Here is a 279,744-nt window from a genome sequence, read left to right as displayed (position 1 = left end):
GTGATGATCGCCTTTGACTGCTCCTAAAATTCCATTCTTCACACATCAATGTATTCACGGTTAATTTTTATCGCGTCAGAACCAACGTTGTTGAAAGGAAAGGGAAATTAATGAGTTTCAAGATTAAAATTTCACATTTATCAGGAAAACGGTCTAAATATAAGTTTAAGACGGTAAAAACTTCGATCAGCTATAACTTTTCTAGCAACATAAAATGTTATCATACGGAGTAAAAGAAAATAATGGCGGAATTTGCCACGGAGACTCCATGCAAATGATTTACCGTCTAGCACAAGTGTGGCCAAAATTTATTGGAATGCGCGTATAGTTTCCACAGGATAAGCATACCTACAGTTCATGATATTTCGCAAGTTTCTGGAGAGAAGCCTTTTGCTTATTGGAAATCAGAAGATGGATATGAGTTATCGATCAAGGCGATATTTTTTCCCTGCCTATTTATTGACTAAACCCTTGGATACATCAGCAAATGTTATCCGTTTAGGCCATATTGATTTGCACCAGTTTTCATTTCCGTTAACCTTCCAAACCGAGGATGTACCTCGACGGGCCAAGTTCACAATGACTTACTGCTTGGTCATCCTCGCGTACGTTAAGGACCAGTGCACAGTTCCTGCTGCATCTCTAACGCATAGTTAATTAAACCGAGGATACAGGAAACATTGAAATTTAGATAAGTCATGGTGAAATTATTACGAGTGAGATCTTCTAACAAAATTCAGATTAAATACACCAACGGAAAGTTCGCCATGAAAAAATATTTGACTTAGCCGGGATCAAATATTTAAGACCAAGTCAAATATTTTTTCGTGACGGACTTCATCCGTTGGTGTATTTAACTTAGCACCCGTGCGCGTGACTGCGTACAAAGTCACTTGTTATTGCAGTGCTTTGAATATTCAGATTAGTTATTCTTTGTGTACTTTATATGCATTAGGACTGAATATCATTTAAAACACATGCTAAATCAAGTTAGGAAGCAAACTCTTTTTTTTGGGAGCTTAAATGTCTACCAGGGAAATGACAGACTGAAGTAATTTCATCAGGAAGTTACATAAAACATAGTTGGAAATTTTTTTTATTAAAAATGCTGTGGTAAAATGACATGTAGTTGCAAGTTAGCCATTAAACCTGAAATTAAAATAGTGTAGGCATGAAATTGATTAATGATGAATCAAATTCATGCCTCTGTATTGAAAATATTTCCCGCTTTCGTATATTGAAAGTATGTTTACTCTATTCTGCGGTTGAGTTATGTTATTGAAATTGAAGGAAAATGGATACGTTTGAATGAAAAAATTCAATTACAATACGCAAAAAATTGCAAGGTCACAAAATATTTTTTCGATAATACAGGTTTTATTTATGTATTTCGACTCACTAAAATATGAAAATGATACTCAAACAACAGTGCATCACCCACAATTTTCTCATAAAACGCATACATTTACAATTATGAATTTCCACTACATTGTTATTAAAATATATCATTTTAACTCTATCGACAGATTTTTAAATTTTATCGAATTCTTGGTGGAAGAATAGAAGAAACATTCCTGCTTTCGTAAAATTGGATTTAATTTGGGGTGAAATTGGATAAAATTTATAAACCATAGGCTCCATAGCCTGCTTTTGTGTGTGTACTAGATTTACGACGGTGAGTGGAAGGAAATGAGAGATGATTGAGATATGAATCCCCATGGTGGCAAAGATACCATGCAGGAGACAGACGATGCTGAATTGGAAGCGGACACCTAAGAGAGACTTCTTCCACTTTCATAGATGTAAATGATTTATTATGTATATATATTCATTTATAACTGTACATTTTAAATATAACTGTTAATATATTAGTATAAATTTTTGATAGGAGTATTAGGATGAAAAATCGCCACGAAAAAACATTGGGAAAAAGGGACATTAGGAAAAATCGGTGATGTGGATTTATTATTAGACAGAATAAGGCAAAGGTCTTTTAAGATGTCTTGCTGATAACGTGCGCTAGGGAAATAGGTCGTTTGGAGTAAGGGGGAGCAATAATTTTCAGAATGAGGCATATTGATATACAGGTCTTTTTATCCATTTGGTGGTTTTTCAAATATTTCGATAAATATCGAATTTAGATATTAATATCAATCTTTATAAAAATGGCGGAGACAGTTTTCTGCCAACTACGGAAGTTTTTAGGGTAAAGACGGCGTAGACGGTAGGTGTGTTATTAGGATAAGACATTCTGAAGATCATCTGGAGTATTGCAGAACCTGTGTCCGTGGATGGAAAGTGAACATTTAAGTGATAAAAGTGAAAGGGGATAGAGCATTTAATGAGGGTTGGATGGCAGCTCTTGTAGCGGAGGTATGGTTGTTTCTAAGTGTCTTTAATGTGAACAGATGTTTTAAATTTGCTGTCGGAATGGCAGTAATTGCTGGGGAAGGGACACCTTCTAACCTATCCTTAATTTCAAAAATCATTCAAGCAATTCACTCCAAAGTAAAGCGCTATTATTTCCTTAGCCACGAAACCTCTAGAGACCAAACGCTCCCGCTATTTCCTCCAGCCTGAATCACATGATCATTTTTCACGTAAAAACCCAGTGATCAGTTCAGTTGTTTTTCAATTACAGGAGAAATGATTACTGCAGACATTATTTTGTATAGGTATTACTCGGTCCTCGATCAGGCATCCTCGATGCTTACGATGCTCGTTATGATAAAGCTCCATGGCGTCGCCACAATATGCGTTTGGGCTCATGGCTGCTGTTGTATTTCACGTGCGAGTTCGATGACGGAAAACGCGATGGCAACAAATGATGGAAATAGGGACTCTAACCCCTATCACTGATGGCATCCCTGGAATGATTGACGTTCAAGAGTAATCATTTTAGCTGTCGCCATCCCTGAACTTTTGAGTGAAAAACTATCGTGTGATTCAGGCTTTAAAATCGCTTGATTTTACTCACCTTGAAGAAGGAATTATTTCTTAACCTTATGCTACACGCGCCCGCGAGGATAGCGCCAGTGCACACTTGCGGCTTTTTTGCCGCACTTGCATATTTTTGGTTTTCCTAAATATACATTAAAATTTTAGAGTATTTTAACACATTTGGATAACTCCTAATAATTAAAAGCCCTTTAAATAGTTTTCTCATCCATTTAAAAACAAAAATAAAGCATATTAATATGCAAATAACTTCATAAATACTTTAATAATTTTTCTTCAGGAATTGCAGACGATAATGTTCTGTGTCGAGGAAAAAGTATAGGAATAGAATAACAAAGTGCGCCACCAGTGATCCATATGCATTAAACGCGCCATTTCGAATTTTCGAAAAATGCGGTAAAATCCCCCCTTAGCGTGTAACTAAGGTTAAAAGAGAAAGCTTTCTCGGGTTTCCAGCCGGGTGAAAGAGTTCATTTTCTACAACTTTTCGAGGATTCACACATTTCTCGTCATGATGGAATGACGAGGAACGTGTCTGAACATTCTCAGGTGACGAGGAATACGTGGAACCTCGAAACGCTGCAGAAAAAGGACGCTCTCACCCGGCTGGAAACCCGAGAAACCCTAATTCGACCTATTCATCTTTCCAAGACGAAGGAACATTTTTGTACCTCAAAAAAAAACCCTGACGGCCAGTCCGCCCCCCTTCCTCCTCCTCTTTCCCGACCTCAAACCTTTCTTCAACCCCCCTCTCCCAGCACACGAACCCCTCCACCCCTCGGAGACAGATCCACAGCCATACACACCCCTTACTTGAAGTTGTCAATTTTTTAAAGATCTCCCACCGGAGACGAAATATCCGTGCTGAGCAAAGGTCTTCCTTTCTCCGCCACTCCAAAACTTCACCGCGTGAACTGTTGGTATATACATATATATCTATATATGTTCATGCAATTTGAATGTTAATTTCTATGTGTTACCATGTGCATTGTTGTTTTGTTGTTTTTTTATATATATGAGTTTCAGTGAGTGTGAATCTTTACAACGGAGAATACATGTTCTTTTAAGATTGAAGTAACAAATTTATTTCCATCCGGCCTGAAAATCAACCCACTACAACATGAACATCCTTTCCGACATTCTTAAAAACTCGTGATTTACGGTGGCGGACATTTTGGAAGTCTCAACCAGACGATTCCAGTCCCCACTCCATTCATGGCGCCTTGGCAATTTCCCGCATCTGCAATAGGATCCACTGGGCTGGATACTTGTGGGGAGTGGGCCTACGATTTTCTTACTCGGTGGCGTGCCCGAGAGAAGTTCCCACTCATCCTTGTCTAATTCATTTTCGATAATTCGTCTAGTCATATTTACCAGCGATCGTTTAAAAATTTTCATCTCTTCTTTTTTATTGTCTATACAAATCGCTGTAAAGTTTTATTATTAGTTGAATGATGAGGGATTAAACGGGAGGAGAGATTTAACAGTCTCAATCTCTTCCTAATAAAGGCGTTTCATTACTCTAATTCGACTTGACGAACAGACATGGCATATTACATGGTATAACCAAAATTGCGTAAATGTTGGCCCTCTTTTCGGCATTACTTGGCTTTGATGTGATATTTCATTTTTTTGTAGACCTTTGCTCTCAGCAGGGGCGAGTCAAGGTCGTTTTTTGGGGGGTTTATTACTTTCCGCAGTGGGATGTTGGTAAGCGATAGCGATAATATCTCTGAAGTTTGTTACGCATGGATAAGAGAATTCTATGTTTTCATTAAAAATTTTAGTATATTTTGCGTGACACTAGTGACATAAAACTTACCATACCTCCACTGCTGCCTCGTTCTTTAACTTCTTAAATTTATTATTTTCATCGATTTATTTACATGAATTGCATGAGTAAAAATTCTCCATGGACTTGGAATCGAAGGACGGACCTTCGGCTTTAAGAGTCGCTGCGAAGACCACTACGCTACGCGGAGGCTGGGAAAGCGAAAAGTTCTGCGATTACATTCCCAGCCCAGAGAAAATTTTTCTCGTAGCAGTTCCCGTAAACATCATCGCCGTAAACGCGGGAGGGTCGAAATATTTCACTTTATCGATTAGTTTGTGTATAACTTTTATCAACGAAGGTTTTCTGAGCCCAATTATCCTTTTCTCAGTTGTTCTTTCCATTTCCCTATCTTGATTTTACTCCATTACATTCACTACTTTATTGGTTCAAAGGTCCTCCAGGCTGATTCTTCCTGTTATTTCAATCTCTCTAATATTCATTTCTCGTTAACCACTCCCTTGAATTTAATGTTACCTTGGCCATCACGAGTCACTAACCATTCCTGGTCTTAGGTAATTGTGGCCTGGAATTTTATCCGATTCCTTTGAATCCTTTGTATTTAATTTAATTTATCTTTTTTTTTGCCTCCCAACACGTATTCGCAGAATGGGAATGCACAAATAGCACGTAACGGAGAGAGGCGAGGGTGAAGTGGACGATGGTATAGAAGCACATTTCAACGCCCTCTGATTTCTGCTTTCTTCCACTTCACAGTTGTCTCTCTCCATTTGGTGCGGTCCCTTGTGTCTATTTTTATATGAATTCGGACTATCCCATGCTGTTGGAATGCACTGACTCACGCAATTTTTCTCTTTCGACGTTTGTAAGGGTTTAACAGAGTCGGGAGGGAAAATAAATAAATAAATACAACCCTAACTACTCTATTTTGTCCTCCAAACGAGGCGCACTTGTAACCGCCAATCAGCGAACGCGAAAAAAACGAAAGACTACGCTTCGAATTGATAAAGTGAAATGGGAAACCCTTGGCGATACCCCCTACCCTCCCCCCCCCCCCCCTCCCGCGACTGTGGAATCGCACGTGGAGACACCGTATCGCCTCCGAGCGTAAAGGGAGCTGACCTAATCTGATCGAGAGGGGAAAAGAAAATGTTTCAATGAGTAATCAACTGTGGTGCCATCTGCATTCATCGCCTGGTACTACATGACTCCTATACTCCTATTATTCGCCAAGCAGTGAAATTGGCAATGAAATCGTAGGTTAAGAAGGAAGTTCAACATTACGTGACATCTCAGGTTTTCCCGGCGAATGATTACTCTGGAGAGTTCTCGGGTTTCTTACCGGGTCCATGGATTGATTGGTACCGACGCATCTATCCGCTGCTTTAATCTCGTATATAGAATATCCATGAGAATATTTTAGTTTTAAGGTTTTCGCAGCGATTAGATGCACTATTATAATTCATTTTCGGGAATACGTCTGCGTGCTATTAATATTTAACTCAACGTTTCGTTCCACTTACTGGGAACGTCGTCAGGAGAATGAAAATATAAACACCTATCATACCGTTGGAAAAACTGGTCCATTGTTGTTAAGGTATTTAAAAAAGTAAATAAAAATAAAAATAAAAATAAAATAAAAGCCAACTTCTTTAAAACATCTAATATAAAAAAAGGAAGATGAAAGGTGGAATATTGTAATTAAATTTTCGAAATGTATCTCTTCCACACATGGCTTAAATTATATCCATCATCCCTGTTAAAATTCATTGGTCTTTTAGAAATTTCTATCGCCTCTCTAATAAGCCGTGGATAATATGCAGATTTTCTTGCAATGGCTTTGGCCTCATCCAGGAGGATCTTGTGTCCTGGCCCCGACATAAAATGATCGGCGACAGCTGAAGTTTCCCATTGCCTTGCCTTCAGCGCCCTTTCATGCTCTTTCAGCCTTGTCACTATCTTCCGTTTGGTCTGTCCGATGTAACTAGACCCACATGAACACGGAATCTCATATATGCCTTCCATTTGTAATGGGGGAACAGCATCAATGACGGATGGAAGTAGGTCTCTGATCTTCCTCAACGTGCCAAACCTGGTTTCAACGTTGGCTTTTCCAAGGATGCGAGCAATCCGGTCCGTTGTTCCTGATACGTAAGGCAGAACTGCAAAAGCACTTGGTTTTGTTTTCTCCATCGGGGCCTTGACTTCCCTTAAAGCTCTCCTAATGAATGAAATAGCATATCCGTTTCCTTTTAAAATAGAAATAAGATGTTCCATTTCACTTTCTACGCTATCTTCATCAGAAACGGCAAGGGCTCTATGTCTTAAGGTCTTGATAACGCAGGACTTCTGACGCGGGTGATGGTGTGATTCCGCGTTTAAGTACCTATCTGTGTGGGTCTTCTTCCTAAAGACCGAATGTCCCAAGCTTCCGTCTTGCCTTTTCCTTACTAGAACATCAAGAAACGGTAAGGAGCCATCTTCTTCGATTTCTTTGGTGAACTTGATGTTATCATGAATATTATTCAGGTGTTCATGGAAATATTCAAGAGCCTCTTTCCCGTGTGGCCAAATAACAAAAGTGTCATCAACGTATCGGAGCCAGCATACCGGTTGATATTCACTTGATGAAAGAGCATCGGCTTCAAACTTCTCCATGAAGAGGTTAGCTATGACCGGAGAGAGAGGGGATCCCATAGCAGCTCCCTCTACTTGGGAATATATTTCTCCGTCGTAGCGAAGATAGCTGTTTTTGAGGCATAATTCTGCGAGGTCGGGTACATAATTAGGGAGCCCTTTCTGAGTTAGTTCCCTTAAAATCAGAACTGAATCATTAACCGGAACTTTAGTAAAAAGACTCACAACGTCAAAACTGACCAGAATATCATTCTCTGATGTTCTTAAATCCTTTAGTAGCTCGATGAAATGGCTTGAGTTTTTAACGTAGGATTCGGTACTCCCAATAAAGGACTGAATGTCTCTAGATATATAGCGGGCCAAATTATACGTCGGTGAGTCGATAGTGTTCACAATCGGTCGCAGAGGTATTCCTGCTTTATGTATTTTGGGAAGTCCATACAGTCGTGGAGTTTTAGAGGCATGAGGAATAACTTTCCAATGATCTTCTTTTGGAATGGAGGATAGCTTGATTTCTTTCTTCACTCGATTTTCTAAGGCAGCTGTCGGGTCCTTGTTAAGTTTAACATACGTCTTATCATCCAAGAGAGAACGGATTTTAAGATCATAATCATGCTTATACATTATAACTGTTGAATCTCCTTTGTCAGCTGGTAATACGAGACAATTCTTTTGTACCTTGAGTTCTTTGATGGCTTTTCTCTCAGAAATAGACAGGTTAGGAGAAGGCAGCTTACTTTTTCTTAGGGTTTGCACAACTTCATGGCGAATATCCTCAGCTAGTCCAAATGGAAGTACGCGAATAGCAGATTCTACTCCAGTTATTATTTCTTCTACCGGCAATGTTTTTGGTGTAACAGCAAAGTTAAGTCCTCTGGATAACACTGAGATGGTATCATTGCTAAACACTTCAGCAGTAAGGTTGTGTACCGCCAAAGGAAGGGAACACTTCTGCACCGGCTTTTTCTTTTGAAGAAATTCAAATTTTTTCTTCTGTTTGACTTGCGTATTATAGAAAACATTTGAAGCCGAAAAAGTAGTGATACGATCTATTAAATTCCAATCATCTAAAGAAAGAACACTTGATAATTCCAAATGAAGCTCATACAATTCCTGTGAGTTATTCAAGAGAGAAAAACGCGTGAAACGAACCCGTTCTCTTAGCAGAGCTCGGCCAGCATTCTTCAATATATTCTTGGCTTTACTTGTTTGAATATGATGCTTTATCTTCACACAACCAGGAAGAGTATCCGAGTCTCGGCATCGTTGTAGGAAGGCGAGAGAAGTCAGAAGGGTGGCTTTCTTCTTCCTAAGGTTTTCCAACTTTCTTATTTTCTTGAAAATATCCTCCCCGTAGAGGTTCCAAATTTTAGTTTTAAGGTTTTCGCAGCGATTAGATGCACTATTATAATTCATTTTCGGGAATACGTCTGCGTGCTATTAATATTTAACTCAACGTTTCGTTCCACTTACTGGGAACGTCGTCAGGAGAATGAAAATATAAACACCTATCATACCGTTGGAAAAACTGGTCCATTGTTGTTAAGGTATTTAAAAAAGTAAATAAAAATAAAAATAAAAATAAAATAAAAGCCAACTTCTTTAAAACATCTAATATAAAAAAAGGAAGATGAAAGGTGGAATATTGTAATTAAATTTTCGAAATGTATCTCTTCCACACATGGCTTAAATTATATCCATCATCCCTGTTAAAATTCATTGGTCTTTTAGAAATTTCTATCGCCTCTCTAATAAGCCGTGGATAATATGCAGATTTTCTTGCAATGGCTTTGGCCTCATCCAGGAGGATCTTGTGTCCTGGCCCCGACATAAAATGATCGGCGACAGCTGAAGTTTCCCATTGCCTTGCCTTCAGCGCCCTTTCATGCTCTTTCAGCCTTGTCACTATCTTCCGTTTGGTCTGTCCGATGTAACTAGACCCACATGAACACGGAATCTCATATATGCCTTCCATTTGTAATGGGGGAACAGCATCAATGACGGATGGAAGTAGGTCTCTGATCTTCCTCAACGTGCCAACGCACGTTGAGGAAGATCAGAGACCTACTTCCATCTACAACGTGCCAAAGCACGCAGACGTATTCCCGAAAATGAATTATAATAGTGCATCTAATCGCTGCGAAAACCTTAAAACTAAAATTTGGAACCTCTACGGGGAGGATATTTTCAAGAAAATAAGAAAGTTGGAAAACCTTAGGAAGAAGAAAGCCACCCTTCTGACTTCTCTCGCCTTCCTATAACGATGCCGAGACTCGGATACTCTTCCTGGTTGTGTGAAGATAAAGCATCATATTCAAACAAGTAAAGCCAAGAATATATTGAAGAATGCTGGCCGAGCTCTGCTAAGAGAACGGGTTCGTTTCACGCGTTTTTCTCTCTTGAATAACTCACAGGAATTGTATGAGCTTCATTTGGAATTATCAAGTGTTCTTTCTTTAGATGATTGGAATTTAATAGATCGTATCACTACTTTTTCGGCTTCAAATGTTTTCTATAATACGCAAGTCAAACAGAAGAAAAAATTTGAATTTCTTCAAAAGAAAAAGCCGGTGCAGAAGTGTTCCCTTCCTTTGGCGGTACACAACCTTACTGCTGAAGTGTTTAGCAATGATACCATCTCAGTGTTATCCAGAGGACTTAACTTTGCTGTTACACCAAAAACATTGCCGGTAGAAGAAATAATAACTGGAGTAGAATCTGCTATTCGCGTACTTCCATTTGGACTAGCTGAGGATATTCGCCATGAAGTTGTGCAAACCCTAAGAAAAAGTAAGCTGCCTTCTCCTAACCTGTCTATTTCTGAGAGAAAAGCCATCAAAGAACTCAAGGTACAAAAGAATTGTCTCGTATTACCAGCTGACAAAGGAGATTCAACAGTTATAATGTATAAGCATGATTATGATCTTAAAATCCGTTCTCTCTTGGATGATAAGACGTATGTTAAACTTAACAAGGACCCGACAGCTGCCTTAGAAAATCGAGTGAAGAAAGAAATCAAGCTATCCTCCATTCCAAAAGAAGATCATTGGAAAGTTATTCCTCATGCCTCTAAAACTCCACGACTGTATGGACTTCCCAAAATACATAAAGCAGGAATACCTCTGCGACCGATTGTGAACACTATCGACTCACCGACGTATAATTTGGCCCGCTATATATCTAGAGACATTCAGTCCTTTATTGGGAGTACCGAATCCTACGTTAAAAACTCAAGCCATTTCATCGAGCTACTAAAGGATTTAAGAACATCAGAGAATGATATTCTGGTCAGTTTTGACGTTGTGAGTCTTTTTACTAAAGTTCCGGTTAATGATTCAGTTCTGATTTTAAGGGAACTAACTCAGAAAGGGCTCCCTAATTATGTACCCGACCTCGCAGAATTATGCCTCAAAAACAGCTATCTTCGCTACGACGGAGAAATATATTCCCAAGTAGAGGGAGCTGCTATGGGATCCCCTCTCTCTCCGGTCATAGCTAACCTCTTCATGGAGAAGTTTGAAGCCGATGCTCTTTCATCAAGTGAATATCAACCGGTATGCTGGCTCCGATACGTTGATGACACTTTTGTTATTTGGCCACACGGGAAAGAGGCTCTTGAATATTTCCATGAACACCTGAATAATATTCATGATAACATCAAGTTCACCAAAGAAATCGAAGAAGATGGCTCCTTACCGTTTCTTGATGTTCTAGTAAGGAAAAGGCAAGACGGAAGCTTGGGACATTCGGTCTTTAGGAAGAAGACCCACACAGATAGGTACTTAAACGCGGAATCACACCATCACCCGCGTCAGAAGTCCTGCGTTATCAAGACCTTAAGACATAGAGCCCTTGCCGTTTCTGATGAAGATAGCGTAGAAAGTGAAATGGAACATCTTATTTCTATTTTAAAAGGAAACGGATATGCTATTTCATTCATTAGGAGAGCTTTAAGGGAAGTCAAGGCCCCGATGGAGAAAACAAAACCAAGTGCTTTTGCAGTTCTGCCTTACGTATCAGGAACAACGGACCGGATTGCTCGCATCCTTGGAAAAGCCAACGTTGAAACCAGGTTTGGCACGTTGAGGAAGATCAGAGACCTACTTCCATCCGTCATTGATGCTGTTCCCCCATTACAAATGGAAGGCATATATGAGATTCCGTGTTCATGTGGGTCTAGTTACATCGGACAGACCAAACGGAAGATAGTGACAAGGCTGAAAGAGCATGAAAGGGCGCTGAAGGCAAGGCAATGGGAAACTTCAGCTGTCGCCGATCATTTTATGTCGGGGCCAGGACACAAGATCCTCCTGGATGAGGCCAAAGCCATTGCAAGAAAATCTGCATATTATCCACGGCTTATTAGAGAGGCGATAGAAATTTCTAAAAGACCAATGAATTTTAACAGGGATGATGGATATAATTTAAGCCATGTGTGGAAGAGATACATTTCGAAAATTTAATTACAATATTCCACCTTTCATCTTCCTTTTTTTATATTAGATGTTTTAAAGAAGTTGGCTTTTATTTTATTTTTATTTTTATTTACTTTTTTAAATACCTTAACAACAATGGACCAGTTTTTCCAACGGTATGATAGGTGTTTATATTTTCATTCTCCTGACGACGTTCCCAGTAAGTGGAACGAAACGTTGAGTTAAATATTAATAGCACGCAGACGTATTCCCGAAAATGAATTATAATAGTGCATCCATGAGAATAAACTAAAATGGTATTGTAAATAAACCAAAATGGTACTACTAAAAATTGTGTGGAAGTTTACCATTTTAGTTTATTCTCATGGAGATCAAAACGTTTCCACAAGATATCGCCGGACACTGTTAATTATGGTCCTATGTAGAATTCATTTTCGTCTCTATTACTACGTGTAACAGTCTGATACATCCAGAAGTCGCTAGAAAACCAAATAAGACAATTAGAATTTTGAATAGGTTGCTATGATACAATTCCAGCATTATTAAGCTATTTATTATCTGGTGAAATATAGTATTGCTCTTGATATAAATTCGGTCATCATCCGTGTACGCGTATATTCACATGTTACAGCGCGAATGATACCAATCATCTATCTATGGAATCAGAAGAGGAATTTCAATTATTTCTTTGGGTTTTTTTATTGATACCTATTCATTTTGGAAATCACCACACACTCTCATCCTGGAAATAAGAACAATTTTATTCTGAACAAGAAGAATGGTCGTTTTAATGCATCTTTATGAGGGAAATGAGACAACTTGGGTATAAATCCAACGAAGGAGGCTCAAATATTTGTATCAAGTACGAGCAAATAAGAAAATACGTCGTGTGTTTTAATAAAGGGCCCGTATTAGAAAGAAATACGACTGGCCATTGGGAATGTACATTACTTTTCCGATCGAGGTGTATATCATCGTTTGCAGGCAGTTTAGTCTAAATTAAAATTATCCATTAAAAAAACCATAACATTTATGTTTGTCTCAGGAGTTCATTATAGGATTCAGCACATTTGGTTCAAGCAGTATACTATAGAAGTAGACATCATTTGAACTTTCCACCATCTCATTTTTTAACAATTTTCTAAAATGTATTCTGGATGTATTCTTTTGTAATTAGCACCATGAAATATATTTGCACAAGCCAACATTCGTTGCGTTTGTGGACTTAGAGAAAGCATTCGATAACGTGGATTGGAGCACAATGCTTGGAATCCTAAAGGAAATTGGGGTTCTTTATAATGACAGAAGAATCATCCACAGTTTATACAAAAACCAAGTAGCCCTGATAAAATCAGGGCCCAGCTGTGAAGAAGCAAGAATTAAGAAAGGAGTGCGACAAGGCTGTACATTGTCACCCGTAATTTTCAACGTTTACATTGAAAAAGCCATTAAGGAAATCAAAGAAAAGGCATTGGGAGTGAATATCCATGGAGAAAAAATAAGCATGCTAAGATTTGCCGATGACATAGCCGTTACAGCAGAAACAGAGAAGGATTTGAAAAATATTCTGGTTAATATGGGTAGGGTAATGAGTACATATCAACTGAAAATAAGCACGAAGAAAACCAAGATCTTAGTATGCAGCAGAAGAGAAGAAGTCAATACCAACATTAAAATAGGGAGGCAAAAAACTGATAGAAGTGGATGATTTCTGTTATTTGGGAAGCAAGATAACTAGTGACGGGAGAAGCAAGAAAGAAATTATCAGCAGAATAGCCCAGGCGAAGAGAGCATTCCACCAAAAGAGAGACCTGCTTACAGCAGGAAACTTATGTATGGAAGTAAAGAAACAATTTATAAGATCCTACATCTGGAGTATGCTCCTATACGGAAGTGAGGCATGGACAATGACCGCAGCGGAGAAAGCAAGGATAGAGGCCTTCGAAATGTGGTGCTACAGAAGAATGATGAAAATCAAATGGATCGACAGAGTTAGTAACAAAGAAGTCCTAAGAAGAGTAGGAGAGAAGAGAAGCCTCATGAAAACCTTAATAAGAAGACGGAATAACCTTATAGGCCACATCTTGAGACATGATGGCGTGATGAAGACAATCGTCGAAGGACAGGTGGAAGGCAAGAATGGAAAAGGAAGACCTCGAACAAAATATATGGAACAAGTAAAGAGAGATGTGAAAGAGAAGAAATACGTAGGAGTGAAAAGATAAGCTGATAGGAGAACTGAGTGGAGAGCTGCGTCAAACCAATCCTAGGATTGTTGACCAGTGATGATGATGATGATGATGTTTCAATTTTTATCGAGCCATAAATCACTTTCAGATGCGTGAAATATGCGACAAAAAATCCAAACAGCTTTTAAGTAAAGGTATTCCTTCGACGTAAACTTATTTTTCTCCAATTACTGGTGCCATAGATTTTAATAATTAATAATTACTTAAATTTAAATTAGATTCTGGTAATTGCTGAGATTAATGAAGAGAAATGATGAATAAACCGTTAGGAGGGGTGCCGTGGAAGTCTTAGGTATAAATTAGGTAGAATATTGGTATATCCAACTTTTAGTTGTGAATACATTAGGCCTGCGTAATAGTGTACTTGAAAATACCACAAGAGTTACATCCGATGAAAATGTTAAAAGATTCTGGTTACGTGAGATTTGAAGAAGAGAAGACGATTGAAAAGTAGGAGAAAATGAGGTAAGATATTTACCTAGCTAAAGAAATTAAATGGAGAATATCGTAAATACTCGTCAAGTTACGCTTTTCCCGAGGTCAACTTTGTGTAGTGGAGTTTTAAAAAAATTCTTTGCGACATACTTGTGCAGTGTCTTAATAGGGTACATACACAGAACAATAAGGCAGTTGACCTAAAATGGACGATTTCCGTTAAATTTCTATCTCTCATGGCCTAATTTTGTACAAAAGTTAAATACCTCGGCTACTGGTGCACCTAAGCGAGCATTATAATTATTTACAACCATACCACTGTGCGCACCATTTCTGTATCTTCTTCGTATCGAAATGTGCCAATTTCGTATTGTAGTTATATCAGTAATTCATGCTTTCTTGAATAAGTTGATAGAAGCTTTATTGGCAAAAATAAGCCTGTAAGTTCACTCGCTCTGGTATTTAAATTTAAAAATAACGTCTCTGGGATAAAATCGCATAATCTCTAGACAGAAGTTTGCATGTCATAAAAAATGTGAGCGTGTTTGGTATCATACTGCCATTTTTTAAACGAGTTTAAATACTTGAAAAAGTTATCAAACATAAAAAAACATACCATAATAACCACATTTTTTCGATTGCTAATTATTTTAACATGTGCCTATTAGCAGAACCTGTTTGATTTCACATCAAAAGTGCCATAAAAACCAGAATGCTGCTTATGAGTCAGCACGCCGCTCTAAAGCTCGCCATTCCAAGTACGAAAAAGTGCTCCCATGAGACTGGACCTTGCGATGAAGATCGTTATACAAAGTGACGACGGAAACACAAGGTCAGAAATCCACCTGAAGTCGAAATCGTTGATCGTCCTTGCTCAGCGAATGAACTCTGCTCCAATCCAACTAATCAATCGGGTTTAGAGTTGTTCTCAGGCGGTGGAAGAAGTCTGTAGTGTTCCTCAGGCAACGATCCGAAACAATCTCTCGCCTCCCTAGCCAGCAACTTTCAGAAACTCAGAGGAAGGATGATTTCGGAGACGCCATTTCCCATTGTCCATTCTCTGACCTTCATCACTATTCGTGCCATCATTAGTGCCTGACCTCTGACGTGAGCCCTCCGATGAAAAGAAGCACGACCTTTTCCTCCTCCGTCCTCCTCGAACAAACAAACAAACAAAGAGAAGCATTTCGCCCGTCGCCGCCTCAGCGTCCAGCATTGGTACTTATTTGCGACGCATGGCGGAGTATGTCGCTCGTGCTGACTTTACACATCGAAGCAGACTAATGCTGTAGCAGTCGACTATTAAGGTCGACTCGTGGCTAAGGACACTGACCTCAGGGGACAGTGACTGAGAAGAGATTACCCAGTCAGTCTCAGTCGTCAATAACCTATTTCTGCTTTTTTCCTTAATGATACCTCTGCTCCATATGTTATTAAACTTTCTACTATTTTTTTTACATATTATTACTTTTCTTTTTCTGCTTATTTTACTTACTCTTACTTATGTACTCTTACTTATGGATTTACAAAATAATACTTACGAGGACCAATATTAAGCAAATATTTTATTAGATTTCCATCTAGGAGGAACATACGATTCCAAATGCTGCGTTCATGCATAAATTATAATGCGCAAATACGGCTCAATTTAAGATCAGTGATCGCATTTCAATGGTCGTAAATTTTTAGTTTTTGTCACAAAAAATAGCGACAGGAGTTTTAAAATAGTAAACCTCGATAATTAAAAGTTCAGCAATGGTAAAGCAATTGGCTGACCTGATTTAAAAGAATAAGGTTAAGATAACAAAATGAATAAGAGAGCATGCACATAGAACGTGAGAGAAGACGGATTGGAGGGCTGTGAGAACTCCACCTCAACATTCCACCCCGCAAGCCGCCTCAATGGGCGTGTCGCAGGAATTGTTAGGACACCAGTACCCCCGATAATAAGTCAAGATAAAGTTCAAAACACGTAAAGTTAACTCATAACAAAGAAAAACAAGTATCTAAAACAAATATTTTCCCCATAAAATATTATGAAACTGTATCAAAAACCGTAATAACTGTTTCTATATGTAAATTTTATTAAGATATAGTCGCTGTTATGACTACGGAACTATCTCGCTCAACCTACCTTAAAATCCTTTATTGTTCGAGGAAAAAATGATTCCCATACCTATTCGTTAGAAAAAATATCTCTCTTAATATATAACTTTTGTCGGACCTGGAGGTTTTAAAATGAAGTTATCCTTGTCGCTGTGAAAGATATCCACTCTCAATTTCTCAATCGATCTATTCCTGGCGCGCAGACTCCGAGTCTCCAACGGCTCCCAACGTGATTGGTTTAACAATTTTCTAACGAACATGTTGATGCTAAGAATCATTTAGGTCGAGTATCTTCGGGAGAAATTGCGAAAGGAAAGTGTCGAAGGGTCAGAGAGGTCAATGGGGTGTAAAAATAGGGCATTGAAAGAGAAGGGAGTTGTTCGGATGTCAACCCCTTCCACTTCGATTAATTTTCCGAATATCGCGCTCCTATTCTCTATTCATTTTTTCCAGTGGTTCTCTTTTAAGTGGTAGGTAGTGAAATGATATTTTGCAATTTTTAATCAACGTTGAACCGTGAATGAAAAGTTGATTATTAAACATGGAGAACAAAGCTATCACTGCTCGAATAAAATCATTTCAATCCTTCCAATGCATCATGTTTCATGAAATATGAATTATTAATGTATACTATATATATTTTGACATTGTTAAGCATTAAAAGTAATTGTATTGTTCCTCTAAGTAGTGCTAAAATTATTAAAATCCGATGACGAGCTACATTCGTCATTGCGCAGTATTGCGTCGAAAGTTCATGACGTGCTAGACTCGTCATTACAGCGCAAGGGGGTTAAGAGGGGATTCGGAATTAGAGGTAGCGTTTTGAGCGAAACATCTTACGAAGGAGGAACGAATTCCATCGGCGCTGATGGAATGGAAGGAGAATCTGATCATTGGACACGACGGGCGTTAGAGCTATGAGAGATGGCTGGCAAGAATTGGAGTTGAGGTCATCTAGGACCGAGGGGGTTGTGTTTGACGCTGATTGGAATCGTATCCGCAAGTCTTCTCGGGATTTCCACCGGTTCAATTCGTCCGATCTACGGGAAGAAACCGATGGCTGACAGCCTCACAGATATGGACTCAGCCGTTTGGCGAGCCTATCGCGTTCACGTGCGACGCAATATGTACTTGGAAAACGAAGCCATTTATAGGAATTTATTTCACGAGAGGCACGCGCTGTAGTGACCATATTGCATTGGATATGTTAATTTTTACTCAAAAATTTTCTGGGGGTAGGGGTGTTCATTCTCGAAATAACGTGCATGTTCACGCTGTTAATTCAGGAGAAGCGGCGAGTCGCTCAGCATGAGTTCTTTACGTCATCAACTTACCTGCGAAAGGGATAACATAGACGGTTTTTTATCGCGAATAGCTCGAGAAAGAGACGACAAAAACTGAAAAGACGGATATCCTTACTATTTAAATTCAAAATAATCGAAAATTGGTGAGCCGTGGACCCATATCAAGATTCCTCCCATTTCGAAAAGTTAAAATCCCGGAGTAACACAATAAAAAAGGGCCACAAAAATTGATGAAATTAAAAATTGAAAATCCAACCATCATGGTTAACGTGAATTTCACTGAAATCGATAATTACAATGAGATTATTTTTCTTCGAGCAGCAGGAGGTGTCATTTGATCGACGTGACTGGGTGAGATGCCTGCTCTTCGCGGAAGAGAAATTCCGCAACGGAAAAAAAGCGGAACGAACTTCACGTCACATCCGTCAAGGGGAATCTCGCGGGACGGCCTGAGTCCTCGGAGATTGCGAGATCGCGTGCGGAAGGCATTAGCCAATAAGAGCCCGCCGGAAGTGTCAACTCGGCCCGCGGGTGGGCATTCGTTGACTGCTCGAGGTGACGATGATGTCGGCGACATGCTTCTTTTCCCTTGTTTCCACGAAAGCTCCATCATCAAACTCCCAAGTAAAACTTCTATAAAGGTCAAGTTTGCGTTTCTCCATCCTATTCTTCAAAAGATTATAAGCATGATTGTGAGATGCGTAGAGGCATGTAGTTTTCACAACCACATAGTCGATGAATATAGCATAAAAGTGTATCATATGTGATTTCAATTGCATTGAATACTCCCTTTTAATGTGGATTCACATTATTACAAGCTCAATCACTAACTTACTCCAGCATAACCTCAGTCATAATATAGATTCACATTATGACATAGTATATAATAACCAATTCAGGTTTGAGTGGTAAAAGTACAGAAGATTCCTTATAAAAATTATATTCAGAGCTGACGGATGGGGTGAATAAGAACTTGGCCGGCTTGTTTGTGGACATAACCAAAGCCTTCGACTCCATTCATCGTAAGATACTTAGGAAGCGATTATGGGAAGCGGGTATACGTGGAACCGCGTATGATTGGTTTCAAAGTTATCTCTGTGATCGAGATCAATGTGTGCGTCTCAAAAATTGCTACAGTTAACAGATCCGACTCACCTGTGGTGTGCCACAGGGTTTTGTGTTGGGCCCCATACTGTTTTAATACATGTAAACAATTTATGTGCTGTCATCTTTAAATGTCAATTAACGTCGTTCGTAGACGACACTGCACTAAGTTATTCTGTCAATAGTATTGATGATCTATATGAACGTATACAATGTGATCTTATAACACTCACTATGTGGTTTTCGGCAAATAATATGTTTTTAAGTGAAAAAACGAAATATCATGTTTAGTAGGAGTAAAACTATTTCACACAAAAATAAAGTATAGTATCAATGTGCCCATTGTATAAAAGATGATGTTACTTTATGGGAAAAATGTATTTTGATAGAAAAAGTTAGTCACATAAAATATTTAGGCATGTACCTTGACTAAAATTGTAAATGGAATTCTCAGATAAATAAATTAAAATCAGAAATTATATCTATTATCAGAATATTCTACCTCCAGAGATACATATGCCCTGAACCAGTGTTCAGAATGGTATATTATGCTCTTATTAATTCAAGATTGCAATATGTAATAACCTGCAGCGCTGGACCATATTTTACCAACATTAAACCATTGATAGTGGCGCAAAAAAGGATTATCAGGGTTATAATGCGATCGTTTAGGAAATGCCATTCATTCCATCTTTTTAGAAAACTAGATGCCCTCCCATTAAGGCAGCGGTTCCCAAACTTTTTCTTTCCGCGACCCATTTTAGCTCATTCTTTTTAGCCGCGACCCCCTAAAATTGGTCGTCCAAGTTTAAGTACGTTGTTCACCATATTATTAGTATCTCGCGACCCCTTTCCGAACGGCCTACGAACCCCTTGGGGGTCGCGACCCCCACTTTGGGAACCGCTGCATTAAGGCATCTATTCATTTATAAAGTACCTAGAGTATTCTATAACCGCAGCGGTGAAAAGGCCACACCACAAACTTATGACATCAGATCATGGAGAAACTTTGATGTACCTAGGTAGACTGAAATTTATCGACAGTCATATTAATACTTGAGGCCAAAATCATTTAGTATGTTGCCAATCAATGTAGCAAAGAAGGAGAAACGATGGGAATTTACATCTGCTGTTAAAATATGCCTTATGCGCTATTAGGAAGTAGAGTGTTTGCTAAGAAAGGTAGCATAAAATGTTCTCATTACAAGGTCTATTGGACGTATGTATGCAGTTGTTATCCGTTTCTAAAAGCAAGTTAGTTACCACGTGTATATTAGTATTGTGTGCATGTACGTTACTGGAAGATCACAATTGAATGTAAATAATAAGAAAAAATTATCATTGAATTCAACGATAGAAAATTATTTGTCATGTATTGATTGCACCAGTCCTGTACAAACAGCGTATGATGGTGAGCATACCTAATGCCCTGAATATGCTGCACGAGTACAGTGCTGACATGAACAGTGAACAGGTGTTTTAGAGAAAAGTTTATTTTGATTAGTTCTGTACCCGGAAGTATCGTTTCGTTGACATTGCACTCTCAAGTGAATGCAATCGCTCTTGTCTGGACGAAACTGAACGTACACGTTATGTTTCCGAGTGGGGTCGACCTGAAAGACTTTCATTTTCTGCCTACCTACTGCGTGGAAAATTAAGGAAGGTAGGCCTTCTCCGTCCTTAAATCTTTAAAAAAATATTTGAATACGAAATTGGATGCCCTCCTACCTAGATTGTTCCGAAGGCAATCAATTCCACGTGATAGCCAACCGACTGGTCCCCCCCCTTTCTCTTATCATTTTGAACGCCCCCAAATGAAGGGAAGGGAGGATTTGCGCGAAATATCGATCGCAAACTAATTTCCATGTCATGCATTAAAAGGTTCACGGGTACATTTGATCTCGAAATAAAATTCAATCCAATGAATAACAATCTTTTGTGGAAAGCATGAATCTTTGCAGAGGTTTGTAGTTTCGCGTTTGTAAACACCTCCAACCACTTTTGCGTCGAAAATTATGATCTTAAAGTAGGAAAAGTAATTTCTTTACTTTATATATGCATTTAACCTTTGTCTACGTACTTAGCCTCTGGAAAATTCTATTAATACTTAAGTACGTCCCATTTACCGCCTTCATTCACTACGCATTCGTTATCCGAATCCATTTCATAAGGGGTTTGATTCATTCATCCTATGTTGGTCCGATATGAGACAAGTGGTTTAAGAACTTAAATTATTCTATTTTAAACTTTGATATATGCAGGTAGGGAATTATATGATAAAATAACTCTCATTATTAAGACCAGCGAACGATCCGGGAAATTTTATGCTAAATGAATTCGGCAGATGAGTTTCTTCTGTTTCGGATTTATAATCGACTTTTCACTGCAGGCAATTATTGCTCGTAGACGTAGGCGTTTCGATCTATTCTCATGAGTTTTAACATAATGGACGATGGTCGCGGAATAAATTTGAAAGGCAAACAATCCAGAGGAAATAATGCATAGTTTATTTCGACAAGTACAGCTCGATTTTATAGATCGATTTTGAGTTTAAAAAAGATTTCAAGTAACAATTTCGCTGAATTAATATTAATAATTAATATTTTAAAATAAAAATCAGATTTTATTTTTGAAATTTCATGGGAACTAAATGAGTAAGTCGCGCCGATGAATTTTCACTGATTGTACATGCGGGGAAATAAAATGAATTTAGTGAAAAGTATTCTTTTGCCTTAAATCCTTGAAAGTATCCTTATAAATTATCCTAAAGGTCCCCTCGCATTTGATGTATGAAGAGCTGTTACTATACGCATGTACATGCGTCATGTGGTGGTCTTGAACATTATTATCTCCTAATATTCATAACATTATGATAAAAATCTTTATTTAAAGGTGAAAAATAGGATTTTAGTACAAAAATACGTCTTCTTTATTAAATATAGCAGAAACTCCGAATATGGCACAAGTGATTAGCGACGAAGGATGTACAACATTTTTCGAAACAATTTTATTGTCCAGCCAACCTTTATTTCACTGATTTGCTAAGAAGGTGGAAAATATACAGATGAAAAAAATGTCGTATTCATACAATTATACATTATTTAAAAAAATAGAATTTTATGAATAATATTATTGGACTGGCAACACAATAATCATCGACAAATATTGTGCCCATGATTCTTATTTGTATTTGAATTTTCCCGTAGTATGGTTTTTACTGTGCGGTGTCGTGCGGGCGGCATCTTTCACGTTTTCTAATTTTACAACTACGAGAGAATGTATAAATGGCAGGGGGGGGGGCTTTATTTTTTGTCGTATCTTATATTTTCCTAGTATCCATAGATTACTTGTATGTAATTTTGGGCCTTCGTGAACAATTTTAATGATACTTAATGCCGCGAAAACCGTGACATGGGTTTGATTTAGGGTATCGCCCGCCACAGAGCATTCATGTTTTGCTAAATAATATTTTATTGAATCGCTTATATTGTTGATTTGAGCTTTGAAATCTACCTCCGCCCCTGCGGCTAGTATGGACAGGATTTTTTTCAAATTTTCTTTGTTTTACGCCATGAAATTAAGTAATGGTATTTGAGTGTTTCATTGTATTAAGAAAAATTGAAACTTTTTTTGTCCCTGAGGAGTGGGTTTTAAAAAATTATCCTCACTTAAAAATTCTTCCCTTTTTAGCAAATCGCGAACTTTACGACCAGTTTAATCACATCGCGTATCTCTTCGTTCCTCATTGATCGTCATCTTGATTTGAAAGTTAAATTGGACATTCGCATTTCTAATAAGAGTCACACTTGCGAAAACAAGATTGTGGGCACGCTGGAACAGAATTTCAGAAGAAACATTGCCATAAATTGTTCCCATTTTATCTAAAATTCTTGAATGTGGCACTCACTCGACGGAAATCAATGCCACGCGAATAGTTATACTAACAACCCACGGCGGCGCCATGGTCCTCATCGGAGATGCGTTCCGCGAGGTTTCAAACAATCTCTCGCCTCTTCCATTCCAGACGTATTTCCACCTCATGACCCACCGAACCTGAAGCCTAGGGTTCGAATTGCCCTAAAAACCATCATAACAACGCTTGCTCACGTATTTTGAAAGAAGTGAGTGAGGTGATACTAGTGCCGACTTTGACGAGATCCCGTAATTGGCCTATTAATCCAATTCGCGCGATCTGTAGCAACAGAGTTTCGACTCAAATCATTTCATAGTTCAAAGCCAGTTAAGTTGGCAAGTGGCCGCGGGCGTCCCAACCAAATAGGAGGCAAGTTGGGAGGGACGGCCGCGGGCGGCAGCTCTGTGCGCAGCCACGCGTAATAATCGATTGGCGCCGAAACAATTAACGCATCGCGGCATGAGGCTGGCTGTTTTAGACATTTCGCTCACTCTTACTCATTTGTTTGGAGGAAGGCGGAAACGGATCCATCGCTTCCGAAGGGAAGTACTCGCTGACCATGACTCTTACACCGTCGGCGCAGATGTGATGCGCAACCGAGTTTGGAGGCGCATTACTCATTAAAAGCATCGCAAAAAATTGTTTGCGCCATAATTTTTCTCACTGAATTCTTCCCTTTTTTTCATTCTTAACGTTGACTCTGAAAACACCTTTTGCAGTTGTTACGAAAAAAGAACACGTTTATTTAAGGGTTTTCACGATAGGAACCGACGATAGTAACTCCAAAAGACGTTCTTCTATTAAAAAAATACAGATACCTTGATTGATGATAACCATCTAAGAATTACACATTGTAAATCTCAATCAAAATCACTGCGCATATAAGAGAAAATGCATTTCAATATATATTTTACTGTCTGCAACATTATATTTACATTAGATCGGATCGGATATAGTACCATTACATAGGATTCCTTCCCTTGATAAAAGGTTCTCCCTGAGGGAGTGCATGAGAAAAAAATCAGATGACGCCCCAATGAAAGATGGGCGGCAAACATCAAGTTCCGTAATTTTATTCTTTACGAAAAACTGAAGGAATGGAGGTGCTTCGTTTTCCGCCGTACCTTATATTTTCCCTCCATGAACTGGATTCCTTTTTAGCCCATAAGAGGGCTTCAAAGCGTGATTACCTCGTGGATGTTAAAATAAAGCTTACCCACAAAATAATTCCTATCTATTATACCACTAATTTCGTTTTGGGAGAAAATTATTTTACTCTTGAGGTAAAAATTTTGATTGAATCGAAGCAGCAAAACTGTTATTGTAGTACATGAAATGAAATATCACTCATCTTTAATTAGCAGCCGTCCATTTGAATAAAAAATTATATCATTATGCTGAAATTCATCTCAATATGTATGCCTTGTATTTTCTATTTTTTCTTATTCATCGGTTTTTCATTTAGAATGTAATGTGCATCATAAAAAATAAATGAACTGAAATTGGTAGGATAAACGATTTAAGTTTTTTCAAGATTTCTGCGTAAAGTGATCTTTTTTTGATAAAATTTAGTTATTCATGGTGAGGATATCATTGGCTAAACCCAAGATAGCAGTTTTTTTTCATCTTTTTGCTGCTAAGCTGTTGAAAATGTGATTCCTTAATCATTTACTTGATCTACTGACTTTCTCATTTGTTCCGATTGCCCTTGAATCTCTCTTTCTGAATTTTTGCTATGGCCTTCTGTTATATGCACAAACCTAAGGGCGTAATGTCACCGTTCAAGTTTTTATAATTAAAATACTTGGGTCAAAAAATACTCTGCATCAGAGAAGGAAAATGTCATCAGTTGAGACCAGAATTTTTCAATTTTTTTGCAAACATTTTGCAAATTTTTATTACTGATCTGCGTCCTTTAGTCCTTTAGGAATTGTTTCTGAAAATGCATCTTAGTGATTAGTATTTTTGCATTTTTAATCAAACTAAAGCTGCTTTTTGTGTAGGATGTAGAGTTTTTGTAGCTTAAATTTGAACTAATCTGTCGCGATGATAAATATGTATTTAAATTTTCAAATAAAATCACATATTCTCCCACATATTAGCTGCAAAAATCTTATAAGTATGGATCATTATCTCACTGAGCATTTACAACGTTAGTCCGATTCGGTTCTTAAAATATTTAAGTTATCCAGCGCTTTACTGAAACCAAAATTTACTTTCAGAGACATCCCCTTCCATGGAACTGCCATGCAGTTTTAAATGACGCATCAAAACAGATCGGCCATTTAAATTGATTATGAGCTTGGCGCGATCGGAACGGCTTGCTGCGAAGAGTTGTTTATTCCGTTGCGAGGGTCTACTACAAAAGACATGTTTTACAGATTTTAGTTTTTATTCATATTATTATTTGGTTAACTCCAAGAAATATTATATCGTTTTTATTCATATAATAATTATAGGCCAGATTTAAGATGCCATTTTATCCTAATGTTTTTAGTTTCGTAACCGGCGCCGAAACACCAGTTGCTACGCTACTCATCAAAATTTGCAAATATGCTCACTCTGGGGCCCTACATTCGAGCGTCCTTGGGAACGCCTCACGCTCTCTCTCTTCTTTGCCACGCAACTCACCGTACAGCCGCCTTCGGCGCTGCGATCGTGCAGCTTCGCCCATTGGCTGGCTGAATATGACTTCTCCGCGTGCAGTGTCAAATGTCGCTGCCCCCCCTACTGTGTGGCCAGAGTGGAGGGCCTTGTCTGCGACGCCACGGGGTAACAACGGCAGGGGTCCCTGCCACCCCCCGAACACAGCATGGGGGCCGCTCCGAGGGAGTAGAGGAGGGGTGGTTAGGGCGTCGGTGGCGCCATGCCTCGGCGGTGGGCCCCTTTCGGTACCCTTTGCAGCCCCTTTTAACTTTTCGACAGTGACGGCCAGTCTTGATCTTGAAACAAACGAACTAACGTATCAGTTCAATCATAGCCAGCCACGGATTACACACCCATATCAAGCAGGTTAAAAGGACCTAATTAATTTGGCGAGGAAGGATTTTAATTGTAAGATCGAGCCTCCGAGACAGCTCTCAAATACATTAAAAGTTTCCTTCCTGCATAGTAGGATAGAAGACTGGAAAGACTGGTTTACCCGAGGAAACATAAGAGCTCTTCCAAATTAACACTAAAATTTTTATAACGAGGCTGAGGAAAATTGACTTTTGAAGGTCATTTTGTGTCTTCAAAAAATTTTTATAATTAGCATTTTATACTTTTTACTTTGGAATATATATTTTTTTGTGCTGTATGTTACCACCCGACCCGACCCGGTGGTCGACTCGTAACAATTTGTTTAATTTGTTATGGTAATAATTCATCAGACTGGAGAAAGCCATGCGATGATAAATACAAGAATTTTATTTTAGCATTTTGTGGAAAATGCTTCTCAATCCTTCCAGAAAATTCCGGCAGGGCGGATTGAGAGCGTTGTTTGGGAGTGGTCAGTTCATGGGCGTACCCAGCGAGGAGCATCGGCCCCTCCCACTCTCCCTAGAAGCAAGAAACGCGAAAGTCTTTAAGGAAAATCAGGACTGGATTGAAACGAAAGTTTTCAACAAATTTTCTAGTAGTAGTTTTAGACATGTGAGTAAAATATTTTTTTCTAGTACATAATTTTAAAAACTAAGTATTAAAGTGCTTTTGTAGTTTTCTTAAAATGTTGGTTTCATTCATCTTTTCCATGCTTAAATATTAAAATTTGAACAACCATGGCTTGCTTCCCCCTCCCCATAGTTTTGACCCTGGGTACCCCTTTGGGTCAGTTCATCACGTTCCGCGGAACCTTGCTGGTATTTTTTTTATTTACTTAATACGTATCACCGTTAGTCGGCTTTCGCCCGGTTGTAACACGATAAATAAAATAAATGAATGAAAACCCTATCTACCAAATAAATAACTAAATAAAGGAATAGAAAATACACCAAGAGGATACAAAAGATACACTAATACGTTACCATACTACTAACAAATGAAATTTGAACCAAATAACCCAATTTCCAACTCTCCCTCTGAGCCACAAAGACATCCAGGCGCGCAGCTAGGAATTAAGTTTGGGGGGGTGCTTTAGTAGCATATAATACTGGGGGGTATGGAATACGGGAGTTGCGCTTGCCCTAAAAACTTTTTAAGATAAATCGTTCAAATTGGTGAGTTTTACGGTTTTCTGAGGGATATTTTATTAATCCTTACACTATTCTATAATTAATATTTATACAATTTAGTAAAAGGGATTAAATTTTAAAATTTCTCTGGGTCCTGAGGGGAGTGGGGTTTATCCCCCAAACCTCCCCCTCGCTGCACCACTGAAGACATTAACCTGTAACGGAGGAACAATCATCTGCCTGTCTATCACATATTTATGAAATAGCACTCAGCGATAATGCGTCTGGCGATGAGTTTTGATGAGCGTAGACAAGTGAAAGTAAATTTTAGATACTCATCCGTTATTTTCGATCGCTATTTTCTAGCTGGAGAAATAAAATTTTCATTACAGAGCCACCTTAAAGATTGACATCCTTTTAACTTTTATAGATAAATTGTTTTACTTATCACTGCATACTAGTTCAATTGAATGTAGTAAACACTCTCCTCCCGTAACAAAAAACAAGTACAAGTTCTATAAAAAATGCAAACTGACTCATTTCCATATCATAAGGGAGAGACTTGCGCTCATTCCACCATCCATTTAATCCGCTACTGCGTCACGGCAATTAATTAATGTTAATAGCTCAATTATAATGATCAAAAAAATAGATACATATTTAAATTGGTTGAAGTTCGATTCTATTTTGTTGATACAATTGGGATAACTGCGTATTACAATAAAATGAATATCAGTCCGGCCATCATTTTCCCACAATTTGAAAAAAGTCGTGTTTTCCTAATCTCAAATTGTTCAAAATAAATTTCATGCTCGTGAATAAAAATGTGTTGCTTTTATTAAACGGGTACCCGTTTCTCAAATCTGAGTACCTACCCAAAATTTTATTTTTGGGGTTAAAATAGTCTATCCCGATGAAGAACGGGAAAGGATATCCCTTATGATCCGAAATGTTTTTGTTATTCATTTGTTTTGACTTATCTCTAAGCGTTTATGAGTGTGTTGCGGTGTCCCCCGCAATCCGTTCCGCACACATCCTAGAGTGCTCTCCCACACCACGGCGCCGCCGAAGCACGGCCCACACCACTTGCGTCCGCCGATAAATACTTCCCCTCCCGTCCCCAACCTCCCCCCCGGCACAGTGTATGACCGTGGTGTGTAGATCTTAAATGTAAATGTCGTAGGATCATACACCCATTGGTCAGACTTTTCCATTCTAAATTTCTAATTTTATTCAGTGAAACTACTAATTTTATCGTTAATATTTTTAACAAATCTTGCTGTTCGCCCATATATTGTACAATATCTGTATCCGAAACAATTACTTTTTAATACGAGTCCAATAAACTACCGGCGTACTATCCTCGTGTATGACGCTCAGCCCGATATTGACGCCACCAATTAAAATGGAAAAAAATTATCAAATGATAAAAAGAGTGTGCTTTTCATAAAAATGGTAAAAAAGCACAAAAAAGTAAAAAAATAAGGTTTTCATCTCTCTGATAATGAAGCGCGGGTGCTGATTAGGTTTAGTAGAAATGGGTGTAAAAGAACCTGATCGGTGATTAAGGATTGAGACCCAGGTTTTTTCTACTTCATTTTAGTTCTTAGGTGGCCCGCGCATCCAACATTTACATCTAAATGGTAGCGTACAAGCCACCATCTGGGTGTGTGGCACGGGGTGATTACACACAAGGCATGCAGTTATCATGACGGCAAGGGCGTATCAAGGATGAAAACTAGGATGTGGGGGGGTAATCAATGGTTGTTCAAGTTTTGTAACATTTAATCATGGAAAATATGAATGAAACCAACATTTTAAGAAAACTATAACAGCGCTTTATTAGTTTTTAAAATTATTTGCTTGAAAATTTATTTTAGTTACATGTCTTATACCAATAACATTTTTCGTGGGTTTAAAGGAAATTTGTAGGGAACTTTCGTTCCAATCCAGTCCTGATTCTCCTTAAAGACTTTCGCAATTTTTGTTTCTAGGGGAGGGGGGGCAGCTGCCCCCTCCGGCCCCACGCTGGGTTCGCCCATGCATGACAGCGAAGTAGGAAAGGATGAGGAAATGGGGACTAGTATCTTATGATCGGAGACGTTTCGACCAGCGACTCTTTGGTTGCCATCAGGAATAACTCGAGTCGCTCGTCGAAACGTCTGTAATACAGGAGAATCTCACACGGTGGATTTTCCCGAGAGCATTTCATTCAGCTACCCAGAACTTTGGAATACCGCAAGTAGGAGTATATGGATAGGCACGAAGAAGCAAAACCATTGAAGGAGATTGTAGACAATTTGAAAATGGAGGAGAGATAATTACGTTGATAGCAGTCTCGCGAGAGAAAATTTCATGTCAGTGTGTACAGTCGCCAGACTAAGTATTGATAGAGCTCCCCTAAAACCTCTCGAGACAGTCTCGCTAGAGTAAAATCTCTCAATGGTGTGTAAATTCTCTAGATTAAGTCTCGCTGGAGCAGTCGAACTCCAGCGAGATTTTGCTCTACAGTGTACACGTACCTTTATTTTGTTAAACGTGATCATGAGAAAAATAAAGGAAATCTACCGAAAAAACGAGATATTAAACATGTCATTCTGTCCTTGCACTATTGAGAATAGCGACTGTGACTCAATCATCAATGATGTTTATATTTGCCCATTGATATAATCTTGAATAGATATGCTACATGAATTACTAACCGTGGGGATGTTTTGCCTTTGCATGAATGTGCACATCTACTTTGTTACAATGAGTAATATTTTTACGACCGTGTTCTGTGCATGTTGGAATCCTCTTGTATGCTGGATGTTGCCAAATATCCTAGAGATGGCTCGCAAGGTATCATGTAGTTGTGGATAGATGAGATGTGTATGATACGCTCATACAGATGAGAACAGGCAAGAGGACTTATCAATCAAAGGTTAGATAGGAACATGTAATGATGGTCGTGAACCCGGCTTTGTCTCCCCCGCAGGAGGATCGGCAAGTCAGATAAAATCAGCGATTCTTGATTCATTTGCGAAAAAATGGAAAAAATCAAATTTAAATTAATTGCATGTAATAATACCAAATTGTTTAACTTTCAGAATGGAAGCATCATCCCTCTACTAGAAGCACAACTTCAGGGTTCCTTTATTTTGCCATTTGTGCTCAGTTGACTTATCATTGCGACATTTTATGGAAAAATTAGACGTTCGAAATAGAGGCCCAAATTTCTATGGAGGACCTGTTTGCTCCCTACTTCAAAGGCTGCCAAAATCTTGACCCGGGAAATCTAAGCTCTTGGATTCTAGAGGAAGTATGGTTGCAGAGGTCCAAGTGAAAGGAATGAACAGAAGGGAACGTCCAGAAGTAAGGCATGAGGCTAAATTTAACTCAACACGGAAAACCTCAACAGCCCCAGTATGGTTGACAGATATTTATTGGTTCAGAGGGTGGAGATGCATGTCCGTTCTTATTTGTTGTGGCGATTTGTCTGGTTAATTCCGATAACAAAGGAGACTATGGCCTGCTGACTACATAATAGGCAGTGTGAACAAAAAAAGCATGTTTCGTAGCTATCAGAGTTCCGGGTTCATTACCGGCCACTGAAAAATACTAAGAAATTAGGAGGAAAGTATTTTGTATTTTTAATTTAAGTAATTTTGAGAGGAATTTCGAAAAATCGACTACATTTTTCCAAGTCCGAACGTTATCAAATGTCCCATTTCCTTCCAACGCACATTAGCATACGTTCCCTTGCAAGGTGCTGCCACCATACGACATTTGATGAGCTAAAAATTTCTCTGAACCGTATAGCAAAACGCAATGAAGTAATAAATGCCGGAGCAATAGGTCAACATGTATGTCAAATGGTTTCAGCCTTTACCATCAAAATTGTCTCCCTACATTATCTTATTGGCTGAGCCCTCATCGACATAAACTTTTGGAAAGTTTGAAATGCTGTTTCTAAAGGAATTTACTCCAAAAATTCGGCCAAAAACTACAAGAAAAGTGCCTAAAAGTAAAAATTCTCGATATTTTACAACGGCCAAGATACTCTGTGTCCACCAAAAATCCATGCGCCAATTTAATAAATCTAATAACTTTCATTCAAAAAGTGTAAACGCCTATCTGCTTTTAAGTAAACAGTATCAATGCATACTCAATGGTGCTATTAATTTGTAAAGACTAATCTACTAGTCGCCTTGCCGGGAGAACTGGAAGTATTCATAGATCCGGTTAGTCAAAGGAACGATTCTTTCGCACACACTGAGGCGCCCCACTAGGAAGTATAATCGGTCCCATTTAGTTCATTATATACGTATATAACCTCATACGTAGCATAATGTATTTGCTGATGACGCTGTCATTTATCGCAACATTAGTGATCACTCTGGCTTTGGAATTCTATCATCGGATTTAAAAAACGTCGATATAAGGAGTGTAAATTTCGGACTAGAACTTAATCTGATCAAACGCACAGCGTTGCATTTCTTCAGCAAGAAAGATAAATTCAGAAAGCGTTGCATAGATGTTGAACGAATTAGCCTGGGAGCCGCTAGGGACTAGGCTTAGATTGCTTGAGCAATTGAGAATAGATATCTTTCATATCGACAGGGAGGAAATCAAATTCTAGCCTCACCATATGTTCAGGTCTGTCAGAAACCATAAATTAAGAGAGATATTTTTATGGACAAAGAATTATGGGAGTTCGTTTTTATCCCGAGCATTTAACCGAGTGAATGCTACACGTAATTTATAATAGGATTTCCTTTTTATGTACTAACGACTGGTGTTCTAACACCCCCCGCCACTTGCCAATTGAGACGACTTGCGAGGTCGTATATGTAGATTTAAATGCCCTGCTTTCTAGGATAGCTGATGAACTGGAGCCAGTGAGACGGGATGGGTGAAGAAAAATAGTAAAGGCACGTAAGAGCATGCATGCGGCGACCGAGATTCTTCAGATTTAAATTTAAACTCAGAGGAATGCCCGCAGCTGATGAATTGAGGAGAGAGAATGGTACCTCCGGTTATAATCGTATCAAACCTTGAAACGCTGCGGAAATTCAAAAATCGTTTAAGCAACGTTCAAATTTGAAGTTAAAATTATCCTTGACACACCCACGCGGTCGAAAGATTCGTGAAATAGGTCATACCCAAGCTTCGTTGACAGCAGCAACAGACGTAGAATGACAGTTTGAAATACAGAAAAAAACAACAGAAGAAGAGCTGGGGAAAAATGCCGGCCTTCGTAACCAATTCTCATTTCGTGCTGTTATATGGTAATTTTAAAATTGGTAAGATTAAAAAACGCAGGGTGTAGGTGGTTCGGTATTCTTCTATCACTCAGATATACCAAACTGGGATGAGTATGTGCAAGAACCGGGGTGTTACTCCAGCAATGATCGTCGGCGCATCTTCATCTGAAGCAAAAATCATAACCTCGGAAGATACATCCAAGATAGTGGACCGGAATTATTTACGAAGGCCGGAGAAAAAAGATATGAGATACCGTGAAAACTAAAAGAGATCAATCAAAGAGTGTCATCAATGGGCTCTATTTTGATGGACGAATGGATGTAGATGCAGAGATGCAGTATTTGGGAGCTATAATTTGATCTTGAAATGTCTATAGTGATGAATTTTTGGGAAAAGTACATCTCTCCGAGAAGAAGTTACCCCGATTAGGGATTCCACTATCAAATGCCGAGTTCGTAAAATATTTAGTCGTTACACTCACTCGGAATCTTTCGTGGAATAAAAGCATACGCGAAGTTTGCAGAAAGCCAACCGAAAACTGGGATTTTTAAACAGAGAACACGGTAAATCACATGGGAAGGTGAAACACACAAGCTACCTGACTCTTGTAAGTCCTCGTTTTAAGCGCAAGCATGAACATCTATTCACCCAGTCATTTGCTCAATGTTGCGGATGGAATACAATCATGGACGTACAAATTCCAAGATTAAAAACACAGGGTGTAGGTTGCTCGTTATTCTGGTACGATGTCCTCTGTATCACTTAGCTCTGCCAAATTTAAGAGGTATTTTCCCTTGAGGTGGGGAAGGAAGCAATGGTTGGCATGCAGTTAATCGTAAGGGGTACTGAATCAGAGCTGAACGACGAGGAAAGAGCAGCCAAAAGTCACACAACAGTCAAATGCTGAAATGGTTTTACATGTTAAGAGTTATATATGTCATAAGTAAGCAAATAAATAAGTGCTTAAAAATGTCATGGTCATGCATCATTCATTACCTCCGAAACGTGTTCTCTCTTCATTCAACTCGATATAGAGTAAATTATTTACCCTAATAGCAAGAATCCTAAGTGGTGATTTTCATCGTAAATGTCAATGTGAATCGATGTGAATACTTTTAAAGTAGTTTTTCATGGTTTTCGATGAAGCATGCATATACCTAATCCCTCCGAGTATTCTCATTTTATAGTATAGCAACAGTATAGAGAGTATTCTCATTTTGTTCCAAAAAAACTTCAGCTTGTGTCATCCAGGGTGTGTGGTACGAGGCATTGGTAGGTACTTGAGTACACTTACCTAACGGTCAAGGTTACTTTCATTATCAGCTAATCATACCATTAAAACTATTTCAATCAAGTGAAGTGGTTACTGTAGGTAGGGGTACTGGCACAGTCTAAACAGGGTTTTTTTAGGCTGTGTTACTCGATCGTGAAAAGTTATATCACCAAACACCCACTCGCCGTAATTGAGTTGTTGCACTCTTGAACCTCACCATGGTTCGCGATATTAGACGTGTGTAATCTTCGTGACACCTAAAAAAGCCTTTAATTGAACAGAGGCATTCTTTTCACGTGATAAACATGAGTAAATATTTTATATTTACAACTTAATCTTATCACTAATGTAACAGCATATGGATGCTTAATGCTATTCTGTGTTTAATATTTATCTCCTTACTTCGATAAGGACCATTTTGCAACGATTATTATAACCAAAAACGTTTATTATGGTTGTGTTGGCTTAAAAACAGCATTTGTGGAAACCGTAGCTCATTTTTTAAATGTTTAGTCACTCAGTTTACGAAACACAAAATGGCCAATTCTATCCTTGAAGGGCGGATAGGGCGCAGAATACACCACGGATACACCCTTACTCTGGATTGGGACTCGGCCTGAGCCTCGTTCAAAAGGCGAACCCGGATATCCTCGAAATAGTTGGTGGCTCGAGGTCTGCCGCTTCTTAGTCTATCCATCAGCGGCTCCTCGCCTTCCCTGATACGCCTTACTCTATAGCTGTATTCCGGAACAAATTCAGCAGCCCAACTACTTGGAAAACTGTTAACTGCCCTCCACCATGCCTAGAGGCCCAACATTTTATCTCTTGCGTGGTTCATCCATAGATTACCAGGGATGAAAAAATACAGATTCTATACATATTTACATGTGATTAGATGATTTGCAATTCGCAATCTAAACAAAAATTGGCATCCATAGAAATTTACGAAGGGGAGTAGAAATATTAATTCATTAATTATATCACAAAATATGATTTGGCCCTGATAATGTAGGGAGGAATATGATAATAGTAAAATAGAAGCTGTTTAACCACTCCTTTCCAGATTCATAATGAACTCTATTATTTATACTGTGTAAAAAATGAAACCATAGACAATTGCGCAATTATCTAAAATACTATATTGAAACATAATCTGCTCTAAATTCAAATCTAAATACAACGCGGATTAATTTATCCACAAATACGCTTTGGGATGCTGGTTTCGTATGCGCGTTGCAAATTGAACAATACCCAAAGTTAAATCATCATCAGTAATAGGCCGACATTATGAAATGTATCTATGTGTCGAAAAAAGGAGGGTCAGAGGACGGTTGCCTCTGGGCTAGTGGTCATCTCAGCAGACGTGTGGCTGCAAGAGGAAAAGTTTCTCTAGCGCCTCCTCTCCTGTCTTGAGAAAGATAGGATACGTCCCATCGAAAATTAGAGCACATTCTACCCCGTAAGGTCCATATTTTCATTTTTTGTTTAGTTTTTTACCATCTAACCAAGCATTATTGAGTGTTTACCCTTGGTCAAGAAAAAGTTAGTTATGAAGGGGCACCGTACATGGTGTAAAGCTTCATGAGTAATCGCTAGCATTTGCGCATGCGGTTAAATTCCTGTCTTTCCTTTATTTTAAGTGGACACAACAGCTGGTACACTGCATGACTTACTTTACGTCTCATGGGTGACTGTGCTTCAGCTAATGGCGAAATATGGCGCTCGGTATTCCACTGTATGGATTCATGAGTCCCCGTCTCACCGTACACCTTCAAATTTCAGTTTACACTATGGTATGCCGCGGTGAGGGCTGGTCTTTTATCTCTCGCTTCATATACCTATCGGAAATGCCCTCGAGGGGAAGAATCACCCTGAATTCCGTACAAAGTTATCATGAATAATCGCTACCATTTACTCTTGCGGTTAACACTCCTGCTCCACTTGTATTTGCTTTTTGCTTAGGGACTAAAAAGGCTGTGAACCGCCGTCTTGTACTATCCGTAGAAAGAGGTCGTGCCTTTGGGCCTTCAGCATGACGCAGTTCAAAGTTGAGGGTGGAAAAATTTGGGATCGGTGCGAAGCCACTCAGAAAATTGTTCAGTTGCTGTTTAGCCAAGTGACGAGAGTGTTGGAATTCATTTCCGAGTGGTGTGCCTTTTCCGTCTTGTGAATTAATTATTTCAAATTCCCAATTACGCGAAGGAAGTAATGTATGCATCTAAAACACGCAAATCGTTCATTAGGCATTGTGAAGTGCATTGGTTTGTGTGGAGTGAGAAAATATCTGAATTTGGAAATCACTGGTTCAGTGCATGATTTATTGCTAAGTATGTTGGATGGTGTGCGTGTGGAAGCATCTTGTAGTGATTGCGTTACATTGTGCAGTTTTTTGTGTCACCATGAGAGGTACAGCAGAGGATTAATGACACTAGTATCTTAGGATTTGGCTTCATTCTCCTGGAAATACTCAAATGACTCCAGATCCAAGAAGACAAGTAAGTAACTATAATTTTCACCTTTTAAAACTACTCGTAATTATTATATTTTTATACAGTTGATTGAGAGAAATAAATTGTATTTGGTTTTATTATTCACACTCGGAGTATTTAGAATTCTTCACCTTCACGGTGTAGCATAAGTACATCCCGTACACAAAAATCACCTACTATCGCCGCGGGAAAAAGTTGAACGCTGAATTTTAAGCATTGGTATGAAATTCTGCCGAAGCTCTGTAGGGTCGCGTCATGTGTCGTTTTACTCACTGTTTATTCGAATACTACAATTAATAATTTAAAATTGTCTAAACGTAAACCTTGATCTTCTACTGTCGAAGGAGTGAAGAGGAAAACGCGAAAAACTATGAGAACGGCGAAACGATTGTCTTCTTCGTCTCGTCTCGGGCAAAATATTTTATCGGTATATTTCATTGTATTTTTTATTGAGAGAAGGACATCTCCGTATTACAGATAGCTTTTTAAAATTAAATTTTAATTTTATTTTTTCAATTTTTCAATTTCTGAGGTGTAGAAAAGTACATGAATATCGAATTTACGAATGCTATTTTAAAAAATATTTCCAATTTTTTCATGTTAGGAAACGTATATATTGTTCCTCTTACTTAAATTAAACCACAAAAACGAAGATAGCCCTACGGCAGTCACACTACGAAGTTGGTGCCGAAATTGTTGCCCAGAATAGACGCCGAATTGGCAATGCCGCTGAACCACGCCTTCGTATCGTGAGAACGAAAAGCCATCTTGAGTTTCGAGGGAGGGTCTATTATTCTGTTCAGTTGGAAATGAGTATGTAGTTATTCGAGGAATAGAATTTGATAACAAAGTGACTGTTATGATGTAGTGCGCAATAGTCATGGCCAGGGGCGGATCCAGGATTTCTTTCTGGGGGGGGTACAAGCAAGGCCGTATCCAGGATTTTGTTCTGAGTGGGCACAAGGATACCTCGTAATACAAAACGAATGCAATGATAATGGGAGTGTATTAAAAATCTTGCATAATTTTTAAGGGTCTGGGGGGGGGGGCACGTGCCCCCGTGACACCCCCCCCCTAGATCCGCCTATTGTCATGGCCTCCTATAAAGCGTGAATTCCTCACGCAGTTGAGTTACGAAGTCGCCTGAATCCCTCATTTCATCTGCGGAAAGCATTTACGTTAATCGCCCCATCATAGAAACCATTGTGATGGTCAAATTCCCTTCCTCGATGAGCAACATACTCCTTTTAGACCTTACCGAAGAAAAGACCCTGCCCCCCCCCCCCCCCCCCCCCCCCCCCCCACCCAACTCAGTAGGCTTGTCGTTCTGCGATGCGGAAGCGTGGTTCAGCGGCTTTACAATCATAGAGGGTATTGTTGGTTCGAAAGAACTTAAAATTCCGTGACTCTGCTTTGAATAGTTTTGAGCCGTCATAAGCCAAACTTCCTCTTGAAATAATAGGATGTTATGTAAGATGGTTGTGCGTACCCACTGAAAAAAAATCTTAATAATCTTAAGTCATCTAAATTCAATTTCAACAGAGATGTGCATTTTGTTCTAAGATATAAAGAATAAGTCCTTGATTGATCTGATCCATTATTAGTCAATTCTGGAGAAAATGTTCACTTCCTGAGTGATATTTGTGTGCGCGACTGAGCCAACGAATGAATGCGAAAATAACGTAATATTTTGAGTGATGAGACTTTAGGTTTTATTTCCCATCTATCTTTCAGTTTAAGCGATATGATAGAATAATAGTGAATTCAATTTTTTAACCGAATGTTTTTACACGTTGGTGTAATGTTTAAGGTATGTGCAAGCTTTTTGATAATGCGGACTTGATCCCTTAAAATTCTGATGATACAGCGACGCTCTGCTATACTTTGAACGAATGCAATCAGCTAGAATGAAAAAGGGTTGGGATTTTTAGTTGGAGACAAGACCATTTAATCAAATTTGAGGTCGTCGGTTATGGTAGGTGTGAGGAAGGAGTTTGGAGGTGAGGGCTCAAACGGTTCCTCATAAATTTGCTGAAAATTGAAGGTCACGGCAGGAAGAAGATCTGTCTGATAGTCGCTTGTTACTTCAATGGATTGCATCGGCGTAGCACATGAGTTGAGGTGAATATAATCAAAATTTCGATCCCTTTTATCCATAATGAACTAGAGACGCTTAATTCCAATAATCCGATGTCAACATTGAAACCCCAACCTCAGTGCTAATGCGGGAGATGGCGAAAGTTATCCAGGTAAATAGTCGTAAATAGACTTTAATTAAGGATAAATTTACTCCTCAAGAGATGATCCTCTTCAGGGATGTTCGTATATAGTTACCCTATTCCCCGTCCTCATATCTACTGAGCAATTCAGCGGTTGGTACTCACTAATTTTGGAATCATCACCAAACACTGTAAAATGTTACAAAAAATTTCACTTATGATAGGTGTAGAGTTCCGCGGGCGAGAAACAGTGGGATATTGAGATAAGAATGAAAAGCTACGGGACAGGAGGTGAGTCATCTGTTTTTGGAGGATTTGGTCTTCAGTTTGTGAGAGTGAGACGACGTAGAGCCATGGAGGGTATCGGAACCCCCTATAGACTCCAATTTCAATTGAATGTAAATGACAATTCATTTTATCACTCACGTATTCAGGATTATTCCAGTGAATTTCTGCTCCATCGGCGTGCTCGTATCATATGTTCTTCTCGCACCAAATTTCTTATCACCTCTTGCTCACATCAGCGACAGCAGCCCCGACGAACACTAGGATTAATACCCAGAAAAACGCTTACTTCAGCGTCACTTCAAAATAACACAAAAGAGAACGACATGATAAAGGTTTCTGGAAGCTGGTATACCAGCTAATTATAGTATGATACTTATGGTTTGATAAATTTGAAAGGTAAGTAGAAAAATAAGACAGAGAGATGTAAAAAATACAAAGACGGTTTTTTCCTGACAATGAGAATCTACCGGAGAATGCCAAAGTTTGAAATAATATCAATTGACCAGTATCACTCCTTCAGGAGCTGTTGTGTGGATAGCTAACTAATGTAATTTAATCATGAAATTGATTAAATATAGGCCTTATTTGTTGTATTATGATAGCAAATTGCCGAAAACCGGCGTACTAAGAAATGGAATGCAGTTTATGATATCAATGAAAGCCCGCAAAACAATAATTATTTACTCACTCACTAAATCACGGTCTATCACGTGAATTTCTTCCCAGCAAGCCGCTGTTTGCAACAGGTTATCGTCCTACTCTAACCTCACATGCACACATTTTTTTACTCCTTTCAAAGTTCTCAAGCGTGTCCTGGATGCACGACGATGTTGACGAAGTTAGGAACAGTGGTCCGTTGGTGTAGTCACTTCAACACTAACAGTGCGGAAGTAGTTTTTGAAATGAAACTGGAGAGTGAGTCATAGTCTTCTGACGGCTAACAAGGCAAGAAACTCCGCCAAAGTTTGGAAGTGGGGGGGGGGGTTAATAATGGAATTTAGCGACGTCTGATTGAATAGAGCACTGACACCGTTGGAGAGTCAAAAGCGGTCAAGCACTGAAACTATCGAACTCATTACGCAATTCAAGGAAAGGATACGAGCTCTTTGGAAAATTAAATTATTTTAGATAAATTTATATATTAAAATATTTTATTTTAAAATTAATTTAAATGATATCCTATTTATTTATTCAAATCTGAAAGTCTATTTCAATATATTTACGAAATTTTTATTTATATCGGCATAATTTTCTTGACGTCATAGCTATCAGCCAATCACGTACCTGTTCAATCTTCGAATTCTTCGGGAGCCTCGACCCGTCTCAGTTTGGTGATAGTCGTCTTCGAGTTAAGAGGTAAGTAAGCAAACCATGTTTAAGTCACCGATTCCCTGTTTCATATTTACGCCATTACTTTTTTATTTTAGTCTTTAAGATAGCAGTGAATTTGCTGTGATTAATATCGATAATTATAAGTGAACTCATTGCTTTATTTTGCTTCATTCCGCTCAATAACGTGTATTAACCTTAACCAAGAACCTCAACATTTGAAGGAAGTGATTTCGTGATATCTTCGCCAGTTATTTTTGTGCTTTCATTGTTCCTGCCAAAGACACGAGGATAGTGGGGATATATTTCCAATCCGTGCCTTATTTCTATCGCTTATTCACTTTCACGGTCCCATTGCCATTGTGATACGGGATATGTCTAAATTGTTCGTCATTGAGTACGATGCCCAGTAATCTAGTTTCAATAATGTTATATGCATGTCTCGCGTATCAGATGATGGAAAATTGTTCATTGCAGCGATCCACTGGTCATATTGTAATAATTTAGTCACTAAGGTGTACACCGTTTAATTTTATCTGCTTTGAGCATTTGTGTGTCGTCGACGAAGTGCTTGAAGGTCATTCGTACGTGCTTCTTGAGTGATTTCTCAAGGGTCTTGAGAACAGCTAAAATATAATAACTTGTCTCCCATCGTTGGCTAGAGGCGATTGCAATTGAGTGTTCACGTCGTGTTAGCTCTTGCCGCAAGAAAATTGTAAAAGAATTTTCGGTACTTTTTCACCAAGATAGTTGAATTATTGTGAGGCTGTGCCATTTCACCGAAGATTGCCGAACCTTGAGGATGTCAGTGGCATGGTATTATTCGTAGTTCATTCAAGGTATATCGCTTAATATTTCGTTTTGAGAGTTGAAATAGACGCCTCTCCTTTGTTGGAGTCGGCAAGTGCTTGTAATTGCTTAAAATTTTGGGAATTTCCTCGGAATTCATCCAACCTTTCATTCAAGACCTTTCGGTTTTTTTCTTAAATATTCTCTTCCCAACCGTTAACTTACGTGGCCTTAGCAATCATAAAGGAAGGTTTATAGAATAAATTCATGTATTAACTATCATTATTCAACAATTTCGTTTCTTACCTAAAATTTTCATCGTTAAAGCCGGATGGTGTTGCGATAATATTTCAGTATTAAAATTATTTTCCATATCTTACTCTCGGTTCGTGCATGATAACAGCATTATCCTAATGTGTGTCTTTCTCTGATTATTTTCAGTACATCCAGACCATGAGGAAGTGTTGGTGTGTCAGTAATACGGGTGATATTTCTTGGAATTCTTGCACATTGGAGAGTGATCCTGAGGAATGAATGATAAGCTAATTTTAATTTTCAATATTACACAACATTTTATCGTGTTATATGCCAAATTTTTGCCATTGCTAATCCTTAGTGTGCACTTGAAATAGGAGTTTTTCTCACGAGGTTATTCACTTTAGTCTAGGGACAAACAATTTTTTTATTTAAACCCCGCTAGTTCCGCCTTGAATGGAGTTCTTAAAAATTTCAAATTCCAGGGTAAATAGCGGAAAAGATTCTTAGAAATTTGTGCGTTTAGGTTTTTTGGTGCAATTATTAAGATATAGGCGACGGGTTTTCCTTTGTATAGTTATTTTTTTTCAAAAGTGGCTACTAATATTTAACTATACTAGTGTATTCGTTATGAATATCAACGTCTTCTGAATACGCTTGACGAATGATCTCCTGAGTATTGGTGAATTTTGATATTGGCACTTGGTGAATCAGTCGATTGGTTCCTTTGGAACATTACAACATTTATGTCCCGATGCTACGTATTATTAGTTGTACGACAACATGTAAACCTAATAAAATAATATTATCAGTTTTTTCTTGTAAAAACTGATAGAAAGTCTATTGAAATGAGTTCCATTCTTTGCAACGTCAACAGCTTTTGATATTTCCTTGAGTTAGTAATTCCTTGAGTTAGTAATAGTAGATTCCGGCTGTTTTTTTAAGCTTGTAGTCACTTCGTAGTGCGTTTATAGTACCTATTGTCACTTAATTGCTTTCCAAAGATATTCAAATAGTGTCATTAAATATATTCGATTATATACGATTAAATGGAATTAAATATAATTGTAACTTGCTTGCTCACACCTTCACTTCCTAAATTTTGAAGAAGGGAGAAGCTGACCCTTAGTGTTATTGACCTGGTTATTTATCTTTTGAAAAGCTTTGGCGGTTCGAGAGATGGGTTTGTTTGGGTCCTTGTTTCAAAAGTTTCCGTCGTTGTTGCAATCGAATGCTCTTCGGCCGGTACCCTTTGAGCAGCGGCGCATTATATCCCAGTGGTATTCTATCCGCTGAACACTCAATGAGGAAGGGAATGGGAGTAGGAGGGGGAGGCTGCGCGCTTACTCCAGGGCCCACAAGGACGTGCTTTCTAGTGAAACGTAGACAACCTATACTGTTCATACAGAAATGGAAGAATAATATATATTCCAAGGATATTTCTGTATAAGTCATAACGAGACAGATTTCGTTGTCCCATCTTCTTCGGATGATTTTTGAAATATTTCTCTTTTCCCCCACTCTTCCTACCACTTCCTAATTTCTCACTCGAGCGAGCCACTTTCCCCTCATCATTCCTCGGTAGCACCACATTTCGAATTCTAGTACTATTGAAAACCCCGAGGATATAATTTCCTATTCCCAAACCACATGCCTTCCTCCCCGCGATTTGATTGCCATACCAAACATATCGCTTTAAATTTCCGCATTTGCCGTTACCTTCTTTCTCATTTCGGTATGTGGAAAACTTAAATGTTGTTTTGTTCCACGAGGAACTTTCCTCTTGTGATTGGAGTAAAGAGTTTATCCCAACTTGCACTGAAGTCAAGCCACATTGTTTCAAATTATAGCATTAAAAGTACGGGCTTCTACGGACTTGTACTTCAAATCGTCATAAATCCCTAATGTTAAGCTAGATTATTATGAAGGTAATATCAGATAGAAATTGACTCCACCAGAAATTCTTTCGGAAAATGGAAAATAAGGTATTTTAGTTATTCTGGGAACGCCGAAACTTAGTTAAGACACGGGTTTTGGGGCTAAGCCGCCTCTATTACTCACAAATTTCCTCAGCGTAAGCGAAGCAACTCAAACCCAGCGCCACCTAAGGAACCTTCGGTCTCATTCGGCCTCGTGTCAATGGCTTTCCGTTACATATCTCTGTTGAAATACTTGGAACATGGAAAATGAGAGAATTCACTTTGTTAGATTCGCTAATATATATGAGAAAACACGGCCTGGTTTTCATATCTTAGTGGCATCGTCAGGTTAACTATGTTATGAAATCCGGGTCTTGTTTCATCGAATATATTAAGGAACGGAACAACGTTTTTTCTTTAATTTTCCATAATGAAAAGGTTTCACACAGTTAAGCTTGTAGTCATCAGTATAAGTACATCAGTATTTCATTTCTGCTTCTTATAATTCAAATGAATGCATTTCTCTTCCTCTTTTGATAGTATTTTCGAGCCTTTCAGTAATTAAGGTTTCTATTTTCGATATATTACTCTTGGAATGCCATCCAAAATATAATATATATAAACCCCCTTCCAGTGGGGCATCCAGAAATTTCGTTCTGGGGGTCCAAAACCAGGGGGGGGGGGATTTAAAAAAATTGTGCCAATTACAGGGTTTTTAACTAATTTTAGCACTTTTGACAATCGAAAAAATTTCAATTTTTTTGAAATTGAGTTTCGACCGAAGAAGCTAAACTTTTTCGTTTAAATAATACTTAACGATTCATCGTTGTATTCGAATAAACAATGAATAAAACGACACATGATGCGACCCTACAGAGCTTCGGATGAATTTCATACCAATGCTTAAAATTCAGCGTCCTAACTTTTTCGCGGCGATAGTAGGTGATTTTTGTGTACGATTTGTACTAATACTATACCGTGAAGGTGAAGAATTCTAAATACACCCAGTGTGATTAATAAAGCCTAATGCAATTTATTTCTCTCAATCAACTGTATAAAACATATTACAATATGGAGTAGTTTTAAAAGGTGAAAATTATAGTTACTTGGTTGTTTCCTTGGATCTGGAGCCATTACACTTTCTCCAGGAATATGAAGCCAAATCCTAAGATACTAGTGTCATTAATCCTCTGCTGTACCTCTCATGGTAACACAAAAAAACTGCACAATGTAACGCAATCACTTCAATAGGCTACCAAACGCAAACCATCCAACACACTTAGCAATAAATCATGCACTGAAGCAGTGATTTCCAAATTCAGATATTTTCTCACTCCACACAAACCAATGCACTTCACAATGCCTAATGAACGATTTGCGTGTTTTAGATGCACACATTACTTCCTTCGCGTAATTAGGAATTTGAAATAATTACTTCACAAGACGAAAAAGGCACACCACTCAGAAATGAATTCCAACACTCTCATCACATGGCTAAACAGCTACTGAACTATTTTCCGAGTGGCTTCGCACCGATCCCAAATTTTTTCCACCCTCAACTCTGAATTTGAAATATTCAACTATTCTCTGTTCTACACATTTTTTCTAAAATATGGAAAACGCACCTGTCAGACCCGTCAACGAAGTCTGAAAGCTCTCCTCCACTGCTAATTTCCGGCCAAGGTCGATTCTATGTGCCTTACCCTTTAAGCCTTTGAGAAAATTGTTCATCACCTAGTGACTGATTACCTTTCTACCAAGGTGGCATATTCAATCTAGTTTTCGTGTAGGCTTCAGCGCCAGGGGCGGTCTGGCGTCTATATATGAAGCATATATGAAATGTGTTGTAAAAAAACGTCAAGATTACTTTAACCAAAGTTTTTTGTGATTATGAAATCCTACGTTGTCATTAGTTGCCATCTTTACAAAATACTCAATGTAAAAATATAACATAAAAAAGAAATGGATAACCTGTTGATACCTAGGTGTGGCGAAACATTTTAGCTTGCTATCTTCTGCCATTATTCCTTCCCTTCATCCTCAGACGATTGTCTCTTCAGCAAACACTTCTGCTAGTAAACAACCTCCAGCGCCTTGAACATCACTAGCTGGAGATCACAGACAGAATATACATTCACTACGGAAGCATATCTTCCTCTCGACCGGTCACGTTTTGTCTTTTTTGAACATGTTTATCTTGAAATTTTATGAGAATTTGGAGTAGATAGAGCATTCTCAGCATTTCGCTGTCACTCAAGTATAATAAATTTGCAGTCGAGATAATACCGATAAAAAATTTGAAAATCCCTTAAAGAGAGTTGCAATACTGTAAGAGCACCTGATGATTGCGGTCATTTGTAACTAGAGCAGTGTTTCACGCCTCTCAGGAGAATTGTAGAAGTTATTATTTGCAATCAACTTTGTGAAATGGAATGCCACCCAATCAGATGAAACAATGTTATATTGACGATGAACTAACATTCTACCCCGTTGATCTCAAAGGTTTGATTCAATTTGGAAGGAGGGGCACTATTACAACCATTCAATAAAAATAGTAGCCGATATAATAATTGCAAAATACAGGTTATAATGGGTAGATATAAGAGGTTTATCGGTTTTAAGTTCTTTCTTTTTTACCTTTGAGAAAATTTTTATTTAAAAAAATCCATTTTAAGCATTTATTTTCGCAGTTTCACTTGAAAAAATTAAGTGCGTCCCCAAAATACACTTACACATTCCTAAACATATAATCTCACGTTAACTTGCTTCACAAATATTACCAAGAAAATAGATTTTTGTCATCATTAACATGATGCAATAAAACAGCCTAAATTGTATGGAAATACCTATACGAGGACGTAAGTCATTGAAATTTTAAAGAAATATCAGTATATTTTCCACAGTATTGGTCATAAGTCATCAATCCAAAGATTGGTTTGACACAGCAGTCCTATCCCCTTTCCTGTCAGCTACTATTCATACTTGCCTTTATGGTATGCCTTATGTATTACATTTTTTATAAACTAATATTTTTAATTCATTCTGGGCGTTCCATTGCTCACTCAGTCGATCAATGTGATCTTCGTTACTTTTCCGTATCTCCACATTTCAAATGATTACACCTTCAACTTATCCCCTTTCCTGTCAACTAATATCTTCTGTATTACATTTCTAAAAAACAAATGCATTTAACTCATTCTGGGCGTTCCCTTGCTCGACCCATTTGACCTTCATTATTTTTCCGTAACTCCACATTTCGGATGATTTCACCTTTAACTTATCTACTGGTGTCAAAATACATGCTCTTCTCCTATACAGAAACACGCTCCATATGCAGCAACTGATCCATTTTTTCCTTGCTATCTATTTTTACTGCAAGTGAATCCTTCTTAACGCAGAATACCCGCTTCACCTGAGATATTCAAACATTTTTTTCTTTTTTTCTTCGTTCATTGCTGGTGAATCGGCTTCGGAGGTAGCGAAACTATTTTACCTCTTCCATCTTTAGTTTTCCTAGTTGAATTTTTGCCCTGATATGCTCTTTTTTACCATAGTTGCTTTCCTTTTTTATTAATTTTTATTCGATATTTGACCATTCTCCATTCCATATTTATTTACTTATCCTCTTCAAATCTCTCTCTCTCTCTTACTTGGGTAAGTTTGTTATGTCGTCCGCAAATCGCAATATTGGTACTAATGATTTCTCGATGGATGTTGTCTCTTGTAGCCTTCTCTTTGATTTTATTGACGTCGTTCTCGATGTAAACTCCGTATTGGGGGGGAGGGGGAATGTACCCTCAATGTCGATTGCAAATTATTTAAATGAGCGAAATATCAAACCTCTTGACGAATGCAATCCTAATTTAAAACTTGACGGGAAGCGCCAGGCTTAGCTTCGTCTTCTCTTTAGACTTATCAATTGCCTAAAGCTGTGAAGTGAGGTATGCTTTTGACACTACTGGAGATATGAATTCATTATTCCTCCCTTCTCAACCTCGAATGGAAATGTTTTTCTGTTGCAGTAATGTTTACTTTCTCTAATTGTCAATATAAACGTCATATCTTTCAGTGGCGTATACCACGATCGCGGAATTCACTCGGACACCGAGGAGAATAGCGGCCTGGTGTAGTACACGAACATTTTACCACAGGGAAAATCATCATAACTAATCAACAATTCTACGATTAATTTGACGCAGATCTCCATTCTTCTCTCCTATCGGCTAGCCTTTTCAAAACGATGTATTCCTCCTCTTTTACATCCCTTCTAACCTGTCCCATGTAACTCATTCGAGGCCGTCCTTTGCCCTTCCTCCATTCATCCTACGATTGTTTTCATCTGGCCTCATAATGTGGCCAACCAACTTATCCCATCTCCTCCTTAAGATTTTTAAAATACTTCTCTTTTCTCCCACTCTTTTCATCACTTCCTCATCACTTACTCGGTCGATGCATTTCATCTTCATCGTTCTTTGGTGGCACCACATTTCGAATGCTTCCACTCTTGATTTTTTATGCTGCTGTCAACATCCAAGCCTCGCTTCCATAGAGAAACATTCCCCTTGCGTACAATCTGACAGTTTCTTTGCTTCTATGCTTGTATATTCTCAGCTGTAAGAGAATTCTTAATTTTGTAGAAAACCCTCTTCGCACGCGCTATTCTACTATTCCTTCCTTACTTCGTCTTTCGCAACAAAACTCTTTCACCTTTTCAAGATTTAGTTTTCCTAGTTTACCTTAGACCATATAAGTAAGTAGACCTGCCGTTCGGGTGGAACGCTGCGGCTAACATCGCACGGCGGGGAAGTGTGTGGGATGAGGGAGCGTGACGTCACGGTTGGGAATGCTGACGATATTCCGTATACGCGCTTGTGATATTTGAACGCTCATCCGCTGCAAAGTCGCTGAAAAGTGACGATATTGGGCACGCAAAATGATTATAGACTTAAAAAATATATTTTTACGATGAACTAAGGCATCTTATAGCCTTGACTGTGCGCAAAAAGCTAAATAAATCAAGATAAAGCGAGAAGCGATCGTATAAAATACATTGATTAAGAATGTCATATGTAAACATGGGCGTACCCAGCGAGGGGCAGGGGGGCAGCTGCCCCGCCTAGAAGCAAAAATCTTAAAAGTCTTTATGTAAAATCATTACTAAATTGAAATGAAAGTATTCTACAAATTTTCTTCGAACCAACGAAAAATATATGTATTAGTATAAGTAAGTAAAATAAAACAATTTTTTCAAGGAAATAATCTCGTAAACTAATAAAGCGCCGTTATAATTTTCTTCAAATGTTGGTTTCATTCATATTTTCCATACTAAAATGTCACAACTTGGCTTGCCCCCCCCCCCTCCTAGATCATGGCTTCCCCCCCTAGATCATAGCTTTCCTCCCCCTAGACAATGGCTTCCTCCCTCTAGGTAAAAAGAAGGGGTCACGTAATTCATATTCACGTATCACGTAATTCTTTCCGCAAAAACCAGTTTATTGCGATCTCGGTAATCTTCAGTAAAAATAATTAAACAAATCGTTTTATTTATAAATCCAACACAATGAATCCTAGATTAACGCATTTACACTGAAAATACGCATTTTGAAAAATTCTAAGTGAGATTAGAAAGAAGGCGTGGAGCAAAATCCCACGATATCTCACAAAGGGTGAAGGGAGGGGTCCATAAAAAAAGCAAAATTATTTCAGAAATATTACTTATTTACAAGTAGATTAACCTAACGGTGACATTCCTAGAAAATGAATATACAGACTGTCCCAGGGGTCGTGTGTCATTTTTGACCTGTGATTTTAGTAACTTTGCATCGAGCAATATTCATGAAAATTGACACACTTACGGGGAAAGGTCCTAAGTTTTGTTGAGTGTAAACAAAATTTTACAATTTTGACCTCACAATGTGGGTCCAAACCAAAAATTTGAATTTGCCTTATGGGGTTTCAATGTTAATAAAATCGAGATAGAAAAAAGTCTGAATTTCATTTACTAAGATGCCAATTCTTAGGTTTTCGGATCCGAGAAACCCGAAAATAACACTTTTATTTACGGAAATTCAACCGTTGATCTTCTTCCATGATACAACGACAAAATTAATAGGATAATAAACTGAAATGTGAACATACAGTGTTAATTGTGCAGGTCGACCATCCAGCCGCAGAAATGGTTTCAATCAAAAGAATGTTTACAACGCTAAAATAGCATTTTAATACATATTTTTTAAAGTCAACACAATTACAATTTACAAATATGATGCATTAAAAATTAAGTTTAGTATAATTTTTTTCTTTGGCATATTTCTTATATTTGAGTGATTTTTTTTTCTTCGTTTGTTTTGCGGAAAAGGTCATTAAATTTTTCACACGAATTTGTTTAGTTATATTTCACACATTGAATTGCTTTCAAAGTCTCAACACTTGATATTTTATGATTTTTCTGATGCACACACTTCATTTACAGTAGAAAAAACGCGTTCAGTCGCGGCATTAGCTTGTGGTAACGGCAAAGAATATTCCTTAATTTTAGTGCACTATTGTATGGAATATGCTTTGTTTCAAATGATGAAATATTTATAACAATTTGTACTCCATCAAGATTTGTGCTGAAACCCAAGATTTTACCCTTTTCTAACCAATATATTTTTTTAATAATGATATCTCATTAAAAGATCATTTTTGGAAATATTATTATATGGAAATTTTATGCACAATGATACAATGATTTTAGAACATCATTCCAATTAATTCATGTTTTAATGTAATCCAATGAAAATGTTCAATATAATTTTAATATAGCGTCCACTCTTCTAAATAATCTTTGCAGTTACTATAGAAATTTTGATTTTCAACGTGATTCATGATATCTGCACGATTTATTGCACCCACTTTGAGCTCACTTATGCTCTTACTTTGGTTAATGGAAGAAAATTACTCTCTGACCGCTTTTGATTCAGATATTTTTAACTTCATTCGCCGCTTCGATTACCAAAATTTTATCACCTTCAATAACTTCAATAGTATTTTGAAAAAGAGGTGATTAATTGTGTATAAACTCTAGCTAAATTTGAGAATTATTTTTCAAACCTCTCTTCTAAAATCCTAGGACATTAAACATGTGAAAGTAGGAATTCATAGTGTTATAATTTAAAAATTCTATCTACAGCTGACGAAAGATGTAACTAGCGCGTTTTACAGTAACCAAGTATTTTCTGATATTCGACTTTCGCAGTTTCACAAAATTCTTTCAGCATTTGAACACGCACAGTGTAATGTATAAATAAAAATATATTTTAATGACAATTTTTTTCCACATCTGCGAAAAACAAATCAGCAGCTGTTTGAACGGCGTTTATGTATCATGTGCGCTGCAAAACCGATTTGATAACTTGTGATGTACAGGCCTTACATATATCTTAAATAAATAAAATATATTATATTAAAATATATTAGATATATTTGAAATAAACTTCAAAACTCCGTGAATTAACCATTTTGGATTCAGAAGGTTAAAAGGAAAGACCGATTTCAGTTCCTGAGGGAACGCTATATGGCGAAAGGTGATGGAGCCAGAGGAATTTAGAATTACTAAGCGTGACTTCGTGGAATGACATATTCATAACGTAAACAAAAACACTTATTGCTAGTCAAATTCCACTGCTTTATTAAAACCATTGATGTTAAATTCAACCATTAATTCCTCCCACGTCCAATGAAATCGCCACATCTTATCTCCCTCGGCATCCTTAGGACTAACATTAAAGCCCTATGCAATAGTTTCAATAACAGTGTGTGGGAAGTTACTGAGTGCATTCGTTTACGTTATTTTCGATTATGACACCATGGAAAATAAACTGTTTTACCGGATCCTCTGCCGTCGTCTCATTGTCAGTCTTAAAATTCCTTAAAACGTTTCTAAGTTTTATAAATCGAGTTTCACCGTGAGCAATAGGCATAGCAATTAGTTTTCACGGAAATAAAACCAACAATAAGATGAGAAACACTACAAAATAAATTCGTCGAATTAATATCCCCAACACTAGAAATTAACTAACGAAATAGAACGCTCAATAACCACATCAGACAATACAGCACAACTTAGAACATAATCAACGGGATGATGTGAGATGGGTATTATGTGCCATTTACAACACATGAAGAGCTTCAACCGTGCGGAAACAGTTGCCTACGCAATTTAAGTTGGGTTCTAAGATGACTTAAGTGGAGGTGTACTTAAATGAAGCTGGTGACACCTACACTACCCACTTAAATACAGAGCCAACTTAAGTAGTCACTTAAGTTACTAGTGTAGACCCGGCAGATGCGCTTCCCAACCGTGACGTCAGGCCGCTTTAAAAGTGGGTGAGGAAGGAAGGGAGCGGAGGGGAGATGTTGGCCACGCGGCGAGCCGTGGGTAGGGGTGGGGAATCGCGGGTCTACTTGGTATATGGTCTAAGTAGTTTACTCAGAGGATATTGAAATCCAAAGCATTCTCCTTGATTCCATTTTTTCACAGCTCTTTCGTTTTCTATATATAAACTGTGCAGGAAAAATACTGATGCTAAATGATTGTATTCTATGTGCAGAAGTACACTGATTAAGGTTTATTACAATCTGTGGATATTTTTAGAATGTTTTGTGGTATTAAGTTTGCAACAGATAACACTCCAGGAAATCGAGAAAAATGGCAGGTCGAGCGGAATTGATGACTTTCTCTATGTCTTATTTAATTGTTTGTTTAATAATCTTAATGTATTTTTTACACCGCAAGTACCTCAACTGGTTTCGAGGCGGGGGTGATAAGACTTCAAATAAACCGTAACCTGGAGGAGAGGTCACATGTATCATTTGGTTGTTTTGATAATGGCCTATTTTTTCCAACAACTACTTATTTGTTCGCGGGAATTCGAATTCCTGTATTTATCCTTTCGGCGAAGTACCGCTCTTATTGTATTGTTTCTGCCCGACCTTAAAATATAGCTCGATTCTTGCATTATGTCCTATTCGCCGCTCTTGACATTAACCTGGAGGAGAGCTTTAAGCGTATCTTTTGGGTGTTTTGATGGTGGCCCATTTTTCTAGCAATAACTAAATTGTTCGCGGGAATTCGAATTACGACACATATCCAGGGCCGGACTGGGACCTCTAAAAGGGCGCTGCCTTCAACTTAAGAAAGGGCGCAATCCGAGGGTAGGGCTATGGGATATTGTTTTGTAATTCACAAGGTAAAATTTGAAAAAAAATATGGTATTTTTTTACAACAATTGTTTCAAAAAAGCTATTTAACTATTACAACGTGTATGTGATAGAAGGTACACTAATTTAACAAGCGAATACTCCAAATGATCATGTGTAATTGGCTTCTACTTTAGATGGATATATTCTAAATATTTTATATTTTAATATTTTCAAAGATATTTATTATTAATATTACAAATTACACTACTGCCACTATTTACGATGTTTGAATAATGGAAAAGATAAAACTTGTAAGTAAGATTAAGGTAATAAAAGCGTTTTATTTATGCATACATTTATGCAAACCAAATCATACATGAAACAAGAGACGTATTAAACTGTTTTATGAAATTAAATTAATACAAAATAAAACATATCTTTGTAGAAATACAAAACAGCCTCTGAAAACTGAAGTTATCACTAAGTATTGTGAAGGCCACTTTTTTGGAGCCCACTTCAATTATCAGATGGAAAGTAGGCGCTTCATTTCCTTGCGTTGGAAACAGAGTTCATCTATAATTTTTTCATTGCTAATCTTTGAGACTAATTCTCGTTCCGACTGCATCAAGAGGAGAGCTTCCAAATTCTCATTGCTCATGGATGAACGAATTCTCGATTTTATGAGCTTCAGCTTTGAAAATGCATGTTCGCAGTTCACTTGGGCCATCGGTATTGTTAAAAGGAACTTGTAAGCCTTATGGAGTTGCGGATACATTAATGAGTACATGTTGTACTGGAAAAGTATCTTGTATGTACATTTAACACAGGAGTGGCATTTGTTGTTGCTTTTACACCAAATTGTTTCTTCATCTTATGATTTAGAACTTAAACTCACGTCAATGTCACTGGAGTCCTTCTGAAAGTGATCTTGTAAATTCATATTAAAGCTTGGCCATTGCTCAATAAATGATTCAAGTTCTTCCTGGAGCTTGCCTTTGTCAATTTTGGGGATCTTAGAGCATATATTTTCCAATGCATGTTCTGGTATTCCATTTGTTCTTAACTCAGAGAATCTTACAGGATCAAAGCATGAAAGATCTTGATAAACTTGATTTTGATCAGAAAACCTTGATTCCATACTGGCGTTAATTTGGTCAACAGCCACATAAAACACATTAACTTTAAAACTCTCTTCACTGCTGAATGGAGTTTCTACGACCTCATCACTTGTTTCATCTGGCATTTTTTTTTCGTTTTTTCTGTCTTCTGGCTGGCAATTCACTCTCTATGCTGATGTTGTTGGAATATTGATCCAAAATTGGATTTTCTTCGATTTTATTAATCAGACTTTTTGACATGAACTTGACAAAGTTTTTTTCAGCATGAACAATGCCTGAAAACTCTTCTCTTATTCGCTTAAGACTGTCTTGAGCTGATGAAATCAAATTCCAAGCCTGTGCATAATCTAAATTTTTTGTTTGAAGATAGTCCGACAAAGGCGTTGTTGATTTGAAAATAATCAAGAACATCATAGCAGTTAGGATCTTTTAACGTGCGGGCACAGGAACGCTTTTTTCTAAGGGCGCACCGGCCCACGGGCCGATGGGCCGGCGGGCCAGTCCGGGCCTGCACATATCCGTTCAGCGAAGTATCTCTCTTATTACATCGTTTTGTCCCACATGAAAATATAGTTCGGTTCTTGCAAAGTCCTCTGCGTAGCTCTTGATAGATGTCTTTCCTCCATGTTTCACGATATCTAAGCCTATAACGTAACCGCTGAATCACCAGTGGCCTCCAACTAACTTCGTCCCAGAGCTGTGTATCGATATCGGTTCGCCCGTAGTAATTTTTAAACGGATCCCGCCCCATTTCTTTGATGTTTCATTTCTTTATATTCGCACGTTGTACTTGCCCAAAGACCCGGCAGACCGATTACTTTCCTTCCACGACCTTCATTCTTCAACATATTTATCTGCAAACTCCTTCCTTTGAAGTGCGGCAACTAACGATCTCAAATTTGAATGTATGACTTCGCCGCCGTTTTAGGACAACAACTGAGCTTGCCTTAGTTCGGCGCACGTTGTTGAAAACTTGAGAAGATAGTCTACCGTTTTACAATAAGTTAGAGCGGTGTATCTCGACTTTCCCAGTGAGAAATGGATCATCGAATCTACGTCGAATCTTCGTCGATTCGACGACTATAGATCGATATGTGGTCGACGTCGATTTTATTTGTTCAATCGACGTTTTTTCGACGTGTTATTCTCATTGGCCAGCGGGGTCAGCGTGTTGATTGGCTGAGGGGAGAACTTAGTGATGTAGTTTTAATGTCTTAAAAATAACGGTGAGACGCTATTACAACATATGTGTCTTAAATAAGAAATATAAAATTAAATAATTATTTTATTTATCCATAAACATTAGTTTTAATCTCCGAGAACAATCTTTGATTCCTTTTAATTCTGTAACTTGACCGTTGAAGTTCGATTGCGTGTATCAGTTGAGCTGTTAGTCGTCATGCTGTTAGTTCTTCGCAGTAAACTCAGAACAGAGACATTCGGCGCCGTATAGAAAATTTATTTTGCGCGACAAACTGCTAGCTCTAAATCCTGTTATTGGTATTTAAAATCCTTCTGAAACTTAATGAGCTTTTGGATTCGTATTAATCATCGAAAAAGGCATTCCGTCGCTTAGTAAAGACAAGCTTCACTACGTCTTCCATACTTCGGAATCGGTCTGCTTTTGGACCGCTGTATGACAGGTAGGATTAGCTTCCCCTATTTAATGTGTTCAAGATTTCCATTTTCACACATTTGCCACATACGCCGGACCTTCTATTTGCGTCCAAGTTCTTACTTCTTTCCTGCGTGGTATGTGATATGCACAAGCTTGGCTTTGTGACTACGTTTACCTCATTTTGATACCTTTATACTCGCGTCATAGATGTCAACACCTCACATTTTTTCTCAAGGATTTCTGATTATTATTGAAGATGAATACGAAGGACTTAAGATTACAAATCACCATTATAAATTTATTTCAGCCTTCATTTGTTTAGACTTTACGTGCTCGATTGAAATACGTCGTTGGCGCAGCAATAGATGCTCTTTATTAGCCGAAAAGATGTATATTTCCGCAATTATTAGTAGGAATCGCAGGTAAAAAGACGATATCTCGTCGACATAGAAAACTCGTCGATGGTGTCGACGTCGAAAACACGTCGATGGCGTCGACGTCGAAAACACGTCGATGGCTTCGACGTCGAAAACACGTCGATTTTCGCACCATATAGACATCGATCGATGTGTTACCATCGACGTTTTATTGATGAGTACTTAGACGTCGAATCGACGTAGATTCGATGATCCATTTCTCACTGGGTTTGAATATAAAAATAGGATAGGCTTTAATTTGGCGGAATTTTTCAAACGTTATAAAAGCAGACCACACAATATTTATTTTTCTGATTTCTGCTCACCGTTGCTAAGTTGCTCACCTTCCTCAGAGGAATGAATCACTATTGACCCACCATTTCTTTCCCATCAGCCAATGATATCCTCTTCTGTGAGCCTGTTATTCTTTTATCATGCTCTGGTTTTAATATGTGTGAACTATTTGGCATCTGGTAAACGTATTTGGGTATCATTTTCGGTGCATGTCCACATCATTCCCTCGTCTCAAACCCCAGAATTTTTGCTTCCCCACCCCTACTGTAATATGTATATATTTTGGTACTATGCTGGTGTTCGACGCCTCGAGAATGACGGTTATCCGTAGAAACCTAGGTCGATGCAACTTTGATCGAAGTTTGGGAAATTATAAAAGTATGCGTTTTCTTCTACCATCGACTTGGAATGACGGTAAGTTAAACAGTCGCAATTTCCTCCAAAATCTCAGTTTTGCATGCATAAAATATACCACATTCATATAATACCGTATTTAAGCAATTAATGAGTTCGATCATGGTTAGTTTGATTGTGGAGGGGCTTTTTTTAGCCTTAGCAGTACACCCTTGGTTGGTACTCGGCCGTGAAACAGTCAGAAAATCAGTGACAACTTTTTATGTCCGTTAAATTAGGTAGTGAGACAAACCGTTGGAATTAATTGTCGCAGCTTTTGTTTACATATTGAAGCACTTGGCTCAAGGTTTCTGTAGTGTAAAAATAATGCTATCTCCGTCTGAACATCATCTGTAATTTTGGTTTCTATTAACATCAGCTATCCATTATTAAAATTTAGTGACATAATTTTTCTCCACCCTGAAGTGTCACTCCTACACTTTCAAAATTTTATCATCAATTTATTCCATCCCTCCGTAAACGCTTGCAGTATTAGTCACACACTTTTTGCAATTTTTGCACACACTATGACGGTTCCAAGTTTTTTATTCTGTCGATTATAACTTAATACTTTATATTCAAAATTGTAAGTACTTGAAATCCTGATTGGTGTACTCTAGTACTATCATTTTTCCTACCCCAAGGCAGTGTCTTTCGTTGCCTGAGGAAATTTCTTCATCCCTTTCTTCAGCGGATCAAGAAATCAATCAATCAAACAAGCGTAAGTTTCTTCTTATCAAGAAACACGAGAGAAAGTTTCTTCTTCTTGTAATTTTTGATCTGCCGCATCAACTACACTGTAGGCCTTCCCTGAGGTAGTTTTCATTTATTCCTCCATTACGTGTCTTATATTTAAGAGATTTCTCACTTTATATTGTCATCAATAAGAATGCTAATCACAACATCATAATCAATCAATCCTAAGATTAGTTTGACAATTCCTCGTTACTTCTACCTTCAATATGTCTCGAGCTGTATATCGCTACAGTATTTATCGTAGCCATCTCCGGAAAACAAGGATTTTTTCCACTTACCAACTTTTATGCGAAAAGGACATCGTCAGATCAGCAGATGGCCAATTACTTCGCGTTTAAGTTTCATTTTTTCAAGAATAAATTCGTAATAAACCAACGTACTGCGCGAGAAAAGCAGCTCGAAGGAACAAAAAATCGTGAGTGATCCTCATATCTGTGCACAGATATTTTTAATAAATACATAATTGATTCACTATTTGTTTTTCACGTCTGATGTTTGATTTTCGGCACTATTTAATCATGATTTTCGTTGAAAATTGTTACTTAGTATGTATTGTTACTTTTCTCTCGTTAATTCTTTTGCAAAGGAAAGAAAAAACGCATGACATCAGTTGATTATCAGATGTTATCATTTTTCACAATCGTAGAAGTCATCTATTTTTCCCGTAGAAATCTTTTGTAGCTGTTGCAACAAAACTTGTAATATTAATGTTTTAATACCAGATATAATAAAAGGCTATGGAAATTGAATGATAGAATTGAGCCAAGGAATGAAAAAGTATACTATGGGAAGGTGAAGGCGTCCTTTATTTTTCAGACTTGATCCATTGTTTGATAAATTACACAAATCGATTTAGTTAATTAAAATAACGAGAACGTGTAACGAATATTAGAAACAAATTTATAATAAAGTTACTAGCATGTAATGGAAATAACGATTTGGTGTATAATTTAATTAATTAATTGATTTAAATAGTGATTTCCTTAATTTTAAACGAACGAATAAATATAAAAATTGCAATAATTTTATTTATTTATTTCAGGGTGGAAGATGACAAATATTTATCAAGAGGGGAAAGAAAGTGCAGTTTCATGAAGTATTAGAAATGCTGACACAAAGGAGGAAACAAAATACTTATGTAGTACCTACTGATAAAGAAGTCTTGTCTGCGGAAGTTGGATCACTTATCAAAAACGGGGTTTGCAGTGATGTGCAGGACGCTGCGCATTGCTGAGGTATTTTTGAAATATAACTCAGTCATTTCTGCAATTCCGTGATTAACTTGTTTTCCTCCACAGATTTTAATGAAAGACAGGCTCATGAGCATGGTATAGAATTAGGTATGAATGTAACATAAGGTCTCTCTTAGATATGTGTTTCAAGATAATAGACCTGATCTCTTGAGATAAGAGTCATGGTGATGACCGAAGTGGTATAGACTCATGAATAATTGGGTCTTGGTATGAGATCTCTTGTGAACGTTCACATAAATAATTGGTATAATAAGCATAAACGCTAAAGTCCAAAAGTCGACCAAAAAACCAAAGGTACCAATAGGTATGGTGATAAAATGGCCGTAATACAAAAACAACTAAGCCGGCATAGGTGACTAAAAATTCCTTCATAAAGGTACCATATGTTGTGTGCATTACGGTTTCTTTGATTTCACAATGTTTTTGGGATAATTGCCTATTAAAATATTGTGTTTTATGTGTTTGTGCACTAACCCCCTTTTACAGGATGATATATAAGAATAAAATCAACAATAAGAGCTCGAAGAAAGAAGGAAATGAGCGAAATGCGAGCGAACTTTGCGATTTTTCCGATGCGCAGCGTATTTGAGCGAAAATTGCGTTTTAATCGTACAATCGACGAAATGATGCGTGTGATTCGCGTGCCCTCCAAATTTAGGAGGAGAAGACAGAAGACTCCTGGACAAAAGGACCACGCGAGGAATTTCACCTCGTGCATTAGTTTTAGTTTTGTGTCGAACCGAGGTTTGGCATGCGCTGTAAACCGTTGCAGTGTTTGGGAATGGAACTGCGTCACTTGGATGGAAAAATGGTGATTTCCTCCTTGTGTCATGGTGACTTCCCGTATATTGTAGTGGGGCGTTTGCTATTCCTTGGGGGAAGGGTTATTTATTTTCTTTGTATGTACTCTCTCCCCAGGCTCAAGACATCGGAACTTCACGTGAAGAGGACCCCAGCTTCACAACTAGGTTAGCTTTTGGGCCTTTAGGGCCGATATCATTGCGCCGAGTAAGGCTAGGATTTTTAGCTCGCGTTAATTTTAGTTTTTTTTGTGTCGAACCGAGGTATGGCATGCGCTGTAAACCGTTGCAGTGTATGGGATTGGAACTGTGTCACCTGGATGGAAAAGTGGTGATTTCCTCCTTGTGTCATGGTGACTTCCCGTATATAGTAGTGGGGCGTTTGCTATTCCTTGGGGGAAGGGTTATTTATTTTCCTTGTATGTACTCTCTCCCCAGGCTCAAGACATCGGAACTTCACGTGAAGAGGACCCCAGCTTCACAACTAGGTTAGCATTTGGGCTTTTAGGGCCGTGATCTTTGCGTCGAGTAAGGTTAGGATTTTTAGCTCGCGTTAATTTTAGTTTTTTTTGTGTCGAACCGAGGTTTGGCATGCGCTGTAAACCGTTGCAGTGTATGGGATTGGAACTGTGTCACCTGGATGGAAAAGTGGTGATTTCCTCCTTGTGTCATGGTGACTTCCCGTATATTGTAGTGGGGCGTTTGCTATTCCTTGGGGGAAGGGTTATTTATTTTCTTTGTATGTACTCTCTCCCCAGGCTCAAGACATCGGAACTTCACGTGAAGAGGACCCCAGCTTCACAACTAGGTTAGCTTTTGGGCCTTTAGGGCCGATATCATTGCGCCGAGTAAGGCTAGGATTTTTAGCTCGCGTTAATTTTAGTTTTTTTTGTGTCGAACCGAGGTATGGCATGCGCTGTAAACCGTTGCAGTGTATGGGATTGGAACTGTGTCACCTGGATGGAAAAGTGGTGATTTCCTCCTTGTGTCATGGTGACTTCCCGTATATTGTAGTGGGGCGTTTGCTATTCCTTGGGGGAAGGGTTATTTATTTTCCTTGTATGTACTCTCTCCCCAGGCTCAAGACATCGGAACTTCACGTGAAGAGGACCCCAGCTTCACAACTAGGTTAGCTTTTGGGCCTTTAGGGCCGATATCATTGCGCCGAGTAAGGCTAGGATTTTTAGCTCGCGTTAATTTTAGTTTTTTTTGTGTCGAACCGAGGTATGGCATGCGCTGTAAACCGTTGCAGTGTATGGGATTGGAACTGTGTCACCTGGATGGAAAAGTGGTGATTTCCTCCTTGTGTCATGGTGACTTCCCGTATATTGTAGTGGGGCGTTTGCTATTCCTTGGGGGAAGGGTTTTTATTTTCCTTGTATGTTCTCTCTCCCCAGGCTCAAGACATCGGAACTTCACGTGAAGAGGACCCCAGCTTCACAACTAGGTTAGCTTTTGGGCTTTTAGGGCCGTGATCATTGCGTCGAGTAAGGCTAGGATTTTTAGCTTGCGTTAATTTTAGTTTTTTTGTGTCGAACCGAGGTTTGGCATGCGCTGTAAACCGTTGCAGTGTATGGGAATGGAACTGTGTCACTTGGATGGAAAAGTGGTGATTTCCTCCTTGTATCATGGTGACTTCCCGTATATTGTAGTGGGGCGTTTGCTATTCCTTGGGGGAAGGGTTATTTAATTTCCTTGCATGTACTCTCTCCCCAGGCTCAAGACATCGGAACTTCACGTGAAGAGGACCCCAGCTTCACAACTAGGTTAGCTTTTGGGCCCTTAGGGCCGTGATCATTGCGTCGAGTAAGGCTAGGATTTTTAGCTCGCGTTAATTTTAGTTTTTTTGTGTCGAACCGAGGTTTGGCTTGCACTGTAAACCATTGCAGTACATGAGGATGAATCTATGTCACTTGGATGGGATAGTGGTGATTTCCTCCTTGTGTCGTGGTGACTTGCCGTGTATTGTGATGGAGTGTATGCCATTCCTTGGGGGAAGGGTCATTTATTTTCCTTGCATGTACTAACCCGCTCTTTCCCCTGGCTCAGGACATCATCGTGGCCGAAGAAATGAAGACATCTTAAGAGTATGACCATCAGACAATAGAACAAAGGAACGTGTCAACTAAGGAATTCTGTCGGTGGTGCCACTAAAATCGGTAAGACCAAAGTTTTGAAATATTTTTCTGTGGTACCATTTTGGCTTTTATTGTTTTATATTCAATTCCATATCAGGATGATACATTTACGTTTGGTTTATGAATCGCAGGGAATATCTCCCTGGAACTAATTTCGTCCGAAGTTTCCGATGCAACATAATTTCGATATTTCTCTTCTTGAACTCAGTTCCACTAAGATATGATACGACGCTTATGTTGCATTTATGCTCAATGTGAGTTCACGGGAACCGATTTCAGTTTCATTCTAATCGTCAATAAGAATTTTTTATTATTAATTTCATTTTTTCTATATCCTAATGCGTCTATTTTTTATTCGAGATGCTTAATCTGCAATTTAAAAATTATTGCTTATTTTTTTATCTCTTTGCACAAATGTGACAATTATGTATTTATTTCTGTTCTTATAAATAAATCTTGAATCATTCGTATGGCCTACAAAAATGTTTAGCCTTGTCTCAATAAGTTATGATCATCGAATTGATGTCTAATTTCATTGTTTCGGTAAACCTCCTTTGTCCTTTCTTTCGGTAAACCTTTCATTGTCCCGTAAGTCTCCTTTCATTGTTTTTAATGTTTCTGTGAAATTCTAAGTACTCTATTAATCTGCGGTGTAATTAATTTATGTGCGATTTTCTGCCATACCAGCTTGATAACTTCACTTCTTTCCCTAAATAATATCCAAAGTCCTTTTGCGGTATAGAGCTGATCCTTTATATTTTTAATACCACCAATTTATTTTTTATCTAATGTTGAAATTGGAATGTTGCTATTTTTTCTATAAGCACGAAAATGTTAAAATCTACTCCATATTCCTCTTATATTATTGATAAATTGAAAGGCAATTTTTTTTCTTGAATGTTAACTCTCAAGAAATATCTTATTTGTTAAGTAAAAAATACTTTTAATATTCCTTGCCAGTGGTAGAGCTCCCCCCCCCCCCCCCCCCCCCCATATTATCGAATTATTAGGAAAACCCTATGTGTATTTAGATTGTAATTTAGATGTCATTTTCAAAACGATTTAACAATATACAGCATTGAATTTACACCACTAAGATACACTTATGAGTTGCCTTCATGTTTGACATCACTATTTTTTCTATAACTTACATTAGTTAACTCATTTGATGAAATTCCCTTTTTTTTCTTCTGAAAATTGGACTTAGATTACCTATGCCTCCCTAACGAAATGAAACGCCCTTTCAACTTTCAGTGCAAATATAAGACATGCACTTCATGTATTACTAATATTGAATTCACGCACGGCTGTGAATTAGGTCATTACTCGAGTACTAGTTAATTTCAATGCACTGACATGGAGTATATGTTATCCCACGAGGGAAATTCTATATCTGAATCATTTTTCTCTCTTCAGTCGCAAGTAATTTCGGAGAATGAGGACATACAGCTTGCAGAATAATCAGGATAATGCGGATTGCAACGGTGTGCCACCACGCCTAACGGTAAGGAAAACTTTCATTACGTATTTTCTGTTGGTCCTTTCGTTATTTTTTTAAATTTGTTCGAATTGTTAAAAAGTGAAAGGACCCTATTTTAATTTTTGTTTAGCTCCTTTTCATTATTTTCCTGAGGATGTTTTTTTTTATATGACAACTGTGCTGCTACCTTTGGGGCAAGAATTAAATTGCTCGTGTCAATACAGGACTATCATTTGGAGACCTTATCATCCCTAGCTTTGTCGGGCATTTAAGAGTGAAAACCAGCGCTTAAAAATCGATGGAATTATGAAATTAAAAAATAGTTTAAATATTTTTCCCATCCTTGCCATGCTTCTGGATTATCCTTTAAGGTAACTGTTGATTTTATTATTTTTAATTCAATTAGGGTCGATATCCCCAATTCATTTTATCATAAGGTACATGGGACTGCTGACAGCTGTATCATTTCCAGCTAATAATTATAATAATATCCAATAAAGTGCAAGAGTACTGCTCTTTTTTTTTCATTTTTACTGCTGATTGCCTACAAATATTGATTGTTATTTTCGCTGCATGCTTCACTTTATTCTTGAAATGTTCAGTTCGATGTTTTCGAAACTTGTTTGATTATTTTTCACAATCCAGTGTTTTACGTGCTATCATAACCATCCGTCCCTCGTTATCGATAGTCCAGTCACGAGAGTACTTTTTCAGCTTTGCGAAAGCAAAAGGAATAAAATTGTATACGCTGAAGAATAATTTCACTGTTATTTTATCTGATTTTAGGACGTGAAATCAGTCTGTCAAAAATCACACTTATGTTAGAGCGTAGGTTTCCGCGGCGATGGTCTGATCTCTGCATTTCTCCAGGGTTTTCTTCCGCGTCAGGTTGTTGGTTGATTGACAACAGTTTCGCTGGCTGTCCTCCCAGCGTCTTCAGGTCGAAGGTGTCGGCTGTTGGTTTCTGCCTCGCTTATATACTGTAGGCTGGATGGGAGCTGCACTGTGATTGGCTGTCTGACTGGGTGCTTCTCTCTGATTGGCTCTCTCTTTGATGACTCTTTTCCATGCGCTGTGAAGGAAGTATCCGTCTTCTCTATTGAAATTCAAAGGTGTTTTTTGAATGTCTATCGCTTCCCTGATTTGTCTAGGGAAGTATCGGCACTCCTTAACCAAAAGTTTCTTCTCCTCAAATTTTATGTCGTGGCCAGGTTCCGAGCATGCATGTTCGGCGATGGCAGAGAGCTGAAACTGCTTGTTATTGGTCGCCCTTTGATGTTGTTTAATCCTCACATGGATGGAGCGGCAAGTTTCCCCTATGTAGGATTTTCCGCAGGAGCAGGACACCTTGTATACCCCCTCATACAGTTCTTGGGGAATGATATCCTTGGGCCCGGGGAGGAAGTCTCTTATCTTGGTCACACAGTTGTATCTGGTGACCACGTCATGCTTTTTTAATATTCTGGCGATCCTCTCTGACGTTCCAGCAATGAAAGGGATAGTGACGTATAGCTTCCTTGACGATTCTTCTTCTCCAACGTCATCACTTTGGTCAGACAGCCAATCACAGTGCAGCTCCCATCCAGCCTACAGTATATAAGCGAGGAAGAAACCAACAGCCGACACCTTCGACCTGAAGACGCTGGCAGGACAGCCAGCGAAACTGTTGTCAATCAACCAACAACCTGACGCGGAAGAAAACCCTGGAGAAATGCAGAGATCAATCACACTTATGTTTCATTGTAATTTTATTAATTATAATCATCACCTTAAGACATCATTTTGATGATTGGTCTGACGCAGCTACACTCTCCCATTTGCTGACGTTTCCATGTTTAAATACTACTTCGCTTTTGTATTCTGAATATATTGTTCAACGTAACTCATTTGTGGCGTAATCCCTTATCCTTCTTCACGTTCGCCTCTCCTTCGACGATCGTCTTCCGCCTTACTTTTTGATGAGATGAAGGCAGTATTGGTGCCACAAGCAATCAGTTTTTTTTTACCGAAGTACCCACCAATTCGACCGCTACGTCATTGTGGAGTAGTAAACCTTGAAGATTTTTTTGTCTTTAGTTAAGCTTCCTCTGAAGCAGGGACGCCTTTGGGAAGGGCAACAGGGGTCAAGAGCCACCCCCAAATTTTATCAAACATTTTAATTTTTATTAGTTTACCACATTCTATATATCTTCGTCATGGAGCAAAGGGAGTGTATATATAAATTAAAATTCATGGCCACTAGTGCCATACGAGAGAGAATTTTGAGTTGTATCTATCGCATAGCGTATCACTTACTATTAAAAAACGCCCCTCTCACCCCTGTATTCCATACTCCCTGGACCCAGGTCATCAACCCCCACCCAAAATGTTTTATTGATTCCGTCCCTGCTCTGAAGCACTTTCTCTTCGTAAAATGCAATTGGAGTCACGTGACGACTATAACAATTGAATATTATGGAATATATACCAATACCAATACTGATACCAATACAATGGTGCTCTCTATTGTGGATGCCTGATCGTCCCTGTTTCGTTTTTCTTCGAGTGATTATATTAAATTCATGATTCGGCTAACTTATTCATTAAATGGAATAACTCACTGCGTATGTTTGGTCTATGATGAGCTCGGTTACTCTCATCCATCCCTCCGCAAGTAGGGAAATATATTGAAGTTGGTGAAAAGTCACACCCGTCCAAATAACCTTTGGGAACCTTGATTGTTTAAATAATTAAAATAATGTCAAAGATACAACAAAAATAACTACAAGTTCGGATTCAGCGGACAAAAATCTTATAAATTATGCTTCTTCATAATACAGCAGCAACTAAGAATAAAGCGGTAACAATTTCGACCACCTTTTTTCGATTTTGAACCACTGTGCGGCAGCGGGAACCAGAACGACGTCACACGGCGATTTCCCAGCATTCATACTTAGCTGTCGCGTTTTCGCGCGCTTGAAAATTTTCACTTTTTACTCCACGAAAAATAGATATCGTCATTGAAAAATCTGAAAGCGTGAAAAACGTACTCCAGGAGTAATAATCTTTCGATTTAGGCAATAAAAAAATAATAGGAAACCACCCTATTGACACTTTAGATTTTACAAAACAAAAGAGGGTGAGTTAGGTCATATAATACTTTACTGTCCCAAGTTTCGTAATAAAAAACCAATATTTGTAGAAGATATTCAGAGAAAAATATCCTTCATAAGTAAGCACACTTTTTATTTAGAAAAATTAATAATGCCATCATACACTTATATGATGTGTATGGTACTGAGGGGGCAAGACTCCGCACGGGGCAAGATTCCTTTTCCGAAATATTTCTCTAAATGCCGGGATGATGCCACTTGTAGTCAATCAGTTTCATTTATGTGAACGAATGCAGCAGGGGGGTGCTTTCAGTGGAAGACAAAGAACGACAGAACGTGAGTTTTTCTAGTTTTTCATTTTCACGCGACTTTTATCTAAATTGTTGGACCGCGTAATTCCTTTTTGGTGCTTTAGGCGTTTATTTAACTACTATGTTTGTTTAGCGATCCTTTTTATCCATTCTTTGCCTCGGAAATTCATGCAGGTTCGCAGCTCACCATGTGGTTGTTCAATGGCGTATTAGATGTTGCAAGTGCAGTTGGGGCAAGAGTCCTGGGGCAAGTGTCCGCATGAGGACTCTTCCCACACGGGCGCTGACTCCCAGGGGCGCAGCTAGGAATTAAGGCTAGGGGGGGTTTTAGGCGCAAAACCCTGGGGTGTCTGATGGTGTGGAATACCCGCCAGGATAAATGGGAGGTGGGGGGGCACTCCTTTAGAAAAATTTTCATATAAATGGTTCAAATTAGTGAGTTTAGCGGCCATCTGAGGGATATTTTATTAATATTTACATTATTCTATAAGTAATATTAGTCCAATTAAGTGAAATGGATTAAACTTCAAAATTTCTCTGACGTCTGGGGGGAGTTTCATCCCCCAAAACCCCCCTCGCTGCGCCACTGCTGACTCCTGCCCCACTTTATTCCATTGATTCATATATAACATGATGGTTTCTGTAGTAAACATCACGTGTTTATAAATCTATTGAAAGAAAATGCAAAACTTTAGGAGAAAAACTGATCGAAAACAATTAGGACAAAAAATTTTGGAGGTAGCTACACTGAGGAGGAACAATGGAGAATACGTACGTTCTATTGCAGCTGGTATAGAAATTGATGAATTATCTCTGCGTAAATATTGCTTAACTTCAGAATTTTAGGTATTACATGCTTAGATATGCATAATACTGCCACATGTCTCTCCTGAGAACATTAGACCACATCCAAAAGCCTTGCATTCGCATATAAGCGGCGTATAAACTCAAAGCAAAACTCTGAAATTTGTACGAGTCCCCCCTACACCCAGAAAATGTACATGTAGATATTTAAAATTAAGGTTATAGGTTGCGATGCTAAGTGGCAGTTGGTGGGCGGCAAACTGGACATAAACTTCACTGGAAAAAACTTATTATCTCTGTGGAGTTTGCAGAAAATTTTGCTGATTGGATAATGTGTAATGAATATAAAACATGGAGGAAAGAACGCTGCACTACATATTATGGAAAGGGAAAGTTCGCATGCGAAAACTGCAATTAGGACTCTTGCCCCATTAGATATGGACATTTGCCCTGCATGAGGGGCAAATGTCCATATCTTTTTCTGCAGCAACTGAAGATAAGTATTGTAGTAGATGTAACTGCAAACAAATTGTGTAAAAATGAAAATCATTTTTTGAACCTGAATGCATTATTTTTATAATTGTTAGTTAAATGCGTACTCTTACCCCTCATTCCCCTATTTGTTTAACCGTTGAATATATCCGTGTCGAATGTAGCTATAGTCAAACAACTTCCCCAACATAATGTAAAATCTATTTTTGTAACGTTAACGGTCAGTTCCATAAAATAGCTATAGTAAAGAATCTGCACAAACAAACAATAGAAGGGTTTTCTAATCCGCACTCCGTAGAATTCAATTCTCCGGATCTAATTACAACCTGCTATGCAGTTTTTGTCTTTCTACTTTCCAAAGGTGAAAAATGCTCAAATGACTGGACTATAAAATAATATTATTCATTTTCAAGAAATCGGTATCAGGGACGCCGACTTACAAAAAATATTGGGGGGGCCCAAACCGGGGATCCTGCCCCAAGAAATTTTATAAATTGTGAGGTTTTAGTTTTTTAAGCATTTTCGAAGAGTCATATGATCAGCATTAGAACCCTAATAACTCGAATCTCGATATTCCGGGGAAAATCGAAAATCCCGACACATTTTTTCCTCACATACACAACAAATTTTTGAGGAGGCTAGGGCCCCCTCAGGCCCCATGGAGTCGGCACCACTGATTGGTAATATTTTCCCCCTTTTTTCATTACCTATTTATCTTATTGTTGAGTACATTCAATGTTTTTCCTCCAGTAGGGGGAGTATGGAAGCTTTCAATCGTGGGCCCTGAAGTAGCAGCTTTCGGAATAAAGAAATCATGGACTACCTTACATTGACTCAGTGAAGTGACATAGGAACTTAGCAAATTGAAGAAAGGAAGTAATTACATAGTGACACATGAAGATCTGAAGGCTCAAGAGCTGAAGATACAAGAGGAACATTCAGCACTTGAAGAGTCAAGTGATGAAGAGAGACCGTGCGCAGATGTTGATTTTTTAATTGTTGGATATTTTGTATCTGTTTCCAATGTATGTGCCTTTTTGAATTTTTTTGATAACTGTGTTTTGCTGTGAATGAGAGAATGTGACTTAAGTGTGAATGTGATATGGTGGGATTGAGAGTATTAAATTATGGGTTGGTTATATTGAGTTAATGAGCTATGTCAAATTGTGTGAATGAGATGATATCATCAAGTGTGAGTAATAGTCATTTTGTGTGAATGAGGAAATGTCATTTAGTGTGAAAGACGACATGTTATTTGGTGTGAATGAGAGTATTAATTTAGTGCGAATAGGAGTATGTCACGTGAATGATTGAATGTTCTTTGGTGTGAATTAGGTTATTAATTAAGTATGAATGACATTACGTATATTATATAGTATGAATAGTCGGACCTATGTTATTGTGCAAATGAGAGCATTGATTTTGTATGAATGGGAGTGCTTAATTAAGTATGAATGAAGACGTGTTATTTAGTTTGAATATTGGTATGTGATTTAGTGTGAATGAGATTAGATATTTTATATATTGTGATATGAAAGTATTAATTTGGTATGAATGGGAGTGTGTTATTCGGTGTAAATGAGATGATGTTGTTTAGTGTGAATATTGGTACGTGATTTAGCATAAAAGAACGTATATTCTTTGGTGTGAATGAAAGTATTAATTTAGTGTGAATGAGAGTGCATAAGTCATTCAGTGTGAATGATGGAATGTTATATAGTGTGAATGAGTGTGTGTTATTTAGTATGATTGAAGTCATGTTATTTAGTGTGATTATCGGTGTGTGATAGTGTGTGAATGAGATTAGGTATTTTATATATTGTGAATGAATGATTGAGTTTAGCATGAATAAGAGTATGTTATTTAGTGTGAATATTGGAATGAGATTTAGTGTAAAAGAGGGTATATTATTTCGTGTGAATGAGGGTATTAATATGGTGTGAATGATATTCAGTGTTAACGAGGTTATCAAATATGTGTGAAAGGAAGAATGTTATATAGTGTGAATGATGTGAATATTGGTATAACTACGCTTTTGTGTGAATGAGACAACGTAATTTAGCCTGAATGTGTGAGTGTTATTTAGTGTTAATAAGGATATTGATCTAGTGTGAATGAGTGTGTGTTATTTAATGCGAATGTGGGTTCATTTAGAGTGAATTTTGGTACATGTTTAGTGTGAATGAGTGAATGTGATTTAGTGTGAACATGGGTATGGAATTTTGTGTGAATGAGTGTATGTTATTTAGCGTAAATGAGGGAATGCATTTATAAAGAATTTTGGTGTACCATTTAGTGTGAATGAGACTAAGTTTTTAGTGTGAATGACTTTATTAATCTAGCTTGAATGTCAGTGTGATATTTAGTGTGATTTATGATATGTTACATGGTGGGAATATTTATTTTAATTGTTTCATTGCATTTTTGAATGGTAGATGTACTGCTTGATTTTATGACTTTGGGTAGTGTAGTGTAGTGCATGTCCCCCTCAAATCCAACTGCGTCCTCAACGTGGAGAGGGGGTGTAACAGCGGACAGTCATGTTTCACCGAGGTTGTGAAGATGATATCTACAAAATTGCTGCATTTTATTAAGTGTCTTTCTTGCTTATATTTTTCACAGTATTATCAGGCTACTTTGAGCAAATGTAAATGCTTAAATTATATCAAAGTGTAAAACTGGTGAATTAGTTTACACACATGACTTTCCGCTGGCTAATGCAGTTGGTGATGTTAGTGTATTTATCGTAGTGTATATAAATTATTTCCATGTGTCAGAGTTATAATATCCTCAGTTTCAATCTCAAGTGAATTCTATTGTTTTCAAAGATTTGTAATTCTTGTTGTAAAAACAATCTGTAATGATTAATTTGTCAATTTTATCAGCAATAAATTATATTTTTATTACAACGCACGCCTTGATATTTCCTGATAAATTGTCTGATACACCAATCTCTCAAATGATAAACATCTTATGCCATGTGCTATTGTGAGAAATTTTAATTTTAAACGCTTATTTATATTATTTATAAGTTATAAAATATTGCATTTTCATTTTCTATTTAAATTTTCTATTTTCAAATTAAATTTTATAATTCAACCATAATTAAATGACCAACTCATCCACTTAATGTGTACCACTAATATGTACTAATATGATTAATAAATAATTTCAAATGATTTTTTTTATCTTCCCCTACCAAAACCAATTTATTTTGTTTATTTAAATTTAAGAGTTCGCCTAATCATCATGAATAAAAATCAAATAACCAATTTTTACTGTCTGCAAATAGAATTTTCATTTTTTCTATTGAAGTTTGGACCTTTGGCTTTAATTCCTATAATATCTTAATATAAAACAATATGTAATCCTTAATAACTGCTGAGTTAATTTGCTACTGTGAGAAATTATTATAAATACTTGTTTTTGTTCTTTGTGCCTTGAAAAAACATTGTCTTTCGTTTTTTAAATGTATATATTATTTCAATTAATGTATTAAACTCTTGCTGTCTATTCAGTTTATATTTTACTGTAAGAAGTAAAAACTTGAAATTTCTATGCATTATACAGTAGACTCTCGTTATTACGAAGTTCACGGGACCGAAAAATCTGAGATTCGTAATAACGAAGTTCGTAAGAACGTTTCTTTTAGGAATCGTCGAAAGCAATAGTGTATTATAACACGCGGAAAGAAATATAAACAGGAAAATGCGTTTCAGTTTTTCAACAGAAGACTGCGCCATGACGCATTCGAGGGTTGATATCTTCCCGAATACATGAACTCCGATATTCAAACTCGATGCGTCCCAAGACCTTGTTCCTTGGTTGATAAAATTACAGTCCGGCCACCGAGAGTTGTCCAATTACAGACCCAATGGTCTAGGTCCAGGGAGGGGGCAAGGCTGCCATGTAAGAAAGGGAAACGCTTACAAAGTGTTCCGTGAAGAAAAGATCCGGAAGGGACGACGAGCGTCAAGGACCTAGAGGAATAATCACTTGTTCTGTGATTCGAAGAATGGGCTTATTTTGGTGGATCAGGATTATTTCGGTGTTCGTTTATGCATTTGACAACGTTGTATGACTAGGCGAGGGTGTGAGGTGCGTTTGGGGGACAGCGGTTGGCTTTAAACCCTGCTGGCGCAGGATTATCCGCCCATCCTATTGTGCCGTAATCGGACAACCCTCGCCAGCCGGACTATGTAATTTATCGCAGAGTAAGGTTATCCTGCGTGATGCAACACTGCATTACACGTATGCGCTTACTCAAGCTTGTGGCGAACTGATCTAGCGGGGCCTGCGATGCATTCGGAGCCGAAAAAATAGCTCCCCGCGGTGACGAAGAACGGGCGAAACGTTGAACAGTTCCTAAATTCACTCCATTTTCATTGATACCTTATTCAGATCATGATCACAGTGAGAGTTTCCCAGCGCCACACCGCGTAGTATCGGCCAAATCGAAAGGCGCCAAATTTGAAATTTGAAAATTTTGAATGCTCGTATCTCTGAAAATTCGTAAATCGAATGTGCATAGGAAGAGGTCTGACTGCACATCCTATTTACGAACGGTTATGAGTAGGGCACCCTGACTACACAGGAATGAAGCTAGTTATATGATTTTGCGTGTAAACTGAATAAAGAACCATAATTGACGCTCTTAGGCACAGTAAACGAGAATAACTTAAACGTGGCGCAATTATTGAAACTTAAGTGTAGTGAATATCCACCTAAATACCGTGACTTGTGCGTGCAACTTCGTAATAAAGTTCGTATTGTAACTGCCGGGACCGGGACATAGGTTCGTAATTTCGTAAAAACGAAAATTTCGTAATAACGTTTCTTTTACTGTTGCTTGGATAGGCCCTTTCGACGGGACCAACGATTTGCTTCGTAATAACGAGGACTTCGTAACAACGTTGTTCGTATTAACGAGAGTCTACTGTATGTACCTGCTAAAACCGATTTAAACAGTTTTCATTTAAATTTAAAACTCTTCCTTGATATTTTTAATAAAGAAAACTTTCACAACTTAGCATTTATATATTTACTTACAATAAGTAAACCTACTGCTGTAGAAAAAATTATTAAATACTAGTTTTTATTAGTTAGTGGAGGGTATATTTTTTGAGTGGTGGTATGCAATTTAGTGTGAATGATGTGAGCATGTTGAATAGTGCAAATGAGAGTGTCTCATTTAGTGTGGATAATGGTATTTATTTAATGTGAATGATAATAGGTATTTAATACTTGTGAAATAGGATGTAATTTGTGTCAATCAGATTACGTTGTTTAATGTGAATGAGGGTTTTTTAATTAGTATGATCAGTATGTTATTTAGTGTGAATGATAGCATATCATTTAGTGTAGACAGAGTATGTTGTTTAGTATGAATTTAAATTTGTATGTGATTTAATGTGAATGCGAGATTGGTGTGCTGTGAAAGAGAGTATGACACTTGCAGTGATAGGAAAATTCTGTTTTTGTGATAATATGGGAACATCATTGATATGGATATGTATATGTTGTTTAGGGCTAATGATTTTATGCAACGTAGTGTGCATGAGGGAGTTTACAAATTTATTTGTAAGCCTAACATCAATTTTAGCACAATGAATTTATGAGTAAAAGAAAAATATTAGCCCCATAAATACTTTTAAACATAGGCATGTAAACGATTTTGCATTTTTTCCCTAAGGTACTAAGAGTGCCTTTCTCAGGGAAGCAGACAGACTATGCTTCTGGGGGATCGGGTTAATGTGGTGACCAGAGTACTGGCTTGCCAGCCCGTGGGCTCGGGATCAAAGCCAAGTGGTGACAGAGTATTTTCATAGACTACCCGATCCATGCTTGAGTGCTGTGTGGAGGACATTTCAAGTGCAACACTCCATCCGTCGGATGGGACGTTAGGCCGTGGTCCCCTTGACGCCTTTCATTAAGAGCATGCTAATACCGATGCCGGGTTTCTCTCCACCCTTCCTTACCTATCCTTCCCTAATGGCACATATGACCTTAGCTGTCCGTCACCTCCTCCAAATACAATATAATGCTTTAGGGGTGCTTGGGTGGTTTGTGGGTTGCCTGTACAGATATCTTTTGTGAATTCGCGCTCTCTGGGAAACCAAACATTAAATCAGCTACATATATCGCTTGAATAATGCTGAATATTTAAGTTAATCGTTGGTCATTGACATGCATAATAAAATGTAACTGCGTGGATGCATGGAATGTCAGAGGATAGGTGCCTCTGGGCTAGTGGTGTCTTCCGGGAGTATTAGAGCTGTATTTAGAGTTAGCATTTTTTGTGGTAAACTGTGTGGTAGCAAAAATCCACAAATCTCAGTTCACTTCGCAGGCGTATGGTTTCGAAAAACTCGTTTGGCGGGAGAACAATTATGAATGGCTCACAAATAAAGAGAAAATGCTCTTAAAGAAATTACGCCCTGCATATATTAAAGTAAAATTGAATTTAAAAAATCTACCATGCCATTCCAAAGGGTGTTGGGAGCGACTAACAAAAAAGGTAATCAAGATCCGCCCAAAGCAAGAATTTCAATGGAGATGAAGGAATGCGCTCGAGTCGATATCTGAATCCCCTTCCTAAATGTGGTGAGAAAAGTAAAAATGCATCCACCAATAGGAACCGACCACACCTGAAACACACACTATATAAACCTGGGCACTCGAGAACAGGCATCAATGGCCTTGATGATGATGAATAAGTCATTCATCGAAACGTCACCAAGGGTGGCGATGGAGGATCTAACCCAGATCCGAGAACAATACCCTAGGGTGCATCGGAAAAATCAATTTTTTTTTTCAAATCATCTGGCCCAATGAAAAGTTGTGGGAATTATCAAAAATCAGGCCTACAAAATTTTATACCTCTAGGTGAACCCCTGACCCTCACTCAAATGCCATTTGTGGGGGAAGGGTAAAATATCAGAAAATATAATATTTCATGGCCGTTTTCTTTGAGGAGGCACACTCAAATTTTGCATTTTGTGGCTTAACGGTGGCAGATATGTATAAATGCATGAAATTTTTGTCTTAATGACCATTAACTCGGCAAAATCTATAGGAAATGAAAGTATTGAAAAAGTTCCCGGAAAATTTTTGAAAAATGAAATGCCTGGAAATACAAATTCAATCATTTTGTCGCTAAAAAAATTAGCTTCAAGCAGATGCAGTTATAATATGTTAAAACTAGAAAATAAATTTTAATATTTTTTTATTTTTCTGAGGCTTTGGAGGGGAAAATTTCCAGTCGAATGAGGACCAAATTTTGGAAGACAGACATCTTCAAGAAGTTCCCAGGCTAGTCACATTCAGATGCCAAATTTTTCTATGATCCGAAAATACATGATTTTTATGTAGTAGAGATTACATATGGGCATTAAAAAAATACGCTGAAGTAAACGAATGCTGCGTTGCCACATCTTGCGGGTGAAACTTTGCTTCCTGGTAACAGGCACTGGCCCGGCACAGTTTGGCAACATGACATTAATAGTAGTTGTTAGCATTTACACACATCAATCTTTTTATAGATTATGGATCATGGAAAAATTGCAAATAAATTAAGAAGTGTTTCTATCAATTTAATTTTTTCTTTAGGGGTAAACTGAAGGGCTAGATAATGTTTAACCATTTACGTTAATTTACAACAAAATATGCGTTCTAAAAGTGTGAATAAGCCATTTTATTTATCTACATTAATGTTTGCAACTTATTGTGAAAGATGAATGTTGTAGACATAGTAGTTATCTCTAGGTTGAGTTGCAAAGTTCATGAAGTTGACAAAACGGCTGATTTTTATGGTGCGCGGAGTCATTTATTACACTCGCGTGTCTTGATTTTTGAATTTTTCACAAAGCAAAAAATACATCTGAATTGAGAATAAAATGTCCTTTAAAATGACATTTTATTCATTATTATGGCATCCACTGAAGTTCAGATATAAATTTGCAAAGTATAGCGGCACATCCTTTTGATGCCAACAGTAGGTTGTTAGCATATGTTCATAGCGTATACTAACTACCTACTTGTCCCAGAACAAGGCTCAGAGAGTGGTGCCACAAGGTGGCAAGTCAAAAAACTATGCAGAGGAATATTCAAACGTTCTGGATTTCTGGTCTCTGGATTCTGGATTTGAGATCCTCAACTGTACAAGAAAATTTTGGCAGATACATTTTTATCGCAAAAAATTACCTCTAATCACGCATTTACTTAAATGAGAATTTTTTGAGACTGCTATAAAACTAAAACTTGTTTTTTGGTGTTGCTCATAGAATGCAAATCGGCTTAAAGTTGAACTTCTCTGCTGTATAGACTAAGATACTTATTTATTAAATGCAGAAGTTGATAAAATATCTTGACTCATAAAGAAGCTGAAAACATCATATCAATTTGATTAATTACCATACAGAATACGTACTTTAAGCAATTACCTAAATCTGTTTGGTTGTTAAAATATTAGTGGATAGCTCTAGGAAATGGCAAAAAATGAAGAACCATAGCTCTAAGATTTGGAATCTAATCACAAAATGTAGACCATATATTGAAATATAGAAGTAGTTGCTTGTCATATTAAATCATTTCTCCGGTGTTTTTTAAACAAAAATTCATGTTGTGAAATTAGAACTGCCTCTTCGTAAAAATATTGCATTTAAAACCCATATCATCTTCACAACAAATGAGTTTGAATTACACATTAGTCCATCAGCAGAAGTACATACAGGACAATGATCCAAATATTATTGCACTCCCATCCCATTGCATTTTCAGTGTAACATATATTTTGCATGTTAATATTTGAATGGTAAAGCAATGAAATAATTTTTAAGATGATTTTTTAGAGATAGGGTGTTTGGATACATTGACGGTCTAGGATCAAAGACATTGAAAATATATTCCATAACATAAAGGTTATGTGGGGTACGTGTCATGTCACAATAAATATATTCATGGACAGTAACCCTATGTTTGAATTTTCAAATCAAAAGTTATAGCGGAAATAAGTATTTAACTCTGTGATTTCCAAGACAAAAATTGTATACTGAGAATATATCAGGCCATTTTCATTATAGAAACCTGTTCCCTTGACATCCATGATCACACTTTTGAGCATTTCCATCACACCAGACTTAATTAAATTCAGATCACTTGGGGGACATACCTATGTGATCCACCAGTTGTGGAATACATAACTCAAATGCGATCATATTTTATAAAAATAAAGTAGTTAACTATCCATAAACTTCAATGAATAAAAATAAGAGGCAAAAAATACAATTCTGCTTAAAAAAAGAAAACTTGTACAGGCTGCAAACAATATGTACAGAGCAACCTCGATGAAATGATATCCCACGGTGCACCAATAAACACTCGCTATAGCGAATTGTCGCTTTACCGGAGGTGGGGCAAATATTAGCCAATATACGTGTTGGGAACAGTTATACAGGAACAGGAGTGGTGCGGCGACATAAAATTCTATCCGATAAACGTAAGCATAAATCCAGACGAAAGGCGATGTTTTATTTTTGCATCACTAAATTTCCTTACTCAAACTACGACTAACTATTCAAACAATCATAAGCACCACACTTAATAAAAATCATGCAAAGCATTGTGTTGCCAATCATTATGCCAATGCACAACCGACGAAGCCATTTTTCTATGCACTTATTTAGCGCATTTACGTAATCATTCTATAATTTTGGTATTTTCCATTGAAAATTCAAAAATTAACTGATAAAACAGTATCGCGGTTATTTAATGCCTCAAATGTTTCCATTGGTGTATGTTTATTATTCATATAGGTTAAGCGGCAGTGAAGTGAAATAACGTATTGCATTTGTTTCTGCAGTTTACCACATAAATTTGAGCAATTCATTAACTTCATTTCTAACAGATCGCTAGCAATTACAGAGATTAAGGAATCTTGGTGTAAGTTTTTCCGGCGGTGAAACTCGCTATGGCGAGAGCCAACACCAAAAGGGCCTCGTTAAAACAAATTTTTTAACATGCTATTTATAGGGTGCATCGGCTATCTCTCGTAATAGCGGGGGTCTCGCTATAGCCCGTACTCGCTTTAACGAGGTTCCACTGTACACAGTATGTAAGAGCCAATGGGTGCCAACTCCAAAATAATTTTAAAAACTTCTCCTACTTACCCTACGAACATGAGCGCATTGTCACCTTTAAACTAATGGCAATAAAATGAGTACATACAAGGTATGTATCATCACAATCATATTTGAAAAAAAACATTGAAGTAAGAAAATGAAGTTATGGGACAAAAGGCTGACATAAACAGCATTCCTTGAGAAGAGTCTTCATACTTCCAAGCTGCTATACATAGAGGAACAAAGTTTTAAGCAATGCTCGTATCAGTTCCATACCAACACCAACAAACATGGAAAGTGGAGAGGATCAGAAATTGAGAAAACTATGTCCATTACTTAAGTACTTTCTTTTAATGTTTCACACGGACACCAATGAAACATAACGCTCACAAACATGAACATGTCCAACAATCAGAGGGGTGAGGCTAACTGTAAGTTCAAAGATACTTCAATCAAGGAGAAAACTACATGCAGCGCATCTTGAGATACATCCACCAAGTCCAACTCTGTTAATAAATGCAGTCCTCACTACATGACTAGGTGAACAAATTCTTTCGAGCAATTTTCAACTCAAGAGTTACATAAAATGATTTGAATATTTTAGAAAAATCAGAATTTATGAAAATACTACTTGACCATTATGGAATGTGACAGACGGACACATGACAAAGAAAATTCTTCACAGCCAAGATACAACACCACAGTAAGGAGCCTCAGCTCCCGGAACCCTTGTTTAACGAGCATATGCTTTGCCTCAGAAAAAACATTGAGAAAGGAATGTCGCACTTGGAATGAGAAGGTTATGCATTCAGCTCAGCATGGATTGAAGGCCTTGAAGGAGAAATTGGGATGACAACCTCCAAAACAACAAAGAGAGATAATAAAACTGAAATTTAAAACCTTCCATAAAGAAATAATACTGTATGCATAATCACTGGCACCCTGTTAACCGGTTCTCAAACCATTGCCACAAAATAAAAGCACCCTCACCACATGTCAATTTCACACAATCAGTCCTGCACGAGAACTTAAGAAATTGCAGGAATTAGGAAGGATCAACACAGAACCCATATGGTATGGCAACCCAAGCAAGGTATCATATCCACTTGACTTGCTGCTCAGGGATCAACTCAAAGCCATCTTGCGTGGATGAGGAAGAGGGGGAGACAGGGAGAGGGGGGCGTGGTGGCGAACGGACATCCAGCGAGACATATGGCTGGCTGCAGAGTGGTGATGACAGGGGCGGAAAATACTGCCGGTAGCACAGGTACGACACAGAGAGGCCTAAGAGTGAACCGCACACTACATCTGCAATGAGAGATTAAAAGACTGTCAATTGCAAATACATAATAAAGCTCGAGGCTTGTGTGATCGAGAAGCCAAATATTCTCCATTCACAACGGAGGCAGAGGAGGGTGGCAATGCACAGACAAAAGAGCAGTGATGCCCCAGAACCAAAATATGCATATTATTATGCACCAAATGAAAAAAATATCACTGCCGTAAAAATTTACATCACTTTCAGATTTTCGCAATATATTCGTAGTAAGACCTGCGATACATGGCCTAAATGGAGATTTCTTGTAAGATGTTTGCTTGCAATTACTATTACTTCCAGTTTTTATGAATTAATTTTTAACTCGGGTATATTATATTGCAAAAATATGTTATTGGCTTCAGTTCAGAATATGGTAATGAGGAAGTTATGGGTTGATTCTATCAGTTTTCACATCCGTTTTTATTTCGGCACCTTTCGGTGTCTTTACCCCAATCACCCAAATAGGTCACGTGTCTGCAAAATCTTTCCTCATACCTTCCCTACCTTATTGAATTGCCGATGGCACTCCCAAGAAAGCTATTCCTAGTTCTTACAAGAGGACCGATTAAATCTTTCTATCACCCCTTGCTTCATCTCCGTACCCCCTCGAACCTAAGAACAGCCGGCAGGAGTGGTACACGTTAATAGACACCCTAATACACCGTCGGAAAATAATTTCGAAAGTAGAGTACCGCCCATCTCAAGCACCTGCAGAGAAAGGAATACATAATGGTATGTGAAAACCATTTTTGTTAAATATCTGATGCTTATGGGAGGTCATATCGGAGCTGAAAGGCATTGGAGCTGAAAACAAGAAACGAGTAATAGAATTTGTGACGAGAATAATAGCTTGAGAAGAAAATGTAGAAATTATTCGATATTCTAGAACCCTTCCCTGATACTTAGGATTAAGGTACAAAGAATATGCCGAAATATCTTGCACGGCATTACCATCCCAATCAAACAGCTGTTCACGGCGATTCCTTGTACTTATAAATTTGCTTTACATCCTTCTAAACCAAAAATTTCCTATGGCAGAGGCAAAATACCAGTGACGATACCAGTAAAACATTACAAATTCATTTTCCTCGTATCTTTTTGGATACATTGCACAGAAAAAAAAATTGAAAGAAAACGGTGGCGGTGACGGGAAAAATCATACCTTTTGCAACCCGCATCACGTGTATATCCCACTGTGCGATTGATGTGATATCACATCATAAATTTAAAAATTCATACCTAATAAATTAGAGCCAAGAAATTTTTTTCATTATTTTCCCAGCTCTTTTGGCATCCATGCATGCGTTTTGCAATAAAAAACGGAAGCCACACCGGGGGATGATTTTAAGTTTTACATGGTCAGTATTGAAAGTGTTAAACTTTGTCAATGGTAAATACAATTATCAAGATTCACGGTGGTATTTACTGAAAACAAACACTTTCAAGCTTAAAAGAAAGTCCCAATATTGTTAAGTTATTGCGTTACCTTGCCAATGATGGTGATAGTCGCATGTTCGGCTGAGTGCTATCAACAGAGCTCCGACCACGGGCAGCAGGCTAATGCAAAGACGCCAACCAGACCTCTGGCGCTTGACGACCCCACTCCACCCCCCAGACGACAGCAGCAACCACGAAGTCTCTCCACCACCCTCCACGCCCACCCCCCGCACCCCCTTGCTCAACGCAAATGGACTGAAGACGTGAAGCTTGGCTGCCAAGTAGAAAGCCAGGAAGCCACCACTGGTGAACGCAAATGAAGAGTGGCCACTGGGAAAACTCTTGCGTCCCTCTGCCACCGTTCGAGAGTCCCCCGTGCAGTCCATCTCGGAGTTGGAACGGCCATCGGGGAAACAGCGCCAGAAGAAGTCGGGTCGCGGACGGCCTTGGGAAGGGCATTGAAACATGTGATTACGTTTGTGTTCATTTAACAGCAGCAACAGGTCGCAAATGGGAGAGGGAGGGCTACGCCTACAAGACAAGAGCTTCCACCACCAGAGTATATATGCGTCCCCAAAATGTTGGTGCATGGCCATAGTGCATGATGGGGACAACGTAGAAAAAGAGAACATGGACAGGACATGTGGATGCATACTGTAACAAAATTTTCACTCCCAAGAATAAATATGTTCTAAGAAAAAAATTTGAGGCATTACCTACTGAACTACCCTTGTATATGCAAAGGATAGCCCCCTGCATTGCCACTACGCCAACTCACCCGCTGAAGTTCATTGAGTCTCATTACAAATTTTCTCAAGTCATTCTACAGGAATAAAATAGTGAACAAACCAGTCTTATAGTCACAAAATCAAATATAATTATGACACAAAGCACGGCATTATTTGCAGTGATATTGTGGCAGATTTTTAAAAATAATTTACCTCCATATCTCAGCAAAAATCTACAGCGATAATGGCGAGAAAATGTAATAAATACCTTGACAGACTGGCCGATATACAAGAGAAAGTGAGTTCTGGAGGTGAATTTTTTTAAATATAGTATGAGATGCCCAATTCATGTAGTATTGAACATTTCACGTATCCAGTGTAATTTCCCTTAAATCATTTATAGTGATAAAAATATAGAGGGAGATGGGAATTTAGCTTGAATTTTCCTCCTTCCAGTAGTTCAGAAAATACCGAAAATCCATTTCCAAACTGTGCCCAAAGAGGAGCTGCTAAATTAGTTGCAATACTTTCGAATGCAACTGAACATGAAAATACCATACCTTAAAAAGCATTAGTACCAGCAGGGTTATTCCACTAATCGTATGGCCGGGCCATAAGTCGAAATCGACCATAACTACAGCCTCGAGACACATGTATGGCTTTGAGCGATTCTACTCTGAGCGAAAGGCCATAAGTCGGGTGGTAGCTATGGCCTAAAGGCCGTATTACTATGGCCTGCCTAGGAGGCCGTCATAACACGAGCCGTACGAAATAACATTGCTCGCCTAAGGAGTTGTAAAAGAAATTTACTATGTGTCATCGATTATATAGAGATTATTTCAAGAAATATATGAATATTGCGGGGGACCACAATACGGATTCAACGGGCATTGGCTAGATAAATGAAAGAAAGACCTCGATTTCATCTGGAAAGGAGGTTACGGGATACGTGTAATCCGTTCGCATACAATGATGATATTTTCATTAAATATTTCCGCCCGTCAAAAGAATTTGTTACTTACTTTGTAAATAGATATAGTGAATGAACTAAAAGTTCACTCATAGTTAAAAAGTTAGAAATACTTTTTAAATGGCTGCTCTATTGAAGTGAACGGAGGAACGGGCTTTTATTTGCTTTATGTTCTACATTTGCTAGCAGATTTCTTACTTATTTGTTTCAAAAAGCTGTAGGTAACTTGAAATATTTGCTATGAAATGTTTTATATTTTAAGATTCTTGTTGTAGTACAGCTCACTAGGGAGGATATCAAAGAAACATAGAGCAAGACATTTTTTTGGCAATCAGGCAATCTACAGTAAGTCGATGCATAAAGTACAAATGCTGTCCACAAATCAAGGAAAGAATGATAGTCTCATATTGATGTTATAATTCTATACAGCTACCTAAACATAAGCCTCTGATAATAAAATTAATGAAACTTAAAGTTTCAATTTCATCTTTAGATTTCGTGAATTGGCTGGATTTCTAAGGCCAAATCTTTTTGGGGGCAAATGATTGCAGCCATGAGACAATATAAGTTACACCACTGGAAAGAGAGGAAGAGGGTTAGAACTACTGTCATGTTCTAACTCTATCCATTACATGTACAATTCACAAATATTATAATACTGTACGGTACAAATTCCTCTGCTTCTTCTTGCCTGTGATTTGCGTTCTTCACTTTTTTCAAAGCTCTCCAGCGTCTGCCGCCAGGTCAGTGTTTAAAGAAAATCCAAATTTGTCCTTTAATCAGAGTCTATTTCGGTTGATGACCATATAATTAAATTTTTATCCATGTTGGAACAAACTTCCTTCTCAAAAAATGACTACTGTTTAAAAAAAAGTGAAACCAACTTATAGTACCAATTGTAATTTTCATACTCGCCTACAGAAACAGTGTTAAGACTTTTGGCCGGGCCATACGATATGGCCCCACGAGAGTGGAGTCGGTATAGGCCATAATTTCAGGTCAGGCCTTACTTAACTTACAGCCAGCCTTACGTATGGCCCCCTTTAGCAGAATAGCCCTGCAGGGCCAAAGTGTTCATGATTTTCCTAACCTTAAGTTTTATCTGGATAAAATAGAATGGGTCTCATGGGTCTTTGTGAAGTTGAGGCACCAAGTACAATTTTGTCGATTTAATTTTTGCTGTCCAAATATATATGTATATATAAAAGAAAGCCAACCAAATTAAAAGTGTATAATTATATTGGCCACACCGTAGACAGTGTAAACATTGCACTAGACTAAAGAGCTTGAAGAATAAACAAAAAGTAAATGTTTAGTTTATTAAGCCTGCTGCTTGCTTTAACTTTCCACGTCAAAAAATAAATATAAGTAAAAGTGTCTTCTACGTCCAGCATTCGTCACTAAAGGTATTCACGATTAAGCAATAATTTTCCAATAGGAGGAGCATAGTCAGGCTCACTATATTTTATTTCTTAAATAAAAACGTAGGTACGTACCAACAATGATTTTAACCGTGTTGGTTAACACCCCATTCATAGCTAGCGCCAAGGACAGCGCCAGAATGGCTTGGCATACGTCAGTCTTATCTTTCTGCACAAGAAACACTATTAGGATCACTATGGTTGGAGTAAGGAACACCAAAGGCTGAAATGGACATTTTAAGTGAATTATTCGAGGACGTCGACGAAGCAAACAACAAAAGCCATGTAATTTGCAATGATTTTGAAACTATGAACAAAGCTTTGTCCCGATTAAACTCACCCACAAAACGCTACTAGGGACATAGCTGTTGGTCCTCGGGTTTTTATATAGCCAAAGCTCATCTGGCTGAATTACTCGAACGAATGGGGTGGCACCTTCAAGCTCCCTGAAACATTCAGGCAATATAGAAAAACCTCAGCTATCAATGTATACCATCCTGTAAAGACCATAACACACATCAATCTTACAAAAACAAAATTGACAAGAGGGCTCTAATTAAAACTTCAAGCCATATGTTTCCATCAATGTCAACACGGACACGCCTCGCCTGAGGCATTACGGCGAAAAGAATAGTTATCAGGCCATGTCTAAATATGTTTTCCCAAGGATTGGAGGAATGTTTCCCTTAGCCTGCCTTCACCCTAACTTCTTCGCTGATCCATGAATATGATGAATATTAAATTTTAATTCGGTGAGTCGGTCGCGATGCTCGCATCGTGAACGTAACAAGTGAACGGAAACACGGAAATGAAGAACGGGTCAAAATGAAGCACGATAATACGAAAGAATATTGCAAGGAGGTGCGGAGGCCCTCCGCCAGAAAAATTAAGATAAATGGTTTTTCGGCCTTCTGAGGGATATTTTATTAATCCTCACACTATTCTATAAGTAATATTAATCCAACTAAGTAAAATAGATTCATCTTAAAAATTTCTGTGAGCTCTGGCAGAGGTTTTATCCCCGAAAACCCCCCCTCACTGCGCCACGGGTTACAACGACGGTCTTGGTGTTCATTGTGCTAAGTAAAATGGAGAAAAACTTACAGTAACTAATTTAATAGTTAATATCTATAAGCAAAAATTATAAGAATATGGACCATTAAATAATTAAATTATCTCTTCTCAACATCTAGCCCTACTTAAATACTTTTTTACATTTAATGTACAAATTGATTGAAGTATAGCAAAAACAACGAGCAGTAACCAAACCATGAAATGACCACATAGGTGAACCATTGAACCCTATTAGTTTTAAAATACGTAAGACCAGAAGGACACAATCAGCCAGTTGATCATGGACATGCAGATGAATGTGAACACCCACTTGAATGAGATTACCCAGATGAATGTAAACACCCCCTATACATATGAATGCAAATGCCCAGGCAAAGTCCGGTAAAATTTTCTGGAGGGCGGCCCACGCAACTCCTCCTTACCCTGGCAGGTATGCAATACCCCCACACCCTTAGATATTAGTTGTGCCTAAACCCCCCCCTAGCCAAAATTCTTAGCTGCACCCCTGCAAGAGTGCAGTGCAAGAAGCATGGGAACAGGCATTTTCAATAATCCTCATTTTCGATCTGATTCGTTTTAGTGAACTGTTTAGAGTTTGGTTCTTTTTCATACATCTCCACCAAATGATTGTTGGCTTGGGGAATATTGAAGTGCATTATAATCATGAAAGTTTTATTTATTAGTTCACTACCGATATTTTGGGGAGCTGGGTCCAAAGTGCACCAATATGCAGTCCACATCCTCAATCCACACCTTTATCCTTCGGGTATGCCCTGAGCCATGAAATTAACTTCCAACTATCTTTCATGCACTGTGGTAGTTCCACTCGATGTTAATGGTTTTCTGTGGTGATGCATATTTAATTAAACAGAAAATTACAAAAAAACTAATATAGTACTTGAATCATAATACAATACCTAATACACAAACTGTCATTAGATGATTCATTAATCCATCACCAACTGTTCCTCCCTTCAAGAAAAGAGTTGGGAGGGTATCAAAAAGGGTCTTCCATGTCTGCTTTGCCCCATTCCTTTAGGGTCCGACTTCCTTTGAACATTTTCACATGCAGGAGAAGACCACTAGTCTCTCTTGCTGTTGCAGCTGAATGATTAAAATTGAGTCTAATGCCAAAGTTTTTTCAATCGACCATTGCAAAGGAATGAAGTTGGGCATAGAACCAAGAAATCAATATAACTGCAATGAATCCAGCATTCCTCCATCACCTTTGAATCTCCAGTAATTCCCTGCCTTTGCTGAGTCCTCTCTTGGCCTACTTGTCTTAGCGTCACTGCTCTCGGGTGCATAGGGCACATTGCTCATTGATAAAGACCCCTTAAAAAACATTTTACACAATACTTTCACACACTACTTTCCACTGGCCCTCCTCAAAACCTTTAGTCCCAAACGGGCCCAAAAAATAAAGGAGAAGGAAAATAAAATGAATACAATATATAAATGTTTACACGTCAACATGTAATATTTCTTTGCAGTAATCAACAAGTACAATTAACACATACATTAAAATACTTAAAACAATACAACAACAATAGAATTAATATTCCTAACATATACCCTAAAGTACATTACACAGAAAAAATAAAAATACTCCCATTTCAAAAAGAAATTTTATACAAAATATACACTTATTTTTGGGAAAATACTTTACATCATGGAAATGATAAATATTCAATCATTTCAGATATACTATGATAAAAATTATTGCTACAGTCTGAAAAAAGCTTGGTGAAGAGTACCACATACGCACCAGCACTAATAAATGTATTTACATTTCTAAAAACTAAGGAGATGTCATAACAACTTTGCATTTCCACATGGGAAAGGTAAGTCAGCAGGAACCCCGAGAATAGTGGACCCAGTGAAGATTGCACAAAGTATAAACACAAGGGAAAAAAATAACTCTCTCTGGTAACACGATAAGGATGTCCTCAACTTTTGGTAAATATTCAATCCCTTAACCTAGGGTGCATTGGGTAATGGGATTTTCAGCCTCAATATTACATACATACAGATGTGTGGCTACACTATCCAGAATAGCTGGGCAAGGAACACAAAACTCATGATGCCAAAAAATAATTGGCAATCAACATAAATGATTTCTTATCATAGGCAATCATTCATCAATTTCACTGTCATACATCGATTCTCCAGAATGGGGGGAAGGCTGCTGAATTGGGACTAAGTCACTCACGTGACTATGGATTCCTTGATGCTGACTTGATCACAGGTATAAATTGAGAAATCAGGAGATGGATTTCCAAGGAATAAATTATCACTATTTCCCCAGTTGCACTTTCAGGGAATAGTGTTACATGAAGTAAGATTGTATTCATCACATACCTGTCACAATGTAACCATTAAATCCTAAAATATTCATTAATAATGCCATACATATTGAAAAAATGTTATCTGCAATATATAATTTTAAGCTCAAAATAATGCACAGTATTTCTTGGATTTAAACCAAAGACCAAATCTCTGAAAATGCCTTGAAAAACTAAAGCTAATGGAACATGCATTTAACAAATAAAATATCTGAGCGATATATGCCCCATAATGAATTTTTCTTTGAAGAAGGTAAATAAATATGTATCAAGCACTCAATAACTTCAAATAAAAAATAAAGGAATGTCCATCTCAGTAAAGAACTTAATCCAAACCAAAAATCAAAACAGTAGATAAGTTAGTCCTTCCATTCTAACTACATACTATCATCCAAGTTGTTGAGAAGTATGTCGAGGGCTAACAATACTTCATTTCCGTTTTTAATTCTTTCTTACATATGATGCTATAACAATGTCATTGGCACAGTTTAGAATTTAAACTGTTAGGCAAAGATGATTTATTATGAAACCCACAATTATTAGAACAAACTATCAGCAATTAATTAATTCAAAAAGGTGAAATTATGAGAAGAGAAACCAAGCCCATCAAAATGAAAGGTGGACCGATAATCATTCTCAAATTAGTTCATTTATTTTAGATTCGTTCCACTTATTCACAACTGCATATGAAAAATAAAGCAATATTTGGCCTCCAATTCCTTGGTATGCCCATCTGGCGTTGAAGAAATTTAATAAGGTATTTGGTTTTGGTAATACTGTATCATATCGTATGTTCGAGTACGGAAATTCAAGAAAGACTGCCTGATGATGGACATCATATAAGCAGCAGCCTCCTTCTCATTCGTGTTGGGGGAGAAGCGTTGCTGGAGTAGCTTGATGGTCTGTCCTCGGAAGCAAGGCAGGCCCGTGTCAAGCATCAGAGACACGAGTGAGATGATTGCCTCATGGTATGGCCTGCACGGAGACACAAGAAGCAGTTGGATCATAGGCAGGATTAATCACAAAACATCAGAAGAGAATGGAAGACTTTGAGGCAGGCAATGAAAAGCCAATGGATAGATAGGACGAGGAATGAGGTGGTGTAATGTAGAATGAGAGAAGAAAGAGTCAACACTGTGACGATCCACATCCCAAAGGTGGAAAGTTGGATAGGATAGGTGAGGATCAATAATGTCATGCAGTACAGCAATATTACACAAGAAATAAAATAGAGGGGAAGACTGAAGGCAAAGTACTGTGAGGAAGGCTATGAGATAAGTAATTGGGACAAATCAAGGACGACATAAGGATGAGGGACATCTGGGAAATAAGGACATGGCTGAGGAAAGGAAGACATATGTGTACCAATAATCATTAGTTTGTGCTGCATATGAAGGAGAGGTGTCTCACATTCAAGAGCGCACAAGAACATACCTAACAGCGAGGTAGGCTTGAATACAGAGCTCCGTGTACCACTTGAAGGGGTCTGCCTCCATCTTGCCACCCATGACCATCACCATTTCATCAGTCAATTTGATGTGAGGCTCAAACCCTAAGTTCCCCCCTGGTGAACTCTCAAACATGAATCCAAAATCTGCAAAGATTCCATAAGTAAGTATATATTAAATATATTTCAATACACTGGCATACATACCAATGAACATTATTGAGCATATACATCATGATAGGCATGATGGTCTGATGAAGACAACTGTCGAAAGGAGAATTTTAAAACTATAAACATTTAAGATTTGATTCTTCATAAGAGTTTTTTTGCATTCAGCCATTAAAACCATTGCATGACTCTCCAATTCACTGCAAAAATACCAATGGCGTATATGTAGTATGTACACATTTACTGACAGGTTAGCAATTATAGAGAGTTCAGCAGAAAGTTTGCACCTGTGCGTGCATCAGCTGAATGCAACCATTATACATATTATTTCACGCATTATTTCAAAGACAGTATATGCTAATGCTTGGTTACTGAAACAATAGACACCTATCTGTGTCTATATGTGCAACATATCTATTATGCGATGCATATTCATAATACAAATATTTTGTTAAACAACACCAGCAAAGGAGAAAGCAATAGTATTAATTCTAAATTTTGAGCAATCAAAATTCAATGAGATGAGATTAAATTTCATACAAACTAAAATAATATAGATTAATAAATACAGTAAAAGCTCAGAATAGCAAGTACTCTCAATGAATTGAACAATGCTTGCAGTAACCATTATAATAGAAGGGATTACACTACCAAATATTTTGTCTGATTTATAAAGCAACGGGTGTAAGAAAGGCTCTCACCAAATTTTACCTCCGAGCGCAGAATAATTTCGCCCCTAGAGCAGTTTGAAGTTTCAACTTGAATTCCGCGCCAAAAACGTATTTCTCGGGCGACGCCATGTTGATGACGTGTGAACCTCATGAGATCTGCATTGCTTGCATAAGGAGTGCATTGTCGTACATGTTATTTCGAGTATAAGTTAATACCAGAGAAAATGGAGAATTTTAAATGAGTGGGAGGGAACCTTATGTATATTGTTGTGTGCCGAGATGTGAATTTACCTCTCGTTAAACGCCAGAAAAGTATTTTTTGTGGTGCCAAACGACACAGACCGGGGAAGGCGGTGACGCGACGCTGCACGGAGACTGCATATTCCTTAAGAAATAGGCTGTTAAAGAATGTGTGAGGGCCATTTTAATGTAAATCTCTTCTGCTTCTCAAAGAGATTTAGTTTCCATTACTTCTTTTGTTGTCTTTGACCACACATCGCAAAAATTTCGTATGTGCTTAAATATATACGCACTCAACGGGAAATTTTACTTTTTAATTGCAAATATATCATTATGCTTCAATTTATGTTGGATTTAATAATTATTTCGTGTGCATTTACTGCATATTTGCCCTGGTTTTCACTATTTGTTTCTATCTTGCGCATTAAAGCCAACCACTGCAACGGAAAGGGTCTTCGACACTAACCTATTGATGTGTCGAATAGTACGAACTAATACATGATAATCTCAAATTTGTACTCCAGGAACACTACGATATCGAATTACTCACAATAAACAGAAATAAACACATTTGGCTCCCGGTGCCGCCAGGTCTATACATAGAAGAACAAGTAGTAAATTATAAACACGGATAACTTTGCAAATCTTACAACAAAACAGAGAAAACGGAGGCAAATACTTACTGAATAAATACTCGCAAATAGTTTGAACTGTCATTAATAGAAAAAGAATAATTGACAAATAATAAATTATAATGTGTGACTCCTTTCGCCAAACTTAAAACTATACATTAATGCTAACGCCAAGATTTTATCCACCATTTTTCTCTTAATTTTAAAAATTCGCATTGGCAATAATAAAAGCATAATATCAAATAGAGTGAAATTACGATTATAAAAAACCTGTTAATAAGTAGGAAAAGGAGCTGAAAAAATTATGAGAGACAGTCCCGACCCCTCAATCTTCACTACCCGAGCTCAAAGCGTTGCTCACTAGGCCACCGCCGCGGCGACCCAATTCATGTAAAAAATCATATAATAATTACTTTAACCACTAAGGGTAAAAACCGGTGCAAGTATGCAGTAAATGCTCACGAAATAATCTTTACACCCTACATAAATAGAAGCGGAATGATAAATTTGCAGTATTAAAATAATTTGTCCCTTTGTGTGCATGTATATAATCACAAACGGAATGTCAGCGGAGTGCATCAGGTAACTACGAAAGGAGTATAGGATACTAATGTTCCTTGAGAAGCAGAAGTGGTGCCACAAACTTGGTCCTAAAACTTTGGAAAGTGACTGTACGTGTAACTCTGATGTAAATATACGTGAACTTACAGATATATTTTCATGTAAAAATCCCCATCTCTGAGTTAACTGAGAATTACTCTTTCATTTTGATGACAATTGTTTACCATTTTTCATAGTACGAAACTGACTTGAACATTTATCAGGAACATATGTGGACCAAGCGAGACCTCTGCTTTAAAAAATGCTGTTCCAACGAAATTTGAATGCTAATCCTAAAAGAAACGGAGAGAACCCAGAATTTCCTCCCTTCAGAGGGCAAGAAAACAGCTGTAGCTATAGCACATTTGTTCATTTATTTTACAATTTACATCCGGAAACTAAAAACCAGTAATAAGTAAAGGATTTTATGATGCCAATAACCAAGCCTCTGCTCGTAAAAACCATAATTATGGTCGGATTTTACAAAAGATAACTCTTAAAATATTTAAAGCACAAATTCACACAATGCCTATAAGTACCAGTAGAATATATTCACAACTTTCAAAAATACAGCAGAAATGATTCCATTCATTCGTATTGTTTTGGTTTTCAATAACCCAGCCGCTGCTCATTAAAACTATAATTATGGTCGGATTTTTACCACATAACTCTGAAACACTGAACACGAATTAAAACATCCATCCGATAATTGCCGTTATTACCGTCTCTTTCAAAAGTGTAAACATTTCATCTTAAGAAGTTTCATTTCAATGAGATGATTCTTTTTGAGACAAAAAATTGTCCAGAGTCCCTGTTAATAATGTCGGTACACTTCTGGTATCTGCCAGAACAAAATTAACATTGTGTTTCGCCATAACGATTAACTTTTGGCCACTATTTCCATGAACGCAGTGTGTTTACAGCTTCTTCAAGCATTACTCTCGCGACATTCATGAGGTTCACACGTCACGCGGCATCAGCCAATGGTAATACGTTTCGCGCCGTGGGCGTGGCCGAAGCTCCTAGCGGACTTTCAAAGCTACTTATCCCGGTTAAAAATCGAATTTGAGCTCTAAAATTTGGCGTGTGTGTTTTTCATTCATATCTTGTTGGTTTTAAATAATGAAAACCAATTTTTAATTTTGAGTGTTCCCTCCTATTATCAAGAACTTGTTATATCTGCAGGTGATGGATGAAGCCCCCAAATTCCCATTGCAATCCTTAATTTACATTTTTCTATTGTTTCCATGCGATTGTGAAAGAATTAGAGAGCTATTTTTTAATTCACTTGCATGGTCATTGATAAGTATATAAATAAAATATAAAAACAGGTTATTTTCACTGTGCTGAAGTCTCAATGAGTTCAAATCCTACATCCATTATTTAGGAAAATCGGCTGATTTTTCCAAAATAAGACACTTTTTGCTCTTCTTAAATATACTTCACCATTCCGTTGTTCTGCATAACATGCTGAGTACTCCTACCATCAATTCAAGAATCCAGGGTGATGAAATAAGTATTGTATACGCTGATATGAAATATTTTGTATTTTCCAAAAACCAAACCCCTGTGGCTGCATTGTTTGCCCTTCATAGCGACGTAATCATGGATCTACATTACCTGAGCTAAGATGAATCAAATCACAGTGCCACTGGCAGACATCACATCTCAAACATCATGCTACAATGTCGTATTGTGAACAAGTTGCTACACAGGCAGCCTTACTAGTACGTGATTCTGATATTATATAGAGCATCACAATTTTTTTTCTTTGCTCCTCAAGATTGTGAATGACTTGGCAACATAAAACATCAAAAATCAGTTTCTAAACATGCGTGTCACTTTTGCACTCATCAATTATTTTCATCTTCTTTTCCTGGGCCCAGGGGTTGAATTTACTGCTGCTGCTCATACTTCGACATGATAAAAATACTGATGGTAGCAAAAAGCTTTTGAAGCTACTTTCAGGAGGGATATTAGGAAATCATCCACATCTCCCACAATATTGTAATTACGTTGTGTGTCACAAAAGGGAGTTAAAGGCAAAGTAAAAGGTCTAACTTTACATTAATTGTGCAGCTCAAGCTTTCAATAAAATCTGGTTCAAGAATTTAATCACTGCCATAACTCAAATGACTGATCTATTGAAGCATACTAGCACATAATAAGTGATTGGATAACAATCATTGATGGGACACATTGAAAGTAAAATTGATACGAAAAAATCACAATACGACAGCAGATAATGCAAAAAAATATTCTCTTCTTGCACATGTATAAGATTTTTTCCTTCCTACTACCTCACTAAAGATATAGCAAAAAAAGAAATCCAGCTGTCATAGTTTTTAATCAAGCCAGTCAACCACGTAATGTACCTTGTAATTTTTAGCAAAGATTTCTCTAAATCCTTACATTGAGTGACATTTATCCAATGACAAATCTTACACTTAGGTTAGTGTGTGACTGCCACCAAAATCTTTATCATCCAATAACCACTTCAATCCTCCAAAACAGCACCACATTCCTTACACTTTTAATACCTCATACTCTACCCAGATGCTCTACACTGACTACATTGAAAAAGGAGGTAACCCAAAATGGAGTCCTCATGTATTCAGCAACAATGAGAATCTATCTAGGCACCAATTTTCCAGCATATTATGCCATAAATGACGTAAAAATCGCTCATTTCTCCCTCTTTTCCCACGAGCTGGTTTTTCTTGATGCTGATACATACAATTTTCCTCTACTCTGAATATTCAAGTCAAACAGCAGCAAAAGTGGCACTGCTCTATCAATTGTAATATGTACCGTTGAATTCTAAAAAGCATATCACAACCGTTTACTGGTAGCGCTCAATATACAAGATTGTCAATGTAGCCCTAGCTTTGCTCTATTCAATGCTATTCCTCGACCAGCTCCCCTCGTGCAAGGATATATGGTAAGCCATATGATATATGCATAAATAATGATTACCTATGTGAATGATGTTTCCCTCAGTATCCAACATAATATTTCCATTGTGACGATCTTTAATTTGGAGCAAAAAGCCAACTACACTGTATGCAGCCATGGATTTAATGAAGTTACGGCGTGCATTCTGCAAAAAATTCAAAACATCAGAAAATCAAGTAATAAAATTCAAAACTTGTTATGATATGATTTAAAACATGGAATGATATTGTTAACTTGACAGAATAATAATAACTCTTACCTGAAATTCTTTTGTGGTCTCATCACCATACTTTTTAATGAAGTACTCATACATTCCAAAATCAGTTTGTCGGCCAAGCTGATCACGGGATTTAGCATTTGGTACACATTCTATAACACCACACTATTGGAGAGAACAAAAAACTATTTTTATAAAGGTAAAAATGACATGATTATTAATTTAATGCTATACAAGATCAATTAAAGATGTCTTATATTAAGAAAATTTAGGGATTCTGCTCCCCAGGAATGATTTTGAGGAACTTACTTATCCTCTCAAACATTAAGAATAACTTTGTTTTTCGACATAGATTTACCACAAGATGACTTGGATTTTGATTAGCCCTATCATCACCTGATGATGATGAACCCCATCAAAACCTGTGTCTTCTTGTAATAAATGTATGTGGAAAAAGAAAGTTGCCCTTTTATAAAAATTAAGAAACTTACTATGTAGTTGTATTCACTTCATCAATAAATTACATATGAATGTCCTTCATGCATATCCACTCATTAATTATACAGAAAATGAGAACTCAAGGATGTGGAAACAAATAAATAAAAGCTTTCACGCGATTAGCTAAAATTATAAGCCATTTATAAAAGTTCACTGAAAACATGCATGTTACTAATTTTCCACAGATAAGGCTTCCAAATATCACTAAAAAACTATTAGCTTACACAAAATTTAACAATACTGAAGAAGGAATTGATGTAAAATATATTATGATTTAGAGCTTCCCTTTTCACAAAAAGAAACCTTTTCCTATTCTGTCTTCCTCTTCGACTAATTACTATCTATTAATGTTATTATTACTATAATATGTAATAATAAAGGATTGACAATAAGATATAAGAGAAGATGTTCACCCCAGGAGATGTTGCTACCACTCGGTAGGGGAAGAGAAACAAATCCAGGCCAACTTGCTGGAAAATATTCTTGAAAATGGCAATTACTTGCAAGGCCAGCATGTCCTGCCTAACGTCATCCCCAACCTGTGCAAACAGACAAGAAGATGTAAGTGCAAACCACGGGAGCATGACATTGGAATGAGAAGAAAGTGTATTACATGATCCAATTCATCACCTTGAATATGGCTGCTTGTATGGAGTCCCTCTCTGGGTTAGCCTCCATGACGAGAGGGTTTCCCGGAGACTGCTGTGATGCCAGCATGGCAGTCTGCTCCAGCTCTTTGATGCCCATGCGACGCACCACAAAGCGAGCAAGGAACGGAGCCTTGGCAGCACTGCACGGGAAGAAACATGGAAGTCACAGAAATCGCTCCCAGAGTAACACAGAAATTGAAACAAATGACAAAATGCAGATTTTTCAACCTTTGCATTGGTGTTCCACTCTCGTAATCAATGTTTACCACCATTGCCTCAGGGTTTGACGGGAGGTAGCACCCAGCCTGCACCTTGATGCGACTCAAAGCCTCCAAACAGGCACGCTTCCTCTCAGGTCCTGAAACACATCGGGCAGAAAACAAAATCGTTAACCCAGAGTAACTCCCTCGTCCCCTCCAACAGTTTGGCATTTTGCGCTTGCTCCCAGAAAAATTACTCAAATGACAATCTAAGCCATCATGCAACTCAGAGAAAAAGCATTTGTATACCCTAAAATACTTTCAGCCAGTGAAAAAAATGCATAAATGTATCATATTGCTTAGTTCAATGTCCAATAATGGAGTCACAAACAACCTAAATAATGCCAATTTAGGGGGAGAGGTAAAACCATCAGTGGCACAGCAAACAACAAAGGAAAGGGAGAGGAGTTCATTCTAATAAAACCGTCATTCAAAAGCACTTCAGTCAAGCATAGTATGTACTCAGTTTGACGTGATAAAGGCAGACTAAGGCATTGGTAGACTGAATACCACTTATAATACAAACTGGAATCTGAATTGCACTTGGAATGCAATTGCATCTCATCTCGACACTTTTATTGAAAATGGAACAGCCAGTATAGGTGTTCATTAATACCTTTTACAGTTAATTAATGATATGATAATACAAATCAAGTCTTATAAAACAAATAAAGCTGCCAAATACTAGGTAATTACTATGTATTACTCCAATTCAAAGTTTCACCTTCACTCTCTGTGTGAAACATTTGCAGCATTTCTACATTTCATTTGTGCTTTCAGCTAGCAAAAGAATGCAGAGATTTCAATTTCTTACAGAAAAAAAGACAAGAACAAATAATGTTATCATGAAGAACTCTTAAGGGATTTGAAACTTAAAATGTAACACTCACTAGTTGCATCAATCTCCATCATTTCTGGAGATAAAAAGAAGTGAAATACGAAGAATTGTGAAGAAAGCACATGGTGAAACTGTGGGTAGAATGAATGAGAATCCAAAAAGAATTTGAATATAAATTCTCAGTAGTTCTTTGGAGAACAAACCTAAGAGGTAAATTTTCCAAGGGATTAGGTTTGATAGACGAAGATATGATTTTTTGGTCTCTTCATCCTTGTAAATAGTTTGGGAATTGCCATTACTGCAAAATGTCTTTCTTAGTTATTCCACTGGAGAAGCTTGAATTCTATTTTTTCTTAACTAGAGAGCGGTGTTGTTTGAAATCATCAAATATTTGCCATACCTTTGGGATACGGGCGAATTTCTCCAGAGATGTTAGTTATCCTCTTGAAGAAGTCGAATTCCCTCTCGTAAAATTGCTTGGCTGGTCCAGACAGCGAACTAATAATGGAGTTGGACAAGGCATCAAGTGTATCAAACAAATCAGGGTCCGGCTGATGCCCTTCCTCATCTCGGTACTTGTTTGTCTGCATGTTCCAAATGAGCTGATGAGCCACCACCTGTGACTTCTTGGCTACATTCTTGATAAATTCGGTGGCATAACCCATCTGCCAAATAAAATACATTAATTTACATTTTGGCATTTCCAAAAACAGTCTTATGAGACATTTTCATTTAAATTGCTTCATAAAGAAGTTTATTTTGTAATTAAGGGTAATTTCTCATATGCTTTGAATGGCAGACTTGAGATAATGAATACACGTACAAAATGCTTTCGTACGAATTGATTACACTCAAGGCTAGAACTTTTACAGCATCATCTAAATGGAATCACTCATTTCATGCACATTTACAACAGAAAATTTACCCACACACTGTAAATCAATGAAGATTGTACTGACCGTGTCATGTCGAACAGCCTGAACAAGTTGGGGGATGTAGAAGAGAACAGCATCAGCGGGATAACTCTCTAGCACCCGAACAGCGTACTGAGCAGTGATGGGATGAGGTGGGAATTGCCTCGAGAAATAAGATAAGGCACGAACCGGTGAAACCCGAGCCCACGTCAACATGTACACCAACTGAAACATTGGCAAGCACATAACTGGTCAATTGAGGCAGACAAAGCAATGAAATAAGAAATTTAGGAGGGGATAAGGGAGGAGGGGGTATATTTTGGCATGGGTTCCTTTAGAGGAGGCACATCTAAGACCATTTCTCCAAAAATTTTGGAAGGGTTTGAATTAATACATAATTAATGATCAGCAAACAATTAATGAACAATCTTGGTAGACGAACCACGCCACAAAGAAAACCCATAATGAATAATTTAAGACACACAAAAAATATCTGAATTGATGCATAAATAGTGCTCACTCCACTCCTTGTTTACCTCATGAGCATCACGGAGGATGGTATCAATTTTAACAAAGTACTGCAGGGCATCTGGAACATGGGAGACAGCCAAGGGATTCAGCTGCACTAGTCTTGACACTTCCTTCACTATCTGCTCTGTGTTCTTCAATCTGCGAGGGAGAAAAATGGAAATGTGTCGCATATTTTTATACCATGGCAGGGCCATCTGATCATTCATCAAATTCATATACAACACACTCCCGATTATCCTAATGGCTAATGGTGGGGAGAGACGGCACGAATAATCGGAAAAAACGGATAACCCAAATTTTCACTTAAAAAGTCTCGTAATGTTCATAATTTATGTAAAACAAACTTATCATTACTTACGCGGTTATTCTGTAATTTTAGAGTGCTTCCTGGACTCATTGAGAGCTTTATTCACCAGTCCGCGATCTTTTTAGCAGCGAAAACAAGGTTTTACTAGTATTATTACGGCTCCATATAAGAACTGGTTTCGAAAACCACGCACCTGCGGCTGCGTGATCACCGATACAGAAAAGTGGTTTGCATGAATGCTTCAAAACGACTGCTCAACGTTGGAAACCACTTTTAAGCACCACGCCATGTGGTCACGTCTCGTACAATTTTCCCGGGTTGCAACCGCTGCGGGGCGTGTATCCGTGATCACAGAGCGCGATCGCGCACTGCGAGGCTTGGAAAACAGGAACACAGAGCTCCCATGAATGCAGCTAGCGTGCGATCGCTTCCATTTTATGAAGGGGATTCTAATGGAAATATTAATCCCAGTGTATCCTAGCATTAATATACAGCAATTCCAGTATTTTGCGTACAATTTTATTTTTTACAAAGATTGCGTAAAGTATTGAGCAAGAGTGAAATTCATGCACGGATAATCTGCAACATGGATAAACCGCAGTCGGATAATCAGGAGTCTGCTGTACTCAACAGAAAAGGATATTTAAAACAGTATTTTTTGTGCTTCCCACCAAATGGTAATTTCATTGGATACAGGTGTCTTGAGGCCTAAGTCCACCTCAAGCCACCATCTATCTATCCACCATCTGCCACCTAAACTTTCTGTCAAAGCCTGTCTTTCTGTCCCTTACCTTTCAGGTATGAAAACGGCCAGAACAGGACTAATGTCCCATGCCAAGCCAACAATGTCTCTTCCAGCTCGGTCACTCCTTGCTTTGGATCGCCAAGCTATCACGTCCCCCTCACCTTCTATCTGGAGCTCAGGACGAGATGTTGGGTTGTGCCACGTTGTAAGGAATCCTATCTCCACAGCCTGTTGAACAATCGAAATGTACTTAAAGCTATGTAAACTGACATCACATGAATGTCATTTAATACAAAACATAAACTGCCACAGTGGGCTTGAATTCAAATATAAAATAATTCTTGAGTCTACAACTTACTGCTAAATTACTATTAAACACATCATAATATTAGAGTGGCTGTATAAAGGCAATATAAGAATGCAAAATCGATTGTAAAAACAATTGTTGACATAAAACTGCTACACTTTGACAAAAAACTGTTCCCTCAGAAAATGAAGGAAAATTAAGCAACTTCTGCCCTATAAGCTGCCATATTTGAGTAAACAAAAGTTGCCATAATAGCTTCACACGGTACCTCACCCCACCTTATACCATCCACATCAATGGGCTTTATAGCTGACTGACTCTTCAATAGCTAATTGCTTGTCTAGGATGGTCCAACTATAATGCTGCCTATATCTTAAAATAAAGATGAACCCACAAAATTTTATGGGTCTAATATTCGCAGTTAGGGGGTTTACTAGCTAAATTACAAGCAATTATACGTCACACCAAATTTAACTTCATAAATTATCATGCTTTTTTTCCTAGAGGAATTAAAATCATGGCTTAATCCATAAGAATTTTAGACAATTCTCTATCATTACTGATTCAAAATATGTTATGAAAAAAAATATATAGGTATGGTATTTGAAGGAGGCGACCGACAACTTAGGTCATTTGCGCCATTAGGGGAAGGGAAGGTAAGGGTGGGTGGAGAGAAAACTGGCATCGGCATTAGCCTGCTCTTAATGGAAGGTGCCAAGGGGACCACGGCTTAACGTCCCATCCGACGGACAGTGTGTTGCGCTAGAAATGTCCTCCACACAACATTCAATCAGGGATTGGGCAGTCTCTGAAAATTCTCTGCCACTGCCAGGATTTGAACCCAAGCCCACGGGGTCGGAAGCCAACGCTCAAGCCACCACACCAACCTGAACCCCCCAAAAAAAAAAAATATAAATAAATAATACAATAAATTGCACTGGTGCATACCAGTAAATCAAGTATTAAGTTCCTCTTCTTAGTGTAGTACTTAGCAAACACTTCTGCATTGCCAATTCTTTTGGTGCGGGCTGACTTCTTGGACAGAGTGTTAGTGCTGTAGGATAGAGGGACGGTGTTGATCCAACCTGCATTGGTCCCGGGTCGTGGCATCGAGCCAACGGTTTGGGCTCTCATCAGCTCATTCATTGTGCCCCCACCAGGGGCACCACTTGCTCCCCCTCCACTCATCGTTCCGCCAGACCCTCCCTGGCTTCCATACGAGCCGTTCATCCCCCCTCCCCCTCCCATGGTCCATGTGGCACCAGACGGCAGAGTTCCCCCCTTCTGCATGCCGAGCGGAGATGAGGACGAAGTTGGAGCTGGACCATAAAGGTCAAGATCTGGAAAGAGAGAGAGAGAGAGGGAGAGGGAGCAAACCCTTGTGAAACATAGAAACATTCCAATGATGAAATAATGGCTGCTCATCAATCATGGACTCATACAGTGCAAATGTACCAGTGCTCCACCAGTTCCAAGTGAACAGGTTTTGAGGCTAATTCACGCACCATAAGGCAGTTTGATTGAGATTCAATCTCAACCATGAATCCATCATTTTTATTTCGACTAAAGTCCTCTCTTTCCAATGTTGCTATAAAAGCAGTACTTAACGACATGAGTCATTAGCAATAGAATTAATGCCAACTTACATGGGCTTCAATGGGACTATGCATTTCATCTGCAAGTTTTGATGATCAAAAAATTAACATGAAAATTTCATATAAAAACTAAGTCTTAAAAGCTGCTAATTTTAAAGCCCTACTGAAAAATCCAGCCATTTTTACTAAATTCGCAAATATTTTTAAAACATTAGCATCAAAAGTATATTTATATCGATGTGTATTTCAATAAAAATGGACTTTGCTCTTCTTCATGAATTAGTTGAATAACATTATTGCTAATTGGCGGTGAATTCTTCTCGGGTTTCCATCTGGGTGAGCTCCATCTCCATCGCTGCCGACGTTTCGATAGAATCCTTTTCTATCGTCATCAGGGCCGATCATCATGGAAGTCATACATAAGCATTGTTCCAAGCAAATCATTCAAAATCCTGGATGACAAAACAGGTCACTGCACCCTCAACGAACGGTTCTTTCCTCCAAAGAATTTTCACACAAAGTAGGCTGAGATAAGGGTGCCGGTAGCTACAGAGCAAGCAAGCACTGACTGTAAGCAAGCACTTTTCATCCTCAAGACATTAAAAGAACTCTTTTTCCATCGAGCAGTTGATTTTTGAAATAACAGAACCACTAAGCAGCAAACCGGAAAAGTACCATGGGCGAAATATTACAGCTTCGTGCAAACAAAGTCAATAAAGTAGATGGACGTAATATTACGTCCATGGCAATCCTCAGAAGGATTAGCAGGACGTAATATTACGCCCATGGCATGCAAAGTGTTAACTTATTTCTTCCACTGAAGTTATCAATCTCTTTTGCTGGATGTTTTAATTTTTTCACAAAATTAAACACACACAGATATAGTCAATACCACGAGAAAATTCTATGAAGATCATAATCAATAATCATTAAAGTACCATTCCTTTGAAAACCTTTCCCTGGGTCAAATATACACCTTCTGAGTGTCATCTCACTATAGCTTATTTACCCACATATTAACAGGGAGCATCTGGTGAGAGTGGAACCAATGATGCATGGATTCCCTTCCACATAATGGTACTCCGTACCCCCATAGGGAACACCTCCTAATTCTGAACTCCTCCTATCAGCAACTGCACCCAAACAGAAAGACACCCGGGGAAACGGGAATTGCTAATTACCCGAATAGTGATTGGAAAAATTGTCCATCAAAAGTGACTGTAAGCAATCCTTTAAGAGCCTTCCCTCAAGTGCTTCATTAAAACTGGTGCTTGGGGGCAAACCTGACAAAGTTCAGTCAACGAGGTTTGAGACTCTTTGCTCCCAAAGTATTCTTAGGTAATTCCAAAAACACGCTCCTGAGTTACAAACCAGAGTGACAGTTGAAGTTTGGGCATGAGAAATACCCTCCATGCCAATTCTCACCTTATACATCATACAATGAACACTGTGAAGTTGACACGTATGCACCAAAAAAGGTACATTTCAAGAAAAACTTTCATTTGAACTCCCCTCGCTTCCATCTCATGAGGGAAATGCCTCTTTCCTAGCAAAGTAAGCAAGCAACTGATGACTCTCGTGGTAAGCATCAGAAGTCAGTCGACTAAATATCTCGAAAATAGGGCAGGCAGGCAAGGAATTAGCATCAGAGGCATGCTCTCATACTTGGATGTGAAGTAAAGGGAAAAAGGGCACCTCACAAACAAACTTAGATCGTATTTATAAGACTTTTTAAGATGGAATCAATTTAGGTACATATCTCAGATACACACACAAATTTCCCATTATGAATACAGGTCTGGCAAATATTTAGCTCATAAAAAGAGGGGGCTGCACTATGAATTTATTACTCAAACCATGAGGTTCAAGACAGCATACAGTATATGCATACAACAGCAAAATTCATTTGAAAAAAAACTATAGTTAACATACCTCCAAGAATTCCTGCTTTGAGGTACTTTTTATCAGCAAACATTAATTTCCAAAATCTGATGAGAACTTTGATGTGATCCCTGAGACGAGTGCCTGACTGTGTTGGGCATCTCAGAGGGCAACAGAAGTAGTCGAGGCAAGCAAAGTAGATGCGCTGGCGGAGGACATTCTTCGCCAGGGAACTTGGAATGGCATCGCCCTGAAGCAAGGACAGACCCCATCCCAACAGCCTGAAAATGACAAAGGTCATACAAATCAGTGCTCCAGAAAAAAATTAACATCCAATGACAGCATTCTCCACAGTTCAGTCATATGCAATACACACAAGTGGAAGTATTGCTTCAGTGGAGAGAATAATTAATGAATACAAATTATTGAAAGAATACACTTCTGAGGATACATTTTGATGTTACACTGACACAACTCCTCCAAGTGCCTTGTGAATGTAAAGGAAACAAAATAACACTATACCACATAAAAATATTTCTGAAAATTGCCAATTATTCATTTTATAGTAATGAAATGGAAGAGATGAGTTTAGGATTAAATCTAGTGATGGGTCGGTTCGATTCCTCGATTTTTCGATTCCTCGATTCTCGGCCAAGAAACGGAATCGAAAATGAGTACTTGCCAAGGTGAAAAATCGATTCCGATTCCAGTAGTACTTGAAAGTAAAAATTTACATACGACCGCGTTTCCAACAGTCATTTAAATTTTCGCGCCATGTAATCGTAATAACAAAACCATCTTCTAGGGATGTGCGAGTACTCGAAATTTTGATTCGAGTCGAGTAGTTGGTACTCGATTCGTGCGTTTCGAGTAGCATTAGGAATGTCGAGTCGAGTAGTTACGGTTACAGAGCTTTCGCGGCTAGTAAGTCCAGCAATCTGCCGACAGGAAACGCTGTCATGAGGCTCATGTAATAATACAGTTTTTAAAGCCGAAGATTCATTCTATTGCCTTTGCCTGGTAGTTTCAGTTTGCCGAATTCACTATAGTTGTCGACGTGGGCCAAATACCTTTACGCCAGCCGCGGCGGCCGAACGTCTTCCGACCCGGCGCACACTGGTCCGAAATCGGAAAAAGCTGGAATAAAGTCCAAAGTGACCTTTTTGGGGATAGAGACTTGAAAATTAGCGTAAATACTCATAAATCATTACCAGATATAGATTTATATGCCATTTTACATAAATACGACCCTTTAGTGAGATACAGTGGCCCAAACATGACCAATTTTCAATGCCACGCGAGATATCATTTTTCCTCAAAAAATATTTGAATTTATCCAGGTGGTGTTGCGTTGGTATGAGTTTTATGGAATAAAAAACGGAATATTCCTTTGAATTGGTGCTTTGCCTATACAGGCGGTCCTCGACTTTCGTACACTCGACTTTCGTACAATTCGCACTTTCGTACATTCAAAATTGACACCTTTTACTCGACTTTCGTACGTTAAATTCGGACTTTCGGACGCTGGTCCGTAATTTTTTTAAAATTCCCGCCATGTTTATTGCGCATTCCAACATTCAATTGTTTCAAATTGCAGTATCGGCAGTATATGCGAACAATATGAACGTATATAATGAAGGAAATTGTTGGTAATTGACTCTGATTTAGGTGATTTATTTGGGAGAGAGACTGCCTGCTATAGGCTCCTTTATCAAGAGAAGAGGAAAGCCTTCATTGAAGATATTTTTCAAAAGAAGTTGACTAGACATCATCGAATAGCTTTCAATAAAACTAGTAAGACCTTCTTTTTAATTGTGTTTTTTCGTTTGAGTGCTGTTTAATTCATGTAAACCTTCAGCAACGATATTGCACGAAATATCACCCGAATTCCGTTTGTATTTTGTCTTTTTTGAAAAACATGCGGAATATACGCGATCACGAATGTCACCTGCCAAATATCGAATTTTGGTGTAAAAATTAGACGGTATCCAGAGTGCGGGTTCAACGAATACATTTTTTTTATGCTACTTGATATGTCCTTTTATTTATAGTGGACGTAATAAGTGGAATGTCAACTTAAACGCCAGGAGGAAGTTTCACTCGATAGCCAACGGAGTTCTTGTTTTTTAAACTTATATTTGCATTTTCTGCGTATTTTCGAAATTAATTAGATGATTTGAGGAGTTTTATTAATACACTATTTAAATTAAGTCAATTGAAATGAATTCCGTGAAAAAAAAGGTTTTAGTACGTAAATTCCGCTCTTTTGGAACGTAACCCCTAATTAGTATGGAAGTCAATGGTTCGACTTTCGTACAATTCGACTTTCGTACAAGTTTTCGGGAACGCATTGTGTACGAAAGTCGGGGACCGCCTGTACTCTCCATGGATTTTGAAGATTTTGGCTCACACCCGTCTGGTTTTACAACCACAAATGGCCGACCCGTTTTTCTCGTGAAATTTGACATAATAATTAGACATTATCTTTCGTTTACGAAAAATATAACTCGGAAAATTTGAACCACAATAAAAAGTAGGGAATTCTAAAGAGTACTAAGTAGAAATCTTGGAAAAAAAAAGTTTGCGACAAAGGAAATAAGAGAGATTTTTTCAATCGCGCGTCAAGGCTGAGCTACACGCTGCGGAACTCTTGAGGCTCGGTAACAGGCCGATTTTTCAAGTTTTTTAAAACGTTAGTCTTGAAAATCGTCATTTAAAGCATGGATAATCGTCTTCATTGACTTAAAATATTAAACTAAGGATGTTAAAAAGGATTATGTATAGATCGACTTGACCATTTAACGCATTACTCGAGTGAAAATACTAAGGATTGGATATTTTTCGAAACCATCCCGCGCATAAGAAATATGGCTCGGGTATTGAAGTAAAGTGAAGAGATTAAGGCGGCATGCTTAAGAGAGAGAAAAATGAACTGTTTCCGTGAAAGTCAACAACCGATACCCTTTTTCCCTTTCCATCTTCGCCGAGGTGAGTCGCGTGGAAAGGGGAGTTTTCACATCACAAGGCTCTTTTAGCCTTTTTTATTACTGCGTCCGTCCCATGTGATATTCATTTGTAGCGTTCAGTTTCTTTCTTGAACTTAAAAAAGCAAGGGTTTTTAAGGTTGATTAAATGACATGAGATGTATAGGATACGTTTTGTCTCTACAAAGCTAAAGCTTAGTTCTATAGTTCGTTCGCTTCATCCACTTGAATTCCATGAAGATCCAAGATCCATAAAAATTGTTGATATAATTTTTAATAAAAATTCCAATGTTTCCAAAATCTTGCAATTTTGGTAGGAAAGTACTTGCCCAGTCACACAAGTGTGTACCAAAAGGCAATTTTCTGCAGGCAGTAATACTGTAACATGGAGACGTCAAAACCTGCTGGCTGAGCATGTAGAATAATTGATTTTTCTGCTTGGGAATTTGAAAGGGCCAAATATTACATGATTCATATACGTAGTATGTAATCTTTATTATGGCTGCGAAAATGACTGTACTCAGGGCTCTCCCTTTTAGTTAGGATACATATATATGATCGACATATTACTTGGAGTTAATTAATTTCAATTGTGCCAATGGAACTATTGAAGACACATTAATTTTCATTCATCTCTTACTTCTGACAATAACCATCAACGATCCTCATTATATTTTCCTTCTTACATTAGACTAGACATTCATCATAGAAAATTGGAGTAGAATATATGTATTGTAGTATGCATTGCTGTATTGCCTGGTTCAGAAATTATCATACTCGACTCGACACTCGCAAGTAATTTTCAACTCGACTCGAGATCAAAAAGTGCTACTTGCACATCCCTATTATATTCCAAAGGAGCAAATGCAGACTAAATTTGTGAGACATTGTTGATAATGATAAGATATTTTCAATATAAGATAGATATTAAAGGAGATACTTTTATTTTAAATTTAAACAAGAGTGCTAATATTCTAAAGTAATACCTATGAGGTAACACCACTTTTCAGGTATGTTATGTTTTAAAATTTAGCTATTACATTTTAATTACATAGTGATGATATGAAAGATGCTTTTGTCAACTGATTCTTTCACAGAGTAACATTTTTTTAAGTGGTTGTCTTGTTGCCTATTTTTCTTGGAGCCTATGGTGTCAGAATCGATGGAATCGGTATCGGTAGAATCGGAATCGAAATGTTAGAATCGGAATCGGGATCGGAATCGATAAAAATTTGGAATCGACCCATCACTAATTAAATCATTTATGATATTTGGCTGTCAATGACAACTACAACACTAGAAAAGATTTTAACAATTTCCCATAACCATAAACATCAATTTTCTTCAGAGACTATCATTTCCACATTTTATCCTCATGATATTCTGCTGCTTAATAAAACTAACTCCTTGGATTTCATATAATAATGTACTTCAAAATCCTTTGACTTAAACATATTTTTCCAAGCAACTACAGTAAACTCTTGATTTTACGAAGTCAGTGGGACCGGAAAATTGGCACTTCGTAAAATCGAGTTTCGTAAATTCAAACCTTTTTCATAAGTCACGAAAAAAATGTTCGCTTTTGTTTCTTCCGCCGTTTTTTGTCTTTAGTGGTCTTATTTAAATGTTTTCGGTGGTTATTCTCGGTATAATTCATAGAAAAGGCTTTTTGCTATCGATTTATGATGTGAAAAATCGTTAAATAATTATACCACCATAAAATTCCCATTTCTTGTTCATACTTCAACATCAACGATCGCTAAAGAAATTCCCGACCAGTTTAGAAAACGTAATCAAATAATGAAATGCAATGTTTATTATAAGAATTAACAGTAATAAATTTGTGGTTAGGAGCCAATAGCTACTATTAAGTATGCAAAAGATAGATATTTGTTTCTGACACCCACGGAATTTTAGCGGCAGCCGGCCTAACCGCCATTTATGTCGCCCTCTATCGCTCAGTGACGAGAAAAAAAGAAAAACAAGGGTCTTAGCCTGTTTCCAAAATAACCTTCGTAAGTTAATATTTCGAGTTACTTCGTATTTTCAGCAGAATGTGCTCTATTTTCACTGAGATTCAATTACGATCATAAATAACGTAGGATGTGATTATCTTCTGGCGAATATTTGAAGTAAATTCTGTTTGAGATCTCCGTCCGACTACTGTGTTCCATCATCTTCGCAGACGTTGCCATAAAAGACTTAATTCTTCATCAGGACTGTATTCTTCATACCGGGTGTGAGGTGACCTGTTCATATAGTATGTTTCTCTCCTTTTATGCCGACAGGAGCAAGGTTCCAACCGGAAAACGACAGGAGAAACATCTTACAGTATCGGAGAAATATAGATAGAAACGTTATTATCCACATTGATTGTTTTCCTACAAGAGACGTTTTATCATTTCTCAACGTGGTTAAGTATTGGTTCGCTAGCGTGAATTCCCAAAAAATGACACGCAAAAACATGTACCGTCACCTCATTTAGTTTTCGTGTTCCTTTCTCCGCCGTATTGAAAGTTAGGCAAAGGATCATTGACATAGAGAAAAGATTTTCTTAGTTTTAGCACTAAAAAATAGTTGCGCCATAATCGTAAATAAATATAGTGAGGAAGGAGCAAAGAAATTAATTTCAATTGAAAAGTCAGCTGAGAAGAAGAGAGACAATTATAAGCGCGGCACCATTTTCCCGATAGTGGAAGATTCTTCTTCCGCCTCTCTCCGGTTAATAACTTCCCCCCGTTGCAGGTAAAGATGAACCATGCCTTTCTCCACAATCGGGGAACGTTCTCAGTGGGTGGGGTGAATAAGAGTGGGATGGGGATTGCCTGAGGGAAGAAGTGTGGTCAGCACAAGGACTGGTGAAGGGGGCAGGACAAAGAAGGGTGGGGAAATGGCCTTCAGCTCTGCCTCAGTCTACTTTTGGTTGGCCGTATTTTTTTGCGACGCACACAAGCTCAGTCTCCTTAGGGAGGGAGTGAATGGGAAATGCTGGGGAAGGAGGGGTTTGGGATGCGTAAGGTGGGGGTCAGCAAGATCAGCCAAAGGCGGCAGGAGGGAAGGGACGGCTTTGGAAAGACAGAACCCCAGCATGGGAGAACGGGGAAGCGCGTGAGAAGAAAGTTCATGTTTAGACTTGGAAGTGCGTCTTCATTACGAGAAGCCTGAAATATAAATTGGCGGTAAATAGAGCCCAGTACTTAAGATATTTAAGTTGTTCATTCACAAAGGCCAATATATACACGAAAAGATATTATGGCGCGGATTGCATGTATCAACGTCCATTTCGGGATGTTATTAATTTCTGTTCCCATTTATAAAAGTAGCAAATAGATTTGAAAGAATGATAATCATATGAATAAAAATATCTAAATCGATATCCAAACGCACATGAGCAAAATAGATGAATGTATACATACCGATCCATCGCAAGTAATACCGCTCAAGCTTCTTCCGGTACAGGACTTTAAATCCTGGATAATGCCTTGGTCCAAGGGCTGGGACTTGCTAGTCGAGTTCGGGGGTAAAAAGAGGACTCGAACATTAGCCAATTTTAGATCTTCCACGTATTTCTGAACGGTGGCATTATCCATTATTAAAACAATTTTGCTGTTCTCTCCAGCAATTTTTCTCTGTAGACGTATAACCGTTTGCTGGAAATTTTCTCGGGTCATCCAGCTGTTTTTATTTGCATGGTAAAAAACGGGGAGGGCTTCCAATTTTACATGTTTTAAGCACCGTGGCCTTTCAAATTTCCCAATGACAACGGGCTTATTTTGTCCGTGCCCGTTTGGTTGACGCACAGCCCCACAGTAACACGCACTTTACTCTTTTTCCCCCCATGGCACCTTTGCCCTTTGAAACCCAGGGTTGCGTCAGGTAATGCATTAAAAAATAGCCCAGTTTCAGGGGCCAGCGAGGGTGAGCTCGTCGAGGAAAGGGTCCCGGATTAGGGACCCTTCGAAGTGCTTCGGCGAAAAGTAGTCAAGTAGTCTTCGAAGTACGTTCACAGCAGTGCAAAGGGTTAATTAGGGGTGTACGAAATACTCCGCGCGACCTTCCTGACATGTTAAACTACGAATTATTGTCGATGCTATGTTTACGAACAGGCACGTAAATAGGGGCAAAATGTCAGCCGCGATATTTTAACTGAACTCCTACTCCCCCTAAATTCCCACAGTGAGATTTTTGGCGACCCATTTCTCTCCAAAGTTGCATTATCATTTACGATTTCGCACTTTTGATGGACCACAGTTGGAAGCGCTGATTTTTTAGCTACTTACGCCGGCGTAACTAGTTTTGTTGACAAATTTTTCGCCGTAGTTCGTATAAACGAATGCCATTTGCTCCTAGGGACCGAGCCGAGGTTCGTAAATTCAAAAAATTTCGTATAATCGAAACTTCGTATAATCGAATAGCGCCATGTATTTAGCATAGGCTTTTCACCGGGACCGCAATATCACTTCGTATAATCGAAAACTTCGTAAAATCCTGCTTCGTAAAATCAAGAGTTTACTGTATTTCCATTGACATACTCTGAAGGAATAATAATATTAAAGATAAGACTCTATGATTCAAATTTAAGGCTTTTTCATAATTACCAGGGGGGAGACAATAATATGTACACACTTTCCCCATACCACATGCACCTCTTTCCAGAGTGCGTACTTATACCACAAGCCTAAAGAAGTATATTCTCATTTTATACACAAGGCTTAAACCATAAAGATAAGGTGAATACTAAATGAATGATTTAACATCACACGCATCAGTACAACTAGAAACTGTAGAGACTAAAGCAAAACAATTACAGTGGATCAAGTAGAGCTCACTCCAAATTAAGCCACAGGATAGTGAATTTCACACAGAGTAGGAGAGCCAGTTCCTTTCCCTCGGCCACTTGAAGGATATTTATTGGGGGTGCTCTAATGCTTCACACAGGATTTGAACCTGGGACCCTTAAATCAGCAGCCAAGCACTCCACCCACTTGACTATGCTTCCCTTTGCCAGCCATAACAGTTTATATTTTATTCTGTACAATCATGAGAGGTCATGGAGTTCAAATTTTTCTTTGATTTCAAGTAAAATAAAGCCAAGACCTCAAAAGGAAGCACATGCATACCTGAATCTGACACCGACCGCAGCAACATGACGGTTCAAAATGGCATCCGATGTTCCGACAGCCATTGGCAAGGAATAGTGAAGCAAGTTAGCAAGCATTTCAACTTTATCACTACTGCTGTAACAAGCTGTCTCAGCCAATTCTGCCAGGAATCGCACCCAGATTTCATGAGGCTCAACAAATGGAGGCTGCGGCTCCAGGATGCACCCTTCCGACACAGCCAATGGGCTTGTCTCCGTATTTTCCTCAGAAAACAGCCCTTTCCTCTTGTGCAATGTGCACTGCAACATCAATAATAACAAAATTGAGATTTCCACATGTCAAATGACCAATACCATGTTTTCATTTTGGCAATTAATAACCTCAAATTCTTAGGAGTTAAAAATAATGTATTGATAATGTTCATTTTGACCAAAGGATCTCATACATCAAAAACAAAAACTTACATGGCACATCAAAACATAGACAGGCATATGAATCGAAATATTCTGCAACAGTATACATAAATTGTACATGCAGCTAAACCTTCACTTATAAAATTTGGTGGGATTAGGAAATATGTGACTACAGCAGACTACCCGATTATCTGGCTACGGTATATCCGTGCATGAGTTTTACACTTCTTCGATGTTTTCTGAGATTTTTATAAAATAAATTAATCGGACACAAAAGCACCAGGATATTTGCATTTTAACGCAAGACTACACTGGCCTCACTATTTCCACTCGAATCCTCCTCGTAAAACGGAATTATTTTAGGTATTTACCTTTTCACAAGGAATGCTTCAAGTTTACTTGGATGTCTGCTCTAGCATGCAGACGATGATCAGCGGTGGGAAAAAAACTCTTGATTAATTTTAGAAGATTCTTCAATAGTTAACCAATCGCAAAGTAAGAGAAATGATGTCAACGATCTATAATTTTATATTTCATATCGCAAATGCGGAATTATTACCGTGGCCTCGAATTGAGTTGAATGCGACCCAAAGGAACCGATTTTGCCGCACTCGGGCATATTTACGCCGTGACTAGTCAAGGTCAAACTGGAGAGGAAGGGAATGGTAGAAGTGGAGGCGTCGGGGGAAGTAGAGACAGCATGAGTCACAGCCAAGCACCCGCATAGACAAATTGCCGAAAGTCCTGGTTTCCTATAACCGCTGCTGTTCGATAGGTTGATTGCGTGCCCATTACCTACACGGAAGCTCTGCGTTCACATTATCTAAACATCACTGTGCGCGATCGCATGAACCACGTCCCACATCAGTTGCTTACCAGATGCGACTATGCAGCATGGTACCTGACAGTGTAGTTTCTGACGTCGCGTAGCGGTTTTGAAGCATTCGTGCAAGCCAATTTTCTGAATCCTTGATCTTGCAGACACGGGTGCGTGGTTTTCGGAAGCCGGGTTACATGGAACAGTAGCAATACAAGTACAATCACGTTTTTGCCATTAAAAAGATCGTGACCAAGAAAAGATAACTGTGAATGATTCTGGAAAGCAACCTAAAATAACAGACAATGTGCATAAATAATAATAAATTGTTTGATTTACATGAATTATGAAAATACGTGAAATTAAAGTGAAAGATTGGATTATCCATGTATTCTGATTATTCGTGCCGCCCCTCCCCATTATTAGCCCGGATAATCGTGAGTACGCTGTATTTAAAAGGTTTGCTTCGCTGTGTGGGTTGCATCATTGCAGGATGAGAGAATATTTCACATGCATAGATTAATTAATGGCTTGAGTCACATACAGAGCAGTTGCAGTGGACTCCTCCATGGAAATATTTTTTAAGGGATGAGATTATTCTTACCACAGTACTAGTAAAGCATGTCTGACTGATCAATACGAATTCTTTACTGCTTCCAGGAAAGCTGCAATTTTGCAAAGAAGTGGTAGGTCGACAATGATTTGGACGTAAATTCTGAAAACCCTCACTTTTCTACATCCTTCCCCCAAATATTATTTACAATTGAGCAAATTCCGGTATTTATGTGTAAAATGTTTCTAAATGTTTGACATAATGTGCTCTGATAAGGAGAGGATTGGTGCTTTGGTTAAAATGTCCTTTTTATTTTCATTAACCCCAGAATTCCACAGAAACAAGTCTGAAACCAACAGTAGTTTGAACGGGAGTTATGCAGCATCAAATCTTTACTTGAGTTTTTCTCTCTAATTGGAAAAAAAGCCATGACAATTTTATATGCTTCCTCTGTACTTTCAGAAAAAGGCAAAGTCATTTATTCCCAAGCATCACTAGCCTTATTTCTTTCAAATTTAAGTGCTCCATACATGAAAATGGAATACTCCATTACTATTATCACAATTATTACATTAAAAAACACTAAAACTGTGATTCATGAGAGGCCGGAGTATATATATTCTAATTTGGATCCCTCCATGACTTGCATTGACCATTCATTTGCACACCTGCCAGGCAGAGAGCATTTCCTGGAGAAATCTCAGCTCAAGGTCTGGTCTTGCCGTCACCAACCACTGCCAGCACTCGACGGCCGACAGCATTGCAGACTCGGTAAACATTTCCACTTGGGACCATGCCACAGTAAAGAGCAAACTACGACAAACCTCTGAAACAAAAATAAATAAAAGATTATGCATTGGGCACACGGAATGTAAGGCAAAAGGGGCACACCCAAGCATTCCCTCACTAAGACAACAATGAAATACCATATTACCACCCATCCACCATCACCGCAGGAAGAGTATGGCATACATAAATACCTCCACCGCATAAACGCTCAACAATCGCCCACCAAATCAACTTCGCTCAGCTAGTGGCCCTAGTAGTACTTGATGAGCGGATTTAATTCAGTGATTTGCAGTGGAGGTATCCATACACTCCCTCATCCTGGGCTCAATCTCACTATGTAAGATACATACATAAATAATTGCATCAACTCTTTGGCAAATGCCAGTTTTCACATAGTTTTGCTCTTTACAGAAGCCATCATACAGCCTTGAATGCTAGGTGATGGATGCACATTAGAGCAGATCAGAAAAATCAATTTCTATCGAGGAAATATGTCCCATTAGAAAAAATTGTGAAAATTACAAAAACTTCAGGCACAAAAACATTTGAGACTTCCGTGAACACCTTAGAACTACCCACTGCCCCCAGCATAGGAGAATGAGCAACAGCCTACTCACCCCTCCAGCCTCCGGCCACAAACCGATCAAAATCCATTCACCATCCATCTTTCATTGATGAACCAATTAAACTACGATCACTGTGTTCAGGTTGGCCAGGGTCCCCAATCCTCACCTTCTAAGAAGTTAATTTGTGACTAAACAGAGGACATTGATAATTATTTATAACTTTATTATATGATTATAATTAATTAATCGCAGATATTTACTCCCTGAATAACAACATTTTAGCAGGAAAATGTTCAAATTACCAAAAAGACTCGAGGGAAATGACAAGTAGAAAGTTAAATTTAACAATGAGGATTTATAAGGGCTGTGGTAAAATATAAATACCTAAAGGGACTCAAGCAGCAGTCGTACCCCTTAGCTGTGAGTTAGGACCGCCAGACGACCACAGGAGACATTGTAAAGAAGTAAAGGTGAAAGCCCAAGCACTGAAGAATAGAAATGCAGCAACGATGACTCACCCTTGGTGGATACGAGCATGGCTGTGGCCCTCCAGAGGGCTTCTCGGTGCCGCACCGTGTCCCCATTCTGACATGCCGTCCACACATCTTCGACAAGCCGAGCCACAAGGCCAGCCCTCTGTGCCGAGCTCTCATCCTCGGAATCCGTGCCACTCTCCCCGTCCTGCTCCTTCAACGGGGCCAGCTTCTTGCGAGTGGCACTGCTCAGGGTGGTGCTGCTGTAGAGGTCCTTCATGGCCAGCATGCCTGCCACTTCACCCAGGTAACGGCTCCTCATCACCAACGAAGACACAAACTCGGAGGAATCACTGGTCACGCATGTTGGCCTCTTGTTCAGAGTATTCACCTGAACGTGAAAAATTTTAGACCAAACTTAAGGAGTCACACTAAATAGCCTATCTTCACCATCATTCCAACAGGTAAACCTCAAGACAAAAAATATGTCAAAATATTTTGTGTATTCTATTCTGTTCTTATATTGTGTACATATATGTGTATACTTTAAATTATATTACTGTATAAAAAAAATGCGATCGTAACATTTTTATGTAAAAATATTGTATATCGTTGTCATCTTTGTATTTTATATTGTTCATGTTTTCTCTTTCATAGCCCTGAGGATGATTTTAAATAAATCAAAACGTTGGCTATAACTTGTTTTACATTGACCTAAACTCCAAGAAATATTATAAAATATATTAAACAAGGTCAAGAATAGAAGAGGAAAAAAAAATAATAGTAAACCTCAAGACAACCAAAGTCAGTAGTAAAATCAACAGCAGACGTTGGAGAGAGGTATGTACTCACGCTGAGTGGGCTTGAGTATGGGTTGAGGCCAAGGTAATGGAAGACAGTCTCTGTGGCGAGGGATAAGCCGGAGTGATGCCACGAGCCAGACCTTGGGATTTGATTGAGGTAATCCTGAAGGTGCGAACGAGTGGCGTGAGGTGCCCACTTCATAGCTTCTGCCAGGATCCCCTTGCACCGATCCGCAAAGTCCTTCATGATACGCTGCAAAGGAGCCAGGTGAGAAAGAGTTATCACAAACTCACTGGAGACAGGCTACTCCCAATGGCCCATTCAACATGGGTGTACAATAACACCCGACTAAAATGCCTTCCCTAACTAAAATGTCTATTAAAGAGCAAATACTGACCTTTGACATGTTTAAAAAATTTATAATCATAGACCCCGGATGCTGTAATGCTTTTGCAGAAAACACAACGGCTTAAACCACCCCAACATATTCCACCACTAATCTGAAGTGAGGCTTAGCACATACCGAATTTACAGGAGGGTGATAAGTAGAGGTCCATGAAAGTGGTTTTATTTTTTGGTAAAATTCGTTTTAAAACTATGTGATTTTGGTGTTATTGAAAATCTTGGCGTTGTTATTTTAATATTACAATTTTTACACATTTCTAAGAGTTATATTATTTTTTGGCACATGCTTCATGACTTCTTATACTTTTTTAAAAGCATTTTACATAAAATTTAATACAATTTCGATTGTACAAAATTTCTGAAACCAAATGAAGGAAATGGTTCAAGCATTAATATTATAGAGTGAGCAAGAGGTGCACCATGAACACTTCACTTGATTACTTGTCTTTGTGAGGAAGACTAGAGCAAACATTTACCTATTAGTGCTGAAATTTGTTTTCAGTTTGATTGTATTAATTTTGAGCAATAACTCAATATTTTAGCTCTTCCTGCTTCTTTCCCTTATAATCGGAATGTATTCTTGGTGAATACAATCGGCATACGGCAAATCCCCACTAACCTTCATGTATATACTTAGAGAGCCATTCCCGAATTTTTGGATTATCAAGTTTCTCTACACTAACGCCAGCATTTAAAAAGCTTCAGTAATAGCGACAACAAACTCCTCTTTCTCCTCCTCCATTTTCTTTGATGGAGTAACTATCTGTTCAAATGATAGCTGTCTTTTTGTGGGTCCCCTTTCTTTCGCATGCTTATCTTACTGATGTGCTTTAAGTAATTCAGATTCAAGTCTTATATCCAAAAATTTGTACTGTAATTCTTTGTCTTTCACATTAAATCTTTTGAGCTGAATTAACTCACCCTGGTAAGAATGGTAACAATAGGATTTCGGTATTTTAAAATTCCTTTCCTTCGTTTGATATTTAAAGCTGTAACCATGATGAAAAACAGTCCAAACGCGAATCACAACCACTCCTGATGGTGTTTACAAACTGAGTGCAAGGTAGCTACGGTATAGCGTGGAGTAATTTATAGCTTACATTTTGGCCAAAACTTTTCATGTCATGGGCTCCCTTTTGATACCCGTCACCCACGTACCAAGGGAAGGTAGGTAGCAGCTAAACTCAACAAAATCGCTTGGTATTGCATACAGCTGTTGCCCATCGGTCAAGATAGGCAGTGAAAGAAGCACGCATACCTAAACGCAATTGGATACAAAGAAACTTGAACCGGGTCTCGATCGAGAGAAACTCGAACTTGAGTCGAAATGATTTTTTTTGCATTGAAGCTCAGTGGAGTGCCGAATATCTGACCACTTGTCCGCTAATAATTAGTAACCCCTCTCCTACTATGCTTTCTGTTCCTTCCTCCCCCCAACTGCTAGCGGTTCGACAGATAAAAAGGCTTTCAGACAAAAAGTCTTTTCACTGGCTGCAGTTTACGGCACGATGGCATGAAATTCAGGCCGCTTTCAGACGAGATAACTCGCTCTGCCACGCCGTGTGCTGTGCCATGAACAGTGCCCAAAAGATAGTCGTCTTGTTTGAAAGCGGCCTTCCGTTCCCAGCCAGCAGACATGTTTAAGTCCACAAAATTGTTAAGTTAGGACCACACTTAAGGTTTTCCTGCAAAAAGTAATCCAATAACGCTGTGAGTCACCAGAATTACTGCTTGGCATTGATGCGTGCCGAACATGTGAGCTTGTATTTTCGCTCTTTCGCTGCCGCGTTAATTTTCTTTCAACACTTTATCGATTCAGAATACAGTGGAACCTCGTTAAAGCGAGTACGGGCTATAGCGACACCCCCGCTATTACGAGAGATAGCCGATGCACCGTCAATTGACCCTATAATAAGCGTGTTAAATAATTCGTTTTTACGAGACCCTTTCGGTGTTGGCTCTCGCCATAGCGAGAGTTCCACCGCCGGAAGACTTTCATCAAGACTCCTTAACCTCTGTAATTGCTAGCGATCTGTTAGAAATGATGTTAATGGAGTGCTCAGTCTCAAATTTATGTGGTAAACTGTCGTTCGATAAATATAATGATTGACGAAACAATGCTTTGCATGATTTTTATTCAGTGCGGCGCTTATAAATTGTTTGAATAGTTAGTCGTTATTTGAGTAAGGAAATTTAGTGATGCAAAAAAACATCGCCTTTCGTCTGGATTTATGCTTACGTTTATCGAATAGATGTTTATCTGTCGCCGCACCACTCCTGTTCCTGTATATCTGTTCGCAACAGGTATATTGGCTATTATTTGCTCCACCTCCGGTAAAGCGACAATTCGCTATAGCGAGTGTTTATTAGTGCACCGTGGGGTGTCGTTATATCGAGGTTTCACTGTATCTAATTCTTCCGGAGAGAAAGCATGTCATTCTAAATATTTTCAAGAATTTCAGGATTGATAAATGTGCAGTGAAGAAAGAGGCCGTGAATAATTTAACACCAAATTCTGGCGGAGACATCACTACAGTGCACAATATTACACGAATGTGATATGCACGAAAAAAAACAAGCCAACTGACCTTGGAATTGTAATGAGATGGATCGAATGAGGGCTTAGGCTTTAATAGATAATTACTCATTATTCACTTAAAATTTGCAAAAAAAGGTGAAATTTCGTTTTTATTTACCGATTTCGCATTACTTTGAGATATTGCATCTCGTGTATCTCACAGATCTCTAGTGATAAGGTTATCTCGACAATAATAACAAACTTTAGGGATGCAATAGATAGTCATGTGTCCTAAAAATCATTTTGGGAAAGAGTGACACATACATACCACCGCATCATGCTCTTATCTCTTTTCCTCATTTCTTGGAGCTCACTATTCTTTTCCCCCATATACACATTCAATAGGCATTTATTACCTCACGAGCTTCCAAAGTATCCATTAACTGCAGGGAATATGCAGTTCCTGGAACTTCTAACGTAGGATTTTCTTGGTTTGGATCAAGTTGTAGGGAGAAGGACAAGACTTGTAATATGTCCAGCATACTCCAAAGAACACGACAATTCCAAAGGAGGTGGGGGAACCTAGAATAAGAAATTATGTTACTTAAAGAATATTTTTTCAATTAATTCAGCTAAATTGGTAACCATATTGCATATCTCTGTAGCCAACCTTATACAGAGCATAAATATGATACTGGGCTTTGGTGCTTGTGGTTATGTCATACTACAGCAGCTATAATTGTTGAAGAAGAGTGTGAAAGTACATAGCTAACTTTAATGGAAGATAACATCATGAACACAGAAAAAACAGTAAAATCAAAGTTTGGGATCAAATATATTGTGAACAAAAAAGATCTTGCTATATTAAAATCATATCTATAATCAGTGTTGTAGTAGCACTTATGATGAGTAATGGCAACTCTGATCTCCTTAATTCCCCATTTCTACTATGTTAAAAATATAATTATCATCATAAAACTTCTGAGATTAGCAATCGATGAGAGGTTCCGTAAGGGTCAAAAAATGGTGAATTGGCACATAGATACATATACAATCTCTGTTATACAGCCTTAAGGTTATATAACAAGTTCAATAATCTGGCAACATGGGCTGGTGACCTCCCATCAGCTAAAATAATTTTGCCAGTTTTATATGAAAGAATTTTCAACGCATAGTAAGAATATTTCTCATTGTCTGGTATGTAAATGTGTCTGACCCATTCTCATACAATGTGTGAGAAGTTTTGGTTACCAGACCAACTATATTAGGAAAAGAAAGCAAAGTCAATAAAGCAAATAAGATCCGGCAGGCACATGGTAAATGAATAGTAACGGTCTAATACAAAGGCAACATACGTGCACTTGGCTTGCTTTTCCATACATTAACAATGCATTAGGAAAAACTCATTTTAAAAAATTGCCGGCACAAATACATTACTCAGCAATTTGGCCCTATGGAAGTAGTTTCCTAAATGATGAGAAAACAGATACTGAGGTTTCATTCACTACACGTACCTTGCTCCTTCGGAAAGTAATCCCCCAATTAGCACACACACCAATTACTTGACTTTGGCACATTTAGATTTTTGAACTCATTGGCAGGAATTCATTTAGCATGAAAGTTGAGGGCCATTTGTGCAGTTTACATTAGAGCATCATTGACGATGAAAATGATTGACCAAGTCAATCAACATGCTCTGCAACTGGGGGAATGTCAAGACCAAGTGAATGCACATGACCCATTGTCTACGTGTTAAGTGTTTGTTCACTAATTACAACAAATAATCAACCTTGGGGCATGGGAAAATCTCAATAAAAAATGGAGGAGGAGAATGAAGGTAAAAAATGTTTCCAAAAAGGCAAAACACAGGACACTCACATGACAGACACGGACCTTACCTGTCAATTAATCCAGCCAGATATTTATCTGCTACCCTTCTGGTGTTCTTGTAAATGTGGTTGAAATTCACCAATAGATACTGGGCATGGGCCTCCAGCTCACGTTCCCTCCTCTCATCCTTGGGTTTGTTCGACATGACGGTCAGGAATTTGGAGAAAACCTTTTCACCAGCACTAGGAGATAAGAAGCATGAAGTCCATGAGAATGCATGAATGCAGGTATCCACCATGAGCACTAATTACATCTACATGCATGCTGATGTGACTGGTGTTACCATGATATGCACTGCCACATGCCGCCCTTCTCCTTCTGAATGGCTGTGTCGCTTAAGTATTCAAAGATTGGTTGGAGGCAAGGCTCACTCGAATTCTCCACCCTGCTCAGACAATAAACATCATTAAAATAAATCACACTCAGAAAACATATTTTCAAAAATAATCTTACCATCCACAATAACCCCCTAAATAGTTACTCCCTTGCATTAACTATTGAGCAATCAAGTATAATATATTTCAGACAATTTGTAGAGACTAACTTCCCACAAGACAACAAATCTAAAGGCTGCTATACACGGTGAATAATCATGCGAATGACCATACTGAATGATCGTACGAATGAAATCATTCGACTTGTTCAAACGCAAAATTTGCTAATGAACCGTCATGCGCATGGTAATTCAGTGAAAATTAGAGCATGTTCTATTTTGCTCGCATGATCCTGAGAACGATCACGCAATCATTCAGCATTATCTTTCGCATGATCATTTACCACATATATGTATAGCAGCCTTAACGACCAATAAAAAAAATAGGGTAGCCATCATCACTGGCTAAGTTTTTATCTATTGCATGAATCATTTGGTCCCCTTTTTTGGTGATTATGACTCATTATCTGGAGATGTGATCTAAGTATATCATTTCATCATTTCATTCCGAAATGATGAAATTGATGATCAATGACTTAACTAACTAGTTCTCCTGCAAACTATCAAAACCTCTTCTTTCTGGCATCAGCCAATTCCAACCTGGAGGAACAGTTAGTGACTAACTGTAACCTACCCAACTATGATTCGTATTAAATAAATATCTTTAAAGAAATACCACATCAGAATGTCATTAATAGCCCATTTACCTGATGATAGGGTAAAATAGTCATTATATACAGCTTCAATAACACTATATTTATATTCCTCACCTCAATGTTTCCAGCCAATACACAGATAGCACGTAGGTACACTGCGCAAATGACAGTTTGTTTATGTACGCTGCAATTTCATTTCCCGGTTCCAAAAGATTGAGGATTTGATTCTTCAAATCTTGTATTTCATTCTGAAATGGAACGTTACTCACTCAGGAGAAATACTTCTCTCTTCGGCAACATTTGAAAGACATGACTGCGGTAAGAAGATGAAGAAAAGCCTGAGATACATACCAAAGAGACACTGTCATTCCGAACAGCTGAAGTGTACTGCAATTCACGCATCTCTGACAATGACGAGGTCTGAGAGGTGAGGTATGGGGACTTAACGGCAATCTCCTGCACACCAAGGTACCAATCCCGAGGCCAGAGGCCGACATCTGATGCAGTGAAACCCATCACAACACAGTAGAGCCAGAAGTCGAGGAACCTCTTGTGGAGGCGAGGCTTGGGCTGTCTTATTTGAGGCAAGCGCCGCACCAAAACAGCTATCACAGGAATCAGCATGCCAAGGTTTCCAGCACTGTTTGACGCCTGCAATTCCATACAAAGAAGGCAATAAACATGTCTGATCACCCAAAACTTGACACTATCTGGCATCTACAAGTAGGTGTCAAAGAGTTTACACTATGCATTAGAAAAATTGTCAAAAGTAAACCTCTATAAGAGAATACATCACCCAGGTTTGGCAATCAATTACTTGTCAATGTTTAAGGTGATATTTATAGAAAAAAACATTACAATTTTTGTGATAAGAAACACATACAAATCTGAAACTCATTTATACTCAGAGAGAGGATTCTTCGGTGAGTTTTTGATCACTCTGAGGCTGGATTTCCAATGGCAATATTTGTGTGTAAATTAGGTACTTTCACAAGAGCATTAATAAGAACATAAACTGGCAGAAAATATATTGTAAATTAGCAGTAACTGGCAGCTCTTTACCAGTAACAACACACTTCAACAAGCGACTTGGAGATACCATGAAAATAGACTAAGGCTAGGCAGTGGTATATTTAAACCACTTTCTGTCCACATGCAGATGACTCCAATCACACAATTCAGTGACTGGCTACTCCCAGCCCAATTGAACTCCACAGAGGGAGAAGAAGATGTATTGCGAGTTCTAGTGGTAAAGCACAAATTCAGGAGATTTAGGTTCAAATTCCAGCTATGGCGAATTATTACTCCCCTCAGAAATTTACCCACCAGCTCTTTATTTCCTAGCATCTGCTTGGAGCGGGTGTCTTTCACAACAAATTGCCCATGTAAATGCAGCCTGAGGACCAATAATTCCATTTTCCAATTTCTTCAACATTAAAAAAAAACTATTGAAAAATACCCTAAACTTACTTTCAGCATCCCAGGAGCTTTTTCAGATGCTCTCTTTCCTTCAAGGCCAAGCTGAACAAAGAGTTCAAGAAGCCGTAGCAACAGTTCTATCATCTCGGCTTCACCTTGCAAATTGGCAGCAATGTTGGCCAATGCATTGATTACTTGACTTGAAACCCTGCGATAAGTTGTCTCCCCTCCAGATGACGAATAGGACGCACTGCTGGCCTCAACAGTAACACGCGTGAACAATTTCATTATCTCTTCATAAACATGAGGCTGCATTAAAAAATAAGAAGATATTAGATAACATGAAGGGATTTACTTCATTTAACTTATTTTTTATACACATTTACATTTAAATGAAAGCAAATGAAAATAACAAGATCTTATTCATTTTTTTTAACGAATCAAATACACCACATATGGTCAGAAACCATTTCCACTGTCCAGAAATGAACAATCTGATTGCTTGCATAGCATTCCTGAATATTAACAGTTGGGTTTGAGAAATTTTCTTACCTCACATTTGGAAATGATCATGCAACCTAACTGATCAACAATAAGGATGTTGAGATGCAGAGGCGATCTGCAGAAGCGCTGAAGAAAGAACTGCAGGACAGTGTCTGTGGTGCGAGGGATGTCCCGTAGAGCCACACTAACATGACCAAGCATTGTAATGATGTTGGTCGATATTAATGATGCCTCCCTAGAAGTGAAATGTCGGAATATTAAAACAAAAACAAGAAATTTTTTGTAGAAAGTGACAATAACAATTTTGTCGATGTGACAGTCATAGATGACTTAACACATTCCGTGCTGACCGTTTTTTGAAGAAAATGCCCTGTGGCTGACTTTTTGGCAAAAATTTGTATAATTTTATTATTATTTTAACGACGTGACCTCATGATTTGTGATGCCTGCTACATGTTTTCGCACTTTTTTTTTTAAATAACCCTTCATTTGTTAAAAATTTTATATTTAAATTTTCTAAGTATCCTGTCAAACTTTTGATACCTTCCCGCAACACACCTACATGTTTCCCACATTTCTTTGCTCTTTGTCAGTACTGTAGCGAAAACCCATTCAGACTTTATCACTTTCTGGAAAAAACTAATGGAAATAGTAATCCAGCAAACATTATTTTTATAATCTGGAAATGATACATTCATATACGATTTTAAATGTTTTTTTGCTCAAAAGAAAATATTGCGAGTATTACCAATATTTCCAGCAAAAGTGTTGCTCCCTATGGTGGAAAAATTATTATGAACGATATGATATCCTCTGGATAAGATTTTATAATGATATACATTGGTTTATAAATGAAAGGGAAAATTTGTATAAACGAAGAATTGTTGCAATGAAACATATTGTTTTACAAATCAAAAATTGACCAGCATTTTTAGAATAATTTTTCAGTCACTAAATACTTCGCATAAAATAATATCTTTTTAAATAAATATTGAAATAGAAAATATAAAAGGCAAACATTAAAAAATAATTTTTTCCCGCTGGGTAAATAATTTTCTGCATCACAAATTCTTGTGATACTTCTGGAAACAGTCAAGACACAATCGAGGATCAGATAGGCAGGTGGGGCTATAATATGATGTATCCTGGTGGACATTCTTCTTGAAGCACTGCCTACATCTCTTCTGTTTTCGTCTTTTCTGTCTATCGTGTTTTTCATATAATCGGGGAAATGTCCTAATAAGCCCTTGGTTTTGGTTGAGGCAGGCTAGGATGACTATCTCCTCAAAGGGATCGAAGGTACAGATATTGTCATAAGAGATTCTATAACTGGAATTAGAAAGTCGATGAGAGGAATTTTTCAAAACTTTTCTTTGAATAAAAATTACGTTTCAGCAACAGTGATTTCAGTAGGTGGATTCCCAATTTTTAGTACCATTTGATGAATTTTCTTGCAATGGGAAAGTCAGACATCATTTGATCCCAATGATCGATGCCACAATTTTAATTGCTATTTTCAACCACCGCCTGTAGCTTTCTTGGCGTGCACCCTCGCCCAACCACCCCCTGCCCTTTTCCAGACACTTCTGAGTTGGAGGACCTGCAGCGCCAAACCCTTTGCTTCCGTCAACATGTACAACTTCATTGCGTACCTGTAGCGCTTTCCCCTCATATATTCACTATATCCCAGCCTAGCTCTCCATGGAATCATAGACTCTTCCAAACTTAGGTCACGTGAGCGGTTCACTACTTTTTCCATTGTTTCCTTGAATGCATCTATATGGGGCTAATTTTGAATAATCAGTGGGCCAGAAGAGTGTTAGAGTCAGAGAACGTAGATAGGTTCTTGTTGATTTGAAGGGCTTGGAGAATTGACATGAATTGATCAAGCGACTTCTCTCTCCTGAAGCAATGCAAGTTATATAAAGATCAAGCTTTTCAATTATTGGAGATACGGGAGATTTGGATAATTCTAGCACGAAAAATAAGGCCAAAAAGTGGGGAAATTCTTCTATGGTTAAATATTTCCATCTAGTAAATTTCATTCAGGACACGTATTGCCCATTTTACATCCTCGGATGTATATATCCTCGGGCCGGATCAGTTTCTCCAAGTTCGGCGGTATGTGACTGGGTTAGTGGAAATTGTTCTCTTAGGCATTTTTTTGTTGGGGAGGATGCCAAATAAAATGCTTGTAAGTAATTCGGATATTATGGAAAAAATCAAGTAATGAGTCTCTAATTCAAATGCTAGTGAACATAAGGATGGGGAAGTCTAGCTATTCTGCATGAAATGTAAATAGTAAAAATAAATTGCAATGTGGAACCAGGACTTTACTTAAGTTATTGTAAAATTTATGCAAATATATTATTTCATGCATAGCAGCAAATAAACATAGGGATAACAACAAATTTTGCCATGATGAAATCATAGCAAATAAAATTCACTCTGAAACTTTAAAAGTATAAGAACAGAAGCATTTATTGTTATCGTACGGATAAAAATACACATACCTGGAGTATGTCCGAAATTAGGCAACCAGCTAAGCAATTTACCACGATAGCGTTAATTGACGTTAAAAATGAAAATAACAACAAGGGAAAAATATTTGTATTCCTTCTTGTAAAAACCAATTAAATAAACACAATCTAATCATTGCGTTAAAAGTCATAAAGAAAGATAAAATAGCTTGTAATAAAGTAATTACCTATCCTCGTCAAATGTAAAAGTATCTTTTTATTATTTCGCTTTGAATATTTGCAAAAGTTTTTTTTAAGGTATAAGAACAATTGTGAGAATATGCAACTGTTTTTTGCATTATAAAATGAAAGTAATCAAAAAACACATTGTATAAAGCCACCCCCAAAGACGTCCTTGCAGAGCAAAACCGGGTAAAATAGAAAAAATCGAAAAAAAAAATTTTTTCGGAGCTTTCCGCACGGCAAACAGGCGAAGAGTGGTGACTGACCCTCTCCCATACCCTAACAGCGGTGGCTGGCGCTCAGGGCGGAATATAACGCAAAAGGGAATCATGACGTAGCGTCTACATCATCAGTCACTGGGTAGTGGCTGCCATGACGTAGACGCTACGTCATCAGCACGGAACGTGTTAACTGAGTGTTCTACAAAATGCCACATAGCATACTTATTTTACGATACTTTATGACATAAACTCTGTACAAAAAAAAATTTTAGATGATTTCTTTCTCAGATAAGATCTAAATTGGCTTCAAATGATACCGTAATAACAAAAAATGTTAAAAATAATAGAAGTGAGCATATTTTGCCATTTATTGAAAATTCTTGAAATTACCAAGTTCAACATTACTAAGTTCTGATTTTTCGGCCGTGATGACTTTGTATTTTCAAGAGTTTTCCGTACAGAAGAGAAGCAAGCAAGTGTATAACTATCTTCTTCTCTCCTGTCATACATGAATCCATACACTCCTGCTAAACCAATTAAAGGCCAATGTCACATTTTTGACAGCTAATTAAAATTGCAATAAAATATTCCTTTTACATCCAATTTCCTATTGTTTTTTATCTCATGATAATTTGCATTCAACGTAGTGATATAATGATCTATTCAGGTCAAGAGATGATCTGTGATGTAATTGATGCAATCCCTAGTACGAAAACTTGATCTGAAATTTTAGTGTTCCTCTAACAACCCAGTGAAAATCATTCTTAGATTTTGAAAATTATTCAATCTGATCTCAATAATGACAAACTTGATTAAGATCTGTAACAGTAAACCAGGACCGAGAACCAATGGCAGAAGCCAAACCAGATCTGGAACCAACAAAAAAAGTGGAACCAATTCATCCCCAATTACGTATTCTGATAAGAATGTTGCATCACATTTTTGGAACATCAACCCGTTCCAATAGCTTTTTATCAGTGATGCAAAAGTCATTGATTTAAAAGTAACATTTGTTTAATTGTTTCTCTCAAAGTAACGTGGGGCCTAGATGACACCTAATTAAATATGATAGTGCCCAATCTCATTGGTAAATTGATTGGCCACAGTAAAACCAACTCTGCACATGAGTCCATATGAATGTAAGACTTCTTTTTATGTCTGAAATTAGATTCATGATATTTGTTCAAAGGTACTACACCTTTCCGGATCAGCAGTTATTTCATACCAAGCTTTTAATAAGCGGATGAGCTTCTGAACCTCCAATCTTGAACTTTTTGGGTTTTCTGCCACTTTAGTGAATGCAGTCCAAAACGCAATTTGATTTTGCAATTAAACAGCACTTTTTAAAAATTGGATCAAATCCCTGCCCCCTATGGGACTAAGGACTAATTAATGATGCTTACCTCTTTTCAGACTTCTCTGCTGTGAATAGCCGATTGGACAGGGCAGCCACAAGTGCTTTAATGCAGTCCGGATCAACAGCATGGGCTGCTTCCAATGCTATGCAAAGGTTTCCGATGGCTGCATCCCTCAACTTCTCGAATGCAGCTCGACTAGAGGTGAGAGTACGCCCCTCATTATTGTAGATTTGCTCGTTTGTCTGGGCTGGTGACATGTTGAGGTTTGTGAGTAAAAAATACATGATACCTCCCTGATATTGCTCATGAAACATTTTACACCATTCTACATCCAACACACACAGTAGGTTTAGTTTCCCCTACATATTATGTAACACTTCACATGGAATCATAGCAATAAACCTTCCATGCAATGAATTCCATGGGACTGGAAAATGGTGACTTGTTAGCTGTAAGTGGGTTCGATGCATGGAAGTGATTTGCGGGCTGCGTCAACATAGGATGACTAAAAGGGTATGTCTATCAAAAACTGAGTCACAAATATAGCAGCAGCAGATGTTTCCCGAAGGGATGAGAAACTTTGACAAAGGTAAAAAATACGGCAAGTTTCATGTTAATGGATAGGATTTTGGGTGTTCAGAGTCTGTTCTCCTGGGTCAGAAATTCACATCATTCATCTTTATCTATATGCCACCCCGATAACCATCTCAATAGGTGTGTAGCCGGGTTTTGTGTGGGGGGTTTTAGGACACCGGCCATTAACAAATAAAAAGGAAATGCTCTGATGAAGTTCCGCCCAGCATTTATTAAGCTCTCTAATGTTTACAAGAAAAACAAATCCCTATACCTATCCGTTCGGCAAAGTATCTCACTTTATTTATCGCTTCTGTTGGACCTGGAAATATTTCTGGACCTCGGTTCTTATAAAAAGTTCTCTGTGCCACTCTAAAAGTTATCTATCCTTAATTTCTTAAGCAATCCAAGCCTAGCGCACATCCGAGAATCCTCTGAGTCTCTTGCGCCTCACAGCCTTATTCATATAACATCTGTGGAGTGCTTTCCAAGGGCCATTGGCAGTTTTTTAATGAATTGTGCATGGGAAGTTTTTATAATGTGAGAAAATTCTGAAATAATGCCAGCCTTTGATAATAATGATTTAACTTCATAGATTATAGTGAATTATTCTGAACTATGCCATTTAACTTTCTTTGGACTGTTGTAAATGATAGGCCATTTCAAATTTTACAAAACTTATCACAAAGGGGAAAGAAAATGGCAAGGAGGAAAAGGTGTAAGTCACAGAAAAACGTCAGTCGAGGAATCACATTAGCTATTTTTACTTTCCAATTATTAAATTATTTAACTTTCAAATTATGAATGTTTGCATTTTATTACAAACCCACCCCAAGAAAATTCAAGCGTATAGGGTTTTTCTTGGAATAGGATCAAAATTTCGCTGGAAACAGAGCCAAAATGTATTTTAAAAGAATCAAGGAAATTTCACAAATTTGTTGATGTTTGTAATCGCAGCTCTTGAGAATTGGGTTTAATGATCCAAGTTCAGCCAGTATTTATTCCAGAGCAAGCTTATATATGTTTTAAGCTATGATTCCTGCATCTCATATTTTACATGGGAAAAGAGAATAAGAAAAAAGAGAGATGAATCAACCAACCTGACAGTTGCTGCAAGTTCCTCAGGCCAATTTCTCCTTGTTGCCAATGCAACTTGGATAGGATGGGTGAGGGAGTGACTAGGAAATCCCTTAGGCAGTAGATGCACGTACTAGCTATATTTGGAAACTTTTGAGCAAGTTTACCCAAGCCCTGCAAAAAAAATACAAAGTCAGTGTTTTTTTAATATTGACCCGAATTTCTTCCAGCGCTATGTTTTCCATAATTCAAAATTACAAAAACATTGGACACTTGTGGAGCTAGAATGGTGGGACAAAAAAACTTGGGATTAATATCACCTTGAACAGGATTTAAACTAGAGCCTACTGGCGTTCAAATGTAGATTCAAACTCGAGGAGAAACATGCAGAAAACGCTGGACACCACAACTGTGCCCGACATTCTGCTGTCTACTGTTTTGTCTCAACCACTGCATGAATCTTCATTCTGACAGAAAGGTCCACTTGTGATGGGGATGCATGCTCTATCTCTCTACATTCACATTGCCTCTAATGTGACCTTTCACACATGAATGAAAGAATTCAAGGCAGACCTTTTTGTTTCTCAGCTAACAATCTACTCCACCACCTCTGTGTCCAACATTTTGTGCCCATTATTTTCCCTCTATAATGGAACCTGCATTTACACATACATGTATCAAGGATGGGTCTGTTTGGTTTGGTTTGGTTCCCAGACCACTGGTCATTGATCACTGGAATAGGAACTGAACCCAGAAATACCGTCTTTCTCTGAATATAGTCACCCCCCCCCCTAATTTTGAGGCTTCAGTTTCAGGAAAAGTAAAAAAAAATGTGTTTGAATATAGTCCCCCCCTTAACTTTTACCACAGGCATTTTTAGAAAAAAAGGGGGGACTATATTCAGACATATACGGTAATTGTTACTGAAATAATTTTCAAAAAGACAATTTCAAAACTTTTCACATGCTGAAAGTGAAGGATTAAAACAAATCCAGGTAAAATATTGTAATTAAACACTTAAAATTGAACATAATCTTACAATTGACATCCTCTTGATAACAGACAATTTTTCATGTCCCATACTTGTCCACTATGCGAGGATTTGAGAGTAATACAATACTGCACATTGTGCTACTTCAAGAATCAAGTCTCATTCAAGTGGAAATAGCATGGCAACTATCTACATGCATGATTCTGTCTTGCTCGCATGTGGAGAAAAGTGAGGGATGACAGACATACCTCAAGGCACACCATGAGCAGGGGCATGTGGCCAAGGACAAGTTTATGGCTGTCATTGGTGTTGATTTTCCCAGACAATCGGCCACACAGACTGTCTGCGCCTGAAAGAAAATGTAACAATTTATGATAGCAGGTACGACCATTCGGGAAAACTGAGAATGGTTGAAGCAGAAAGAATAATGATTTTCCAAATAGGACAGGAATTATAGTTGAACACAGATATAAATACATACAGTAAACTCTCGATTATACGAAGCAGGAAAATACGAAGTTTTCAATATTACGAAGTGAAATTGTAGTCCCGGATAAAAGCCAATGGTAAATACATGGTACTATTCCATAATACGAAGTTTTCATAATACAAATGTTTTGAAATTACAAACATTGGGCTCAGTCCTCAGGAGCAAATGGCATTTGTTTATATGAACTACGGCAAAAAATTTGCAATGAAAGTGCATGGTTCATCTCTACCTGCAATGGGGGTAAGTTTCTAACTGGAGAGAGGCTGGAGAGGTATTTTCCATTATTGGGGAAATGAAGAGGAAAACTTTCTCATCCGCATTCATTTTATTGGCGACGACACGTGTTTTGTCATTTTGTGACATACTTTTAGTCTGTCCTTGCTCCCATGAGACTTGGCAGATTAGCATGCCCTCTCACTCCGTTCATGCAAAGATACAGCTGTGCTACCTGCATCGCCAATTCCGTAATTGACCCAAATCATTTTAGCCAAGTTAGGCAGCACGATTCGCGGATTGGGGAAAACTAAACAAAATAGCAACTTTTTTAAATCCTTTATTTTATGTTCAAGAGGTTAAAAAATAAGCAAATCTGCTAAACATTTGAAAAGATTGATCCAAAACCTGACGTTAGTCTGAAATTATGAGCTTATATTTTTTAAAGTTGACGGTTCGACGCACTGCTTCATCCTCAGGCCTGAGGATGACGCAGTGCGTCGAAACCGCGATCGTGATTAAATAAATATATACGTGGAAAAACAAAGTTCAATTTTCATTCATCAGCTTATGTTTTGGTTTTGCTCACCCACTATAAACATGGTCAACAAACTTAAATGATGCTTGAAATACACCAAGTTTTGGGCTGATTATTTTCTAAATATCGTGTAGATTTAAAATTTTGCAATGCTGGTTTCTTTTGTGAACCCTTGAAAATCATACCTCAAAATCCTGCCCTTCCTTAGTTTTCGGGTTTCATTCTTCACCCTTTTTAAAACGATGCTACGTAAAGCTGATATAGAAAAAAGATTTTTTTAGTTTTAACACATGAAATAGGCGTGCCATGAACGGAAATAAATATTAGCACAGAAGGGAGAAAGAAAAAACTAAAGAATGATCGAATTAAATTCTTCTCAGGTGTCTGTCTGGGTAAGGCACTCCATCTACCTCTAAGCTGACGATTCGATTAAAGATCCTTCGTCACCAATGCTGTTGATACTTACCGGGTGTGACGTGCTGCGACTATAAAATTGTCTCCCTTCTTCTCTGCAGACTTTCAATAGAAATTAGTTATTTGCTTTGTCCTTTCCACGCTACTACTTATTTTACGATAATGGCGCATCTAATTTTTAGAACTAACATAAAAAAATCTTTTCTCTATATGAATGATACTTAGCATAGTTTTCAATTCAATGGAGAAAGACACACGAAAACTTAATGAGGTTAAGGAACACGTTTTGGGGTATCATTTTTGGTATTCACGCGAGTGAACAAATACTTCACCTAAATATGCTTACAAATGATAACATGTATGTTTTAGGAGAAAAATGAATGTGGATAATAAAGTTTCTCACTTTATTTCCCTGATTAAGGAAGATGGTTCTCCAGCTTTTCTCCGGTAGGAACCTTGGTCCTGTTGGCATAAAAGAGGAAAGACTTATTATATAAACATGACACCTAACTCCCAGCATCAGTGGCCTTGATGAATAAAAAGATTCCATTTTAATGTTCGCAAAGATGATGGAGCACGGCAGCCGGACGGAGAGCCCGTTAAGAATTTACTTCAAATATTCGCCAGTAGAAAATCATATCCCATGTAATTTATTATCCTAGCTGACTTATATTGAAAACAACTAATTTAAAAGATCATACATTCACCTGAAAATACGGAAGGAACTAAAAATATTAACCTACGAAGATTATTTGGAAACAGGCTACGGCCCTCTTTTTTTCCTGTCACTGAGCGATAGAGGGCATCACAAATGGCAGTTAGGTCGGCTGCGGTTAAAATTTCGTAGGCATTGGAAACAAATTTTATGCGAATATAATAGTTGCTATTCGCTACTAACCACAAAATTCTCAGATTAAATTCTTGTACGAAAATTTTCAAGACGTTATTTGATAGCATTTTCTAAAATGGACGGGAATTTCTTCTGCGCTTATATCGTTGATATTCAACTTGAAAGAATGGGAAGTTTAGGGCCTTATGATTTTTTAACAATCTTTCACAGCATAAAATCAATAAGAAAGAGCATTTTTTTAAAATTGCATCTTAAATAGCCACCGAAAATGTTACACAAGGCCAAAAAAGACAGAAAAAGGGCGGTGGGAGCAAAAGCAAGCATTTTTTTCACGACTTAATAAAAATGTTTGTGAACGAATCTCGATATTACAAAGTGCCTATTTTCCAGTCCCGCTGACTTCGTATAATCGAGAGTTTACTGTAAATTGAATGAAAAGTTATCCCAGGAAAATATGAAAAGAGTCATGAATTGATTCAAATTCCAGTGCACAGTGAAATCTTCATCCCCATTTTTCTACAACACGGCCAAATTTTCAACATCACCACCATCATGTATTTTTAACACAAAATTTTGAAAACTAAAACATGAAAAGCTTTCACATCCCCCCAATTACTCATGGCCTTAAAAGATTTTACGGGATGACACTTTGCCATCAAGACATAATTTTCCTACAGGTCTTTCCTCAACAGGAAGAGAGAGAAAACAGCTGTGTGTGAAATGCGTGAGTGTTAGCAGGGAGGAGTCCTTTGTCATCTCACCCATGCAAAGCTTCAAATCCACTCAAATACACCCAAAGAAAATCTCATATTGGCAATCCTCGTGGCCTAGCTTAATTGCTAGTGTCACTTTACCAAGTTAAACTAATCAAATAGCATAAGAAAAAAGATGGCGACAGGTGACTTTTGGGCAATAAGTCGATGGAAATTTTTGTTTACTCTGCAGCACAAATCCAACGTCAGCAATCATACTGTCATTCTTTTGATTCGAGCTAGAATTTAAGAAAAGTGATACCATTAAAAACTGGCATGAAAGAGCACCATCAGGCAGAGAATTTCATGGGAGAAGAAATCACAAGCAAATTAAGGGTTTCATTGTGAAAATAATCACTGAAATAATATACAGAAATTCATTTCTTAACTAAATGAATATATTTTCTAAATATTAAACACAAATATGAGTCAATTGAGAGGTAATAAGGGGCTGAGGCACATGAGGAGAAGCATTAAACTTGAACAGAAAGCGAGAAAGGTGCTGTGCCATGCACAAGGAAAACTCTTGACGTGTCCTGAGTTGATATCTTGGCAGAATTCAAAATTTGTAGAGTAAAGAATGTTTCCTAGTTAAATGAGAAAATTGTTAGTCCCTTGAGGAGTTAATTCAATGAAATTCACACAGCATTTGAAAAAAATTAAAATAGAAAAAATAAAATAATGAGAAAAAGGACACATCAGTTGCAGACTGAAATTTGAAAACCTGTACTGTTAACAAAAATGCATTTTAAGTCAATTTTAACGTCAGACATGCAAACATGACAAAATATTATCTGAAAGAAATTCTTCTTCAATTCTTGGAGATAGTAAGCCATTGAAATATGTCTAAGCAAAATGTTAACAAAGAGAAAATTATTAGGAATAGCTTTTAAGTAGGGATGAATTGATTCCAAACGTCAATTCTCAATCCACCGATTCTTGAGCATCGAATCGGAATTGAGAATCTAAAGAACCTAAAGTCAATTCCGATTCCATTGAGTCCAGGAAGATAAATGTTTTGAATATAGATATAACATTTGGGCATAAAAGATGAAGAACACCTGAGCCATTGTGCACTGTACTTTATAAGGTTAAAATTTTTGTCAGAAACAGTTGAAGTGTCTATTATATTATTAAAACAGAGGATATATTTTCATGATACTAATTTGCTATTTTTAATAAATATAATTTTTGGGCCACTTAATTGTCTTTGATACTTTTTTTTCCAATCAATTCTTACATTTTAATGACAACAATGCAACGAGAAATCAATATCGATACCTCCACAGCGTAAACGTTCAACAATCGCCCACCGATTCAAATCCGTTCATCTAGAAAGCCCTTATAATACTAGATGAGCGGGTTCTATTCTGTGGACGATTGTTGAGCATTTATGCAGTGGAGGTATCGATATCCCACCTGTTGGTATGAATAAGAGTTGATGGAATCGGGATCAAGAATCAGGAATCAATTTAAAAGAATGGGCATTTTAATCGGGATTGAAAAAAGTGGAACTGACTCATCCCTATTTTTAAGTATACAAGAAATGAAAAAATCCCTGGAATGTTTAATTAGTCCATTGAAATGATGCAATGAGCAGGGAAGGACATGGCCAAACCTTAAAAAGTTTAATCACAGTGAGATACACCACTCTTGAGATGGTTAGGTGGGATGAAGAGGATTCAAACCAACTTAGTTCACAAAATCTCCCACGCGATTGACATGATTTTGGCAACACAAAATCCTCTCCATGCAATGAGAGAAGGCTACAAACGATCGAGTCGTGCAGCAGAATGAATGCAGCCTTTGCATTGGCTTTACCCTGCATCTTCAGAAGCTCGGCAGGGTCAATTGCGATGAGGAGGGATAGCTCCGTGAACAGACTATATGTCTCATTGACCTCTTGGGCTACAAAACATAATTCTTTCAAAGACATAACCAACAAAATGTACTCACATATCATTACAAGAAGTTAACACAATATTGATTATGGAAACAAGCTTGTCCAATGTGCACAGCACTTACAAGTTATGACCAATTTGATTCAGAATATTTACTAGCTCATCCATAAGCAATTTCAACTTCAGTTTTTAAATGTGATCCACAATCCCCAGAGAGAAATATCATTAGCACAGATTCAAATCTGGAGGATAATTTCATGATGATGTTAAATTTTCATTGCCCTGCAGGAAGTGAAATAGTTTCATGGTAAGCACAACCTTCTTAAACAGTATACTTAGCCAAATGCAAATTTCAAACACAAGTAGACATCATGAGACTGATTTCCAGAATTGGAAGCACTTTTAAAATACAAAACAATAGAATTTTGCTCCATATTAATCTCCTTTGGCTGGATACTGCCAGTATGCACTGTAGACATGACTTGAGTTCCCCTTTAAATTCTTATTTGTGCATTGAAAAGTTTTCTCATTAATGAGGGCATTTTTCTAGAGGTATTGAGTTTTTTGGGGCACGTTGAAATAAGTAAAAAATTGAAATGGGCAGCTAATTATAATGGTAACCATCTAAGGAAAAAAAATGAAAGTGTAGGAAACAGTTGACTCACATGAATGCTTAAACGTCTATAATAAGTAGAAAAGTTTTTTTTATATTTTATGAGTGTAAGTGAAGTTATTTAATTGTTCCTGCGTTTATTGAATATGTTAGTTAAATATCATTTACAATAGCTAACTGAATAGAATGCTTCAGTCTTAATACATTATTGATTTCAGAAAAAACTGTGAATTTGTGATAACTGCCATACGGCACCAAAATTGGATTTACGCTGACCCCAGAGACTATGTACCAAGAAGATGATAGAGGATGGAGCATAGCATGGAGTAGAATTCCATTCCACTGCACAGCATGACAAGTAAATTGGAGAATAGTATCGCTCTGCAGAAGAGGTTTTACACGGAACAAAATTTCAAGTCATTTGGCATTTTATTCCCATGAGTAAGAAAGCCAGAAAGATGAGACACTTTTTTGCCCTATTTTCTCTTCTTGTAGGTGCAAATAGTTGCATTATAATGATCCCAACAACAACCTCATAATGTCTCCTTGTCAGTTAAATTATCAATTCTTCCATACTCCGTGATTTAATATTTAATTCAAGATGATGGAAAATATGATACTTATTACTTAAGGAATGGAGTAGCTCTTTCAGAGGAGAGGAAAAAGTCATTAGAAATGATGGTGACACATACATACACAACTGACTGAGGTGTCAATGCACCTAAGTCATTGACTGATTTCAGTTCATAGACACTTTCACTCACACATATTGTTAATTTGAGACATTAGAGAGCCATTCCCTAAAGTGATATAGAGTTTTTATTCACTAGGTACACAGACCTTTCATTAAATAACGATCACATTATAAAGAGACACTTCAGTTCTCACGCTGCTTCTATTAATGATGAAATAGTGTTCTTTTGATAGTAAAGATAGAATTATTGCTACTTTTGGAAATGGCCACAGCATTATCTAAGTGAACATTTTTCTCCAGCAGCCAATAATGGGTTCAAAAGAATGAGGATATACTAACCTGTTTCATCCCCAGTTGCCCATACCAGCAGGTCAACACAAGCTGCATTAGCCATCACATTGACCTTGAATTTGTTGACCATTGCATAGTTGGCTTCCCTGCATTCTAGCTCACTGGCATCATGGTTCATGCTTTGCAATTCAGTTTGACCAGAGAGAAAGAGACCCCTCACAAATTCTTGAACATCCCTCGTAAACGGCAGAGGAAGGTCTAAAATCATGAAAATGAGTATGAGAATAAAATGTGAAAGATTACATGTGAGAAAACATGAAGTTATTTCATCAAGAATGACTCAATATCACTCAGAATATTCTTCATAATCTATTCATAAAAATTATTTCTTCAGCTTCATAATTTTTACAAAGAGCAATTACTCAAACGTCCTGGATCAAGTATTAGTGGTTACAGTATGTAAGTTATTGTCAGTATAACGACTCAAAAGTTACTTCTGAATTAACACCAGAACAAAACAATAATAACAATTGAATAATTTTAGTTTTGCAATGTCCAAGTATGTAAATCTAAAGTAAACATGAAATTGGTAACATATGTTGCCAAATGAAGATATTGCTCACTACCGTCATGGTCTAGGCTTAGCAATGTATATTGCTCATCGACGAGAAACTCCAAAACATCATTTGAGAATTCGATAGGTACGTCTTACTCCACAGGCAGCAGGTTATCATGCACCAGAATGGGAAAGGAGTAAAATAAATTAGAAAGCATTCTCATAAGAAAAAATAATAAGCGATGAAAAAATAGTACAAATGATAGTTATGGAAGCAACTTAAATAAGCAGAGCACAAAATAATCACAGCGAGCTTTAATATTTTCTCATGCACACCTTAGGTAAAAGGGTATAAAAGCAATTGGATGGCAAATATTTAATCAAATGCCAAAAATACATTCAATTAATGGCGACATTTCTTAAAACTGACGTTAATATATGCAAAACACAAAAGAGAATAATATTTGGTAAGCTATAAAAAGGCATTGAAACTGTACAAATAATTCATATTCGTTCACTTTGATCTATCAATACTGTCAATTTCAAAAGCAAAAAATTTAGATTTTTACCAATTTTCCTTAAATATTATATCTACTGAATTTAGGACAAAAAAGCACATGATTTTATGATTAAATCTTCTTATCACCATGCATATTTAACTTAGGTAATTAGCATGTACGTACATATTTATGTTGACATTATTGCGTAGTATTAGAATATAAAAATGAAATAATAGAAAAATTCCATCACATCAGGCCCCACCCCAAATATCATCATCCCACCTTCTCATGATGATTAGATATTAAAATATACTTACAGCCCAAATTATTTAGAATATTTTTACAAGCTGATTAAAGAAAGCAAAAACTATCAATATGTATAAACTTTCATCAAAAGTTTAATGAAATGGGTAATCTTCGAATTGCGAGAAGCTCTGCTAACAAAGAATATAATTTTAGGGCAGTGAAAACAGTTTATCTCTCACCAGGATTATCTCTTCTGAGATCAATCCATATCTATGCCTTCACCACTGTGTCGAGTTCATCACTGCCAAGCATTTTTCACACTATGTTCTCCACCCCACTTGACATTTATTTCAGAATTCCCGGCACATTTAATGCAGCTGTACGAATCTTCTCCCCAGAAATATTGACAGGACAAATGAGTTGTACGTTGAAGATCAAGAAGCCTACGGGTTTCGTCCCTCCAGGATGCTAAACCAAACCAGAGCCCATCCTACAGCATTCACCAAAAACTGCCTAAGGGATAAAATCTATTGTTCTGATATTTTTGAACTTCAGATTCAGAAATTGCTTCTAACATATGTATTTATTTGCCACTGATTCAAGAGCATTTAGCTAAAAGTTTCCTTCATTTTATCAGATTTTTTTTCAAATTGTAATGCAAGCTAAAATCTGGCCAAAAATTATGAGTAGAAAATATGTTACTTGAGTGTCAAGGATTTTATATAGTACAACCTTGTTCATTTGAAATCAACAGGACCTAAAAAAATTGACTTCAAATTATATAGGTTAGAACTAAACACACTTTCCGAGACTAATTCAACATATATTCTGAAATTTTTAGAAAATATTGTAATACATACTGCATATTTCTATCAATAGGCACAAGATTTAAGGCAGTTAATGGTCAAAAATTTTCAATCTCGCAAGCATGAAAAAAATACCTTGGTGCCAAATAAATAATTTGTATGCGCAGGCATCCAGGCATATTTTCTCCTGAGTGTTGCGGTGCACTGGCTTCTACACTGTATAACTGACAATTGAATTTCAGCATTAAGAAGTAGAAATAACGGATATGCATCTTAGCACTGAGTAAATTTTGGACCATTGACTATAATTTCCTGAAAATGTATGTAAAATACACCAGTTCCAACAGAGGTATTTGTATTAGACTGAGAAATTTAGAGAGGCACCTTATTGAAAACATTAAGGGAGTGCAGGTTTTGGAACAGTCTCAAATACGTACTAGCATCTTCCATGTGGCGGATGCCGAATGTTATGTTCTGAACAACTTCAAACGAAACTTATAATACTCCTCTGCCAACATTTCACTATTAAATGCCAGCATCATCACGACAGTAGGCTCTACCAAATATGGCAGTAGACAAGGCTATTACATCTTTAAAGAGAAAAAATATGATTTAAATTCAACCATGCTGATCAAAAAGAAGAATGTGTTAACTTGAAAAACTAGTCTGGTAAGCGGTATTTTTCCCACAATTCACCAGGAAATATAACTCAATTGCATACCTAATTACTTGAATAAGACATTAATGAAGTAAAATATAACCTTGGAAGCTACTGGCTGCACAGAAGAAGTAGAATATAACAGTACAGTAACATGCACAGGGAGAAAAAGACACACATCAAAGCAATAAGCATGGGATTTCTACAATACGTTTTGAAAAATTAATTTCAGTAACATACCATTCTGATGCTGAAGTAACTCTCTGAGCAGTGTGACCATAACGAGGTTTAATGTTTCACTAAAGGATTGGTACGGGAATGTATTTATCTGCCCAGACACGTACACCTCAGCAGCTTGTTCATTCAGAAATGTAAGCATGTCCTTGGTCAGTATCTTCTTTGCTACTGAAAGTATGCTCTGAAATGCACAAAGAAAACACATTCAAATACACCAAAGAATCATTCTAAGTGAGATTTTTGAATAATGACAACAATATGCTAAATAAAGCATCAATGCGTAGCAATTAAACAAACTTTTATACAACACTAGCTGACCCAGCAAACGTTGTTTTGCCGTATACATTATTTCTAGTAAATATTTGGGTGGTCAAATAAAAATTAACTAACTTATTGTAAGCATGTGGGGACGTAGTACATGACTGAAGGAGGAAGATGATGTGAACGATGTTGACCTGCACAAAACAGTAAACATTCATTTTTTTTTAATTCATTGCACTTTTATTATCTTTTATATATATAAAAAAGGTTGCCTGTTTATAGTTACCAAAGTTAGTTTGTAGGTGGATCTCATGCTCCCAAATCACGTAGTGCTACTTTTGGTTTTGTCCGACGCATCCTTTGTGTCCTAATTTCAATAACCATTAGTTACGTCACATCATGCAACTTCTGTGGTTGCTAATCCAGCTGGGTAAACAAAACCCTTGATACAGTCGGGTAAAACATTATTAAAAGGATTCTACTCTTACCTATTAATACTCTTGGTGCAAAACTTTTTTTCTGGTGTATGCGTAAGTTCATCCCATGCACGATATACAGAAATCATTGTTTGCTGTTATATATTATACCATCATCAGACCTGCTTTGTCCTTTTACCTAAAAAATCCTGCCATGTGACCATGAATTCAAAGTTTCCGACTTCTCTGAGTACTATACCTCCCGAGCAACACTAGGTGGGCTGCTTATAATCAATAAATTTCAAATGAAATCTCTAATACAAATTATGACTATTAAAAAAAAAACATTATCAGCCTCTTAGTTCCATGGAGTGTACGATATTTTCAGTAAATCTATCTTTAGTCAAAACAAACAAGCTGGATTGTTTACCCACACATGAACATGCCACATACAATTGTCCGCATGAAGAACATGGTGTGCCTCAGGATCACAAAAAGACATTGTTTGGCCTTGAGACTTGTCATTGCGAATGCCAATCTAATTGGAAATTGAACCCGTTTGTAATCAATTGGTATATCTGTCAGAATAAAAGGGATTCATGGTAGTAATACATCTCCTTGGAGCATGCTACTCAAAATTTATGGTAATAGAAAGAGATTTCAAACGGCATAAACAATACTGATGGTCGTCAAGGGACGACAGTAAGCAAAAAAACGCTAAAATTTCAGCATTTTTTATGTCATGTTTTTCAAATTTCACCGTAAATCACATGGAAAACGAACATTGATTGCAAGAATAAAAATGTGCATTAATTTTTCTTTCCAATGGTATGTGTCTCAACTAAATGTGACCATTTAGTTGAGACACATTTGATTATTTAAATATGCAAAGAAAAAAGGTCTGCAGGCATTAAAAACGAACTTAACATGTGTTGCTTGTGGAAATGACTCAGGGCCCTGAAGAAGAATGAAAGATAGTTTACAACATATTCTTAGTCCTACTGAACATACACATCAAATTTCATATGAATCAGTCCAGCCGTTTTGGAGGAGCTTGGACACAAAAAACTGTGACACGAGTTTTTATACAATAGATTTGACCATGCAATAGTTCTTTGCACTGATTACAAGTTTCAGCTAAATTTGAATTCGGTTGTCCACTACACCAAAAATACAGGCTGACAAAAATTTGAGGCATTTTACAAATTTAACATATTCAATAAGGGAAAAATTATTTTGGCGGAAATGACCATAGCTCCACATTTCGTCAGAAATCAAAAGATGAAATTAAAATCTCAAGACGTAGAAAAATAATGTCAAAATTTAATGATGGGCTCATTCCATTATTTAACCTTGACTCTCTTGTTTCAATCCCAGTATCACTGATTTTCGGTCTCAAAAGAGTAACAACTCTGCAACAAGCATTTGGTCATTCATGGAAAATGCATCATTTACACCCATGCCTTGTATAGTGCAATTTCGATATAGCACAAATTTGTTCCTCTGGTAAACATCGCAACGCAGTGTTGCCTAATCTAAAAACTTTAATGCTCTCATGATAAAACGTGAACTTGCGCTAAGTACACACGAAATTAATATCTTTTTACGCATACCAATAGTATTTCTTGCCTCAAATCTTCTTTTTTGTTTATATATTAATTGAAACCCATTGCTGTGCAATGGCCAAAAGTATTACTCGTCATTGGGTCCAGATAGCCAGCCTACCGAAGTAATTTATCTCCTTGACAGAATGACAATAGTTAATTTAGATCATTAATTAAGCGTGGAGCTAGTGGAAATGAGTTTTTTTTAAGCAATACAGCTTGAGATGTAATTTTTGCCGTCATAGGTTATCAGGCTATTGACTTCCAGGTAGAGGGCCTAAGGCATTCAAGGTCATCGGTATTCATGGGGGGAGAAATGGAGCAGTGGCCGAGTTGTGTATGAATAGCATCAACACAGAAAAGGGTCCACTATAGTCTCAAACACAATGGCATTGCTTCATTCTCTCCCAGCAGTCGTAGGCCCTCTGCGTCTCAGGAATACAGTTCAGCAGTAAAGGTGATTTCGATAGAGCCATACAGAGTAAAAACCAAGAGAAAATGGCAAAAAATAGGAATGCGTGTAGAAAAATCAAGAAGTTATCAAGAAAACCATAAACCTAGAAGAGAAATTGAAAGAGGTCAATTGCTTGAAAAATGGAGAGCGTCAAAGCGATATTGCACGGAAGTTTAAACTCACGATGACTTATTCTGAATAAAGACGAAGTTAAAACATCAGTGACCTCAGCCACACCAACTTCAACCAAGCGGTCAACACATATGGAAAGTTCATTGTGTAACTGTATAAAACCCACCCACTGTACAAAACTGACAAGGGTGGTAATCGCTTCGAGACATTTAGTGAAAGCTCTGGTGGTTCCAGAATTTTAAACGACTAGCAGGGATTTTCAGTGCGGCGACATCAGGTGAATCTGCAAGTGTTGATAGTGGGTGCTTTCCATTCATGCGACTCACGCGTCGACTTGTGTCGACTCGCGGTAACTGTTTATAACTCTCCTATTCCTGCGCGTTATCGTTTGTTGACTTGTGTCACAACAGTCGGCGACACACATAGAATGGAACACGAAAACCGCAACGCAAGTCGACTTGTGTTGACGTGTGTCGATGAATGGAAAGCACCCAGTGCAGTCACCGCAACATTTTCTGATGAACTCCAACCTGTGACTGAAAGTGGCTCCTTTCCCCCTCAACTAGTTTTTAGTGTTGACGAGACGATATTGTTTTGGAAAAGAATGCATTTTCGTTCATTCATTTTCAGGGAAGGAAAACCTGGGTCAGGTTTTAAGGCACTTAATGACTGTTTCACATAGCTGCTAATGCCTCGGAGGACTTCAAATTAAAATGATTTATCCTTCATAAACTCTGCTAGCTATGAAATGGCATTCAAAGTAGCATTTGTCTGTCATTTCGATGAGCGACAAAAGGACCTTGGTGACACGATAATTGTTTTTAGACTGGTTTGAAAAATAGTCAACTTCCAGCAATGCATTACGAACCCCTGAGATAGCAGATGTTAGCCCACCCGCACGATAGGAGGGAATTTCAAAATCACGTATGAATTTTTTTTTAACGTGAATAAAAAGTCTTTAAATGCATGCCTACTATCTTTAAAGATATTTTATTATATAACTATATAATTTATATAAATAAGGTATTAAAAGGCTATTTATGGGAATATATATGGTAAAGAGGAAATTTGATACCCAACACCCATGCTACCAGGAACGCTTCCCTATCTTCTCAATGTTAAAACGCTCTCGTATAACGCAAATTCGTATAGCGCAAAGACCCCAAGGAACGCATCCCTTGCGCTATACGAGGCATGGGTGTACATCAAAATAAATATATACCTATACACCAATTCAGAGGCATTTTCCACCAGGAGGGGTGTAAGAGGGCACTTTTCACAATTAATAAGGCTGCATTGAAAGCAATTCATTAATTAGCATCTGAATAAGCACATCACTACAATTCTAAGCCTGTGCTCAAAAACTGATGAATCACAATAGAAGTATCAGAGAGAGAGAAAACAAAAGGTAAAGTCATTATAATAGAACTTGTACCTGTAGGTGAGTGATGGAGTATTGCTGGGTGATTTTCTTCTCGGGAGACTCAGAGAACCTCATGTGTGGGAATTGGTTGAAGCATGAGCCGTAGTGGTGGAAAAAATACAACGTTGGATCACTGGGAAGGGACTGTTGACGGGCTGTCGGAGGCTTCGCATCACTACTCCTGCAAAGATGGTGAGTCATGCAATTACAACCACTGCCTTTTCATGATGCGTCCAACAAAAACTAATGCACCCTCATCACACTCATGTGGAAAGACATAATGAAACCAGCCAATCACATAAATTACTACACTGTAGGCATTATGATATTTTAGATAGATAGTATGCATTCCACCTGAACTTTTCCCTAAGACTAGGGATAGCTTGCCAAAACAACACAGGAACAACAAGAGGAAAGAGGACAGTAGATGGCCAACACTGCATTCATTGGAGACATAACTCATAAGCTTATCCACCCCCACAACAAGGAGCTGCTCTGACCCCTGTGCGTCAACCAGCTTTATTGTTAGAAAGTAAAATCTGCCATGCTTGTAGTTGACCAAAACACAGCCCACTGCGTGATTTCCACTTTGAATTTCACTAGAATCACCATCAGAGGAAGTACAATACCAATGGCATACTGCTAATTTATTTGATGGTCGCATCATAAGAACAATAGATTTGAAGCCTTTGACACATAAATATTTGACCGGTAGAAGAAGCCTTACCGGCAGCACTGGGAGCACAATCAAAACTGGTATAAAGTGTGTCTTGTGATTTCAAATACATTTTTAAAATTACAAAACACTTTCTCAAGTATATTTTAGCAATAAAATACAAATTGCTTAAGCATAGAAAATACATTATGAATATTCAATAATGCCAAGCAATGATAGCAAGAGCCAATCAAGAATCCTCTGGGTCAATGACCACTAACTGACGTCACCGGGCCAAATAGGGTAGTTTCCTTCATCAAAGAAAACGAAAGGCATTGATTGGGATTCGTTACCCACCATTAGTGTATTAATAATACACAAATTATTTGGTTTTTGAAATACCGGTTTAGACGAATGGTAAGGGTCAAATTTTATCCTCATTTGAAAAAGGCCAGATTGGCACCCATGCGATTCCACTCCCCATGACGTCAAAGGGACCTAGTTTCTACACGAGAGGATAGGAGTTATACATCGTCTGAGGTTACCAATGCATGCATGAGGCACAGAGCTCAGGGAAATATGTCTTAATAATCACCTATTAAAACTGGCTAAGTTCGGAAAGTTTTCTTCGTTTGATAAGGTATTAATAAACCTTTTTTAAGCCAAGCGCTACCATCCAGCAAGGTACTCAGCTATCCGCTAGCATCCTGCGACGTATCAGCGCTAAGCCTTGCCTCAAGGTCACCTCACCGGGCGGGAGGGTGAACCAGAAACACGACGTACGGAGATATTTCCCGGCATTCATACTTAAGCGTCGCGTTTTCGCGCGCTAGAAAATTTTCACTTTTCATTTAATCGCGAAAAATAGATGTTGTCATTTAAAAATCTAAAAGCGTGAAATACGTACTCCAGGAGTAATAATCTTTCGATTAAAGCAATAAAAAAATAATAGGAAACCACCCTATTGACCGATTGAGAATTGAGAGCTCATGAAATTTTAGCAATTGCTGACATCTTTACCTTGATTGAACAATGAAAATATGACCATTAAACAATAGGGGATTGGTCTGAAGTTGAATTCAAGTCAAATGAACCTTATCAGGACCAGAATGTTAAAAGGCATTATCTACTGTCCACTCAATGTATTTTGGCAATGTCTGACCCTTAGTTGAGCCAAAAAGTGTCTTGTCAACATCATAATGAGGTCTCAAGAGATCCCACTATAAGTGCACAAGTTTCCAAACACATGTATTCCACAAAGACATTACACAACACATTAGGAAAAGGGGAAAAAATTGAGATTCTTGTCAATTTTATGCTTTTAGTGATAGCAAGTAGCTTAGAGGAAAAAATACAAAACAAATGAAAAAACAGAGGATTACAGGTTACTATATGATTCACAGAATGTTTCCATACTTACAATGTGTCAATAACAGATGAATCTGACGAGTTGGTACCCATCTTCTCCAAAGTTGGAAAATTGCCAGACAGAGAGCGTGGTATGATTGGCCTGGAAAAATAAAATAAAAGCATTCATTTAGAGCACTCCTTGAGTTATTCATAACTAGTATTCCCAATAATATTTTTAAAAGGCTGTGATAATCTTATCAAAAACTTAAGATTTACTCTTGGTTTCAAAATAAAATGTACTAATGCCTTATCATTTAGAAATTGTCTATGTAAGCACTGCTATTTCTTTTGTTGCGGCACAATCAAAAATATAAATACATATCTATGTAGGAAATAATTATCTTCACAAAACAAAACATTAATATTTTTCACAGCTTAGTATACTATGAAACTTACTCTAGAAAATATCACAAAAATGTTTCTGAGACTTTCTAAATCATCCCAGCCAGTGCTACAAACTCTAAAATTTTAAATAGGAGCAATGATAAAAAAATATGGGCATAAAATGATATTATATGAATGCAATACATATAACTGTATATGCCTGAATATAATCCCCCCCTTTTTTTTCAAAAATGCCCATGGTAAAAGTAAAGGGGGGGGACAATATTCAAACGCATTTATTTTACTTTTACCAAAACTGAAACCTCAAAATTAGGGGGGGGGGACTATATTCGGAGAAATACAGTATTATTAATTAGAAATAGGCATTAGCATTATCTAGTCATACAATTTTAAACGAATCAATAAATTAATGTTTTAGTTATGAGTAACAGTTTAGACACAACTTTATATAGCCAGATAAAATAGTACTAATACACTATTATAGATTAGATAACATCAATTTCAAAGAGAAAAAAAGTTTCAGCATTATGAATTCCTACAATTTATTTCAAATCCAAAAAGTCAATTTATGTGAAAACATTTATCTTTCTTTACTTTTAATTATTCCATGATAGTTATGTTCAAAAATATCATTATTTAAGGATGTTCCCAATTTCAACTAACCACTGGATCTCACAACAGATCTCAGCGTCACAAAAGCATGGCCACAACACCTTAATTACTCCTCTGTGCACACATTAAGAATGAGGAAAATTAATTTACACCAAGAACTACTAACTCGTTCAAATCAGAGTAAAATTGTACACATAAAAAAAGTTTCATGTTTCTAGAACTGCTATCTCTTGATTTGATTGAACATGTGGGAATAAAGGCTGGTCATTACCACCACTTCTTTACTCCTAATCCATGGCAAACAAAACACATGAATCCCCCCCTGGCAAAATTCAAGAAAACTAATTCTAAACTTTCTCATCTTATGATGTCCATAAACCAAGTCACTGACAGTGTAGGGTTACACTTTGTGTCTAAAGTGATAGTATACACAGAAATTTAAAGTACCTGAAGTTTGAAAAGCTAGATTTTTTTCCAAGTTTAGGAGTGTCCGGTGTGGATGGTGCTGGTGGTGCTGGCCTTGGAAACAATCGGCAGAGTAGCGGAGGGTCACTCGTACAAAACCGCCCCATGGATCGGGCGAGACCAATTAGAATGGGCACCGTGGACTTGCATAATGTGACTGAAACACAAAGATATTATACAGCCAATCAGCACACCTCACAGTACATATTTCATTCAACAACAACATATACTATATTGTCTAAATGAAAAAAATTAATGCATACAGTAAAACCCCTTTAAAAAGAACTTCCATATAGCAACATAAATATAACAAAAATCTCCGAATAACAAAGACATACCCGCTGTAAAAAATCTTCCCGCACTTTATGCAGAGAGAGAAACCTTCTGTAACAAACCTCAATAGTTATATAAAGCTCCCTATAACAAAGTATACAACTCTAGTCTAGCTTCCAACAAAATTATTTAACAGCAATAAAGACGTGAAGAAATATGTTGAGGAAGTAAATAAGATAAAAACAAACACTTAACTCAGCCTAAATTCATCATAAACCGGTAATATTGAAGGAAAATGTTTCAGGGTCCATTGGACCCAGTCAGGCTACTACGCGATAATTTTTTTTCAGTCTTCCTAGGGTTAATCAGAAAAAAATGTCCATAATTTTGTCACCTGGGTGGCAAATACCCACTGGATGTTTGGGTAGCCTGTCAAAGTTCAGGCTCAAAGACTATTTTCTCTTGATTTCAGGGGTGAATGAAAATTAATCATACTATCCAAAGCACCAATCCTTCCCCTGTCCTAATAATTCACATGGGTTAGGATCCCCAACTACATTAGGTGTGGGAGAACGCCGACCAGAGGCATCTAAGAAAGTACCATAGTCTCCACCATTTTGAACAAGTGGAGGGGTGCAGAAAAACGGGGGTTTTGCAATCTGCCTAATAACGACTGATATTGGTTTCCCACCCCCTTGCAAAATTGCAGCTCTCCTGGAAGCGGTAGGAAATCTGTATTGATCAGTCAGTGAATTGATCAAAAAGGATTTATGCTGAATGAAGACGGGCCTCATTTGTAGTTGCTGCCAGATTTTCTTGTCCCATTAAAAATGGCCCAAATATGAGTCCAAAATGCCCCACAGTAGATGCTACTTTGCCACTCACCTCTTCACTCTACGTGAACACTTTTTTTTTCATCCTGCAACAAGGCAACCTGCAAATCTCCCTTGCACACAAACCCAATCCCCAACAACAGAGTCGCAATTTTTCTAGTCCCTTTGACTTCTTTAATTGGAGGTTTTACAGTTGTAGGTTGATTAAGATTTTAATGTCATTTTGACCATGAATACTGCACTTAACCTTAGCTTGAGTAAAAATTAAAAGGCAATCTAATTGTTTAATCTCAAAATTGTGAAACTTGGAGGCAAACATTCTGACAAAACCTTTGCCAGGAATAACAATTTGCTCTAAATAATTAAATCGTGTGGAAAAGTACAATAACGTTTCATTATTAAGAATGGATTTTCACAAAGTAAAGCCAGAAACAATCAAGTTTAAATTTGCTCTAAGCCTGAACAGTCAAACCAAGGTGCAGAAGTATTTTACAAAAGACAAAGGAAAAATGAAATATCCTCAGCAATTAGGATAGACTAAAAAGCAAATTCCATGTGGGATTAGTACATCAAGAAAGATAACAAAGATGACAAGAAAAATTTCTAAATTTCCACCCTCACTATTTGACATTTAATATTCTACCACTTCCAGAACACAAATTTCAGTCTAAGGACCATTTAAAGTGAATAGGGGACTTGGGCATGGGGCGTACGTATTTTCCGAAAGTCTCTCCTCAACTCTGAGCAGCGAAGTCTAGGCTTGTGAAACCATCCCTATGTGGGCAATGGTAGACCAGATTCCATCGTAGCATGATATCGTCGCATATGTGATGATATTAACATGTTCACTGTTGCTTCAGTCATAATGACCAAAATGCTTATTTTATCTTCATGTCGTTTCGGTATGAATGAATATACATTTCAGAAAATGTGTTGAAGTACTGCTACATTTGTTCATTTTGCAAGATCCTTAGTTCTCATCTCCATCACAAATATTTAAAAAGTTTACAACATCTTCATCTCGAAGTTTTCTCTCTTCCCAAAAAATTTATTTCCATTTGGACATTATTCACGGTAAGTTAATGAATTCACAGAATAATAGTGCCTATTCTTCAGCGATAGTGAACAAGCAAAGAGTGGCAGAAAGAAAGAGCACTATTGAAAATCCCCTCAAGTCAGTCACGGCAGTCTCCCTCACATCATGCCTCTAACTAAAAGAAATTATGAAGTCATACCAATGCAAGAAGGCTGCAAGCTTGAAACAGATGGGTGGCAATATTTTCAAAGGGAGAGACATAGTAATGCATTCCATCTGTTTCTTTTACATATAAAATCCACCCCATTCAGTGGCTTTGACATGCCTTACGTTTCATCAAGCCCTACTCCACTGACCATGAGGATTTCAAATTGCTTGGTGAACATGATACCTGCAAAAATTTGATAGTGGTCCAGGGCAAAACCATCATAACACCAGAGCATGACAGCCAAAAAATGATATGGTGTGACATTCCATACCAGGCAACAGCAGTCATTATGACCAAATGTTATAAATAAGAAATTTTTATATCAACAGACTTCTCTGCATTCACTCAAAAGAAAAGGATCCAAATATAAAAAAGAAAAACTTTTTTGCTGTGGGTGAATTTATCTAAAAATTGGTTGGAAGGGGCATGTTAAGGCCGTTTTACACGGTACACGGAATTGCGCAGGTTAGAGCTGCATTAATTTCTAAAATGGCGTGGAATTGCGCGAATGCATGAACGAAATTAGAACATGGGCTATTTTGCCATCTTGCATCCACGCATTCTCGCATGTGTTCTAGCAATTCACTGCTTTACACGACGCAATTTTGATTGCGCCTTCGCACTTACGTCAGACTGTGCAATTCCGTGTACCGTGTAAAATGGTCTTTATACACTGCCGCCTTAAGTTTAAATTTGAGCAAAACATTAGGGCCAAATTTGGAGAAAAATGCCTATTAAGAAGAAGTCACAGCAAATAAGCCCATTTCGGCAATAAACAATGATGAACTGTATAACTTTCAGCAATAAATTTACGAAGTTTGAAAGTTTTACAATGAGTGAGAATGATCAACAAAATTCTAGTGTAGGCAACTGGCACACCAATCAAAATGTCTGACTGCATAAGGTATCATCTAACATTTTGCCTTTTGCAAATCAAATTTATGATAAATTAGGAATGTTTCACATATGCCAGACAGCAAGTGGGCCTTTTTCAATATCTCATTGATCCTTAAATTTGAAAATATTTAATATAGAAATATATGCCCATAATTTCATGCTCTTAAAAATGTTTAAAGGATTGTAATTGACTACCGTAGTTAAAGCACGTATTCAGCTTTGGATGTTTTTTCAAACCACTTAGGAAAACTTCAAGATGGTTTGAGAGGAATTCTTGGTTTTATATACCCACAAATATCTTTCATTCTTTGATTTGAATTCTTTTGTTGAAATTTTGACACATTTTGGTAGTTTGTGTGACTTAAATAAATGTGTGACTGTAAATTTTTAAATACAGTTCATAGCAGTTACTAATTAATCATGGCCAGACTTGTAGATAATGTGATGTATAACATTTAAATATTTTGATAAAACATTCCACCCAGTTGACGGACAGCATCAAACAATACCACAAAATATTCAATAGCTGGAAATGAATTGATGAAGTGAATGAATCACAATTTGCACATATTTGGGATCTGAGACCCTGATATACGTAGGACTCTTTCCTACAAATTTGATCCCAAAAATAGTCATTTTTTTGGCCCACCCTGATACACACTGTGCCCCAGCACAATAGATAAGTTAGCTTGAAGAAAAAGGGGAGTTTTAAGGATGATTAGTCAAATAATACTCTGTTTGGGTCATTGCCAAAGACAGGCGGTGAAAGCAGAAACATACAAGAGACCACATAGGAATAAACAATAGAAGAACACAATGAAAATGTCTCCAATGCCTCACTCCCCAGCATCACTCCAAGGACAATAAAGGACAGCGTGACTCTGGTGAACTCGGCACATGCCCTTTAGTTTTCAACACTTTGTACAGTTGATTTAAACACTGTCGTATACTGTTGATATTTTTACCTCATGAAATTCCAAATAGACCTCTGGACACCTATCAAGGTAAAGACCTTTCTGAAAAGTACGTGTAAATATTAACCTAAGTGGTATAACACTTTGGCCGTATAATCTTGCATTTTTTTATTTCGAGCATTTAAAATAGCTGTCACTTGCCATGCAAGAAGAACGTAATTCGCACCACTGCCATCTTGAATGACGTCAGCTCATGCAATAGTGTTGTTCGCGTTCGTGCGCATTACTGTAGAGGAGGTAAATAATTAGTGATATTGTGGATATTACGCCGTTTTTGTTGTCGTACGTATTTCGTCGATTTGTCGAAGCGCAGCTATAAGTACTGCATTGTGCCTATGTGCAGTAATACTAGTGGAAATGCCTCAAATAAGTATTTTCACACGGTCCCCCAAGACGGTGAACGACGAACTGTTCGGATGTAAAAGTGCCGACGAATTTCAGTTTCTTGATTTATTGGTACTTACAAAGAAAACTCTAATATCATTAACTGAAGTAATTCTCTCTTGAAACTAGGGAAAGACTGGAGTTCACAATGTCAGAGTAACTCGAATATATGATTTCAAAACCAAATTAATAAGTGCCGTAGAACCCTATAGCTCTTTGATAGGTAACAAATGTAATAATAATAAGCGGATAGTTTTATCTCCTATATTTTTGCTGCAGGTAAAGAATGTAAGGAACAGCAACAGAAAAAGGGGATATTGTTTATCCGATTATGAAATTTTGAGCAAGTGGGCTACTTCGAAGAAGTTCCATATTTTATTTTCCACACTTCAGGAAATACTAATTGTTAGGTCTATTAAATCGGAGATTTCACCGCTTAAAAATTTCATCAGGTTGTTCTACACAAATAAATAACGGGAAAATTTGTTTACCTTAAAATGCCAAATAAAAAAGATACAATACCACTTAAGAGTAAAGTCTTCCGTACCCAAACTGGCTATGCAATCCTTACACGAAAGAGTCACAACTTCGCTTTCGCCGCTCTCCTCCAAAAGACGGGCTTCAACAACATAGGCCTTCAATCGAACCTACGAATACGAGCACGGACGTTGCATTAATTTTTATCACGCTTAACTTGCACGTAACCTATAGCATCATCGCCGTATTCTTCTCGTCCGACTCTATGTGAAAAAAGGATTTAGAAACGTTAACATCAACTAATACCCTAAGAAAATCAATTTCCAATCGTGGCGATATACTCACCTAGCCATCTTCACTCCCCGGGTCTCAGAATTTATGTAGTTACTATTTCTACTTATGAATGTAAACATTGAGGCAATTGAAATTTTAGGCAAGTTTCTCGCGTCTCCCTTATCGAAACCAGGATCCATGATGCCCACAGAAGCAAAATAATATCCCTAGTAACTTTTTCACTCTTCGGAAAAGCACGTCACGGCGATAATATGTACACTTCGCAAAGAGAAACGCTAACGAAGTGCCGATCCGTGCTGAAGACCTTGCAAATACGCCGAACCCCCATGAATTTCATGGGACCGCCGCATGGTTGCATGAGCTGACGTCATATTTCCGTCAGCCAATGGAAATACGTATTGAGGTGGGAGTGTCTGCTGATGAAAAAAGCTTCCTTTTCTTGCGATTAAAAAACATTCCATGGAAAATTATTACATATAATAAACGTTTTACGTATATATTTATCCTTATTGATTTTTTAGAACATATTTGAAGGCAAATTAAAATTTTGTCCAGAGGTCTATTGCTGCCCTAAAATCCATTGCGTCTCCCATTTTTACATCGAGGTCACACAATATAATCAAAATTTAGGAAACAAAACAACATAAAATTAATTCATAAGATATGAAGTTAAATTAAAATGCATGAATTATGTGAAATACAGCCACAAACAGTTTCACCTACTGTCAACAGGTGGCATGTAGTTAACATTAATTTCCTAAGGCGAATCATTAATTGGCTCAGTCATAATCAGAAATTTTTTAGGAAGTGCTGTGCTCATTGCATGTGCTTAATGTAATGCTATTGATTTCATGTTGCTCAGATTGAACTTGCTATATGGCCCTTGCTTCAATTTTATGTCTGTTTCTGTAGTGCATGCTAAGAGGCAGAAAGAAATACCAGTGTCATACCATTCAAAACCTTTCAGTTAATTCAATTGCTAATAAGGAGTACAACTGACACATGCCAAAATGATACTACTGCATTTTGATAACCAATACATTATCACTTCCAATATATATTTTAGTTACACCTTTATTTACTTATATGCTCATTTATTTACTTCTATGGATTTTAATTTGATTTTAATGGCTTGTTGGTTTACTCATCATTGTGAATAAAGAAAATAAAACAGGACATGATGGAAGAGAGAGCCTCTGGAGAAAAATTTTGACACATTTCAATAGAACTCATGAATTTTAACCCTTATGGCACATGTAAACACTCTTTGAAGAAGAGCCAAAGGAAGACAACAACTTAGGTGTGCCTGATTGCATTAGTGAGCCAGTGAACTCGTTTCTCAACTGGTCACATGGATGAGAATCAGATTGTTGTGTTGTTACAGGGAGCTAGAGTTGGCCGAGAGACAACAGCTTTGTGCGGAGTTGGTTGCAATTGTCAAGGGGAAATGAGATTGAAAGAGAGAATTGCTACCCAGATCAGATAAATTGACCTCATATGTAAAATTAACATTGCACGTATAATCGGGTGTCCCACAAATGCTCTCAAAAACTGATCTGAAAGGATTGGCTAAAAAATAAATACTAAATTCAACTAATAATTAACAATTGTACTGCAAACACTGTGTATTTCGTTGAACACTTACGCTTTGCAGTGGATCCGCGAGGGGTTGTTTGATCCTTGTACGCATGACATATATTCGTGAGGACTCCTAGGAAATCAACTTGAGCTGAAATGATCTCATCCTTCAGAGTGTCACATTTGCTAGCTATGTCAGCCAGTAATGTATTTAGACAAAAGCTAAACCTTTCAGCGACAGGTATTCCTGAGAAAGTAAGTTAATTATATTAACTAACATAAAACACTAATTCCCTTAACTGAAAGACGAAACCGCCTCTGCGTGACAATTAATGGTAGGAGAATATTGAAAACCACCTACTTTCATAGGGTGACAGTGGAATTTCGTCCAGCCAAATAGCTTTAGCTAAACCTCGAAGCAGTTTCAGTAGGTAAGGAAATATTTTTTCTTTGTGCTGCAGTCCAGATTCGAGGAAATAAAGCCCAAGGGCAATGACTGCATCCTGATTTCGTTGATTAAGACGAAATATCCCCTGTGGAGTTTCTTGAGGGCAGAGTGCAAACAACGTCGCCACCTAATTGAGAAGCTTCATTAGGAACATTCATACGACTCTGACAAATAAGCATTTCCCTTTGAGAAGAACCAACACAGTATACCTTATCCCAAGGCGTCGGATTGATTGCCGCCAGGGATCTTGCTAGATGTTGCACGGTCTTGGTGAAGAAATCCTTTCTATCGTTCGCCATTGGGGATGCTACCAACATGCTGATTTTAGTCTCCTAGATTTTTTATCGATACTTTTAAGCGAGCCTGTTATCCATATCATAATAACGAAGGCCTAAAATTGATTCTTGGGGATGTAGAAGGCGCGGTTGATAACAAAAAACAACCCATCCTCACGATACCGTGAGTCACTTGCCAGTTCTTTTACCAATTTAACTCAAGAAAAAGTGCTTTTAAAACCTAATCACAACATAATATATACGTGAATATAGAAATGCACGATCCAACCTTCCTGGATTACAGCCGACGGAACTACAAATTTTGACAACCAATCATCTGCAACAAATACACCGCAGCAGTGCTTCATTTGTTATTGTTTTCCATGACCATAGAGGTTACGTCGTCTATGTCCGACCATAGTTGATATTCCAATGCGCATCTTATGCTATAGATGTCAGCATATGACTCTCTACCAATTTGCACCAACCGTCATCTGTAGGTGTAGAAAAATGAAGAATATAAACGAATAATGATAGCAGGAGCAACGCAACCATGGAAAATATCATTAAGAAACGGGTGCACTTGGAAAATTCACTGGGAGAGAGGGAGGTATCAGATACTCATGCCATTATATTAACAAAGGTTTAGGAATATTGTGAAAAGGTTTAGCAAGTTTAAGCTTATCTTTAAGTTCTCTTTGAGTAAAAACTTTCAAAATTTAATGAAAAATGATTGGGATTGTGTATTTTTGTATTAGGGTGAATAACTCTTGGGTTATCAGAGTTCTTGGTTGTAATATAATAAGATATGTCTTTAATGTCTGTTGTACTTAAGTCATGGAAGATGCTTAAGTGAACAAGTTTTTCTCATCAAAGGGGATAAGTTCTGAATTCATCAGGGTTTTGCTATTTTGTTACCATTCCGCCGAGCCAGTATAACTTATTGTTGGTGAAAATGTTGTATAATTTCGAAAGAGTATGTTCACTTCGTTATTCAACTTATAAATATGCTCTGGCCATCACCCCAATCCAAATTTGGCAGTACCAAATGATGAAAAGAAGGGCTCTCTGAATGGCGCAGCTAACTACAGGCCTATATCCGTGCTGCCTGCTTCCTCTGAGTAATGTAATGAGTTATTTTAAAAGCTCTGAATAAAAAATGCACATGGTTCCTATGAATCCACATAAGTATAGCGTCCAGCAGTGGCAAAGGGGAGGGGGGTTTTGGAGGATTAAACCCCCCCTCCCCCCAGAGCTCAGAGAAACTTTTAAGTTTGATCCATTTTACTTCAATTGATTATTACACTGTGGCATTTTTTAGAAAATCCGGTGGTATGCGGTTCTACCCAACCCCGGCTTGGATGACGGACGTTTTGCAGTGGTGCCAGTCAACAGGGGTGCCTACCGGCAGATTTACATCGATGCAGCTAACTTGAACATCGCCCTATTACCCCTCCACTCCTTTGCAAATTCCCTCCCCTCCACCCTGGCACGTTTCGGAGGTCAGCAAACTCTGATCTCTTGCTTCGGCACTTGCGGTGGATAGATTGCTCGGCTGAGATGGGTGATTTCTGCAAAATCATACTGCTTGTACTTGTAGTTCTTGGTAATGTTTCCTATGAGATAATTAGTTATCATCATTGTTTTCTGTAATAATTCTGATTTTGAATATTTCTACTTCTAATAGATATTGATTGAAAATAACTCGTAATTTTGTGACAATTGTTTCTTTGAGTGCTGATTATTCTTGTTTGTGGAGTCTTTCCCTCAACCAGCTAATGACAGATGATCGCAGTTCCCTATGTCTGGGGCGTACGTTCACAATCTCGAAGATTTAAAGATGCAACACCACAGTAATTATAGAGTAGTGTAAGGATTAATAAAATATCCCTCAGTAAGCCATTAAACTCATCAGTTTGAACCATTTATCTTAAAAAAATTCTGGGGGAGGGCTCCTGCACTTCCCGCTTACCCTGGGAGGTATTCTTTACCCCAAAACTCCCCTGTATTAGTTGCACTAGACACCCCTCCTAGACTCAATTCCTAGCTGCGCAGGATGCCAGGGGTCCATCTCCAAAACCAATATCACTTTCTTAGATGTGGACATATACCTTTCTGATAACAAAAAATTCAAAACATCGGTTTACATCAAAGCTACAAACAAACAGCAATACCTCCACTACAGCAGTTGCCATCCACCACACACCAAACGTTCCATCCCTTATTCCCTCTCTGTCTGGGGACACAGTATTTGTAATAATCCTGAAGACCTTCAAAAGTTCCTCTCCAAACTTCACACCTCTTCTTCACCACGGCTACCCCGAAAAACTTTTGATAAATAAAATTAGAAAAAAGGCCTCGTATTTCCAATAAACCCCGCTCGGACAAATATTGCTCTCCTTCTCTGCTCACTACCTACTGCTACATACTTTCCTGGTGCTCACGATCTACAGAACATATTAAAGGAGTTGTACCCCATTCTTTCTAAACACAAGTCCACCTCTCAGATTTTTCCCTCCACTCCCCGGATCACATTTAAGAGACCACCGAATTTAAATACCATATTTAAAGCCACCCACCCTCTTCAAAAGTCGCAGTCAGTCACCACTTCCACACCCTCACTTTGCAATTGTCCCAGGTGTAAAACCTGCAAGATATTCTCCCCACCCCCTGCCTCTTTTCTCCCCAAGCTTAAATGCCTACCGATTTTCCCCTCCACTACTTGTACTTCCACCAACATCATTTACCTCCTTCATTGTAATTTCTGCCCCGCTTTCTATGTCGGCCAATGCACTACCCCCCTTAATCCCAGAATTAACAATCATCGCACCTCCTGTTGTCCATCGTCTCCCCACTCCTCTCTACCAGTTCCTACACATTGTCTGTCACACGACTCCGTCTTCAATCAATGCTACAAAGTATCCATTATTGCCTCCCTCCCTCCCACAGACTCCACCCTCAATCTCCACACCCTCGAATTGGCGTGCATTTGGCACTTTCCAGCCAATAGCTTTCCGGGTTTGAACGTCGCATCCCAACGTCTATTCCTAACCCCCTCTCCCCATACACCTCTTTTCCCTTGTCCAATACACTCCTTTCCTCCCCATTCTTACTCAAGTTGAGAAAGAAGTCAGTAGTGCTTTGAAAGCTTCAAGTTAATTTCCCGTGTTTCTTTTTTTCTGTTTCTATATTTATTGATATTGACTTAACACTTTATATTTATATTGCGTGCTACGTGCATCTTGTTTTTCCAAACATTGTATATATATATATACAGGTCTAGAACAGCAGAAAGTATAACTGCAGTTATACTTGTAGTACTATACTACATGTAGTTAAATTAAATCAGGAGCAGGGTTTCATCCCAGGACCATCGCTTCTCCTAATTTTTATCAATATTTTGCCATACAAAGCCTAGATGATGAAAGTGTAACCTACATGTAGAATACTAAAGATCAAATCATATCTTTCTACTCATGGGAAACAAGGGCTCACCAATTCATTGCCTTTAATGCCATGATGACAAAGCAAAAAATATATAAGCAGAGAATTTCAATGGCAAGATAAACATCATGCAGTATTTACCTTCAGCAATGGATATGATATCTCAATTGTCAATAACATTCAAGTCTCTGGTTACAAAATTTATTAAAAACATTCCAGCTCAAAATGATAAGAATATAAGATTAGAATACCATGATGTAATACATGTGTCACAGAGTATACAAGGCAAACTTGGAGGAATTTCCACACTAGGGAGAGGAACAAAAAATTGCTTTTCAAATAAAACTCCTAAATAATTTTCAGCCAAATATCCAACTCAACAGCAGTGCCAATGCCTCTTCCATTTGAAGATTCTTGAGTGAGGAGATACAGGAAGCAGTTCTGACACCTCAGGGAAGTGGGATGAAGAAAGAAGACAAAGAACAAGCTATGTATTTAATTTTGTAGAATTTGAATGCTCAACATCTTTCATATGTGACAGCATTCTCCCTAGTTTCTCCCACCTCTTTCCTCTCCTAGCACAAACATTGTGATTTCTCTTGATGAAATCTTATCGGGTTCCCAGCCAGGTTAATTCTTTCTTTTGAGAGTGAAATTGGACTTCAATAGAGTAACACGGCCTTGAAGATGGGAGACCAGTCGTCTCTCGAAACGTCGACTTATACGAAAGAATTAACCTGGCTAAGAACCCGAGAAGATTTCATCAAGAGAAATCACAATGTTTGTGCTAGGAGAGGAAATCATTTATTGTGATTTCTCCTCTTTACCTGGAACCTGTTTTGGCTGTCATTGCCATTACAACCCTGCCTACCCCCATATTATACCTCCGCCCCCTTTCTCTGGGATATGAATATTATGAAGGCTACCAAGCTTCACCTCAACTCACTCACTCAACCATTTGATGATGCTATGCATCATAACATGTAATAAGTAACCTTCGACATTATAAAGGAGTGGACACTAGAAAAAATATTTAAATGATTCATTAGGTTGCTCAAACATATCTCACCCAATACAGTTGAACTTCATACAAATGGAAAGGGAGAGAGGTGAGAATTATCTCAAAATATAGATTTTTGGCATTGAAATGGGAATTATTTAAGTGATGATCAATTTGGTTTCAGGAAAGCCAACCTCTGATGCTGTTGAGGTAATGAGGACAAAAGAGAAGACGAGCCTAGCCATTTATAACAAGAGATTGACACTGGTGGGAGACGAAACTTCTGGAGATAATACATATATAGTCTGGATGGAGTGAATAGCAAACAAGGAGAATATGTTAAAAACCCTGGTGGAGGTTAGAACGTTAGATGAACTGAGAGGGGGGAGGAATCGAATATGATTTAGATAGAATGAAAGAGAGTAAGCCTTTCTGTGAATTGCAGAGGGAAGTCTAATTAGGGAGTGGTGATTTTCAAATTTCTCCATGTAAGTCCACCTTTATAAAATAGAATACGTACTTCAACAATTAAAACCATTAAGGCAGCTTTACACAATACATTTCACAAATCACCCAGCCTCACACCACACCTTTTGTCTCCTCCATATATCTCCCCTCCTCACCCACCTTTGGCATTGCCTCATTCCTCTTCATCCATCCCACCAGCATTCTCATTATTGTCTAGAACTCTTCCTCATGAATCCACAATCCAAGGGCTGCACTGCAGAAAAGTCGACACCCTTTATTTGTTCAATCTGAACCATATATAAATTTTGTAAACATCACCTAATAATCAGTCGCTATTGCTCCAATCTTTTCTTACTTACATTAAAAGTATACGTATTGACCACTACCTACGCCCAGACTCTTATCAATAGAATACTTTCTGTAAAGGCAAAGACACAAGAATATATGTCCCTTCCAAATCTAAACAGGTCATCACCCAAATCATTGCTCTATCTCACCTCCTTTTGACCACAAATAGTCATCCACACCACTTTCACTGGATTAGGCTGGTTACCCATGCTTGACTCGCTTCTAGTATTAGCAGGAACGGTACTGTCTCCATAAAATCCAAACAACCCTTCAAACATACACCTTAAAGAGGAGTTTAAAAAAAACTTGGGAACTTGCCTTGACCATCATAGCCAAATGGGTCTTTCCCAACATCATTAATATTCAGTTACTCCTCAATACACAGTTGAGATATCAACCTCACTTTCTTCTTTCAGTAGGGCTCGATAGCAATCCATGCTAAAATAAAGTAACAATGAGTGTAACCAGATGGTACATATTCGAATGTATTTGTAGTTGTTGCCCAAAATAGATCTAAGTCAAGGCAAAATTGGGCAGTTCAATCTTCAACACCAAAACTGGAAGAAGTACATACCGGGCTAGCTTTTCCATTAGTTTGAAACATGTCCATTGAGATAAAAGACCCCGAAAGAGAGCATTTTTAACTTAGAATCTAAAGGCAGCATGGAATAATAATGGATAATAGATACTTCCCAAACATGTGATTTTTTATTTGTGAAATATATTACTTGAGAGGTATAATTACAGTTCTTCAACAGCTCTGAAAAATTGGCTACTGTTAGTATTCTATGAAAACTATGCAATTGTGCATGATGCAAAAGCTAAAAAAGGAGGTTTTCTATATATTCACAAAACTAGAGATCAGAAAGGAGAACAGAAACCATGACAAAACAAGTGGGCACATTAATTGGGACCAAAGATACACGGAGAGAAGTACAACATTCAAATGTTTATGACTCTAGACAGTTTTTGAACTCTGTTTAGTAGTATATCCCCTTGCTTAATGGTAGACTGATATTGAGAATTCTTGGCATCAGGTCGATTAGTTTCCACAACACCTCCAACCTTATCAACTTTGCAATGAAGTCGACCAGCAGCAATGAATCTAGACAACTCTTGGTCCATGAAATCAACACTGACACCAAAGGCTGTAGCCATATACTGCAAAGTTAAGCTCCTATAAGATTCCAAGAGTTGTGAATAGGCCATGATTCTCATTTCCCTGACATAATATCGATAATGAGGGCTGAGGAGATAATCTGTTTTAAAAAAGTTTTCAACTGCCACTAAGTTCTTAAAAAATTCAGAATATTGACAGTTGTACAAAGAAAACAAGTAATTTTTCACATCTGGATTGGAATGCAGAACCTCCAAAATCTCTGACCCTTTGATAATTTTGTCTCTAAGTTCATTCCTCGGCAAAGAGATCATGCTGACATACACTGTGTACTTGACAAACTTCGTATAGTCCATTAATTCATAAGAAGTGAATGTTGATATAGTATCTAAGAAAAAATTGGCTGCACCTTTGAAATCCCTAATTGCAAGAGAGTATGTGCCTTGGTACACTTTAAGGCGATTTCTGCGATCCCAATCACCGCCTTCCTCGATTAGCTTCTTGGCCTGATTAATACTCTTAGTAATGAGATCATGATCCAAATAAAAGAGCCCAATACGTATTTTGTGGAAAACAATATCCAACCGGTGCCCCAAAGACACAGTTTTATCGTAAGTCTTATTAAATGCAGTGAGGCATTTACTCTTATCTCCAATGCGGCACAAGTACTCAGCTTTAGCCAAATATGCATCTCTGACTTCCACATCTCCTAAATTCTTCTCTGCGTCCAGAATAGCATCTTCCAATTCCTCCAACTTCTTCTTGTTGGCTTCCTTCATGGACTCCAACAGTTCCGCATCACACGCCCACCCTAGATCAGCGACCACCTCTTCATAGAAAGGTGCCATATTATCGGTCCGTATTGCATTCATGAGGGCGTCAAGAGTACTCTTGTCATTTTTATATTGAGGTAGCGTCAGCAGAAACTTCATTTGGGCTATCTGGAGATTTGGATTTTTCTCCAGCCCTTGTTCCTCTAGATTTTCCAACGGCATCTTGGAATCTAAAATAAAATTGCACAATAACTTAAGTAAAATAAACGCTTCTAACACACCTATTGGGAACTTAGAGAGATATATTAATACTACAACTCCTGTAACGTACTAGTACATTGTGCATTTTACTGATAATGAAATGCAATGATAACATGTACAAAATACACAAAAGCCTTTAAAGAGAAGAGTCTTTGTTATGACGCTGGCTAGTTGTTAAACACCAACATTAGTCATTCGTGGCTTGACTACTTGACACTGCTGAGGTGATAATATGCGTATACTAAGACATAAGTAAAGGCACAATACTAACTGATTAGTCCTAGGATTTAACTCAAGACCAGTTGTTTACAAGCATCCAAAAGAGTTGACTTGAGCACAAGCACTATACTACTTAAATAAGTTCGCTGTCCTCCTCCCTCAAAATGCCGAGTAACGAAATGACAAAAGAACGTAACGGAAGCAGAATGTGTGTAGATAGGATCGAGCCCGTAAACGTGATATGATTTCTGTGCTTTTCCGCGGATTGATTACAGGTTCTTCAGAACGCCAACAAACAGCGCTGCCGTCAGCAATGCATAGTTTATGCGAGAAAAGTTTGTATATATTATAAGAAGATCGTTTTCTCACGCAATGCTTTAATTCGAAGGTTGATTTGGATAGTTGGGAATATAGATCATCCCACAATAAGCCTAGCCATGGTATTTACGAGCAAAAGTAAGCAACCCAGGCCGATGCGGTATAAGTGTTTGAGCGCTACTAGTGGTGAACAACTGCACTAAACCTTGGTAGGTAATCTGTACCACCGGTTAAAAATTTAATACTCCTTCCTCTTAAACTCAATGGATAAATTCATACGAATCGAAATTTCAAGAACATCTGCCATCCGCATTACCCTTGATCTCCTTCTACTCAGAGGAACCGAGAGCCTGAGAGAACTTCGGTTTGACGGTTAATTTTTCAACGGAGCGATGGGTCTCTCAACCACAGTGTACAACACTCTATTTAAGCGATCATCTACGTACGCGATGACGATTATTCTGAGTGCTTTCTTTTTCGAAAGAACTTTCGAATTAGCTTCAGATCAAATTTTTAACTCCATCAACAAGGGCGTAAGTTGATATCTAGTAAATCACTGAATTTCATCAGGAAATCAATTGAAAGAATATGATTAAGTTAATTTTTGAATTTTGTTTACTCTATTTGGTTTGTGAAGTTAATTCCACATATCTTTATTTCAGAAACTATGGAACGATATCAAGCATAAATACGAGTGAATTTTAGCAGAATATTAATATTTGGACACTGTAGATTGGAGTGCAATGTGGTACCCGAGTTATAGAAATGTAAAGTTTAATTAAATACTGTGAAAACATTTTTATTGGTCTTTGTCTCTTTGGATCAACAAACATATCAGAACAATCAATGCGATTCCCATGAAATTTCCTCTCAGATTCCGCTTTCTTGCATTTTTAGCCCCTAAGTTCAATGATTGCAATTGAAAGTATGGCATTGCCTTGACCATACTGATTGCAATTGAAAGTATGGCATTGCCTTGACCATAGTGATTGCAATTGAAAGTATGGCATTGCTTCGACCATACTATCATTCACGTGAAGGGGATGTAATTAAGCAATAGAAAATAAAATAAGGCCTCCTAGATGCAAAAACTGAAGGAACAGCTTCGGCTGCAGCAGAATCTATGTCTCCGACTGCACCATTTGACCAGCTGAGCTATGAAATGGTACAGTGCCGTACAGGTATTTCATGGAATTCAATACCATTTGTGTATCTTGAAGTTCACTGTAATGTCGACCCATGTGCCGGGTAACATTTCTACTTAAATGAAATAATTAAGATACGATAACTTCTGCCAGTACGTAATGTCAGTACAAAGTAGGTTCTTCCCTTCAAGTGAGATGCAAAAACCGGATAGCTTTTCCTAAACACTCGGCAGCAAAATATTTTTTAAGGTTTGTAAATACAATAGCATATAATCCACACAACAGCTTTCCGTAACAATTTCATTACAAATACCATTTTCATTTGAATCCTGAATACAATACTTACACAGTTTCAACATAAATGCAAAACAATTCATGCAACATTTTCTAAAATAGATAATTCTTAAAAGACTTTAGAAATCTTCTCCAATAAAAGAAAACAGTTAAAAGTGATCACTTGCTAGGGGGAGATGGAGCCCGATACTTCTTGATTGACTTAATCTGAAAAGAAAAAAGAAATTGTTAGAAGTCCCAAAAAGTCAGCATTATCAAATCTTGTTCATGCGAACATGGTAATTGAATTAACATGGTTATACACAAACGAAACAATACAAATGGCGATAATATATGATATCTCAAAACTCATATCTTAATTCTTTTAATTTTTCCTGGTGAATAATATTCAGCTATTTCCCTCGGACTCTACACCAGGTTAATTCAGTCTTATTGGCTGACGTTTCTTCAGAAAATGACTTGTCTTCCAAAATGTCAGCCAATACATCTGCATTAACCAAGAGAATTACCTGAATGGTAATATTCTTGTTTATGAATAAGTAATTAACTCGGAACCTATATCAGCCCCTGACTTCTCTACCAAAAACTTCACATTTATGAAAAATATGGAGCAATATTGTCCGAAAATGAAAATTTTAACATTAGCTAGCTAGGTACTTAAGTTGTAACTCCAAAACTAGCCAATAATTTTAGAGGATTTATTTATGCAGTCATGTCATGGGTAACAAATAGGCACCCTTAATGTGCCCTTGGTGAAACCCAGTGTACTTTTCAAATGAATTAAGGGAGAACTCATGAGTATGCCGGTATGCTGGGCCTTAATGGTTATGATTAAAAATCACCAATTCATCAGACCAGGTGATGCTCTTCCCTCATAGTTTGACAACCTAATACAGGTCATGTATAGAATTTCTTCAAGTCTTTTCAGGGTTATAACAATAATGTAACATCTTGTGTTTACAATTATGTCATGAATGATAATATTATAAAAACAAGATATGTACGTATTATGTACAGTCTAAGGTTTCCATGGCATTGTTTCGAATACCTCGGAAGAATAACATATTATCTTTGATGGTGTTTCTTGGCATCTGTTGGATTAATGGATAAGTTTCGTAGACAATCCTATCACCAATTTCTCGTAAAAGATCCATGCAATTATTAATGAATTCAATTTTCTAGAATGACCTCAAAACTGTATTTCCATATCACTAATGAGATATGTCCCATACTTGGCGGCATAACTCTCCAACAACAACACAAAAACAAAAAGTGTTAAGAAGAAGATAGTTCTCAAGTAACTGGGTATTAATTTAGAATACAGATAATATGTATAAAACGAGAAAATATGAAGATTGACTATAACTTGCTGGCCCTAGTACCATACGAAAGATCTGCTGTCATTAGTAATTAGCACCAATATTTTCAGATAAATATAATTATCCTTAGGTAGAAAATGATACAACTGCAAATAAGTATTTTATGTTATTCACATTTTGGTAGTTCATTCAACATTATTCAGTTTGGTAGTTCAAATCATAAGATTGATTTGACCAACAAACATTCTGTGGAGGGCAAATGACTACTTGAACTGTATGTTACAGTGGGAGCAGTTGAAACGAGGATATGGAAAGATAATTTCCAAAAAGATACTAACTAAGCATCCCAACAGAATCCAGCCCTATATAGGTTAAAAAGAGAGCAGCAGGGCTATTCTGATCAATGGGGCCATATGTATGGCCGGCCATGAGTTTCCTATCCGATCCAATTTTAAGGCCTACATCGATTCCACTCTCAAGGGGCCATATCGTATGGCCCGGCTATAAGTCTTCACACCCTTTCTGCTGACGAGTATGAAAATTCTAATTGGTACTAGAAGTTTGGCTTACTTATTTCAAACACTAGCCATTTAAAAAAAATGGTAGTTCGTTCCAGCACGGAGAAAAAATTAAGTGCATGGTCCATAGCCAAAATTGACTGATATGAAGGATGAATTTGGATTTTCTTAAAACACTGGTCTAGCATATAAACTGGAAACATAAAAAACGGCCCGTGTTATGACGGCCTTCTAGGTAGGTCATAATACATATTATGGTCTTGAGGCCTTGGCTACCGCCTAACTTATGGCCTTTTGATCAGATGAGAATTGCTCGAAGCCATATGTATGACCTGAGGCTATAGTTACGGTCGATTCCAACTTTTGGCCTGGCAACACGATGAGTGGAATAGCCCTGCAGGAAGGCATTGTTCAATCTGAGCCAACCTGATGATACGGAAAACTCTGTAAACAAACATCCGTATCACACTCAAACCATTCGCCTTGAATACGATGGCAAACTATGAAACAGAAAAATCGGGGCCCTTCTCCAAGCTGGAAATTCAGGAAGACTCCTTCATCAACATTAGCAGGTAAAATCTACGTAGTTCCTTATTTTCTTAACCATTCCTTTCAGTTGTTATGCATTCATTTCTTTAATTCCATCACTCATGCCCGTTATTTCCAAGAGATAATTTAAATAGCTATGCTTGTCCTTAGCCATATACATATAAACAATACTCGTGTGTACAAAACAGGTAGTGTTTTGGAGAGCAGACTGTTTTTGATCCTAGTTTCCTGAGAGACAGTTCTTTTAAATAAGGAATTAAATTTTGGCTAAACGAATCCTAACCCTTATCATATTTTAGGAATATTTGTCTAATGCTCCAAAGAGTTTAATGTTATTATTATTATACTGATACAATGAAAAGGCTCTTCATTCTTAAATATGATATCCAATTAAATACAGTAAACTCAAAATAAAGATGGGTCGCTCCGGTACCCATTTCTCACTACTGCCGGTTCTTGGCCAGTGGAACCGGTATCGAGAACTGATCGTGACATTGTAGTGTTTCCTGCGCCCACATGCACCATAGTGATCTGACTGGTGGCACTGCAACCTGTGCAGCAGTTGGTCGCCACCGTGGCGGCTGAACACCTTTTGAGTTTCGCCACAGGCCGCTGTGGCTGACGCATACTTTCACCCTCCTAATGGGTTGCTTAAATGACAAGACTGAGCACTTTCAAACAAGCTGACTTTTCGCCTGCCACTGACCACATCACAGCACCTCTTTCTCTTAGGTCTCTTTGGATGTCTTCAAACGGGTTGAATCGCACCATTGATGGAAGTGTGCCCACTTCAATTCGGCCCAGCCATGTGCCCTCTACGGCGTGAAATACACACAATGTTACATTGAGGCCACTTTTAGAAGAAAGGACTTTTTGCCAGCTGCCATTCAGGTGAAAATTCAGGCGGCTTTCTGATGAGACGACTCTCAGCAACGCCATGTGCCGTGCAGTGAACGGCAGCTGGCGGAAAATTGTTTCATCTGAAAGCGGTCTTAAGTGTGTGCACAGCGGAGCTCGTGCGGTGGACGAATCGACCACTCAGGCTAAGCCACAACCGCTCAGTTTATCCATGGTGTTGCTGTACTGGCATGTTGAGCAGTTTAGTTTTGAGGTTATAAGAACTGTGACAGTGAAGCATCCGAATAAGTTGTCAATTAAAGTAAAAATTTAAGCTACATCTCAGAACACAGAAGACATTCGAACTGACTCACAAGTTACAACAAATTGATGGATGATGTCGTCAGAATTTGGGGGAGTTTCACCATTGATCCTGATGCTATGCAGTACGTAAACTGTGCTCCAAGCGTATTTCACGTGGCCCTTCAAAATCTACAACGACTACCTACTACTGTTTTCAATGAATGTCTGTTCAGTACCGCAGGCAATATTAATGTCAAAAAAAGAATAGATTAGAACCAAAATGTTGAACTTTTTTAATCAAAAGCTGAAGAAAGAACCAGTTTCAGCCTGATGTAATGCGACATATAGGTTGATCATGCATTCTTGAACAACATGCCATTTAAACTTTTTAAACTGGGCAAATAAAATTATGGAGACGATCCTAAGTTTTTTTTTTATAGAACTTTCCTGCTTATTTACATACATCTTCAGTGAACTTATTTTCATTCGCATTTTTTGGTTGTTCATTTAAATTTGCCATTAATTCAGATAATAGGAGATCGTCCTTGGAACTGATTATCAAGATCTGAGAACTGATGGGGGAGAACCAAAACCAATGGTACTGAGAACCAAAAAAATTTAAGAACCGACTCATCCTTAAGTTAAAAAATATTTTATGTGAAAAGCATTCTTGCTTGGCTCTTCGGTTGCCTGAGTAACACTCGTAACATCAACCCATGGCACCAAAGTGATCCTTCGACAAGTTCATGCTGTGTTTCCCAGCATTCAATTACAGCTCAAGTTTTTGTGCCGATGAAAGTTTTCACTTTTTGTATACTCTCAAGAAAAATATTTATTCTGCTTTTTATATTTCACTGCATCCATTGTGTACTCTAAAAGTAGTTTAAAATATGTTAAAAACTGAATTGTTCTACTCACTGAATGAGTTCTTCAGGGACACTTAACTTATGATACTTATTTTTACCTTCCTACTTACTGACTATTTCTGGTTGAGTCAAATGCATCAAGCCATACCTGCGTGCATCCTTGCATGAATATTTGTTTTTCCTGTATTGATGAGGCTTATATCACTGTGCATACTGTTTTATTATGTATTTATGATCTCTAGGCAAATTAATATAATTATTAAATGAAAACAAAATAAGTAAATGAAATATTATTTTTACAGGGATCACAGATATTTGACTAATTCATTAAAGTCATAAGGAAACTATTTAATCCAACTATAGCCTCTTTGATTTCATTTTAAATTATTTGCACAACTTCAGGCAAAATTCAACCTGAAAATGGGTTAATTACAGATATCTACAGAAAAACATTGTCCAAGAAGCAATAACTCCCTATCAGTTATGATTACTTGAAACTACTCCAGTACCTATGGATATGCAAGAAGATACTAGAGTGAAAGATATATGTAAACACCACAAGTGAGTAAGAGACAAGCAGTAAAAGTTAAGTGGAGTTAGTACACACAGGTGATGGGGCTTTTGCTCGTTCCTGCCTTCTGTTTGGGAATGGCCCCTGTGGTACGACCGCCGCCACGGCCCCTGCCTGCTGTCGCAGCGTGGCCGCCTGATGGTGATGTGTACGAGCCTAAATTGCGAGAACTGAAACAATGCATTAGCTTCCATTCAAACTGCATTTCTTACGAGTCGCAGACCACAAAAAAAAAAAAAAAAAAGATTCGACCATGATACTTACCTGCTGGGAGAATTGTTGAAATAGTTTGGTTGCTTTGGTGCCCGAGGGACCCAGGTGGGCAAGTCTGAATACACATGATCTGCAAAAGGAAATCACATCTTTATTAGCAACAGAAGGACACATAAAGGCATTTAAATTTCTTAAAATGAATCAACAAAGAGTGAGAAACACAATTAGGAGAATAAGAGAAACTGGAATTGAGGTTATTGGCATTAGTACAGCAGACCCCCGATTATACGCGTGCGGTTTATCAGAATTGCGGATTCTCCGTGCATGAGTTCACACCCTGTCTTTTCCGCGATCTTTCAAAAAAAAAAAAAAAAATGGACTCAAAAGCAGCAGGATATTTGCATTTTAATGCATGCCTACACCGAACCCATTATTTCCATTAGAATTCCCTTCCTAAAATGGAATTACTTTATATACTTGCTGACAAGGAATGTTTCAAGTTTACTTGGACGTCGGATCTAGCATTGCAGATGACGATCTGTGGCGGGAAAATAATCTCTTGAGTAATTTTAGAAGATCCTTCAATGGTTAACCAATCATAAATTTCTAAAAATTTTATCTACGGTCATTAAATGCATATTCCGTCTCACGAAAGCGCAATCATTTCTGTGGATTCATACGCGGTTGAATACAGCCCAAGGGAGCCGGAGATTTTGCCGCACTCGGGCATGTTAACGCCGTGACTAGTCAAGGTCAAACTGGAGAGGAACGGGATAGTGGAAGGAAGATGAGTGAAAGTGACGGCAAAACTTTGTAGAAATGCCTCATCTCTGTAGGATGAGAATAAAAGACTAGTAAATTTCCACACAACCTATTGACAAAGGGCTAAAACTGGACTTTTACGAGAAATTTGAAAATTTTAATAGCCTGGATAATCTCTGCAATGATGCAGTTTATAAGACTCCATCACTTCTTTTCTAATTAATCATCCCTCCCAGTTTTTAGTGCATCAATAGCTGTAAATATGATGACCTTAACCAACGTTTGCTCCTTTTCTCCCTTTACCAGTTATTCATCCTACCCACTGCTCACTGCCTTTACATCATCCTGGATCCCCCACCCCTGTATCCAACAATGTACGGCCTCCCCCATTACTTACCTCCCCAGTCAAGTTCTCTCCCTTCCCACTGCTGCCTTTTTCCCTCCCCCAGTGCTAAATGACAGATATAAATAGAGGTTTGAAAGAGGCAGCCTGTTCCCTGAAAATGAATGATAGGGTAGGGACTGGTCGGTGAACGTTAAAATTGTGTGGAAATTTATTGCTGTCTTTCAATATGATTCCATCATACATCACATGAACACTCAACACCCACTTTAAGATTAAAATGGAAAACGACAGACGGGTTCCATTCAAAGTCAAATCATCAGCAAGTGAATTAATTAAATTTTGGACGCCTTTAATGTACGGTTTTCTGTGGCTTACAACAAAGGGAGATTCATGGGTAGTGATTTGGTGGCATGATTCTAATATGAACTCGGAGGAAGCGAATCAAGTGAATCTTATGTTTTCATGGTGCCCAATGTGCTCTTCCAACCACACTGTGGAATTACTTTTCAATCAACCAATGCACAAGTGATCACATGCACTACATATACATAACTATGTAGGTGAATGCCCAACAGCTGTAATAGAAGGATCTCATCTTTTGTTTTCCTGAATACTTTTTTATTGTGTTTAGGTTAGTAAACATTGCTTTTGCATCAACTTGTTAACATGCCTTTGCAATCCTTTCATAATTTGAGGATAGTACAGTAGTGGAACATGGTTGGCCTTCAAGTTTTAGCAAGGACTAAAGGTAAGGTTAATTAAATTTTGTAATTGGCACGAGGAAGAGTTCATGGGATAAACTTGACTTTCTAAGGGTTAAGTAAATGATATTGCTAAATGCATACATGTCATAGTAACAAACTATCAATAAAAGAGCAAAATATCTAATAAAAGATGCTAATATTGTAGTGAGAGATGTAGTTTTCATCCATTCAGATTGACTAAAAACAAATTGAAACCTAGAAAAGCCTTTGATTCCTTCATAACACTGGCAGCTCTTCCTGTTACATGACGAATTAATGACCCCAATTTCGCTCTTTGGCACACCCTCAGACCCTGTATCAATGAATCCTTTAAGCGCAGAAATGAAAAGTCCTTTTTCACTCCTGGTCCCTCAAAGTTTGCAGGCACAGATTTTATCACCGCCATGGATGACATTTGGTACTCACTCATTTGAGAATTGGAAGACTCTTTCTTCAACCCGAGTTGCGCATTGATCTTCTCCATCATTTGCGCCTGTTTGAGCAAAGCCTGCCTCCCACCGTCACTTTCAAAGTCATTCACGTTGGAGACGACTGGTTGGGAAGAGGCAAGTGCTGCTGAGGGTCGCACTTTGGGGGCCCCTGGGGGAAGCGTCCACTCCCTCCCCACAAACTCCCTTCCCCCCCTCCTCCTCGGCTTCAATTCATTTGGCAGTCTGCTGGCAGGCTTTTTAACATCCTCCTTGTATGCCTCTCTCTCCACATTCTTGTCATTGGATTTGTACTCTGAAAAGTAAATGAACAGGGGTTAAACACATGGAGAAAAGCAGAGAGAATGCAGCATTTTAAGTATTTATCCCAAGGGGGCACATTACATTAACCTATTACTAGAGGTCCGTGAAAGTGGTTTTATTTTTTTTAAAATTCGTTTTAAAACCATGTGATTTTGGTTTTATAGAAAATCTTGGTGGTGTTACTATAATGCTACAATTTTTCCACGTTTATAGGCATTCCATTATTTTATGGTACACGTTTCATGAACATTTATACTTTTATCAAGCATTTTACATAACATATAACACAATTTCGATTGTACAAAATTTCGGATAAAACTAAATGAAGGAAATGGTTCAAGTGATATTGGTTTAAGGTATATGAATGGTTCAAGTATGCAGTCTTGGCGGTTACGATTGGCAAATGGCAAATCCCCACTACCTTGTATGTGTATACTTCGAGAGCCATTCCAGAATTTTTGGATTGTCAAGTTACTCTACACTAAATAAAGCCTATAAAAATGCTTCAGTAGTAGCAACAACAAACTCCTCCTTCGCTTTCTTTGACTGAGTGACTGTGTGTTCCCTGTATTAGCCCTACAAGGGAAGAGTCGACAAATGTCTGCAATGCATTGCAATTGTCGACTTTATATCTTACTTCTAAAAAATATTTCCTTTAGCACTGACAATTGACAAAGAATGTAAAAATATTCATTGTAATAACGCGTAGAAGTACTATGAATGCAGTAGAAGCCTGGTTTTTAGAGCTCATAATCCACTCGCAAAACCGAGTGCTCATTGTATCCAAAGGATTTGAATAAACCCACCCAAGTCTCATAATCATTTGAATTTACAGTTTTTCTTTTATTTCCACAGTATTTAATGAAGTTAAACTGATAGAAAGTCATTATCAGGCACAATATAATTGAGTATCAACATATTTAAAGAAGGAAACGGCGGATTTTCAATTCTATAAAATAATAATGTTATGATAATAATATAATAATAAGTTTATGAGGTGTGTTTTCAAAATGGTTAACACAACCTCAAACCCCATTTTAAATATTATTGTTTCAGAAACACTAAGACAGATGTACAAATTTGATACCTCACATGTTATAATGATGAGAGAACGGAATACAAACTTCAAATGCACAAGCAACTTACCAGCGACAAATTTGGGCATGGAAGTTGAAGGGAGTTGATCGACTGGATCAGGCCGTCCGTTGAAGGTCGTGTCTGGCCGTCCGTTGAAGGTCGTGTCCGGCCGTCTGTTGAAGGTCGTGTCTGGCCGTCCGTTGAAGGTCGTGTCTGGCCGTCCGTTGAAGGTCGTGTCTGGCCGTCCGTTGAAGGTCGTGTCTTGCCGTCCATTGAAACCATCGGTCAGCGACCACGTGCACTGAGTCTGATAGTAAAAACATAGAAATGCAATGATTTACACAAAAAGATCTTGGGATGCTAATTAACGTGAGAAACATCAGCATGTACATTTGTACTTCCACACTCCAAAAATTTGATAATCCATAGAACTGAAGAGTAAGAAAATCAGGACCTTTTTATGCTAACTAAAAATATTGCTCATCTGCTTACAATTATTTACTATGAATATGTGACGGAAATTTGATAGTACATCCAATATTAAGTCCTTACAGATGTGGTGCAAACAAAAAATTGCATTGCTTAAACATCTTTAGCATAAATCCATATGATAGCAAATACATATGTACATGGGTCTGTAAATTTAAAAAGTTGAAAAAAGATTTTTCCCCCAATTTCAAGAGAAATACATAAACGGAAAAGGACTAAACAAAGTTGGGCAGTCCAACAATTCTGGATTCAGTTGTAGTAAAACTTGGGCTTACTCTCTCTGTACATATAAAATGAAATTTTTAAGCATTACTTCCTGAAGATAAAGGCTTCTTATTGACACTGCACTGAAGTAGGCCCAATGAGGGATGAACAAAATTTAGTTTTCTACATACGTACTTAAAAAATTAACATATGTCAAAAACCTGAGGCCTACAAATTTTAGACTTGTTAACTTTGACTGGAGTAATAACATATTTTTATGCCAAATAGACATTGTGTAATATACAATCACTTAGCAATTGCATAAATCATGTCAATGGAAGGAAAATCAAGTTCACATAAATAACATTATAAAAATACTTTCGCACTAGGCTTGATCAGACAGCCTTTTTAAAAAATGCCAGTTTTCAATGCTTTTTATAACAGCAGGCAAGTCATTAAACAGAATTCACTAACTCATTATTAACTTTGTGGTATTCCATTATTAGTTTTCTTGGATATTCCACTATTACTTATACCACTACTTTTTTACATAATGCAACCCGGGTTTCTATGAGCTATCATCATCTTCAAGCATCAATTTTGATGTATTTATTTAATTATTGTTACTTAGTTACCTAACGGAGGAAGAGATGAATTTAAAATGGACGCCAGAATAAGGGGAAAAGGATGGGTAAAGATATTCTTTTATCACAGTGCTGTCCTGACATTCAATAATTTTTCAGATTTCAAACAGCTCTCTAGAGCCCAATTCACGGCGGCCGTTGCATAATTTTAAAATATTCATTTTAAAATCAATCCTATGGCAGTTGCATATCAAGTGTTTAGCAAAAAGACTTTTATCATCTTGTTATTTTTGCAAGCACTTAAATGTTCTTCTTTCCTGACTTCGAAGCTTCTTCCCGTCTACCCCAAGTGGACACCATTGCAATCGCTTTATTTCAACAAATACACTCCACATTGGTCCAATTGGTCTATCTGATCCTTACATTTTTACAAGCAGTCTTCTCAGAGTGGCATTAAGTTTAAAAATCAAGCGGACTTTGTCTCCAGGTAAATGATGAGCCATTTTCATAGAAAGTGCAATGAGGTATATCACTATGCACCACTGCTTCTTTTTATTCTCTTCCGCTGAAAACATTTGATCGATAGCCAATCTTCTCTGTTTTTTAAAAGTCAATTTGTCTATTAAATTTTAGGAATAACCATTGGCTGAAGCAATTTGTTTTGTGATAACTCTTACATCTAAACTCATATTAATATCATAACATATTCACTTCCTTGGCTGAAAAACAGAATTATGGTAGAACCTCACTTATGAAACTTTCAGCGGAGGACCAAGAAAAGTTGCAGACATGAGGTTGTACAGTAAGGGAGCATGAAACCCTCTTCAATCACCTCTGTTATGTTTCCAGGTCGCAATTACTCATTTGGAGGCAAGAAAATTAAGCCTGATAATCTAAGCCTAAGAGAAACATAAATTTGCATTCCTGAACAATGTTTCCCATGGTCTTGGTCGAATTGTTGGTATTTCTGCCGCTAAGCCGCAGGGCTGTAGTACTCTGGAGAAATGGAAAAAAATTAAATGTTTGCAGAGAAGCCAATTTTCAAAAGCAGTTAGCTCATTAACAGCAGTTTTCTGGCAATTCATTTTATCTCTCAACACAAACCAAGAATGAAGATAGAAGAAATGAGATATGCTAGGAAAGCCATCCGAATTAACCCCATAATTAGGGAGAAAATTTTCACTAATGCATCAAGAAGGCTTTACACCCTGCGGGCAGGGGTTCACGTCCTGACAGTAGCAGAAACTTTTCACAGATGGCCCTATCCATGCTTAACCCTCCGGAACTCGCTCTGAGCCTGCTAGGCTCGCATTGTTTAAATTTTCTTAATAGTTCTTGACCAATTCTTAATAATGTGCTCAGATTTTCTCTACCTTTTCCTTACTCTTTTGGTTACTTTTTACATGCGCAGAATATCCCGATCAACCTATCATAAGGTTGGAATATGATACTTTTGCTTCGTATGCACGCGGTCTGAGCCCCTCAGGCTCAACGCGAGTGCTCGCGTTACATTTTTGATTCTCACTCTTAGCCTATTCTTTTTCTCTGATTGCCTGTATAGACACTATGTAGGCTGTAATGGATAACCTCTCACACTATACTCGTAGTAAAGATTCTTTTTCTGTCAAATCGGCTTGATATTTTGAAAGTCAAAACTATTTACATGGGAGTATGTCTGAGAAGCCATTGTTGCTCTTCCTACTGCAATTACAAGCGCGCTATAGTTGACACAAAGTAAGCTGCTTGTATTGATTTCACACAATGTTATAAGTTACGGCTCGTTATAAATAGGCCTCTTCTTGAAAAGTGTGTTCACTTCGCTACTCGGCGGCCATAAAATTCAGAGGACACGGTCATTCTGACAAGAGAGAACAAAAATCGGAGGTGCTCTTCTCGCTGAAGTTTCAACTGCGCCACTTTCCGCTACAGAACCGTGAGTATTCTTTTTTAGCATACTGGCAGTGATTTTTTCTTGCGAAAACTATATAAAATACAAAGAATAACAACGAATAAGACAAAAAAATTGATAGGATAGCTGCAATTCATGAGACATTTGAAAAATTTGACAGTCAATTGTAAAAGTTCTTACATTATTAGTGAATACACAGCCATTTATGAGAAAATTGTGGATTTTCGAGGTCTTTCCGCATCCCAGAAATAAATGCCTAATAAATACGGGACACAACATTTTTCTTTGGTAGGTAGATGCTAGAATATTTTATGCTTAGAACTTAGAAGTGTATGCTGGTAAACAACCTGATGGATCGTTTTCGGTCAACAACAGCCCTTCTGATATCGTGAAGAGGTTATGCTCCCCATCAGCAGTACTGGTAGAAATATTTTGATTGACAATTTGTTTGCCAGTTTTTGTTTAGTAAATGAACTCTTGAAATTCCGACTTGCCGTGGTTGAAAGAATTCGCAAAAATAAGCGGGAATTGCCTCCTTTTTTCGTTGAAAGAAGAAATCAATATGAAAAATCCAGTTTATTTGTTTTCTGCAAGAACTGTTTTTTTGCAACATATATTCCAAGAAAGAATAAATTTGTGTTTATGATATCAACCATGAACTGTAACAAAAAATATGATGAATGTAGTGGAGATGAAAGAAAGCCAGAAATGATATATTTTTATGGCATGACAAAATCGGGAGTAGATACACTAGATCAGTTATGCACGGCATACAATGTATCAAGAATTGCACGGCGTTGTCCTATGAAAAGTATTTACGCTATGCTAAATATTGCAGTGGAAAATTCCTATATTTTTTACCTCAGAAACAAAAACTTAGAAGTAAAATCTTGAAGAGCGTTATTTAGGCAATTGTCAGCTGGGCTCGTAGATGAACATGCGTAAAGAAGGGGACCCATAAAAACACTCCCCAAAGAGTTAGGGCTAATTGTAAGAAAAGCCTATCAAGACTAGCAGAATAGATTAACCAAAGGCAACTAAAAAAACAGAGAACCCAAAGTGCACTGGAATTTGTAAAAGGTGTGCAGACTGTGGATACACGAAAAATATATTTACCGGGTATGTCTGCGAAAATTGTGGAAAGTGTATTTGTCTCGAGTACACACATTTATTGTACAGTGTATTTCGTAAAAATAACTGGAAAAATATGTTTCGTAACCGAGATCGTTTTATAAATGAAAAATTTCATAACCGAGGTTGGAAATACATGGGTTCATATGGGTTTTTCACAGGACCATAAAAAAATCGGTGTATAAGTGAGATAATTATATAAATGAGGGTTGTATATCCGAGGTTCTACTGTACTACTACTAAGACACTTTCGAATATAGCACCATAAAAATCAGAAAAGAGCCCAATAGGAAACAGAATTAAGATGGAGCCTAAATAGGGATATATGCAAATTCGCTGCTTTTTCACAATGACCATCATGTAAGCATATCCCCTGGTATAAATGTGACCAGGTCTCCCTTAATGGAAATTCACGATGAAAACTATTCTACAGTAAAGAATTTGATCCAAACATTAACAATAAATTTTGAAAACAATCACCAAAAGCTCATGAATTTTCTACAAAAAGAATTTTACAATAACTTATTTCCATTAAATTTATTACTGCCTGCAGTCATACATGTAGCTTGACTAGTGCAAACAACTAACAAAAACAGTAAAAAAAGATCGCAGTAGCCCATTGCTTTTGCACCACACAAGGAATTTTAAAAAGCTGTCAAGGCATTAAGAATTCTTGTTTTTCAAATTATGCTTATAAACAACTACATCCTCATTGTCAAATCAACAAGAGCGAACATGTAATCAGGTCCAACTAACTTTGACAGAAGTCAGTAGTACAAAGGTCAAAATGACTCCCTAATATCTATAGGTTCTTAGCTTTCTTCATATCATTCAAGAAGCGGCATCGTTCCATTAAAAAATTTTGAAAAACCTCAGAAGAAATTGCTAAGCGCTAATTGTCATTACAACAACACCACATAAAACACAATGTTACAAAATTATAAATATCAACAAAGGGGCTTTTTTGTAATTAAGAACAACACTAAATGGGTGGAGACATATATATAAAAAACTACACCTTACATCAAAGAAATACTCTGTACACAAACCTGATGCTCATAGAGCTTGTTGATGGAGAAGCTCTTGTGACAGAATTCACACGGCAGCAAAGTGTCATCCAAGTCATCGTGGTCTCTTCGTGCAGGAAGATGAAGAGGGGAGGGAGGTGGGGAGGATGTGAGGTTATTGTGAATTGTGGGAGCATTCACTCTCGAGAGCATGGCAGGGCCAGGGGAGTGAGCGTTGAACACACTGGTGGCAACCGCGGCAGCAGGGATGTCGTACCGTGCCAAATCTGGTCGGCACGCTGTCTGAATGAGCAAGAGAGAAGAATGGCCAATTTAAGGAGGTCTCACTCAGGTGCAATGCAACCACAACCACACTTCACACCACTCACCTAATTTCAACGAAATAAACACGGAACATGAAGCAGTCATTATATAAAAAACATAATTTGACATAATATACGTGTGCATAATTTCAGAATTTCATAAGCCTTATGCACGATTGGTAGTATGTGGGATCTAAGTAGAATGCCTTACAAAAGACTGATCATTTACGGAGCCTTAGTTTGCTCTAGGGATGGCCAACTCTTAATTTGAGTAAAGGCGAATCATGAAGGAATTTTCAAAGCTAGGTGAGAACAGCAGTTTCACACGATATTTTACTCATCCATCAACATCAAAATTCAGGAAATAACTCCACAAAAGACAGCAGTTAACTATGAGTTGTGGGATCACCTTCAAAGGCACTAATATACACAACTTCCTCAGAGAAAATATCATTTGCTAGCCAAGACTTAGACCAGGAATCCCTGAGAATTCACCGCGTGCTTCTACTAATCATACAATACGCCTTAATTGGGAGATAAGCAGGTATTCTTAAATTATCATTCCTTTCTGCCATTAATTTTGAGAGAAGTACAACTTTCAATAAAGATTTCAAAAAGTACTACATAGTCATTGAATTGCTTACATTTTGCCTAATTAATTATTGCATTGGTTTCCCTAGCCAAAACCCACAACGAGGAATTGATCACATGGATAAAAGATGATCTGAAAGTGATCGCGGTTGTTTCACGTTGGTTTAGGAAGAAAGTGATAGCAGCACACCCAACATAAGACTAGAGATTTATAGGAGTCAACAGCTAAATCATCCTCCTAAATCAGCTCCTCCAATGGCTGTAAAATTTAGCACCACTTATCAGTATAGGAGACAAAACATCTTAAAATACTTCCCCTCATTCCTGTTTCAGTTTTTTTTAATTTAGACCACATTCTTCATGCGTGGTTCTCCCAGAAATTTGGGCTCTCCTAGATGTGTGAGTCAGTATTTTGAATGCTTGTGACCAGTTAGATTGTGGTAATAACCTGCCATCCTTGGTAGGATTCCATCAGCTCTGCTAAGGACCCCAGGTTACACCCTATGTTTCCTAAGCAAGGTCCCATCAGCCTTGTAAAGGATTCTATTTGGGCTGTGTTTGTGTGGATCTGCTGCAGTCCCTGGAGGGGTGGGCTTTCAGGCTTTCTTCCACGAATCCTTGGATAAAAGATGCATGGCAAACCTCCCTACTGCCTTAACATAGTGCTTATCAGCTCGTGCTTGGCCTCTGCCATCTCACGACTACATAAATGGCACTAGACTACACTATTATGGCACCATGCAGCTGACATTAGCACACCTCTAAAAATTACAAACTAGATGCAAGCTTCAATGTTAAAATTAGAGGGATTAGAATGATAGCGAATCAAGAGATTGACAGCTCATAATGTACACGTGACCAGAGAAATGTATTACCTGATGGATGATGAGCTGGTTGGCAGGGACAAGGGCTTCACAAAATTCACAAGGCAGGGCGACCAGGTCCTCCTCCCCACCAGAGTGGCCCCCCGACGGAAGACGCCTGCCGAGGTGGAGGCTGTCACCAAAGAGTGCAGCAACGTCACTGTCAATCTCCCCAACACTATAGCTTCTCGATGACTTATCACCTTCAGGGAGGGGAGGGAAATGGGTTCATTAGTACTTGATTAGCCATAAAATGCAAACTTTGACCTTTTTCAATAGTTCAAGATATTCACTTGTTCATTTCTTCACCAAGATAATTTGCCACATTCTTGACATTTCCTGTATTATTTGAAAAATCTAAGGGCCTAAGATGATGGTTATTCCTTTAAAGGAATACATATATAAATATAAATGATTTTACACATCCTACTGATGCTACAGTGCTCATCTTTTTAAACTTTGGAAAAATCATGCGACAGATATTTCTGCATCTTTGTGGGCACAGACGTGTTTACAGTGGGTGCCAAGTCACGCAAGGGGTCATCTTCAAGGGATACACAAGTGGCCTTGAAAACTTAATCAGTTCAGTATAAAATGTAAACTTTTATTCTAAAACCAAAAGAGATGAAACAAAAAAAAGACATACCTTCCGAACCCATGAGAGTACTTTTCTATTTCAAAATAATTAAGGCATTTCAAATTAGAGACTAAATTCATGACAAGCTGGTGAAAACTCACCCATTATCAACGGCTTATGCAGAGATTTTACAGCCTGAGGAGGAAGAATGGAGTTCAACTGAGGCATGTCATTGTTTCTTTTGCTTGTTGATGCAGATGGCACCCTGGTGGCACCAAGAGTGACATTATTCTGCACCGGTGGTCTCCACGAGGCACCGTTCTCGTACCCTCCAATCACAGGGGCCACTACCCTCTCATTACTCTGCCATGATGGACTAGGTCCTGGCTCTACAAGCATATTTCAAGAATAAATGGAATGTTAAACCAACATTTAATCTTTAACTGCTTAATAGTTGATCTCCAATAATGGATTTAAGTAAACCATTTTCTATTTGCAAATTATTCAACCACGAGATAATTTATTCATTTAGTAAAAAATATTTTTTCCATTCCATGCACTAAACTTTTTATTTTTACAAGCCTTAATTTCACACAGTTCTAGAGTTCATATGGCAATCTCTGAGTATCACCAAAGCACCTTGCATTTGACACCCCTTATCCAACTCTTGATTTTGCACAGTGCCCATCTTTCGTCTCTATTGGTTTTGGTTATTCGCACGCTGCTGTCTATAAGGGGACAACAGTTTTGCAAGCACAACTGCTGCCAGTGTCTTCAGGTCAAAGACTGTCTTAGTCTCAATAGATTTCTTAGAGTGAAGTTTCTCTATGGACGTAATAGACTTATGAACAAGATGCGTTCCAACACCTTGTTCATGAATTGAAAAACCAAAGAATGGCATCGTATAGTGTAGTTATCCTGCAGAATGCAACACTGCATTGCAATGTTGCATTAACTCACAATGGTGACAAACTGATCTAGCAGCGTCAAACGTGGCTGGAGCAAAACAAATTTTCTGACTAGGAAGGAAGGGCAGGCAAAACACTCAACAGTTCTCGACTTCACAATGGTTTAACTTAACCCAATACATACAGTGCAACCTCGATAAAACGAGACCCCACAGTGCTCAAATAAACACTCGCTACAGTGAATTATCGCTTCACCAGAGCCAATATACCTATTGTGAACACTTATACAGGAACAGGAGTGGTGTGGTGACAGAAATTTCTATCCGATAAACGTAAGCATAAATCCAGATAAAAGGCGATGTTTTTTTGCATCACTAAATTTCCTTACTTTAATAACAACTATTCGAACAATTTATAAGTGCCGTACTGAATAAAAATCAAGCAAAGCATTGCTTTGTCAATCATTATGCCAATGCACAACCGACGAAGTCATTTCTCTATGTACTTAATTAGTGCATTCATGTGATAATTCTATTATTTTGTTATTTTCCACTGAAAATTCCAAAAATAACTGGTAAAACTGTATTACAGTTATTTAATGCCTCAAATACTTCCATTGGTGTATGTTTATTGTTCCTGTGCATTAAGCGGAAGTTACGTGAAATATTTCATTTGTTTCTGCAGACGAAAACGGTGGAAGGTGGTAAAACAATACTGCCTCGGAAGACTTTTTCTATCATCGAATGTGATATCTTCAGTGTCTATGGTAAAACGTTTGCTAAGCATACAAAATGATGTGAATAAAATTGCCGTTGTTTAAAAAAAAATTCCTTTTTGAGTGTAACACTCGCGACTTATTTGAAACAATACACTGAGTGTACCACGGCACTAAAAAAAAAGATGATTTGAATTAAAATTGGTAATGTAAGAAAAGATATTAACATGATATTGATTCACGAAAATTATAATGCAGACATAACACTGATGTAATTTATGTAAAACAAAAGCAAGCTGCAAGAAACTGTGATGAATATAACACACATGGGTAATAGGTACACGCGATAAAGGAACGGAAGGGCACACGCATCTGATGGTCCCTAAGGCCCAACAAAACTTATGAGCATGAATTTATTGATTTAACATTCTCAATAATGACTGCGACACATGAAAAAGGAATGCAGAAGGTTTTTAATTTAATAAACTAAAAGCGCAGCATCAGCTCTTCACATATGCCATCGCTTAGGCGCAATACCTACCTCTAGAAGCATCATTGCAAGAAATACCTCATACTGCAAGGGTTTTGTTCTGGAGTAGGTTGTATAAGAGTTCCATTTTGTCTAAATTATATCATGCAGGGAATACCTCTGAAGGTACTTATGATCGCAGTCCTTTCTTCCACGACTTTGGGTTTACACCACAGGCATCACCAGCAATTATGAAGGGAGATAACACTTTCATTTTACTTGAAGTTCTCCATTCTGACTTATTCACACTTGAAGTTCTCCATTCTGAATCTATCACTGAAATAATCTGCTTTAGCCTTAGGCATAGCTCCTCTCTCACAAGTTCCCGCAGATTGAAGTGGGCAAAACCAGCTGAGCAAAGCTCCTTCTAACTCTTCATGATCTGCATTTCTTGGGCGCTTTTGTTTTTCTTTTTTTTAAATTGTGAAGAGCGAATAGGAAGACAAATTAATTAACCACTTTCATATTACTCTAATATTTTTATTTTCTTGCGTATTTTGCGTTTTTGGCCATGGTGTCTACCTTCAAATGCTCTCTATTCACGCAACTCAAAGACATGTGGGTATGCTGCTGACTGCTTTCTGCCGCCCAAGGAACAGTTTACTACATGAATTTGAGACTGAGCACTCCAAGTTAACTTAATTTCTAACAGATCGCCATAAATTACAGAGATTAGGGACTCTTGGTGAAGTTTTCCGTCGATGGAAACTCTTGCTATGGCAAATGCCAACACCAAAAGGGCCTCATAAAAACAAACTTTTTTACATGCTAATCAAAGGGTCAACTGGCAGTGCCTCGGCTATCTCTCGTAATGGGGGGGGGGGTCTTGCAATAGCCCATACTCACTTTAATGAGGTTCCACTGTACTTTGTTTAGACTGTGCCCAAAGTGCGAGTTCCTCTAATTGTAAGCCCCACCACATCGCATCGGGTAATCTCAAAGGAGCCAAATTTGAAATTTGGTTTACACTAGAAATTTTTTAATGTTCATACCTCTGCAAGTTCATAAGTCGAGGACTTATGAACTTGCAGATTCAGAACTTATGAACTGTATTGTTAGTAAGTTGAAAAACCTATAAGGAATGACGTGATGGCAATTCTCCACTCCCATTGCTACAATCCTAGGATTGATTGATGTGCTGCAGTCCCTTCAAGCCACTGAATCATCATTCTCCACACTCCCCTCCCTCCTCTCATTCTTTCGCACACCTTCCCATTTCATTGGGAATTTCTATCCTTTTTTTAAGGAGACATTGCACAATTTTGATTTGCTAAGGGGAATGATGAGAAGGAATTAAAGGAATGAAAACAGAGGATGAGATGGAGGGTGCATATGAAGGACTACCACATCGAGTATTTATTGTCACACTCTGCTATTTAAGTACTAATCGAGTGTTTGTACATCAGTCAATAAAATCTTAGAAACAATTAATTTCCTATTGCATTAATCCTCATGCAGTCTTTTGAATAATTTTGTTACAATCAGCACTCAAATGTACACAGACAAATTATTGTGCATTAATCCAAAATGAGTGGAATCCGCAAGAAGTTGCAGCATTTTTTAGTAAAATCCCCGCATCTGTCCAGTTTTCTCTTTCAAGAGCCGATGGAATTTCATGTTTTTTCCCGTACGTAACGGAATTTCTGGTTTACAAATATGTCTTATTGGTATCTTTTCCCTCAGAGTATGTAGTCAATGGCCGAAAAAAGGTTGATGAACCCAGATAACAACTTAGCTTCACAACTTAATAGCATAATGTGGGCTCACTCCACACAAAGAGACATCATAAAATATATATTTCGGATCCAAAAGATGCCATTCCTTTTCGGAGAAAGGGGAAATGTATGGCAACAATATATGAAAAGTGTGACAACATTGGACACTGATTGCAAAAAAACAGTAACAATAGAATAGAATTATGCTTTACTAAGATCTTTCACAGTAAACCTTTCCCCCTAAAAAAATAGCCTAAGCTATTTGATTACATTCTGAAGCTAGGGGGACATGTATCGCAGAAATATAGGAAAAAAGTGACAACATACAGTCATTATATTATGACAGCAATTATCACAGCCTGAGATAGTGGGTGGGGGGCACTGGTTGAGCTGACGTGGAATGACCCAGAGTTGAACCTGTTTAAGAGGGCTATTTTCCTGTTTTATTTTCCTATCCTATAACACCTAAGTAAGCATGTAAATTAAATAAACATAAATAAAATTACTCTCATGCCAACAAACTTACCATCATCTAGTTTCAGGAATCCATGGTTTGATTCCAAGTGAAGTTTGTTATATTTTAACATGACATATTCACCACAGTCTTCACAGAGCTCTGTGCGACTCCCACAGTAATTTTCATGTTCAATGATTTCTGTAGCAGGCAATTCAAGCTCACATATTGAGCAGTTGACTCTCCTCATTGGACATGTGTTTGCCTACAGGTTCAAAGATCAGAAAATTTTTTTAGGAAATTTTAAGTACTGTTTACAAGGGATTTTATAGTAAGTATAACTATTTGAAATATTAAATTAAATATTTATGTAATAAAATTCAACTCCTACAATTTGCAGCAGAATCAGTGAAAACTTTGTCATTAAAAGAAATACTCCAATCCAACCTCTATGGACTTAAAGCTATGAGAGTATTAAAGCATTAACAGACTACTTTTCCAAAATTTTCAACACATGTGAAGTGATAACAAAATTTGGGAGGTGAAGGAGTTCTGTAGCCAGGGCAGCTGAATCTAAAGCCCATAGGAGTATTTTCAGTAATCTTAGGTGCTCCTGGTTGCTAGACAGGAGTCCTACAGGCATTTTCAGATTCTAATAATTTTGCAAATTTGCAGGATGTGGTTGAATATGTACAGAGCTTCTCACTTTCATTAATGGGATGACGTTATTTTGGTCTGCTTTCTGCATCAGTGTCTTCGCACTGGCTCACTGCCATTTGAGGAAAATTCATTCCTGCCAAGTGTTTTTGTCTTAACATGGGAGGACATTTGCCCTTGAGTGTTGAGAGGATACATTTTTCATTGTCAAGTGTTAATTAATGCTTAAAACCATCACGTGATCCTCAACTCTTTCTACTATCATGCCCACTAGGAATTAATCAAGTTTGAAATGGTTCCATTTCAAATTATGGAGATGAAAATGATTTTTTGAAAGCTCAGAAACAATGACTCATTAAGAGTGAGACTGGCAAGAATGCTTGTGTGAAGACATTGGCATCTTTTTTCTCAATCTTTTTCACTCGATAGAGAAATCATGATAATGTTTTTCAAGTTTGAATTGATATTTAGATCCCTGCCAATTCCAAATACACAGACAAAGTTGACTTTTGAAAACCGAAGTTCGGATGGCACAGAGTGGCGTGGAGTGGCTTTCCACAATGTGATATCGGCCACTACATATTTATTTTTTTAGCAATTCCATCCTCCAGCCCACAATTGTTTGTGAGAAAATTGTAAATATTGCAGTATTAAATGGTATAGTATAAATGCTTATTCCAATAACAATGACATTTTAACACTGTTATTGGATTGCAAAATTTGGCACTTAGTCAGTAATGTAGCAAATATGAACTGATTAGGAGGACATGCATAAAATGTTGTCAGGTTAACTAGGAAACAAAATTTTCAATAGCTCAAAATAGATTTTTGTGTGTTTATTATAACAGGTAAGAGCATTGACTGTAAACTGGATTTAAATGGAAACTACCTAGTACGACTTCTCACTGTTATGCAGTCATAGACATTTCCTGATTTGAAGAAATTAAACTGACCTGACCTCAGTTTAAATAGTAACAACTTCTCGCATCCAAAATAGGCTGAACACATGGATTAAAATTGATAAATGCCCCAAAATTTCCCACGGAAACTTACAACAATAATATGTCCCCAGTAATCCTCCCTTTCTCCTTCTGCAACTCAATTTACCCTTCGACCTTCTTCCCAACAACTCCACTCTCATCTTCTCCTGATCATTCACATCTCCATTTGATATTTGATGATCAAGTAACCAGGAGACATAACTTGTAGTTGCCTTCACACTTCTTGTGCTTCATTGCTTCATGCCATTCATCACCAATGGCAGCAGTGAATGCTGGCCACCAATATGGGCCTTTTTAGGCCAAGATCGATTCCAAGAGTGCCAATCATGTGATCTCCACTATATAATCTGACTGTATTGTCAAATTCATTTCATCAACAACAATATCCACTGAATTGTATTGCAATTGCTACTGATTACTTATAACGTTACTTTCAGAAATGGCATGAACACTGGGATAGTGGGCCATTATAATTGTTTACAGTTTACTAGAAGCATTGGTTCAGCAACACACCAACCACAGTTGATGACACTAAGGTCACGAGAAAATCTAAACACTTGCCCATCTAAATTTCCTTTTCCAATAGAATTACTTTTCCACCAATGCCACCTCAATTGACATTGAGTTGATCACTAAACTTAAATAAAAAGAAAGTTATATTTTTATAAACATAATAAGGTACGGAAAAGTTTTTGACATTACGTGACTTAACACAGCAGTCATAATAGATGGATGCATATATGCACTCTTTTCCAGCCTGGTTAGGTTTATCCTGGAAGGTAGGTTAACAATATCTAATACCCTCAAATATGGATGATTAAGTGAAATATGAGGACAAAATTCTTTAAAATTCCTAAGTACTATTGCAATGAGATTTCTAATTCACCATCGAAAAGAGACTTCCAGGTATGTATTTCATCAGAAATGGCATTATAATGATTTCGTTTTACCAATTCAAAACACTTTGCCGATTCTATTTACGTTATAAGGTGTAAAAAAATAAATCTTCGGTTGAATTGGGGCTTAACTATGTATCTTTCTTGTTTTAAGACGGTGGTAAAAACAGGGACATCAGATTCTATGACCAAATGAGGACCAATAGGCAAAATAACGACGACTGACCATTTCTCGAAATCAGAGGTTAATGAATGACATTACCTGAGTCTAAAAGTTTTTTTTAATACTTAAAGGAACGCGAAGTCTAGAAAAAATAGAGTTTACAAGTCTGTACACAGCAACTTGTTGAAAGAGAAGTCGGAGTGAAGGTAAGGCTCGACAAGCAGTTTTTCCTAAGATCATATGCATATTACCTTATGTTCCCTGAGTTGAGCGACATCGAATCTCTCCCCACAAGCCTCACAATCTTTGAGCGAATGAAATTCAGCTTGATGAGAATCCATTTCCGATCGAGGGACAGGTTCCTCGCAAAGGGTACAGAGTGTAATATTTCGGGCACAGTGAATGCTATGCATTACGAAATTTACAGAAGGAATGTCCCTTTTGCTGTAAATCATAAATACAACTATATCAGGCATCGTAGTAGCATAACAACACACTTCAAACAACTACTCTGCCAATTGGCAATTTTAATGACAGTTAAAACAGTAAAATATCACCACTGCCACAAAAATGCAGCAAAATAATACTAACCAATTTGCACAAAAATTATTTTCCTCCGCCATTGCCAAGCTCGTATGACAAATACCCTCTTGGAAAGAATATTTGTCAATCTACACGATAAACTTTATCAACACCACCGACCACCATCACTACACCAAGGCCGTTTATCAGGCCCGGGGGAAGAGGTACCACCGACCGCCACTCCGCCTATAGTTGGAGTAAGCTATAACTCAAATATATTTTTTCAATTTTAATGATGAAGTACTTTCAGATATTCGTATTTTTATTTTTATTGATATTTTTGACATTACTACATAACTCAAAGTAATATTTTCATTCGCACATGTGTTTATGTTTTGAATCGTTTCAACGGACATTGCGCACCGTTCCATGCCGTCCATCAGCTGTGTTGTCGTTGTCGTCATACTCGTTGTGGGCCGTGTTCTTTTTTGCTTTTAACGCAGAAAAGGTTTGTTAATCGACCATTTTCTGGAAGTGTAGTGACATTTAACGCCTCAAAATGTGCGATAAATGTGCAGTTACGGATTGTCAATCGAAAGATTGCAAGTTCTTTCGATTTCCGCGAACTGTTTCCAGGTGAGTGTTTTCTTCATTCAGATATATACAATTATTTGATATAAACTGTTTAAAAGTTTTCAAGCCATATTAGCTTATAATGTAATTCTTTCTTCAAGGAATTTTGATGTGCATTCGATAATTATTCCAATGTGTCTATTAAGTTGATGGGGTTGTTGGAAATGCTGGTGGTGAACGTTGTTGATGCAACGTTTTCAAGATACCCTCGTTATTTTTAACAAATTGTCATTCATATGTGTCCGACATTCGTTCTGCAAAATTGGTGAAATGTTTCAGAGTGTAACTTGTTAACATGATCATTGCATCAGCAATTTCCACGTACCTTTTTAATTGCATGTAGCAACCAAACACAATTATTTTCTCTACAAAAGGAGGAGAGGCATAGTAATAACTTGTTAAGCCATCGGTGGAGATACATGGAAGTATTTCCATTAATATATGCTGTACTATTAGAACTCGTTCATGTGATTTGTGGACCTCCTGTTTTGTATTAAGATTTGATTCGGTGGGTCGTGATCAGCCCCATGACACTTCCTATCCCACTCCATTGGGAACCCATGGTCTTTTATTGAAGTCGTTTCCTCAACCTGCCGCACGTTTGCCGGGGCGGCGCCACGTATTCTGGAGGGCAAGAATTAGCGGGTAAGTTAATTTCCGTATTGTTGAGCGCATACTACAGGTGAGTGGAAATAGTCATTTTTGTAATTGATTAAGATTTAGTTTTCATTTATTTTCGAATGTTAGTCTTCTGCATTATTTCCTTATTGTTCTACATTAATATTTCGTGGATATATATCGCGGATTTACTGAAAAAAGGAAAATGCCGTGGACGTGTGTGGTACCGCGTTGCACCACTGGTTATGGCCACAAGACTTCGGGGATTTCGCTTTTAAGAGTCCCCAAGGACCCTGAGAAGCGATGAAATAGCTGTACGATTCCTTTTTTTGGTGTGCTAAAGCTCCAAAATTTATACATATTTTAAATTACAGGTTCTGCTGTTCCAGTGGCCAATGTCATTCACAGTGCAGGAATGAAGTAACACTGAGAAAATGCAAGATGTGCGACGGCTTTCATCAATTATTCATCATTCTCTCCTACTAAATTGAATCTCTTAGAATGATTGGTAATTAGAAATAGAAATTAGTAATAGAAAGAATTAATAGAAATGTTAAATTGTGAGTACTTAAAATTAATTTTTCATGACATTACCTTGCATTGATTGTATAAATAATCTCAGTTTCAATAGCATTGTGTAATCATTCTGGAAATGTAGATTTGATGTGTGTGTACATTATATAAGTTGGAAAAATGTGAATCGTTTTCATTCTTAATACCTCTTTCGATGATTTCTTTTAATGCAGCCGTTATCGATGGTGCGTGCAACTCTCATTAAAAGTACATTTACCGCGTATTAGCAGTATTAGCCTGTGGTTTCTGTCGTACAGTGGCGCCAACTCCATGGGGCCTGAGGGGGCCCGAGCCCCCCCAAAAATTCGTAACAGACGTGAGGAAAAAATGTGTCAGGCTAGTCAATTTTCCCCGGAGTATCCAGATATCGAGATTCGAGTGATCAGGGTTCTAATGTTGATCATATGGCTCTTCTAAAATGCTTAAAAAAACTTAAATTTCACAACTTATAAAATTTACCGGGGCAAGGTCCTCGGTTTGGGCCCCCCCCAATATTTTTTGTAAGTCGGCACCCCTGCTGTCGTACTACTCATCTTATTTTTGGGCGAGGGATAATATTTCAGATTTTCCAGCACCTGAAAGTGATCAGACATCCGCGAATCCCTCGGATTATATCCATTGCACTGTTTTCGTGGAAGTTTATTCGGAAATTATTTGCAAAAGCTCTTTCGTTCTTATCTTTCATATGGTATTTTACTTCCTTAAATCTCAAATTATTCCTTTGGTGAGTATAGGCAAGCATCGTTATAAAATAGCCTTTAACGGTAATAATGGTACTTCCGGAAATTATTCACCCCGTTCAACGATTAAATATGCCTATTCTATACCCGCAAAACGTCCCTAGGATAGAATCATTTTTTAGGTTTGCTGTGCCCTGCCATTATTATTATCACTTGATCGAGACTCAGGAGATTAAAAACATTAACACACGTCACTTCATAAGAAGTATTTCACTTCGGCCTTGGTAAGAAGCCGTTTGCGTTTCTGATATTATATTTGTTAATAGTGTTTGAAAGCAAGGAATAACATCTATATTCTTATAAGGCCGTGGAAACATGCCGATGGGCTCGGAGGCAATGGTGCGTACGTAGCTTCTATGACAACTTATATTAACGTTTACCACAAGATAGCTATAAATAATTATTTCCTTAAATATTCCTTTCCTCACTACATAAGGTTTTAACTGCTGACAATCTTTCGTTATGGCTGTAACTGATTTTACAAAGGTATGGAAGCAGACGAAGCTGAAATCCAACGCCTTCCATTTGATTAATACTCACGTATGAGAACGATTTCTTGGTATTTTTCGCTATAAGATGTTAAGTGCATATGAACTTGTTAACTAGTAACCATTGTCGATGTGTTTATATTCATTTTTGCCATAAATTAGTTCATAATTACTGAAGTATCGTATACAGATACGTAGGAAACTTGCCCTTCAGGATAGGTGGCGCCCCTACCGGCCTCAACGGGAAACGGCTTCATTAAATGACCATGCCTGAACGGAGAGTGTCCAGACCTTCTCATATTCTAAGACCGTGGTCGTGATTGTTGACCTATTATTTGCAATGGAGGTATTGATATCTCAGGGCCTGTGTTTCCGGTCCCAAGCCCGGAAAAGGAGGGTTTCTGTTGTTATTGAATTAGTGTCCATTTATAAAGTGATTCTTATTTTCCATCAGTCATTCTTCGTATAGTAAATTTTGGGAGTGTAAATTGAGTTTTAGCTTAGAAATAACTGAACAGATGTGAAATAATCCTTTGATATAGGATTAGAGTGTTTTCCACTGAAAATTTAACAAATGAGTAGTTGCTGTTTGACAAATGTAGTTGCAGTTAATTGGTTCTTATGATACAATAGGATGGTATGAATGAAATATATAAATTTCAATTCATACCATCATTTATGATGGTATGAATTGAAATTATATTGCTCATAAATGACTACTCAACAGCTGGACATTTAAATATTCTCATTATTGCCTTCAATCATTTTCATGTTCAGCAAGCTCTTTGATGCATTCTGGCTACCTCTAGATGGCATGACAGAGATATGAGGATGATCATTCTGTTGCTGTTGAAACGAAGGTATGTTATTACAAAGGGACTGAACCATATATGTACATTAACTTTTAGATCTGAAACAATTGTCATCATTGCCACCAATTAAAATATATCCATTGTATTACTTGCAGCTAGCCGGTTGATGTATTCCAGTTACCTCTGATGGCATGCCATATATATGGTCTAGGAAAATACTGTTTTGCTAAAGGTAAGTAATTCAAGAGGAAATGTAATAATTTTCTAAATCCCTCCATTCCTTCCACACTTTTCTGATCGAATGTTGAGGCTCACATTTTAAAAAGTATGTATCGATATGTTAAAGAATTCTTTGATGGATTTTTAGTATCAAGTCTTGGAAGTATATTGACCAAGGCCTGAAATGAAGTCACCATGTATTTTTGCATGTATATTCCACTTCATACAAAATTTTGTCCTGAATGATTATCAACTATTATATGAATGTGGATTCTCAAACTCTTTGTCATTCTCTTGTAATATTGCATGCAATTTTCATAAATTTTTGACAAGTTTGATGCTTTAAACCAAACTTATTGATGACTTCAGCTATTCTATGAATTCAAGTATTCTGCCATTACTTGTTACTTCATGAATACAGTAACATATTCATTGTTGTAAGCAGCTGAGAAATCAATTCACAACTACATTTGGTCCTCTGTTATTTTTAATTCTGACACTCTGCCTTCAGATCTTCTGATCAAACTGTTTCATATGTTTAAATTTTTGATTCAGTTTAGTATGACAATTTCATGAAGTCAGAAGTATTTCATAAGGATATTTCCTCAAAGAGAGTGCCTAAATTTTGATGAATCATTCTATCATTCAGTGCTTCCTGTTTCATTTTCATTAAGTGGACACCAAATGAGTAATGCCTTTACGCTAACGCCTTTTAGGTTATGATATACTAATGACTAATATCCCTGAAAAAAATAAACTCCACCATGGTGGGTAAAAGAAGGGTAGTAGCCTTCATGGTGGGTAGTTACCCTTACACAACCCACGCCCTACCCACCATTAAGGGTAAGGGAAGGATAGAAAAATCCTTCGTCTACCCTTCCTTGGAACTCCTTCCCTTACCATCTGTGTACCCTTCCTTTACCAACCATTAAGGGTAAAGGAAGGGTAGAAAAATCCTTCGTTTACCCTTCCTTGGGACTTAGCATTTATAACTGAGGAAAACATATCCTGAAAGTATCTCCTCAGCTACTTTCACCTGCTAAAGAGTATTGAGTTCTGTACAAGAACGTAAGCAGTCTTTGAAAGCAAAGATAGACGGGCTACATAACTAATCTTTAAAATTCCCTTGAGGAAAACAATAATATACATATTCAGTGGCTTAGCCATGGCTTAGCCACTGAATATGTATATTATTGTTTTCCTCCACTGAATATGTATAGCCATGGCTGCAGCCCCTATGAAAAAATTGCATAAACCTGTTTCAAAATTTTATACATACTTATACATTACCATGGCAATGTATAAGAATGTATAAAAATTTGAAACAGGTTTATGCAATTTTTTCATAGGGGAGGGGTGGGTTCCCGGGGGGTTTGGACCCTCCACCCCCCGAAATATAAAAACAATCATTTTCCTTCATAAAAGAAAACAAAATATTGAAAAATGATGAATTTAAAAAAATACTTCTTTAACTATTGAAGTTTTTTCGATTATGAAAAGTGATTGAATTAGTTGAAAACCCATTACTTAGTATCCTGTTTTCAAAACTTTCCCCACCTGGTTTTGGACCCCCCCCCCCAAACAAAATTCCTGGCTACGCCACTGTACACAATAGTTTCTATAATTGTGTGAAAAAAGCTCATTTAAAAGTTCTTTCATTCGCATGTCTCGGATGTAACATATTTGTGTGGCCGACAATGGGACATCGCAAGAGTAATGTTCGGTACTTGAATGCCGATCTTATTTTCTGAAACGAAATAGGTAGAAAAAAGACACAGCTTTCTTCCACACAGGCCTGGGTGCGAATCTCATCTTAAGATTTTGTAGTATAAGTTCCGTTGAGAAGCAACATCTGACAAGTACCTCAATAGCTGAGGTTGTAAAAGCCGTAGTTCATTATCCTCCAATATGTAGGTTCTGGGTTCAAAACCATGTGAAGGCTAATTTTTTTTCTGTCTTATAACTTTAGAAATCACTGTTACAACTCATCCCCATTCGTTTAATTTAGTTTTTATATTAGTCCTACCCTTCCTGTACTCTTTATTGAGGCTGGCCCAATTCTTCCCGTACACTCCAGGAAGGAGAGGGCCTACCCACCAATCTTCTAAAATACCCTTCGTCTGCCCTTGCTGAGGGGTACAGGAAGGGTACACCTATCCTTCCCTTACCCTCATTGGAGGGTACACCTCACCACAATGGAGGAGTTTATTTTTATCAGGGATCTTTTAAGCATATGGTGACATAATTTAACAAAAAATATTTATACACTCAGTTTTCCTTTGAATGACAGCGATTGAATTTCTCATACTAAGAGTCAGTCACATTCGGCCTAGTCTTTAACACTTAGCGTGCCGATCACGTCAATTGACGGAATGATGAGACAACTCCAAAACTGCTTTTCACGTCAATTGACGGAATGCTCATTTCAACACCATTTAAATTAGTTATTCCGTCACTAGACGTGATCCGTGTGTCTCTGTTCATTCCTTGGTGTAGTTTGTTCCATTTGAAGCCGATAGATGGCATAAGCATGCAGAAATATTATGCTTTCTAGCCACCTGCTCGTCTGTTGTCATTTCGACATTCACAGCATGCAAATGGATTCACGCCAGTTGAAGGACTGTGATATTCAAGCCTTATTAGAAGGTGATAATAGTGATGAAGATATTATTTGTGACAATTCTGATGATGATCCTATGTTCTACAGGAATTTCAAAATAATGAAGGTTAGTAGAGCAATTTGCCGTCATAAATTCCTAACCTATATACGTGAAACATATGTATATGTTTGGTCAGTTGGATTTGTTTACATTTTTATATGTTTGTGTCCATACGTTTTTTGTCACTATTTTCCTCATTTACCGATACATTTACTCATTTTTGGTTCAGATTCGGAATCATAAAATGAGGACATGGACCAAACAGTAATCACCAACAACATACCGGCAAATCTTGCTGGTGCTTCTAAAAGCAGAAACAGACTCCAGCAACCTGATCCTAGAGCATTATGGAATGAGGTGGATGCTATACCGACTTTGGATGTTTTCAATGATATAAGTGGAGTGACAGATGATTTCCAACTAGATGTAAATAGTTCTGTGCTGGACTTTTTTTCGTATTTTTTTGACAATGAACTTATTGATATGTCCAAACAACAGACTAATTTATATGCACGTCAAAAGTTGAGAAAAATGAGAAGTTCTGAGTCTTTGACAGTCAAATCTAGAATGAATGAGTGGAAAACTGTTACTCTAGTAGAGATAAAAAATTTTTTAGCTATAATATTCCACCAAAGTATCAGCCAGAGACCTCAACTAATCGATCACTGGAGTAAAGACCCTACTGTTGCATGTAACTATTGCCCAAATGTCATGAGCAGGAACCGATTCCTACTCATTCTTTCCAACTTTCACTTGAATGATAATTATTTGTTCAAGAAGAGAGGGGAGCCAGGTCATGATCCTCTCCATAAAGTTCGACCTCTGATTGATAATATTCAGCGTCGTTTTCAGCAGGCCTATCTGTCTGGAGAAAAATAACTATAGATGAGGGTATGTGCGCATTTAGAGGTAGGCTGCGATTCAAGCAATACATGCCTCAAAAGCCCAATAAATATGGGATAAAATTGTATATGCTTTCGGAAGCCGACTCTGGTTACGTCTGGAATTTTAGTGTATTTTGTGGCCAGAGCAATGTTGTAATCAATATTGTTACTAATTTATTAGGCAGCTTATCTGGAGCTGGCCGTACCTTGTACACTGACAGATTCTATACAAGTCCTGAACTAGCAAGAGAACTTGAAAAAATTGGCACAGCTCTTGTAGGTACAGTAATGAAGAATAGGAGGGGTTTGCCAAGAGAATGGAAAAATCTAATTCTTCAAAAAGGGGAACAAATTTTTCGTAGGTCTGAAAATCTTCTAGCAATATGCTGGAAAGACAAACGCCCAGTGTACATGCTGAGTACAAGGCACACTGCTCAAATGATAACATATCAAACAAAAAGGGGCACTGAAAAAACAAAGCCTGCTTGTGTTCTAGATTATAACCAAAACAAGGCTGGTGTTGACCTAACAGACCAGTTGATGTCATATGGGGTATTTGACCACAAAACTGTGAAGTGGTGGAAGAAACTCACTTTTCATTGTCTTCTCATGAGTGTAGTGAATGCATGTATTCTGCATAATAAGGTAAAGGGAAAGAAGATGTCAGTAACTCAGTTCATGAAACTTCTTTGTACTGAGCTGCCAATTTGTGAGGGGGATTCTCCACGATAGGGTTCTAGTGGAGGCCAGCTCGGTAGGCTTTCTACTGGGAATCATTTCCTAGAAAAAATTCCAATCCCTCCAGGAAAGACAAGAATACAGAAAATGTGCAAAGTTTGCTCTGCTAGAGGTAAAAAAGAAAGTGGAAAAGCGAAAAGAAAAGACACTTCTTACTGGTGTTCAGAGTGCAAACTAGCTCTGTGTGTGGAGCCATGCTTCAAAATTTTTCACTCTAAAAATTTTTTTCTGCTCCACTTTGAGTAGTTTCAAATGTACTTTTTGGGAAAATGATATTTTAATTGTGTTTTTTATTGTTGTATAAAGCTTTTTTTCAATGCTGAACCTTAAAAATAAATCATATGAGCATACTAGTATTTGGTCAAATTTTTGGAAAACTCAAAAACAGTTCTTTTTCCAACAACAACATAAAAATTATATTGAAAAGTAAAAGCTAAAAAATGCAATATTTTTGAAAGAAGAAATCAAGAGCTTTCAAATGAGATAAGTAACATTATCATGAGTTGAGTGCTTACTTTGTAAAAGATTTTTGAAAAATAGCAAAAACGGCCGGCACACAGGGAATGACCTGCAGTTTTTGGGCCGGCATGCTAAGTGTTAAGGTGACAGATGAGTTATCTGCAGCTCCTTTGTATTAACTCCTGAGTGTGTGTTAGCAAACGTTCATATTTACTGTATCTCCTGATTTTTTTTTAATTTTTACCAAATCACCTGCTTTTTACATTTTTACCACAAATGTATTAGGCGAACAACCTATAAATTTCGTGACAACCTTAAATTGATTTTTCTGTATTCCTACGAAATCATTCCAAAAAGGTGGGAGTAGGGCTCCCAAGACATCATGTTAGGTCCTAATGATGAAGTGAGGCCCAATTAAATTGTTCCAATTGTTCCTAAACCAAAAACATGATAGTGTAAAGGCATTGCTAAGTTGGTGACCAATGTGTTATTTTAGAAAAAGTTTGGTTCTCCCTTCTCCTAGGATTTTAATATTACTTTTACCTTAGAGAGCATGGTGGTGATTGCCATGTCTCATTCGTGTCCTTTATTTCTTTCAGGTTATTTGGTTGAATTAGCAATCAGGGATCATCATTGTGGAAAAAGTGAAGAACAGCTATAATTTCTGGCAAGAGTAAAGAGGAAAATTGATATTTTACATATTTTTGTACTTTTTTCATTATTTATCATGAATTGTGTTACTATGTAGCTGCACATTATTGAGTTAATTAAATTTTTGTGTTGACAATATTGTATTATTTGAATTTTTTAAATCAGCGCATGCTATTTTCAACTTTGCCAATAATTGCCTTTAGAGTTATTCCATTGCTTTAGCAGTATTTTTATCGATAATATGATTTATCATCATCTTTTGTTATGATTGATGAATTAATGCTCGTTAAATTAAAGTTCTTAGTAAAGTGACAAGTAATTCTCAACAAACACCGAAGATACTTCATGGAAAGTAATCTTTAGCTGCTTAATAATGATGAAGTGGTTTTGCTATGGATATTTTGGCCTATAAGAATTCAAATTGCCTCCAGTTTATTTAATTGTTGGTAATTTGAATTGTTATAGGCTGAAATATCCATGCAAAAAAATTAAATCGAAAACTTGAACAGAATTGGGAAGAAGCCCGGTTTGAATTTCCCGGTGACAACTAACGCCATCTATCCTTGGAGTAGGTACTAGATCGGCCAGGCCATAAATATATTACACAGTTGGCACCTCTTGACTACACGATTCTGTGATGAAGATATCCCAAGTCCTTCCGCAGTGTATAGACTTGGGCGCTTGGGATATCTTCACGACGAATGAAAGAAATAAGCAATAAGTTAGTTGACTATCTCACAAGGGTAATTTAAAAATGTGTCATCCACCCCATCCCTCAAGGAAGACAATTAGTTAATCATTCGAGGGGGAGTATCGATAATCTAGCGAGTAATTACTTTATTTTCTTTTTATAACTTCGCCAGGACGTCCGGATCTCACAGTAGGAGATCCGAAAAATAATATAATTTGAATTTAATTTTAAGTTTGGCTCGGAAATCTTAGGAAAGGTCACATTGAATAGTATATGATGACATAATTAGCTAAATATGATGGAATTTATAAAAAGAATCAAACAAATTTTCCCCGTGGATATGTGAAGAAAAAGGAACCTCGATGGTAGCGCTAAGCTAGCGGCACTTATTGTAACTACGCAATGAAATTTAGTTCATCCCGTTAGGCAAACTTCTCCATGTTCATGCATGAACCCTTTTTTCACCTGGCGTTCCGCGGTTTTCGGGTTTTCGATTAACCCGTGTTCCCCATCCCACCCATTCCCCATTGGTTTTCTCGGGATTTCCCATTCCCATTGGTATTCCTCCGCCTCCGCTTGCTTCTAATTGGCCGATATCTCCTCTACAGCGCTTAGCAACAACCTCTGAAGGATTGGACGCCATTTACTGGTGTTTGTAAACAACTCTGTCGTTGTTGAAGTGCAAGTGAAATCCAAGCCCAAAGCGACGCCAAAACCATCTATAGAGTGTGATTTATTTTTAGTTAAGTTCTGAATGAAGAGAATTATTGACTCTGACCCTGTAATGTTCATCTTTGACAAGAGAAAAGAGGCAGTTTTGAAGGCCAGCGAACTGATGCCTCAAAGATTCAGTCTGATTGCTTCGAGACAAAAAGGGGCAGTTTTATCTTCGAGAAGAATGCACAGAAACTTTGCATACTGTATAAGTCAATCAGCATTTTCAAAATATTGCATATATTGATTCTGTTGTTGAGTGATTGCTGAATTCTAAACATCGAGAAGTATATAGATCGCTGTTATTTACTTGATCGTGTGTCTATTTTCCTATGCTAAATTGACTATAAACTAAAAGTTATAAGCCTAAAGTATAGTTTTGGTGTTGTCCCGAAATTGTGGTGAATTTCAGCATTGGATATCGTGATTTCAATTCGGAGGCAGGTATGAAGCTCCTGGAAAGTACAAGATTTGAAGCAATCAACTCAGCGCTGTCAATTGAGACGGGGGACAGTAAAATATGTGGGAGGTAATTATTGGCCAAATTATGTCAATAGTAAACCTATCAATGTATTTGCTCTATTTCTCTATGTATCATGTATTTCCTGAGAATGGTTCTGAACTGTCCTCATTCTAATGGCCTATGTATGAGGACCGTTTCTGGCCCGAACACTGACTACATGTTCCCAGTGTCGTTAGGTCTATAACAATTCTACCTCTTTTCTTTCCTGTGATTTGTTTTCAGATGTTTCTAGATGTCACTGTCGTCATGTTACTAATACCTTACTCCTGTGATACTTTCAATAATTTAACGTGAAATGTAGAATTTAAAAAAATCATTTGTCACTTCCTAAATGTTATTGCGACAGAATATAGACTCATTAGTTTTACATTTAAAAAAAACTTATAGAAGTGACCTTTTACAGTGAATAAATTACATGCTATCAAAGATAAAACTTCATAGCATATAGTTTTATGGAGTGCTCTGAGTAATGTAACCGTAGGTAATAACAGTTATACCTGTCTACGAATGGTCTCATTTGAAATAGATATATTTACGAACTGCCAGAAATTTTTTTTATGATTGCGAGGGATCAAACAATCCGTGTAGCGAATTAAAAATAGTTTTAAATTATCTTTTAAGTGATACTAAATTTAATTTCATCAATTTTATAGTCTATATATAATAGCACATTTATGTTTGTTTATATATGCTTAGTTTTACTGGAATTAATGAGGTTAAATATATATTATTCATCCGATATTATCCATTCCTCTTGACAACTGCATTACCACCATGAAAGACCGAGTGAAATGGATCGGACTCTTAAAGGTGATAAACAATTCATGTTTGGAAATCAGTGTAATGAAAGAAATAATCAATTCGTTAAAAAAACTGAATTGAGCATCTCATGCACTATAACTCGAGGATAACACAAGGTAATGTCCCCAAGTTTCCATTGTTCCACACCGGTCATCATGGATTTCTTCGTGGAAGATCCTGAAAATTTTATCTTAGAAGGGTGTATTAAGGCCTGGTTACATGGTACATTAACACGTACAAGTTAATGTACGTTTGCGTGAATGACTTTGGTGGACCGGAACGGAACATGTACGAATGCATGAACCAAATTAGAACAGGTTATATTTTCCGTTCATGCATTTGCACAAGTTGGGTGGTTACACGGTGCATTTTGACGTTCATTCTCGCATTCATCCATTCAGACATTAACCCGTACGTGTTAATGTACCGTATAAACAGGCCTTTATTCTCACACATTATGTGGCATGATTAGGTGTTGTGTGAGAACTTACCAGAATTATAGTCAATTTTGTCATTATAGGTTTCAGTATTGAACCTCAGTTTTAGATGGAAAAGCTGATGATGAGAAGGGGTAATTTGTTGAGCTAAGGCTACCCAATAATTATGACAACTCAAGGGAAAAGTAGTCTTTCAAAGAGCCATGATATTTGAACCCCATTCCTGCATTGCCACTTTGCCAAATATGTGCATGTCCTTTGAAGTGATGGTCTAACAGTGCCCTACCAGGTTATGGGCTTTCCTCTTGTAAGGTTTGTGGAATTGTGTGAGTGAGCATTCTTCTTTTGCTTCAGGATTGAGAGTTACTCATGCAAAATGGCTGGGAGCGAGAAGCAGCTGTACAAACGATTCAACGCCGAGCAAGGAATGGCCCCCAACGATCTCCAGGCCCTCTCACCCCCACAGACTGCCCTTGGAGTGTCACCGCACTTTGGGTGTGTGAATATTTCATCATTCTTATTTTCAGTCATCATTTGTTGCATTTTTCAGGGTTAATTTCTTCTGTGGCAGAAGAATTTAGATGTATGCTCTAAATTTTAACAAGGTTGCGGTCCACTTCACGCTTCAATCGATTTGGAACGTCACCGCTCTAAAAACTGGTCCGTTTCATTCCTTCGCTTTGAGTGCTTTAAGCACTTCTTTGAAGCAGACTGGGATTTCGGAACAGTGGGTATTTCGACTTGGGTTGCTGGGGAGTTGTTGAAAGACATTTGCTTATAAACATTTGTTATCAATCAGAAATATCGATCTTCATCTTCAATTGGACGAAATTGGAAGGTTTTTTGCAATTGCTGACAAACATTTTTTTTTTTGTTATATTCTTGTATTGTTCGCCCTATAATTATGTATATGTTGGGCGAACATTAAACATAATAAATAAATAAATATTTTTGATAGCGAATGAGATACGAGTGACGATGGAAGTACAAGTGAGAGTGAGGAGGAATCGGAAGATGTTGACGTCTTCCGATTCCTCTTCACTCTCTCTTGACTCAATGAGGTGGATTTGCTTGACAAACTGAGGTTCCAATGTTTGATGCTCTTCTGACATTGGTTTTAAATTAGCATCAGTTTTTACTGCAATATTATGTCTACCTTTAGCAATGCCGTTGTCAAACAAATTAGGACACATGAAAAAGATGTCATTGCTGAGTGAATTGAGAGCCATCAAGTTAAACAGCTGCTGATCCACTAAGCCAAGCTAGATGTTTTGATTCTGTTTCCTTGCCTGACATTCCACGTTTCGATGCCGTTGTAAAAATCTACCAATCCTTCTGCACTTAAAATTACAATGAACACATTTTAGGCCAAAAAATGGGTGTTTTTTTATATGAAATTAATTAAAAATAAAAGATTTTAAAATTCCAGCTTAGAGCAAAAATTCATTTATAAGTCCTGCGTAATTCCAGGGACTAAAAATCCATGCACAATTTCTAATTTTCCTTGTTTCTGGACACCCTGAAAGAATCATCATGTTCGCAACTGCTTCAAATCCTTACTATAATTCCTTCAAAATCCATAGACTGCAAACTGAATATGATAGAAATAAACTCCAGGTTGCATAATAAGTCACCTACACACAAATGTAACCCCACACGACTTCTTGACTTAAGGCTTAAGACAAAAAAGGCAGGAGTAAATTTGGAGAAATACAGCGTATCATAATCTAAAGGTCTTTGATGAGATTTTTCTCATCTGTGTTTTATCCCAGGCCGCTATCCAAAATTGCTGATTTACTTTCTTTGTTTCGAAGTTTGTTGTTTGTTCGAAGTAGATATTTCCCCATGCATTCCAAAATATTATTTCCATGACTTGAGCGGCCCATTTCCACATATTCGCCTGCTTTGGAGCCTGTTCATCTTCAAAATTATATGGTTGTACCTGTTATTTGGTCTCTGTAGAGTAGTGATGAATCCATATTTAATCTAACGTTATGAATTGATGTGGAAAATCCTCAGGATTGTGAAGGAAAAGCACCAAATCAGCCTTTGAGTTGACCACACAAGTTTTCGTGCAAAATTGAAGCAATTGTGTATTACAATATGCCCATTGCCCTACCTATATTGCACACTTCGATTTGTCTAGCACTTAAAGCCATATCGTGGATTTCGTCAATCATTTTGGGGGAGACCCTTCAACAGAGCGTCTGGAACGATGTTCATTATTTTGGACGTAAGTTCATTTTTTAACTCATTTACCCAATTGTAAATAGTTTCAAACACTGGAGCCGATCTTCCATAATCTTCATTCAAGTTAGCTTTCATATCTTTTGGCATTAACCCTTTCAAAAACAAGTGTTTGATCACCGCACAAAACTCAATAACAAATGAAAGTTATTCACTACAGCTGGCAACAACAATGGGGAACTTGCATGAATTTTTTTTTATTTCACAGGCGGACAGAAAATTATTTTCTGAATACAACAAAGAAAACCGCATGTATATCTGAGTTTTCCTTCGAGATATTCAATGATAAATATAACGAATTTTAAAGTGCGGGAAAAACTCCCTCACCCCCCAAGCCACTGCCGACGAAGCCTCGATGACGTCAAAGGTGCCTAAACATCACGCGAAGCTATTGTTGTGATTGTTTGTAATAGTTGCCAGCAGTTGTGAGAGCTTCGTTTGTTAGACGTGTTGATTATTTTATATTTAACGATAAATATCCGACGATAGAGGCTTGGAAGCCCTCATATTTTGCATTATTTATAATATTAATACCTGAGTAAGGGCATAAAATATAAAACTGGAGCCGTTAAACCAAAAATTTTATAATACCTAAATAACATCGTTGTAGGAGTCTGAGCCACGGCCATTGGAAGGGGGATACGTTTATTGTAAGTTTATGTTATCGACGGCATATCATTCATTTAACTATGTAATTAGAACGATTTTGATGTTTACTAATGTCCGCATAGCTTTTATATACAATAAATTCATCCGTTTATTCGTAGGTACCGGAGAATTCGTCGTTTAGGACTGTCTGTGCTTGTATTATGGGGTGAATTCCAGTCGATGCAACTTTTGCTCGCTGATTGGAGACATCTAGGAACATTTTTGTGCCAAAATAGTGTTATTTTCAACGTGACATCTCCCGTTAAGCTACTGCTAATAATCACAGTGCCAGTGGTTGTAATGCACAAAGTTTGACAAGGTTGAAAAATATCGGCCAAGAGTTATCAGTGTTCCATCGTGATTGAATTGTAAAAAGTGCTATTACGCTATCGATAAATGTCTAACAGTAGTGTAAAAATTGTCAGTGGCGTGCTAATCTCCGTTGTTCACCGTAGATATGACATTTCACGATCACGCTATTGAAATAAGAACTGTGGGTGAAGTTTGTTATTCCATTATTTCAACAAATAGTTGTGAGAAAAGTCACCGGTGTCACTTGTGTGGGCTAATTTAAGGGTTTAAATCAGTGAATAAATAGTTGTTTTCATCATAACGAGTTCTGTTATTGTAAGTTGTACGTGATGAATATAAGAATGTGACAGTGACTTCCAGTTTTTGATAAGAGTATTTGGCTATTTCCCACTATATTTTTATGGTATATGCTAGTATATTGTTTATGGATTTACCTATATTATTGAAATAGGTTGTAGCTTGTGTGTGTGTTGGCAGTGGAACCGATTCGCGATCTCATGTGGATTGTGTGCAGACTGTTTTGCTGTGAATTCGTACCGTAGGACGGATAGGACTACCTTCTCCACTAATTCGGCGTTGCCAAATTCAACAGCACAGCTTACTCTAATGTCAACAGCACAGCTTACGATCGTTATCCTCCAGTATTACAAGTTTCTTTTACATCTCGATTTGCCGCCAACGTATAGCAATAATTTGTCTTAACAAATTCCATGAGGGTCGTGGCATCAATTTTTGGTGTCCTAAAAAAAGGCTGGTGTCCTAACACCCCATGCCACACGCCTTTTAGGCGGCTTGCGAGGTATTATGTAGATGTAGATGAATTTCAGGTGTACTATTCGAACGAGTGGCAACGTTATCATCCATTTTTCTGATAGCTAAAACCATAGAGTAAGTATATATAGAGAGCTCTCCACACGTACAACAATCGTATACGTTTTCGGTGTAGTTCTAGAGCAGTTAACCAGATGTCACTAGAAGAATTTTGGCAATTTTTTTAATTTGCTCGTTCCACAAGTCTAAAAAATATTCTGAATCAGAAAGGGTTGCTACGATTAGTGGAGACATTAATTATTCGATTTTGTTTATAACAATTGTTATAAAAAATATTTTCTCGAATTTCGACTAGTTACTTGACTTTTCCGAGTTTATATTCCTAATCCATTTTCCGGCAGACTGTTCTTAGTATAAAGTTGTAACTTGCAGGAAATGTTCATAGCACATTTCTTTCCATACTAGTAAACTTTAATTTGTTCATAACTCAGTTTCAACGTTGTTATGTGTGTTTATATATCTTTCGGACGAAAAATCTGGAATTTTGCAGGGTAAAAATCAATCGCCTGCTAACTTTCGTATTTTACGATATAGGTCCATATATGCTGCGTATGAAATTTGGACAAAACTATAAATTTATTTTTGGTGTAAGAATTGTAACTTTATCTCGATTACAAGGGGATTTATGCATTTTTAATGGCCGCACCTTGTCAGGCTTTCCTTACTGGCCTGGGTCTACGCAGAAAGCTCCCGCCTCCTAAGGAGTTCGTTTTGCCATCAGATGGGTTGGCGAGGTGAGGGTTTTGTTTTGACGAGGAAGAGATTTTCCGTGGGGGAAGATCTTTTCGCTTCAAGAGACAATATAAATCTTATTGATGGTCATCGCATCGTTGAACGATCAACATATCGAATGAAATATATTTCGGGTAGTGTCCTTCAGAACTTCAGTTAGGAAATACCTCACTTTGGTGAAGTGTAAATGCTATTTACAACACCAAGTGCCGGAATATTACAATGAAATGGGAATGCGAGATTGTTTCTCTACACTGAACAACAATGCACTGTTTGCCTTTCGCAGTAGCATTTTTGGGAATAGGGGTGGTCGGTGACCTTGATTTGTTTGCTCGATAGCGGGATGAGTAATGGCCCATTCTGTTACCACGTCGAAAATGAGAAGGTTTCTTTCGGCTTTACCAGTTATCTACTTCGGGTCTTACGTATGGGGCCGGGGATCATCTAGTGCATGTTTTTGTCTTTCCTTGAGACCTTATTCTGATCATAGTTGTGATAATCATCGTCTCGTCAATAACAAGACGCATTGTCGTTTGAGGAAAGTTTTGTTTTAAGCGTTAGCATTTAGTTGAGGTTCTTAAAAGTAAAACAAATAGCAGCTGCGATTGGGCCCGGGTTCACTCATTGCTTAAATTCTTGCCTCATTATATGAATGAATCCCTTCTCCCAGGGGCCGAAAAACTAAATATCCAAAGATGCATTTTACGCGGTGAGCATTTATATAGCAATATCGAATGGAGTATTTTTGGCATATTCTGATTGTAAGTTGTTGCGGCACTAGAAAAATATGGCGATTCAAAACTATCCGCCCTCCCCTTTTTTCGGAATTAAACCTCCTATTATGCAGTTTTGTGAATCGAAACTGCAAGCAAAATTTGCTTCGTAGGCCTCATGGGGAATCCTAATCCGTAGGCTAAAATATGTTATCGCGTTATAATCTTGAGTTATCCATTCATTAATTGTTATAAAACATTTGATTCTATGTATATTAGATATTGATTGCTTTTCGTACTCAATTTAACAATCCAAAACCTATTTTTATGTCTTTGATAACAAGTTATTCATTTAAATACAGATTTTCAACACTAATACAGGATTTGTTATAATCATGCAACATAAAGTAGGTTCGAAGACTTTCGCGGCGTTGATCAGATTATCTCTGGGTCGCGGTCCGTTTCACGCTTCAAGCGATTTGAAGCGACACCGCTCTAAAGGCCGGTCCGTTTCATTCCTTCGCTTTGAAGCGCTTCAAGCAAGACGGTGAAACGGACTGGCATTTCGACTTGGGTTGCTAGGGAGTTGTTGAATGAAAGAGTTTGTTTATAAACATGTTATCAATCAGACATCTCGATCTTACCTTCAATCGCACGGAAATGGAATGTTTTTTTCCAATTGCTAACAAATATTCTTGATGGCGAATCGGATACGAGTGATGACGCTAGTACAAGTGAGAGTGAGAAGGAATTGGGAAACGTCGATGAGGTGGATTTATTAGTAATTTATGCCATTAGAATGATGGAGGCGAGGGAAAGTCTGGCATTGAAGCCACGGATTCTATCTTACGTAGAAAATGTGGTGGGGAATTACAGTGCACTAACGTTCTCAAGTAATTTCAAGTATTGTCATTGATAAGCCTGATCTTATTTAAAATAATAAATCAATCGTGTGGCGAGCAATGCAGCTACCGTTCATGACGAGCGGGTGTTAAAAAAATCACGGCTCTCTTACATTTGAGCCATCAAGAGGAATCCCTTCCCAATGATACCCACATCATTGCAGACTCTGCTAATGGAATCAATGAGCATTTGATGGTACTATTCAGAGATTCAGTGATTTTACGGGTCTTGATGCGAAAGGAAAAGATGAACTACACTGCGGGATGACTTTGCATCAGAAACTCTTCAATGCTAAGTTTTCGAAGGCTCGGAAAGTAATTAATGATAAAAAAGTAAGAGACAAATTGAAATTAATTATATGTGGAACAGATAACGGTATTCATCTTGGTTTGTTGTGCGCTCCATAATAATTGTGAAGAAAGTGGAGGCGAAGCGCCCGATGTAGCTCCAATTGACGTGGAAAGAGTACCGATTAAATTAAATGAAAACATAATTAGGATGAGAGGGGTGAATAAAAGGAAGATAATCATGATTATGAATTACCTCAGGACTAATTACATTTATATATCTAAGAAATTAAATACATTATAATTATAAAACAATAACAAATTACAAGAACTTATTATAAAAATGCATTGAAACTCTTCTTACTTATTTCATATCAATTACGTTAAAAATATTATGAAAACCCAATCAAAGAATGTCACTGATTTAAAAAAATTAGTTTCTTCATCAAATCTATCACTGTTCTTTACAATTCCATTTTCTCCTCGGGCCTTTGACGCTTCTCTTCATCTATTTTTTTCCCTCTCCTCCATCGCCTTTTTTTCTTTCTTCCCTCTCTATTTCGCGCTCCGGCTTGTTATTTTCCTTTTCCTGGTTGATATTTTTAATGAACTCCTCAATTATTACATCGACTCGCCTCTTCTTTGGCATTGCTTGGGAAAAATGAATTGATAGAGATTATCACAAGAAATAATGTTACTTTAGGGACTTCTAAGCTAATTAATTCAATAAACTAAAGTATCATCACAGTAAACACACTATTAAATAGTAACATCATAAATAACTATAACGCTTAAGTCATTAACATCTCTTGAAATAATTCATCGTTTGTATTCACTTACTTTCTGCAGATTTTGATGGCCCTTCACGGCATGGCGGCTTCCTTTAACCGATCGGGCATGCACATTTAATATTATTTTTCTCTCCATTTCTTTCAATTATTAACCAATACCTTTCTCAGCTACGATGGTAATGTCTTCTATTCCACAGCTTTATTTATTTATCTCACCAGTGCATAGTAACCGTGATAATATCATGGGAAATTACCGCAATTTCTCGAATGATTGCAAGCGATATATTGCATTCCCTCCAAACACTTCACGTAAATGCTGGGGCGTTTGGAGCTATCAAAGTTGATAATTTACGCTCGCTCCCGGGCCCCACCTCCTGTGCTTCAGAGCTCTCCAAAGCGTGAAACGGACCGCGACCCTGCATTCTGCAAACTGTTCTCGCCATAAGGCAACGGACGCGGTGGAAACCCGAAGAGAAGGCAGAGATCATGCAACATAAAGTTTTGAGTCCAAACTTCGAACTGCAACCGACCTGTTGACGAGCCTTTCCGGAGATACTTCCTCTGAGTGGCTGAAATGTCATCTATCAATGATTTTCCCGAGGTGTAACCCTCATTTTCCTCCATTGTTGGGGACTTATGTCCAGAGGAGTAGAAACTAGTGATGTGCTATTAGAAGGTTAAAAAACTTCCATCTGATGTAAAAAAATTTCGACGGAGTCGACGTACAAGTAGCCCTCCAGCGCGAGAATGTAGGAAAACAAAATTGTGCGACATATATAATTATATTACCTTTGCTAATCCAAGTACATCTCACCGTATGAAAGTTAATCACAACCAAGTTGATTTTGATGAATGGGAGACGCTGGGAACCTTGAAACCTGACTCTCTCTCCCCTAGCTCGCCACTCCAGGGGCCATCTATCCGCTGTTTGAGAATTAAAACAGTCGATACGATTTCCTCCTATGCCGTGAGCCCTCTAGAATATACTTACTCTATGCTAAAACATACGAAGTGAAACGCTTGTACTTCATCATCCCAATGCCGCATTATTAATATCACAAGTAATAATCTAGGCACAATAGCAATAGGAAAACTTGCCCAAGAATAACAGAACAAAATAAAGTGACGATGAGCAGCTAAATACTCCCTCAAAACAAATTTTACACCATGCACTCAGCGTATTTCCCAACTCCCTACGGTTGTTTAGGCACCTATGACGTCACGCCTGGCCTCGGCAACGCTCGGGTGTCTTCGCGCAGTGGTCGGGTCAGAGAAATTTTTCTCGATTTTAAATGCAATTTTTTTATTTCTTTTGATGTTGAATGGAGAAGCTGAAGGTATTTTTGCGATTTAAGTAAATGAAAGGTCGTAGCACTTTTCCACAAGAATTTTTAATGCGTACAACGCGTTTCGGCTCACTGAGCCATCATCTGGTACAAGACCAGGTCTTGTACCAGATGATGGCTCAGTGAGCCGAAACGCGTTGTACGCATTAAAAATTCTTGTGGAAAAGTGCTACGACCTTTCATTTACTTAAATATGTCTAACTTCCACCAATTGAAGCCTGAATCTGTTGAACGTATTTTTGCGAGCTAATGTATCAATTTGACGTATTCAAAATAGTTTTTAGAGCAATCTACGACCCATGCAAGTTCCTCATTAAACCATGGGATGAATACAGCTGAAACTTTAACAGCTGACTTGTCACAAGTGTTACTTTGGAGTCAATATTAAGTTTTGATACTAAGAGAGCAATTTCTTGGAGATTCTAAAGACATGTTGAATGACCCTCATAAGTAAGTAAAGCAAATTTTTTGATTAGTCTGGAAAGGGCATGATTCTTGAAGGGGTACTGGTGGTGTATATTTTCTTTTAGATATCGTCAGTATATGGAAGATTCAAGTTTCCTCCATGGAATTTACAATGCAACATTTTTCCATGTTGAATAATTATTTTCTCCTTGCTGAAATTTTCATCACTGGTAGAGTGTGTATTGATCAATTGCATTAGTGTATTATGATTTTCTGTTTTGGTTTTGATACCGTATAAGCGTGTGTAAGAGGCGCACCCCTATTTTGAGCATCGAAGCTATAAAGAAAAATAATTTTGTGGCATTTTTTTATCCTATCGTGTGGTGTTGCAGACGTATGCCTGGAATTTCGACTGTTATCGAAATTTCCTCTTTCAATGCTAGTTGAAAGAGGAAATTTTGATAACTGCAGCGGTAATAGCGGTATAAGAGGGAGTAGAAAGAGTTCTGATCCTCTCTTCGCACACGCCGTTGCTCTACGATGCTAGTCCTACTCACGAACAATTTTGCTTAAAAGCTCTCGCAGGAGTATTGCAATAGAATTGCAGCCGTGGAAAATTTTATGGCAAAACACGACATGCACATAGCATGAACCTTCCCAAGAGATGGGACCACAATCGGGGCAATTTCAGCGCCGTAGGATAATAACCACGTCATAGATTTAACGGAACCACCCTCGGCCCTCCATCAGCCAATGCCTCTGCCGTTTTTTTTTTCCTTTCCGAGACCCCACAGGAAAATATCAAGTTACAGGGGAACAATGGAAACGTGTTTCATCCCTACCCCATCTCACCAACTGACCTTTTTCAGAACACAGGTTCAATTCTCCCCGTTTCTGGAGGCCAAATGCTAGGTGAGTCTCCTACATATCATTCAAGATGGCGGCCGTTAGTGACGCACGAAAATGTGGCTGCTGCGAAAAGTTGTTCGATTGCAAAGATAAAATTGTTACCTGCGACCAATGCTCGCGTATGTTCCACGGTAAATGTACAGGGCTAAAGGAAATATCTTTAAAAGCCGTTTGTGAAGATCGAGATTTACACTGGAGATGTTTGTCCTGCCGATCGTGCAAGACCACGCTAGCCGTCATGGCCGCTGACATCGAGTTCTTGAAGCAAGAGCTCGGCAGTTTGAAAAGGAGAGGTGAATCTTGTGCCATTGATAGTTCCCTAAAGAGGGTTACTTTCGCTGAAAAGCTTGCGACTAATAATTGTGCGACCGAGTCGCGTACGAAGGGTGTGGAACCATCTATCGACGAACCGGTTGTCAAAGAAAACGCAGTCAAGTCCAATGTGAATACTAAGCCAACTATCTCCTCCGCGGGAAAATTAAACAACAACGGCGAGACGACGCATAGCCTCAAGAACCCTGCAGCAATCAGCCGTAACGGAAACTATCGCGATGTTTTCAAGAAAGGTGAAGGATCTGGTAGCGAAAACTCGTTAAGTGACACAGGCAGTGATCCCTCATCCACCGACAAAGAAAACTACACTGAAGTTCAGCATAAGCGTAGACGTCGAAGGAAGCCGATGGAGGGCACGGCTGACGTCAGTGAAGACGCGAGTGGTAATCTTACCGGAGTTCCTCGCAAGAGTAGTCTTCACGTGTGGAGGTTTCCAAAGGACACAAAACCAGAAGAAGTTGTGGACTATTTGAAAGGTAGATTTACTGGGGTCGTGGAAGTGAAATCTTTAGAAACATTGGGAAATTACGCATCCTTTCGCGTATCTACCGATAGTGATAAAATTCACCTTCTAAGAAATGTTCAAATCTGGCCCAAATATGTTCTGTTCGAATGGTATTCTTTTCGGATAGCTCGAAAAAACTTGGCACCAAGTTAAGTTCTGCGCCGGTGTCACCTTATGAAACAGAAGTAGTTATTCGAGATCAAAAGGACTCTATCATTTCCTACCAGTTGTCTGATAATTCTAACCATAATAACAGTATTGACAGTGTAAGGGTGCACAGTGGTCTGTCCTCAATCCTGTGTTTAAACATTCAATGCCTACGCAATAAACTTAGTGCCCTAGAAGTTTCAGTCAATGAGTGCCCATATAACTTTCTATGTATAACAGAGCACTGGCTCAAAACTGAGGAATTTGATATCTCCAATATCAAGGGTTACAGGCTGGCAACATCCTTCTCTAGAATTAAAGCAAAGCACGGTGGTACATCAATCTATGCTGCCCAGCATTTATCTGTTAAAGTAATCAACATCAGTGGGTTATGCAGGGAAGTGCATTGTGAGGCAAGTGCCATATATGTGAAAGAATACCATGTGATTGTTGTGTGTTTATATAGATCCCCAAATGGTGATTTTGTGATTTTCTGCCAACAGCTAGAGCAAATTTTAGTTACTCTCTATAAGTTTGGTAAGGTTATAATTGTATGTGGTGACCTAAATGTCGATATTCGATTTGACACAAGAGAGACAAACTCCCTCATTGCTCTGCTCATGTCCTTCAATTTGCACTGTGTAAACAGAGAGCCCACAAGAGCCAGCTCTTGCCTTGACAATATTATCACAAGCTTACCTGCCTCTTCTTATAATGTCAACGTGACTGACTTAGGGTTGTCAGATCACCTAGCTTTGGACTTCAGATTTACCACTGAAAGAAGAGTTTCTGAACCCGTATGTAAGACCCATCTTCCTACATTTACTCGGTATATTTCTCATATTGGTGGTGAAAATTTAAAATCTCTATTGTCCAATGTCACCTGGTTTTCGCTCCTTCAATATCAAAATGGCAACGATAACTTCACTTGTTTTTTTGAGAATTTCATATTGCTCTTTGAACACTGTTTCCCCAAAAGACTTATGTCCAAAATTAAAGGTAAAAAGCCCAGTAATAAGTGGTTTACTAAGGAATTATCTCATTTACGATCTGTAGTAATCCAACTTCACTCCAAATATAGTCACTCTCGCAATATTGAGGACAAGAAGGCCTGGCTTCTTCATAAGAAGGAGTACGTAAATAAAATAAATCAGTCAAAAATTATGGCAAATGGTACTCTAATTAATAAGGCTGACAATAAAGTAAAGGCAGCCTGGAAAGTTATTAATTCTGAAACTGGCTCTATACATCTCAATTCAGAACTCCCTTTCTGTTCTGAAAGCCTGAACAAGCATTTCATTGACTCAATCAATCTCATCATCTCCTCTTTAAAGAGCCCATCTGCTGATGCCACTGATCTTCTTAGAGAACTCCCTGTAACCGCACCTGCTTTCAAATGGCAGTGGGTTACTCCCACTGACATTTTTAAAACTATCAAAAGCTTCAGAAAATCAAACTGCACCGACATTTATGGATTATCTGCCAACCTTATCATACAATTAGCAGATGTACTCAGTGAACCCCTTGCAATAATCTGCAATACCTGCTTTCAGTCAGGCTCATTCCCAAAAAAACTCAAGATATCGAAAATAGTCCCTATTCATAAAAAAGGTGATAGAACCTCACCAGCAAATTACCGCCCAATTTCTATCATTCCTGTTTTTGGTAAGATAATTGAAAAAGTCATTAAAATTCAGCTCTACAATCATTTTCACGATAATAATCTATTTACACCCTCTCAATATGGCTTTCGTCAAGGTCGTTCTACATCTTCTGCCATCAAATATGTGGTCGATAACTTACTGGAGGCTTTTGAAAATAGATCCTCTCTTGTTTTAACAGCTTGTGACCTTTCTAAAGCGTTTGATTGTGTTTCCCATCCACTACTCCTGAGAAAATTACAATATTATGGTATCAATAATTCTGAATTAAAACTCATGGAGTCCTACTTAACAAACCGCTCGCAATGTGTTCAAGTGAATAATTCACTGTCTGCCCCTATTAACGTAACACATGGTGTACCGCAAGGATCAGTCCTCGGTCCTCTTTTATTTTTAATTTTGATTAATGATCTCCCACACCATCTTCCTTGCACGTCAGTCTTATATGCTGATGACACTACTCTCATACATGATCTAAATGACCCCACCTATCCTTCGGATGTTATCCTTTCAGTGGCCGAAGAATGGTTCTCAGCAAACAGGCTTGCCCTTAACACAAATAAAACCCAACAAATGGTGTTCTCCTTAAGCCCTACTCTGTACCACACTAGAAATTTAAAGCTACTGGGCTTTGACCTTGATTGCAGACTAACATGGGATTGTCATACATCCTCTACAACTGCTAAGTTATCAAAAGCCATATTCCTCCTTAGAAAACTGAAAACACTCATTCCTGCCGAACATCTTCGAGCAGTTTACTTTGCCATTTTTCACTGCCACCTCTCCTATGGCATTGAGGTTTGGGGCCATTCTTCCTCATCTAAAGAGTTATTCATTCTACAGAAAAGAGCCATTAGGATTATTACCAATTCTAACGTAAGGGAACATTGCAAACCACTATTCAGGCAGCAAGGGATTATGACATTGTACGGTCTATATATATTTAAATGTTTAATAAATGTGAAAGTGAATATTGACAGCCATAAAACTTGTGCTGATGTCCACCATTACAACACAAGGCTCAAACATAATCTGTTACAGCCCCACTGTAGGCTGTCAACTACAAAAAATTCTTTTGACCATGTTAAACTTTGCATGTTCAACCACTTACCTCAAGAGGCAAGAAATTGTACTTTAAGAAAGTTTAAAGGTGTTCTTCACTCGTGGATAGTGACTCAAGCTTTTTATTCACTCAATGAATTTCTGGAGAGCAATACTCTAAATTGTATATTCTAGATTTAGTTTTTCTTTGACGAAGACTATTACATTGTATTATGTTTAATGTTGAATAAATTATGATTATGATTATGATTACTAAGCTCGAAGATATCTCAATATCTTTCAGCAATTGTATGACACGAACGAGATTCTAAAAAGAATGAGACCTAACGATGCATATCTGACAGAATTTAAGTTTTTTAAGCTCTAATTGATTGACACAAAGATTTATCGTTAAAACATCGCTACTAATATTCAGCATAGTCCAAACAGCACAATTTCTAAAGAAACAAGCGTAGCATAAGCGCATTCAAACAAGACGAGACGGACTGGAAACTTCAGGCAACGCAAACTGCGTGTATCACTTTGCTGTGCCTTCGCCCCTTCATTTGGAAGGCAACAACGTCACATGCAAGATCGGACATGTTCTTCCCTTGCTCCTTTGCTCATTGCCTTGTAGCTTGAAATACGGAGGGGAGGGAGCGCGCTCCTTCCCCTCGACCACTCGTTCAGCGCTCTTCACTTATAAGCATTTCCGATTTCTTCTGTCCACCTTTTAGTCCAACAATGAACACACTCGTTAGAATTTTTTAAACAGCAGGTTTTGACACCAATATAATTTTCAGTCGCAAAAATCATCATAATAGCGTCTGAAGATGATTTTTGAAAAATCAGGTCCTCAGCGTAATGGAAATTGCTCGGCAAGACAGATGTTGACCATTAACCAAGTATATCCTTCAAAACTGCGCGTTTCTCTACGTTTGAAAAGCAATTACTATATGCAGTATAAATGCTGCGGGATGCCCACTTGGGCAGTAAATTTAGCGCGCCCTCCGGAGCAAAAAACCCCGCGTGATCTTTTCCATGTTCACCTTTGGGGTACCGACGTGACGGCGCGATGCTTACAAGAAAAGCAAACAGGAGCATTTTAAAAATACGTCACTAAGGGAGAAACTCCCCTGCCTGCCGCTTGTTTTTGACCCAGGGTTTCAGATGACTGACTCATGCTGAAAACCAAGGCCACTCAGTACCCCTTGGACTTGCGACCGGTGAAGGGGAAGGGGGGAAGATAAAAAGTTTGTGTAAGAGGCGCACCCCCATTTTCAGTTGCAATTTCTGGGAAGAAAGGTGCGCCTCTTACACGCGCTTATACGGTATCTAGAAGTGGTTGTTGTTATCATATGGTCTTTGCTTCAGGCGGAGTGCATCTGGTGACGAAGAAGGACCACTGTGTGATACAATCAGCAGAAAACGACTCTTCAACTTGATAGCCACTCTGAATGCTGCCTTCCATCCAGATTATGACTTCTCAGATGCAAGGAGTCATGAATTCAGTAAAGAGCCCAGCCCTCAGGTAAGTTTATGATTGACTTTCACCTCACGGACCACTGGGACTTGTTATGTCTTAAGCACATGAAATCTATTGTCATGAATATTGTGAGTTTAATGGATCCAAGAAAATCGTAATCTGTAGAAGGGACCAAATTACTCGGACTGCCACACTATAGAAATGTGACCTGTAGTAAAATTCACTCATTTATTACTTGATAAAAAATATGCTTTCACAAAAATAAAGTACAGTATAGTAAAATACAGATTCTTGTTATTATGAAGTTTGAAGGACCAAAAATTTGGAGGTTTGTATAAACAAACTTATAAAAGTTGTATAAATAATGTGGAGGTGTGTATATGAATGTATCTTTAGAGAATCAACAAAAGCACATCTTAATTTGTATGTAAATTTTGTCAATCACTTCAAAGGTTTACTCAATTTAAATGATAAAGTTACATAAATTTAATTATGATTGTTAATGTTGAAAATATATAGAGGAGCAAATATATGCACCGATCATTTCCTTGTTAAGGCAAAAATACAACTGTGGGCAAGGTGGAAAAAGCATAATACGGAAAAGAAACAATGTCAAGTAAAGAAAATCTTCAAAACATACCTTTTGAAAGAGAGTAGTATTCGAAAACTGTACCAACACAGGATTACACAACTGCTCGAACAGATAAAACCAGAACATGACATCAATAAGGAATGGGAAAATCTTAAGAAAGCTATTTTACAAATAGCTAATGAAGTTTTGGGCACCAGAAATAAAAAGAAACGGAAAAGAGGTTTAAAAATCTGGAGCGAAGAGATAGCACAGGCCATCGAAAATAAAAACAAAGCATACAGAGAATACCTACAGAGAAAAACAGAGGAAACGAAAGAAAAATATCACAGGGTCAGAAACCGCACGAAAGCAATAATAAGGAATGCACATATGATATCATGGGATAGATTTATAAGTGGAGTAGAGGATGATATTCATGGTAGGCAAGAAATAGCATATAAACTGATGAAACAACTCAACAAATCAGAGAAAGATACTGCCCAACTAAATGTTATACCGAAGGAAGAATGGATAGAACACTATAGGAGATTATGGTATGATCCAACATTAGATGATACGATCAACACTCCAGAGGAAACAATAGGAGTAGACCCTATTGATTTGAAAGAACTAGAATGTGCTCTGAATAAGACAAAAAATAGGAAAGCTGCTGGCATAGATGGAATTGAATCAGAGCTGATAAAATATGGAGGTACATCCCTACAAATAAGAATCCTCCATCTATACAACATGTGTTGGAAAAAGCTTGAAATCCCAAAGGATTGGAATGTGGCAAAGGTTGTTTCATTGTTTAAAAAAGGAAAAAGAAATAATCCAGAGAATTACAGAGGTATAAGCCTACTAAATACTGCATACAAAATTTACAGTAGAATAATAAATACTAGACCACAAGCTATCTCTGATACCATTTTATTAGAAGAACAGGCTGGATTTAGGAAGGGAAGATCTTGCATCGACGATGTTTTTACTTTAAAACAAATAATTCAAAAACGAAGAGAGTTCAATCTGGAAACGCATCTGGCATTCATAGATTTTGAAAAAGCATTCGATCATGTAAATAGAGAAATGTTATGGTCAGTTATGCAGAAAAGAGGGTTTCCTAGACATCTGATAAAAGCTTCCCAGAGTCTATACAGAGACACCAGAATTGTAATTGACACAGGGAAACAGGTCACCCAAGAAATTATCATTAACCGAGGAGTTAGACAGGGTTGCAGCCTATCCCCAACCTTGTTTAATCTATACATGGATGACGTTCTAAGAATGTGGAAAGAGAATAATGTATCACCAGGCATAGAAATAGGACCATCTCAATACTTAAATACGATGCTGTTTGCTGACGATCAGGTTATAATACAAGATAAAGAGGACAAACTCCAGATGGCAGTACACAGACTACACGAGTTGAGCAAGCTATACAACCTGAGAATTTCAAAAAACAAAACAAAGACTATGGCATTTTTAGGAAGCAACCCGATAAGAACAAAAATTGTTATTGAGGATCAAGTCCTGGAGCAAGTGTCGCACTTCCAGTACTTAGGATGCGACATAACATATGACGAGGAAAAAGATATTATAAATAAGGTTAACACTTTCCAGAGAATATGTGGCACTATCAGAAGAACTCTAAAGAACAAAACAAGAAAAGAAACACAAATAAAATTTTACAAAGTGATGGCAGTCCCTACTGTACTCTACGGATCAGAATGTTGGGTAACAAAAAAGAAGGAATTAAGGCAGATAGAATCGTCTGAAATGAAATTTTTAAGATCAGTTAAAGGTTGCACAATATTGGATAAAATAAGAAACACTCAAATAAGAGATGAACTGGGTGTCCAAGCAGTCACTGACAAATTAAAAGAATACAAACATAGATGGAAAGAACATTTACTTCGAATGCCAAATGAAAGAATTCCAAAGCAAGCAATGGAATATCAACCATTTGGCAAGAGAAGTATAGGAAGACCAAGGAAAAGATGGTGATGTGGAGCCGGAACAGGCTTAGTAGCCTAATCCTGGAAGGAAAAAAAAAAAAAATGTTGAAAATCTAAGGGTCATAACAAGATTAGCCAATGGGAAAACCACATGCCACACCCGTCTTGGTCCTAATTTTCATATTTGGCAAAATTTATTTCAGAGGACATTTGTTCCGTTGCACAGACACAGACAGACAGTATCAATGCCCAGTTCCTCAGGAGAGTCCCTCTTCCGAGGTCAATCTTATTGTGGGAACCGTAGAAGGGGTGGGTCAGTGTTTCTCCTGAAATTTCTTACCTGCGGCTAAAGAAATTTTATTTCTGTTTGAAGGGAAATATAAGACAAATTTTCATTTACTGTGTTTTGTTTATGATGTGGAAAACCCCTAAATTTGCATTTTTGCAATTGCAAATTTTTTCCTGTACTTCTTGGTCATGAATGCTCCGTCTCTTTCTATAAAATTACTGGAGCCTGCTTCAGTCCCTCTCTTTATTTTGCGTTTGGTCTCAGTCTTGTCTGAGTTCATAGATGCACACAATACATTCCATTCATCCATCCATACCTAATTTTCAGTAGCACTGTCTCATCTAACGCTCACTTTTCATGGAAAAAATAATGAGAATAATTCAGGGGCTGAATTTTTACTGATAACCTTTATGGCTTACATCTCCCTATCTCAATATAGCACAAGTCAGTTAATTCAAGCTGTGTACTTTTAATCATTGAAACCAATGACTTTTGTCTTGAAGAAATATTTGCCTTAAGACAGAAGTTAGGATAGTCAATCAATATCCATTAACTGAATCAATACCCACGACAGAAATTTTTAATGGTCAAATGGTTCTGATGTTAACTTTCCTGATGATGCTAGCATAAGATTTTCATGCTTTGCCTTGAATTTGTTACAATAGAGTGATCACCATTTACAGGAATTTTGAGATAATCAATAAGTTGTAGAAAAATGTTTTTATTGGTGGTATTTCAGTATCAGTTTTTGCTATATATTTCGAATCACTCTTGCAGATTTGTTCCTCTTCTAACTTATTATCAAATTCTCTTTTATTATTCAGTGGGTGATGAACTGTGTGGACAGCAACTTGAATGCTACAGCTGGAGAGCAGTTCAGATCTTTGAGAGGGCAACTATGGGCGGCACTTGATGATGAAATATGCTTATCAGACTGTGACATCTATAGGTAATTGTTATTAGTTTATTATGAATATTTAGTATGAACAGTTTTTAGTTCTATATAGCATTATTCTTATGAGAAGCTGTTTAGCCTTTTAAAGACAGCTTGGAAGCCTTTTCTCTCCAAAATGTGTTCCTAATGAAAGAACGCATGTGGAAAAAATGTCACACAGTGCTTCCATGGGGATAGGTCCTCCATTATGGCCAACGCTCCCAGGCTTCAGTCATGACAAATGTTGCTTTGAACAGTTTTCAGGCATTTGTGTGTGGTTTACTGCTGCTTTAAAGAATGTGAGTTGATGTTATAAGCAGCAAACTTTGGAAGCGGCATTCACCATTTTTGTTTGAACTCCAACCATGGTTTCTAGCTGATGCTCAGTTCATCTCTAGCCTCTCTCAAATCATTCATCCCTGTAATATTTATCCTATGATAGCTTTTCAATGATTGTGTATTTCATGTATTTCTACCAGGTGATGTTGAATTGTGATGAAACTGGACATTTAAAATTATAAATGTGAAATGAACTAAGTTTTTTTTTCAACAGGAAGTAATTTCACAAAAGAATGCTGTTAACTATTGCTGTTTTAATGAAAAATGAAAAATTGTTCATTTGTATTCAGTGAATCAAGTCTTTTAAAGAAGGCTTGTTGAACTCAAATTTTGCATGAGACACTTGTTCAAGAAGCTTATCCATTACTTCAAACAACTAACCACTGGTTTATTGACTTTAATTTTCATTGCGATAGTTTTTTTCTTTACTGCGTTTGTCTTATCTAGTGTTTGAGTGATTTATGGTAATTACATTGCAGTTGCTTTGTTTCATACATTGTTGCTCTGGATGAGGGTTATAATGTGCTTTTTTATTCTTTGACAGTTGTGGTGTGTGTATGGGTGCAATCTTTAACCCTGATTTGGCTCTTATCAATTCTTTTAGATTCAGAGAATTTTTCTCATTTTAGCAGTGGTCAAGTCAGGATATCTTCGTCAGTTACTGTGATATTTTAAATGTGTGCTTCTGGAATTAATTGTTCATTATGATTTAAATTTATTCATGATATCACCTTAACTATTGTTAGCATTATGCATATTAGTTTAACTTCAGTATTTATGGGAAAGAAGAAAAGGAAGTATGGGATTTCAAAAAAATGTCTCAATTATTATGTCACTTTCTGTGAACCATTTTAACTTCATTTAATGTATCATATTTTTTCTCTTTTTCAGTTACAATCCAGATCTTGCCTCTGATCCATTTGGGGAAGATGGCTGCCTTTGGTCATTCAACTATTTCTTCTATAACAGAAAACTAAAAAGGATAGTTTTCTTTACTTGCAGAGCCATCAAGTAAGCTTTTAAACTAAGAAAGTTTGTCTTTTATTTCAGATTCCAGGCTGTTGTTGTTATGGTTACGTTTGTGGTTATAGCAGTGATTAAAATGTGTGTTTAAAGCAGTCATGATGTTAGAAAATCAATTTCATTTTTCTTAATTTCTTATTGACTGCATGAATTTATTTATATGTCATTTACTGTGTTTCTCGTAATAAGTTTTTGCCAAATATCTCCAGGATAAAAGTAATTGGGGGACCATTTTCTATGGAATGGAATACATTTCCTATTTCTCCAAATACAGTGAAACCTCACCTAAACGAACTCCCGCTAAACGAACTCCGTTCAACGAACAAATGCTATTGGTCCGGCCAATTGCCTAGATGTAAACACAGCAGTGAAAAACCTCGATGAACGAACTCCTCTTTTACGAAAACTCCCGATCAACGAAAAGAAATTTTGGTGTGATCAAGTGAAATTCACCTCTCAGTAACCAATTTTTCCGATTAAATTTTTATTTTCATATGAATAATTTAATATTCATAGCCTTGGAGGGCCAATCAGAGACTTCCACTGAATAAACCGATCAGAATCGTCGTTATTTACTGTAACCATAGCCTTCCATGGTGTGTTTCCGCCGACCCTAACTCATGGCTCTCGGCAAATTGCAAGAAATGTTAATGCTGACTTTTGTAAAATAACTCAATGTCCCATTATTTACATGCTCAAAGATATGAAATCTAGAGCTATGTTCTTCGGTCACATTTTTTTGACGGTTGTTTAAGATGCTTAACAGAATTGCAATGCGTAAATTCCGAGAAGCATTTTTTTTTTCACTTGCCGCCATCTTGGATAACTTCTTTAAATTATGGAAGATACAATGTGTGCGCTATAAGATGAAAGCCAAAATTTGCCTCTCTTAATCATCTTGAATATGACTCAGTAGTAACCCTTGTTTCATTCACATTGTTTATTTCAATGTTATCTCAAAACTAGGAGAAATTTTTGCATTTGCCGCAATCTTGGATAAAAAATATTTGCACTTAAGCGATGAAAGCCAACATTTTCCCATTGATCTAGTCGTTATTTGAATTGAGTGCTTTATTCTAAAGGTCGGTCTCTGTCATACGATTGTAGCGATGTCCTAACATGATGTGAAGCGCTGTTTATTTTCTTCAAAGGAAAAGCTTTGTGACGGCCGTCGATCATTGCATGAAGAAGACGTAGGTCGCAATTAAGCATGACATTCAGTCATCAATACTAGACAATTCTTGCCTAACGGTCGGAAATTGTTAACACTGCGTCCCAGGGGCCTAACCGAAAACGCTCCATTACCAATGTCAATGGACAAATCTTCAACTATCTTTCTGGAGCCGATCCCCATTTCAGGGCCCATCTTGTAGGAGCAAGCAGGAAGTTGGGAATGGATAGTTGAATAGAAACAGTTCTAAGGACATCTTCAATGCTGACAAAGGGTCTTTTTATAATTTGCTTCCTGACCGTACACAAAGGAAGAGGTGGGCCGTGGGGGAAAAATGAGCAAAGAACGTTTATAGTACTCCTATGCACCAATAGTGATGGCTCGGAGAAGTTACCTCTGTTTTTAGTGGGGAAGTATGTGAAACCCCGCTGTTTTAAGAATGCTAGAGTCAGTGGAGTATCCAGGAATTTCGTTCGGGGGGTCCAAAACATGGGGGGAATTTTTGAAAAACAGGGTACTAACTTAGTACTACTAAGTAGAGAGTTTTAAACCAATTTTAACAGTTTTCATGATTGAAAAAAACTTCATTTTTCAGAGAAATATTTTGTACCCCCTGATCTCCCCCTGGCTACACCACTGGCACAGTCTAAACATACCATGTTTAGACTGGGCCACTGGTGAGAGTGATGCCTCGCCCCTGTGGTAGCAGCAAAAATTCATGAATGACAGCGGGATTAATTCAGCGGTGGTTGGCTGAAGTTGATGCACTCATGGGGAAAGTCGATTTCTTCCTCGATCGCTGCACGGGCCCCAACATAGGACTAACAATAAGGAATGTGTGCGTTATTTTCTTCCCCCCAACTGCACCAGCTAAGTTGCAACCTCTCGACCAAGGCAGCATTACCGTCAGATTTTAGTGGAGTTTTTGGTTTGTCGAATGGATGTAAAGGATCAGTGAAATTGAAGAGGACCATTTTGCAGGTAATGCAGCGGCTTTGCAAAGCTTGGGAGCGTGTCACATCTGTCTCCATATTTAGTTATTTTGCAAAAACCAGGTTTGCAGTCAACAGCATCAACATCGTGACTTATTTTACTTCGAGAACTCATGCATGAGGCCTTACAAGCTGTTTTACTATCGGCAGTTGTCTATCCGGTTCGCAGTCAACTGTGACCAGGCGATGGAGAGTGATGGCAAAATCCGTGAATCCTGGCAGGGTCTCTCAAAAGACATGAATATTGAAGGGTTGTTTGATGAGTTCACTAGAGTAGACTCAAATTTAGTTATTCGCGAAGTCATCGAACTGAGGGTTTCAGAATATAATTTCTCGAAAACTCATTTTTCAAAATTGTGACGTATTTTACTTCGAGAACTCCTGCATAAGGCCTTTCAAGATATTTTCTTATCAGCAGTTGTGTTTCCGGAATACGATGGAAATGATTCTAGTACAATGAATTATTTTCGAAGTCCGCGACCGCAAATATGGCAATGGAGTATTCTGGATTGGACTACTATAAAGAAATGCTGCCACCCACTGCGCTTTAATGGGTCGACGAAAGTCGCAACTCGTTGTTATGGTAGAGCAATCTAAATTTCATGATGATGCTATAATTAGCACTGTTACCTTATATTTATATGAGTAATGATCATATTTATCAAAATCTTAATTTTTCAGTGTAAACCTCACGAATACATGTATTCTATTTCAAATGTTGAGAATAAACGGATTAAAAAGCGCGTGAAGTGATTGAATAATACAAACTTAGGCTTCCTAAATGTGGTCTATTGCCGGCGATTTGCATTGTAGTTGAAGAAATCAGCACTGTTTTGAAGTATGCAAAGGTAGAATGAAGATAACGCATGCAGACTTGCTTCAATTTCCGTGCCCCTAGGATGTAGCAACGTGCGTATCACCTCCGGGGAACGAACTCCTGATCTACGAAACGGCAAAATTTCGGTCACTTGAGTTTCGTTTAAGAGAGGTTTCTCTGTATAGTCCAACCCCTCTTTATTGATGAGGCTTGAGTTTTGGAAGAAAAAAATCTCCACAATGTAAAGCAAACCTTGAAGCAGATCAAGTGCTGGTGGGCATATTTGGTGTGCTCATGGTGTGCAGCTGAGTAAATCTATTATTCGATCATTAATAATGCCTAATATGTTAATTGATGCTTTAAAATGCATTCTCATTCATTAAATTCATTTAAAATTCCTTGCATTTAATCTAATGTTGAGCACATGAAATAAATAATTTTCTAGGTAATAAGGGATAGCCCAAAAAACAGAAAATATTACAGTGGAGCCCCGCTAATCCGAAATAATTGGGACCGAACCCATTTCAGATTAGCGAATATTTTGGATTAAGCGGACTGTTATTAATTTAAAGATAAATTATTAAATACAACGTGCAACTACATAAATTAAACGCCGTTTCACGTCCATACGGTATGAGAAACAACCAAATTCATTATGTACGCCGTACGGCAAAGCTCTGCACGGCTACCGCTTGAGTTCGTAGTTGCAAAGAAATCCGATAGGTAGCAGCACAACCTACATTGTAGAAGCCCCCCCCATTGCCTCCTTGTCAGTTATTGAGCCCAGTGAGTCATCGCGTTGCGTTAACATTGTGACTGTTATTTATTACAATTACAAACTAAAGTTAAGTGTAGTTTTACTAAGCGATATTTTACGCAATCTCCGTTGTTAATCTTACTGTTTATACAGTAAACAATTTTAGTTTTGTGAGTGCAGTGTAATGGCCTCAAAACGTAAACATACTTCGATTACACCGCAAGATAAACTTGAAGTGTTAAAACGTTTGGATAAAGGGGAAAGTGCATCGAAATTGGCTGTGGAGTTTGGAGTGGGAAATTCGACAATCACCGACTGGAAGAAAAACCGAAATAAAATCGAACAGTTTTGCATAGCAACAACAAGTAAGTGTACTGAAACTCGTAAAACAGCTAAAAGCACATCACTAGATAAGCTTGACAGCGCTCTGTTTGTCTGGTTTTCTCAGGAGAGGGAAAAGGGTATCCCGATTAGTGGGCCCTTGGTCAAAGAAAAAGCCCTGCAATTATATGAATTAATGAACGGAGACGATTCATTCAAAGCCAGCTCAGGTTGGCTTAATCGTTTCAAGAACCGCCACAGGATTCGTCAGTTAGCCATAACTGGGGAGCGGCTGTCTTCTGATGTGGCTGCTGCATCTGAATATGTAAATACATTTGCTGACCTGATCGCTGCTGGAAACTATTCACCGCAGCAAATATACAATGCTGACGAGACAGGCCTTAACTTTAAGGCATTGCCTAGAAAAAGTCTAGCTGCACAAGAAGAGAGAAATGCTCCCGGCTTGAAAATAATCAAAGAAAGGTTGACTGTTCTGGCCTGCAGTGATGCTGCAGGAAATCATAAGTTGCCCTTAATGGTTATTGGGAAAGCAGCAAAACCAAGGGCATTGAAAAACCTAAACCTACAAACCCTACCTGTCGTCTACAAAAACTCCCAAAAATGCTTGGATGACCTCAAAACATTTTAAGGAATGGTTTGACAACCAGTTTGTTCCTGAAGTCACTCGATTTTGTGTTGAAAATGAGCTACCAATCCGTGCTTTACTTTTCTGAGACAACGCTTCCTCACATCCCTCAGAAGACGAATTAGTCAATGGATATATAAAGGCCGTTTTCCTACCACCAAACGTGACCCCTTTGCCCCAGCCCATGGACCAACATGTATTGCAGCATCTCAAACTTTCTTACAGAAAACAGCTTCTGAGACGAATCCTCGAAAATGAAGATGAAACCCTCTCCTTGATTGATAAACTTAAAATTATAAATGTCAAAGATGTTATTTACTGGGTAGCAGATTCGTGAGAAGCTGCAAAAGAACACCTGATTTAAAAACCCTGGAGTAAACTTTGGCCAAGTCTTACTTTTGATGAAAATCCACAACCAGACCGAAACGGCTGCGAGGACGCAAATGAAAATGATGTCGACGATTGGATGCAAGCTGATGACAACGATCACGAAATCTTTACCGATCTTCAGCAAATTGTAGATATGGTTTTGAGATCCCCGGACAACAACATGGCCCAGGACGACAGTGAAGGTGAGGTAGACGACGACAGCGAGCAGAGAGTTTCCCATTCGGACACCGCGACCGCCTTTGATCTTGCGCTACTCTACGTAGAACAACAGTCCGTCGCGACACCAGCCGACACTTTGTTTCTGAGACGCTGGCGCAATTACGCTTCAAAAGAGAGGTGTTCTTCTCTCCGACAAAAAAATGTTACGGACTTTTTTAAATCAATGTAGTTTTGTTCTGTGACACTGTTTTATTTTGTTTTTTACATTTTCTAACCTAAAAACATACTGTAATTTTCAAAAATAAATTTTACCATGTTTTTTCTAGATTTTATAAAGTTTTGTTTTTTCCTGATTTTGATTTCGGATTAAGCGGATTTTCGGATTACCGGATTTTGGATTAGCGGGGCTCCACTGTATTGATTTTCTATATTAAATGGTATAATTGTTATCTAAGAAGAGAAAAGCTCCAGTGATTAGTTTGCCAGTGCGCTACCACTTCTGAAGGCCTTCCAAAACCATTATGAATTGCTGTGTTAATGCAATAACATAAGCTATTCCAAAACCAAATTGAATTGAAATCATTGTTCCATATTTTTTTCTTGGGAGGAAGTATTCCAGAAAAGTGCATCATGTCTGTTTAAGATATTCTTGATATTAAACACTTGCAGAAAAAAAATGGTGTAAGGTATTGATTTGAATTTAATGGAGATGGGTCGAATAGCAGATTTCTCAAACTCGAATATCGAATTCCAATATTAAATCATTGCTCAAATATTTGAATACCTCGAATACTGTAAACGATGAATGCGGGAATGTTTGATTTGGTTGCCTATGCAGCAGGAAACGCAAGGTTTTGGCGAGTAATTAAGATTTCCTTTAAAGGATTCATACCGGAATTTAGCTGATTAATGGAATATTTTAATTTTATGGAAACAATTGGGCATATTGTTGATTCAACTAACGTCTCTTTCAAATATTCTAAGGGGACACACCACCTCGCGAAAAAATGATTGCATGCCGTCTCGGCATTTACACTGCTACGATGGATTTCTGTCTGATGCATACATTCTTATCTACCAAACGCCATTTCAGCAGCACGCCCATCTGATACTCGGCTTCATCCAACTTCTTATTTTCATCAGGTAGCTCGCTTTACCCCCACTCCAACTGTCAAGTGCTAGCAGACAATTCGAGGCGTTTTGCAAAATACACACTCTTCTCCACCGGATTTTTCTGGGCCAAATTACAACGATTCACGTGCGACAGTGTATGGCGTGAAATTCAAAGTATTTAAGGTTGTACCTTTAGCATAACTATTCGAGATCTCGAATATCGAATGCTTTCTAGTATTCGAGGTATTTGAGTATTCACGGATACTATTCGCACATCTCTAGAATTTAAGTCAGTTTTACCCTGGATTTCACACTTTCTTTGTTATCTGCTGTTAAACAAAATAGGGCATGTGAAAAATCAAACATCACGGATCAGTAGCACAGAACAGCAGTTGATCCATCATATGCAAGCCAGAAATTGGAGCATTGTCACTACAAATAATTGGGCTTAAGGAGGAACCTGCGCTTCGAAATACTGCTTTCATTAGTTAGATAAACTCGATAACAACGAGTTAAAATTGCTAAATTAGTCATTCATAAAAATTAAAAGTAATCCTAAATCAATCAAAATAGCTTTACAATGCATGAATTTTACTTAAAATGGAATGATCTAGTGATATGAAGAATGGCTGTTATATTGACTCTTAGGTATCGGAAGAATTTAAGTACTTTCTCTGGAAATACAGTAAAGCTTTATAACTACATCATTTGTGATGAATAAAATGAACTTAACTAATGAGACCTTTTGCTCTGTTAATTTCAACCTAATTTGGAAAAATGGTTTATTTATAATTGCTGACCACCAACTTGACAACGCTGCCAACATATCGTAGTTTCACAGCGGTTGAGCACCTTTGTTTGTTTACGTTACCTCGTAGAGTTAAGTTGCATTGTGACAATATTACTCGTTTTATTATCCCTTTTACTTAGCCTTAAGTTATTAAATATACCTTTGGGCTGAAGTGATGGCGTCATTATGCCGATTTAAAGGCAAATTTGTGTCTGAAGGTAAAGGTAAGAGCTTGGATTATTTGAGGAAACGAAATGTGGCCGAAAATGAATCCATCAATTCCATCGAAGCGATTTCAACGAGTGCATCTGTTGAAGGATACCGAATCGTTTACGTGCATTTTTAATTTCTTAAGAAATGTTTGCAATATTTCCCAACATAAAGTGTCCATCATTGTTTAAATAATCAATGTTTATGTCTTTATTTATGAAGATTAAAGTCCCTGTCGAATGACTTACTCAAAGCTCTTTAATGTTTATTTCTTTGTAGATTTTCCATTCAATAGCCTCATCCATACTATTAATAAGGAGTTGATTAGTGAAAATTAGAAACTAATGTCTCAGTTATAACCCAAATGTAATTCGAATCATTAGTATCAGGATAAATAAATAATACTTGTTCCTAGTGCCGAAGTTTCAGTAAATTTGGAAGGCTGGCATTGCAACTTCTACGGACTCACTTATGTCAGCTGCCATCTATTGTTCAGGAATGCATCATAATTTTTATCCTCCTGCAATGACTTCATGAATAGGTAAATGTATTTACTGTTGTTTTTTAAAATTATGCTAATTGGACCTTTGGAAAACGTATCAAAGTAAATTGTTTGGTCAGTGAAAAAGGAAGTACTCTTGTCTATTTTATGTTATACTTTCGAAGAATTACATGGATGAATATTCAATTAATCAGTACGTTCGCGAAGTTGTATTTCCAAATACTACATAGTCGGTACCTAACGGCAATATGCTTGTCTCGTGGTACATTCATTAACCTGTACACCTTATTCTAGACATTTAATATCAATTAAACTGATGATTAAATACATAATGCGCTAGATTTTCTACTTTACGCTTAGAACTTCTATTTAAATAAGTATTTTCTACAAGTTGAAAACGATGCATATTTTTCGAAATAAACGTAAAAAAATTTGAAGTAGTATTCAGAAGAACAGATAAACTATCGCAAGTCTCATTATATTCCATCATTTTCGCTTTTGAAGCGATACGCCGACAATTTCAAGGGATGTATTGAATTCCGGTCATGATTATTCGCATGTTTAATAAAATGTAGTCGCATATAGGAATTACTTTAACAACCAGCACTGATAAATTTCATACTTCGGTGTATAGCACGTTTCGAGATGAACTGAATATTCGTTTAATGAATACGTATAAAAATGACTCCGAAAAATCCAATTCACTGGAATTATGCAGCAGTCGACAGGTGCAATATCGCTCTTCATATTTAGCCTCCGTATATTTGCAACGTTGCCACTACCTCCGCCGCATAATGGCTGCTCGCTCTGCAGAAAACCGGAAGTATGTTCTTTAAACTTAAATACTGGCGCTAACATATCGGTAACCCCTTCTAAAAAAATACATATGTTAAGCATCGATGTCTATTCTATGCTGTGCTAATTTTTCAACGATATATTTCGGGCCAAATTTGAGATAAAAAATGTTTTACAAGGGAAGGTCATCATTCTCCCATAAAGACAATGTATTTCAAGGTGGAAATCCGTCATTTTCAAATTCATAAATCTTTCTTAAATGGCCGGTGACATAGTAATATTTTTTCACTATTCGATAGAAAATATAATGAGCAGCAACATATGTCAAAATAAGGGGAGGTTTTCGGGCATGTTTGAAATGATGGTTCCTCCTTAAGATGAAGATTCCGTTAAAACCCAATAACTGCTAACTTTTCTGATGTCATCTGCTGCCATGGCATTAAATAATACAACTAGAAAATAAAAAGTGACTGGTCATCGGGATTAAGACTATTTTCTAAAAGGAAATTATAGTATGAGCACATAGGAGTTAAGGAGAGTTTATTTTATAATTTGGGGTGGTTTGAAAAATTTCATAAGTATTTTGGGTATAGAAAATCATATTTTACCGAAAGAAAAGAATTACCATGATGGCATAGAATGCACTTCGAGTTCTTGGAATCACTGAAAGCTGTGGATTACAAAATGCACATGACAGAGCTATGCTATGGTATCCGAAGAACGATAAAAAATCTAAAGCAAAATCTGTAAATAGTAGAAAACTAATTGTATTTGTTAGCTTTGCCATGATTGTACGTTGATGGTGATATTCAGGTTGCCTCATTAGTCACTCTAGTCACTTGCACTTCAAAAGTAGACCCCGTAATTGTACTCCCAGACATGTTGGGCAAAAAAGGGAACACTACATTCGGAGATATACAGTTACTAGGGACAACTGTTTCTGAAAGGTACTAGTGCACAAATTACTGGGTGATTCTCACAAGCATGAAATACTGGCACTTCAAAGTTCCTCGTGTAGGATAAATTGTTGGAACGCAGATCATTGCCAACTTTATAAGTAAGCATTGCAGGTGAAAATGATATGTATTATAATAAGTTTGAATGCCATTTATTTTTCATAAATATCAATATTAGTGGAAAAATGAAAAAATAAACTTTGTTAGGTTTAAAAGTATGTGTATTTGAAAAAGTGTGACACAGATTTCATAGCATGGTTACATCGTCTGGTGCATTGATCATGCATCCATCTCATTTTATATCAACTCCGGTGCAACAGTAAGGACATTGATCTCTCGGACAAGAGTTGGGAGTCAAGGGATAGAGGGGGAAGGAGCAGCTTAGGTTGGGTGGATTTCCCTGTTTTGATGGGTCTTCGACCAGCAGGGGAGGGGGGGTAAATTGGGTGAGGAACCGAGGAGATAATGAGGATTGGAGTGCAGGAGGAGGAAGGAAGGACGGATTGACAGGGCAATAGGCACTCGTTTGGCAGCCAGGTAATGGTACTTCTTGGATCCAGCCAATGACGATGGGGCATTGGATAATGAATTCCTCTAATTGCAATGGCACATGGATCACTTGGGGATTTTTCTTTCAAGTTGCACTGGTGGTACAAATTCCAGGAATATGTTAATGCTGGCAGGTGGATGATCGCTAGGTAATATCCCTGTAAAAGTTGCTTTATGGGGATGGAAAAGGGGAGGAAGTGGAATTGAAGCACTTGCTCCTTGGCCTGGGGGGTGTTGTTCTTGACGTGCTGCATAATCTCCAGCGTTTCTAGGGCGTCCAGTCTCCTTGTTTTTCATGATTGTTGGTTCATAGCCTTTGCTATATGCTGTATAGTTTTCCACTCCTTATTGCAGTTTTGTTCACATAATATTATTTAGAGGCTAATTTGTCTTGTCTAACCAAAACATTCGCCATTTGTCATCTTATGCATTTTTCAATTGTTCTTCAGGCTTATGCTTTGGTAGTTGAAATGCCAATTTTGACAACATACCCTTTTATTTACAGTCCCAACTACTCAATTCACACATTGGACTCTGGCATTGGCAGTGAATTGGCTATGGATGAAGACTTTTAAGTTTTACCTTGGAGCGTTGGACAGCCATCAAAATCACTCGTGGACATAAGGTACACTTTATCTTTGCAAATACATCTATTAACATTCTTCAATATCATAACTTCTCATAGTCTCCTGAGATTTGAGTAATTAGTAGCTTTAATAATATTTACTTCCCTGTTCTATTTAATTGCTGTAGTATGTGTTATCAAATGTAGGCAATATGTAGTTTAATGCAGTTGAATTTGTAGTGTGCTTCCTCAGGTGTATTATTAACTTTTTCGTCCACTTGCAGGTGGTTTTCACCAGCAACCTGTATTGAAAGAAATCGGATTGCGGAAGTATGGCTTAGAATCTACAATTTTGAAATGCTGTGAGAATTAGATATCCTCATTACTTTGTAGCATTCATGGTTGCATAGGTAGAGATAGGATGAATGCCATTCATGACCTTGCAACGTATCCATCCCATGTGTCTACATAGTAATTTATACTTAATTGATCAAGTGAAATTTCTTTGTGTAAATGTGACATCATTTTCGTGAGGATAAATATTGACATTTCATCATAAAGAGATTAAATTATTTTATTTTTCATAGTATCTTTAAAAATAAATATGTATTGTGAATTTTAAATTTTGTGCTTTTTATTCTGTGCTAGTTTTCATAGCCATTGCATTGTTGTGATATATTTAATTGTCACACTCTTGTCAAACATTGGAAGACTTATAATAATTCCCATCATTTGCTTCATGCATGGTTGACATTTCATTGGAGATAAAATGCAAAAAGTCATTACTCTTATTAACATTAACTTTGTGTAGAATTAATCTAGAATTCTATTTTATTATAACTATTGTATAGTTGTACAAAGTGAAGTTTATCAATTGTTACCTTTGTATTAACAGTGTGCTATTAGAGTATGTGTGCCTACTGATGTAAATATGCTAAACCATCCATGTAGGCTAAAAAACTGACTGCATTTGAGTTTTATTAAATCATTACATAAGTTTATTTTAGTATTCATCATATTAGCTCTCTGATATGAGCAGTTTGTCGTTAGGAAAGAATATTTTATCTTCCATTACGCATGGCTGGAGTGTCAATAACTATAAATGACCATTAGTTTTCAATTCTCTTTGAAACCTAATGCATAGTATTAGTCTTTTAACATAATGAAAGTCAGTTGAATTCATTATTGAATTATACTGTTTTATTTTCTTATAAGTTTTGTATATCAAAGCTTAATAGTCATTTCTCTTTCATTATCGAATCGTTTTATTATTATTAAGGAATATTGTACCTTTTCCATTGTTTCCTGATTAAAATTGCACAATACAATGAAGGTTCTATTGTGGTGTAACAGTCTGTATAGTTTTATAATATCACATGTCTATATTTATTGCTCACCTTTGACTGTGCACAATTGTAAATTCATAGAGTATTTGAATTATATGCCTGTGCAAATAATTACCAATTGTAAATTTTCCCCAAGTGTTAATGAGAGTAAATCAATTTTGGAAATGTTCTCTTGCTTTGTTTGTTTTCAATCAACTTCCTCTGAACGTAAATGTGTGTGCCGTGGTGATGCTGTTGGGAATAAGCACTTCTTACCCTTGAAAAAGTACCGTCAAACATCTTCGGGCACACTCAATTCAGCTGAAGAGGCCAACAAATTAATATTATTTTGTCAGCTTGCATGTCTGTGTGGGTAGATGCCTCATATTTTGTCAAATGATACATGATAAAGCTTGTATGATATGTATTCCTGAAATGCGCAATGTCACTCAGTGAATGTAACTGTGTAAAGCAGGGTTCCCACTCAACCGTGAAAACCTTAAAACCGGGAATAAGCCGTGAATTTCGTCTACCGTGAAAAAACCTGGAAATAGCCGTGAAATTCGTCGTAAAACCTTAAAAACTTCTCAAACTTGATTTTAGATCTATGATTGATGGATCAAAAGAAAAATAGGTCAGTCACTCGCAGATACTGTCCATGCATATATCTGCACACGTATATTCGAAGCGCAAATATTGGTCGGTGTGTCATGACGACACACAGACCTTAAGGCTGTGATTGGACGACCTTTAACCAAAGCGATCATTAACCCTGGCGAGAAATCAGGCACCTCTTCACTTCACTGTCACCCTCCATTTTCTCACTCACAACCTTTAGCCGGCCCTAAATTATGCTAACGATAGGCGACGTCATAAGAGCACTTTCATTGCTGCGTTTTGCATTCCGTGCGGCCAGTGATTTTTATGTGACCAATATTTCTTCCTAAAATGGCTTATCAACAGACCATGAATTTGACGCAATTTAGACCATGAAAACCTGGAAAAAACTGTGAATTGTATAATTTAGTTTGAGTGGGAACCCTGTAAAGTCACTGTCATTGAAGGAATTGGTGAAGCAATCAGTCATGCAATATCTAAAAAGAAGTGCTGAACTGAATCAACTGCAGTATATGCATTAAAATAGCGATTCATTTTGATGGGATGGGACAAAACTTGTTGCTATAGAATTGGTGTGCATTTCCTTGGAATATGATCGTTTGTGTTTGCAGTTTCAGTAATTGAGTATGTACTCTCATTCTATATGCATAGAGGAGTATTCATACACATTTGGATGGTTTGCCTTTTACACAGGCATTGCTACGCATAAAATTGTCATCATGGAAATGTTGCCATTTCAGTTGGAAGTGCAATATTGAAAACTAGGTAAGTACACGATATTCTGACAAGGATCTTTATGTTGAACACTTAAACAACAGAAATTATTAAAGATTTTTATTATATGGCTTTGATAGTGAATATTGTACTCAGGTGTGGATAAATGAAATTTTTGACAATGTTTTAAATACTGCTGGGTAAATAGGTGTACTTCATGATATTTCATGTAGAGTTCAGCCGCTCATCGCTACAAAGCTATCTGTGCCTATAGGTTATTCTTTTTTAGCATCACCTGCATTATCAAGGCTTTACTTTTTTGATGAACTTAGCAGCTATTGCTAAATTCATTGATTCTCAGGAGGTCATGCTTTAGCCTCATTTCCTCTGCATACTTAATTTCAGTTGTTCTCAAAATGGCCAATAAGTAAAATTTTCTTCCAACCATGTGCTGATTGTAGAATTGTTGATTTAGGATGTAAGGAAGTATTAATGGGCTCTGGGTGGCAATGGCATAGCCAGGATTTTGAAATGGGAAGGTTTAGTGGAGATTTTGGAGCCCTTCCGGGGTGTATGGAAAACGCCCTAGAGCAAAGGGGTTAGGACTCAAAATATACTCAGGGTTATTTTTTATGAGTATTTATGAAAATAAAGTATATAATATACATAAATGTAATGAAGGCTCAAGGGGAGGGTTGTGACCCAGAAACTCCCCCCAGAGGCTACTCCACTGCTGGGTGGTCTTTTCCTAAATGTTAGCTTCATTACGAGAAAGTTGAGCTTTGCTCAGCTCACATCTGTGACAATCGAAGTCTTGCCACTTAAGTCATTGTTATCCAATTATTGTAATTTAAGTGTTCTACTCATCAAGGTAGGTTTGCTAACTAACCTGGCCTTTATTTCCTTAAAAGAAAGATTTCCCTCTTCAATTCTTAGTAAGGGTAATTCCTAACTCCATCAAAAATCCTATTCTCTTTCTGCCTCTCTTCTCAAAGCATTCTTCCCATAACATGGATTTTAACATCCTCTCCGCATTCAATACTCGCTCCGTCCAAACCTTCTGCCTCAATATCTAAACCTCCGCTTTTCAATTAGAAAGCTTCCTTTTCATGTCCAGCACTTCATCGTTCCTCTTTCTCCCTGACTACTTAATAATGTCCCTAAGGTAAACCAAATTTCTTTAGTAAAAGTGAACCCTCTTTTCATCTTCTCAAGTCTGTGGTCGCCCTGTTGCTTTCATTTTCAGTGCTGGCCCATTTGGTACCTTACAAAATCTTGGCTGTTTATGGCTGGACATGCATTATGGCTTACTAGGGCATCATTCCCTCAATTCTCTGGTCCGTGTACTTCCTCCCCCACTTCTGGCATGAAGTTCCAGCTTCTATGCTGTGTACGGCTTGACAAAATGTTATATTTTCTCAGCATCAGTCTTGCCATTTGTCAAGATGTATTCCTCAAGTTCCTTGAGACAACAAGCACTCTCTCTCATAATAGCTGCATCAAAACTGTGCACAACAGGCCAGGGGCGCAGCCAGGAATTAAGGCTGGGGGAGGTTAATGTGCACTAATACCGGGATGTGTGGGGGGAATGGTATACCCACCAGGATAAGCGGTAGCTGCGAGATTAATAAATTGCGGAATTTTAAGATAAACGGTTCAAAATTGTGAGTTTTACGGCTTTCTGAGGGATATTTTATTAATCCTTAAGTAATATCAATCCAATTAAGTAAAATGGATTAAACTTTACAATTTCTCTGAGCTCTGGGGGGGGGGGGGGGTTTAACCCCCAAAACCCCCTCCACCTCACTGCACCACTGCAACAGGCACGCAGTGGCCTTCCGATAGAATGTCTTGCTTATGTGTGTGCTGGGAATGATTGACTGTGGAAGGTCTTTCTATGGCTCTGTTTAGCTTAAGTGGCTACTACACTTTATCATCTAGTTTTCCATCCTACTGCAATCGATACTTAATTGGAAAAAAAACTTAAGAGTGGAACTGCAACTGATGCCACAATTCTGACGATTCAGTGAAAGAAATAATGCATTTATTATATTCCAAGAAGTTCGTTCTGGAATGCTAGCCCGTGAATCAATTTCAAAGGAGTATGGCCGCTTCTACGCCTTCACCTCATACCTTCAGCTCCCATAAAAGTGATGCCCTACCGTTGGAACTTTATTGAGTGCCAAAACCGTGACATTCTTGAAAATGCATTTTTTTATACCGCTAAGTGCAGGAGCTTGGAAAAGTCGAACAGCAATGCTTGGAGGTACACTTGTTGTTGCTAGTTGGTTCCGATTTTGGTGGAGGTCGTAAGTATGAATGACACAGTCACTTTTTCCGTTTTTTATTATGCTCTTGCTTTTGAGTGATCGACGATGGAGCATCGTATTCCTTATCCCCTTCATGACATGTGAAGTTAATGACGTCCCTTCGAATCCACGTTGACTTCCCTCTACTTTAAGGATGGTGTGTACTTCAACAGTGACTCAATTTCCCACTGGGTTGCAAAACCAGTGCATTTTTGTTTTTTACATCCTTGTGAGCTGCTCAATGGAGAAGAAATTTTTTTCTCGCTGAAAAACTTCGTACCCGTGCATGCATCAAACTCGTGAGTAGAGAAAGGAGGACCACTATACTCTTGTACGTTCGAAACCCCTCGTCATTGTCATTCTTTTCTTGTGGAAAACGAGTAATTAGCAAAGTTCCGAAGGCGTGAAGTATTCCAACCCTCGCTACTCTGATTCCGCGCCCATACTGTAGGATGTGTTGCGTTCCCTGCCTGTCCACTGGAGTCGATGAAAGTTTGAATTTGACGCGTGTCAGCAATGGATGTGATTGGGTTGTTTGTTCAGTGTGAAATTTGTGGGATACGTTATCGCGCGAATTCCAAAGTGCCACGGTTCCATAATTTGAGCCGTCGCCGACAATGGAAGGAAAAACGGAATCGAACGGTCGTGTTCCGCGCACGCTCTGTCTCTGGTGTCAGTGAGTCCGTGATTTTCAGTAATTATTGCGGAATCCATTTCTTTTCATGTGCCACGTGTTGCAGGTGTGCTAACCGCAAGTGACGGTCCATTTTAGTCCTAGGCGATATCGAAAATTTATAATGAGATAAATAAGATATTTTTTATGTCGATAATCGTCTATAGCGATGGCTAATATCGGAGCCGATATTTTTTTATCGGATGTCTCGTAATATTATACCGTAAAGCGATTTCTCTCGAGTCCCGTTTTTTATCGGTACCGACACACATTCGGAAGGTAACTTTTTCGGGCCCGGTATTGTGATAATTACTATCGGACGACCATTTATGGTCAGTTTTTAAATACATCGGATTCCCAACGCATTTAAATATCGTGATATTTCACGATATATCGCCCAATATGATGGAGGAAGGATCTGTGTGTGATAATATGCGTTTGGGCCGCCAGAGAGCAGGGACGCTTGCTTGTCCTGACCCTTGCCCCTCCCTTCGCACGCCTCCTGCCTATTCCTGCTCTCACCCCTATCTTCCCCCCTTCCACCCACGGAGTAGGTTCTATTCCTGTCAGTCGCGCCTCCGTCGCCGTCTGCACAACGCGTCTGCCCGTCTTCTCCATCTTCGCCTCCTTGAGATGTCCATGGTGAGTGCTTGCAATTGAAATGTGTGGTCCCGGCCCGGGACAAATATTTTTTAACTACATGGTGAACGCACATTGGACAGACTGCAGCAGACACCGCTCAGTCGCGACACCCTCCCTCCTAGATAGGTAAAAATATCCGTGATACGGAAAAGTCGCAGACGACGCCTCTTGAAAATAAGAGTCAACTAATGCTTCCAACAATGATCGAGGGTGAAAGTGTGCCAATTAAATTCCCAGGAAGCACCTTAATGTGGCCGTGGAACCTTTTGCTGAAGCGTCAAGGTGTCGTTTATGTTTGCTGTATGATCACTCTCGCAGAGCAGAGCAATAATTAACATTATACTCGCGGATCACGTAGTTACAATCACACTATTGTCATTATTTTCAACGCGTATTGGCATTTATTTTATATCTCTCGGCAATATTACCACGTTTACTTCTTAGTATCTATTTTTGAGAGGGTTTTCAATGAGTAATGTTTGCAGCATTGTGTGACACTCGTGTAGCCTTCGTGCCGTGTGTCTGGCGACCATTTTATCTCGGCGGAATGAAGTGACAAATATTTTTTAACGAAAAAAGCGAAAGGTGCTTTAAAAAGGCCTGTGCTTAAAATAATTTCTCCGGAGTTAAATGTGTTTCCGAAATAGCTTATCAGTGTAGTTCTAACGTTTGCAATGTGCATCATGTATTATATCAGTGAATGAGACGATTTTGAATTTATTCGGCCGTGGGGCATATTTTTATGATTGTTCAATGCATTGGAGTCCCGTATTAAGTGATCCCACATTCAAACGGCGAGACATAAATCACTCAAAAATATTGGTTTGATGTCGAATTTTTCCCTTCTCACATTAAAATCTTATTAGAATGCTATTATTTTCTGTTTTCGCTACCCTTTCGTTGGGCGTGATCTATCAAATGATAAGAACATATACCACCGATTTGATGGGCTTGTGTGTGAGTGGATACCAGTGGCTATTCATAAGGTCGCAATTTTTCCGGTAATCCTACCGGTTCCGATAATGACTGATCATATTTTATGCATAAAAATGGGGTTATTGGGAATTAAGGAGGTTGCAATTAAGTTAGGGGATGAACCTCAAAACTGACCACTCCTAATTCGTGATGTGCAGTCATCCTAATCCTTCCATGTGGACTGATTTTCTCACCGGGTTTTAAACATAGTCTGATTGTAGAGCGCTGCAGTCGGTGAATTTATTCCTGCGCATTACTAAAATCTAAGGAGTATTTGTACTACCACTACCGGTCCCATATTCTCGCAAACAGTGACTCTACTTCTCTGGTGTTTTTCTTTCCTCTTTCGCCTACTCCAAGGAGTAATGTTTTGTCTCCCTACGAGGACCTTCCCTTCAATTTCTGAATTGTATGGTTGCTTTCTCAGACGCTATGGCTTTCTCTCATGACATCCACCATGTTCTTCTATGGAGTAAATTTTCCTCCTTTGCGCTTCCCTTTCCGTGAAGATTAGCTCATTTGTTCTCGTCCCGGAGCTAAAGTGGAAAATGGTTGGAATGTGATAAAAAATAGAAATTTATCTTTCGAATCTTGACTGTTTTCCTTTCATTTCCGCTGTCGCTTTTCTCCGTTTTTGCTTGAGTATTCCTCGCCCCGGAAGTGAAAGAAATTTTGTCGTAGATCGCAGTTAGTGTTTAGCTGTTACTATGGCAGCTCTAATGAAGTGTCATGCTCTATAATGAGTCATTAAATTTCTTTCTGCCATAATCGTCTGTTTTAATTCGTCGAGTCAAATTTAAATCCCCGATACAGGAAAACATGCGAAGCGCGCGCGCATTCCGTGTGAGCTGCTATAAATAATGGAATGGTCGTTTGTAAGTACATGGTGTTGGTAGGCGCGCACCCTTTCTGCTCTTTTCGCGCCAGGATTTTTCCCTCGGGCGCTGTGTCTATGATCAGCGAGCCTTTTGGCCGGCATCTGCACCCCGTTGCAATTATTATCAAATGAGTGGGGCACGTTTATTCGTCGATCTGCAGGCTATCATTTCGTGCATTTAAGAAATCCCGCTCTTCGCGGTTTTACAAACCAGAAAATTTTCCAATAATTCATGATGCTAGAGAATGCTTGGATGGTGTCATTTAAATAGAAAACGGGCTTCAGTGAACGGGCAACGCCGCCTACAATTATATGCATCCGATCGAAGCCTAAGAAGATGTAGGTACCCTCCCTATTATGGGTTGGTAATTGTATACACGATTTTTTATCGACGTGCCATGCACTACGCAGTTTTTTTTTAGATCTTCAGATCTCTTCTACGCAGAGAGAAAAAATATTCGCTTTGACCGGGAATCGAACCCGGATCCCCCGATTTCCGATCATGTATTATACCAGTACTTGCAGTTTTATGAGATTCTTAAGAAATTACTAATCACGGTATACCTCCATGTTTTCCGTTTGATAATCGCTATGGCATTGATCCAGATTGCTTGTGAGCACATTAGCAAATTCAATATTGTGCGTCTCGATACGAAAAATATATAAATTTTAAATACTCAACCCACGTTTATCCGCCATGCTCTTCGTATTTCTTTCATCGAAACAAAATTGTAATGTAGTTGTGGAGTTGAAGTCCATCGATGTCAAATAATCGTGCAATGCTCAGACGAGTTCTATGTGATTTAAGTATACCGGGACTAGACACGGTGACAATTTTACATAGTCACCCGCTATGCACAAATTGTGCGAAATATCCGCAGTGAAAAATATCATTCGCATTGACCAGGAATCGAACCCGGTTCCCCCGATTTCCGGTTGAGTGCTTTAGCAAGTCAAGCTACCGGGCTTTGCTCTCCGTCTAAGGCGCTGTGCGCACGATTTCGACTGCTTGTGGCATCATTTGCTCAGCAGTCCATACCACCTTGCCCGGTATAGTCCTCAAATTTCCACAGGGGAGAATGACGCATCGGTGGCTTAACTGGCCAAATCAGACGACCGGAAATCGGGGGATTTGGGTTCGATTCCTGGTCAAGGAGAATGATTTTCTCTCTGTGGATATTTCGCACAAGAGCTCTATGTGTGTTACTGCCGATGTGATTGCTAAATTTGTCGACAATACACGCACTGTATTTTTTCCCGAATTGAATGCTTTTAATTGAGCGCTGCTAAGTAAGCACATAAATCGATAAATCACTGCATGAGAATGTAAGCATCGAATAAAGGACCGAATCAGGGGTGCCGACTTACAAAAAATATTAGGGGGCCCAAACCTTGCCTCGGTACATTTTATAAGTAGTGAATTTTAAGTTTTTTTAAGCATTTTAGAAGAGTCATATGATCAACATTAGGACCCTGATCACTCGAATCTCGATATCTGGACACTCCGGGGAAAATCGACAAGCCTGACACATTTTTTCCTCACATCTGTAACGAATTTTTGGGGGGGGGGCTCGGGCCCCCTCAGGCCCCATGGAGTCGGCGCCACTGGACCGAATCGAATAATTGATGATACCACTAGCAGAAGCAGGGACCTTCATGTGTGACCGTCGCATATGGATCAGTGTGTGTGGCGTGAGAATAATACGAAAGTAGTGGTGTCGTTAGTCAGTTGTTTCGTAGAATACCTTTGCCCCGTCAGTGGACATATTTCCAGGATATATTAGTGGTGGTTTGAGTTGGAGGAAGTTGTGGAAGAGGGCGGAGGTCATTCATGCCCTGCGGTCTCTCGGATATATCGCGTTGTGGTAGCATATTGTCATCACGTACTTAACAGCTCCCAGGCCCGTATTCCAAAACATTCCATGAGCTTGCCATGTTCCTCTGTCTGTGGTTCGCGGAAGGAATTAATAAATAATTTAAAATGCCCTCCCATTTGATAAATCAAAACATTGAATAACATAAATGCAAAATTTAAAGTCACATCAAATTGCATCGGCTACATTTTTATACAATGCACATATTTAGTATTAAATCATATATAGACACCAAGAATATGAATGATTTCCTTTCAGCGCTCTTTAAAATGATTTTTTTTCTTGTGAGATTGGCTTTGGACACCGGAAAATGGATATTTTTTTAACGAAAACTTTGCATCTATTTTTGATTTCATATCTACACTTCCCACTCACAGTAATCTACGCTAATATGTTAATTTCAAGAACATTTTTTGCCTTAAAATGCGTTGAGAGCATCTAGAAACCATACACTATGATCCGCGACCTCGGATATCAGCTATATCCCTGTGTTTTGGCAACCCGCAAATCATACAAGTATATTGTCCTTGCATATGTTGCAGGAGTTGAATGGGTACCGAGCAAAATGATACAAAGAATGCGATCTATTAAACCCGCTGCGTAATTGATTGGAACTCAGCGGGACCGATACATTTTGCAACACATTCCTCTGTAGAATTCAATAAATAAGCACACATGGTCGTGGAAATTTAACAAAAAAGCACAATTGTGGGTTGAGATGCTTAACTGCTTTATTACCTATTAATGAAACTTTAAAAATGAAACACACAACCATTGTAAAGATTTTAAGAAGTTGTATGTGTTGATAAAATTTGGCATATTTCTCTCTCTGTCTCTGTTAATGAGGATGACTCCTGTGGCATACACATTGTCAGCAGAGTTTTATATTTGACACTGAAATATCCCCTATGAAAAAATTGTATAAAACTGTTTCAAATTTTTATACATTCTTATACATTGCCATGGCAATGTATAAAAATTTGAAACAGTTTTATACAATTTTTTCATAGGGGATGGTAAACTTATTTTCCATAGTAAAATTCTTTCATATTTCGATCGATGCTCATTAACATAGTTATTATATAAAAGGTTTTGACTACTACTGACTATCAGAAGTTATCAGTATAATACTTTATCTTTAATTTGTTTGCCATTTAAGAACATGTCGTAACATTTTTATGAGAAATAAATTCCTCTATTTGCCATTAAATAAGTTCTAAATGGATGATTATTTGCTTAAAAGGACCACAGCCATTCATGCTACTTGATTGGTGTGATATTCTAGCAGTGGAGGGTTGATCTTTTTACCGTTTAGAAGTACACACTTTTTTAATCCCTTAGAAAGGGCTTCTTTCTGCAAGTTGCCTCAATTTTTGTGCAACAAAACTAATATTTTTTTACTCTCTTATTATTTACTTTACTCTCTTATTAGACTCTTTTATACCTCCAATCTCAAGTTCCTGCAATCTTTACAAGAAATCACAGAAGTGTATGTCTGTTTCTCACCATTATAAATGTCACCATCATGGAAAATAATGGAGTTGGAAGATTCGTTTTTGTTAAATTACATTTTGTGAACTAGGATAATTTTTCTCTTCATCATGAATTTTCAATATTTTCATATGTAATTCACTTATAGCTCTTTTTTTATGATTGCCAAGTGTCTTTGTGCTGAGAGTGATCTCAATCGAGCTTGGCAGCTAACTCCGTATTTAGGGGGGAGGGGGCCACGTGCACCCTCCAGGAAGCAATCAATGCATGGCCCAGGAAGCCAATGGTAAGTGGTTTGTTTCCTGGTGCAGAATTTTTTCCTATGGCAATTGTTGTGAATATGAACAGCATTCGCCTAGTAGGATTGATATATATCACAACACCTTCAAGTATTTGAAAATTTTTTTAATTCAAATAAGTTCTGAGTTTTTAATTTTCTAACTCATTTATTATGTCAGAAGTGTCAGTTTGGCAGATTTTACCATTATCCTTGTGTAAAAACATTTGGCTTATTATTTACCAATTTTATAGTTAAAATATAACACTATTACATCAAAAGTCACTTTAAAAAATTTGATATAAAATGTTATTATAAAATAAAAAGAACTTTGATGCTCACATTTGAGTTTTTAGTTTAAAAAGTTTGGAGCCATGTATGTATATACATGGAAGCAAGTTCATATCTTCATATTGTATTTTCTGTAGTTTCATAGTTTTAAGAGTGTTGGTCATTAAAGGTGCCGCTAAGCACTGCGGTCAAGTCGCTCAGAGTTGTGCCATGACAGAAGAAGTAAGAAGGTTGAGAATGCTGGTGACTGCATGGACTGATATCCGACCAATCATTTGGTCCCCCCCTTGACGACCGCCCCATGGCAGTACGAATCACCTGAGATTTCCACATGTGCCCTTTCCTCTGTCCATCCCATGCATTCCAGCCCTTCCTTCCCCTGACTTATCCCATTGTGTATCTCTCAAGGGTCAACTCTGCCTGCTTTGACTAAGGCCACCATTTCATTCCCCTGAAATAATAATCAATTGTATCAAAGTGATAGGATCAGTGTGGACTGAAGTACTATGTGTTGGTGGCCTCATTAGCAGGAGAGATGGCGGAGGCCGTTGCCAGGTCGCCCTCGTCCCACGAGATCAATGCCACACTGGATGGTTGCAGCCTCTAACGCTGGGGTCAGTACCAACACCGCCTTCAACTGATCTGAAATTGCATGACTCTATCTAGTCTTGAGATATAGTACCTCACAGACATCATCCTCTCATTTACCAATGTATGTATTGTAAAATACATGAAATGGCATTTTTCCTAGTTTTATTAGTATCCGGCTTTGTGATTGTTTGAATTCAAAACTTTAATTGCTTGGTATAACTACAGAAAGAATGATGACTAATGTTAGAAATATTTGTAAGACTGAGGAGAGCTCTAAGTGGTGAGAACATGGCCGGTGGGGAGACTAACACATGACTAATTGCTGTTTGGAGCAGTCACAAGGGCGGGTGAACTCATTGAGTGGCTCAAGTGGAGTAATTGTCCATGCAAAGACTTCCATGACTAGTTGATGTGATCATGTTTTCTGGGCTTCCACTGACTTGACATTATGTCTGATGACGACAGTTTCATCAATCCTGCGTGCATCTTCAGGTCAGAAAATTTTCAGATTTCAAACTGAAAACATGTGTGCATCAGAGGAGCAATAGCTTTGAATCAATTGCCACTTGGCATCTGTAAAATGCCATTGGCTATTTCACTGTGAGTTTAGTTAATTGAGAAAGTGTCACATTGACAATAAGAGCTGACCAAGTTGCAGCTATTGTGTGTATGTGGTAATAATGACATTCATCATGAGTATTAATAATGAAAGACACTTTGTTTCTTCCACAAGTTTATAAATATTTCTATTTTATTACCGGTTTCGGCTATTACATTATCAAGTAATATTTGCCTCTAATGCTATTTGCCTCTAATAATGAAAATATTATTTGATGGTGGTGTAATAGCCAGTAATAAAATAGAAATCTTTATAAACTTATGGAAGAAACAAAGTGTCTTTCATTATTAATATGGAGCTCTTCCACTACGTACAAGCTTCAAGTTTCGATTTAATTCATCGTGAGAGTAGGGAGGAGTTCGTATTATGAAAGGTACATATATAGTGAATTGATTTCCAATAGCATTTGCGGCTCATACTTGCATTATCAATTGATCAGGGTGGACTGCTATAAAGTGTAGTATGTACTGTGATGATACTGAATTTTACATTGTATTTCTCTGAAAAAGAGACAATACATATTTTTACTTAAGCTATGCAAAAGCAGTGGCAGAAGTTTCGGTTAAAGTTGCAATTTTAAATAATTTTCTAACAAAAATTAAACCAAGGAAAAAGATATGCTCTTGGGTGTGTCATTTTGTATTTGTAGTGAGAGAGTGTGCAAGGTTAAATTCAAATTGTTTTTAGTCAAAGGTGTATGCATAGAGGTAGAAATCCAGCTAGTTAACACTGTTGATATGGGAGTATATCATGGTTGAATTAAGATGATCAGAGGAGGAATGATAGGGATGGAAATTATGATGTCAAGAGAGGGTCCTAGTGGGGCCTACTTACATATACATTTTGCAGGAGGAATAGGGAGTTTTGGAGGTAGGGGGCATGCATTGCAAAAAATTAGCAAAAGGTTGTTAAGTAATAATAATAATTATATTGCATTGCTTATGAATAGTTTACACAAATATGCTTAGAACTCGTCAATTGCATGCATAAAATGTTACCAAGGGTAGCTTGCGATAAAAGGTTAATCAGTAATATATTTTATTCACAAGATACTCTTCCTCAAAGTAAAAACCATGCTTCAGTAAAAAATCTTAGATGCTCTTTTGAAGTCATCAATGTTTATGATGTTTTTTATTACTGGAGGAAGAGCATTACTTGTATATTTTACAAGATCAATAATCTGGGCATTTCTGATAGAGTTGTAGCAATATTGAGAATTGACATGAATGCCATTCATCCTCCTAGTGACTAATGCTTGAATGGAATTGTTTTGGTTTTACAGTTGCATATTTTGTTTTACTGATATTACAGTCATGTAGATAGAGTACAAGGTAATGTCAGTATTTTATGTTGCATAAAATAAGGTCTAAATGAAGTATGCGTTCTTAAGTAAAATATAGAGTTGTGCTAAGATGTAAACATTTGCTATGCCATTACTGAAAAGTAATGGCATAGCAAATGTGGTGATTTTCTGGGAATCACCACATTTGCTATGCCAGTGAGAAGTGATTTTCTTGGAATCTTTCAACGCTGTCACAAAAAAGGATGCCGTGATATGTTCTCGCCAGGTCAAAGTGGGTGGGGATAGTCCACCAAGGATGCCTCCCCCTCCTCCTCCACCTGACGACCCGGAATATGAAGTGATCGAAGTCAACGCAGCATCCTACATGAATGGGCCACCACGACCACCTTCATTTGGTAATCATCAACCCCTTTATCTTTGCATTAAAGTATTACTACTATGAAAGTAAGTGATACATACACTAAGATGTTAAATAAAACACTGATTATGCTGCAGTATTTAAAAATTTAATTTTTTGAATCTTATATGACAGTAAGTGATACATACAGTAAGATGTTAGATAAAACATTGATTCTGCTGTAGCATTTAGCAATTTAATTTTTTGAATCTTGTTTTTTATGTGTATGTAAAACTCTACAATAGAAATCAAACATTAAAAATCAGATGTCTCCTTAAATTGATTTCATTCTTCTCCAAATAAAATTTTATCAGAACATAATGCTGATTCCATAATGTCTACAGGTGTCTCAAATTCAAGCATCACTTCAATCTATGTGCATGTTATTCATAATCTCTTAGTTACATTTCATCAAATTGGATCTGATGTGAGTGTAATCATGACTATGGTTTCACCTGACATACCACTTAAACTTGTTTCAAATCATCATTTTCAAGGAGTGAGGAAAGGAACTGGTCGCCATTGTGACCTATGTGGGGGATCAACGCCAGCGGTTCGCTGTGACCTATGCTCTGGTCAGATATTCTGCTCCTCTTGCGATGACATGTACCATCGCCATCCAAAACGACAGTCACATGTGAGAAAGGTAAGCACTTGAGTGGTGTTTTTATTAGATGATCGTCTAGGTGATCGATCACAAAAACCCCACCTTAATAAAGAGTTTTGGACCCTCCAAGTATTTACCAACAAATTAGAGAATAATAGATGATTAAAAATGCACAGTTTGTACATCTTTTTTCCTAAGTATGAGCTTTTAATATGAGAGGAAACTGGGCATGTCTCCTGTTGATGACAATTTGATTTCAAAGCAGTGAAAAATTATTTAACATTGTCAAGGGGAAAGTATGGACCTCCCAATGTATTTGCTGCTGACAGATTCTATGGCAAGGATTGAAGATTATCAGAATGGCAATACACTATGGTTTAAATGGTTGTTAGAAGCTCAACCGCACCATACCCATAACTCTCTCACTCGTTTGTGTACTGGCAGGTATTAGAGGCTCACACACTGACTCGACCACCACTCCCTCCGAGAGGGGAGATTGGTATGGCCCCTGTCCCCCCACCTCGAAGTCGCCAGAAGAGGACAACGACACTGTTTAGGCTTCCATCTACTGGAGGTCTCCTCTCTGCTCTGGGGAAAGAGAGACAGGTACTGTGTACTCTACTGGTCTTTGGCATTCGTGATTCTCGGTCCGAATTACACTTATTCTGCTCTGTGTTTAAATCTGCACAACCACAATAAAAATCCAGAGACTTTAATTTTTTGCCAGTTTATTATTTTAAATTTATGAATGGATTGTCAGCAAAACTAAAAACATGATGCAACTGTACACCATTAAATTTTCCACAGCAGTAACAATATTTAGTACATATTTACTGAAATAGCTTCAGCATGATTTGCATGCCTTTACGGTGTTACTTTTGGGAAGCTATTTTAAATAGGTACATACATATTCCTGTTTTGGATTGAGAAAAATTATATACTTGAAGTATTTCTTATTCTCATCTTATTGAGATACATTTCATCACCATCTACATACATGGATTTATTTGATGAAGCTGGGAAAAGTCTTTAAAATTTAAATAGAGATGATTCAATTTCATTTCCTCGCACGAGAAAAAGAAAATTTCATTTACAAGGGGAAATTTTCATTTAAGAAACTTTCCCTTACATTTCACCTTACTGAGATGAATTTTTTCCTCTGTATTGGGATAATCATTTATGTACATACTGTTTAGATGATTTTACTCTGATCTGAAAATCAGATTGATGCAATATAAAAAGTTTTGCAGTTTTTTCACTCTTGTTTTTGGTACGATTTTCAATTCAATTCAAAATCAAAGTACATAAGTTAAATGATGTACTTGGTGCTATATACATCCAAGTGATGTTCTCAACTCCACTCATTCGATATTTCTGCTTTTGTCGGCAGGAAGCAGGGCAAATGAAGAAGCAGGAGTTTTCACTCTCTGAGAAGATGGGCAGTTTGCGGAGGATGATGGGCAACCGGCCGCTGCCCCCTCCCCCTCGCCCTGCCTCCCCCTCTCCTCAGCACCCCCCTCCCCACCACCCCCCTCCTCACGCCTTCTCATCAACACCCACGGCATCCAAATTTCACAGTGAGATTCCCAAGGGTCCTGAGTTTTTTTGTGTGCATGTGGTATACTCTTGGTGGTATTCCTCACCACATTTACAGAGGGCGTGGTACATATCAGATGTCTTAATACCAGTGTTGCCTCTCATACTAGCAAGTTAATCTTTCATTGCATACTAAGGAGGATGCAAGGTATCACTCACTGGCACATGAGTAAACAACAATGCAACATCTAGCTTTGTCCGCAGTATGTCACACTCTTCTGGGTACTCGCACAGATCCATGAGGGGTGCCAGGGTGCTGATGAGATATTTTCATTTATTAATTTATATTTGAAATCAGTAAACTGGATAGCGTATTCGTCTGTGCAGTGGCCCGGAAAGTCAAACATCCGTCGCTCGATTCCCTGTCCAAGGGAATTTTTTCTAATGGCAATTCATGTATATTTCACCACTATTCACACGGCAGGATTTGAAATATTACACATACTGCATGATTTGCGCAGGTTTGAAGCTCTCAACCGGTTGTGGCTTCTTGGAAGTCCTTTCTCCCTCGTGTCACCATCCTTGATGGACTGCGAGGGCCTAACATTTGGCACCATGAGCCTCGGTGCAATGGCTACTGGAATAAGGAACCTGGATAGCATAGTGGCCGTAAAAGCCAAAGATTTGTGGTTCGATTTCCTGGTCCAGGGGAATATTTTATCATGGCAATTCCTATGTAGAGCTCCTCTATATTTTGATGGGATTCATCACAATGCTTGAGCATACTGGCATGAACTTTGTCCACAAGTAGTATGGTAATGGCTTTATTCCTCCGCAAAGCTTGGGGTTCATGGTGTTCATCATTATTGAGATAACCCTTGGGAAATATGGTCCTTTTTATGACCATTGCCACCTCGCTTTGTACTTCTTCAGTAACTCCAAAGAGATGTTTGCATGCTGCTTGTTCAGTGCTTGCAACAAAGTCAGCGTAGGCTATGGATCTCAGTGCCGGGGCTAAGTTACATCATTTAGATAGAATACAGAGCGTAGGCCCATCCAAAGCGTTGCTGGTCAGGATGACAACTTGCTTTCTGTCCAGGGATTCTTTAGTGATGACAATTGAGAAAACTCCACCCTCTTGCTTTCATTCTCCTTTGTTAGCATAAGTTCACCATTGACAGCAGTTGCACATTCCACATGTTCCCAATTCACCGGCTATAGTATCACAGCAAGGTGAAGTGAGGGGCTTCAAGTCTCCTCTCGTAGCCATCTTGGATTGTCGTTCACTCACCAGGGCATGTTCTAAAATGTGCTCCATTGCCAGGAATTTTGCCAGCACTAGCTAAGACCGTCATGTTGGCAGCATCTCAGAAGGAAGGCATGGGAGCTACAGATGCTCGCCTTCTCTTTTTGTAGCTTCTCAAGTGTCAAGGTGTACCTCCTCCCAGTAGAGGCAAGTAAAATAAGATCTGGTGCTTTCCTGAGGCACATAGTGAGTAAAATTCTATTGGATTTTCTAAAGCATGAGCTCATAAGCCAATGGTAGTGATGGAAAAACTCACGCAGTGGAGAACCAGAAAGAATTTTAATCAATGTGTGCCCTTGGAAAGCACCAGATCTTATCAACAATCATGTCTACAACATTTTTGGCGACCCAAATATTTGGGAATCTTTTTCTCATAGCTTTAAAGATGCATAGAAAATTTTTGCATTTTTTTGTGATTCTAATGCGATGATAACTTGTGATGATAAAACATTAAAAATGCAGCTATTAATAAGGTAATGTGGCTCTCACAGTTCTCATGACTTGCATTAATCAATATTTCTTTTTCAATGTCACAAGCAATGAGGGAGGGAAGCATTCATTCCTCATTCCGGCACCATCCTGAGAGCAGTCAAGGACACTGGCCACAACACCCTTCCCTCTCACCCCAGCCCCCCCCAGTCAAGTCACTGAATGGCTTCCGAGGGGCCTCCATGGGCAACCTTTGGGAGCACCAGCGCTCAGAGCAGGCCAACCTCAACTGGCAGGCACAGGTGCGACAAAACCACCATCTAAACCAAAAAGTGTATAAAGAAGGATTTTATTATGACCTAGTACATGAATTCAATTGATTCGGCTTTTACTTTGTGAAAATCCATCTTGAAATGAAAATACACAACCTTGGTAACTTTTCACTGGAAAATTATTTATTGGTACGACGCGTTTCGATGCTGAGGCATCATTCTCAAGTGAGGGAGAAGGGTTATACAGGGGTTATACTCCTTCCCAAATTTCCCCCCCCTCTATAACCCCCCTGCCAGAATTAGGGTATTTATTGGATTGTCGATATTATAATCAGTGTACTTGAGAATGATGCCTCAGAGTCGAAATGTGTCGTACCAATAAATAATTTTCCCGTGAAAAGTTACCTTGGTTGTGTATTTTCATTTGGACCTAGTACATACTTGTCCTTATTATAACTTCATTTTATCAACATTTGGACTTGTGAGATTAATAAATTTGTTTGCTGAATCACACACTCTGGATGAGCATTGTGCTCTGGATGACTTAAACGCTAAAAGGACTGGGGTTGGCGAGCCACATAGAAGGACAAAGATTAGTCGCTTTGATGGGCACTATGTATATGTACTTATATTTTTTGATCGTACCAATTGATTGTATTCCCTTATATTCCAAGTACTGATTTCCTGCTAGACCTGCCACAATTTCTCATCCACCATGCATTCTCTTTCAATGACCACCTATTCCTACAGAAAAATGCTGTGCCATGGGCTGTAGGTTTAGTCCCTCATATGCTCATCACCTTTATCTTGTGCAATGTAAGGAAAAATTCCTTTCCCAATTCCCAGTATACACGCATTAAAGCCTATTATTTGATATTTAAATAAATAAAAGATCATAGCACTTTTCTACAAAATGTTTTACTGCGTACAACACGTTTTGGCTCACTGAGCCATCATCTGGTACAAGACACTACAAAACATTTGTAAATTACCTTTATACCTTTGAGAAAGGGGGTTGGAGAGGATTTTACATGTTTGAAGAAGGGGGTGGGAACAGGCGTACAGAGAGTGGAGACAGTGGGAAAAGATAGAAAAACGGGATGTGGGGAACCCACGTAAGGAGGACGCTAGTCGTGACAAAAAAAATTTTGTGGAAAAGTGCTTCGATCTTTTATTTATTTAAACATGTCTAACTTCCACCAATCGAAGCTTGAATCTGTTGCACCTATTATTTGAATTTGGTATATTGATGACATTTTCCTCCTTTGACCACATGGTCTAGACTTTCTAAGACCTTCATCTCATCCCTTAATGAATCCTCCACTCTTTCCTTCACCTCATCTATCTCCTCCCCCAAAGTCACCTTCATAGATGTGTATATTTCCCATTCTTATCATAGCTTCACCACTTCTGTATACATAAACCCACAAACTAACCACAATATCTTCATTAGAGCAAGTGCCACCACAGAGATGTTTGTGATTGTCTAACACATTAATAATTATACAGGACTTTAAATCTTACATTCGTTAGGTTTTAGAGGTCATTATATGATACAATAATAATTAGAGATGTGTGAATAGTATCTGCGAATACTCAAATACCTCGAATACTAGAAAGTATTCGATATTCGAGAACTCGAATAGTTATGCTAATGGTACAACCCCGAATACTTTGAATTTCGCACCATACACTGTCGCACGCACGTCGTTGTTATTTGGCTCGGAAAAATGTAGAGAAATCTAGTAGTTTAGTGCATGCAGCGCCGTTATAAGCAAGTTGACGAACTACATCAAATTCGCGTGTTAGATATTCCATTAATCAGCTAAATTCCGGTTTGAATCCTTTAAAGGAAATCTCAATTACTCGCCAAAATCCTGGGTTTCCTGCTGCATAGGCAACCTAGTCAAACATTCCCGCATTCATAGGTTTTTTTTGTCCCTTCTGAAAAACGATAGATCGAGGTTCCACTGTATACCTTTTTATTTATACATTCATCAAGGGAAATAGAAGAAAAAACATACGTTTAATATGCTTTGCATTTGAGAAATCTGCTATTCGACCCATCTCTAATAATAATACGTTTTTTACATGTATAATAATGACTTATTTCTAAAATTGTTTCATTAAAATTCTTAGTATACTAACTAATAATAAATAATTTCTTAAACATTAGGTGTAAAATTTTTCCTTCTGAATTAGTGAATTAATGGTATTGGTGAAATTAATGAATGCCTTGCTGTTTTAGTCGGCTGCAGGCAGTGATGGAAGGGCATCCCCATGGCTACAGCCACATCAGGGGGGATTTGGAGAAGGAGGTACTGCGACCCTAAACCGCAGGAGACGCTCAGAGCTGACTGAGCCATGGAATGGGTGGCCAAGGGGAGGGATGGCAAGTAGCACATCTGTCACGGACCTCAACACAATGGGCCAGTGGCCCGGTGTGCCTATGCACCAGGTGAGGACCTTCATGTATTACTTAAGAGACGATAGCGATATTTTGTGGAACCATGTAACAGGTAACATTAGTACAGAGAAAAGTTTGTGCAGGCCACATAATTTTATTAATAAACTGACAAACATTCAAGGTGAAAATTATGAGTTGACAAGAAAAGACGATAAGTTGTCAAAACCTAGGTCGGTTGATAATAAAATTTTGAGGACCGTACAAATGTTTTTCCATCATAATGTTATCTTCATCTAGAACCACACAAAATGACTAAGAATCTGGAAATTTGTAATCATGTGAGATGAACAAACCTCTCTCTAATGAATTTTTCTCTCTCTTACGAGATGAAGTCTGAAAGAAACTTTTTAGGGCTTTCATCTATATCAATGTAGGGTATTTAGCTTTAACACTCAGCCAATTTTGAAGTCTTCCACCTATGCCTTATAATTTACATCTAGGCATGTAAGGATGCAAAAAATCCCTTGTTCCTGCAATAACTGTTTGAAGCTGATGTAAGCAGGTGACAATCGCCGGGCATTAGCATATCTGCTATACAGTCATTTGGGATTATACTGACAGCTAATAGATTCCCAAATATCTGGAAACTTCTATCCAATATGTGGAAATTTTGGTTTAATGCTGTTTTTTCCTGCTTCCTCTGAAGTATAAAGTAGATGATGAAGCTCATGTACCAAAGAATGATGAAGATAAAATGGATTGCCTGAGTAAGTGATGAGGAAGTGGTAAGAAGAGAGAGAGAAGTCTTCTTAAAGCCCTATGGGACTACTTAGTTTGCCACAATATGAGGCATTATGTACTGATTGATGTATTGATTCATTCAACAAATGAGTTGCGGCCTCGCTACGCCTTCCCTCGCTACTCTCCAAGCTCCCTCTTGCATACAAATTAAGGGTCTGTCTGATCCAGACCTGTTAATGCTCTGGCAAGCAAAAGGTAAACCTTTTTGATGAAATTGTGAAGAAAGAAGGACTCTTGGTCGCCTAGTGGCACAAAGAGAGACGAATATCGCTACGAATGGTAATAGAAGCACACTATCAGCCTGAGCAAAATCTGAAAAATACAATCCGAAGGCTAAGGGCCGCCCAAATTATTTCTCACTTTCACCACCAAAGAATGAGAGAAATAGAAGAATCTATTGCCTCTTTACGTTCTCCATATTAGTTTGAAGCTCCATGAATCATATTAATCCCTAACTTCACCCATGCAATTGAATCGAGTTGAATACACTTTGGCTATGTGTATTCAGATGAGGCACCAACAGCTTAGGTTATTTGCCCCACTGGGAAAGGTAGGACTGAGGAGGCATTCAATACATGGTGCTACTGAAAAATGATGAAGGTAAAATGGATCAACCCAGTAAGTAATGAGGATTTGCTAAGAAGAGTGAGAGAAAAGAGAAGCCTTCTTAAATCCTTAAGGAGAAGACTGGACGACTTAGTTGGCCACATTATGAGGTATGAATGCCTGATGAAAACAATGGTAGGACAGGTGGATGGGTGGAAGGGCAAGAGACAGCCAAGGATGAGTTACATAGGACAGCTTACTAACAATATAAAAGAGAAGACATCCGTCACCATGAAAAGACTAGCAGATAGGAGAGCTGCATCAAACCAATCTTAGCATTGTTGACTTATGATAATGATAATGCTCATATACATGCTAAATGTTTTAAAGAGATAATTTAGGGTATGCATTGTGATATATTTCAACTCTGCCGTGTGAATGGCGGTGAAATTAAAATTAATTATTATGGGAAAAAGATATCCCAGGACCACAAATCAAATCACGGAACTAAGGCTTTCTGGGCCACTGTGCAGACCTCTACCCTATCCAGGTTCCTAAATTTCCTTGAGAATCCAGGAACCAGGGTAGTATAGTGGTCTGCACAATGGTTTGAGAAGCCAAAGGAACATGGCTCAATCTCCTGTCCAGGGTAATATTTTCCAATGGCAATTTTTTCAAATGTAAGGTACATACATCATCTACCATCTATGTATCAGAATGCCCTTTACAGCACTGGTGGTACTTCTTAATATCTTTGTTGTCTTTATGGTGCAGGCCCAGTCAATGGCACACCTTCACCACCACTGTCCAGGCTGCATGGTGGGAGGGGGTGGAGGTCCTTGGGGGGGGATGGATGCATGGGGGGCAGGGGGTGCCCCTGGGTGGGGGGGGTCGATGCTGCAGCTGTGGCCGCAACACCGTCACGCACCCACTCCACCCGTGGCAGACGTGAGGCGCGAAGGGTGGTGGGGAGGGGAGCCAGAGGGTGGTGGTGGTGGCGGTGAAGCGGAGGGAGTCGTGGGGGAAGCAGCAGAGGATGTGGACGACAAGGCAACGCTCTTTGTGCCCACGTACACGTGGTCCTGCGAGCACTGCACGTTTGTCAACAAACCAGGGATACGGGTGTGCACCATGTGCTGCAAGACGACCACGGAGGAGGGGCAGCGTGTGATGAGGGCGCAGCAGAAAGAGCGGGCCAACCACAAGGGTCAGTCTCTCGTCTCGCTTCTCATGATGAATGTGAGAAGTTTCGTCAGGTTCTCGTAGTCAAAAAGGAATTAAAGGAGCTCCTTTGACAAATATTAGTTCTTGCAAAACACATTAGCCATTGAGACCAAGCATAAAAATACTTATACCTCCAAGTGATCATTAACCCTTTTGCTCCCAGCCCATTACAGGTGGGATGTGCGAAGACTACCAAGGCTTTTTTCCGGAATTAGCAACATTTCAGATTTAAAAATTTTTTAGCTACTTAATTTTATTTAATATGTCTAGATTTTTTCCCAATTCTTAAGATATATTTACATATTATAACCATAGAGAGATTATGGGGGTTTACATAAATTACAGCCGTTGAAAAGGCCACAATCACGAAAAAAAAGTGAAATAATTCGGGTCGATAAATCGGCCCCTGTCAGTTTTCGCTCAACCAGCGAGGGCCGATATATCGGCCCAGTAGCAGTAAAAGGGTTAATAGTGTTACTCCCCCACACTAGGAGTCAAACTTAGTTGGTTACACAATTTAGGTTGCCTCCTCAGCAACCTAGCCTTAGCACTTTATTGATATTGTCTTCACACTTCTCACAAATTGTAAAGTCAGGGAACTGGTGAATTCCTGCATGCAATAACTGTGTATTTTATGAGCGGTTGGGGTTGAGCTTACAGTCAATTGGGAAACATTCTCTTCCAGGCACCGTGTTTATTTTTCATTTTCTACAATGTCTCATTCATTACATTTGCTCGGAAATACTCCTGCTTTATGATCACATTTGAGCTTATTTTCTACAAGGTGCTTTGCCACAATATAATAGTTGATGCCTTGAATAGATAATTTAAAAGAATTGGCTCAAATTTTTGGTAGAAAATATCAATGCTATTCAGCTCTACCACATCATTTGTTAAGTTAAATGAGTCTTTGTACATATTTCAAAATGTCACCTGATGACTCTATTTATTTAAACTCCCATTATAGAGACTTTTGCCAAAGGTCCAGCTGCAGAGAAGCAAGCAGAGAAGAACAAGAAGAAGGAGGAGGAGGTAGTGAGTGCTGGTGAAGAGAGCTCGGAGGAGGAGAGCATCGTGACAGCCGTGCAGGAGATGGAAGAAGGCAGCCGGTGGAAGTCACACTCCCCAAGGCCACAAAAGTCCAATGTCAAAACCTCGTCGAACTTCAGAAGCATTGCTAAATCACCATCATCCGTGACTTCAAGTGGGATGGTTGACGAAAGGCGGGCTCATCAGAGAAGAATCAGCAAGTCTCCTGTTTCTGTGGCATCAATGAGCACAGCTGAAGACAGATCCACTGCCCAATTCAGGAGAATCAACAGGTCTCCTGTTTCAGTGACATCAACTGGAGTGGGCTCAGATGGGCCCTCTCAAATCAGAAGAGCATCCCCTGTGATGATGACATCGACTGCAGTGGGTGACGATGGGCCAAACTACTCGAGGAGAAGAACATCCAGATCTCCTGTGAGAACAGTGTCCACGGCAGTTGGGGACGACAGACCGTCTCCCTTCAGGAGAGTTGCCCGGTCACCGGTGGCCACCTCTTCAACAGGAGTAGGCGATGAAAGACCTTTCGACTCAAGGAGAGTGGCCAACTCACCAACTGTCATGACTTCGACGGCCGTAGGGGATGACAGAGCCATGAGTGCTCGAAGGATAAACAACAGCTATGAGACCACCACAAAATCAACTGCCACAGAAACTGAAGAAGTGGTCATGAAGGTGTCAATGGCTGTAGGGACATCACCCCCAAGACCAATGAAAATTGAGAAGCAGATACTTAGCAAGTCATCGTCGATGGCATCTGTGGGCACTTCCCCTCCACCGCAGAGCATTTCAACACAGGTAAAGTTGTTGGCTGTTTGGTTCTAGTCCAAGCGATGCATTGATGGTTATTATCTGCCAGCTGAAATGAGGGAATATTAAAGACTTTTAACTTTGCTGATATTTTACTTCATCAATCCAAGCCAAAAGTTGAGACTGTAAAATGAATGCCCTCATCATGAATTTTCTACAATTTAGTTCCAAAAAAGGCTTAGTCTAAATCTACTAAATCTTTAACTTTTTCAATTTTTGATCTGATTGAATGTACTTCATTTTGATCAGGAATTATTAATGAAAATAAACGACTTACAGCATATTGTAATGATAATTCCAGCTTAAGGCTTCATTTCTTGCATTTGATCCTTAACATTTCTGATCGGTGCTCTCTTATGGCCAGAAAATCTTCATTAGCTGACACTACATTTTATTCAAGCAAACATTTTTTGTTCAAAACTAATGGTACAGCTGAAATTCTTTTTAACTCTTTGTGAATACCTCTAGCATGCTTTTCTTCTAACTAATATCTATGCCTATGAAAAGTCAGGCAATTATTTTTGAGTACATACTATGAAACTGCTATGTAACATGCCTTTTCCATCCAACTTATTCATTTTTGGTTCATTTCATTCAGACTTATGACAATCCAACTGCACTGACCTCCCCCCCCACAAGAAAGACGTCTGCCGACTTTGGATCACAGGTTTCAATTGGTCAAGAGAATGCATCACTAGGGGGGCACGGCTCTCTCGGACAATATGGCGGAAACTCAAGACGATTTCCTCGTCTAAGAAGGACTCTTTCTCTCACTTTCAATTCTAAGCAAAGGGAAAGCACTCCCAGTGCTTTTCTTCGCAGCCAGAGCCGACATTCGATATGCGGAAATTCAGGGGTAAGGCCTGATAGAATTTTACTCTTGAGTTTTTGGAGACCCTTCGCAGAAGTTTCGAAAAAATATGAAAAGATATGGGGAATGGTTGGCCCTAAAAGCTGTGCTATCTCAATGTACACCCTGCCTTAATTTGGTCTCTGCATGCATTTTATGTACTGCAATGGATGTGCACATCCTTCCAGGATTTTCATTTTCTCAGAGAGTTCTACTGGTGAAACTTCTTACTGGACACACTGGAAGAATCACAAGTATTACTGTTCATTACAAAAGAATGAATGCAGTGGAAACCCTGAAGGATGTAGTAATCTTCTGACCTACAGCAAGAAAATTCACTTCAATAAAAGCTCCATGCATGATGCTTTCAATATTCATGATGCTTGGCAATTTTGTTGTTAAAGTCCCATTTTACTTAACCTGCAACACCAATGAAACTATGCATTAAGAATGAATTGTTCCACATTATATACTCTGTACTTTAACCCTTAATTGCTTTTACTAAAGCGCTCAGGAATATTCAGTCATCTACGATAACCTTCTCTTAATACATATGTTCTGCTATCTCCTGCCCCTTCGTTGCACATTTAATCTAACTTGTTCTCTTTTACGTATTAGTCATCATAATCAATGAACTGTATAGTTTTAAATTAGTTTTGATCATAATAAAATTTGTTTTCACCATGGCTATTTATTTTTAATTAAGTCAGAAGTGTCTGAAATATGTATGCTCTATTTTACTAGATGACGATGCATGAATAGCATATCTCTAGTGCTCTTCCTATGATTTGATTGTTTGGGTCTTCATTGCAGGATCAAAGCACCCCAGAGCCGCCACCAGCCGTGCCATTGAGGCGCCGTGTCCCATCTTCCTCGACAACATCATCCGAGTATTACAATCCCAGTGGGGAGGCTGACGGGGAGTGGAGTGGGGGTGACGATGATCGTAAAGAAGGCGACAGAATGCATGGCCTCGAATTGGTCCGGTTGTTGCGGGTGAGGGTCAACAACTAAATTCTCTCTTTTTGCTACCACATGAATGTTAATGGTGAAAGTGACCTACCTCACTGTGTGCACCACGAACTTTAAAAGACATCACTTATGAAAGAGCTTCACTGCAATGTTAGCTACAGGAATTCAACTGAAGTAACAATGTGTATTAGAAATGAAGACGACATGTAATTTAAGATCAGCTACTGGGGTTGTTCTCTGAAATTCTAAATCATAATTCTTGAAAATAATTTGATGTATAGCTGGAAGAGAAATATTAGTCATGAAAAAAAAATCTTCCCCATTCAATCATTCACTCTCAAGTTTGAAATAAGAAAACTTGAAAGTTGCCACCCACTTTTCGTGCGTCGGTAACTTCATTACAATTCTGGTTCATTCAGTAGTTCAAGTCTCATCAAGTACAAGTTTTCATCAATTGCTTACAAAAGTTTAAACAACAACAAACCATGAGAGGCTCATATTCAAGGCTTAGCTGGGAAGTGGTAACCTGCTTGGTATGAGCTTGCTATGTCATCAACTCATCTTCAAAAGGGTGAAGGCCATTGATTTTTTTCATGGATCACTTGAGAACAAGGCTACCGATCAAGAAAGGAAAAATTGCAGGTCAATTCATTTTTCAAACTCTATCCCAATGGACCATTAAAATAATGGTGAATGAGTCATCATTTCATGATAACCTCAGCCAATTTTTACAGCCTGTATTTTTTTTTTAAATCACCACTGATTTGTGATACTGCAAAAAACATTGCATATTCTATTGTAGTCAAGCAAATGAGTGTAGCGAAGCAAGATGAATATTGAAGAGATACAGTGTATTTCTGATGGGAAAATTCTAGGATTGAGCCGCTACCGTTCTTCTTTGTTTGCCGTTTGTTCTTCAACAGCTGTTACCCAATGCACATCATTATGGTGCAGCTAAAAATACTTTGGCTGTTCTTAAAGGAAGCTTGCATTATGTACTACTTTTTTGAGTGAATGAGAGGACAACTTTTAATTGGCTAAATAAAAATTCCTTCGCAGACAATCCTCTCCAAGTATTCATTCTCAGGATTCTTCAGGGTTGTTTCACTCAAACAAAGACTAACGTTGTCCAATCCCTATAAGAGGCTAGTTTTACTTTCATCTGATTTTAAATAACCAAAGAGAGAGCCATTTTTCAGTGAGTTTTTAAGCAAATTTATTGCTTCTGTTTCATCTTTGATAACGGATAGAGGTGGGGAAGAGAAAAATGTGCATGGGGAATGCTTAAATTATCCAACAATGAGTTCGTTCACCAATTTTTATTCAAAGGTCAAAAGCTATAGAGTTGGAAAATAAACAGACCAGTATTTTTATATTTTTCTATCTATTGCATAGTCCTTGAGCAATTCATAACAAAAAATTGACAAACTTAACCATTTTGCTAATAAGTTTATGGTATTACGTGCTTATGCTGAGGGTGTTGCTGCTTCTCAGCCATTCCTCGGACTGGTGCATGGACCTTGCAGGGTTCATTGTTGCATACCCTCATGTGAGTGATTTTTTTCCTTCAATGAAATTTTCTCACTGAATTAGTAAATGAATCAGATTTCTAATGATGTCGTGGCACTCACAAAAAGTAGGTGACAACTTTTTAATTTTCTTATTTTACACTTTAGAATGAATGGCTGTCTTTTCATTGTAACCAATCTTTCTCTTCCATCTCCCTGATTATTTTTATGAATTGCTATTTTGGATACAAAAAAACAACCCCCGTACTCTCAATTTGGCACAAGAATTGGATATTGATATCTGATTATGCAGAGACTCCCTCAGAACTAACTGACAAGTGTACACTGCTCAATGTTTCTCAGGATTGTATATGTCTGGAATGTCCCTAACACGTCAAACGCATTGTCTATATACACAATGGGTTTTCACAGCTTTTTTTTTTTATTCAGAAGTAAATTCACCCTTTCTTTCAAAATTATGAATGCATATACACATATGTATAGGTAATATGTACTGTATCTGAAAAGTCTGAAATATTTTCACCAACGTGATAAAGTGGAAATGCAACACAATTTTGCCAGCACACGTAGCTCTCGTAGGAGCATTCCTTCATTCAGGAGCTCTCATTGCATGTATCAAAATCCAAAATTACTAGGAATTAGAATCGAGAAATATCATGGTACTCCTTTACATGTAGTTGGTAAACTTTCCTGCAAGTGGTGGTCTCCCTGCTCTGATGAGCATTATCGTGTATCACCACAATGAGAGGGGGCACTCATTAGAATCATCGTTCTTGCGTGTGCGCAATCCATTGCAGGAAGCAGAGCAGCATCAATTCACAGCCGAGGAGGTGGAGGTAGCACTCAAGCAGTGTGGGGGACAACGGGACGCAAAGGGACCCCTCGCCTGGCTCAAGGCCAACTGGTTGCAGATGGTTGACACGGTGGCCACCCTTGCCACCAACTTTGGCCTGGAGCGACGGGAGAACACGGTGGGAACGGTTTCCACCACAGAGGCAAGAGAGGCACTGCGCAAGCAGGGGGGAGACGTCTGGGCTGCAGTCACGCACTGCGTGGAGTCCCGACAGCGCAAGGTAAATGGCATCTAGCACACTAACTGGGTATCATGCAGTGACATCTGTGCAGTGATCGGGAAAAATATACACAATTGATGTGTAACTGGCCACAAAAAATTTTGGTTGGTTGGTTACACTAGATACATTTTTAATGACGAGATGGATTATTTGCATTGACTACATGTTAAGACAACATGATACATAATTAACTTCCAAAGTTACTATCTCTTACCTAGGAGGTGTCTAAATGGAAGGTTCAGTAAAGCTTGAAGTACAAGGGTCTACAAATTTGAGTTGTAACTTACACATTAAAATGAATTTAAACATGTGCTTTCTTTTTTCATAGCATTTCTATTACAATTCATTAGAGAAATCTAAAAGGAAGCATCTAAATAACTTGCCCCTCATTCTGGAGCCATGTCATCTCTTGGCCTTCCACTCTTGCAGAAAAGAAAAAAAAAATGTTTTTTTGCCACCAAAGGGTGTTAGGGTAGATTGGGGAAAAAGTGAGCACTGAGAGATCAGAAGGAGAAAAAAAAGAGAACAAACTGTTGAATGGATCAGAGCATTTGCATTGAGACAACCCTCTCGCCCCTATCCACTGGCATTCTACTTCATTCATGCAAAGAGGAGTGGAAATCCAATTTCAGTGCATGCAGTTCTTCAGCAGAAATCTTAGCAGCCCATTGAATATCTTCCAAGTATGGGCAGAGGTAGTTCAATTGTCAGAGATTTTGAAATGTCATTCATAAGATCAAAGCAATGACATCAATTTCAGATTTGCGATAAATTTTGGCAAGAGATTCCCTTAAAACTGTTCATTATGTATGTGAGTTCAAGTTGAAATGCTGGACAAAGTTTTTTGATGCTCTCAAATAATCTAAATACATGCTGCTTATCTAATTAGGAAGTAGATATGTCTAAACATCTGAGATAAAATGGTTCGAATTGAATGAATGATGAGCTGAAAATGAAATGGTATGAATATGGGTTTTATTATAGATGGGAATGAAAGAAAAAAATCTGTAGAAAGCAGGAAAATATGCATGGAAACGTAATAATGAGGTTCCAGCCTTATGTATCATGTGCTGCTTGGAAATTGGAATTTGCATGGGGAAAGAAATAAGAGAACAATCCCTATTCCATCTCTCATCATGCTGAGTGGCAATTACTAGAATTAGCAATTGCATTTATAATCATAATTTTTCATCTCTCTCTATCTTGCAGTACGCTGAACTTGTGTCTAGAGGAAATTTTACCCGGGAAGATATTGTCTCTGCACTTTCCAACAGCCAAGGGAACGTAGAGATGGCCTTCAATGAGCTTAGCAAGTCTCAACTGAAGCCATTTCTGATGCGGATATGGGGACCTCCAGTTTCTGGGACAGGAGACAATGAATCAGGCAACAGTGCTATTAGGCCTGACTCCAGAGGCAGTAGCATTGAGGAATCCAGCCACGTCATTGATGAAGGTACAGGTGAGAATTCATTCATTCTCCCTTGGAAAATTTGTTCACTCATACTAGATTTAGCATTCTAAAACTATACATATATTGTTGTCCTATCCTACCAAAGTTAGTATCTTAGCAAACAGAAATACATTGTTTATGAGGATTGGCAACATTAACTCTACAATTCCAAATAGTGAAAAATTGATTGACAATCTGAGTTTTGCCTTGCAGCATACTTAGCCACATCTAAATAAATTTTACTCAGAAAAATTGTGGATTTTTCATAGGAACCAGTGGCAGTAAATATGACAGGGAAATAGGATGTACATACTCAATAATCAACAGGGTAACACAAAAAGGCCATTCCAATGGGGTACTCAACAAAGTCAACTGTAGTAGAACATACAGTTCAACTCTGATAAATCTTAAGTCATCTGTACGGTGGGAAACTTAAAACTCTGATCCACCCATGAAGCCAACCAGATCAAGAACAACAAACAGAATTTCAATATGGACACAGGATTAAGGTTCACCAATTCATGGAACCCAGTCATATTTAATATTTCTCCACATCTCCCTTACAGTTCTAACTCCTTCCACTTCTCCCACTTGAAATAAATAAAAAGTCAACATCGGCAAGAATTATCATTTCCCATGTAAAAGTGACCAGCAGCGAGTCGCGCACCATTGGGGCAAATCCCTTGATGCATCACTTTGCTTCCATCTGTACGTCTAACAATACTTGAATGCTTAAAGGGCTTCAGTTTCCATTGTCAAATCTCTTTTCATTTAACAAAAGACTCGGAGTCAAATGACTTCATTCAACCTTTATTCTGATACTAGCAGGCCACCCGAAGTTCCTCGGGGAGGATATTAGCCATAGAAGTGGGGAACTTGGAATTAATGATGACATAGCTGAATTTTCTGGTAAAGGAATAAATCAGGTATGATGATGGTGCGTAGGTATACTGTGCACGAGATCAGCTTATACCCTGCTCCACAACATTATCATTATGTGTGAATATACGAGTGTACTGTGTAGACCAAAAATGTCATGTGAAAACATATACCACGAAAAAGTACGAGACCGAGTTTGCACCGAGAGGATTATTTTAGGTAAGTGAGCTTGAGTCCCCCATCCTGTGAGTGTCAAGAGGTGTGCCTACCCAGCAGGATGTCCAACTGCAGAGGTTGTATGATGTGATGCTCTGGCGTAGCCACGGGGGGGGGGGTGGGGTTTTAGGTTAGAACACCCCCCTGAGCCTTTAAAACTTTTACTTTGTCCAATTTATATACTTTATTTTTATAAATACTTGTTCAAAAGTACTGTTTTTGAGTCCTAAAAATCATGTTTTCAACATCAAAAATATCAAAACTTTTGGGGGAGGGCCCTTTACCCTGGGGTGTTTCCCATGCACCCTTGAAGGGCCCCAAAATCTCTGGTAAACCTTTCCATTTCAAAATCCTGGCTACGCCACTGATGTGACATAACAAACGGTAATGAGATAATGACGCAATGGACACGTCGGATGCAATCCAAAGTGGCACTACGGGCTTTGAGAGCATGAGATGCACTTATGTACTAACTTTGGTCGCAATCCGTCCAGCCGTATGGGAATGCATACCGCACAGACAAACAAATATCAGTTTTTATAAAAATAGACGCTTTGCCACATTTATTTTGCCCCACCCCCTACCCAATCTGATCTTATCATCGCAGTTACTGGTTGTGGAAAATCCACTACTCAAAATTGGTTTTTCAGCTGTTTGAAAGTCTTAACTGCAGTCATCAAATTTCAATTACAGGACCATCACCACAGTCGAGCAAACCGGTGAAGGACGTTGACGAGTCGAGCGATGTGGATGGGGGAGGGGAGGAGGAGAAGGTGGAGAATAGAGAGGAGGAGGGGGCTAAGGTGGGTGGGGAGGGGGAGGAGATGCCAGTGAGGGACGTCGTGGTGGAAGCGGCTCCAGAGCGCCCAGTCGATCAAGGAGAAAAGGCAGCTGCGGAATGTGGAGGAGAACAGCCAGCGAAGGATCCGAAAAAAGAAGAATCAGAAGGACATGAGGCAAGTTGGCTCTGCAAAATATCCATCTCATCCATGAAAATCAAAAGATAACATGAAATTTTATGCACCACCTCATACTCACTCAAAGCTGATTTAACTTAAAGGTTGGTTTGGATAGGTGAGGGTAGAGCTCAACTCTGATTAATCCACAGGTAGCAGAATGACACATTTTGGGTATGGGGGCCAGTTCCTTTCCCTAGGCCACCTCCCACTTGTTTTTGGGGTGCTAAACCTGAGATTTGAACCTGTAACGGATAATAGCCACCCACTTGGCTGATAGGTTCCTTCATATTCTAGTTGATGTCAAAAATGGCCAAAGAGAGGATAGAATATTGTAGCTGTAAATTTTTGCTCAATGGCACAGTAAAGCCTCATGAACAACCCAATAAAATCTCTGACCTGCGTTAAATGGGTGTCACCCCCCTCCCCTTCATGTGCTTTTTATTTTTTTGTGAATGGCTCAAAAACCGTGACCTCTGGCGAGAAGATACAAGAATGCAAATGCGAGGGAGTTTTTCTTAGTAGGCCCTCATTATTGATGTGTGCCAAGGCTCTGAGCTCTCAGAGTTTCTATGACATGACCTCATAATGGAGTATTCATGAATTAAATGGTCTTTTGAACTCTGTTTTAACAAAAAAATTCTTTTCCTTTCCCGTGAGTTGAAAATTCTTGATTTGAGCAAGCATAATTTTTCTATGTCCAGATAATTTTTGGTGAGCAAATCATTCTTTGTTGATAGAAAATTGTTTGATCACATGAAACATTGCAAAATCTAAGAAAAGCGCTGGGTCCTCAAGAGGCAAAATAAAGTTATTAGACATTTGATCGATTTATAGCATGATTTAATTTTTTCATGATCATGACCTTTGAATGGAAAGTTAATTGAGACAAACAGAAAAATAAATGATAGAAAATGAAGCTGGAAGAAAGAAATACTGTAAGAGATCTAAAAACTCAGAACAGGTACTCATTAACTTATAACCCTAAACAATTCCACTAGCCTACCAGTAACATTGAGTGTGAGTCACTTTTAATAGCCATGAAACCACAGGCATTCATTAATGTATAAATGAAACAGTAGGTATTCAAGGAATTTCTAGGGGCCATGGCACCCTTGTTCTGACACATCACCTCCCTCTTCCAACTCTGGAAATCCAGGTACTAGTAGTGTAGCATGCAAATCAGATTACCCAACTGCTTGAACCCTAAGGAAAATCCGAAACAGGTCTCCACCACAACGCAGCCTGTAAGGGTTCAGGGTATCACATGGGACAGATGCATTTTGATCCACTGAGCTCCAGTGCACAATATAGATCCAGCACTTGGGACCCTGGACTGACATAATTCAAGACAAAGAAATGGTGTGCTAGAGACTAATGAAGGTGCAGTGTCCAAGGGTAAGGTTTCAGGTTGCTCAAAATTTATACCAATGCAGAGAACACTAATTGCAGTTATTTTAAAAGAAGATTTCACTACTTTTCAATTTCACTATACTTAATACCAATAATGTGCTACCAAAGTAGTTTTTTCATCTCTATGTCTTACTTGGACAATGGTAAACAAGGTAAGCGTAAATTTAGCTGAAAAAAACACCCTCATCTCATGGGCTGGAGATAAAAAGAGAGAAAAGTGTGGGTGTGCAGCATGGAATCTTGGAGTATGGAACCTTGGTGCCACTGAACCCCTATCAAAAATAAATTTCATATTTATTCCTCAGTTTCCTGATCAAGAATTTCAATTCCTAACATCCTCCATGTGACCAATTCCAGATCTAATAGGAACTGATAATATTTTTGATTGGGAGGATGTCGTTTGATTGAGGCAACAGTTACATTTCAGTTTGTTTGGAGCTACATATACAGGTCACATTTTATGCATATGCTGAACTTCAAATAAATTACCATACATGACCACTACACCTACTGAGCATTCTTCCTCTTTAAATCTTTGACATTCATTGTTATATGGATTACTAAATAAAATATTTCAATGAAATTTCAGCGCATGGCTCGGCAGTTACTGGCAGAGGGGCACGTGAATTCCTACGAAAGAGCTGAAATAGCAGCCATTCTGGTGCTTAAGGAAGGCATTTCTAAAGCTGAAGCACTGTTAGCAGTTCAAGAATGCAATTCTGTTGATGCTGCTCTGAGCTATCTTCGGCAGGAGTGTTTGCTGTGCACTGGAGAGTACCCAATGAATAAGGTAAATCTAATTAAAAGAATAAATTAGCATTAATTGTAAAATTTATTATACTAAATTAAATGTACTACTCCTTATAGGGATTACTTAAAAGCCATAAGGATACCAGAGACATTTGTATCAAAAGTACTGCAACAGGGTGGTTTCCTATTATTTTTTTATTGCCAAAATCGAAAGATTATTACTCCTGGAGTATGTATTTCACGCTTTTAGATTTTTAAATGACGATATCTATTTTTCGCGATTAAATAAAAAGTGAAAATTTTCAAGCGCAGGATGCTAGCAGGTAGCAGGGTACCATGCTAGCTGGTTGCGCTTGGCTTAAATAAGGATTATTAATACCTTATCAAGCGAAGAAAACTTTCTGACCTTAGCCAGTTTTAATAGGTGATTAAGACATGTTTCCCTGAGCTCATATAGGAGGAAATATGTACTGCATAAAAAAATCACAAACACTAACGGATAAGGTGAATTACACTAGTGCCCCCCCCCCCCCCCATGCATGATTTGAATGTGCTGTGGAAGATGGCATGCTCAGATGAAGATTAACCAGCTGCTTTTTTACTCTCTCTTGAGTACCTAGAATAGGAATATATTGTTTCAACTTGCTGAAAGAATATCTTGCTTTTCCTGTCCTTATCTTCCATAATTCTTATTGGAATTTCATTTAGAAGACAACACTCTTACGAGAAACTGTGGCTATAACATTGGTTGGCATAAATGCCAATGTCGCACTGGATGGTCCTCAATTTATGGCCACTTTTTATATCATTGCATTCTCCATGTGAGGAACATTTGTAAACATAATGCATAGTCTGATTTACATCATCTCTTCACTTTCAGATGGTGTCAATGTTAACATGTGTCCATCGTTGCTGCCAAGACTGTGCACGGTTGTATTTCACTGTTCAAATTCGTGATCGCAGCATTGAAGATGCAGTTTGCCCATTCTGTAAGGAGCCAAATTTTCCGAAGAGATCAAAGGACAACTCTGACATTGAAGAAGCTGCCGTGCACTACTACAGCAATTTAGACATTCTGCTCAAGGCTATATTGGACCCTAAAGACCATGAACTATTCCAAAGGAAATTGCGTGATAGGACACTGGCAAATGAAGCAAATTTTAAGTGGTGCACAAAGGTAATGAAAAAGGTTGACGAGTAAATTTCTGAGACATTCAGGTTTGAGAGGGAGTGAACCACTCGCAGATGTTGAAGTCATGATAAAGTGGTGAATTCAGCACTTGATAGAGAGGCTACAATAAAAGCATACTACTACAGTTTTAAATATATAATAGCAGTGGCAGTAAGAAGATTATCATGATTTGAAAGTGCATTTTAAAACAACAGCTTCAGGCTTCATATCACCTAAGTGTACACAATCATAACACTTATAAAAGTCTTCCTCAAAAAATTTTTCATTCACAATGCTTTCTAACATAATCAGGTGCAGGTACAACAAATTACAATTGTGATGCTTGCATTATATAATAATGAGATTAACAAAATATTTCTTGGAAAACTACTGCATTTATTGTACTATAAATTCGTTTGTTAATATTTATGAAATGGAGCGGTGATATTTATGAAACTATGAACAATCAATTCCATGACTTTCAACCAGAATTGAATTTGTTGTATGGGGATTAATCTCATGGAGATTATTCCTGTTCCAGTTAAACAGATGGTTTAGGATTGAGATTAAGTTATACAGATTTCAAGAAATGCTGAGAATCCGCCTGTGGAAAATTTAGATGAATAGGGTGAGCCTACAATCAAATAATAACTATTTATGGGCCATAATTATTTGTTTTCCAACAGTGTTCATCAGGATTCATTTCTGACCCACGGCAGAAGAGATTAGTATGCCCAGACTGCAAATCAATCACATGCGCCTCTTGCCACAGACCTGTAAGTATTACTTCACATTGCATTCATTGATTTCTCATAACCTTTTCATATTATTGGTTGACAAAGAACCATGGCTGGTGCCTGTATGTATGCTTGCTTTAAGAGGTTATTAATATGTATATGAACAGGAGTAAATCTTTCAATAAACCATTTAAGAGTTATCACAAGAGAAATGTCAATGTTTATAGCATGTTCACGTCAGTACAGCTTTTTCTCGCACCCTCTGATAGCATTAAAATTGATTTCATAAAGAGACTAATACCATATTTCTCTCAATATTTCCCCCCCTAAAGGCTTCAGTTTTGGGAAAAGTTAAAAAAAATGCATTTGAATATGGTCCCCCCCATTACTTTTACCACAGGCATTTTTGGAAAAAACGGGGGGACTATAATCAGACATATACAGTATTGAAAATTGATCAATTGGGAGCTTATTCCCTCTATCAGGGTTCCCACTCTCACTAAATTATAAAATTCATGGTTTTTTCCAGGTTTTCACGGTCTAAATATCGTCAAATTCATGGTCTGTTGATAAGCTATTTTAGGCAGAGATATTGACGACATAACAATCACCGTCCGCACGTTAACTAAAAATTTATCAACAGCGACAGGCGCCGTGAATTCAAACGCAGCAATGAAAGTGCTATTTCTCATGACGTCACCTATCGATATCAAAATTTAGGTGAAGCTTAAGGTTGTGAGTGGCAAAAAGTAGAAAGCAGTGAGGTAGGGAAGTAAAAAGGTGTCTGATTTTTTGCCAGGGTTAATGAACACTTTCTTCGCCGGTATTCCAATCACAGGCTCAAGATCAATGTGTCGTCATTGCACAAGGCACCAATAATTGCACTTCGAATATACGTATGGAAATAAATGTGTCTCTGTATGGCTCGGCCTTGAAATGTGATTTAAATATCTTTTTTTTCTTTTGATCTGTCAATTGTAGTTCTTTTTCTAAAAGTTTGAGAGATTTTTAAGGTTTTAGGATGAAATTCACGGCTATTTCCAGGTTTTTTCACGGTAGACGAAATTCACGGTTTATTCACGGTTTTAAGGTTTTCACGGTTGAGTGGGAACCCTGTCTATTAAGCTCCATCAGCATAAAGTTTGGCATTGCAATTTCATATGGTAGGATCCAATGATGGTTTTCATTGCAGACTAAGTAGGTTGTACCAACAGCCCATTTTTCCAACAGTAGATCTGCTGGCCCTGGTGTTGACCTGGAGGCTATTTCCCATCGCCCTCCCTTATAGGCAAATTCAAAACACTCAAACTGCTTGGTTCCATCAGACTTTCACCTGATCATGTCTATGTAAGGAAAAAGAGTGGATGAAGACAGGAAATCCAAACACCAATATAAGTTGGACAAAAAAAATCTCCAAAACCAGTTTTTCAATTGTCTCTGGTGATAATCTCATCAATGTGGAGAAGAGCAGGTTAACTTGTCAAGGGCTACGCTAACTAAGAGTGAAGGGCTTGATTCCTGTCCAGTAGTGGTATGTATTGGATGTATGACTTACCTGAATTTAGAGGTAATGAATTTAATTTTTGAGGAATTAATGAGGCATTACAATGTATCGAAAGAAGGCTATGGTCCCCTTGTTTAGACTTTGCAGCCATAACTTATGTGAGACATGGATGATCTGATCAATTTCCACATACATAATTTTAAATGCATACTAGAGGCACAATTAACCACATCTAAATATTTATGTGCTGAGCCTAAATTTTTTCTCACCATGCAGAAAACATGACTTTCCGCTGAAACTGCTTAACATCTTGGTTTCCGATGATTTTTTCCCGCAGTGGGCACAGCAGCACGAGGGACTGTCTTGTGACCTGTTTGCCCAGTGGCTCGAGGAGAACGACCCGGCCACACAGGCAGCCGGACTGGCACGCCACCTTGCAGAGTCCACCGAGGCGATGCTGGTGTGCCCTCGCTGCCGCTGCAACTTCTCGCTGGCGAGGGGGGGCTGTATGCACTTGACATGCCCACAGTGTCGCCACGAGTTCTGCTCAGGCTGCGACCAGACGTTTGCCATGGGGACGCAGTGCATGGATGGAGCGAGGGGGGAGGAGGAGGAGGGGACGTCGGTGGCCGTTGTGATCGCAAGGGGGGGGCACCCATGCGCTCGCCTGGGCCTGCACGCACACCACCCCCGAGATTGCCTCTTCTACCTGCGTGACATGGAGCCCGTGCAGCTCCAGAAGTTGCTCACGGTAAAGAGTGCTCATTACCATAGAGCAGTGTGCAACAACAGTACTCATTACACATGAAACAAACACCACAAATTGAAAGTAAAAGTATTGAATCAAAAAATTTTGTAGGTTCCACATAGATAATTTTATTCTTGACCAGTTATGTTGCTGTGCAACATCATCATGGTTCTGGTTCTGACAATGTCACGCAGTGATGAAAGTGGTCAAGAATTAAACTATCCATATGTATATGAAATCAAGGTTTTTTGATTCAACATGAAGAAATTTCACAAATTCATGCCTCAAACTATCCATTTTGAAGTAAAAGGTCATCAATTGAAAGTAAAGATGAGTACATAACATATGTATATTAATTTGATGTTGAAAGTTTTGCTTGGGAGAGGGATATTTTTTTAAATAATAGAAGTAAAAAATGAAATGCCCAAAGGCAACATACCAATCTAGATTATAAAATACTGATCATGTCCCCCTTAAAACATGAATGTTAAAAATTAGGGCAAGTTCCAACAGTAAAAAGGAATGTTAGCCATTAGAAGTAGTAAGATCCATCATACATGGATGAGTAATAAGGCAAGGTGTTGTACTTGCCTACATATGTCATTAGCATGAAAACAGCATAGGCAAATAATGTAGCTACAGCATTCTAGATACTGATTTTTCCAATTCTTTTTCCGAAGGGGAGTTGCAAGGCAAAATTTAAGTAGTATATATACTGATTCTCTCTCCTGATTTGAAAGTGTGTATATACACACTTTCAAATCAGGAGAGAGAAATAATTCAATGTAGAATCATCTCTCCTTTTTTTCAAACTGAGAAAATTATAGGTCTTTCTTTATAATAATATGTATTCCCACAGTTAAGTGTTGAATGGAAGAGGATACATACATCCAAAAGATCTCCAGCAAGTGCTTGAAAAATATTCAGTATCATTATGCCTTATGATCACGAAGTACTATTCAAAAGTTTATTTATTCACATCATATTTTCAAATATAATGAATAAGTAACTTCCTTTGAAACATTTCATTGCTGGTGTGGTTAAAACATATTTTCACCAAATTATGTCAAAACTATGTACTTTTAAATTTTACCATGAAAAACATTAAATTTTAGGGGTTTTTTGAGGTAGCACTGGCAATTTGGAAAGAAATTTTCAGAGAGCCACTATCAGTAAAGAATTTGTTGAGGGGCCTAAGTAATTGCGTGAGAACAACTTCGTGAGATTTTTTTTGTATTTGAAATTATGAATCTAGTGATTTACATATGCATCACAATCCCATTGCAGGACAACAATATAGAGTTCAACAGGAAGAACCCTGATCCGACAAACGACACTGGCAACATGAAGTGTCAGGTGCAGGTGCAGAGGGAAGGACCAACAGGCCTCCTGGATGGTATTTGCGATGAGGACGTGCCCAAGGACCACGCTGGACTTTGCAGGTTTGATGATTCAAATGACATTGCTGTAAAGACTCATCCACACACACTCAAGAGTACTTATTCATGAAATTTTGAGAGCGTTTTGGCTGGGAAGGGACCATTTTAAATCTGCTCTTGGATTATGCATCTCTATTAGTACATTTATTTTTCTCACAGTCAATGAATTACATATAATTTAACTTTGCTCTTGCATTAATATTTTGCAATTTCCAAATTCAGCAGACTTCCCCATTGCATGAAAATGTTGCTTTTGTATAAATTTGTTGCATTGTTGAAATAGTTGCTTTTCGATGTGGGTGGAATTTGGGTTGAAGGGAAAATATGGAGGTGACGACATGCATGGAAAAGTTGATGAATTGAAATACTGCCACGATCACAAAATGATGAGGTTGGAGGCTGTCTTAATCTGAGGTGATTGATAAGGGTGCAAATTAATTGCTATGTGAAAAATTCCTGTGATTCGATGTGCTAGATACTGATTGGAATAATTCCAATTGGTTTTCATACAGAATGGTTGATTCTACTTGGTAACGATACCATTGGAATTTGTTGCTAAACATTTTCGCTCCAATGAATAACTAGGTCTCCTATTGTTATTGAAATGAAGATTTTAAAGCACAACAAATTCCCATTGCACATTAAACTGAACAGAATAATTCTGACTAGTATCAAGCACACTGACCCAGAAATGTGAATGAAACCACTGATCTTTAGCTTCCAGGGTCTCTGTGCAAACAGCTATGATATCTCGATTGCCATGACAATTTTACTGTGGTTCATCAAGATGGCAATCCAAGAGATATAGGCTTACAAAAAGCCACTTCCAGTGGTGAACTTCATGCCAGCACTAAAGATGCACTTGCTGTGATTGTGGAATATTTCAGTTTTCTTTCAGTCTGGCACGATTACCTTAAGTCAATTGCTATTCAAATTACAGAGCCTGGATTGCATAGCAGTTTGCACAGTGGCTGGAATAGCCAAATGTACATGGCTCAATTCCCGATCTAGGGTAATTTTTTCTCATAAGCAATCAATGTGAATTTCACCAATGGTCACGCAGCAGGACTGAACTATTCCAAAACTGATTGGGTTGGTTTTGCCTCCTCGTAGGCTGCATTACATCGAGTACCTGGTTGGGGTGATGAGGAGGGCAGGCCTCGACCCGGCCCCTGCATTCGACCAACACGAAGCGATTGCTGAGCTGAGGAGGCGTAACGTGCCCCCACCAGACAGACCTCAGGGAATGGTCGATGCCGAGTACAGGCAATTGTGTGTGGAGGTGAGTACCACCCGGGGTCGATTACATTTGTTTCGATGAACTCAGAAGAAAAGGAATAAGGACGTAGATATAGAAGAGGAGGGAGAAGAGTTGGTGAGAGAGGAGAGGAAATTTCTCGAGGAGACTAGAGCCTGTAAGCACTTAGGCAGAAAAAATTAACGCAAAGCTCAAGGCATCTAAATACGGCCAGCTCAGGAACTACTGGAAGACATACATCCATCTTCCAAAATTTGGTCCCTTTAAAATTCCCAAACAACTGGGAATTTTCAAACTACATGCATATTTATCTCTTTTACCAGAGAAATTTGATCGCATGCACCACAGTGGCACAATGCTTAAAAAGACCCAACTAGGAATTCTTTCTAATATTTTCCGAAGTAGGTAATGCTTCACCTATGTCTCACATAGAATGCAGTTTATTCTCTTCGGGAAATCTGCGAATGCAGGCAATATATTGGGAATTGCAATTGCTTAAGAGCACATTTGTTCGGTGGTGTACTGGGTAAAGTTTCATGCCATGGGCCAGAGGATCTAATCTATGACGGCATTCCAGGTAAGACATGGGCGAAGCATACCATATTTCTCCGAATATAGTCCCCCTCTGAATATAGTCACCCCCCTAATTTTGAGGCTTGAGTTTCGGGAAAAAAATTTTAAAATGGATTGAATATAGTCCCCCCCTTAACTTTTATCACGGACATTTTTGGAAAAAAGGGGGGACTATATTCAGACATATACGGTACTTCAAGAAATATGAGTAAGAACCTTTAGTTGTGTCTTTTAGGTGTTGCCATAATGCAACGCATGTGATCAAATTTCTCCACTACAAGAAGTATGTAGTTTGAAAATTCATGGTCGTATGAGAACATTAATTGGACCAAGTTTTGGAAGATGTATGTCTTAAACTAGTTTCTGAGCTGACCGCAATGAGAAGCCAATGAACTTTCAGTTTATTCTTTCCACCACTGTACACTGCAGGAAGAGGATGGTACAAATCGTGCCATAGAGAATCTTAAGTGAGGAGTTTATTTTTCAGCTTCTGAGGAATCATAATAGAAGATTCACTGTTGCATGTTCCACAGAAGTTAACTTGACTGACCCAGGTTTCGACATTACGCTATGTCATTCTCAAAAGTGTACATAGTGTAATGGCGAAACCTGGGTCTCAGTCAAGTAAACTTCTGTGAAACATACAACAGTGAATCTTTTATTATGTTTCCTGTCACCAAGTTCCGCCAAATATCACCATCAAGCATTAAGTTGTCCTGAGGAATGTTGGGAAAGGATAGAGGAAAAGGCTTTTCAAACTATGTATGTAGCCGGATGGGTCTGTGAGGAGAGGTTAGGGCCAGAGGATTTCCTGAAGGCAATTCTAATTCCCCAACTACTAATTTTTTCTTTCGGGGTAAACTGTAGGAGTAGATAATGTTAAAGGTAATAACATTTTTGTTAATTAATAACCAAATATGCATTCTAAAAATATGCGAAAGCCATTGCATGTATCTCCATTACTTTTCTCAATTTACTGTGGAAGATGAATACCGTAGACTAAGTAGTTTTCTCAAGGCTGAGTTACAAAGTCCATGAAATTGACAAAATGGCTAATTTTACAGTATGCAGAGTTATTTATTACACTGACAATTCTACATTTTTGGCTTTGTCATAAAATGAAAAACAAATCAGAATTTAAAATGAAATTGTCTTTAAAACGATGTACATATACATATATGTAGGTCATTCACATAGGCTAATTTGGTCACATTGCACAGTGGACTTGCAGGGTATTAGTTTTGAGTGACTGAAGGTAAGACAAACTTTAGATGCTGGTGGAGGCATCTGGCTTTCATCCTCAGGAAAGTTCTCAGTAAGAGGGTGGGATATGGTTTCCTAGAGGAGATAAGGAGATTGGGCCCTGGGGTGAGGCGTCACCTAGGAAGCAATGATCAGTGATACACGGATCTGAAGGATCACGCTTTCTTTGTCTCTACTAACTTCTAGTTCAGCCATCACATTTTTTACTCCAGTCAATTGGCCATGAGTGTGTCAGAAGTATAGGAGGTGAGTGGATGAGGTATGTAGTATTTCTCAATGAGTATTCTGGTACAGTAATGACTGTGTGCGATAGAAAGAGGGGGACACTTAAATGGATTGGGTTCTCTTTTAGAGTCATGATCCCTGATGATTACTATACCTGCTGGTCATTTTTAAGGTAACATTTGATTGTCAAAATGTTAGAAAATGTATCAAAAAGGGATCGTTAAGGAAAATTATCCTATGAATGTGTGTTTATCTCGGGAGAAGATTTACATTTTTTACATTGCTTCCCACTTGATTCAATGCTTTTGACAACCTCACCTTTTTATGAAATGGTTTACAACATACAATGAGACCTAATGCATGTTATGTCATGTAGAGCTAAGTATATTATTGTGTATTTTCTATTGCCCAACAATCTATTAGAAGAAGTAAGTGAATAAGTAATAATGATATGAATTTTAATTCCAGGTTATCCAGAAGATGATTCCCTTAAAAACAGTGAATTCTCCAAATGTAAAAGAGAAATAGTTTAAGTTGAAACTTTTAATGAATTTTGTGTTGCATTTGTGTAAAATACCTTTTTCATGAGAGCCATTGAACGAAAGTGAGAAGAAATACTGGAATTGGTACTTTAAAGTGCAATTCTTATTTTCTCCAACCAAGTGCTGAGGTGCAAGTTTTTGGACATGTATTTGACTCAATAAGCCATGCGTACCTAAGTATTTATTCCAGAACATTGAATTGATGAGACAACTTCCAAAACCTTATCTACTCCTGAGAGAAAACTGGTGACATGAAATTTTTTTGAATTAATTCATCTGATTTATATCCTTTTTTATTGACCGCAATGGATATGAGTCCGTGTAATTCCTAACTTTTATAATTAAAAATATGATGGGAAATATCAGCATATTTGTGTTTATTATTGGTTTTAGATTTTTTTCCATCACATGCATACCGTGAATGAAGATTAGTGGATGACTTGAATGGTTAGACCATATAAATTTCCAATACAATCAAGTTTAACTTTGAATTAGAGATGGGTTCATTCTGGTACCCAGTTCTTGGCCTGTGGGACCGGCATCAAGAATCTATTGCATAAAGTTGGTACCTACTTTGGAACAGGAGCGGAACGGTGGCAAGGATTTGAATTTGGTGCCCAAAGCCAAAATACTCTGCAGCATATTCAAGGCCAAAAAGTGAAAAATAGATTAACCCTTTCGCTGCTGTTCAATCTCCGAAAACCTTCTCCTCACATGCAGTGAAAAGGTTAAATTGCGTTTCGTGGGCCCACGGAGCAGGTACTTCCAGAATGGGCGTGGTACACCCTCTGAAGGGTCGCTAATCCAGGACCCTATCCTCGACGAGCTCTACCACGCAGTACCGTCTCCTCGACCCTACCAGCCTACCTTCCGAAAAGTGACCGCTCTGACTTCATTTTGAAATTCTATCAATCAATCCGATCATCGAAAAATGATTGTTTTCATCGCACTTCTGCCAATCAGGCAATCAAGTACGTCTTTGAAACGTGTTTCTGCGATGAAAAATAACGATTTAGTTAACTTTGCTAAAAACGTGGCTGCGGACAACTGGAAAATGGCCATTTCAGCAAAGTTAACAAAATCGTTATTTTTCATCACAGAAACACGGTTAAAAGACGTGCTTAATTGCTTGATTGGCAGGAGTGCGATGAAAACAATCATTTTTCGATGATCGGATTGATTGATTGATTTTCAAATTGCTGTCAGAGCGGTCACTTTTGGGGAGGTAGGCCCCCCTGCTGGTGGGGTCGATGAGATGGTCCTGCGTGGGTGAGCTGGTCGAGGATTCCGGGTCCCGGATAAGCAACCTTTCGGAGTGCTTCGGCGAAAGTGCTGACCGCATGGCAGGGACGAAGAAAAAGATCGTCCACAGCAGTGAAAGGGTTAAAAACGTGCCCATTTCAATCCGGCCTGGCAATGTGCCGTCTATGGGATGAAATACAAACAAGGCCACATTGAGGCAGCTTTCAAACAATACGACTTTTTGCAAGCCGCCATTCATGCGAAATTCAGGTGGCTTTTTAATGAGACGACTCTCTGCGATGCCCTGAACGCTGGCCAGCGGAAAATCGTTTCGTGTGAAAGTGTGGTCTTACGATTGAATCATGTACACATATATTAATTCTTTGACATATGACCAAGATGCATTCTGTGAGCTTATTCATAATTTGACAAACCTATGCAAGGCATCAAAAAGTTTGGCTATCCTGCAGAATGCAAGACTTCATCACAATTTTGCGTTAACTCACGGCTGCGCAGTTTATCCATGGTGTTGCTGTACTGGCGTGTTGAGCAGTTTATTGTTCATGTTATAAGAACTATGATAGTGACGCAAATGCGAATAAGTTGTCAATTAAGGTAACAATTTAAGCTACATCGCAGAATACAGAATATTTGAACTGACTCACTTAAGTTACAACAAATTAACGGGTGATAAGTTGGGGGAGTTTCACTATTGATCCTGATGCTATGCAGTACGTAAACTGTGCTCCAAGCGTATTTCAGGCGGGCCTTCAAAATCAGCATCTACCACTACTGTTTTCAGTGAACGTCTGTTCAGTACTGCAGTCAATATTTATACCAAATAAAAGAATAAATAGAGTAAAAATGTTGAATCTGAATTGATCATGCATTCTTTAACAATGTGGTATTTAAACTTTTTTACTTGGCAAATAAAATTATGGAGACTATCTTCAGTTTTTTGCAGAACTTTCCTGGTAATTTACATTTTCAGTGAAATTATTTTCATTCTCTTCTTGTGGTTGTTCATTTACAATTGTCATTAATTCAGGTAATAAAAGTTCATCCTTGGAACCAAGAATCGAGAACCGATTGGGGAGAACCGGACTGGTACCGAGAACCGAAAAAATTTAAGAACTGACTCATGTCATACAGACTTTGAATCATAAAGTGTTTCAGTCATCGCTATTGTATTATATAATGGCAGATAAAATTTATCGAAAATAGTATAAATTGATTTTTGAAAGCAATTCATAGCCATATTAATAAAGGATATTAAACATGCCTGGCAAAGGTGTCATGGTGCAGGAGCACGCTGAACAAAAGACATAATTGTTAAATAACATTTTTATCCATTTGGT

The 279,744-nt window shown here is 38.0% G+C and overlaps 8 protein-coding genes and 1 long non-coding RNA gene across 17 annotated transcripts; 5 read left to right on the top strand and 4 right to left on the bottom strand.

Moving 5' to 3' along the window:
• Positions 1-77,490: 77,490 nt before the first annotated feature.
• On the bottom strand, positions 77,491-83,840 carry LOC124155482 (phospholipid phosphatase 4). Its single transcript, XM_046529325.1, has 5 exons — positions 83,565-83,840; positions 83,377-83,482; positions 83,112-83,259; positions 79,967-80,362; positions 77,491-78,470 (listed from the first exon to the last, which is right to left on the bottom strand). The coding sequence occupies exons 1-5, from the start codon at positions 83,651-83,653 to the stop codon at positions 78,259-78,261; spliced, it is 951 nt and encodes a 316-aa protein (XP_046385281.1). The 5' UTR covers positions 83,654-83,840; the 3' UTR covers positions 77,491-78,258.
• Positions 83,841-85,565: 1,725 nt separating this feature from the next.
• LOC124155481 (phosphatidylinositol 4-kinase alpha) lies at positions 85,566-154,718 on the bottom strand. 4 transcript variants are annotated; one of them, XM_046529321.1, is made up of 37 exons: positions 154,307-154,718; positions 154,011-154,224; positions 153,717-153,896; positions 146,678-146,852; positions 145,284-145,373; positions 143,221-143,389; positions 138,922-139,099; positions 136,542-136,622; positions 135,964-136,173; positions 134,238-134,324; positions 129,408-129,508; positions 128,192-128,342; positions 126,564-126,765; positions 122,286-122,472; positions 121,785-122,042; positions 120,666-120,965; positions 120,429-120,562; positions 119,509-119,610; positions 119,234-119,407; positions 117,752-117,917; positions 114,461-114,664; positions 113,654-113,999; positions 112,449-112,606; positions 110,016-110,296; positions 101,963-102,192; positions 99,384-99,775; positions 98,175-98,356; positions 97,082-97,214; positions 96,591-96,770; positions 96,032-96,296; positions 94,762-94,891; positions 94,514-94,673; positions 94,297-94,422; positions 93,428-93,550; positions 93,190-93,313; positions 87,890-88,049; positions 85,566-87,430 (listed from the first exon to the last, which is right to left on the bottom strand). In XM_046529321.1, the coding sequence occupies exons 1-37, from the start codon at positions 154,412-154,414 to the stop codon at positions 87,205-87,207; spliced, it is 6,687 nt and encodes a 2,228-aa protein (XP_046385277.1). In that variant the 5' UTR covers positions 154,415-154,718; the 3' UTR covers positions 85,566-87,204. The 4 variants fall into 4 exon arrangements, with proteins under 4 accessions (XP_046385277.1, XP_046385279.1, XP_046385278.1 ...); XM_046529323.1 differs by lacking the exon at positions 134,238-134,324 and having other exon boundaries at positions 154,307-154,717; XM_046529322.1 differs by lacking the exon at positions 136,542-136,622 and having other exon boundaries at positions 154,307-154,717.
• A 5,600-nt stretch (positions 154,719-160,318) lies between these two features.
• On the bottom strand, positions 160,319-162,204 carry LOC124155477 (26S proteasome non-ATPase regulatory subunit 6). Of its 2 annotated transcripts, none has more exons than XM_046529316.1 (2): positions 162,055-162,204; positions 160,319-161,752 (listed from the first exon to the last, which is right to left on the bottom strand). In XM_046529316.1, the coding sequence occupies exon 2, from the start codon at positions 161,742-161,744 to the stop codon at positions 160,575-160,577; it is 1,170 nt and encodes a 389-aa protein (XP_046385272.1). In that variant the 5' UTR covers positions 161,745-161,752; positions 162,055-162,204; the 3' UTR covers positions 160,319-160,574. The 2 variants fall into 2 exon arrangements, with proteins under 2 accessions (XP_046385272.1, XP_046385273.1); XM_046529317.1 differs by lacking the exon at positions 162,055-162,204 and adding an exon at positions 161,854-161,938.
• A 410-nt stretch (positions 162,205-162,614) lies between these two features.
• Positions 162,615-163,118, top strand: LOC124155479 (cytochrome b-c1 complex subunit 9). Its single transcript, XM_046529320.1, has 2 exons — positions 162,615-162,853; positions 162,983-163,118. Exons 1-2 carry the CDS (start codon positions 162,713-162,715, stop codon positions 163,016-163,018), a joined length of 177 nt encoding a protein of 58 aa, XP_046385276.1. The 5' UTR covers positions 162,615-162,712; the 3' UTR covers positions 163,019-163,118.
• LOC124155476 (TRAF-type zinc finger domain-containing protein 1-like) lies at positions 163,104-188,047 on the bottom strand. 2 transcript variants are annotated; one of them, XM_046529314.1, is made up of 11 exons: positions 187,923-188,047; positions 187,583-187,775; positions 184,687-184,879; positions 180,455-180,682; positions 179,729-179,919; positions 177,982-178,242; positions 172,685-172,922; positions 171,213-171,530; positions 168,987-169,065; positions 168,787-168,892; positions 163,104-163,966 (listed from the first exon to the last, which is right to left on the bottom strand). In XM_046529314.1, exons 1-11 carry the CDS (start codon positions 187,952-187,954, stop codon positions 163,919-163,921), a joined length of 1,887 nt encoding a protein of 628 aa, XP_046385270.1. In that variant the 5' UTR covers positions 187,955-188,047; the 3' UTR covers positions 163,104-163,918. The 2 variants fall into 2 exon arrangements, with proteins under 2 accessions (XP_046385270.1, XP_046385271.1); XM_046529315.1 differs by having other exon boundaries at positions 163,863-163,966; positions 168,759-168,892.
• A 3-nt stretch (positions 188,048-188,050) lies between these two features.
• Positions 188,051-197,466, top strand: LOC124155480. Of its 2 annotated transcripts, XR_006864191.1 has the most exons (5): positions 188,051-188,110; positions 188,297-188,489; positions 191,683-191,765; positions 191,873-191,949; positions 197,277-197,466. It is a non-coding gene; the product is annotated as an uncharacterized LOC124155480 (long non-coding RNA). The 2 variants fall into 2 exon arrangements; XR_006864190.1 differs by lacking the exon at positions 188,051-188,110 and having other exon boundaries at positions 188,204-188,489.
• Positions 197,467-198,596: 1,130 nt separating this feature from the next.
• On the top strand, positions 198,597-233,150 carry LOC124155478 (repressor of RNA polymerase III transcription MAF1 homolog). The gene is made up of 7 exons (XM_046529319.1): positions 198,597-199,262; positions 200,849-200,989; positions 215,680-215,836; positions 219,431-219,555; positions 220,771-220,890; positions 231,576-231,695; positions 231,920-233,150. Exons 1-6 carry the CDS (start codon positions 199,180-199,182, stop codon positions 231,643-231,645), a joined length of 696 nt encoding a protein of 231 aa, XP_046385275.1. The 5' UTR covers positions 198,597-199,179; the 3' UTR covers positions 231,646-231,695; positions 231,920-233,150.
• Positions 233,151-246,509: 13,359 nt separating this feature from the next.
• On the top strand, positions 246,510-254,564 carry LOC124154918 (E3 ubiquitin-protein ligase lubel-like). The gene is made up of 7 exons (XM_046528691.1): positions 246,510-246,609; positions 247,109-247,257; positions 247,663-247,824; positions 248,609-248,795; positions 250,598-250,791; positions 253,010-253,219; positions 254,478-254,564. Exons 1-7 carry the CDS (start codon positions 246,510-246,512, stop codon positions 254,562-254,564), a joined length of 1,089 nt encoding a protein of 362 aa, XP_046384647.1.
• Positions 254,565-255,402: 838 nt separating this feature from the next.
• LOC124155474 (E3 ubiquitin-protein ligase lubel-like) lies at positions 255,403-277,512 on the top strand. 3 transcript variants are annotated; one of them, XM_046529312.1, is made up of 14 exons: positions 255,403-255,722; positions 256,707-257,584; positions 258,195-258,452; positions 259,260-259,442; positions 261,745-262,020; positions 263,230-263,473; positions 265,259-265,521; positions 267,524-267,724; positions 268,565-268,861; positions 269,542-269,631; positions 271,434-271,847; positions 273,132-273,286; positions 274,397-274,565; positions 277,071-277,512. In XM_046529312.1, exons 1-14 carry the CDS (start codon positions 255,410-255,412, stop codon positions 277,128-277,130), a joined length of 3,801 nt encoding a protein of 1,266 aa, XP_046385268.1. In that variant the 5' UTR covers positions 255,403-255,409; the 3' UTR covers positions 277,131-277,512. The 3 variants fall into 3 exon arrangements, with proteins under 3 accessions (XP_046385268.1, XP_046385267.1, XP_046385269.1); XM_046529311.1 differs by having other exon boundaries at positions 263,230-263,479; XM_046529313.1 differs by lacking the exon at positions 258,195-258,452 and having other exon boundaries at positions 263,230-263,479.
• The last annotated feature ends 2,232 nt before the right edge of the window (positions 277,513-279,744 follow it).

This window comes from Ischnura elegans, chromosome 3 (assembly GCF_921293095.1).
Source record: "Ischnura elegans chromosome 3, ioIscEleg1.1, whole genome shotgun sequence".
Taxonomy (NCBI): Eukaryota; Metazoa; Arthropoda; class Insecta; order Odonata; family Coenagrionidae; genus Ischnura; species Ischnura elegans.
Note: the sequence above shows the minus strand (reverse complement) of the source record. Positions and strands in the feature narration are given on the sequence as shown.

What these genes read in the sequence shown, in the direction of transcription:
- LOC124155482 (XM_046529325.1), bottom strand. Translation starts at nt 83,653, where the DNA reads ATGCCTCAGGCGAGGCGTGTCCGTGTTGACATTGATGGAAACATATGG. An exon ending in CTCTTGTCAATTTTGTTTTT is followed by an intron (nt 83,483 to 83,564) that starts GTAAGATTGATG and finishes TGAATGTTTCAG; the next exon opens with GGAGCTTGAAGGTGCCACCC. An exon ending in CACGGTTAAAATCATTGTTG is followed by an intron (nt 80,363 to 83,111) that starts GTACGTACCTAC and finishes GCCCTTCCCAAG; the next exon opens with GCCGTCCGCGACCCGACTTC.
- LOC124155481 (XM_046529321.1), bottom strand. Translation starts at nt 154,414, where the DNA reads ATGTTGGTAGCATCCCCAATGGCGAACGATAGAAAGGATTTCTTCACC. An exon ending in TCGCGGATCCACTGCAAAGC is followed by an intron (nt 146,853 to 153,716) that starts GTAAGTGTTCAA and finishes TTTGTGTTTCAG; the next exon opens with TCACATTATGCAAGTCCACG. An exon ending in TACAAGCAGCCATATTCAAG is followed by an intron (nt 94,423 to 94,513) that starts GTGATGAATTGG and finishes CTGTTTGCACAG; the next exon opens with GTTGGGGATGACGTTAGGCA.
- LOC124155477 (XM_046529316.1), bottom strand. Translation starts at nt 161,744, where the DNA reads ATGCCGTTGGAAAATCTAGAGGAACAAGGGCTGGAGAAAAATCCAAAT.
- LOC124155479 (XM_046529320.1), top strand. Translation starts at nt 162,713, where the DNA reads ATGGGTCTCTCAACCACAGTGTACAACACTCTATTTAAGCGATCATCT. An exon ending in TTAACTCCATCAACAAGGGC is followed by an intron (nt 162,854 to 162,982) that starts GTAAGTTGATAT and finishes TCTTTATTTCAG; the next exon opens with AAACTATGGAACGATATCAA.
- LOC124155476 (XM_046529314.1), bottom strand. Translation starts at nt 187,954, where the DNA reads ATGGCGGAGGAAAATAATTTTTGTGCAAATTG. An exon ending in CATGCCCAAATTTGTCGCTG is followed by an intron (nt 171,531 to 172,684) that starts GTAAGTTGCTTG and finishes TTTACTTTTCAG; the next exon opens with AGTACAAATCCAATGACAAG. An exon ending in TTCAACAATTCTCCCAGCAG is followed by an intron (nt 168,893 to 168,986) that starts GTAAGTATCATG and finishes GCATTGTTTCAG; the next exon opens with TTCTCGCAATTTAGGCTCGT.
- LOC124155478 (XM_046529319.1), top strand. Translation starts at nt 199,180, where the DNA reads ATGAAGCTCCTGGAAAGTACAAGATTTGAAGCAATCAACTCAGCGCTG. An exon ending in GACAGTAAAATATGTGGGAG is followed by an intron (nt 199,263 to 200,848) that starts GTAATTATTGGC and finishes CTTTTGCTTCAG; the next exon opens with GATTGAGAGTTACTCATGCA. An exon ending in TCAGACTGTGACATCTATAG is followed by an intron (nt 219,556 to 220,770) that starts GTAATTGTTATT and finishes TCTCTTTTTCAG; the next exon opens with TTACAATCCAGATCTTGCCT.
- LOC124154918 (XM_046528691.1), top strand. Translation starts at nt 246,510, where the DNA reads ATGCCTCCCCCTCCTCCTCCACCTGACGACCCGGAATATGAAGTGATC. An exon ending in CACGGCATCCAAATTTCACA is followed by an intron (nt 248,796 to 250,597) that starts GTGAGATTCCCA and finishes CAATGTCACAAG; the next exon opens with CAATGAGGGAGGGAAGCATT. An exon ending in ACCTCAACTGGCAGGCACAG is followed by an intron (nt 250,792 to 253,009) that starts GTGCGACAAAAC and finishes TTGCTGTTTTAG; the next exon opens with TCGGCTGCAGGCAGTGATGG.
- LOC124155474 (XM_046529311.1), top strand. Translation starts at nt 255,410, where the DNA reads ATGCTGCAGCTGTGGCCGCAACACCGTCACGCACCCACTCCACCCGTG. An exon ending in CGCAGAGCATTTCAACACAG is followed by an intron (nt 257,585 to 258,194) that starts GTAAAGTTGTTG and finishes CATTTCATTCAG; the next exon opens with ACTTATGACAATCCAACTGC. An exon ending in GAGAGTACCCAATGAATAAG is followed by an intron (nt 267,725 to 268,564) that starts GTAAATCTAATT and finishes CTTCACTTTCAG; the next exon opens with ATGGTGTCAATGTTAACATG.